The sequence below is a fragment of the Chelonia mydas genome, chromosome 14, assembly GCF_015237465.2.
Source record: "Chelonia mydas isolate rCheMyd1 chromosome 14, rCheMyd1.pri.v2, whole genome shotgun sequence".
NCBI classification, from domain to species: domain Eukaryota; kingdom Metazoa; phylum Chordata; order Testudines; family Cheloniidae; genus Chelonia; species Chelonia mydas.
In genome coordinates, this window is record NC_051254.2 from 1,043,117 (window position 1) to 1,299,757 (window position 256,641).

The 256,641-nt window shown below is 52.8% G+C and overlaps 5 protein-coding genes and 1 pseudogene across 32 annotated transcripts in view; 2 read left to right on the top strand and 4 right to left on the bottom strand.

Annotated features, from left to right (window-relative positions):
- Window positions 1–55,836: 55,836 nt before the first annotated feature.
- On the bottom strand, window positions 55,837–58,524 carry SOCS3 (suppressor of cytokine signaling 3). Its single transcript, XM_037913866.2, has 2 exons — window positions 58,373–58,524; window positions 55,837–57,929 (listed from the first exon to the last, which is right to left on the bottom strand). The coding sequence occupies exon 2, from the start codon at window positions 57,859–57,861 to the stop codon at window positions 57,232–57,234; it is 630 nt and encodes a 209-aa protein (XP_037769794.1). The 5' UTR covers window positions 57,862–57,929; window positions 58,373–58,524; the 3' UTR covers window positions 55,837–57,231.
- Window positions 58,525–68,265: 9,741 nt separating this feature from the next.
- On the top strand, window positions 68,266–115,790 carry PGS1 (phosphatidylglycerophosphate synthase 1). Of its 18 annotated transcripts, XR_005227572.1 has the most exons (13): window positions 68,290–68,474; window positions 77,499–77,688; window positions 78,659–78,736; window positions 79,870–79,969; window positions 80,717–80,906; window positions 81,483–81,661; window positions 85,016–85,549; window positions 91,229–91,377; window positions 94,840–94,982; window positions 104,437–104,635; window positions 105,032–105,228; window positions 105,985–106,102; window positions 112,560–115,244. XR_005227572.1 is itself a non-coding variant. In XM_037913841.2 (10 exons), exons 1-9 carry the CDS (start codon window positions 68,305–68,307, stop codon window positions 94,957–94,959), a joined length of 1,710 nt encoding a protein of 569 aa, XP_037769769.1. In that variant the 5' UTR covers window positions 68,266–68,304; the 3' UTR covers window positions 94,960–94,982; window positions 98,261–99,058. The 18 variants fall into 18 exon arrangements, 10 of the variants coding, with proteins under 10 accessions (XP_037769769.1, XP_037769770.1, XP_043384571.1 ...); XR_006285852.1 differs by lacking the exon at window positions 105,985–106,102; XR_006285851.1 differs by lacking the exons at window positions 105,032–105,228; window positions 105,985–106,102 and having other exon boundaries at window positions 112,518–115,244.
- LOC119567541 lies at window positions 69,294–69,663 on the top strand (annotated as a pseudogene).
- Window positions 98,195–196,899, bottom strand: DNAH17 (dynein axonemal heavy chain 17). Its single transcript, XM_037913873.2, has 80 exons — window positions 196,355–196,899; window positions 194,780–194,973; window positions 194,159–194,351; window positions 193,958–194,057; window positions 193,770–193,855; window positions 193,352–193,477; window positions 192,260–192,415; window positions 192,024–192,110; window positions 182,691–182,858; window positions 182,325–182,441; window positions 181,000–181,265; window positions 180,605–180,800; window positions 180,143–180,289; window positions 179,522–179,630; window positions 178,406–178,509; window positions 178,135–178,275; window positions 177,368–177,511; window positions 175,745–175,927; window positions 173,164–173,418; window positions 171,623–171,792; window positions 170,895–171,117; window positions 167,891–168,007; window positions 166,791–166,877; window positions 166,092–166,244; window positions 164,575–164,823; window positions 161,549–161,671; window positions 160,912–161,259; window positions 160,727–160,818; window positions 160,038–160,164; window positions 159,263–159,415; window positions 158,119–158,244; window positions 152,421–152,528; window positions 152,143–152,274; window positions 151,558–151,718; window positions 151,219–151,375; window positions 149,701–149,805; window positions 146,894–147,051; window positions 146,400–146,538; window positions 145,606–145,833; window positions 142,873–143,010; window positions 141,815–141,947; window positions 141,342–141,469; window positions 141,059–141,207; window positions 140,621–140,903; window positions 137,231–137,404; window positions 135,225–135,432; window positions 134,961–135,126; window positions 133,847–133,949; window positions 133,396–133,543; window positions 131,450–131,541; window positions 131,108–131,269; window positions 129,723–129,887; window positions 129,335–129,526; window positions 127,158–127,424; window positions 125,555–125,716; window positions 124,622–124,855; window positions 123,866–124,030; window positions 122,481–122,576; window positions 121,888–122,105; window positions 121,324–121,531; window positions 120,897–121,012; window positions 119,940–120,132; window positions 119,217–119,452; window positions 118,169–118,291; window positions 116,875–117,079; window positions 115,623–115,787; window positions 115,314–115,454; window positions 115,002–115,172; window positions 113,205–113,327; window positions 111,552–111,745; window positions 110,154–110,302; window positions 109,869–109,996; window positions 108,309–108,536; window positions 106,432–106,623; window positions 105,142–105,321; window positions 104,501–104,683; window positions 102,135–102,317; window positions 101,211–101,354; window positions 99,885–100,110; window positions 98,195–98,442 (listed from the first exon to the last, which is right to left on the bottom strand). Exons 1-80 carry the CDS (start codon window positions 196,697–196,699, stop codon window positions 98,195–98,197), a joined length of 13,392 nt encoding a protein of 4,463 aa, XP_037769801.1. The 5' UTR covers window positions 196,700–196,899.
- A 7,905-nt stretch (window positions 196,900–204,804) lies between these two features.
- CYTH1 (cytohesin 1) lies at window positions 204,805–247,222 on the bottom strand. Of its 7 annotated transcripts, none has more exons than XM_043528641.1 (13): window positions 247,095–247,222; window positions 218,216–218,298; window positions 215,783–215,847; window positions 214,627–214,693; window positions 213,929–214,047; window positions 213,143–213,223; window positions 212,745–212,857; window positions 212,240–212,388; window positions 211,982–212,093; window positions 207,973–208,049; window positions 207,654–207,725; window positions 206,876–207,030; window positions 204,805–206,546 (listed from the first exon to the last, which is right to left on the bottom strand). In XM_043528641.1, exons 1-13 carry the CDS (start codon window positions 247,114–247,116, stop codon window positions 206,468–206,470), a joined length of 1,194 nt encoding a protein of 397 aa, XP_043384576.1. In that variant the 5' UTR covers window positions 247,117–247,222; the 3' UTR covers window positions 204,805–206,467. The 7 variants fall into 7 exon arrangements, with proteins under 7 accessions (XP_043384576.1, XP_037769779.1, XP_043384575.1 ...); XM_037913851.2 differs by lacking the exon at window positions 247,095–247,222 and adding an exon at window positions 235,495–235,694; XM_043528640.1 differs by lacking the exon at window positions 247,095–247,222 and adding an exon at window positions 229,506–229,660.
- A 5,128-nt stretch (window positions 247,223–252,350) lies between these two features.
- USP36 (ubiquitin specific peptidase 36) overlaps window positions 252,351–256,641 on the bottom strand; it is an 18,394-nt gene continuing 14,103 nt past the window's right edge. For 2 of the 5 annotated variants that reach the window (XM_037913825.2, XM_037913826.2), the window contains exons 16-20: window positions 256,526–256,641; window positions 255,892–256,103; window positions 255,168–255,323; window positions 254,693–254,808; window positions 252,351–254,457 (exon numbers count right to left, since the gene is read on the bottom strand). The exon at window positions 256,526–256,641 is cut by the window's right edge and continues 367 nt beyond it. In XM_037913825.2, the coding sequence (XP_037769753.1) occupies window positions 254,326–254,457; window positions 254,693–254,808; window positions 255,168–255,323; window positions 255,892–256,103; window positions 256,526–256,641 (732 nt within the window). In that variant the 3' untranslated portion in view covers window positions 252,351–254,325. Of the gene's footprint in view, window positions 254,458–254,692; window positions 254,904–255,167; window positions 255,324–255,891; window positions 256,104–256,525 lie in introns of those variants that run through there. The other 3 variants (XM_037913828.1, XM_043528618.1, XM_043528619.1) reach the window with 2 other exon arrangements.

Here is a 256,641-nt window from a genome sequence, read left to right on the forward strand (position 1 = left end):
AGGGATGGTGGCAGGGGGTGACAAAGCAGGGCCTGCAGCAGGGGCTGGTGGAGCGGGGCCAGCAGGAGGGGATGGCTGAGCAGGGGGCTGGCAGAGTGGGGCCTGCAGGAGGGGGTGGCTGAGCAGGGGGCTGGCAGAGTGGGGCCTGCAGGACGGGGTGGCTGAGCAGGGGGCTGGCAGAGTGGGGCCTGCAGGAGGGGGTGGCTGAGCAGGGGGCTGGCAGAGTGGGGCCTGCAGGAGGGGATGGCTGAGCAGGGGGCTGGCAGAGTGGGGCCTGCAGGAGGGGGTGGCTGAGGAGGGGGCTGGCAGAGTGGGGCCTGCAGGAGGGGGTGGCTGAGCAGGGGGCTGGCAGAGTGGGGCCTGCAGGAGGGGATGGCTGAGCAGGGGGCTGGCAGAGTGGGGCCTGCAGGAGGGGGTGGCTGAGGAGGGGGCTGGCAGAGTGGGGCCTGCAGGAGGGGGTGGCTGAGCAGGGGGGTGGCAGAGTGGGGCCTGCAGGAGGGGGTGGCTGAGCAGGGGGGTGGCAGAGTGGGGCCAGCAGGAGGGGATGGCTGAGGAGGGGGCTGGCAGAGTGGGGCCTGCAGGAGGGGATGGCTGAGCAGGGGGCTGGCAGAGCGGGGCCAGCAGGAGGGGGTGAGCAGGGGGCTGGCAGAGTGGGGCCTGCAGAAGGGGGTGGCTGAGGAGGGGGGTGGCTGAGGAGGGGGGTGGCTGCTGCTAGGGTCCTACAAGGACTGCTTGTTGCTGTTGTTTTAGCTCTTCCGGCATGCTCCGGGTCTGTCTCTCTCCCGGCCGCTCTGACACCTGTGCCGGTTGCCCGGGAACAGGCTTGTCGAGCTCTGGGGGCTGGACCAGGTGGCCCCTGAGAGCTGTTTGCACAAGCCCGGGGGCAAGCAGAGAGTAAGATCAGTCACGGCTGATGCAGGTGATTCCCACTCAGCAGAGCTGGCAGTGCGGTGCCTGGAAGGACTGGAAGTTCAGCCCCTGTGCACACTTGGCTCCTGGCGAGTGTCTGGGCCTTGCTGTGACATGGGGCAGCTCCCGGAGGTCTTGGTTGGAGGGACTCCTGCCTCTCCTGAAACCTGGCTGACTGCAGGAGTGGAGCCCAGCGCTCAGGAAGGGTGGCCAATTGCTCACTGTGACCCAGGCATCAGCGTGTTGGGCCCCACCGACCCCCTTCAGCATGAGATTCCCCCCTTCCCCCCGCTTGGCTGCTGGGCTGGCTCCTGGCCTGGACATAGAGCCCCGAGGGTGGGTCCTCACTGCCTGGTGGGGGGCTGGCAGTTCCTGAGCTTGGAGCTGCATTCGGGGGACCTAGCTGAATAACCCTCGTTAATAGGATGGGATGTGACAGAGTGGGTAGTTCGCATGTGTGGGATCCATGACATTGGGAAGGCTGGGCTGGGACAGACACAGGTTGTAGGGAAGCAGCCCCACAACAAATTCCCAGTCCCAGGCACGATGGGCCTCAATGAGGACTCCTGGAGTGTATTCTGCCCCTGCCCATGAAAGGCTTGGCAAGCCGACCGGGCTCTCTCTAGACTAATCTGGCATGTCAGAGGCAGCCAGCATAAAATTGACTGGGCAGGAGCAAGGCGATCAGTGCTGCCGGCAGGCAGAGGTCGGGTGGCCGAGGAGCCCTCTGGGGACCGCGGTACCCTGGCCTGATGCTGCTGTAGCAGGGCAGCCTGCAGAAATTACACAGCTGGAAGGACAGGCTGGTGTTGTGTCCTGCGGGCACGAGGCTTTCCAAGGATAGGGCATAGCTGGGAATGAAGCAAGGCTCATGACCTGGTTCCCAGCGTCCTAACTGTCCTCTCCAGCAGGTGGGATTCAGGGAGAGATCCTCTTCTGTGACCCCATCCCAGCGTGGGACTGCTCAGCCTCGGGAGAACAGGATAAGGCAGCCAGCCAGCAACATGCCAGAGCAGAGACCGAGCCAGCCGGAGCTGTGGGCTGGGAGCTGTGTGTGAGTTGCACTCAGGAGGGCTGCCCCCTGCCCTGCCTAGGTGAGGCATTAACAATGCCCACCCACCGGGCACCAAAGCCGTGCCGCTGGCAGTACACAGCCGGAGCGGGGAGGGGCAGGGCTTGGGCGGCAGATGGTGGCCTTCTGCGGACCCAGACACGCTGGCCATCCTCATCAGGAACGGCCCCAACGACAAACCCAGTGCGGGAGAATCCCGGCCCCCCAAGGCTCTTGCATTCACCAGCCCCAGCCTCTGGCCTGAAAGAATGGACCAAACTCATTGCAGTGGCCGCTCTGGAGACATGGCTGCAGCCTCTTGGCCTCAGCCCAGGTGCTCTGGAGTGCCCGGGTGGCACTTCTGTTAAGAGGGTGCTTGGAGTCCTGGTTCCCAGCCGTCTCCCCGGTCTGCAAGCCAGTTGCTTCAGTTCACAAAAAGCAGTTAAAACCCTGGCGGTCTCTGGGCCAGGAACCAGCCAGGATATGGCAAAAGGCCACTGAAAACAGCTGCCAGTGACTGCAGAAATCCATAGGGTTAATTGAGCTGAGGCTGGAACAAGCCAGACAGACCTGAGCTGCAGGAGGGGAAGTCCTTGCAGCTGGGAGTGAAATAGTTCCATAGTGAATGGCTGTGCAACCCCCGCCCCCATGCCACGGCTGGAAGGGACAAAGGACTGGACAGGCTGGGCGGCCTGCAGCATGCAGACCCTGGTAAGAAGTGACTTGGCCTGGGCACCCCTGTCATCAGCTCCCAGGACTGGGACAGGGAGAAGGACTATTGCCTCCAAGCTATCCACATACAGAGTGGCAGGCAGCTCATGCTCCCTGCCCTCTGTTCCTATCTGGGAAATCCTGAAGCATCAGCAGTGCGATGGCAAAGCCCATGTCCTGAACTAGCCCCAGGTGCCTGGTGTTGCACCGGGGCAGCTTTAAGGGTCAGACCTGTTCAGAAGACCTGCAGCATGGGGCCCAATGTCACGGCACCTCAGGCTTCTGAAACATAAAATGCTAAAAATAAACATAAAACAAAAATCACAGGCCTAAATAAAAGCGGAATCTCAGCCGGATTGTGCTGGCTTGTGTATTTCCGGTTATTGGAACCTCGCACCGCTTGGCAAATTGTTCTGCGATGCTCCCCAGCTCCAACCTTGCTGTCTCGTCTTTCTCAGTTGCAAGGAGATCAGGGTCACTCAGCCATGTCTGTGACAATGCTGAGCACACGTCGTTTTTACACGTCTTAATGTGCTCTTTGCACGTCCAGCACTAGCCACTCCAATTGGTAGGGTGAGAAGGAGTCAGCACAATACTCCCATTGCTGGGAAAACATCACCAAGAGACCCTGACACTGAAATTCAAGTAGCGCTGGACTCCCAGTGACAAACTGAACCCTTCTGTGTCCTTTGTAAATAACACATCTTGAAAGACAAAATCTCATGCACCACGTCTAAAGAAGATGATGAGTATTTTCCCATGAGTTTAAGAATTTCCTCCTTTGCCTCTTCTAAAGTTATATTTTGAAATTGCCTGGGATAGAGGAACCAGTTTGAAATCAAATAGAAAATCAAAGCACAATGGCCATTTGATCCACAAGGCTAATATACGCGTTTGCATCTACAATGACAATAAAAAACGTGGCTTCTTTGCAGCTATTAAGTATGTGCCTCCTGGTTTCTGATGCTAAGCAACTTATAAGTTCATCAGTAATGTCTTGCTCAAGTATTTGATTCTCTTGGTGTCACTGATACATCCATGGGTAGTAAATTATTTTTTGTCAAGGTCCAAATTTCTTGGTCCAGGTCTAGTCAAGGTCCAGACTCCAGAGAAAATAATAATAACCCCCCGTCTCTCCCAATAATGATAATAATAAGTAAATAAAAAGATTTCAGGGTCTGTTTAAAAGCGTCTGGCGGCTGGGTCCACCTATTGACTACCCTGGCTTGATTGGGCAAAAGTTGGATTATGTCTAGCAAATAGCTTAAAGATGCTCAAGTAAATACCCCAGTTGTTGCTCTCCAGCACTTTACGGGCTGGCCATGGAAGGGGAGACTTAAACTAGCTACAGTTTGTAAAAAGAAAAGGAGTACTTGTGGCACCTTAGAGACTAACCAATTTATTTGCGCATAAGCTTTCGTGAGCTACAGCTCACTTCATCGGATGCATCCCATGAAGTGAGCTGTAGCTCATGAAAGCTTATGCTCAAATAAATTGGTTAGTCTCTAAGGTGCCACAAGTACTCCTTTTCTTTTTGCAAATATAGACTAACACGGCTGTTACTCTGAAACCTACAGTTTGTAGTATTTCTTGCCATTTCCTAATCTTGTCAGGTGTTTGTTTATCCAAACACGCATCGATCCCGTGACCCTGTGCGAACAGCAGAGCTGCCACATGTGAACGCTCCTCCCATGAACAGACACTGACTTGTGCATCTTCTTCCAACCACTGAAACCTGGTACCCAGGTTGATTTTTCAAGTTTCTGTATCCCTGAACAACCAACAAATACGACAGGATCTAGCCACTTGACATGCAAAATGTCATGCCATGCATTTTGCAGTCTGTAAAATGCAGATAAAAAATTGCAGTTTGTAGGAAGAAAAGGAAGCTGCCCTTTCGACACACCACTCTCAGTGGGCTGGCAAGGGCCAGCTGTACAAGCATAAACAATTGCTCATAAACAGTTGATAAAACTGAATCTTATCAGATGGGAACTTCAGACCCATTTCAGCAGGAAGACTGCTTTGACCTGCTTCATTGTTGACCTGCTCATCTACAGCGCCTTTGGTTTTGCTCCTTTCAAGTTAATCTACAGAGTCTTTGGGTTTTTTTGTTTTTTTCAGATCATCTATAGGATCTTTGGCTTTGTTGATCTGTAGCTCATCTGACAGGGTCTTCAGTTGTCCTGGTTTCAAGCAAAGTTTCTCTGGAAATATCAGCTACTCCTTCAGTGGTACTGCACAACTCGTTTTCCTGATTTAAACCTTGACACAAGAACAGATTCAGCCCAGAATTGACATGTAGTTACTGTGTTTCTACTTCAGTCTGCGGGGGTTGATCAGGAAGTTTACAAATGATTGTTTCTGCTGCTTAGGATCCTTGGAGGCAGTTTATAATAACAATGTCTCTTTTTCTTTTTGTTTTCTAAAACCAGACGTGTATTGGTATTTTTGTTTTTCATTGTCAGATGTCTTCTAATATGAGAATAACTAAATTGGAAGTAAAGGCCTAAATAAAGTGCATTTATGAATTGTGCTGCCGAATTCATCCTTCCATGTGGGGGTAATCCTAAAAAGTATTGATTTGCTGTGAAGAATCTCGCAGAGTTAGGCAGAGCTAGAGTGGGGCTGGTCGGAGAGAGTGCTGTGGGGCTGGGAGAAGCCGGGGTTGGCTGGAGAGAGCACTGTGGGGCTGGCAGAGGCTGGAGCAGGCGGACAAATCTGCTCAATGGCCCACAGCAAGAGGAGGCTATGGAAACAAACTATATTTCCCAACAGCAGCCCCTGTGCACTGGAGCATGCCCAGTGGCTGCAATCCCTGCAGGATGGGGTAGAAAACTCATAAGAACGGACAGACTGGGTCAGACCAAAGGTCCATCTAGCCCAGTATCCGGTCTGCCGACAGTGGCCAATGCCAGGTGCCCCAGAGGGAATGAACAGAACAAGGAATCATCAAGTGGTCCATCCCCTGTCGCCCATTCCCAGCTTCTGGCAAACAGAGACTTGGGACATCATTCCTGCCCATCCTGGCTAATAGCCATTGATGGACCTATCCTCCATGAATTTATCTAGTTCTTTTTTGAACCCTGTTATAGTCTTGGCCTTCACAACATCCTCTGGCAAAGAGTTCCACAGGTTGACTCTGCATTGTGTGAAGAAATATTGCCTTCTGTTTGTTTTAAATTTGCTGCCATTTAATTACATTTGGTGACCCCTAGTTCTTGTGTTATGAGAAGGAGTAAATAACACTTCCTTATTTATTTTCTCCACACCAGTCATGATTGTATAGCCCTCAATCATATCCCCCCCCTTAGTCGTCTGTTTTCCAAGCTGAAAAGTCCCAGTTTTATTAATCTCTCCTCATATGGAAGCTGTTCCAGACCCCTCATCCTTTTTGTTGTCCTTTTCTGAACTTTTTCCAATTGCAATATATCTTTTTTGAGATGGGGCGACCAGATCTGCACACGGTATTCAAGCTGTGGGTGTACCATGGATTTATATAGAGGCAATAGGATATTTTCTGTCTTATTCTCTATCCCTTTCTTAATGATTCCCAACATTCTGTTCGCATTTTTGACTGCGGCTGCACACTGAGTGGATGTTTTCAGCGAACTATCCACAATGACTCCAAGATCTTTCTTGAGTGGTAAGAGTGAATTTAGACCCCATCATTTTGTATGTATAGTGGGGATTATGTTTTCCAATGTGCATTACTTTGCATTTATCAACATTGAATTTCATCTGCCAGTTTGTTGCCCAGTCACCCAGTTTTGTCAGATCCTTTTGTAGCTCTTCGCAGTCTGCCTGGGACTTAACTATCTTGAGTAGTTTTGTATCATCTGTAAATTTTGCCACCTCACTGTTTACCCCTTTCTCCAGATCATTTATGAATATGTTGAATAGGACTGGTCCCAGAACAGACCCCTGGGGGACTCCACTATTTACCCCTCTCCATTCTGTTAACTGACCATTTATTCCTACCCTTTGTTTCCTTTTTTTTAACCAGTTACTGATCCATGAGAGGATCTTCCCTGTTATCCCATGACGACTCCTACAACAACCAGCCACTTCTGGGCGTGCTCAAATGTGATGGGCGTTTGCAAAGGCATTGCAGGACTTGTGAGTGTGGGTTCCCTGGAAGCCCTGTAAAGATGGGGGCTCTTGGCCAGGGGCAGGGTTAGACCCATGCCACCCGTGCGATTGCATCACCTGTGGGGCGGTGAGGAGGCCCCATGCCTCACGCAGTTACCTATGGGGGTGCGGCCCCAGAATCAAGCAGGGGGAGGAGAAGGTGGCACTGGCAGAGGAAGAGCTGCTTGGAAGCCATGCACTTGGAGAGCCCCTGCAGGCTCAGGGCTGCTCGGCCACTCAACACGTGCCTGGTGCAGGCTGCGATTGTTTGCAGCAGGCTGGGAGCTAGCTGACAAAGAGCCATGCGCTGGTCCCCGCTGCCTGCCCAGGGAGGGACGCTCCAAAATGGTGGATGTGCCATGGATTCTGATGAGTGGGAAGACCAGTCTGGGGGGAGGCCACCCCCCATTGCCCAGGCTAATTCAAATGGGGCAGCAGGCACCAGCGCGCTGCTCTTCCAGGAGGCTCTGGCACTAGCTGTGGGGACAGCAGTGGGGCTTGGTGTCTGGCTTCCCTGGCAGCCGGCCTGGCTCTGACCGCAGCAGCGGGAGGGGCGCAGGGCCTGGGCCAGAGGGAGCCGATGGCCGGGCATGGAGCTGGGCGCAGGTGCAGAGGCAGGGATGGGGGTGGGGGAAGTGAGTTTATTTGAATGTGGGGTGTGTGATGGCCAGTGGAGGGCCCCAGGGCCCAGCTCTCTGGCGGATGGGAGAGGGTGAGGGGGGCCCGGAGCAGGTGGGGCATGGGCAGCAGCTGCTGGCTGTTAAATCGGCCACTGGTGTTGCCTGGGCTAGGTGCGAGGGCTGCTGCAGCGAGACCCGCTTTGGGGTGTGGGAGGGGCTAGGCCTGCCCGGAGATCCCTGTTGGGGGGCTGGGGAGTGCCCCGGCCTAACTAACTGCCCATGCCCCGTCCAGCTGCCCGTGCCCCTGGCTCCCTCGGGCCCCCGGGGAGGAGGCAAGGCCTCCCCGCCCTGCTGCTGGGGCCAGGAGCTTCGGACACCACCCGCCAACCTGTGACTGCGGCTGGCGTTGCCACGGTGACCCCCCCACCTCCTGCAACCACTTTTCCAGTAAAACCCCTGCAGAAATCCAGGCTTCCCGACAGGCCCATCCCCCAGCTGCCTAGTGCGTGGGCGTGGGGGCCCGGCTTGTGTGCTTAACCCCTCGGCAGCGCCGGGCAGAGCCTGTGAGCAAGCCGGGGAGAGCCGCCATCTGGCGCGGGGAAGCAGGGTTGCTGTTGGTACCCTGCCTTGTGGGAGCCTTGCTCATCGTCAGGGATAAGACAGGGCTATGTCCCTGGCCCTTCCCCAGCCAGCTGCTTATCCCAGCCCTGGCCGGGGGTGCTGGGGAGGGAGCAGGGTAAATCCGGAGCAGCCACAATCGTCACCCAGAGCTGCAGGGGAGAGGCTAGCGGGACAGGGCTTGCTGGTGTCACTGTGGTGAATCCACTCCCAGCTGCTCAGAGCCCCTGGGAAAGCTCAGGGCTCGGACCTACAGCGGCTGGTGGGACGGGCGGGCCTAGGCCCAGCCAGAACTGAAGGGCCGGTTCCTCAGCCAAGAGGAGGAACCACAGAACCCGAGCCAGAACGAACTCTTAGGGCAACAGATGAAAAACTGGAGATGGGAGTGAGGGTCAGAGGTTGAAATCAGGGACCCAGGAGGGGACACGGAGCAGAGAAGCCTGGGCAGCGCCCACCCCTCCTCTGAGGTGCCTGAGTGAGCGGGCACCGCTCAGAGGCACTCCGCCGGAGCTGTGGCTTAACCAGGCCCCACATGCCCCCCTGCAGCGTCCCCCTCCTGGTGTGGGGGCTGGCGTCTTTGCTCACGCCCGGAGGCGGGTGACGAGAGGTCTCAGGACTTTGTGGGACGTGTAAATGGGGAGGTGGGGGGAGTGGTGCAGCCACAACCTCAGTGAGAGGTTGTGGAGAAGCTGGAAGAGGGGCTGCAGCCTGCCACGCTCTGAGTGCCAGGGTCTCCCTCTTGCTGCAGGAGGGACGGGCCTCAGGAGATTCCGTGAACCGTGCCACAGACGTGCCCCTGCTCACGGCTCCATGGAGGGGCCGCCAGCTCATATTCCCACGGGGCCGTGGAACCAGAGTGCACTGCAGGCTGCCCCCCCGGGGCTCCCCACCCTCTGCTGACAGCAGCAGCGCCTCCCGCCTGGCGCTGGGGGGGCGAGGAAGGGGGACGTGTACGGGCAGACCAGTAGAGGATGTTGTTCAGCTGACTCAGGTGGTGGGCAGGGAGGGTCATGGGACAGGGGCCCAGTGACAAGATTCGGGGGGCGAGGGGTGGGCAGGGAATGCCCTCCCACACAACCTGCTTGAGATGTGCGAGAGAAGTGGGGTCATGGCTGCCCTCACCTCCTGGAGTACTCAACAGGGGAGACACAGGGTGGGCAGTGCATGCCCTGGCTGGGCGCCAGGGGGTCCCCCTGTCCCTCTGGCTATAGTCTAGGGAGTCTCCAGTTCTGGGGTACCTACCAGAACCATCCTCTGGTGCAACAAGGAGAGCAAGGGGCCCCATCTTGAGAACAGGGAGCACCCGGTGGGCCCTGCCAGCCTTTCCCAGGAGGAAGGAACAGGATCTGTGGCCTCAGGGAGCAGCGGAGGGGAGTGTGGACACTCCCTTTGTGAGCCAAGGGACTAACCCTGAACTGCCAGGGGCTAACTCTGAGAGAAGCCAGTGGGACAAAGAGCTTACGCCCACAGCTGGCAGATGCTATTTGTTTCATACTCTGTGTCTGGGCTCTGAGTTTGACTAGTGGACTCCGGGGAACCAGTCACTCTGATTGGAGAGGGAGGGTAAAGAAGGGCCTAGGATCTGTATTATGGTGATGGGGCAACTTTGTGAGTTTGATGTTAACGAATGAGCCTGGAATAAGGACATTATTGAATTAATGAGCAAAGATGGAGTTCACAAGGAACCTATGATGGGGAAACTGAGGCTGTGGGGCCTGCAGGGCCACCTCTAGCCAGGAGGGGGAGCTCCAGGAGGGTCTGCCTTTCTCTGTGGGGAGGGGTTTGCTGGGGTGGCAGCGAGGTGGGGTAGTATGTGGAACTGACTTTCCATTCCAAGCCCCTGGGGGAAGCTGCGCCTGATGCTGCGCGAGGGAAGGGGTGCAGGGATGTTCCTCTGGGGTTAAAGCCCACCTGGGCAGGTGCTCAATGTTCTGAGCTCCGGGTGGCAGCTCACCCATACAGCCGGTGACGATGTGGGTGCCCCCGCTCACGGGGAGGGCTGCAGGGGCTGGGCCAGGTGGTGTTTGTGCTGCAGCCCGTGGCCGGCTGGCGGAGTGTCTGAGCAGCCCGAGGGAAGTGCTGTAATTGTTTTCTCTGTGGCCCGGGATGAATAATTGAGAGGTCTTTGAGGAGAATTAATTTGCTGTTCATTGGCAGTAAATGCTTTTTCGAAGATGATAAAATAAATCCCGAGCCACATGAGGGGGCGGACGGATGTCGTCGCATGTGAGCGTAGGCCCCACTCCAGTTTTCTGTGTGCTGCGGAGAGGTGGGGCACCAGCGCTCTGGGCTCTCCCTGCAGCCCCCCGGCCTGGGCCAGTGGACACAGCTGCTGGCCACGCACTGCTTTGCCCTGGGCTGCTGCTGGAGAGGTGTTTTTCATGGGTCTCTGTGCCAGGGCCTGTGGGCTGTTTAATTCTCTGTGTAACCTTGAGTCTGTGCTGGGTGCCCAGCTGGCATGGCAACGGAGGTGTAAAAATCCACAGAATAAATAAGTACAGGGCTTGCTTCCCTGCCACCTCTGGGGTGGAACACATCTGCCCGTTAATAACTGGACCACGCACCGATGGCTGAGGATGGAAGTGAAGACTCCTGTATCCAGTGGAGACTGCCAGGGGTATAGTGAGCAGAATGGGTGCTGGAGCAAACACTGACTCTTGTTAAAGTGCCTGGGATCCATAGTGACCAGGCAGTCAGGCATGGGGATGTCCCCCAGGAACTGGTACCTGTGTGGCATGGCAGCCCCTAGTGTCACATCGTGGGCAGCAAGTTAGTTTTGGCTGTGAGGTAAGCATGCCACCTGCTGAATCACAGCCTCCCTTTCTGGCATGTCCTGTGTCACGGCGTCCCCGGGCGATGGTCTGGAACTGCTCCCTACAAAGCCAGTCAGGACTCTGGGGAAGTCTCCTCTCTGGGAGCAGCCTGTCTGCAGGACACACAGCTCACCCAGCTTCCACCTTCCTGGGTCTGACCTCGGAGCATTCAGCCTCCTCTGCCCCTCCGTGCGCTTCCCACAGCGAGTCCGCTCAGGCGGGGTCCTGGGGAAGCCAGAGGGTCCTGCCCCCCAACTCCGCAGTCAGACGGGACTCTCAGCCAGCCAGTAAAACAGAAGGTTTATTAGACGACAGGAACATGGTCTAACACAGAGCTTGTAGGTGAAGAGAACAGGACCCCTCAGCTGGGTCCATTTTGGGGGGCAGTGAGCCAAACAACCACGTCTGCACTTTACTCCATGTCCCCAGCGAGCCCCAAACTGAAATTCTCTCCAGCCCCTCCTCCTCTGGGCTTTCCCGGGCCAGGAGGTCACCGGATTCCTTTGTTCTCCAACCCTTTAGCTCTCACCTTGCAGGGGGGAAGGCCCAGGCCATCAGTTGCCAGGAAACAGGATGTCGGCCATTCTCTGTGTCCACACCCCTGCCCTCTAGGGATCATACACCCTTATCCCACCACCTAGATATTTAAGAACTGCCTAGGGGAAACTGAGGCACCCCCACAATATTCAGAGGAAACATTAAGAACAGTCCCGCTTCGTCACATCCTGTACTGACCCAGCCCAGCTTGGCTGCCAAGATCGCAGCCTCAGGCATTGGTCTGCCAGTCAATCCTCCCTGTTAACCATCCCAGTATCCATTTAGCTGGCCTTTCTCCTGCTGCCTTTCTCAGAGTCCTGGCCCCCTGGGTCTCCGCTGATTCAGCAGCTCCGGCAGGGGCCTAGTCGACATGGGTTGCTGGAAAGGGATTGGGCTGATGATTGTGTGGGGCGAGGGGAGCTCTGAGATTGCGCTCAGCTAGCACTGCCTGCTGGCGTCTCCACGGTGCGGGGGACAGAGCACCCAGGCCCCCTCCGCCGAGGGCCAGTGGGGTGCAGCTGGCTGGGGGAGTTCAGTGAGTGTAGAGCAGCTATGCTGTGCGTTCTCTGGGCAGCAGGGTCCGACCGGCCGCCCTGTGCACCAGGGGCTTGGGAGAACAAAGAGGCCCGGGGCAGGGAAGCTGAAGCTGTCCTGGCGAAGCGAGGGTGGCTGGGCACAAGAACTCGGGCTCACAGGGACTCCTCTACGCCATCTCCGGTCCCTCCCCAGCCCCATTCATTAGAGCTGTGTGGCAAGTCACATGACTTCCCAGCATCCTGTCCAACAGGGACAGGCTGGTTGCCCTCCTGCGCGCTTGGAAGAGGAGATTATCTTCGTGGGATGAGTGTGCAGAGATGAATTGTTACCAGAGCCCTGGCTCCAGGGGAGGCAGTGCTAGGGGCCTGGTGCCCGGCTGGCCCAGCTGCGCAGAGAGCAGCATGTCCAGAGGGCAGCAACAGCCCAGCATGAGGGAGCACATGGCCAATGAGATGTGTGTGTGTGTGTGTGTGTGTCGGGCTATTTGCGCCATGGCTCCTCAACAGGCAGGCTGGGAGCAGGATTTCAGGCTCTGGCTGGTGCAGGCCTCCTCTCCATGAGGGGCTCATTTTCTGCTAGAAACCGGCGCGGCAGCTGAATCCTGGGCCATGCTCTCGCAGCTGCTGCTTCCCCACTCTTTGTTCCCAGGGAAGCGCCTTATCCCCTGTGCTCGCGCTGCAGGGAAAGCCTCAGACCTCCAAAGACCCTGGAGAGGCTCAGGAACAGCAATTAGCCAACGCAACTCGGCCTCTGCCTTGCCCCCCTGTTTTCAGCGCTGGGTTTCTTGGCAGAGAGGCCTTTGGGTTACGCGGTCTGCTTTTCTGTTTCGAAGGAAGACGTGAATTTCCTAGTGGGAACCAAATTGATTCCACCGCCCCTGCACCTGGCTCTTTACTGACCCGGGGATGGGGACTCTGGGTGTCTCCAGACCAGTTCAGAGCCTCCCTGCTGGCAGAATCACCCCAGGTCACTTCCCAGCGGTGGTTCAGTGGGCAGCCCTGGGTGTCTCTACTGATCACAGGGAATTCTCACTTGCTCTCGTTCCTCTCCCTGCCCTGGGGTGTGTGGGATCCAGCCGGGCTGGGGGCCCGAGGCCGTGCTGCTTGGCATGTCTGCCCTGGGGAAAGTGGGCAGTGGCTCTTTGTCTGAGTGGAATCTCTGTGTGGGCAGGAAACACAATCCTTCCATCGAGGCGGGCAGGACTGCACAGAAGCCTCTGCAGCTGGTACATGGAGGGGTCCCGCATTTTGTGCCTCCCAGGATGAAAGCCCCTTTCAGGCCATTGCAGGGAAAGAGCTCTGAGCTAGTCCTGTGGGGGAGTCACCCTCCCGGAGCTGCTGGGCGCGCAGTGCACCTGAGCATAGCATCCCTGCTGTGGGCTGGATCTGGCGGGGAGCTGCTCTTTGCTTGCAGGGAGCTCTCCAGCGTGCCTTAGTTAGTGCCTGGGGTGGGGAGCTTGAGCCCTGCACCCTGGTTTGGGTTTGTCATATGAAAAGGCCTGAAGGTTTGTCACTGGGGAATTCTGGGCTGTCTGGCCTGGCCTTCTGGAGTTTGCTGAGTGTTTTCTCGGCTGACTTGGAGAGGGTGGCTGGGAGCTCTCGGTTCATAGCAGGAGGGGCAGGCTGCTGCGTCGCTGCCCTCCCAAAGCCTTGGAACCAAGCAGCTGTTAACAAAACCCAAAGCTTCGATCCCAGTAAATCGGGTCTCACTTCCACAGTGCCACCGGCCTCCCAGCAACCACAGTCTGCCGGGGCGCCTGGAGGTCAGTTCCTGAGAGAAGAAGCAAGCAGAACAACAGCGAACAGCCTCCTGGGCTGGCTGTCTGCAGCGTACCCTTCCCTCAGGTGGCTGCTCCCCACCCCTGAGGAGCAGCCCCTGCTCTGTGGGTTGGTGAAGTCTGAGTCCATCCTGCCCCCCAGTCCATCTCTCTGCACCTCATTCCCTGTGCTTGGTGGTGGGCAGCGGGCACAGGGGCTGGCAGGGTACTGGGGGTCAGGAACGCCTGGCCCGGGGCTCGCTCTCCTCCTCAGGACCCGAGGGAAATGGCAATGTGTCTCCATAAACGCTTAAACAAGGATTTCCTTGTTGCTGTGCGGGCTGTTTGCCTTGCTCCCTGGCCAGCTGTTAATGAGGTTTGGCAGGAGGCGCTGGCAGCCCCAGCCATTGGATTTCTATAAATCAGCCGGTGTTAATGGAGAGGGAGTGCAGGCTGCTCAGGCTCCTCTCCACTGGACGCCCCAGCCAGCACCGCTTCGCGGGAGGGCCTGCGTTGAGAGAGTAGAAAGGGGGAGCGCCTCCCCCGACACCTGCCCTGCAGTGGGAGGGGGAGTCCTGCAGAGCCCTGGAAGGGGAGGCACCGAGCTGCGGTGGTGTGTGCGTGGAGCGGGGCTAGCTCTGGAGCACAGACCAGGAGCCCCCCTGGCAGGGAATTGCTCAGGGGTGGCTGGGGAGTTAATGAACCACCACGGGGTCAGTGGGAGAATCTGGCCCCCGGCACACCTGCCCCGGGATGGCTTTGTAAAGCCAGGACCTGCTGCTGTACGCGGCGAGAGGTAGAGGGCAGCTGCCAGCCACTCGTTCCTAGGGGAAGCTATAAAGTAGTCCCGGTGAGGCCAAGCCTAGCAGTTAGCATCCTGGAAAGGGGGTGGGGGTGGGGGGGGACTATGACTTCCCAGCAGACAGGTCTGCAGAGACCCTGCCAGCTGTTTGTTTCCAGTAATGACGGAAAGTGCAAAGCAAAATAAAGCAGCCTCCCCAAACCCCACTGAGTCGTGTCACATCCTGACGCCCAGCCCCCTTCCTTTCACAGCCTCCCCCTTCCCTCCCCTCACTGTGACCCCCTTGCCCCTGCAGGACTGGCTACAAGCGGCTCTCCCAGTGCAGCAGACTGCTTGGCATGGTTCAGGCGGAGCTCCCTGCTGTCTGGGGTGGTGCGTGGCTGCTGGGGACCGTGGCACATTTGGGGCAAGCCAAGGAGTGCTGGTCACTTGTCCATAACTGGAGGAGAACCTGCCTCCCAAAACAAGAGGGGCACTGCTACCCTGGCCACAGGCTGCCCCAACAGAGTCTCCTGATCCCCAGGGCAGCAGAGCCCTCCTGCTGCAAATGCAAATCGGGGCAGGCAAATCACCTGGCCCTGCAGGAAGCCTGTGGTTCAGCATGACCAGGCCCTGCCCTGCTGCTTCCCCCAAGCCAGGCCCTGCCTCCCCAGCCTGTCTGGGCTAGTCTCAGGCCAGGCTCCAGGACTCTATCCTCCCCGTGGCCAGAGCCAGCCCAGTCCCTGACCCTTTCCTCAGGGAGCCTTCTGGGCTGCCCTGCATTGGATCCTCCCCAGAGCCCAGGCCTCCCCAGTGGGATGGGGCCCAGGCGAGAGCCATGCTCACAGTGGGGTCTGGCTGGTGTCTCCAGCTCTCTCCAGTTGTATTCTCCCCCTCTGCTCAGAGCAAGCTCCCTGGCCCTCCATCTGACCTGAGACACCCTGGGGCTTGCTGGAAGAGATTTGCATTGAGAGGGAGCCTTCTCGGAAGCCTTTGAACTCAGAGCTTAGCTCTGTTTTTTGTGTGTGAACTGTTTGTCCAGGAAAGGAGGAGCCAGGAAGTGGGGACCTGTTATCTCTGGTTTCCTAAGGTGATGTGCTGATAGGCCAGCAGAACCCCAGTGCGCAGCTGAGTGGTGCATGGGCCGCTGGGTGCTGGGGGAAGGCTCCAGGCTGGGTGTGTTTGTTCTCTTCACCTGAGTGTGGTTTCGTTGGTTCGGGGAACCAGAGCAGCCAAGACTCATCCCCCCGCCGGTCTGCCTCTCACCACACAGCGCAGCTGCTCACTGACACAGTCTCTAGTGGCGGGTGCTCACTTTCCCTTACAGAAAAGTCCTTACCAGGCAATGAGCTTCCGCTGCAGCCTGGCGGCAGACAGGCAGGTTTCACACATAGGCAGTAAGGCAGGGACACGAGGAGAGACCCTGTGTGACCCCCAAGGAGAGCCAAGCTCTTGCCTGGCCTTGAGTCCCCCTGGCCCTGCAGAGGAGCAGCTGCAGCTCTCTGGATGGCCGCACTTTACCTCCCGCTCAGACTTGGGTGGCCCGTTAGAACCCAGCACTTACTGCTTGTGTCTGCTATAGGCAGGGAAGGAAATGGTTAAAATGAAGCACTCTGACCCCAGCTTCCTACAGCAAGCGAGAGCGGGAGATGGATGAACATTGCAGCTCAGAGCTGCTGCGGCCCGTGGGTAATGGTGTAGCTTGGACATGCATGTGCATGGGAGCCCACCTTCAACAGCCTGCTGCCCCAGGGCACAGGTCTGCTCCCCCTGGGGAGACCAACTCTGCTAACAGCTGGGTCATGTGGCTCCTAGCAGATCCCATGGTCATGAACTGGCATTGATGGTAAAGAAAGTTTGGCTCTTGCCATATGGAATTCGCCAGGGGTCTGGAAGCCCTGTGCTCAGTGAAGAGCCTGGAGCATTTTCCTGGGGGATGAGTGCTAGCCCTGGCATCTCAGCCAAGTGCCACTTGGGGAGCCACGTTCTGCCACTTCCCTCAGATACGGGGTGTCGTTTGCGGCCCGGCCTGTGGCATTCTGTGTGCGTTCAAGCAGGTGCCTTGCACTGCCCCAGGGGTGACTGGATAGAAGCTTGATTCACAGTAAAGCCTTTTGCGACCCTGGCATGAAAGTATTATTGTGATTATCCTGCGCCCAGCCAGGGGTCCCAGATCAGTAATGCTGCACCTTGCGCATGGCTTCTCGTCCTGGATTAACTCAGCTCTGGCTGCATCTCCCACCCCTCACTGTGACACGGGCAATGCGGCAGCTGTGCGGAGCATGTGTGAAGGAGCCTGCTGTGTATGTAACACTGGTTTGTGGTGATGTAAAGCCTGGGTCTCCTGCCAGTGCAGTGGGGTAGCCCCTCTCGCTCTGCTTGTATGTGCTTTTCTCAGTCTAAGGCCTTGTACGAACACATGCCCCCTCCCCTAGTGTGGACGCAGTTCTACCAGGCTAACCGTGCTTCAGTGTAGTGTATTCCTAAGGCAATAGACTGTACTGCTACAAGCCACCTTTGCCGCAGTACCGATACATCCATGGTAGGGCTTGTGCTGGTAAAAACACACCGTCCTAGCCCCACAGTTATTCCAGCTCGGAGGCTGGGTGCCTGGCAGCCCAGGGGGTTAGCCTCGCCTCGCGTCACTCCTGCTAAGTGTGTCTGACCACTAGGTGGAGAAGAGCGTTTTGTATCCCCTCCGTGGGCTGCACCGGCTGGCAGCTGCTGCTTGCTACGCCGGGCTGGGTGGGGGTACCTGGGGCTCTGCTGCTGAGCGGGGCACACAGCTGCCACCCTCCTAAATGTGCTGCTGCCTTCTGGGGTGTGAGATGTCCAGGATGCAGAGCCACTTGGCCCAGGTGTCCCCCGCAGTCAGGGTTCCCCCCGACCCTGGGTCCCTGAGTCCCCTGGCACTTCCAGGAGTGGGTGGCAGCTCCTTGCACAATATCCCCAGTTATAGGGAGTGATTCCTTCAGGGCTGCCTGCCCAGCAGGGAGCAAGGGCCTGGGCAATGGAGGTGAGTGAGTCTTGTGTCCTATCCCGCCTCGGTACGGGCTAGGACTGCCTGTGGTAGGTGACAGGGTGAGAGAACCCCTGGACTACTGGGCTGCAGTGGGCAATGTGGGGCCAGCCAGCTGCAGTGGGGTGGGGCAGCAGGGGTAGTGGGCTAGAACAAGGGACTAGGAGCTAGGACTCCTGGGTTCTTTTCTCAGCTCTTAAACCCTCCTTGTGCTTCACTCTGTCTGTGTGACGCGGGGCTAGGACTGCCTTGTCTCTGGGTGCTGTAAGTGGTGGCCAACAGCCCTGATGCTGGCAGGGTGTATGTGTCCATCTGCCTTGTGACCAGTTGCCCAGGGATAGACAGGAGTGACCAGTGATCAGTGATGCTGAGGTGGGGGAAATCCTAGAGAGATGTTAAAGCCAGGGTAGAAAACCTGGCACATGGACTAATTCTCTTCCCACGAATGTCTGAGCTAAGTCTGAGGGAGAGACCCATGGAGAGATGAGACCGAGCACCCCCCCCACACACACATTCAGCATAGCGAGTGCCCTCCCAGAGCTGCCCCTGTAGCATCCTCACCTATCTTCCCGGCGCACCCCAGCCTGGTGCCCCGAGCTCCCGGAGTCCCAAGCTCCCGGCGCACCCCAGCCCCGAGCTCCCAGCACGCCCCAGCCCAGAGCCCTGAGCTCCCGGAGTCCTGAGCTCCCAGCATGCCCCAGCCCCGAGCTCCCGGCATGCCCCAGCCCAGAGCCCTGTGTGACGAAGCGGGACTGTTCTTAATGTTTCCTCTGAATAGTGTGGGGGTGCCTCAGTTTCCCCTAGGCAGTTCTTAAGTATCTAGGGGGTGGGATAAGGGTGTATGATCATTGCAGAGCCCTAGAGGGCAGGGGTGTGCAGGGGTCTGGACACAGAGAATGGCCAACACCCTGTTTCCTGGCAACTGATGGCCTGGGCCCTTCCCCCCTGCAAGGTGAGAGCTAAAGGGTTGGAGAACAAAGGAATCAGGTGACCTCCTGGCCCGGGAAAGGGACAAAGCCCAGAGGAGGAGGGGCTGGAGGGAGTTTCAGTTTGGGGATCGCTGGGACATGGAGTGAAGGGCAGACGTGGTTGTCTGGCTCACTGCCCCCCAAAATGGATCCAGCTGAGGGGTCCTGTTCTCTGCACCGACAAGCTCTGTTTTAGACCATGTTCCTGTCGTCTAATAAACCTTCTGTTTTTCTGGCTGGCTGAGAGTCACGTCTGACTGAGAAGTTGGGGGGCAGGACCCTCTGCCTTCCCCAGGACCTCGCCTGGGCGGACTCGCTGTGGGAAGCGCACGGAGGGGCAGAGGCGGCTGAATGCTCCAAGGTCAGACCCAGGAAGGTGGAAGCTGGGTGAGCTGTGTGTCCTGCAGACAGGCTGCTCCCAGAGAGGAGACTTCCCCAGAGTCCTGCCTGGCTTCGTAGGGAGCAGTTCCAGAGCATCGCCCGGGGACTCCGTGACACCCTGAGCTCCCGGAGTCCCGAGCTCCCAGCACGCCCCAGCCCAGTGTGGGGAATCAGGGCCTGCTGCGGACCCAGTCTCTGGGCAACGTAACGAGCACGAGGGCCTGGAGCAGGCTGCCTGATCGGCGCAGCCATGATTGACTGCAAGGGGCAGCAGATTGGCTCTGGAGCCCAGCAGCAGCAGCCGCTCAGTGGCTGCTCCCAGTGTTTGCCTGCAGCTGTGCTAGCCCCTGGGCCCTTGTATCTCCAGGTAACCTGGTTCTGACCCTCGGCTCTGGTTCCTGGCCTCTGGCTCTGGCCACTCGGCCTGACTGCCCACAGCCTGGTCACTGGCAGTCGGTGCTTGTGGTCCCAGCCTGCCCCGGCCCATCCCCAGCCAGGGAGAGCTCAGGGGTTTCAATTGGGTTTCACAGAGTGTCCGAGACGTCCCTCAGAACCGAAGGGCTGACAGCCTCAGCACAGGGTGCCGGTGGGGCGTGGGGGTTGTGCTAAGTGGTGAGGGTGCGAGAGAAGCCTCCTGGCCAATGTGATCACTGAAGCACTGGGGAAACACTGGAACTTCCAGCCCCCAGCCAAGAGTGAAACGCAGTGCAGTGTTTCCAGGAACGAGGGGAAGAGTCAGGAGAAATGCTTCAAATTCACCAGAAACATGATCAATAGTGCGTGCCCCACAGTCAGCTCTGGAGCGCAGCCGGCCCCGTCAAACCTGTGTTCTCACTAGTGCAGCCCGCGCGGGTTTCCACGCCCCCTCCCTGGCTTGCGGCACTCTTGCTTTAGTGGAAAAGGGGCCAGCTGAGCTGACTGTATTTAGCCACTGAGGAGCCCTGCGCCTCCCACACATCTGCTTCCTGTCAGGTGGTGCCCGCACTCAGTGGGTCCTTGGGCTGTGCCCGGGTGTCAGAGCAGGAGCGCGGCACCGTCAGAGGCTGAAGTTCTCTTTCGTTTCTTCCTTGGACACAGCCTCCCTTCCCCTTTCTGTGTGTTGGCGGGGCGGGGAGGGGGCGGGGGGATTGCGTCTCTTGTCCCTTCTTGGAACTGGGGCTGTGGTGGATGGGAGGCCGGGGGCGGTGATGTCATTGTGCTCGGGGCAGGCTCGCTGGCCCTTGTTTCCAGGGAGCAGTGCATGCCTGGGACGTGTTCCGGGGGGGCTGCTCACCTTCTACTGGGAGCAAGTGTGTCCCTTGCCCACAGCCCCAGACGCTGCAGACTGGTCCACTGAGCTCTGGGGGGCTGCCTGGTGGGCCTGGGCAAGTGAGGGACGCCGCAGTGTGAAGGGGGAGAAACATGCCTTGCGTTAGACAGCTGCCAGAGTGACAGACCCTCAAACGTCCTGGGCTTGTGGGTGGGGGAATCCCTCACACAGCCAGTGGGGCAGGGTTTCTATGCACAATGGGGGGCTTTGAGTCCATGCTGGGCACCAGGATAGGAGTGTCCCCTGCACCCCATTCCTCAGGAAGTATCCCAAGGACTGAGCTCCCCTTGGGGAGACCCCTCAGGCCTCAGTCTGACAGCCGTAGGTCCCTTCTGCCATGTCACCCTCCCCCTGCTTGGGGTGAACACTGGCTCTTGCCACTGACTGGGGGCCGTCCGCCCGGGCCAGACGCGTCCCTCCCTTCGGTGCTCCCAAAGCAGCTCTTGGGGGGAGCGAGAGGAAGATGGAGACCTTTCCTTCAGGAGCTGAAGGCTGTCCACGGGCGAGTGCACAGTGGCCTAGACCATGCTGCTGTGTTTTGCCTTATACAGGTACTGCCACGACCTCCATGGCAAACGTCTGGCGTGGGAGCTCCCTTCTGGGGAGCTGTGCCAGGACTTTCCCCGTCTCCCTGGGATGCCTTGTGAGCAGTGACAGGTTCTGGCGGCTTGCTGTGCTGTTGAGTTTCCCAGTGCTGGCTAGCAGCCACCAGCCTCGGGGCTGGGATTGCCCCTCCCCCACAAATCCCGAGTCTCCCCCACGGAGCTGCTTGCTTGGATTTGGTGGGGTTGTCCTGGCTCCTGGCTAGAGCTTCCCTCCCGTTTCCTGCCTCCTGCCACTGGCTGTTGGACCTGTCTCCCTCCGCCCCTCCAGCCACGCAGCCTCTCGCCCGTGCCCACTGTAGCCCATTCTGTCCTACCCCCAGTGTCCCTCCCCTCCATCCTTTTCTCCCCAAGTGCCACCCTCTAAACACCAACCAGCCCCTGTAGCTAATACAAACTGGGGCATCCCCACTCTGGGACCCTGGCCTCCCCTCAGACTCACTCCAGGGGCAGGCACCACATCGCCCTGTGTTGGCAAAGCACCATGGGATGTCGTGGTTATCTAGAGAATAATCCCCTGCACAGGTCAAGGGCAGCTCACAAGGTCAAAGCCCTCCCTCTGGGCGAGCAGGGCTGCCTGGCTGCTCCAGCAGGTCTCCGCAGGGGCTGGGAAAGCAGGGGCAGGGCTTATTGACACCTGCCCTAGTGATGGGGCGGGAAGTCACAGCCAAGGCCAGTGCACTGGGTCTGCATGGTGAGGCTGTTATCAGCCCCGCAGCCCGCCTGGCCTTCCTGCTGCTGGGACTGAGGAACACGGAGCAACTCAGCTCTGCAAGGAAAGCAGCAGAGACTGACCCCACCCCGAGCTCTGAGACTACACAGGGGGATCACCCAGGGACCCCGGGGGCTGGCGGCTGCACACACAAACCAAGGGTCCCTGCCCCAAGGAACCAGCGCTCCACATGGGAGACGAGAGGCGCCAAGGCGGAATGTCCCAGTGTTCTGAGCAGTGCATGCTGGGAGATGTCTGGGCCACGCGGCCCCGGCATCGCTTCGCTTCCAGCCGCCCCAGGGGCACGTGGCAGGACAGGGCTCGGGGGCCTGGCTGGCTTAGAGGAAAAGCCACTGCTCTTGCAAGGCGACACTTCTCAGTTCCTACTTTGAATGTGTTTCCCCCTTGTCAGGAAACCCCTCTGCCCTCCCTCTGAAAGCAGGTTTCTGCTGTGGACGGAACCGAGAGGAGACTGAGCCGAGCTGTACCTGCCAGAGCTCTGAGAGTCCTGGGCTCTCCCTCCTGAGGTCAGCATCCCTCGCTTGGAGTGTGGGCGGCTGCAGGGCGGGTCAGTGTTGGTTACAAGGAAATCGCCTTGCACAGCATCGTCCCAAAGAAACTGCGGTTCTCCCCTCTGCTCTGTGTGGACTTTGCCTGCTTCCTCCTGTTTTTCCCCAAAGTCGCCGGGCTCCTAGTCCTAGTCCTGGTTCCTAGTCCTGCCTCTGGCAGTCCGAGTTTTCGACTGGTTTTCTCTTAGCTCCAGAATTGTACCTTGGGAAGGACAAGGAGGCATGTGCAGAACCCCAATGCATGGAGGTGCCTCTGCCATTTGTCTTCATGGGAATTGTCCCTCTGACCAGAGACAGATGCCCCCTTTCCCACATCAACCTGCTGCTCTTCTCCCTTCTGTGCTGAACCCTGCAGTCAGGAATCCTAGTGCCTGGAGCTGAGTTTGGAGAGAGCCCAGCTTCTCCAGCTTAGGTGTGAGAAGATGTGTATGGTCACTTAGGACTTGTCTACACCTACATTTCATAGCAGTCTAACTTGCTGGCTCAGGGAGGTGAAAAATCACCCCACTGAGTGCAAGCAAGTTTGAGCACTTTAAAGCACTAGTGTAGACAGGCTCCGAGTGCTGGGAGCTAATCCCCTTGTGGAGGTGGATTACCAGGAACTCGCGCCCGACCACACTCGCACTTCAAAGCGCTGCTGCGGGAGCATTCCCACGACAGCGCTTTGAAGTTTCCAGTGTAGCCAGCCCTTAGAGCTCGTGGCACAGCAAACGCATCTCACGAGCACTGCGCTGCATCTCACGAGCACTGCACTGCCACTGCAGTTACTGGGGCTGTGTCCAGCTGCTGCACATTGTGAGCTGCCCTTTCCCTCTCCCCTCCCCTCCCCACCTGCCTGTTGCTCTGGCTTCATCCGGGAGCCCTTGGGCCGCCACCCGCAGGCCAGAGCCACTTTGCTGGGCTGAGCTGGCTGAGAGTTCTGCGGGGGGAGCTGATCCTGAATGCCAGCCCTCAGCAGCCAGGCTGCTGCCGGTGGCCCCGGAGGGATTCCAAGCAGGGGCTGCTGGAGCCTGACTCTGCCGGGGGGCGAAAGGGGAGCTTAGCAAGGGGAAAGGGGGTGGGCGCTCTGACCCAGTCAGGAGCCTGCGGGCAGCAGTGCCCCTGGGTTGGAATGCTGGGGATGGATCTCCCCTGAGCACAGGGGTGGACTCGGAGGGCTGGGCAGAGAGCTGGTTCCCCTCCCCCATGCTGGGCTGACATGTCCCCTGGGGCAATTCACAGGTGGCACCAGGCCCCATCGCCCCTTTTAGCTGCACCCAAAGGGGCGCTGGCTGTGCGGTTGCTTGGCCTGGGATGCTGCTGTGGGTGCCCTGCGTCCCCTGCACTGACGTTGCCGGTTGTGCCAGTAAAGCAGTAGAGAAGTGACTGATTGTTCCTGGAGTGGGGCAGGGAGTGGTGGCTCCCTGCCACACCTACAGCCTAGGCTGAAGAGCAGATGAGATTGGACGGTGCAGCCCCTGCCTCTCCCTTGGCTCTGCACAGCGCTGAGCGCACGGAGTATTCTGGGAAGCCACTGGCTGCCCTAGTAAAGCCCCATGGGGTGTGTGCTAGGAGGGGTCTCCTTTTTTCTCCGTGGGATGTGCGGGGAGGGTTCCCCATGTCTCTGTGGGGGAGGAGTTGGGGGGTGTCTCCCCATTTCTCTGGGGGAACTAGAGGGGCAGCCTACCCAAGAGTGAGAAGTCCCGCTTGCTTCGTCCCGGTGCCTGTGGCTCGGGAAGCTCGGTGCTCTTGGGGGCGAATCTAGTGGGGGTCACTCCACTCCAGGGCCTGCAGCAGCTGCTGCCTGCGATGGAGCCAGAGGGCTTGGGCGGGGGTTCCTGTGGGTTTGTTGCTCTGCCTGGGAACAGGAACCTCTCCTGGCAGGTTGTGTAAGGCTGAAGGGCAGAGGCTCCCCATACTCGCACGTGCCCGGGGTGAGGGCAGCGAGGACCCTGACTTCCCTCTGGTGTCGACATTCTGCCGCTCTGACAGAAAAGCCCCCGGGGAAGAATTCCTGCAAGGCGGTGACTCAGCCCCCAGCCGAGCTGGAAGCGATGACTTTACCGGCTGCAGTCACACAGCTTCAGCCACGCACACGCAAGAGCTGTGGAGCTGGCCCGGGCTCTCCCAGCCACTCGTCATCCATTAGCCATAGGCAGGAGCCAGCTGGTGGAGCCAGTGGTGCCCTGCCCTGGGCTCAGCTGTGTGTGGTACTCCTGTGGGCGACTGCGGGGAGAGTGAATGGGAAACGTGGTCCCGGCCTCTCCCAGGCTGTGGGGCTGGGGCTGCATGGGCTGCCGAGCAGCAGGCGCTCCTGCCCTGTCCATTCATGTCCTGGTGCGTCCCAAGGGGCTGCAGCATGAAGATCTGCAGCTGGGTTGGGAGCAAGAGCAGCTCTGAGAGCAAAGACGTGGCAGAGGGAGGCTGCCAGGGTCGGGGCGGGGGGGCGGTGCCTGGGGATTGGGATTAGCCCACTCCCTCTCCTTCTCCAAAAAGGGATCTGGTGGTGGCCTGGGCACTGGGCCATGAAAGACAAGCCCCCCAGCTGTCTGAATGCCAAGGCCAGGTGCTCGTGTGCGGGGCTGTGGGCCACTCACCCAAACATTTGCACATGCTGTCGAGCACTTTCCAGTAACTGAGCAAGGGAAGTCAGGCTGCCGAGTGAGTTCCCGACAGCGGTGGTAGCTCTGGTTTTAATAACAGCAAATCAATGGGTGCCTGATTCCAGCCAGAGCAAACTCCAGCTGCTGTCCGCTTAGCGCATCTCGAACATTGTTCTTTCATTGTAATGGGAGCTAAAGGAGATGCAGGTGGCACAACTCCTGCCCTGGCTCTGTCCCCCAGCCCCCCGTCCCCATGCGCCCCGTCCCTGCCGCGCTCCCCCCTGCGCCCCATCCCTGCCATGCTCCCCCCCGCACCCCATCCCTGCTGGGCTCCCCGCCAAACCCCGTCCCTGCCGCACTCTGCCCCGCACCCCATCCCTGCCGGGCTCCCCGTGTGTCTGGCACTTTTAGGAACTTGCTTGTTTGGCTTGGAGATGGGGAAGCTCCAGTGTCACCTGACACTGCTGGGGGATGTTCTGCTCCCTCCCTTCTGAGGGGGGCTTTGGCTGGGACCCTTCCCTCCCCCTCTTATTTCCCTGGCTCCCTGGCTTGCCTCGAGCTCCGTGTTGGAGGCCAGAAGGGGTAGGCTACTGGCTGGGAGCTGCACACAGAGCCGAGGTGCTGTTCTAGGGAAGGGGCAGGTTTCAGTGATGAGCCAAGGGCAGCTTGAATGAGGACCCAGGGCCTCGTCCCCCTGGGTGGCAGAGCCCTGTGGGCAGTGGAGGGGTGTGGCAGTGTCTGTGTGATCCAGGAGTGACCCTGGCTCTAGGGTTCTAGAGCTGGTGGGTGGCCGGGGCATGGAGGTGCGAGGAAGCAGTGAATCCTCTGGCTCTCAGCTGCCCCCTGGCCTTGGGGCCCAGTCCTGCCCCTGCATGCTGAGAGCTCCACTCCTGACGCTTGTGCGGTGCCCTGGGCAGCTGGCGTCACTCCCGCAGCTGGCGCCGATCTCAGCTCCTCCTCGTGGCCCTGACCGGGATTCAGCCCCCTCCCCAGGGCTTTGCACAAACCTTTCTGCTCTTTTCTGCTTGTTTTGAGAACAGATTAGTCACGATTCCCAGCCGGGCCCTTCCAGCAAACACAGCCCCAACGCTATGGAAACACGAGAGCAGCAAAGTGACTCAGCACTGCTAGCACTCCTGCTCCCCTGGGCAAGCTGCAGCCCAGCCTCTGGGGGCCTCGGGTGGGGTGCGGCAGCTGGGCAGGCCAGGCCAGGCAAGAGACACCCAGGGGGAAGCAGGGAGCGTCTCACCAGGGCTGAGGTTTTCACAGAGGCAGAAATTCCAAGTGGAAGGGGAAATGCCCGTCTCTGGCAGGTGCTGGGGCAGCTATGTCCTGGCTTTGCTGGGGGTTGTGACGGGCCATTGGGCTGCAGCCCCGGTGCTCACTGGGTCTCCTTGCCACTCCGGACCCCCAGCAGCCACAGCCACGGGATGTCCTTCTCCAGCTGCAGCTGGGGAGAGTCCAGAGTCCTCCCTGCCAGAGCAGGACTCAACCACGGTGACGCCCACACCTGACAACAACCTGGGGCCTCCGTCCAGGGCTCCCCACCACCACAGGGCCATGCCTGTCACTTGGCAGCCTGCTGGCTTTGCTCCCTTCCCCGCATTGACTTCATCCCCAGCCCATCACTTCTCCCAGGGCCTCGGGGCGGGGGAGTCCTGTGCAAAGCTGTCAGTGCGGCGGGCAGTATGCTGCAGCTGCCACAGCTGGTTTCCTGCTGGCTTAGCTGCCATGGGAGCTGGGTGTCTATTCAGGGCCCTGCTGGAGCGGGCTGCCCCAGCCGCCTTGCCAGCTGGCACCGGAGCCCCCATCGCTGGAGCTCTTTGGATGCTCCCCTGAGCGCTGTGGGGCTGCTCGGAGTTTCCCTCTGGAACCTGGTGGGTCGCTGAGCTCTGCGGGCAGGGTCTGGGTGGGATGCCCGGCCTTGCAGGTGGTCCGGGTGAGGACGGCTCCAGCGGTGGGGTGCCCGCTGCGCCTGCCCCACTGGATGCTGTGGGTGGCAGGTAGCCGTGACGGCCTGGCCACATGGTCACTCTTTGTAGCAATTCGGGCTGTCCCAGGGCAAAGACAGATGGGGCTGGGTGGGGAGTGGCTGAAAAGACTGCACTGCTGGGCTGGAGTCCACGGCTCTGCCTCTGGCACCTCCTTCCACCCAAGCTGCTCACCTGGCCCATACCCTCTCCTAGTGAGTTAGTCTCTAAGGTGCCACAAGTCCTCCGTTTCTTTTTTCATTGGGGATGGGATACCTGAGAGCCTGTAACCTGAGCCAGGAGGGGGATGGGGGAGGTAACACCTCTGCCTGGGAAACTGGATAAAGGCTGCAGGAGAGAGCCTGCTGGAGGGGTTTTTTGGTTTCAGTTTTGGGCTGGCTGGGGAAACGCAGGGATCCCCAAGGCTGGGATCTAAGCTCCCTGCCCCCAAGAAGGACTTGACTGAGGGGTCCTGGTTGTACCCACAAGCTCTGTTTTAGACTGTGTTCCTGTTGTCCAATAAATCTTCCATTTTACTGGCTGGCTGAGAGTCATGGTGAATCCCAGGAAGAGGGGTGCAGGGCCTGGACTCCCCTACACTCCTTGACAGTGCGTTGGAGGGTGCATGTACGTGCAGGGTTATGACAGCAGGGAGTGTCTGTGTGTCAGGAACTGGGGTGAGGCCAATCTGCAGCGTGTTGTGTAAGTGCTTCCCCACCCCTGGCTCCACACACCCCTGCTGCCTAGAGCCCAGCTCCCTGCAGGATGGGACACGGACAGCTTGGCTCTTGCTCAACCTGCAAGGGACTCTCACAGCTCCAGCTGGACGCAGGCCAATGCGCAGCCTGCAGCCCCGAGGGCCATGGGCCATGGGAGGGGAACCTGTGGGAGGGGAAGGTGTGCGACTCCTTCGAACGGGACCCGCTGCATGAAGGGAAGGTCATGTTCCAGCGCCAGGCCAGGGGCTCCTCTCGCCTGCTGTCAGTGCCCTTCCTCCGGTCATGGCTTGGACTGCCCCTCAGGACGACGCTGGCAGCAGTGCGGACACCTCCAGGGGGTCAGTGCAGCAAGACGCCAGGGCCCAGACCCAGCCAGCAGCCAGTCGAATCAATGGTGCTATTAATGCCCCAGTCATGGCAGGATCCAGGGGCCACGGGGTGCCCAGCGGGGAGGAGGCTCTGGGGCCACACAGAGACCAGCAGGGAGGGCGCTCTGGGGCCAGGCGGAATGGACTTGTTTGGGTCCTTTCCACATCCACTCCTTCAGGAGCACTTGGAGGCCCTGTGTTGTGCTGACCCTCTGGTCAGGGAAGGCTGCATGTGGCTTCCCAGGGCCCCTTACTTCCGTGCGCCCCGGTCACGGAGTCCCTGGGCGATGCTCTGGAACTGCTCCCCATGAAGCCAGGCAGGACTCTCTGTCTTCAGGGCAAGAAGCTCACACAGCTTCCCCCTTCCTGGGTCTGACCTTGGAGCATTCAGCATCCTCTACCCCTCCGTGCACTTCCCACAGCGAGTCCGCTCAGGCGGGGCTCCTGGGGAAGCCAGAGGGTCCTGCCCCCCAACTCCGCAGTCAGACGTGACTGTCAGCCAGCCAGTAAAACAGAGGTTTATTAGACGACAGGAACATGGTCTAACACAGAGCTTGTAGGTGCAGAGAACAGGACCCCTCAGCTGGGTCCACTTTGGGGAGCAGTGAGCTGGACAACCACGTCTGCCCTTCACTCCCTGTCCCCAGCCAGCCCCAAACTGAAACTCCCTCCAGCCCCTCCTCCTCTGGGCTTTGTCCCTGTGCCGGGCCAGGAGATCACCGGATTCCTTTGTTCTCCAACCCTTTAGCTCTCACCTTGCAGGGGGGAAGGGCCCAGGCCATCAGTTGCCAGGAAACAGGGTGTCGGCCATTCTCTGTGTCCAGACCCCTGCACACCCCTGCCCTCTAGGGCTCTGCAATGATCACACACCCTTACCCCACCACCTAGATACTTAAGAACTGCATAGGGGAAACTGAGGCACCCCCACACTATTCAGTTGCAGTAAACTGCTTGCAAAGACTCCATGAGGATTCCTTTCCCTAGGGCTTTTCTATGCAACAATTCACCCCTCACAGAAATTCTGCTCTTACCCTCTTTAACGAGGGCTTGTTCTAGAGGAACACTTTCCTGAGCAACAACAGACTCTTTCTGGGTCTCCCTTACATCCAGAATTACCTCTGGCCCATCCAGCGGATTCTTACACAATCCCCTGTCAGGCAAACTTACAGACTTCCTAGATAAAAGGTCAGAAGCATTCTCCTTCCCTTTTGTGAGGATGTGACGCAGCAGGGAGGGGGGAGTGTTGACCTGGGAATGTGCCCTGGGGAAGGGAGACCTGAGAGCCTGTCACCTGAGCCAGGAGGGGGAGGGGGAGGTGACACCTCTGCCCAGGAATGTGGACAGAGGCTGCGGAAGGGAAGCTGCAGGGGGGGGGGTTAGTTTTCAGTTTGGGGCTGGGTGGAGGAACTCAGGGAACCCCAGGGCTGGGGTCTAAGCTCCGTGCTCCCCCGGAAGGACTTGACTGAGGGGTCCTGGTTGTACCCACAAGCTCTGTTTTGGACTGTGTTCCTGTTGTCCAATAAACCTTCTGTTTTACTGGCTGGCTAAGAGTCTCAGTGAATCCCAGGAAGAGGGGTGCAGGGCCTGGACTCCCCCACCCTCCGTAGCACCTTTGCCACACACAAGTTCAGGAATCTTTTCCTTCTTTCTACAGGTTTCCACACCCTCAGTAGATAACACAATCACATCACCTTCATGCTCTCCTTGTGCCCTGGCTAGGATCTCACCCTGATTACACAGAGTTGCTGCACCCTTTCCCAACAACACACTAGCACCAGGCAAAATACAAGCACCAGAATTGTCTGGTCTCTGAGATTTTACATAGACACTAACTGGATGCGACCTAGTTACAGGGCCATGCTCCCGAGCAGACACAAACTTAGGACCCTTCCCTTCCTGGGTTTTAGCTGAATCCAGAACCAGCTCTGAGACAACTGCACGACCCTCAACCGTCACAGGCTGAAAGGCCCCTTCTGTCTGCTCCACAGACAAAGAAGAGCCAGACACGCTTTCTCCTTTCCCAGACACCCAGCTTGGGATCTCTTTCCCCTTGTCCCAGCACACAAGGCTGGTCACAGACAACTGCTTGGAGATCAGGGTAGCTCCCTCCATAGGCAAGTCAATACCCCTGACAGACACAGGCACATTTCCTTCCCTGTCACACTACTCCACACAGGTAATAGGTAAGGTCCAGGGACACTCATCTTCCACTCTCCTCGCCTTCCCACCCTGCTGACTAGACACAGCCATCAGCTCACAAGGCTGCCTAGGCTCATCCTGACTTTCCTTACCCAGCACCTTGCCACTCCCCACAGATCCCCTGCCCTGCCTGTGTCTCCCGCCACTCAGCTGGGGTCTCAGCTCCCACTGTGCTCAGCGCTGCCCTTGCTGTCCCAGGGGGGGTAGGCAGCAAGCTCGCTGCTTTCCTCACTGCATCAGAGCCAGCCTGAGCCCCATCTCCGGTGTGCAAGGGGGCGGGGAGCATCTCTCTGTCCCACCCAGCCCCAGCGGTCTGGTTACAGGCAGGCAGGTAGCCTGAGCCTAGCGGCTCCCCCCACCTGCCAGCCAGGTCATCTGCATTTTCACTGACCATTTCCCTCTCCACCAATTGGTTCCCTGGATTCAAATTCAAACCCTTGGGAGTTACAAGAGCAAGGCCTGGATCCTGTCCCAAAGAGACACAGTCACCCCACAACAGGGTCTTGCAGCTGGTGTCCTGGAGAACCCCAACAAACCAGCCAGCCCAACCCCTCCTGTGTCTGCACAGGGATCTGGGCCATAGGGAGGGCGAGGGGCTTCATCCCTGGGACCCTCACACAGCCCCTCAGCATCTGAGGCTGCACCACCCAGGGCCTGACAACAGTTCCCTCTGTCCCAGGATCTCGCCACCCCAGGAACGTCTCCCCATTGACCATCACCTTCCGCTCCCACTGCAGGTCCGAGGGGCCTGACCCCAGGAAACTCCACACAGACATATAGGTTGGGGTCAGGAGTGGGAGCCTGTCCACCTCCCCACCCATCTGGCTGACGGAGTCTATGGCCTCGGAACCCAGCAAGGGAGCTAGACACCGGGGCTTTTCCGCAGGGTCCCCCTGGTTCAAATCGCCAGCCTGCTCTAAGGCAGTGAGGTGGGCATCCACATCCCCCTCCTCCTTAACCAGGGGCAGCAATTTAGTCTTGAAGTTCCCTGCGGAACTGGCACCCCGGGGTCTATCCCCACTCACCCCGGGGAGGTCCCCTAGGCCTCTCCGCTCCACCACCGCCAGTTCATGCTGCTGCTGCTTCTGCAGCTCTTTCTCGGGCTCTCGCTGTCTCTCACAGTCCTCTTGCTCTCTCGGACTCAGCTCCAATCCCGTCCGTCTCCGATCCCCGGATGGGGAACCCGATCGTGAAGACCCTCGTCTAGTCGGGGACAGGAGTCTTGGCGCTGCCTGGCTCCCACTCCAGCTGCTCCCAGATCCTGCTATAGCCCCATTTGGGGTCAGGAATCTGTTCCTTAGAGCGGTCATCCTCCTCCAGCTGCATGATTAACTGTGGTTTGGTGAACTTTCCAATGCTCAACCCTCTCTTTTTGCACAGGGTTACAGTGTCCTTCTTAAGGAGATGGTGACGGGCCATCACTCCGCTCTTCCCAAGTTGTTGTGGACTCACAGGCCCGTGTGCTCTCAGCTCCCCATGGTTTCCAGGGAGAACCCCTAGTGTCCCAGCCCTTCTCAAGGTCACCACCTCTTTGCCAGGGTCGAGCTGCAGACTCCTCCGCCCCTGGGACCGCTCGCTGCAATCCCCCGGGGGACCCTGTTACTGCAAAAGTCCTTCTCTCTGGTCACACACTCCTAGGCGTTAACCGCTCCCTGAAACCGTCTCTCTCTGAATCTTCAGCACGCCTGGTCCCCGTCAATCCCCCCTCGTTTTACTGCTCCCCAGTCACTTACTGCAGGAAGCACCGTCCACGGGGTGCAGTAGATCCCACCGCTCCCACCAGTTATCACGGAGTCCCTGGGCGATGCTCTGGAACTGCTTCCCATGAAGCCAGGCAGCACTCTGGGGAAGTCTCCTTTCTGGGAGCAGCCTGTCTGCAGGACACACAGCTCACACAGCTTCCACCTTCCTGGGTCTGACCTCGGAGCATTCAGCATCCTCTGCCCCTCCGTGCACTTCCCACAGCGAGTCCGCTCAGGCGGGGCTCCTGGGGAAGCCAGAGTGTCCTGCCCCCCAACTTCACAGTCAGACGTGACTCTCAGCCAGCCAGTAAAACAGAAGGTTTATTAGACGACAGGAACATGGTCTAAAACAGAGCTTGCAGGTGCAGAGAACAGGACCCCTCAGCTGGGTCCACTTTGGGGGGCAGTGAGCCAGACAACCACATCTGCCCTTCAGTCCATGTCCCAGCCAGCCCCAAACTGAAACTCTCTCCAGCCCCTCCTCCTCTGGGCTTTGTCCCTTTCCCGGGCCAGGAGGTCACCTGATTCCTTTGTTCTCCAACCCTTTAGCTCTCACCTTGCAGGGAGGAAGGGCCCAGGCCATCAGTTGCCAGGAAACAGGGTGTTGGCCATTCTCTGTGTCCAGACCCCTGCACATCCCTGCCCTCTAGGGCTCTGCAACGACCATACACCCTTATCCCACCACCTAGATACTTAAGAACTGCCTAGGGGAAACTGAGGCACCCCCACACTATTCAGAGGAAACATTAAGAACAGTCCCACTTCGTCACAGCCCCCAGCCTAGGTGCTGCTGCCCCGGGATGGAGTCAGGCAGGCAGCTTGCCCTGCGGGGGTTTGTGGCATGGGGTGCTCTGGGTGCTGCAGTACCCAGTGCTGTCACCTTGCAGGAGTTGTGCGGGACCCAGAGTCTGTTTTAGCCTTTTTCACTGCGTTTATAAAAGCTCCCAGACAGCAGCGTGGCTGGCACTCAGGCTGGCTGGGTGGGGAGTGAGGGTTGGCTTGTGTTCTGATGTGCCTTGTTTATTCCACATAACCAAGCTGCCCTTGTGAGACGGCCTGGGAAGCGAGAGCAGGTGGAAAGCACCTGGGGATATTCCGGCAAGAGTTCCACCCAGGGCCACCTGCGCAGGGGAGGAGCCTTGTCTGCTGGCCAAGAGGGCTCAGTTTCAGGGAGGAGCGGGCACTGCTTCCCCTCCCCTGCTGTTTCTCAGACATAAGGCAGTTGGCTGAGATCCCAGCCCTGCTCCTGTCCCTGAGCAGCGTGAGTTTGGCTGCAGCCTGTGACCTGGTCAGGACAGAGGACCTTGCCCCTGCCCCGCTCTGGGGGAGGAACCTTCAGCCCCAGGTCTCCCTTGCTGTGCACCATGTGTTGTCATTTCCAGCAGTGCCAAGTGAGTGCCCCATGCAGTGTCCAAGCCTGATCCGAGTGGTGGCATCGCATGATCCCTTTGTGCTGATGGAGACAGCGACACCAGGTGCAGGGCAATGGATAGCCAGGCGCTGAGTGTCAGCCAGTGACACACCAGCCTGCACTCACTCATGGCCAGGTCAGATACACTTGCGAGATCTGGGGAAGAGGGGGCGTGGGGGCATTTTGTTTCACAAATTCCAAGGCCAGAAAGGACCCAGTCTGCCCTGCTGTATAGCACAGGCCAGAGAACGTCCCTAAAACAATTCCTAGCCCGGAGCTTCTAGAAAACATCCCACCCTGCTTTATAAATGGTCAGTGATGGAGAATCACTGGACCGCCAGTAAATTGTCCCAGTGATTACGCTCACTGATAAAAATTTACACCGTATTTCCAGTCTGAATTTGTCTGGCTTCCGCTGCCAGCCACTGGGTCATGTTAGACCTTCCTCTGCTTGGCTGAAGAGCCTGTTATGAAATATTTGTCCCCAAGTAGGTACTCACAGACCGGGATCAAGTCACCCTGAACCTTCCCTTTGTGATGCGAAATAGACGGAGTTCCTAGAGACTAACACTAAACCAGGTGTTCTTCAGTCAGTCTCGTGGCTCTTCTTTGAGCCCTCTCCAAGGTATCCACACCCTTGGCCGATGGGCACCAGAAATGGTTTCAGTGCCCGCGAGGCTCCATCCTTGTGTGGGCCAGCCTGAAGTGCGGGCCCCAGCACCACTGCCTCACCATACCCTAGTGCCTTGGTCTAGGGGCTGGGCCTGCCTGTTTGTGGGGCCGGGGGGGAAGCTGCGGACTGGGGTCTAGCCCTGCTTATTGCTCTGCTGGACCTTGGAGCTCTCGCCTCCATGCTCCTAGTAGCAGGTGCTCAGCTGCAAAGGCCCCGGGTGCCAAATAGAAAGTGGCAGAGGATACTTGGCACTGAGCTGGACATGACAGGGGTAAGGCAGTTTGCAGCTTCCTGCCAGCATCCCCAGAGAGACAGCAGTAGCGTACTGCCCAACCCTGCTAACACTGGGGGCCTGCCCAGCTGACGGTGAGAGAGGAGATGGGTGGTGAGGGGCGGAGGGGCCAGGATGACATGGAGGGGGCAGGAATGGTGCAGAGGGGATGGAGGGGACAGGATAGTGAGAGGGGATGGGGCAGGGATGGCGTGGGGTGGAGGAGATACAGGGGACAGGATAGGGAGGAGAGGACAGGGGACGGGGCAGGGATGGCACAAAGGGGATGGGATGGTGTGGAGGGGTTAGGGCAGGGATGGTGTGGAGGGGACACAGAGGGGATGGGGCAGGGACTGAGCGGACGGGGCAGGGACTGAGGGGATAGGGCAGGGATGGTGTGGAGGGGACACAGAGCAGACGGGGCAGGGACTGAGGGAATGGGGCAGGGGTGGTGTGGAGGGGACACAGAGGGGACAGGGCAGGCAAGGACTGAGGGGACGGGTCAGGGATGGTGTGGAGGGGACGGGACAGGGTCTGAGGGGACGGGTCAGGGATGGTGTGGAGGGGACGGGACAGGGACTGAGGGGACGGGTCAGGGATGGTGAGGAGGGGACGGGACAGGGACTGAGGGGACGGGGCAGGGGTGGTGTGGAGGGAACACAGAGGGGACAGCGCAGGGACTGAGGGGACGGGGCAGGGATGGTGTGGAGGGGACGGGACAGGGACTGAGGGGACGGGTCAGGGATGGTGTGGAGGGGACGGGACAGGGACTGAGGGGACGGGTCAGGGATGGTGAGGAGGGGACGGGACAGGGACTGAGGGGACGGGGCAGGGGTGGTGTGGAGCGGACGGGACAGGGACTGAGGGGATGGGGCAGGGTTGGTGTGGAGGGAACACAGAGGGGACAGCGCAGGGACTGAGGGGACGGGTCAGGGATGGTGTGGAGGGGACGGGACAGGGACTGAGGGGACGGGTCAGGGATGGTGTGGAGGGGACGGGACAGGGACTGAGGGGACGGGTCAGGGATGGTGTGGAGGGGACGGACAGGGACTGAGGGGACGGGTCAGGGATGGTGTGGAGGGGACGGGACAGGGTCTGAGGGGACGGGGCAGGGATGGTGTGGAGGGGACGGGACAGGGTCTGAGGGGACGGGTCAGGGATGGTGTGGAGGGGACGGGACAGGGACTGAGGGGACGGGTCAGGGATGGTGTGGAGGGGACGGGACAGGGACTGAGGGGACGGGACAGGGTCTGAGGGGACGGGTCAGGGATGGTGTGGAGGGGACGGGACAGGGACTGAGGGGACGGGTCAGGGATGGTGTGGAGGGGAACGGGACAGGGTCTGAGGGGACGGGTCAGGGATGGTGTGGAGGGGATGGGACAGGGTCTGAGGGGACGGGATCGCGCAGAGGGAATGGGAGCAGAGTTCCTTGAAGAGTCTCTCCAGTCGCACCAGGCCGTCCATTGAATACAGTGGCAGAGTTTGTGTTTGCACCGTGGCGTTGGCCTGGCTGATCATCTGACCAGCATGTGCCAGGCTAGTGCCCGCTGGCATCCCCTTGGGACAGCCATGCCAGAGATGGGAGGAATGACCATGGGGGGTCGGTTTGAAGAGCTCCCCATCCCTGAGCGGTTCTGTGAGCCGAGCCCATTGCTGCTCTTGTTGTTTCTTATTCTTCCCCATTGGCAGTGTCGCCTGATCGGGAGGGCGGGGGTCTGCAGTGACAGCCTGCGGCTCCTGTTGGCACGACAACTTGGCTTTGTTTGAACCGATCATCTGAAACGTAAAGACTTTCTTTGGGTTCCAGCTTCTGTTGCTGGGAGGAAAACTTCCTCCATTTCCATGGAAGCCAAATGGGATTGCTTTTCTCCTCCTAAACATCTGTCTTGGTAAGGGGCTGAAAGCTGGGCCCCCAGCAGGGGGACAACCCCGGGGCAGGGCATGCCGCGAGCGATGGGGCCCAGTACCCTGCCATGCCAGTGCAGCAGAGCCAGGTGCAGGTGGCACCCCTGGGTGCTGCTCCACTGCTGGAGATTGGCACCATGAGGCCTGTAGTGAGGGGAGCTGGCCCCTGGGTGCAGACCAGGTGCAGCCCTTGGGTTCTGGGTGAGCCGCTCAAGCCAGGTCTGGAGCCCTGGCTGGAGAAGGCTCCTGCCTGCCGCTGCTGGGGATGTTGCTGCCCATGTCTCCAGGGGCTGCTGTCACCGCTCTGGGGGCAGGGAAACATGGCCGGTGCCTCAGGAGGCCAGTCCAGGGAGCAGGAGAATGTAGCAGGCAGTGGGATGCCCAGCCTGCACCACCATTTGGGGCAGGTGGGCGGTGGAGGAACCCCCCCCACCGCATCAAGGCGCCCCTTGGAAGCCCCTGGGCCTCGCCAGGTCTCCCAGAAGTAAGGCCTGTGCTGTGGGCAGGGAAGGGCCCTGCCTGGCAGCTGGACGCTCAGTGGGAAATGCTAAGCCCCGGCCCGTGGGTGGCTCCTGCCCAGTGCAATGCGTGGCCGTAGCGGGCGGGGGTGGCAAAGTGCCGGGGACGCTGCAGCAGGACTGTGCTCAGGAAGTGGGTGGCTGGGCAGGGGGCTGGCCCTCAGGGCCGAGGGCCATCTTAGAGCTTAGCCTCACTGGTGCCAGGTGTGGCTTCTGCGCACGCACACACTTGGATGTGAGTCTGGCACTCCCCGCTGTGCACCATGTAGGGACCACCAAGGCCTAGGTCCCTGTGTCTTTGCCTGCCCTGAAGAGCTGTAGTGAGAGGGCCTGGCCGGGGGGTTGGAATCAGCTGCCCAGTCAGGCATGGGGCCACCTCTGCTGCCCTCTGTGTGGAGGAGATGCAAGGGCCTGTCGGGCTCGGGGCACCTGCAAAGGGCTGATGCTCTCGGCACTTGCTAGGGAACAGTGTCTTGCCCCCCAGGGGCTCCCCCATGTCTCACTCTCTCCTGCCGGGGGAGTACACCGGGGGGGTTCAGGTTCGACTCAGGCGCTCCGCTATCCTGCTCCTGGGCTGAGCTGTTCCGTGAGGACGCAGTTATCTTCCTATCCTGCCCCACACTCCAGGCTCAGCTTGGAGGCAGCGCCTTGGCCCAGGAGTCAGTCCTGACCCAGCGCCAGCCCAGGCTGGAGTCACTCTGTGCTGGAGGGGCCGACTCTGCTGGCATGTAACCCTGAGGCCTGAGACCCCAACGCTTTCCCCAGGAGCAGGGCACTTGCCATCTCTCCTGGCCGGGGCTGTGGGAAGCTGGCTGGCTGAGAGCCAGGCTGGCCCGAGAAGGGGGATTGTTGGCGTGAGGCCAGGCATTGCTGTACCTTTGATAACACAGGGGGGTGGGTGATTTTGTTCAGTGAATGGGACAGGAGGGAAGTCCTAGTCCCTGACCCAAGCCCTCCAGCTGGAGCAGGGAGGATCTGCTCTCTTCCTCAGTGTGGCTTGGCACGGCTCCCTGTGGGTCCTGTTGAGTCAGGGAGCATCTGAGTTTTCCAGTGGCATCTGTCTTCATGTTTCCACTGGATCCCACATGTCCCTCAGAACAGCTGGCATGGCTGCCCTGACACGCAGCAGCCAGAGGCCCAAGACACGCACATTGCTCCCACAGAGACAGAGGCCTCCGTGACACTGGTGACACAGAGCCCTGGCCTTTCCGGAGGATTGTCGAGGGGGTCCTGCTTGCTCTTTTAAATTGACTGATGTCGCTCCCTGTTCCTCCCCCTGAGTTAGGGCACAAGACAGGTCAGGGAAATTCCAGGTAACAAGATTCGCCTGGCTTTCCAGCCCTTTGTGGTAGTGGAGCAGGGCCCAGGGGGCTGCAACAGGGGCGGGCATAAGCCCCCAGGTCCTCCAGCCATCTTGCCCAGGGCTGCTTGTCAGATGGGAAGCCCTGTGATGTCAGCATGAGATTGGCATGACCCTACGCAAGCACCCTGGGTGGGGTTAGATGGGGCCTGGACCTCCCCCATTCACTGCTGTCACATTGCCCAGCAGTTAGTTCCCTTTATAGCCTCCTGCATGCATGATGCACACAAGGAGGGTTTCCTCCAGCAGGGACATGCCTCGAGCTCAGACTTTGAGAGGCAAGCCACACAATCATTAGATTCGCAAAAAGAAAAGGAGGACTTGTGGCACCTTAGAGACTAACCAATTTATTTGAGCATGAGCTTTCGTGAGCTACAGCTCACTTCATCGGATGCATACTGTGGAAATTGCATTAGATTGTTTTAAAAAACAGGAAAGGTGGGGGATGTTTTCCTTGTGCCATGGTGTGTGAGCTGTCGGGGGGGCGCTCCCATCAGAGGCGTTGGGGGCTTGGGGCACTCAAGTTGGGGGCCTCATGTCGGGGGCACTGGCACACTGGCATCGGGGTGGGCATGTCCGGGAGGGTCGCTTTGGGGGGTCTCAGGGTACACTGGCATCGAGGCACTCGTATAGGGTATGCGCGTGTCGGGGCATCACAGGGTGCTTGTGTCAGGGCACTTACATCCTCTTGTCAAGTTTTTCTTTGCAAGCATGAGAAGCGGAAACAGACTCTTGTCAGGAGCTGCAGGTCTCCTGCAGGCTGTTGGTTCCGGCACTGGGGCTTTAAGACATACACAGAAACCCAAGAGATGGGTGCATTGACTTGGGAATGTGCCCTGGGGATGGGATACCTGAGAGCCTGTAACTTGAGCCAGGAGGGGGAGGAGGAGGTAACACCTCTGCCTGGGAAAGGGACAAAGGCTGCAGGAGGGGGCCTGCTGGGGGGGGGGGGGGTTTAGTTTCAGTTTGGTGCTGGGTGGTGGAACGCAGGGAACCCCAGGGCTGGGGTCTAAGCTCCCTGCCCCCCAGAAGGACTTGTCTGAGGGGTCCTGGTTGTACCCACAAGCTCTGTTTTGGACTGTGTTCCTGTGGTCCAATAAACCTCCCATTTTACTGGCTGGCTGAGAGTCACGGTGAATCCCAGGAAGAGGGGTGCAGGCCCCGGACTCCCCCACGCTCCGTGACAGGGTGATGAAGTCATGAGCTGGCCAGAGGGTGCTGTCAGGAGCTGGCGTGCAGCACCCATGAGCAGGTCACTGGCTGCGCTCGGCAAGTTTAAACAGGGGCTGTCCGCACGCCCCCCTGGAGCGGGGTCCTAAGCTAGCCCCAGTTCTAGCAGGGCCTCCCGAGAAGCCCCGGTGGAGGGAGGATTCTGCAGTGGCGTCTCCGTTAGCTGGGCAATTTCTGCCTGTGTCTGAGGGACTGAAGCCTCGGATAGTGGGACCCAGACGCCCGAGGGGGAAGCGGGGCCTTGTTCCTAGCGGCTCCCTTCCCAAGTCCTCTTCCACCTCCGGGACAAGGGGCTCGCCCAGGCTGAGGCAGAGGCCCTGGGGGAACGTGGAGGGGTGAGGAGCTAGAGCATCCCACGAGGCCCAGGTAGGGCAGTGAGCATGAGGGCCTTCCCGCGCCCCTGACAGCCCAGCCCAGCCAGCGGGCACTCAGGCAGGGCAGGGGACACCCTCCCCCACCCCTGTGTATTCTCCTGTCCCTGGCGGTGCAGAGAACCTCCCCTGCGGCGCTGGCTGCCCCCTAGGCCGTTCCCCCGACTGCCTGGGATGCCCTAGCGTTGCTGGCATGGGGGGAGGGGTAGAGGCCCCCCCATTGCTTTCCCAGATGTTAGTCGCTAGGTTGTATTGGCTTCTGGGCTCCGGTGAATAGCTAATGCCCGACAGACCGGGCAGGCAGGGACCGAGGATGAACACAGCTTGGCTCTAAGCAAGCCCAGGCTGCCAATTGTGGTTGGACGTATTCCTGGAGGTTTTATCACATGACATAATCTTTAATTAAAGATTGATCTTTAATTCCTGGAGACTCCATGACAAGCCTGGAGTGCTGGCAACCCTAAGCAATCCTGTCTGGCTCTGTAAACTGACCAGGCCTCCCACAAGCGTGCAACTGCCCCATCCCTCAGCTTCAACCTGAATACGGGAGCTAGCTGTAAAAATCCTGAGCTCCTGTGTGTTTGTATGTGTGTGCATGGGGTGGTTTGTGGGCGTGTCTGTGTGTGTGTGGGATGGTTTGTGTGTGTGCGTGTGAAGAGGTTTGTGCATGTGGGGTGGTTTGTGTGTGTGTCTGTGTGTGTGGGGTGGTTTGTATGCATGTGTGTGTGTGCGTGGGGTGGTTTGTGTGCGTGCGTGCGCATGTAATTCCTGCCCAGTGATTCAGGCTTTGGGGGATTTTTCAGGGCTGCTTCTAAAATCTCTGGCCTTTGGCTGGCCTGACTGTTGCAGCCGTCAGACCCAGAGACCCTGATGGAGCGGCAAGGTGGGCTGCAGATCCCATCAGCTCTGCGGCTGGGCAGGGATTGCTCCCCTGTGCGTGTGGAAACACCAAGTTTGTGTGCGCAGTTTTAGGTGCCAGGTTTGAAAAATGCAGGCCCTGGCTTGCACGAGAGCCAGCCAAACGGACAGTGTGGAGATAGACGGACAGGGGTATCCAGCCACACAGTTGTTCTGGCGGTAGACAGTGTCTGCTCGAGGCCAGTAGCTTGTATGGAGCAGTCCCAGCTCCTTTGGAGCCCCATTCTCATCGCCTCAGAGCCCGTGACTGGGGTTTGCGCCCCAGCACCGTGAGCCCTCATCCCTGCTGCCCACACGCTGTGCCCACCAGGGAATGCTGTCCCTAACGCTTGGCACCATTGCACCTCAGCTCAGCCCTGCCAATGGCGGGCTTTAAGCAGCCAACTGGCACGTTACCCACCCGGGCCGTAGGGTCTCTTCTGGACTGGGATGTCCACGCACTTGCTGTTTACAATGGCTGCTCGGCAAAGAGTGAGCTCCACAGGGATGGGCCCTGCCGCAGTGCCCATCTGGGCCAGCCTGTCAGTTACGCTGAGCTGGGTGCCCCTCTCCACTGGGACCAGTCGGCGAAGATCCCAGCCCTGCCAGCGCTGCCCAGACTCTGCCTGGCTCAGCGGGCAGAGCAGCTGGAAAGCCCAGGGAGACGCTGGAGGGGCAAGCAGTGACATCATGTGTCTCAGACCGGAAGGGAAGGTCTGGGCAGAGGAGGCTCCGCGAGGAACTGCTCTGATGGAACAACTGAGGAATTGCAGCTGGCTGGTTCCTTTTAGGAGTTTACGTAGCGCTCACTGGAGACAGAGCCACAGCAATGAGTTACTATGGAAACATAAACAGGACTTTTTATTAGCAGCTTCTCTGTCCCAAAATACACATCAGCCCTGGCGTGGAGCGGCCCTCCCCCTGTGTGTGCTCACACTTCTGCTAAAAGTGCTCAGTTCCCTGAAAGGCTGAGCAGGAGGTGGGGTGGGGATGGGGGAGGGGGGAAGGCAGGTTCCCGCAGCATGTGCCCAGCAAGGCCCACTCCTATGGAGTCCCTAGCCCAGCTCCTGACCTCGAGAGCGGCCCCCTGCCAGTCACGGCTCAGCCTTGTGTTATTGTGCGGATGGTGTTTATTCCAGCAGCACCCAGAGGCCCTGACTGAGACCAGGGCCCCTTGCGCTGGGCCCTGCCCACAGAGGGACACAGTCGAAATAGACAAGCCAGGTGGCGGAGCCGGGCACAGCTGGGGAGCTGAGGGAATGGCTGTGGGGCTGCAGTGACGCTGCTGTAGTGTGGACACTTCCTACAGCTGGCTTCCTCCATCGCTGTGGTACATCCACCCCCTGGAGAGGGGCTCGCTAAGGCTCCTTCCATCGGGCTGGCCACATCTACCCAGGTTAGAGCGACCTCACCACGCTGCCCAGGGCGTGACGTTTTCCACAGGCCTGAGTGACGAACTGGGTCCTCTGCTGCTGTTCTCAGTGTCGGGGTGCGGGCCAGGCCTGGGTGACTGGCCCACAGGGCACGTGTGGCAGAGCAGAGACTTGGACCCAGCCCCACGCCAGAGCCACAGGAGCATCGCCCTGGGGCTGTGAGGCTTCTTCCTGAGCCTGCAGGAAGGGCTGCTCGTTCCTGTGCAGAGTGCTGTCCCAGCGTTACACCCGGCCCGAGCCCCTTCCTGAGAACAGCAGCCCTTGGGAGCGATTCCGGGAGCTGCCTAACGTGCTTGTCCCTCTTTGGGGATGAACTCGCCTGCCTCTGAGCTTCCTGCGTGCCTCTGTTTGCAGTCTGCGCTCGGAGACACTCAGCTCCGGGCTCCAGGCCCACCTGGCAGTTACCAGCCCTTCCCCTTCCCCAAAGCCAGGCAGAGTCTGAAATCCATCCTAGAGCATTGCCAGAGGCAGTTGCCCCTCTGCCCAGAGCTGGCAGGGACCCCAGCCTGGCTCTCAGCTCTGCCATCCCCACCCTGCTCAGCAGCCCCTCTGGTGTCAGGAGCATGTTTGTGAGTGAGAGCCAGAGGAGAGGGAGCAGATCTCTCAGGCCAGTGTTCCCAGACCTCCCTGGGATCCGGGTCCTGGCCCAGAGCAATCCCCATGTGAGGAGCAGGTGGAACAATTTACAGTAGCTGCCCTGCGGCGCACAGCCCCTCCCTGTGCCCTACTGGGAAGTGCTGCGGGGATGCAAGTGTGTCCTGGAGCTGGCAAGGAGAGAAGGGACTGCAGATGGGGATGTGAGCCATGGAGCTGGGCATGCAATCACCAGCCCCTGCCCAACAGGAACCTCCCTGCGGATGCCTGGGCCGAGTTCTCCTCTCACCTTGCATGGCCGTGTACTGCTGACCTCAGTGGGGTCACTCCGAGCTCCGCTGGGCGGGGGAAGGAGAGTCAGGTCTCTGTGGGGCACCTCATGGGCCTGGAGCACGCAGGAGCGGAGACAAAGTGATGACCTAGCCCTGCACAGAACAGGCATTGGCCTGGGGTGTTTCCAGTACCAGGGCATTTAATGCGACATTCTTCCCACCTCTGTGACAGCCTCCGGGGCTGCTGCGGCCTCCACGACTGATGGCTGGTTTGTTGTACCAACTGTGCTGGATTGAAAGCTGCAGTCCATTCCTGCTGGTGAGGCCCACTTCCTGGTAATTTCCTGCAGCCCTTTGACCTGGGCTTCCAGCTCCTGGCTGACACTGACAGCTCCTTTTCTCTCTTTTGGTTACAGTCAGAGGACTCAGACCAGTTGTCACGGAGTCCCCGGGCGATGGTCTGGAACTGCTCCCTACGAAGCCAGGCAGGACTCTGGGGAAGTCTCCTCTCTGGGAGCAGCCTGTCTCCAGGGCAAGAAGCTCCCCCTTCCTGGGTCTGACCTCGGAGCATTCAGCATCCTCTGCCCCTCCGTGCGCTTCCCACAGCAAGTCTGCCCAGGCGGGGTCCTGGGGAAGCCAGAGGGTCCTGCTCCCCAACTCCGCAGTCAGACATGACTCTCAGCCAGCCAGTAAAACAGAGGTTTATTAGACGACAGGAACACGGTCTAACACAGAGCTTGTAGGTACAGAGAACAGGACCCCTCAGCCGGGTCCATTTTGGGGGGCAGTGAGCCAGACAACCACGTCTGCACTTCACTCCATGTCCCCAGCCAGCCCCAAACTGAAACTCTCTCCAGCCCCTCCTCCTCTGGGCTTTGACCCTGTCCCAGGCCAGGAGGTCACCTCATTCCTTTGTTCTCCAACCCTTTAGCTCTCACCTTGCAGGGGGGAAGGGCCCAGGCCATCAGTTGCCAGGAGACAGAGTGTCGGCCATTTATATACATTGGCCTTTTGCTTTGCAACAATTACACCCCCTTATCCCACCACCTAGAGACTTAAGAAATGCATAGGGGAAACTGAGGCATCCCTACAGTATTCAGAGGAAACATTAAGAACAGTCCCACTTCTGCCCACCAGTGCAGCGGGAAACTGGCTGCATTCAGCATGCCAGCTGCAGAGCTGCTCACAGCCCTTGGGCTCTGCCAGGCCCAGCTCTGCTGCCAGCCCCTGCAAAGGGTGGCTCATGTTGTGACCCGCAGACAGTGTTCCCAATAGGGGGAGTGAGGAGCCAGCTCAGAGGAGGGAAGGGGAATTCTCCTTTCTGAAATCTCCTGGGGGCAGAAGGGGGTCTCTGCACATCACCAGCTGGGCCAGCCAACGGCCTGCCTCCCATCCCAGCATCATTTCATTCTCACAGGCAGACAGAGAGAACACAAAGGTTCTGACACCAGGCCTCAGAGCTGGGGACGTGTGGGTTTTTTCCCCAGACGTCCCTGCAAACGAGCCGCACTCCCTATTTTGGGAGCTGCACATTGGCTATTTCTGAGCTCTCCCTCCTAACAGCCTTCCCATGCCAGGTGTTTAGAGATCTATTTCCTGCTTTCAGAGGCTGGAGCCTGGCAGGCATGGGTCAGTGGCTCTTGTCTGCCAGTTCTAGGCGAGCTGGCTGCTATGATCCAGTTGTGCCGGCCAGCACAGTGTGGAGAAGACAATGACATTGGGAGGCAGGCGGAGGTTACAGTTACAGTGCGTTTCACGAGTTCCCACTCAGAGGCCTGTTTCTCATAATGCGGAACGGATGCCTGGGGGTTCCCAGGGACTGGTCAGTCCATGGGCCTGGTGCTCCTCTTTTCTTCTAGCTGATGAATCACAGTCCAGGAAGCTAACGTTCCCTGTCCCACTTTCCTGATGTCACATTTTCCTCGTGAGCAGTTGTGGAGTTGCCAGGGGACATTGTGTGACTTCGGGAGCGGTCTGCATGCTGGTCTCCCCATGAAGATGAACACTGGGAGGTTGGAGGGACTGTGAGTCAATGTTTGTTCCTAATAAGAACATTCCCTGTCCTTACTGTAGCGCTCTAGGGAATCCCTGGACAGAACACAGCCCCCCATCCCGAGAGCCCGGGAAATAAGCACGCTCCCTCTCCAGACTGGTTGGGTCGAAGACAGGGAGCATGAGTCTCCCAGCTCCTCAGATCCTGACTGTTCTGACTACAGCTCGGTCTAGACTAGGCCGAGTGCCTCGTACTCAGCAGAGTCTGGTCCCCCGCAAGCTGGGTTAGCGTCCTGTCCAGCCAGATGGACGGTGCTGAATATCTCTGCTGACCTCCAGCATGTTGTGTTCCAGAGCAAATTGGGCATGGTGCGGTGACATGCCACAGCGAGGAGAGTCCAGGAGCACATCCCAATTCCGCAGCCCCCACAGCAAGGAGCACTGGAGTTAATGGGATCATTCCATGTGCACAAGGGATGCAGAATGGGGCCCCACCCTCCTCCCAGCCAAACACCCCCTTCCTGTGAATGAGCCCTAGGTCAGGCCATGGTGCCCCAGGAACGCGCCTCAACTGCTCTATACGTCTTTGGGCCTAGTCTTCCCAGTGGGGTGTCTTGGCTCTGGCAGGGCCTTTGCCATGTGCATCTGCCAGTGCCTGCCCCTCAGGGCTCAAGCAGCAGAGCAGCCAGGCTGCAGCCAGCAGGCAATTGCTCACAAGCTGTGGGTCTCTGCTGGTTTGCTAGAGCGCAGCCCAGGGGCTCCAGGGAAGCCCAGGAGAAACAGAGCTAGGAGCCGGCGAACCAGGGAGGGGACTGAGTGGGGATACAGCACCTAGATTAATCTAACCTTCCCTTGGATTGTGAGGGGAGCTGGTGCTGTACTCACCGATGGTCGCTCACCGAGCCACATGGGAACAGTACTGGGGAGCCAATGGGTGTCGTTTATTGAGATCTTCTAAAGGCCTTTGACTGCGTACCTCACCTCAGGTTATTAAAGAGATCTAATGTCCTCAGGGCCAGGGCTAAAGCACTGAGTTTAGCTACGGATTAATTGAGGGAAAGCAAAGAGCTGGACAAGCGGCCAGTTTTTCTGGTGGAAGGAGACATTTTGCTGGGTACTGTTGAAGAGCTGCTGCTTTCCACCCCAGAAATGGCTACATTTAGTGGCCAGAGAATTCTTATACTGCATGGCCAAGATTTTCAAACCTGACCAGGGATTCTGGGTGCCAGCTTCAGCGAGCTGATTTTCAGAAAGAGCTGAGCACTCACTTTCTCAAACACCCCCCCCATCACCAGTCACTGAACATCTTGGCCCACGTTGGTTCCATATCTCCCCTGGGTGCTGGGAGATGCAGGTGTCGGTGAAGCCTTCCGAGCCCCGTCAGCGAGAGGCGCTGGAGAAGCCCAAAGGGTATTAATTCAAGGGCTTTGCCCCCCGCGCCTCACTTCAGGCCCTGTGCCAAGTGCAGCAAGGTCTGGATGAAACTCATTCCTGGCACAACTCCCCTGGTGCCCATGCGCCCAGCAGGGATGTGTGTGGTCCTGTGTCGCCTGGAGGACAGTCTAGGCCCGAGCCCCCAAGCACAGCTGGGCAGCTTGCTTTATTTGCAGTGGGGGAGAGTGGGCCAACCGGCTGCCAATCAGCGCTCCACCCACTCACCCCTGGGCCCAGCTGTCAGTGAGGTCAGGGCAGGGCAGTCCGGTCTTCACCTTCATTTCCCCCCAGGAGAAACTTGCCTCAGGACCTTGGGGCTCTGACGTCCAGAGAGGCAGGGGCTGTGGTGCGGCTTGGGTCGCCCTCGAGTGCCGTTAAGCAGTGCATGAGTTTGTTGCGATTGGCTGGACTCCTGTAATGGGAGCCGCACTCCCCGCTCATTGTGCTCTGAGCTTTCCAGAGCTCCCAGCCCTCGGCCAGCTGCGAGGCGGCTCGTTCCTTCCCCTCGGGGTGGTTGGGTATCCGGGTGTGCGTTCTGTGAACTGCGCGGGACAGAGCTGGCCGTTTGTCAGGGGCTCACCAGAACGAATGCTGCCCAGGACACCAGCCTGGGAGAGGTCATTGGCCACTGAGGTAGGAGATTTCCCTCTCCTGGGTTAGTTTTGCACAATGAGGAGACCCTGGGGCACTGAACCATCTGCAGTGGCCAGCATTGGTTGCTGTGGCAGCCGAGGTGCCAGAGTTGGCAGACGGGTGGGGTTTTCCAGCCTGACAATCCCTAGGTTGCCAATTGTGTCACTTAGTTCATTTGCTCCCCTCTGTGCGATGGGGCTCACGTCAAAACGGTGCAGAGCTGGAGGTTCGGCTGTGAGGGTGCTGGGGGGCGAGGCAAGCTCCGCAGACTCCCTGCAGCCTGGGAGCCCAGTGCTAGTTTACCCGCAGCTCTGCCAGGGCCTGGCTGGGTGGCATGTGATTCACTTCACATCTTTCACCCTCTCTCCTGTGCCTGCCCCCAGGAGGGGTGGGAAGTGAATTGGTTAGTGCTAGTAAAGCACCAGATAAGTGCGGAGTGCTAATCCCAGCTCCCGTCCTCCATTGCACAGGTTCCGATGCTCTCCTGCCCCTTTCCTGGGTGGTTCATAGAATCATAGAATATCAGGGTTGGAAGGGACCTCAGGAGGTCATCTAGTCCAACCCCCTGCTCAAAGCAGGACCAATCCCCAACTAAATCATCCCAGCCAGGGCTTTGTCAAGCCTGACCTTAAAAACTTCTAAGGAAAGAGATTCTACCACCTCCCTAGGTAACGCATTCCAGTGTTTCACCACCCTCCTCGTGAAAAAGCTTTTCCTAATATCCAACCTAAACCTCCCCCACTGCAACTTGAGACCATTACTCCTTGTCCTGTCCTCTTCTACCACTGAGAATAGTCTAGAACCATCCTCTTTGGAACCACCTCTCAGGTAGTTGAAAGCAGCTATCAAATCACGCCTCATTCTTCTCTTCTGCAGGTTCCCCTGGTTGGCGCTTGCTGGGCCAGTCTGAGAGCCAGCTGGCCTAGTGGTCAGGCACTGGTTCCACCATTCTTTCTGGCCTGTTTATTCTAGTGGGGCCTTGGCCGAGCTATATGTAGCTGGCCTCAATCCAGCCCGAGGGTCTCTTCCATGCCCCTTAGGGTTATGTCATATGGGGATATGGGCAGATGAGGTAAGTGGACCCAGGCCCTCACCCTCCATTGGGATTGACTTAGGGCCCTAGCGGGATGATACAGTACCTGGACCACTCACTGGTCGAACCATGTTCTATTCTCCCCCCAGCCGGTCGCTTCCCAGTGGGCTGTGGCTTCTCCATCTGGGGCATGGTCACAGACTCAGGAGGATCGGTTCAGTCCGTCAGTAGGATAACGTCCCATGCTTCAGTCTCTTGTGGGTTCCCACTGCCCCGAGTGGGGGTGAGAGAGCAGTCTGGTTCATGGCTGTTCCAGCGTAGCCTTAGCCCTGCTCTACACTCCAAACTTATGTCCGTCTAATGGTGTGTGGATTTCCCCTCCCGGAGTGACGCAGTTACACTGACCTAACCCCTACTGTAGACAGCGCTATGTTAATGGGAGGGCATCTCCCATCGACACAGTTACCGCCACTCAGGGCGGTGGAGTACCTGCCCTCAGTGTAGGAGTCCTTCCAAACGCTGCAGCCCCTCCTCTCTCAGCTCCAGGCATCGGCCTCACTTCCTGGTTGTCACGGAGTCCCTGAGCGATGCTCTGGAACTGCTCCCCATGAAACCAGGCAGGACTCTGGGGAAGTCACCTTCCTATGAGCAGCCTGTCTTCAGGACACACAGCTCACACAGCTTCCACCTTCCTGGGTCTGACCTCGAAGCATCCAGCATCTTCTACCCCTCCGTGCGCTTCCCACAGCGAGTCTGCTCAGGCTGGGCTCCTGGGGAAGCCAGAGGGTCCTGCACCCCAATTTCGCAGTCAGACGTGACTCTCAGCCAGCCAGTAAAACAGAAGATTTATTAGACGACAGGAACATGGTCTAACACAGAGCTTGCAGGTGCAGAGAGAGGGACCCCTCAGCTGGGTCCATTTTGGGGGGCAGTGAGCCAGACAACCACGTCTGCACTTCACTCCATGTCCCAGCCAGCCCCAAACTGAAACTCTCTCCAGCCCCTCCTCCTCTGGGCTTTGTCCCTTTCCTGGGCCAGGAGGTCACCTGATTCATTTGTTCTCCAACCCTTTAGCTCTCACCTTGCAGGGGGGGAGCGCCCAGGCCATCAGTTGCCAGGAAACGGGGTGTCGGCCATTCTCCGTGTCCAGACCCCTGCACACCCCTGCCCTCTAGGGCTCTGCAATGATCATACACCCTTATCCCACGCCCTAGATACTTAAGAACTGCATAGGGGAAACTGAGGCACCCCCACACTATTCAGAGGAAACATTAAGAACAGTCCCACTTCGTCACATCTCTCCCCCCTTCGAGATCGAACTGAGCGGGGTCACTTTAGCCAGTGACCTGGGGAAGTTCGAAGCCACCAGCGTTCCCATGGATGCCCCAGCATCTCTCCCATTCCTTGGTAGGAGTTACACCAGGCCCTTCCAGCTTCACGCCCTCCCTTAGGTCGGGGGTGGTCGATAGCACTCGCAGGCCGCATGTGGGAAGGTTTCTGCAGCCCATGCCCTTTGGCCACCCCCAAAACCCCAGAGGGATCAAACTGGGATTGGGTCTTCTCCCCAACAAGCTGGCCAAACACAGCCACTTGGTTATAGGACTGTTTAACTTTCTTAACAGCTTTCACTCCATCTGAGACCTTCTCAAAGCTATCCACACTGGCTCTTTCAACAGGAAAGTCAGTGGATCCATTCACAACAGAAAATTTCTCGCTGTCAGGAACTGAAGCTTTCTTGATTAAATCACTTTCACACTCTTCAGTTGCAGTAAACTGCTTGCAAAGACTCCATGAGGATTCCTTTTCCTAGGGCTTTTCTATGCAACCATTCACCCCTCACAGAAATTCTGCTCTTACCCTCTTTAAGGAGGCCTTGCTCTAGAGGAACACTTTCCCGAGAAACAACAGACTCTTTCTGGGTCTCCCTTACATGCAGAATTACCTCTGGCCCATCCGGCGGATTCCTACACAATCCCCTTTCAGGCAAACTTACAGACTTCCTAGATAAAAGGTCAGAAGCATTCTCCTTCCCTTTGCCACACACAAGTTCAGGAATCTTTTCCTTCTTGCGACAGGTTTCCACACCCTCAGTAGGTAACACAATCACATCACCTTCATGCTCTCCTTGTGCCTGGCTAGGATCTCACCCTGATTAGACAGAGTTGCTACACCCTTTCCCAACAACACACTAGCACCAGGCAAAATACAAGCACCAGAATTGTCTGGTCTCGGGGATTTTACATAGACACTAACTGGACGCGACCTAGTTACAGGGCCATTCTCCCGAGCAGACACAAACTTAGGACCCTTCCCTTCCTGGGCTTTAGCTGAATCCAGAACTAGCTCTGAGACAACTGCACTACCCTCAACCGTCACAGGCTGAAAGGCCCCTTCTGTCTGCTCCACAGACACAGAAGAGCCGGACACACTTTCTCCTTTACCAGACACACAGTTTGGGATCTCATTCCCCTTGTCCACAAGGCTGGTCACAGACAACTGCTTGGAGATCAGGGTAGCTCCCTCCATAGGCAAGTCAATACCCCTGACAGACACAGGCACATTTCCTTCCCTGTCACAATTCTCCACCCACCTAACAGGTAAGGTCCAGGGACACTCATCTTCCACTCTCCTCGCCTTCCCCCACTGCTGACTAGACACAGCCATCGGCTCACAAGGCTGCCTAGGCTCATCCAGACTTTCCTTACCCAGCACTTGCCACTCCCAACAGATCCCCTGCCCTGCCTGTGTCTCCTGCCACTCAGCTGGGGTCTCAGCTCCCCCCTTGCTCAGCACTGCCCTTGCTGTCCCAGGGGGGGTAGGCAGCGAGCTCCCTGCTTTCCTCACAGCATCAGAGCCAGCCTGAGCCCCATCTCCGGTGTGCAAGGGGGCGCGAGCATCTCTCTGTCCCACCCAGCCCCAGCGGTCTGGTTACAGGCAGGCAGGTAGCCTGAGCCTAGTGGACGGGCTCTCTCGTCCGTCAGTCCGTCCGTTCCTACTCTCCCCCTCCCCCCCCCCCCCCCCCCCCCCCCCGCCAGCCAGGTCATCTGCATTTTCACTGACCATTTCCCTCTCCGCTGATTGGTTCCCTGGATTCAAATTCAAACCCTTGGCAGTTACCGGAGCAGGGCCTGGATCCTGTCCCAAAGAGACACAGTCACCCCCCACAACAGGGTCTCGCAGCTGGTGTCCTGGAGAACCCCAACAACCAGCCAGCCCGACCCCTCCTGTGTCTGCACAGGGATCTGGGCCATAGGCAGGGTGAGGGGCTTCATAGCTGGGACCCTCACACAGCCCCTCAGCATCTGAGGCTGCACCACCCGGGGCCTGACAACAGTTCCCTCTGTCCCAGGATCTCGCCACCCCAGGAATGTCTCCCCATTGACCATCACCTTCCGCTCCCACTGCAGGTCCGAGGGGCCTGGCCCCAGGAAACTCCACACAGACATATAGGTTGGGGTCAGGAGTGGGAGCCTGTCCACCTCCCCACCCATCTGGCTGACGGAGTCTGTGGCCTTGGGACCCAGCAAGGGAGCTAGACACCGGGGCTTTTCCGCAGGGTATCCCTGGTTCAAATCTCCAGCCTGCTCAAAGGCAGTGAGGTGGCATCCACATCCCCCCCTTCCTTAACCATGGGCAGCAATTTAGTCTCGAGGTTCCCTGCGGAACTGGCACCCCGGGGTCTATCCCCACTCACCCCGGGGAGGTCCCCTAGGCCTCTCCGCTCCACCACCGCCAGTTCATGCTGCTGCTGCTTCTGCAGCTCTTTCTCAGGCTCTCGCTGTCTCTCACAGTCCTCTTGCTCTCTCGGACTCAGCTCCAATCCCGTCCGTCTCCGATCCCCGGATGGGGAACCCGATCGTGAAGACCCTCGTCTGGTCGGGGACAGGAGACTTGGCGCTGCCTGGCTCCCACTCCAGCCGCTCCCAGATCCTGCTATAGCCCCATTTGGGGTCAGGAATCTGTTCCTTAGAGCGGTCATCCTCCTCCAGCTGCACGATTAACTCTGCTTTGGTGAACTTTCCAATGCTCAACCCTCTCTTTCTGCACAGGGCTACAATGTCCTTCTTAAGGAGACAGTGACAGATCATCACTCCGCTCTTCCTAAGTTGTTGTGGACTCACAGGCCTGTGTGCTCTCAGCTCCCCACGGTTTCCAGGGAGAACCCCTAGTGTGGCAGCCCTTCTCGAGGTCACCACCTCTTTGCCAGGGTCGAGCTGCAGACTCCTCCGCCCCTGGGACCGCTCGCTGCAATCCCCCGGGGGACCCTGTTACTGCAAAAGTCCTTTTCTCTGGTCACACACTCCTAGGGGTTAACCGCCCCCCTGAAACCGTCTCTCTCTGAATCTTCAGCACGCCTGGTCCCCGTCAATCCCCCTTCGTTTTACTGCTCCCCAGTCACTTACTGCAGGAAGCGCCGTCCACGGGGTGCAGTACATCCCACCACTGCCACCAGTTATCACGGAGTCCCTGGGCAAAGCTTTGGAACTGCTCCCCACGAAGCCAGTCAGGACTCTGGGGAAGTCTCCTTTCTGGGAGCAGCCTGTCTGCAGGACACACAGCTCACCCGGCTTCCACCTTCCTGGGTCTGACCTCCGAGCATTCAGCATCCTCTGCCCCTCCGTGCGCTTCCCACAGCGAGTCTGCTCATGCGGGGTCCTGGGGAAGCCAGAGGGTCCTGCCCCCGAACTTCGCAGTCAGACGTGACTCTCAGCCAGCCAGTAAAACAGAAGATTTATTAGACGACAGGAACATGGTCTAAAACAGAGCTTGCAGGTGCAGAGAATGGGACCCCTCAGCTGGGTCCATTTTGGGGGGCAGTGAGCCAGACAACCACGTCTGCGCTTCACTCCATGTCCCAGCCAGCCCCAAACTGAAACTCCCTCCAGCCCCTCCTCCTCTGGGCTTTGTCCCTTTCCCGGGCCAGGAGGTCACCTGATCTCTTTGTTCTCCAACCCTTTAGCTCTCACCTTGCAGAGGGGAAGGGCCCAGGCCATCAGTTGCCAGGAAACAGGGTGTCGGCCATTCTCCGTGTCCAGACCCCTGCACACCCCTGCCCTCTAGGGCTCTGCAATGATCATACACCCTTATCCCACGCCCTAGATACTTAAGAACTGCATAGGGGAAACTGAGGCACCCCCACACTATTCAGAGGAAACATTAAGAACAGTCCCACTTCGTCACACTGGTGCAGATCCCCCAAGTCCCCCCTGCCCTGGCCTACCAGGGTCCTTTTAAATGATCCCGCTGCCTGCAGCGGTGGAGTGGGGGCGGGCGCGATGGAACAATTTGTACCGTGGGGCGGGGGCGGGGGGGTTGAGAGCCATTGAACCGAACTGTGAACCCTGTAGACGATGGAAACCACTTCAAGCTGGGGGTGCAGCAGCTTCCCTAGCTCCAGCACCTATGGGGGTGGGGCCTCCTTAGCCCAGGACTGCTCTGTGCCTAGCCCTGGTTTAGTGCGGGGTCTTCGAGCCCATCACAAAGACCTGCTCCACCTAATCCCCATGTGTGGTGGAGCAGGTCTTCCCAGTCCAGGAAATCACTGTGCTGGTGAATTCAGCCCTTCTCCTCCCAGGCGCAGAAGTGGGGCAGCAGGGAACTGACCATCCATGATGCACGGAAATAGCTCCTTACGTAATGCAGGGCCAAGTCCATTCGGCGTTTCTGGAGGAGGCGAGAGGGTTGTGAAATCTTTGTCAGGGATTTGCCCACTGGTCGTCCGCGTCACTGCTGCTGTGGGGCTGGGGAGGTTCCAAGAAGTGGGTAGCATTCACAGGGCTTCCCGGACTCTCCGAGTCAGCAGCTTATTGCAGCACTGCCCTGTGTCCTGAGGCAAAAGGGAAGAGGCCCCTGAGCAGAGAGAGAGGAAGCATCAGGGGTTCTTCCGGGAGGCCAAGAAATCCCAGGTGGTTACAGTAGGAAGATGAGGGGCTGGGAGCCAAGGAGGCTCAGGGGCCATGTAGACAGGACCTGGTACTGAAACAGACCTTGGCCTTTCTCTAGCACGAACAGGTCACGGGAGCCACCCTCCCTCTGCACTGTGAGGCCCCGAGGCGCGCTCACTTCTCAGGGGCTCCGCTGGGGACGTGCCTGGGAGCCCCTTCACTGGTCATTGGGGAGTTGGCACTAACCTGGTGCTCTCTGCCCAATGCAGCCCAAGAGAAGGGGAGTTGAGAGGCATCTAGGTGCAGCTGATATGGGTAGTGGCAGGCCCCCCAGGAGCTCTGCCAGGCTGGCTGAGGGCGTGGCAGTGACAACCCTGACTGCAGGCCACTGCCAGTCACTTGCAGCTTATTCTCTGGGAGCTGCAGCTCAGTGTGGGCAAAGGGATGGCTCCTCACATGTCACGCTGGCTCAGAGGACGCCCGCTGGCCTGTGGGGAGCATGGCTGAGGCCCCAGGAGCTCTTCCTGGTCACACTTCTCCCTGGGCAGGACAACTCCCCCATTCCATGGCCACAGAGGCATTGGGAGTCTCCCCAGAATTAGCCGAGCGCTGCAAGCTCTGTCCCAGTCTGGCCTCCCACCATCTCCCCTAGGGGAGTCTTTGGAACAGCCCCACACATGCAGATCATCGCCCCCCCCCCCCAGGCTACCCAGTAAGCGCCCCCTGCTCTGGCCTCCTCCGCTACCCCCCACCCTCCCGCAGGCAGCAGGGAAGGGGAGGGAGGAGGCCACGCTGCCTAATTTCCTGGCACTGGGCTGAGAATAAACAGAGATATTCCAGCCCTGTTGCCTGGGAGACCCAGCTCCGGGGAGGGGCAGGGGTGTGGTGTATGGGATCAGATGGTGCTGACGTTGGGGATGTGCCTCAGCAAGGCCTGGCAGGGTGCCACCCACTCTGCTCTGCTGGACATTCTTCGCATAACTCCCTGGGTTCCTGGCCAGGCTGGGAAGTCACTCTTCCTGGCAGGGCTGGAACAATGGGCTGGAGAGAATGGTACCAAAATAGAGAGGCAGCGAGCCAGCCTTGCATGTGGCTGGGACCCAAGCACCTTTCACAGTCCCTGCATTTTGGCTTGGCTCCAAGAAAAACAGACAGTTTCTCCCAAAGTGCTGCTGAGCAGGCAGTGGGGGGGTCCCTTGCCCCAGTGCCCCAATAGCAGCTGCATGAATTCCCTGGCAGCCATGCCCTGCCCATGCCACTACGCCTCTCCGGCCATAGCCCTCTGACATGGGGACCCTGCAAACCTCCCGCAGCTCTGACTTGGGTGTAACTGACCTAGTGGGGTATTAAATAGAATGGATTTAATGCTGCACTGGATGGAAAGTGTGAAAGAGGATGGTGGGGCTGATGGGCTGGCAGGTCCCACAGTGGGGAGGGGTAGGAGCCCCCCATGTTTTTCTGTCAGGAGACAGAGCTGTAGGAAGCAGCCTCGTGCACACAGCAAGGGGACTGAAGCACACTGTTTGCCAGGAGCTGGGAATGGGCAACAGGGGATGGATCACTTGAGGATTCCCTGTTCTGTTCATTCCCTCTGGAACACCAGGCATTGGCCACTGTCGGAAGACAGGACACTGGGCTAGATGGACCTTTGGTCTGACCCAGTCTGGCTGTTTTTATGCCCTTGAACTCCTCCCACAGACAGGCAGACCTGAGCAGCCTCACGACTGTCCCCCCTGAGCACAGCTTGCTGCTGTGCCCTTGGGCGGCGGGAGAAAGGATCACAGAGGGTTAATTCCTCTGCATGTGATCCATCCTCTGGCCTCTCTTTACTTGAGCTGACAGGTTTATTCCTGGGCCTGGAGCTCATGCCCATGAAGTGATGCCTCAGAATAGGTCTCAAGGGGCAGTTAATGCTTGTCTGGAAAGTGACTTCCCTAGGAGATGGTTTAATTACCTCTAGTGCTGGCAACAGCCGTCGCTTGCCCCTTTAGCGCCAGCAAGATTGGGGTAGCTGCGACCACAGCAGCCTGTTCACAAACCAGCATCTAAGCTGCTCCGAGGTACTTTACAATCCCTCACAGTGCTACTGCAGGCTGGCCCATCCAATGCCACCGCTCAAGAATCACTCCCAGCAGCTCCCAGTTAATGCAAGTGATGAATAATGGTTAGATCCTGGCCTTAAAAATGGGCTGAAACCTGACACTTGTGACCCCACTATCATTAAAGCAATGGCTGCATGTGGGAGGCTGTGTCTACCCTCTGAAGCACAGAGGTCTGGCAAGCAGAGGTGGGGGGCATGAGACAAAAACCAGAGCTGGGGTTTTCAATAAAAAATAGTGCTCTTTATTATAAATTACAGAAATGCTTCCTTTCGGACTATAAATATAAATATGTGCAAAGTTTCTTCTGAGTCTGGTTTACGTTGAGTTTTCAAGCATGTTGAACTCAGCCTTCAAGGCTGGAGGTGAAGGCAGAATCTTTATAAAAGACAGGGATTCAGGCAGGGCTGTAAATGGCGCTTTCTCTAAAAGCCAGAAAAAAACCCAGCTGCCCTTCCCAACCGCAGCCCAGACAGCGGCTCCAGGGTGACGGGTTCCAGGGTGCTCCGTTGTTGCTACATTCCTGTAGGGGATCAGTGCAACGGTTGCCACCATGGAGCAGTGCAGCTGGGGACGAGGCAAACCCACAGCCCCCAGATCCAGCCAGAGACTGTAGAGAATCCCAGCTTCTGGAACCCTCTGTGAAGCTGAGATTCGAGGGGCTGGGGCAGGGGCTGGGAGAAGCCCTGATGGGTCAGCACTTCAGAATAAAGATCTAATAACAACTCATCCCGTTGGGGCTCATTGCAACAATGTGCTCACATGGAACTCTTTGGTGCCGATGTGCCATCAGGACGGGTTCCTTTCCCAACTGGGATTCACTATTCATAGCCTGGACCATCATTGTAAGTGTTGCCTGTAATGTGCAGTAACCCAGTCCATGGGACGAGGATGGAGTTTAAGGCTTAGTCCCCTGGATAATGGTAGTGAGGGAAAAAGGCAGCATCCTCCAAGTCTGGGGCTTGGTGTGAAAGGAGCTTCCAACCACAAGGAGGCGGTGAGAGGTAAAAAATCACTTTCCCCTTAAAACTGAGGAAGAGTTTTCAGGCACTAGCTGGATTCCAGTGCTTTCCTTCTATCATCTTCAGACCAGCTTTGTCACCAGAGCAGCTCCAGTTTGGTCATATCACTGTGGCCAGAAAATGGGGGAGAGGATCTGAGCCACAGCTGAGCGACAGTAGTTTGCAAGGTACACATCTTGCATGGGCTGTTTGCAAACTGTTCAGCACGGCTCCTTCCCAGCAGTTGCCCTCATATCTGGCGGGACCGCCCCAGAAAGAGACACAGTTCTCACTGGGCTGCCGAAGAGGAGGCAGGCTGTGTACAGGAGCTTCAGTATGTTAATCCTTAGTCAAGTCACTTCAGCCTCTTGCCATTACCTAGAGGGGGCTCCAAACTGTCCCTGGGTTAGACCCCAACACGCATACACAACTGTAGACGTCTCTGTGCTGGGCAGGGCCCACTGGTCACCCCTAAGTTCACTGTCATCCCCCCCACTCCCTTTCCAAAGGGGGCAGGGGCCTGTTTCTGTCCTGAAAGTTCATGCTCCACTGGATCATTGTGCCTCCTGCCGGCTTTTGTGCTTGTGCCACTTGCTGCTCCTCCCGCCGCACTCCTTAGAGGGGGGCATCGTACTGGTCCAGGAACTCCTTGATGGGGCCTGGCAGTTGAGTCATCTTTTCGTAGGAGTCCAAGTGCCCGTTGACCGTCTTGCGGCAGAGGTGCTGCAGGCTGGACACGTTGGAGGAGAGCGGGCGGCTCAGCACCAGTGGGATTTTCTCGCCCCCGGAGTAGATATAGTAGGCACGCTTAGGGTGTGGGGCCCCTCCGGGCTGCTCGGGGAGGGGACACGGGGAGGGAGGCATGTAGTGATGCACCAGCTTGAGGACGCAGTCGAAGCGGGGCACGGGCTGGCTGCTGCGGGGGTCGGTCTGCAGAGAGAAGCTGTCGCCCTCGCACTGGATGCGCAGGTTCTTGGTGCCCGACTCCGTCTTGACGCTGAGGGTGAAGAAGTGCCGCTGGTCGGAGCTGTCTCTGATGAGGAAGGTGCCGGCCGGCTCCGCACTCAGCAGCAGGTTGGCATCGCTGCCCGTTACCGTGCTCCAGTAGAAGCCGCTCTCCTGCAGCTTGCGCACGGCGTTCACCACCAGCTGGTACTCGCTCTTGGAGCTGAAAGTCTTGAGGCGCAGGCTGGTGTCCAGCGGGCGGCTCATCCCAGCAGCGGGGAACTTGCTGTGGGTGACCATGGCGCACGGAGCCAGCTTCGCGAGCTCGGCGGTGCTGCTGCCTTGTGCAGCGGCTGCTAAACCATCACCTGGGGGAGGCAAGGACAGAGACTCAGAACCACGGGGGCTCCCAGGACCAGCTGCCCCCGCACGGGGCGCCCTCCCCAGGACCGGGGGTGCCCCTGCCCCAGGACCAGCTGCCCCCACCCCGGGGCGCCCTCCCCAGGACCGGGGTTACCCCTGCCCCAGGACCAGCTGCCCCCACCCCGGGGCGCCCTCCCCAGGACCGGGGGTGCCCCTGCCCCAGGACCAGCTGCCCCCACCCCGGGGCGCCTTCCCCAGGACCGGGGGTGCCCCCGCCTCAGGACCAGCTGCCCCAGGACCGGGGGTACCCCCTCCCCAGGGGCGCCCCCTCCCCAGGACCAGCTGCCCCCGCCCCAGGGACGCCCCCTCCCCAGGACCGGCTGCCCCGCACTGGCGGTCACTGGGCTGCGGCCTGCCGAGCCCCGGCGGGCAGGGACGGGGCCGTTACCTGGGGCTGGGGCGGCGGCGCGGGTCTCGCTGCGGGTCTCGCTCCGGACAGGGCAGCGGGCTCCCGGCGGTGCGCGCCCGGCTCGGCGCCTTCCAAAGCTGCCGGGGCCGCTCGGGGCCGCCTCTTATAGCGCCGCGGCCCGGCCCCGCCCTCGGCTTCCTGGAACTCGGCTTCTTCTTGTAACGCCGCGGGCCCCGCCCCGCCGAGCGCCCCGGGCAGCGCGCCAGGCAGCGCCGGCCCATTCCGGGCAGCGCGGGGCTCCCCCCGCGGCTCCCGCTCGCGCTTTCCTTCTAAGAAGCGCTGAGTCCCCGGCCCGCGCCCGCCGGCCGCTCCCGCGGGGCCAGCGCCGAGCACCCGGGCTGCAGCGGGGGCGCCGGCCGGCCGGAGGGCAGGGCCGGGCTTTCCAGAGCGCCCAGCGGCCGCCCGGGAGGAGGGCGGGCGCTGTCGAAAGCCGGGCCCTGAGCTCCCTTCCCTGGGGCAGAGGCGCTGCGGCTGCCTCTGGGGAGCTTTTCTGTCCCAAGGCAGCTTGCTGGTGGGGGTGGAGAGGCAGCTGCAGGCACTGCCCAGGGCAGGTGAAGGAAACGTACCGCATCCTAGGCAGTGCCCTTCCTGCCCTGCCCGCAGTGGGGCAGCTGCTGCCCAAGACAGACGGCAGGAGGGAGCGGGTCAGGGGCCCAGGGGAGCGGAGGCCAAGAGGAGAGGAGAGGGGGGCAGTAAGAACCATGGTGAGGGACGCAGGAGAGCCCAGAGAATGAGGACAGCAGGGGCAGAAGCCCTGGAGCTGGTCGGTGTGAGCTCTCTGCAGTGTAAATGGGAGAGGAAGGATCAGCCTGGGGTACAGAGGCAGAGGGGCTGGGTTCTGGTCCCAGCTCTGCCTCCCATGCACTGTGTGGCTTGGGACTTAATGTGCTTGTGCTCCTTCCTCCAACTGTAACTGTAACTCATCAATGTTTGCAAAGTGCTTGGAGTACCTTGTGTGGAAAGAGGCACTGGAGCTGGGCAACGGTAGTTGATGTGGCTGGGTCTCCAGCGTTTAGAGGTGAGCTCCCAAAAGGTGTATTTGTTTGTGCACTAGCCTCCAGTGCAGTAACACTCCTCCCCCGCCCGCCACACACACACTAAACTCCAGCATATGTGGGGATGTAGTGGAAAGCCAAAGTACAAACAAAAATTGACTTGGAGAACCCTCCTGCCTCTTCCCCTGATAGACGGCTCCTTATGCTGCTGCCACTCAAAGGACATCGACCTCTGGCCTCGGCTGAGGATTCCCGGTATTCCCCACTAGGATGCAGAATGTGCTGCAGAAGTAGGCATGAGATCAAAAATTCCAGGGAGTTCATCTGGGAGCCGTTCTCTGGGAAAGAATTGCCATCCCCTCAGCCCTGCTGGTGGGAGGGGAACGGAGTTACTAATATGTTATGGAAAGGTTGTGGATCAAATGTCTTTATGGCTCTGAAGTTTAGTTCAAGTACAACATTCCAGGCCACCGTTGACCTCATTTACACTTCCCAGAAGAGCTGCAGGGAAGGAAAAAAAACCCTGATTTAGCATTTGGGAACAGCAAGGGTGAAACTCTCCCCTAATGTGATTAAACGCCCCAGGGCTCTGAAAAAGGGGTCAGGTTACTGGATTATTCAACAACTGGATGTGCAGCAGCACTTAAAATGCCTCATCCAGTGGGGAGAGGAATGGCAGAGCAAAGGGTAGCTTTACAGTCCTATCAGAAATAAAGGCTTGATTCTGGGCTCAACTGCTGTATAGAGCCGGCTTGACTGGCCCCTGTGGATCCTCCTCAGTGCAGTCTTGGCATAGGCAGGGGTGTGCCAGCCCTCAGCATAGGGGTGGCCGAGGGTAGGAGGGGATGTGTCTGGGGCACCGTACATGTAGAAAGAACAGGAGGACTTGTGGCACCTTAGCGACTAACCAATTTATTTGAGCATAAGCTTTTGTGAGCTACAGCTCACTTCATCGGATGCATTCACGAAAGCTTATGCTCAGATAAATTGGTTAGTGTCTAAGGTGCCACAAGTCCTCCTTTTCTTTTTGCGAATACAGACTAACACGGCTGCTACTCTGAAACTTTACATGTAGGAAGCCACTGTTGAAGCCGCCCAGGATCTCCTCGTTTGCTGGGCTATGCCTCTTCATAGGCCCAGCACAGAAGCTAGTCCAAAGGGTTCTCCAGCCCCCAGTTAGAAGGGACCAGACCAGAGACAGGGGCCAGTGACTCCTTCAAAGAATTCAAATCCACTTTGCTGGCAGGTCAAGCTGGCCAGATGCTGTCAGAGGGGGAAGGGCTGGGAGGCAGGTCCACCAGTGTTCCCCATTTGCTTGAGGATTTACCATGTAGTTGCTGTATCAGTCTCAGGGTATTAGAGAGACAAGGTGGGTGAGGTCACATCTTTCATTGGCCCACCAATTCCTGCTGGGAGAGAAAGCTGAAGTTGTTCCAATAAAAGACCTGACTTCCCCCACCTTGTCTCTTGGAGGATTTACAGGCAGGCAGATGAGGACAGCTGGCTTCTCAGCTGGTTCTAAAACTTTAATGTTGGCTATTGTCAACTTTGACCATACAAACAAAACACACTTTGTCAGTGGATTCTGTTTTAAATAGTTTCATTTGCCCTGGAGCTGCTGCCAGTCAGGAATAAACACAAAAGGAGTAGTTCTGGGAAGTGAGGCTGTGGTGAACCAGCTGGTCTGAAATGCAAACGAGTCCTGGAACTCTGCCTAAAGCAGGAGTGGTGAAATCCAAGGGAAGGAGGAGAGTGAAGGCTCCTGCCGGCAGTGCTGGGCTCCACTCTCCAATGGGGAGGATGAGGCAAGGAGGCTGCTGGGGAAAGAAGCCCAGTCCCATTGGCTGAATGCTAGGTCGGACTGCAGCGGGGTGGAACTCAGGACCAATGTACCTTCAACAGCTCCTTTTGCCATCTCCTGAAATCAGCCTTACAGCTGGGGTTCCCCCATCGTTACTGAGAGGTAGGGGAGACCCTCTGAGATAGGAGCATGCCTTCTCTGTGTGCATGGCTGATGGCCAGCTCCCCTGCCACATGCTCAGCACACCCCAGCCCTGGCTGCCACTTCAGGGATTCCTCTTTGGAATTCATGGACTGTTCTCACCCTCTCCAAATGCGGATGCCGGCCTGATGGCTGAGGAGGCTGCAAGTGGCCCCTCCCATGTTTTAGGCCCAAATTTACCCTATCCCCCAGACAGGCAGCTTTGCTTCTATCGATGTAAATAGCAGACCTAGGAAACCTAGGAGCTAGGAAATGTCATTTATGCTAAAGAAATGAACCCTGCCTCAACAATCCCCTTCCTTTGGGTGAGGTGGCCTGGGGATCAGACCTGAGGCTTCCTGGGGGAGGCTGAAGATTCAAAGCACAATTTTTAAAGTCCTACATAAATATAGGGGTCAGGGAAAGTCTCCAAGCCCAGCTGCCTCTTGCCTGTCACACACAATGAGCCCTTCCCCCTTTGTGTCAATACAATTGTTTGCATTTTGACTAGTTTCTTCAAGACCCTGACCAAAGGCATGGGCAGCGGCCCAAAGCTCCTTGCAGAGTGACCTCTGACTGCATCTGACACATGCACAGAGTGTCTGACAGTCAGGGCTGCACCTCCCCCAGAATGCAGGCTAACAGCACTCCCCACCCTGATGTCAGGACAGGCATCAGCATTGCTGGGTGTGGCCTGGGACTGGAAACAGGGAATGCTGCTTGTCAGGCCTGAGGGGCACTGGCAGGGCTGTGAGTGTGTGAGGGAGAACAAGGGTTGGAATAGCAGGGGGTGAAGGTACATTGACAGATGTATGTTGAGGTCCAGGACAGGAATTTGGGGCAGGGGATGCAGGTCAGACCTTGGGGAAACTAGGCTTCTCAGGATAGTCCCAATAACACTAATATGCTGTAAATCCTGCTCTACCCTGACAGCTTCTGGAGCCCTGAACGCTGGGAATTCCCTCTGAAGTAACCTGATTAGATAATTGTGTGTTTCCCTGTACTATCTGCCAAAGGATGACTTGTGTAGAAGGCTCCAGAGCAGCCCCTGGCAGCCTGCCATGCCACAAACTGCTGAGATTCCCTTGATATCAAGAAAGCTTTATTAATCTGCCTGCAGTTTACAAGCGCAGGGACAGGAAAACAAACAAGAAGCCCCATCTAAGGGGATTCTGTTCCAGAAACCTGGCTGCAGGGAGGACATGTTCATTTATCGAAAATGAGCTTCCTAGGGCCCCTTGGAGTTGCCGCCTGTGTGGCTCAGCCGCTGAGTAAGAGGCTGTTGGGCAATAGCATCTCAGATGACAAGATTCTGGACAATTTAAAATATAAGTAGGAAAATAAAAGCCACAAGAGCTGATTGTGCTCTTTCCCCAGTGAACACACTCTCCTTTCCCGCCTCCCAGGCAGATTGGGGTCTGGCATTTGCCTTGCACAAGGCACTGTCTCACAGACAAGGAGGTGGGGTTGCAGTCCCAGGGCCCCTTCAGACCTGCCTTTCATCAAGCTCCTACCTCATGGCCATATGCCTTGGCAGGCCTGATGCTAGAGGGGAAGGGGAATTCCCAAGCCAGGGGTGGGCAGATGGAATGGACAGAGCAGGGCCTGAAACTATGCCAGGTCTCAACCCAGGGAGGCCAGGCAGGTGGCGGTGGCGCAGACTACCTTGTGCGATGGGCGATCAAATTAAACGAGGCATGTGTCTGCCCCTCTGTCACCTCCCAATTTGCAGATGAATTGAAACCGTGATTTACAGCTCAGCTCTGCATCTCTCCAGTAAGGCCCTTTCAAACCTCCAACCCCTCCAGGGGTTTGACTTAGTAGATACTTTCTTTAACAGGTTTCAGAGTAGCAGCCGTGTTAGTCTGTATTCGCAAAAAGAAAAGGAGGACTTGTGGCACCTTAGAGACTAACACATTTATTTGAGCATAAGCTTTCGTGAGCTACAGCTCACTTCATGGGATGCATAAAAGTGGAAAATGCAGTGAGGATGTTTTTATACACACAGACCATGAAAAAATGGGTGTTTATCACTTCAAAAGGTTTTCTCCCCCACCCCACTCTCCTGCTGGTAATAGCTTATCTAAAGTGATCACTCTCCTTACAATGTGTATGATAATCAAGGTGGGCCATTTCCAGCACAAATCCAGGGTTTAACAAGAACCTCTGAGGAATGGGGGGGGGGGGGGGGGGGGAGGGGTGTAGGAAACCTAGATTTGTGCTGGAAATTGATTATCATACACATTGTAAAGAGAGTGGTCACTTTGGATGGGCTATTACCAGCAGGAGAGTGAGTTTGTGTGTGGGGGGGGGCGGAGGGTGAGAAAACCTGGATTTGTGCTGGAAATGGCCCAACTTGATTATCATACACATTGTAAGGAGAGTGATCACTTTAGATAAGCTATTACCAGCAGGAGAGTGGGGGGGGGAGGTATTGTTTCATGGTCTCTGTGTATATAATGTCTTCTGCAGTTTCCACAATATGCATCCGATGAAGTGAGCTGTAGCTCACGAAAGCTTATGCTCAAATAAATTGGTTAGTCTCTAAGGTGCCACAAGTCCTCCTTTTCTTTTTGCGAATACAGACTAACACGGCTGCTACTCTGAAACCTGTCATTGTAAGGAGAGTTTCAGAGTAACAGCCGTGTTAGTCTGTATTCGTAAAAAGAAAAGGAGTACTTGTGGCACCTTAGAGACTAACCAGTTTATTTGAGCATGAGCTTTCGTGAGCTACAGCTCACTTCATTTCCACGATATGCTATGCATCCGATGAAGTGAGCTGTAGCTCACGAAAGCTCATGCTCAAATAAACTGGTTAGTCTCTAAGGTGCCACAAGTACTCCTTTTCTTTGTAAGGAGAGTGATCACTTTAGATAAGCTATTACCAGCAGGAGAGTGGGGTGGGAGGAGGTATTTTTTCATGCTTTATGTGTATATAATAAGATCTTCTATACTTTCCACAGCATGCATCCGATGAAGTGAGCTGTAGCTCACGAAAGCTTATGCTCATATAAATTGGTTAGTCTCTAAAGTGCCACAAGTACTCCTTTTCTTTTTGCAAATTGAACCAAGCCTCCCCCTAGCTGCCTCTTCTGGGGACTAAATGGTGGACTTGGCTCTGGACAAGCAATAGAGAAACTGACCTAACAGATACAGAGAAACAATCCAAGAGAACAATTCAGCAGCCAACATGACACTCCACCATGCTGGTGTGGAGATTCTGCAAGCAGGCACCTCTGAGAGAGAGAGAGAACACTGTGACACACAACCTCTGCCCAAAGGACAGTTCCCATCCCATCTGCAGAACATGGAGTCCCAATTTTGGATTTTGTTAAGTCCTTTGTTTCCATGTTAAGATGTTTTCTGTTCCAGGAAATGGCATTCCAGTGGTGACCTGGCAAAGCCTTTTTGGGAAAAACAAAGCTTTGATGGGATGGAGAATTTCAGGTTTCAGAGAGCATGGAGGAAGTGCATTTATCCTGCTCATCACAGAAGACAACATTTATCAGCTTTAGAGGAGCTGTTGCAAAATGTACTCTACTAAAGGTTTTTAGTTCATGCTCATCACTGTGGTATCTGAGCACCTTAGTGTTCTGATCAATTCAGGGGAACTCTGTGAAATATGACAGAACATCATCCACATGCAGCCATCTTAGACTTGGGTCCCAAACTGCAACCTCAAATATGGTAGCTGTTAGGATATAGATATTCAGGTCTGTCTGTAAAGGCCTATACTCTAAGAATTTAGGTGTATTCTTATCACTTGGCTAGTTAGAGAGAGATAAAAGAATCAAAATCACTGTCTGCCAGTGTAAGGGCCTTCTCTTACTGTGATAGTCTGAGGCCCTGTTCTTAGGCTAAGGCCTTTGGCTAAGCAACAGGCAGCCATAAACTGGGAACAGAGTAACAACCGTGTTAGTCTGTATTCGCAAAAAGAAAAGGAGTACTTGTGGCACCTTAGAGACTAACCAATTTATTCGAGCATAAGCTTTCGTGAGCTACAGCTCACTTCATCGGATGCATACTGTGGAAAGTACAGAAGATCTTTTTATACACACAAACCATGAAAAAATGGGTGTTTACCACCACAAAAGGTTTTCTCTCCCCCCACCCCACTCTCCTGCTGGTAAAACTGGGAAGCGACCGGTCACATCCTCACATTCCAAACTAGTCACATTGAAAGAAAGTGCTATTGGGCTGTTAGGAATACAATCCTGTCCTGATAGTGCCTATCACCTCCAGAGAAAGGGAAGTGCCTAGAAAATGTAACAGGAAACTTAGTTTGATAGCATCCTGTCTGGCAAGAACTCACTTATCACTAGCTGAGATGTGAAATCCTCACTTCTGTATTGTTTTATCATTATAGTTCCTACTTTGCTATTCTTTTTCTGTATAATCTCTGTCTGGTTCTGTGATTGTTCCTGTCTGCTGTATAATTAATTTTGCTGGGTGTAAACTAATTAAGGTGGTGGGATATAATTGGTTACATAATCATGTTACAGTATGTTAGGATTGGTTAGTTAAATTTCAGGAAAATGATTGGTTAAGGTATAGCTAAGCAGAACTCAAGTTTTACTATATAGTCTGCAGTCAATCAGGAAGTGGGGAGGGGGTCGGTGGGAACAGGGGTAAGGAAAATGGAATCATGTTTTGCTAAAGGGGGAAATGGGAACAGGGAATGGGGGTAAGGAAATTGGAATCATGTTTGGCTAAGGGCAGGAATGGGAACAGGGACACAGGTGTAAGAGTTGGGAAGAGGGACACTAAGGAAGGAAACTGGAATCATGCTTGCTGGAAGTTCACCCCAATAAACATCGAATTGTTTGCACCTTTGGACTTCGGGTATTGTTGCTCTCTGTTCATGCGAGAAGGACCAGGGAAGTAAGTGGGTGAAGGAATAAGCCCCCTAACAGTAGTCATGGACTGATATGGGACTGGGGGCACAGAAGTCTGAGTATGTGTCTCCCATAGACCTTGGCAGGAGACTACACTGAAAAGAAAGAGTCTCTGAAGTTTTGGGGCTGAATCACAGAAGTTTTTCACTGAGTTGATAAGCCTGTTTTTTCTAAAATCCCCTCTAAATCCTTAAGTGGGTTCGATTTTGATCCTCAGACTCTGCTTTGGATTTGCTCTTTTCTGAACTTGCACAGGTGAATCTGCTACTCCCTTTGGTTTCTGAAGGGCTCTGGAGAGTCAGAAGGCTCCAAGAGTAATATAACTCTTTAATATAGCACAGTTCCTAGTGGTCTTACCGGGGAGCGGGAGAGAAATACACCTTGTTGACTTATGTGGGAAAGTGGCCAATTAGGGCCCCCCAGAAGAACCCCAGTCCAAATTTGGGCAGCAGTAATGTGCAGGACATGTGCACACACAGTAAATCTAGCTTTGAGGATGGGACTCCAGCAGCTGACTGCTGATTCTAGTGTCCAGCTGCCAGATATGGCAGAGACAATGGTAGGGTATGAGGAAAGCCAAAACTATGCTTTGATTTAAAACAAAATTAAAAGTTGGTTTTGGTCAAATACTCATGGGCATAAGCCAGATGGGGCCTAAATCTAAAAGCCAACGGGCAGGGTGTCTTTCCGGTTGTTGTTTGTGTTGGTTTTGCCTTGGGGGTGAATCGCAGACACTTTGGCAGCAGCAGCCCTAACTCAGGATTTCCTGCTTTTTCTGAATCAGTCAGTATCCATAGACACTGTAAAGAGCCCAGCAGTTCCTTACAAAAGTGTCTTAGTGTGGAGAGATTTTCATTCTGTGGTTTCAATACAGGGAATGTTCAGACATGCTGCTCCAAGCAATATTGTATTCTGCTTGTTTATTTGGAAAATGGTGAGGGGATTGAAAGGGAAGATTTAGAGGCTGGCATGGCCCTGAAGTGGCCAGGCATTCTGGCTGTGGCATTCAGAAGACGGACAAAGATCTCAGGATCCATGCTGAGCCCCTTGGAGATCAATGGTGACAATGCAGCACAGATGAGTAGGGTTTCAAGACATTTTTGTTTGACTTGTAATGCTCAGCATTCACGTTCACACCTCCATCTTCTATGTGAACCCTTTCATACTTCTGGGCCCAATTCAGCATTTGTGATGTAGGTAAAACTGCCACAAATTTCAATAGGAGTTTTGTCTGTGTAATAACTGCAAGGTCAGGTTAATTCTATACTTCTTATGTACATCTGCCTCCCTTCAGCACAGACACCGTGGTCCTGCTGTAAACCCACTACCCAGCCATGCAAACCAACTTTCCTGTACCCAGAAAGCCGTGAACGATGCGTTATTATTAAAAGTGCCTTCAGTGTGCTTAGCACTGCGTAGCAAGACCGTCCGTACCCCAGTGACGGGGCAATCTGGAAGATAAAGAAAGACACGGTGCACTGGGAACCCCCGGAGGAATGCTCCCTTGTTGCCAGACAGGGTGTGGCACTATTATCGGCCCAAGAGGTTCTGAGCACAGGGAAGGGGCATGATCATTCTCCGCAGCAGGGAGTTCCACAGGTTAGGTGCCTGGCCTGGGAAGGGCTGTCCTCCGCACCCACGAGCTTCCCCACGCCGGCCAAGCGCCGCCACGGCCTGGCAGGCAGGCGGGTCCCGCGCTCTTCTCCGGGCAGTCGGGCCCAGGCCCGCGCAGGGCCCCGGCCGGCCTCTGGCGTCGCTGGGTCGCCAGGCGGAGCGCGCCGCCCGCAGTGCTGGGCCCGCCGAAGGGGCTCGGCCGCCTGCCAGGCCTCGCCTTCCCGTGGCCGGTCTCCGGCCCCTCCGCCGCGGCAGGCGGCCCCGGTGCGCCGGGGGCAGGTGGGGGATGGAACCAGGCGCCCGAGCCGGGCCTGGCTGCGCCGGAGGGGCCGTGTCCGTGCCTCGCGCCCCAAATAAAGTTTTCGCTTTTGAAGTCGGTGGCTTGCTCGTCCCGCGGCGGCCGGAAGCGGAAGTGTCGAGGTTTCCATGGCGGCGGCCGGAAGCGGAAGCAGCGTAGTCTCCATGGCGGCGGCCGGCGGTCCCGCGTTGTGGCGGCGGCTCTTGGGCCTGCTTCCTCACGGGAGGCTGGGCCTGGCCGCGCTGCTCGGGCGCCTCTCGGACCGTCTGTCCCTCGGCCGGGACCGGCGCTCCCGGAGGTAAGGGTGGCCCGTTCCCTGCCCGCCCTGGCCGCGCGTCGCCGCGGGGCTCAGCCGGGCCCGCCTCGCCCAGCGGCCTGCAGCGGGTGCCCGGCGCTGGGCGCCGCCCGCCGGCTCCTGGGGCGGTGCGGGGCGGCCGGACGCAGCAGGCAGCCCAAGGGCGCGTTGGGTAGGCAATGCGGGGGGAGGGCACGTGCCACCTCCGGCCCCCGCCAGGCCGTGTCTGAGGTGCCCAGGGACCACGGGGATGGCACGTGTTAATAAGGCTACGATTTTATCACGGGGAGCGCGAATGTGAATGAAGTCTGTGAAAACTTGGAACTGGCTGTGAAAGCGCATTTGATTTGGCCCCCAGACTGAGCAGCACTGCAGCCTGGCGCTCGGGGTCGCCCTGTCGCTCAGGGTGGCCTTGCCCACCCTTCTGCCTCCGTTTATGGAGGGGAAGACCAGCCACACCTGAGTGGCTCTCTGACCCCATGTGCCAGGTTGCAACACCTGGAGCAGAGAGCCGGGCCCAGCCCTGTGGGACAGGAGCTGCTTCTGGGCAGTGGTCTCGCTCTCCAACACTGCCCTTTCTGTGACTTGACTTTTTTTCCTCACAACTCTGCTGGGAAATTTACCAAACATTTTTGTGTCAAAATCATAGCCTTAGTTATAAGCATCTGAACAGAAAGAAATGCAGACACTGAGTGTATTTGAAGCCTTAACTGATCCTCTGGAGTGCAGAGTAGTCCAGAAACCTGAGGAGACCATTCTTTGTTATGACGCTGCTGATGCTTGCTGTCCCTCTTCCGGTCCCGGCGAGACCAGATATAATAAATGGTTCAGCATCTGACATACCGTCGTAGGTTGTCCTACAACAGGAGCCTACAACAAGACTAGGCTGTCCCAGACACCAGGTAACAGGATTGTTTACCTTTACACTAAGAAAGTTGGCAAGGCACCAAAGTCTGCATGTGGTGTGTGTCCAGGAAGACTTTGCGGTGTTTGTGCTGTGCGCCCTAAAGTCCTTACGAGGTTGTCAAAAACAAAGAAGCATGTTAGCAGAGCCTATGGCGGTTCCATGTGTGCTAAATGTGTCCGTGACAGAATCAAACGAGCTTTCCTTATTGAGGAGCAGAAGATTGTTGTAAAAGTGTTGAAGGCACAAGCACAGAATCAGAAATCTAAGTGAATCTCTTTGTATTGTTTGCCTAATAAATGAAAATTCAACTTAAAAAAAAAATAAACAGAAATTTGTAGCGCCAGTGATTATGCAAACTAATGGGTGATCGGAAAAGAACGACTTCTCTTTGAAACTCTAAAAGGATCTGGTTGTTTTGTTCTACAGATCAGTGTTGTTTTATCTGGCATGTGTGTTCCTGCTCCTGATCTCCATCTCTGGAGCTTCTGAACTCAGTATCGTCTCAAATTCCAAATCTACGCATAGCTAGCAAAAGTTCCTCTAGAGTAGGGCAGAATAATTTAGTGATCTCTTTGGACTCCCAGGTTTGACCTACTCCATGGCATCTCCAACTCTCTTTCATTCTGTGGATTCCTTGGTAAAACTTGCCTTCCATTCGCAACAGCCCATTCCCCCAGTTATTAAATTCTTTCCTTCGTCAGACCACCAGGAAGCCCAATTTGAGAACTACTGGCCTAATCTTGTGGAAGGTGACTTTCTCTGGAGAGATCAAGAAAAGGAAATTGAATTTAGGAAAGCTTATGCCTGATTTCGGTTGGAATCTTGTTTGGATTCTTGAGCAAATATTTAGTTTTAAAAGAAGTTACAATACTGTACCACTTCCAGCCAATCCAAAAACAAATCTGCTAGATTCTGCATTGTCACAGTCTCTTGAGGTCTTGTTGTTTTCAGAGGAGCCTTCTGTTATTGAACCACAGCCCTCCCCCACCCCCCCAGTAGGAATGCAAAGTCTCAGGATATAAATTATTAGTGAGAGGAATTGTAACTGCAGCATTCACAGAGCATAGGCCAACTGCCTGACTGTATATGTCACAGTTTTGAAACAAAGACATTAAGCAATTACCTTTTTTCTGGCACCATGTATGTCTTATTACCCTGCTTTCTGAGATTTTTCATCTGGGATAATTCCATGCACAGTCTCCAAATCTGATTCATATTAAGAAAAATCAGCATTCCTTATATCCTCAAATTATAAGGGAGGCTTCCAGTTTTCTTTAATTTCTTCATTTGCCCTGAAGTTGGGTACAGCATTTTGTGTCTGTATCTTTAACATTTTTGCATCTAAATTAAGTATAAAGAAGTGATTGCTGAATTAGAGCCATGTTGTGGTTCATCCTCTACCCCTTTGCGCTCTTGTGTTGGAGCATAAGATGGTCACATGCTGCACTTTATTCTGGGCAGATTGCATACTGATGTTCCAAGCTCTGCAGCCATAAATTCTTGTAGAATACCATATAGTGTGCTATTCTCAAGTTCAGATGAACTTTGACTTTAGCAGAAATCTCCTGCTGATAATGCTCTGCAGTTAGCTTATCAGGGATGGAAAAGCTCCTCACTAAAAATGTTGGCACTTGTACAATAGGAGTGTAGTTTATAAAATGTTTAAACAGTAACACTCGCCAGCTGGCCACTTACACAAGATGTGTGGGCATCCTTGGGAGGTACATGACAGAAGGCTACATTTCCTTCATTCATCCACTAAATGGAGGCATCAGATAGGATGAACCTTGCTGAAGACTGTTGCTTTTTTTTAACGTATGGTGTCATATTTTGTAGTAACTGGCGAGTTTGTTACTTTTCCACCAGTGTCTTTCTGTTAGATACCTACACCATCCAGTTGGAGGCTGAGTGCCAGTACGAGTAATAACTGCTGCTAAATACATTGGAGCTCTTTTTAGAAGATGCTGAATGATGATGCCTTTTTGCAGTGTACAGTAATTTTAAAGTCTTTAAATTATCTTGGATAGTTGTGAGTCTTGCGTTATTTGGGAAAGACCATTTGCTGCTGGTATTACAGGAAGTTTGTTACATTCTCATAACTACTTGACCTTGTCTCCGCAGATGTTCTGACTGTTCTGTTCTCACCAATTCACTTGGGTACAGTAAAACTTACTTAAAGATTTATTATCAAGAGATGGCGAACGAGTTCCTTATTCAAAAGCTGTCCCCACCTCTCAGCCGAGGGGCCGAGAGGTGGGGGCAGCTTTTGAATAAGGAACTCGTTGTTCGCCATCTCTTGATACTTAAAACTTACTTAAAGATTTATTAAGTGGCAAACAAGCCACAATTTCTGTTGCCAATTTCCATGAAGAATCAATTGCTGAAAAAGTGGTTGGATGCATTAAATCTGGTTCGCAAAGCAACTCCAGTATTAGCTGCCCATGTTGTCTGCTGGGCAAAAGGGTGCAGAGCTCTTTCTTGTATTTAGTCTACTTAATTCCTGGTATTTTTTAATATAGTAAGTTACGTTTGGGGAGGGGTATCTTCTTATCCTGTGAATCATTGAAACTTTCATTTCACTTAACAAAATTGTCACAATTATCTCATGGTGGTGTTTTGTTTTCTAATAGTACAGCTTTTACAGTGTGAGCCAATGCATACATGACTTTTTTTCATTTTACAACCTGTGTGCTGCTTTACCCTCTCTTGTCCCCTGGCATCTTCTTTTACTGATACTTTTCTAGTGGGTGGGAGGTGAGCAGCAGCCTGACCTGTGAGTGCTGACGTGACCTCACAGACTCCAGTGAGAGTGTGGCTTGCTTCTCTCCTCAATGGACTTAAAAACAGAGAAAGCAAGAGTCTGGGAAGAAAAGAACAGGCCATATGTTTAGCATCACACTGCTGCTTGGTCTTGGCAGTTCAAAGAAGTTCCTCTCAAGCTTCTCTGCTTGTTGGCTGCGTCAGTGTTTTAACTACAAAATCAATTTTCAGACTCAGCCATTGACCCATAAAGCTCTGCAAAAAGAAACAGTGTATACCCAAGTGCTGAATTTCAAGGCAAGAGCAATTTGCAGATCCCACTGTGTGGTGACTTCTGTGTGGGTGAAAGGACTGAGCTGGATTCTGCAGTTTCAGTTCATTTCCTGTACTGCAGCTGAGGTTTTACAGTGAATCGTAGCTTCTGAGTTCCCTCTAGTATGTACAAGTCTGCATGACAAAACCACAATTCTTAAAAATAGAATGTCCAGAAAAACTCCTATCTATAAATAGGGAATGGATTTTATCCAGAAAAGATTCAGATTGACCTCTGCTAGTTCTGGTTTCTTTTTCAGATTAATTAGTCATTGTTTGTGGACAGACTTGAAAGCTTTTTCTGTCTGTTCTTGGACACTCTCGGTTTGTTGGAAATGTGGGTTCTTGTGGTTTCTCTTAACTTAGGGTTCCGATGGCTGTATGTGCAGAATGTTTTTGGGATGATTTGCAGGTAGTTAAGCCGCTTGAGTATTTTCAGTGGTCTGTGGGTAGAGGTATCTGCTTCCAAACACTGTTGCTAGTTACAGTTGACTCGTGCCAAACTTATATTCACTTTGAAGGGTTTTGTAGCCCCAATTATAAAATCCTGCAGTTTCCACATCAAATACATTATAAACACCAAATTTGACTTATGCACTTACGTCAAATGCACTTACACATTTTATTTTTAAATCTTAGAGGCATCAAAGAAGATTACAAAGGGTAACCAATGCCTATCAACACACACAGAGAACCGGGCATAAAATACAGTCTTTCCCACAGTGACAGTGGTTTTTAGAAGAGTATTTATTGAGGGTTTTTTATGGAGGGGTGTAGTTTAATTTCTGTCTTCAGACTTTCTGCAGTGAAACAACTTCCTTGAAATCTCAAAAATGCTATTGAAAAATTTCCTTTTGAAACTTGATTCTAGGCCGTTGTCATGTTATTTGGGAAATGCAGTTTGCTTCAGGCTTGGCCATCAGTCTAGTGAAGAAAATATTGATCCTCAGGTGTATGAATCACTAGTTGCTGTCATGTTGCATGTAAAATTTGCTGTCGCCACCTCATATGGAATAATTGTAGGGGTCAATAATTGTAGGAGTAACAGTAGGGGGAAATTAGTATGGGGAAACCAGTTTTTGCAAACTGGACACCATCAAATTAGGCCTGAATAAAGACTGGGAGTGGATGGGTCATTACAAAAACTAATTTCCCCATACTATTTCCCCCTACTGTTACTCACACCTTCTTGTCAACTGTTTGAAATGGGCCACCCTCATTACCACTACAAAAGTGATTTTTCCTTCCTTGGTATTCTATTGTTGAGAATAGCCTACTTCCACTTTAATTGAATTGTCTCGTTAACACTGACCCCCCACTTGGTAAGGCAACTCCCATCTTTTCATGTACTGTGTATATATACCTGCTACTGTATTTTCCACTCCATGTATCCGATGAAGTGGGTTTTAGCCCTCGAAAGCTTATGCCCAAATAAATTTGTTAGTCTCTAAGGTGCCCCAAGGACTCCTGATTGTGATGGCAACAGACTTATCACTAAAAACAGTGTCTCTCTGCTCAGCTTATATCCGTGTAGGTCACTCTGCAGGACATAGTAAGCAAAGACCTCCTGTGTGCTTGCATGGTGCTGCTCAGCTCCTGTAGGATGCAGGTGGATAACTTAAAAAACAACAACCCTTAAAAATGCATTTCATGTAGGTAGCTGCTTTTGGAAATGGCTAGGGAAGTGCTTTAAAATGCCTTTTCTTTAGGGAAGGTTTCTATTCCTCTTCAAGATCAAATTACTGCTGTTCAAAGTTCAGTCCGCATGATCTGCTAGGAATTATTATACAGGCTGACTCCATTGTCACTGCCTATTCATCGCAAACTGTTGGATTTTCTGGGAAATGCAGCTGCAAACTGGCTTTTATGCAAGGGCTTTTGCAAACCTTGTGAAGATTCAGTGTTTTATCATGAAGTAAATAAGTGAAATCATCTTATCTTCCTGGAACCTGTGGTCATTTTGGCTTTGGATGGTGGTAAAACTGAAGAGTTCCTCATAAACTTCTGGTAATACTCAAGTGGATTTTCTTTGTATGAGATGACGGCGTGTGTCAGGGCAGATCAAAATTACAGGGTTGCATGTTGGCCCTGAGGGACCAACCATTCCTCAGAGATATGAGGAGCAGGCACGGTTCTTTGTGTGTAAATGTCCTATTCCTGTAACTTGGACTAATAGTTTTGGTTTGAGCAGTCATTTCCCAGCTCTGTAGATGAAGTTCAGTGACTTGTTTTTCCATTCCTGGATCTCTCCTTGGATGCCACTGCTAATTGTGCTGAATTGTGTGGTGGCTTTGTGATATGGACAAACTTCCATGAAGGGTCAGTGTGTGACCTGCCTGTGGCCCATTCAGAATTTCATTCTCGGTCTCAAAAGGGGAAAGGATAGTTCACTAACCCCCCCTCCCCATGCCAGTTATCTGTCCCTCCGCACCCCAAAAACAAAAACAAACCTGCAGCTCTGAGCAATGGGCTTTCTCCCAAATGGCTCTCAAGAGGAGGAAGTTTGAATTGTTCTTTGAGACTTTTTTTTTGTAAAAATGTTTCCTGCAACTCATTTTCCAGTTACACTTTGCAGCTTCAGTGAGTGAAACCTTAACTTCCTCCTTCCAATCCCTTACGCTCTGCGTGACACTGTATGTTAGCTGCAGTTTCTTCCCATTCAGCTTTCAGCTCCTATATTTTGTCTGAGGCATACTTCAGAACTTAGCAGCTTTCTCTGGGTTTTTCAGTGAGGGGAGTTCCTGGATTGTGGTGGTTGTGGCTTGCAGCATTATGCATTCAGTAGCTTTGCTAGGACTGGTGTTGGGTGCTTTGTGTGTTCTACATTTTGTTCTGGATCAGTCCTGAAGTACTTGGTTTATTAAAAATGTGGATTCAAAAATGTGTCTTAAAGGTCACACACAGTTGTGAAAGCTGTTATAAAGCTCTTGGATTGGATTATAAGAAGTGTGTGCTTGGGGGAAACACAAATCAGAGTGGCTATAACAGAACGGGAAACAACGTTTGGTCACAAGGAAGCTGATGTTTGTGTAGTAAAGGCAGTGTTGAGGAGTGATTTGTCTCAGGGTTGGCAGAGAGCATAAAGAGAGCCTTTGGAAAGCTGAGTTAGAATGGGGCATCCTAGGTGTTAGCACCCTCCATTTGTTACTCTAGCGCAGGGGTGGCCAAACTTTTTTTGGCCTGAGGGCCACATCAAGATTCCGAAACAGTATGGAGGGCCAGGTAGGGAAGGCTGTGCCTCCCCAAACAGCCTGGCCTCCGCCCTCTCCCCCCACCCCCCCCGACTACCTCCCTCAGAACCTCCGACCCATCCAACCCCCCCCTCCCATTCCTTGTCCCCTGACCGCCCCCCCCCCCCGGGACCCCACCCCCTATCCAACGCCCTTGCTCCCTGTCGACATCCCCGCCTGCTGACAGGCCCCCCCAGTACTCCCACGCTTATCCAACCGCTCCCTGTCCCCTGACTGCCCCCCAGAATCCCCTCCCCCTTATCCAACCCCCCTGCTCCCCGCCCCCTTACTATACCACTCAGAGCACCAGGACTGGCGGCCACGCCGCCCAGTCAGAGCCAGCTGTGCTGCCATGCTGACTGGCAGGAGCTCACAGCCCCGCCGCCCAGAGCGCTGGTGGCATGGCGAGCTGAGGCTGTGGGGGAGGGGGGACAGCAGGGGAGGGGCCAGGGGCTAGCCTCCCCAGCTGGGAGATCAAGGGCAGGGCAGAACGGTCCCGCGGGCCGTAGTTTGCCCACCTCTGCTCTAGCGTTTCTTTCTGCTCTCAGTGCCATTCATTGTCTGTCTTCCTCTTTTTGCATGTCTGCTCTGCTGCCCCTCGGGGAGCCTCTCCCTTTGTGGAATCCAGGGGAGTCACTGATGTTCAGGTCTGCCTTCCTCTATCTTTTGCTCCTAGTTTTCTGCTTCCACATGTAGCTCTGGTGAGCCTGGTGTGACGGACAGAGGTGAAAGGGAGTCTTAACATCAGTGAGATGTGTAATGCTGCAGGCCCACTTGCATAGACTTATAGACTTTAAAGCCAGAATGGACCATCATGATCATCTAGGCTGACATCCTGCATATTGAAGGCCACAGACACTTACCCACCCCTTCTGTAATAGACCACTAACCTCTGGCTGAGTTACTGAAGTCCTCAAATCAAGATTTAAAGACTTCAAGTTACAGAGACTCCACCATTTACACTAGTTTAAACCGGCAAGTGACCCATGCTACAATGGAAGGTGAAAACCCCTGAGGGTCTCTGCCATTCTGACCCAAGAGGAAATTCCTTCCCGACTCCAAATGTGGCGATCAGTTAAACTCTGAGAATGTAGGCAAGACCAACCAGCCATACCCCTGAGAAAGAATTCTCTGTAGTAACTCCGAGTCCTCCCCATCTAGTGTCCCATCACCAACCTTTAGAGATATTTTCTGCTAGCAGTCACAGATTGGCTACGTGCTATTGTAGGCAGTCTTATCATACCATCCCCTCCATATATTTATCAAGCTTGAAACCAGTTAGGTTTATTGCCCGCACAGCTCCCGTTGGAAGGGTGTTCCAGAGCTCACTCCTCTGATGGTTAGAAACCTTCATCTAATTTCAAGCCTGAACTTGTTGATGGCCAGTTTCTATCCATTTGTTCTTGTGTCCCCATTGGCATTTAACTTAAGTAACTCCTCTCCCTCCCTGGTATTTATCCTTCTGATGTATTTATAGAGAGCAATAGGATCTCCCTGTAGCCTTTGTTTGATTAGGCTAAACAAGCCACGCTCTTTGAGTCTCCTCTCCTAAGGTAGGTTTTCCATTCCTCAGATCACTCTAGTCACCCTTCTCTGCACCTCCGTTTGAATGAATCTTTTTTAAACATGTGGGACCAGAACTGCACATAGTATTCCAGATGAGGTCTCCCCAGTGCCTTGTGTAACAGCACTAACACTTCCCTGTCTCTACTGGAAATACCTCGCCTGATGCACCCTTTGCTCATGAACCTGGACTGTGTTTGTAGGAAACTGCAATTCCATCATGCAGAATTCCTCAATCTGTTTTTCCTTTGCCAGATCATCATGGCTGCTGCTGGCCCCATTGCTCACCCCTGTGGTTCCTCAGGTCACAGCCCCATCATTCTGCGTTTGTCCCGAGGGTGCGCACAGGTTCCAGTGGATCAGGAACCTGGTTCCAGAGTTTGCGGTCTCCAGCTCTCGCATCCGGGTGCTCTCATCCCCAACTGAATTCTATGAACTCATGAAGGTGAGTTGTGTGCTTCCAGCATGCATGTGGGGAGGTGGTGGCAGCTGTTAATGTGACTGGTATGCAGGTTCCATAATGTATCTCTCCTCAGACATGCAACAGGGCTGGAAGGAGAATTTCCTCATTCAGTTTGATTGTTTGGATCTTGTCAAGTTAAAATTAGCAACCCTACATTTCAGAAATGCTCAAATGTAGAGATGAGGAGTTCTTAAAATGACAGTGTTAGGATTGCCTTATGACTTGTAAGTTATTGGGGAACAGGATTGGCCAGACCAGGGGTACCAGTGAATGAGTCAGTAGGACCTCCAGGAGCTTCCACAGACAGGCCTTCCTTTGTAAAGTCAGTGCTGGAGGAGAGATGCTACTGGCAAATGCCACACTTAACTTCCGTGTGGGACAAGTGGGGAAGGTGAAAGCACCCAGAGGCATAGGCGCTGACTCCGTGGGTGCTCCAGGGCTGGAGCACCCACGGGAAAAAAATGGTGGGTGCTTAGCATCCACCAGTAGCCCCCCTATCAACGCCTCTCCTTCTCCACAGTGCCTCCCGCCCACCTGCGACCCCACGGATCAGCATCTCCCCCTCCCAGTGCTTGCTGCAGATCAGCTGTTTTGTGGCATCAGGAGGCGCTGCAGGGGAAGGAGTGCGGGCACAGCGTGCTTGTGGGAAGGGTAGAGCTGGGCGGGAAGAGGCGGAACGGGAAGATGCAGGGGTGGGGCGGGGCATTGGGGGAAGGGGTGCAGAATAAAAATAAATACTTGGGTAACACTGAAGGAGGGAAAGGCATACCCCTCTAAAGTGGCTGAAGTTAAATCTGTCCCATCAGGGAGCTCTGCTGCTTGTCTGTGGCTTAATTCTGTAGCTGCCAGGGCTACGAAAGGGATTTGGTGTTCTCTGCAGAACCAAGAGTATTTATGAAATCACAGCTCAGCATGTGTACATGCACTTGTTTTCCCCTTCCACTGTCCTCAGGAACAGATAAAGGCAGCCAAGCAGCGAGTAGTGGTGGCTTCGCTGTACCTCGGAACAGGACTCCTAGAACAGGAGCTGGTAAGTGTGGATGGATGCTTGAAAAAAATACCTACTTGGATAGGTGCCCCGTGCATTGACCTTTGCTTTAGCTGGAGTGGGGGGGTCCATCTGAGCGCCTGGACTCAGACTTTGCCTGTGCTTCCATCCTCTTGCTCGGGAGCCTTTCAACATGGCTCCAGACTGCACATGGGGCTCGGCATGCAGAAAGGGCACCTGAAGGATAGGCTCAGGGAATGTGTGGTGTAAACTTATTACTGATCTCAGGAACTGTCACACATGCCATGAATCTGGATGGGTAATGGGGTTAAAAGTTATTGGCACAGTTTCTGCATATTTTCTCCTACTGTGGGGTTGCTGGTACCCACACACTAGCACTTGCTTTCAAAAGAGTGGAAGTAGTTTTAGTGATGCTAATGTGGTAGTCTGTATCGTGTGTCCCCTGTGTACTGCATACAGGTGCAGTGAGTGTGATCTGTGTGTGTACAACTTCTTGTCAGCCTGTCGTAGCGAGGGGGAGGTCTCTGTTTTGCCTCATGTTGCTTTACCTTCTCTACTCCCTGCCTTTCCCCACTGGAAACAAGGCTTTTCTCTACAAGGAGCTCTGAGCAGAAATCTTGAGCCCTGAAATGATTCTGTAGCTTGAAATACAAATTCTACCATGAGGACAAGTCCAGCAGGTGGGCAGATTATCTTGAATGTTGATTTGTTTGGCTTCCTCTGTAACTGATTTAAGACTTGTACACAGGACTTTAATCTGCTCATAATAGGAGCAGGATAGGCTCTGCAGCTCACAGGAACTGCCCCTCCCCTTTGGATGGCAGTGGAAGTCTCTGATCTAGGAGTGAGGCTGGGTGACTCTCTGCTGTGTGTAACTAGAGTTCAGAGGCCTGAATCGTGGCTTTGTGTGCAGACAAAATCTGTACCCTCGTTATTTCTGATGCCCCAGATGACGTTAGTGCTTTATATATTTAAAAAAAAGAGACAGGGTCACTGTCCCAAAGAGGTTAGGTCTAAATTAGAAAGATTGATGACTGGAAAAGATTCATAGAGAGGCATGCAGGCTTTCCCAGCAACTGGCTCCCTGGGTTGTACAATCCAGAGTGTAGGTTCACTTACTCTGGGTAATGTGCAGTGTGACTGTTTCCCCTCAGGTGGATTGCATAGAAGAAACCCTGGAGAGGTCACTGCAGGCAAGTGGGCCCTCGGACTTCAGAGTTTCCATTCTCCTAGATTTCACAAGGGGATCTCGAGGTAGGTATTATGGGGTGTCCCTCCCCCTGCCCACTTCCCAGGCTCGTTTCAGCAAGCTAACTGGATTGGTCAGATGAGCTTGAAGGTCTGCGCTCTAAAAAATAGCTTATCGGACCCAAAGGTTTAAAACCTGCTCTCTTCTAAAACCAGCTCTGTTTTGCTATGAGCCACAAGTCATCAAAATACAGTAGCTTTGTATTCTCAGGTAACTTTCCAACATGGTAGTATTACTTCAGAAAATAAATGATGGGAACGTTAAAATAGCTGAGCCAAATCCTGCCCTCAGTTACACCCAAGCAACCCCACCAACTCCAGTTCCTGTGTCAGTGGAATTTGCTCCACCCCCAGCCCTCTTTTCTGCTCCTTCACCTTGTAAAGGAGGGTTGGAGTTGGCAGAAGTGGTGGTGGTGTAAATCCTCACTCCAGTTGAGTTAGTGTTACATGCAGCCAGGTGAAGAAGCATGAGTGTGACCATCATGCTAAATAGTTTATAAATCCCACTCACCAGTGGCCTTGGAATGCTGGTTACATCATAATAACATTAATATAAAATGCAAATAAATCCTCTCTTAAAACAAGAAACCCTCTCAAAATGTCAAGCAAATAAAGCAACAGATCCTAGGGAAGGCAGCTTCCAGCTTGGGGGAGGGGGATCTGTTTTGCCCTCTTGTTGGGGTCCTGGCTGGCAGATTTGGTGGTGTGATAGAAAAGTGGCTCCATGTATAACTATTCCCATCTGTGTCTCAGGCAGAAAGAACTCTCGAACCATGTTACTTCCACTGCTGAGAAGGTTTCCAGAGCAAGTCCGTGTATCCCTCTTCCACACTCCAAATCTGCGTGGGCTTCTCAAATGCTTAATCCCTGAGCGTTTCAACGAAACCATCGGGCTGCAGCACATCAAGGTTTACCTCTTTGATGATAACGTGATCCTGACTGGGTGAGTTCTGCCTCTGTCCATCCTTATAAGTATTCTGTGCCCCATTTGGGAGAGGGGGTGTGCCTGTTTTCCTGACTAGGGTTACAGAGAGAGATCCAGTCAGGGGTGTGGTAAAGAAGCAGCACTGTTAGATCTGAGAATGCACATTATTGGTCTTGAGACACATGCTGACAGCATTGTTTTCATTTGGAACCTGCTCACGCCTTAGTGAGCACTACGGTGTTGCAACTGTCACAGGATTCAGAGGGAAATTTTTTGCTTTTGTGGATCTCTTCCACATTAGCTGCACAGAGTTAGGGAGCTGCATTGTAAGCTGTTTGGGACGGTCATCTTGTTCTGTGTTTGTACAGTGCCTAGCACAATGGTGTCCAGGTCCATGAATAGGGCTCCTAGGTGCTAGGATAATACAAAAAATAAATATCACTCTTGTCGGGGAATGTTCTTTAAAAAGTGAAATCAGGGCATTTTGTATTGTAATTCTGCAGCTGTATCTAGGCCTGTGCAATGAGATATGTGATGAGGACCATGTGGTTGTACTCTTTATCCTGGCATTCTTACCCTCCTCTCCTCCGCCAGTGCAAACTTGAGTGACTCGTACTTCACCAATCGGCAGGACCGCTATGTGTTCCTACAGGACTCTCGCGAGATTGCAGATTTCTTCACTGAACTAGTGGATGCAATTGGAGAAGTGTCGCTGCACTTACAGCCAGATGATACCGTCCAGATGATGGAGGGGATGGTGCATCCTTACCAAGGTATGATAGTCCTCTGACCTTAATATGAGGGTGATGTGGCCCAGATGAAGGAGGGAATAACAATGGGAAGGGATGGGTGGGGGTGGGTCTGACTCCAATACTTTATGGATCACTGAGGGCTTGATGTTGGTCAGCTGGGTGTGGGGAATCCCCTTCCATCCCACTTGTTGCAAAACCAAGATTACTAGGAATTGCCAGACTGGATCTGCCCAGAGGTCTGTCTAGTCCAGTATCTTGTCTCTGACAGCGGCCAATACTAGCTGCTTCAGAGGAAGACGCAAGGAACCGCAGAAGTCAATTATAGAATAACCAGCCCGTAGGGTGCATTTCTTCCTAACCCCACTAGTTAGTAATTGATTTAGGCCCTGAAGCAAGACGGACTGTATCCTTTCCAAGATTCTTAGCTATATTAATATAGTTCCCTATAAATATCTTGAGGGCGTGTATGACTCCAGTCTGTTTTCAGTGAATAGTATTTTGCAATCAGATGTGTTCCTGGCTTTCAGATAAGTGCCCAATTGGAAGGAGGCAGGGACCCTATGGTGGAGGAATGGGCAGATGGTGTAGGGGGAGGAGAATATTTCAGATGACATGTGGTACTCTGGTAACAGGGTGTGTGTGTGTGTGGGTAAAGCTTATGCTGTGGGAAGTTATTGCACAGTGCATTGTCCAGAGCATTGGACCCCTGTGTCTTAGGGAAGCAGTACTAAACATAAGTCAGTGTCCAGTACAAGGCACACAGGGCTGTTGCCATCTTCCAAGTGGAAGCCTAGTTCAAGAACTGCCAACTAGCAAAGCTGCTTCCTGGCAGCAGGGTGTCTGAAATGTCAGTAACATTCCGATGTGGTGCTTCCAAAGCTAAATGTAATAGAATAGATGGATCCAGTGAGCAATGACAACCCTCCAGCAGACTCATTTTGTGTGGGATAATCCTGGAGGCAAACATGCCTGATACAGAACCAAGCCCTTCTTGGGTTTTAGCTGGGAGCTTCTTTTTGGCAGGTAGCATGCAAATATTTGTCTGCTGTGTCTAATCAGATAAATGGTCTTTTCCAAGTGTAAAAGAGCAGCGTCTAGGCAACTAGTCAGTGGGGTGTTAGACCTGTGAATGATAAACACACTAAGAGGCCTAACACCCCACTGACTAGTTGTCTAGACACAGCTCTTTTACACTTGGAAACCTTGCTTCCAATGGGGATAGATTACTTTAGTGCTTGAGCTAGTTTGATTCAGTCCTTTCTAGTTGTTTGGAGCAAGTATACACCCTCTGGGCCCTGCCAACCTTCATCAGCTTGCTTTACAGGTTGGTCCCTGCTAGGAGTCTGGGACTAATTTTTAAGCCCAAGAGAGAAGCCTAAGCATTCTTCAGTGGGTAGTTAGTGTTAAATGGCTATATTAAATGTAGTGTGTAGCTCCCAGAATGGTGGTAGCAAAGGGTGCTTTCAGCTCATCCTGCCCACTATGACGTAGAAGATGGGCCAAACCTACCAAAGGAGGATCAAAAGGAAATGTCTCTCTTGAACGAAGAATGCACGTCTCCTTACTTTGTAGCTCCCTGTTATCTTCCAGACTTGCTTGAGAGGCCAACTGTTAGTGCTTATTGTTGCTGTTCCTAAACTGGGCAGCAGGGGTCACTGAAAGTGACCTAAGGGTCACCCTCCCCTTGAGAGAGGAACAGTCCATGTCAGCAGCTGTTTAATGTTTCTTCCCCAGCCCATGGGGATCTGGGAACTGCTCTTCTGCTTAGGGGCATGTTGTTCTGTAGCACTACAGGGTGGAGAATATCAGACGTGGGGAACTGAGTGAAATCAAAGGGAGGAGACGCTCTGAGTTGAGCCACGTTGAAGTACTGTAGGCAGGCCTTCATCCATACGACATGATGTGGTTGTGTCTCTGGGTGTGTGTGTGTGTGTAATGGGTGACAGTGCTGTCTGGTGGGGATGTAGAGGGCGCTCTTGCATTTCATGTAAATTTGCTGAGTCAAATCACTGGCTCTAGGTAATGGGATTCAGCAGGAGAGGAAGGTGGAACAAACGTGTCTCCTTCACAAACCCACAATTCAAATTGCAAATTGAGATTCATAGATACACCATAGGCTTGTTGCGGCTGCACATGTGTGTTTTCCCAGTTCTAGTCCCAGCAGAAGAGACTGGAGATCCCTTTGTTATAAAGTACAGTAGAAAGTTGCTGTGATCCTTTGGCTGGAGCAAATTTCAGTCCCTAAGAAAAGTCCCAGTCTGATTCAGAAGGGATTGTTCTGCTCTGCAGTGAAGTTGTGGGTGGTGTATCAGGTCTGTATCTGGCACAAACAGGATTCTGCACTGCACTCTTGGTAAACAGCACTTTACAGGCACTCAAATACCACAGTGAGGGGTGCAGTGTAAGAACCCGAGCAGAATAGGGTGGCATCAATTGAGTACTGCCCTGTGGGGCCAGATGGGGCTAGTGTCTGCAGCTTGCAAGCGACAGAGAACCTTTTGTACAAAAGTAAATGAGTGGCTCTTAGTTCCCTCTGGCATTTGCCTAAAATCCCCATCTGGAAATTCTGGTGGCACTTGATTCCTGAGGTTTTTTTCCAGAAGGTCCCCCACTAAACTACCTATGCAAATAGATAGACTGTGCAAATATAGGTTGCCTTTGGAACATTCCAGTCCTCTTCAGAGGACAGCTGTGGTGCATAGCTTTCAAGGACAACCATTCTGCCCCAGCCCTGCTCGTAGCCTTTTCATTTCCCACTGAGCATGAAGCTGCTGCCCATGTTCAGGCCTTCCTTCTATGAAGGCTGACTACTACTCCCTCTGTCGTGTGCTGCCCTAGCTGTGCTAATGTCCACATTTCTGTCTTGGAGAGGCAGCAGATTATGCAGTCTCCATGGGGATGATCTCTTTGGGTTGCTTCCACTGTGGTCCTTCTGCGTGTAGTTTCCCTACTACATAGCTCTGTATCAGTGATACTCAGACCTCAGTGGTTGAGGAGCCAAACTAGAAAACAACATTACCCAAAAGAGCCACAGGAGTGTGAATTCATTGCTTCCTTTACCGTAGAGCCATGTAGTCATATTTAAACAGCATGCCAGGGAACTAGTTAGATTTTATATTACATATATTATTCTCACAGCAAAGTGACTGACCAAGCATTATTATTTTATCAATGACAATTGGTTAATAACATAGTAAAAGCCTCCTGATTGGTTAATAACTTAGATTGGTTAATAATGAAAGCACACCGTGATTTCGTATCATGGGCTGCAAAGAACTGCAGGAGACCCATTAAAGAGCCACTGGCAGCTCGCGAGCCTCAGCCTGAGTGTCACAGCTCTATATCTTCTGTTAGTCATTCCTTGTTTTCACTCAGGAGACAAGACGACATATTGTGAAGTGGCAAATAGGAGAGTAATGGAAGTGATCAACGCTGCCAGGACACGACAAGAACTCCACACGCAGACTTTTCATGGGAGGAGATCAGAAGGAGATCCGTTATTGCCCCAGCAAAACCCTGATGCAGGAGGGGACCAAAAAACAGAACCGGACACCTGGATTTATCCACTAATTCAAATGAAACCCTTTGGGATTCAAATAGACGAGATAGTGACAGAGACGTTGCTGACAGAGGCAGAGCGAGGTGCCAGAATACACCTCACCACTGGTTACTTCAACCTCACGCAAGCCTACATGGATCTCGTTCTGAGCACCAGAGCAGAGTATCAGATTCTGCTGGCCTCACCGGAGGTGAATGGGTTCTTTGGTGCCAAAGGGGTGGCAGGTGCCATTCCTGCTGCCTATGTTTACATTGAGCATCAGTTTTACAGCGAGGTGTGCTGCCTTGGCCAGCAAGACAGGGTCCAACTGCGGGAGTACTACAGGAACGGATGGACTTTCCATGCTAAAGGTGAGACAGCCTGTCCTTAGGAGGCCTTCTGTAGAGAGATTGAAGGTTAGCATAGATACAGAGCATCAGGCCAGTGAGAGGCTGGGTGCGTGCTTCGTCCAGTTCTAAGCCATATATCCCTGTCAAACATACTAGGTCCAAAAGATGCATAAATCTGGATGGTTCAGGGGACTGAAGATGGAAATTGGTCTCTCATCTCTAGGATTCTGGTTCAGGTCCGGTCCAGTCCCAAGTCAGTAGTGACTAGAAGCAATTATTATTTAACAGTTCTTAATTATTGGCACTTTGAGTAGAAGTCAAGGATGGACTGAGCTCCCCGCTCCTCTGAGCTGGCCTCTTCATAGAAGTTTAGGGTAGAGGAATCATAGTGTAGGGAAATCATGCACTGTATTAAATTACAAAATTACTTTACCTCTCACAGACATGTGGGTGGGGGGGAAGAGAGTGGTTCAGACTACACTTGGTGGGGGGGAAGAGGCATCTGGTTCTGCTCATGATAGTGGTAGCAGTTCTGATTCATAGTTTCTCAGTTTCCTGTTGCATTGATCTAACCCATTTACAGAACAGGAAGTGATGCAATTAGTCCTGTTGTAAGGATGTGAAAGGGATTGGAGTGCAGGAAATTGGCAGGATCTTCAGTGTAAACAGGAGCCACAGTGACCCAGCAGTGACTCCAATGTTCTGGGGTATCTAGGGGATGCATCCCTGACCATCTTTACAAACCTAACGGAGGGCTGGAGGTATATAGGAGCATTTCCCTCTGTTGTACAAGAGAGTTCACCACACAGAGAACAGCATGGCAGAATATGTAGAGATGAGTAGGCAAATACATATGTGACACTTAAAGGAAGTCCCTGAGAGAATGCTTCCAGAGGGCCCCTGCGAGGAGTCATGTGCCAACCCATGTGGCCACAGTAGTTTCTGAGCAGTAGTTGGTAGTTGCGGGCATGGCCAATTCCCCCAAGTCCAACACTGCTCAGATTGGGGCATAAATTCCCCACTTCAGTTCCTCTGTAGTCTCCTGCCAGAGCAGTGAGACCCATACTTACCTGCTCTCCAAGTAGTTATACGTACGCAGTTGTAAATTGTTTGTGATTCATGAATAGTTTTCGTAGTTGAGTGTTGGTAGGAAGTCTGTTTAATTGTTGTGTGCTTTCGTACGTAGGACTGCTGTGTGTGGAGTTGAGCTCACCACTTTGCAAACAGCTTTTCCGTCTCTCTAGGTTGTTATACAGCTCTATCCCATAGCATCTGACCTTCTCACAAATATTCATGACTTATCCTTGAAGCATCCCTGTGCTGTAGGAAAGTATTATACCCATCTTGCACATGGGAAATATAGGCCCAGAGAGATTAAGCCATGGTCACACAGGAAATCTTTGATATCCCTGCTATTCAAGTCCTTGCTTTCACTCAGCTCTGCTGATGGCCTTCAACCCCAATGCACAGCACCCGCTGCTATTCCAGTCGTCGTCAAGTGAAGCTGGCAGTTTTGCCAGGTCATGTGGTGGGACACCCTCCCCTCGAGACAACTACAGGGTCACTGCATGCAAGATCTCATCTGGTGTTAATGTTTGTTTCCAGAGTCAGCTTTGCACTCTGCTGAGGGGCCTGCTAATCATCTGCAGCATAAATCCAATTAGAACAGAGGAACGGTGCGGCTAGTCCCTTGAGCCAGTGCTTTTGGAGAATGTCTGCCTGTCTGAAGACACTGGCTGTTAATGATTGTGGGAATGGCACTATCTACCCCGGTTCCTGCAGGGCTGCTCGGAAGAGGGTTCAGAGGTGGTGGAAGAGGAAGCTGCTGACTAAGGCCTTCCCTTGACTAACAAATGTGTGTTTTTCCACATCTGTGCTATCAGTGGTGGGAGCATTAGTGAAGGCAGCTGCAGACCTTTTTACCAGCATGTCCTCTAACCTGTGTATGCAATACCTATGCCACAGCTTACATTGCTTGTAATACCTGTACAGGAGAATGCTTACAGATGGGCCTAGAGCAGATGCATCCGTTCGGAAGAACCTGAGCCTGCTTGCCTGGGAAGTGGTGGGTGTTTTGGTTTCCAGGAATTACATGCTCAGGTGTCTATAGAATACTCATGCTGCTGGACAATAAGTCTGCAAGTGGGATTCCCCAGGGCAGACATAGAGTGAGCTAGGAAGGAGTGCATTGCTTTTCCAATGTTCCTGGGGAGCAGTTCTTTACCACATGGGATTTGTCTTTTTAGAGAAAAGCCAAAGCCTTTCCATGCACCTTAGAGGTCGATTTGTTATGTTGTCATGTGCAGGAGCAAAGGAGTCTTACTGAGCTTCAGCAGGACCAGTGCTGGGGAAGATGTAAACCTGAAGAAACGTGGTGTGTCAGCCATTTAGATCTTGTTTTCCCTTCTGAGTGCTAGAGGGCCCGTCTGCAGTCCCCATTTCTGGTATAGTTCGCCCTTTGGCTGACGTGTGATTCACCTGACTTGTTCTTCTGTGACCCCCGGCAGCAGAATGATGCTCAGGACTGCAAATGGGCTGAAAGGGGGGAAGCAGGAGGGGACCTCAGAGACAGAGTTTGAAATAATCAAGCATAGAGTTTGGGTCTTGGAACAGGGTGTGGGATCAACCCCAATTCTCCCTGCTTCTCAGCAGCAGCTGTGCATCTTGCTTCCTTTGTCAGGCCTTTAATCTCTCATAGGACCTGGCTCTTCTATGCTATCGTGTTTTGGCCATGCAAGCCCTGGTTAAACACTTGGGGTCCGTACAGACAATGCCGCACAAGCTTTCCCACTGCTGTTGTGGTTGAACTTGTCCCGAGTACGGCTAAGTGCTCTTACATCTTGCACAGTTGCAGCGCCAGTGTGCATGGAAAATGTCAGTTTTGTACCTAAGGAGATTTCCATGGCCCGTGTCTGAGAGCAAACACACAGTGGTGGCAGTTCCTGACCTGGTGAGATGAGGAGCTGTTGTCTCCTGCTCCAGTGTCAGGAGATCGGGTGCCAGGTGGGTGTCCTTTGGGACCCAGATGAAGATGCTTTATTGCCACTGAATGAGGATTCGGAAACTCTGCCTTTCCCCTCCTGGAAAAGTGAGTCATTGTGTGAGCAAACTCCTCCTGGCACAGTCACAAAGCCAAGGCCACAACAAGGGCTGCAGGGTTCCCTCCCTTGGCTACATGAGAGAGGGAGGTGACTATATTCTCCCCTTAGTCACTACCCCAGCTTGGCAGGTGGGTTCCTGACATCACTTTCTTGCCCCAACCCCAGCTCTAGATCCGTTATGTGCTGTTACCAGACCAGCCCTATCTGGGAATCTGCTCTAGTAAATCAAAAATGATTGTGGGAAGTGCTGAATCTCTGCATAGTTCATGTGTTTCTTTGTGGATTTCAGGGGCTCCCTGTGTGGACAGTGTCCAGAAATTCCTACCGGGCCCAGTGGGTGTGGTAGGCATGGGGAGAAGCCTCTCATTGGGCTGTGGTATGGGCAGCTGCCATTCTTGAACTGGAAGGTGTAACTGAAAGTGGCATGGGGGAGGCTGCTGGCTTTGTGGTGCTGTGGGGGTGGGGAGTATGTTACAGGAACAGGCGGTGAATCGGCAGCCTCTTACTCAAGGCATTCTTGGAAGTGCTCTTGGTCTGAATTAGGAAACCTGCGTCTATTCAGGGACTAGGTGGTTTTTAAGCGATAGCTCCTCTGCTGTGTTCTTTGTGTGACTTGTGGGCTGGGAAAATGCATCTGTTGTTAGGGACACGCCCAGGACTTGCTTGCTCTCCACTAAGCGGGGCACATGCAGCTCCCTTAATTCAGCTTCTGTCCAGCAAGTGGCCTTTCAGGCTTCCTTCAGCCATAGCTTACTAGCACCTCTGGGTGTTCTTCCGCCCTCCATCTTACAAATGCTGTGATGTGCCCGAGACGCTCTCGGGGCACTTCAGCTACCAGTCCTGGGCTTGTGAGCTACTTCCCTGGTTGCATGACACCAGACCCTAATTCCATTTATATCTGGCAGGGGGTGGGTTTCCCTGGGGATTTAGGGTATGTTTCTCTTGTGACTAGAGTTGGGAGAATGAAGAGGAGCTCTCCAGTATCTTTGTTTGGGAGCTGGGAGTCCCAGGAAATTGGATTGTGCTGTGCTATAAATAGGAGCAGTTTGAATTTACCCTCTGGTGGTGATCAAGGGAACGAGTGGGTATGATCATTTGTATCTACCCTATGGGTAACAATCTTGTTGGAATTCACTGGACAGAGCCAGCCAATGCCATTGTTCAGAGTTTTCATGATGCCATCTCTTGCAGACTCTGCCCTCAGGACTGGGTAATGTAACTTACCAGCTCTCAGTCCAAGAGGTTTTTAGAGGTAACCTCGGAGGGCGGGGGGGAAATTGAGCTTGTGCCCCGCTATGGTATGGTTTTTTCCTTGCTGGGTGGAGAAGATCTGAAAGCCATTATAAGCTGCAGAGAAAAGGCAAGGATTTCTGCACATGCGCACCAATTCCATTCAAAGTTTGTGGAGAACTCAAATGAAAAAGTTACAGAACTTCCCAACCACAACACCCAGGGAAAAGTCTGAGAGGTAAAAGTGTTCTTGCTAAAGATGAGGATATTCTTTGCCAGGGTGCCTGCTGGTTACTTAAAGAAACACAAAGACTTAGAGAAATTGGAGGGATGTTGTTCAAACCCTTTCATAACATCTGACACCAGTGAGCTGGTTACCATAGTGCACGATGTTACCTTTAGATAGTAGTGCACTGAGCCAGTTTCCCTTGCACTCACAAGCTGTCTGCAATTGAGAGATGTGATAAGGGAGCTGCTCACTCCCACCTGTAGTAAGGAGAAACTGAGATGTAAAAATAACACAGGGGTGAGGTCCAGAATGGCACTTAGGCCTGTTGCTGCCAGTGGAGTGGGCCTGTGGCTCCACGCAGGGAGGAACAGCCCATAGCGCAGAATATCACAGCATTCGTGCAATGCTGCATAGTCCTCTGTTTCAAGAGGGCAGATCTGTTAGAAGGTGGGAGGGGCAGCATTAAGGATGACTGTTTTGTTGATGGACAGACTTGGGGGTTGCATGTTGCTGTGCAGATGTGGTCTCTCTAGGGGAGCATTGAAATAGCCATGTTTCCAGAATATTTGTCTGTGTTGTGGGGGGGAAATGGAAACTGAGTCAGGATTGCTGTGCAGATCTCCAGGGCCCAGGGGATCAAGAACTCTCTTTCCAGTCACTGAGGAGAATGCTGCAGACACATTTCTCCAAGGTATTTCCTGTGTGGCCTTTCTTTACTGGGTACTAGCCATTTGGGGTTATGTTTGGAGTCTTCACTGTTAGAGCTGCTGTGTACAGTTTATTAGGCTTTAAAAATGACAGTGGTTACCCTTGGGAGTGTCACTGATGAGATCCACCCCAGAGTGCCAAAGCCACTTTGTCCCTCAGAGCACACAAAGTCACAAGTGTAGAGAGCCAGAGCCAGGTGTAGCAGAGGGCTCTACAGGGCTGTGCCGGGCTCCACAAGGCATGCTAAGCTGTTTATAAGGAAGCATCTCTGTTTCCTGAGAGCTTGCTTTGTGTCATGACCACTTGCCATTCCTGTAAATCTAATAAAGCATTTCAAAATAAATGAAAAACATTAAATAAGAGCAAGTGTTGGAGGCTACCATGGTCACTTCTTTTGTCTGCCATATTTCCTTTCCCACTCTTTTCCTGCAGGCCTCTGGCTGTACCTGGCAGGAAGCAGTCTGCCCTGCCTGACTCTGATTGGCTCTCCTAATTTTGGGTACAGGTCGGTTCATCGGGACCTGGAAGCTCAGGTTGCAATAGTGACAGAAAATCGTGACCTGCAGCAGCAGCTTCATCAGGTTGGTGGCAAATGTGAGGAGGTTTCATAGGGTGGGGGAGTGTTGGTGAGATGATTGCGTTAAAATCTTCAACTACTATAATTTCAAACCTTCTCTAGCATAGGAGAACTTGAGGAACTGCCAGTTAAGTGTCTGTTGGTGAGCTGTTGGCTACAAGTGCCCACTTCTGGGAACTAGAGGCCATAATGAGAGTGGACAGCTGAATTGGGCCCTGGAGGCTAACCAAACACAGATGAGCCATTCAGAGTAAAGTTCCTTATTCTCATATATATACGCTGCACATTCATGCCTTTCCTCCATGGTTTGGGCATCTGAGCTTGCAGAAATGGAATTCAGGTTCCCTGAGTTGCTGACCTTTCACCTGTAAAGTGCTTTGGATCTTAATTGCTTTTATCAATCTACTTGCAACCAAAAGTGTGTCTAACCCCATGTAAATATTTATATAAACCCCACCCTGGCTGCCTTCTGATGACTTCCTTTTTCACAGGATTTGGGGGTGGGAGAAGGGAAGGGGATCTGCACTCAGCATCTCCTTAACAGTAAGAGAATTTCTGTCCTCCTCCCAGGAAGAAGTGTGGTCCTGTTTTTAATCCTGACCGTATGCTCTTTTTCAGTGGTTTAAAGACCAGTGTTCCAGCTTAGCGTATAGTCTCCCCTTGTCATAGTGGCTGTAAAGGGGTGGGCAGCTTGGGTTGTTTGGTATCTTCTTGTCTTCTCTATTAAATTGTTTTCTCCAACTGTCCTGCTTTTCAATCTAGTCCTGGAATTGGCATCACCCCTGAGTAATTCCTGTGATACCAAAGTGTTCAGCAGTGAAGCAAATTGGATCAGTGCATATGTTTCATTTGAAGCTTTGCAAAACTCATACTGGATAAAACTCAGGCCTGGCATAAGAAGGCTCAGCCTCCATAAAAATTGATGGGAATTGCATCTCTTACCCCAGAGCTGAATTTGGCCCACTGAGTCAGCCTCATATCTAATCCAGCAGGGTTCTCTGTGTCTTACTGGAAGAGTCACATGAATGTTTCACTTTATTTGGCCTGTATTTGTTTTTATCTGTAATGAGAAAAATCCATGGAAATATTTTTGTAATGAAGGGATTGTGTAAAGCTGTGAGTGATGACTGCAGTGACCCAACAAAGCATTTTAGCTAAGTGCATATGGCTGAATCTCCCCACTATACTAGAAATGACCTGGAATTTGACCACCTGTTTCACTGCTGTTTGTGATCTTTGTGTGGAGACCGTACTGTGCCGAGATGAAATCTAACAGAGCCTCTAAGGAATCAGTCTCTCATTTCCTCCTTCCATTGTACTGGTTGGTTGGAATAAGTGTTGGAGACATTGTGCTGTTTTGTGAACTATATGCAAAGCTCTAATGAAGACTTCATTTCCAGATCTATGAACAATTGAGGGGTTTGGTCCTTCCAGTATTGTGAACCCCAGCATTAAAAAAACATGAGAACCTAAACTGTATTTAAAATATCTTTGCCTTCTCTTCTTTGAGCCTTTAAGGTTCATGTTTTCATGCTTTTCTTCACAACCAAGAGGGTAGAAACTTTATTTTTTTTAAACTAAAGCTGAGATTTTGCCAATTCCAAGGTGCAGCTTTAAGAGAAACAAATATTGTGATCTGGCCATACTGTTCTTCATTTGTGAAACTCCTGTCCAGTGTGAATCATTTCTCTATCATCTGCCCTGGTGTGATGTGGGGAGGCCCAGTTAATTGCATTATGGGAGATAAATCATGTGTCTCACATACGGTAACTAAGATCTTGTAGTCCTATCTGTACGTAGGGCTAACAGAAAAAGCACAATCCCTGGGGCTGCATAGTACTATATTACAGATTTTGATGGGGTGTCTGAGTCCCTTCTCTTCCTTACAAGTGGCTGTGCCAGTCCTGACCTGCCTTTTTTACTCTCCTGCAGCATGGGATCGCTCCTGGTTCTGACACCCCTGCAATGGGGGAAAAGCAGCAGGCTTCGTTCTGTTTTTATTTGGAAGCTTTGTCACTTTTAGTTTGTGTCCTTTGCTGCTGTTCAAATAACAAATTAGACAAATATTCTCCTGTTAGTACAGGGGCTGGTGATGCAAATGCCTGAAAAATGTACACTCCTCAAACGACTGACCTTCGGGTACCAGTAGGATGGGGGCTGCTGTGGAACTCAGTACAACTACCCAGTCCTTTCATTACTGCAGTCCTATAAATTGTATGGTTTGAGATGCTTCCAGTGCAGATTCCTCTAGTCTGAAGGAAATTGGTGATACATTTTAATAACCACTCAACACCTGTATTGTAATCAGGGCTTTGGAGCTGTGCTCTGGCTCCACTCCAGCTCCAGGCAAAAACTCTGGCTGCTGCAGTGAGTGAACCAAAGTAAATAATATTTTGTTACAAGTTTTGAGTCTCAGTACAAATAACTGAACTGAAACTAGACTATTGGTATTAAGTGATTGGCACCCTGCCTCTAACGGAGTGTTTTTAGTGGGATTTGCAACACTCTTCGTTTCTAAAAACAGGCTCATTACTGCCGGAATCTTTTACGTTCAGCCCTTTGTGTTTATTTCCCATAATTTGTGGTTCCTTTCCTGATGTGTCAAAATTCAGAGTGCTTACGGGCTCCATCACAGGGAAAGATTTCTGTAATCTGTGGAGTAGAAATTGAGGTATTTTGCTACATCTGACAAATGTCCTGGTTCTTGTTTGCATGTAGAGTAAAACCAGAAACCTTGCTAGTTTTGCAGAAAGAGCCACTTCTGCCTTTGATCAAACCACTGCTTTTCATGTGCTATGTGAAATGTGTATTGTAACAGAGATGGTTCACTTCCTCTTCCAGTTGTATTGTTTATACTTTAAAGGCACTTACGCATTTCTGGTAATTTAATTGAAATCATGACTGCATATTCATTTGAAAACACAACACTGGAGCTGTGTCTAGGATGAGTTCTGCAAACCAGTCTCTTGAGATTAACGTCAGGTTTCCTTTTCAGGCAGTTACAGCTAGGGGTTTGACTTGTGTTATTCCTATAACTGCAGTTTAGTTAAGTAATTAGGAATAGCTGTAGGGCCTGATCCCACAAAGCCACCCACCTTGGGCCCTTTGAGTTCAAATGTTCGGGTTCTGAGAACGTTTCTCCAGAATAAGATGTGAATGTGGCTCTTCAGAATGCAGCTGTCAAGCCTCAGAAGGCTGCTGCAACAGGCACACCTCAGGGACAGGTGCCATGTGACATTCCCCATGCTTACAGCTGAGTGGCTGGGCTACTTGTCTACAATTTACATCACATGGAGGGGCAGGCTGGGTTCTTTGCCCCTGATGTGTGTTCAGACCTGTGAGAGAAGGGTGACATGCCCCTCTGGCCAGGCAAAATCTGTGACTGTAGATGCACCAAATCTGGCTAGGGTGGTGGATGATGTGAGGGAGCGATGCTGAAACTGGCTTTCGGGATTTTGTCTTGTAGGAGCAGGAGCAGCTTTATCTCAAGTCAGGCGTTGTGTCGTTGTCTACATTTGAACAGCCAACCCGCTACGTAAAACTGTGGGTGAAGCTGGTAACGCCTCTGATTAAGAACTTCTTTTGAAAGGAGAGAGGATCCTCCTCTGGGTGAGTCTGAAGTTGTTTTGCTCCAGGAAGAACTAAAGCTGCAGGAAACAATACTGAGTTGATTGCACTTATTAATGCAGCCCTGTCCTTTATAAGGAGGAAGAATCAGCCCAATGCTTCCCTTGCATGGGGAAGGTTTTCAGTGCAGTGTGAAGCTCTTTCCTGAGTGCCTATATTCAATTTCCATTTGAATGGGTTATGTCTCCAATGCATGTCGTAGTCTAGCAGTAACTAAGGTTCCTTTTCAGGAACGGGGAGGGAGGAGTCCAAGTTATCCCCATGCATTGATAAGACTTTCTCTTCTGAAATGTATCTCTTGCCATGGGGACTCAGCCTAGGGTCAGGCCTAGATTTTACCCTGGCCAGCCAATGGGAGACATTGTGGGAAAATCTCAGCCGCTCTATGATCTCCTGCCTGAGTTGGGATTAAAGAGGGGGAAAAGTCAGCATAACCTCTGGCTTTTGCTTTGTAAGGATGAGGTCTCATCTAAAATGCCTTTATCACATGAATGTTGGCTGACACAAGGCCATTTGCTGTCTTTCCTCCTATGGCAGTGGACTCACCCCAGTTAATCCCCTAGACTTGGTGAAAATGCCAACTCAGACTTTAACTATCACCAATTTTCATTCCCAAGAGCCTTAGTGTTGGAGCATGTGCATGTGTTTTCTGGTCCTTTACCTTCACTCAACTCTCAGGTTCTGGTTGCTGTGGGTAAGTGCCAGCCACCTGCCACATCAGGGTAACTGGTTCTAAACTTCCTCTGTATCCAGGGATTAAAGAACCAGCACTACTGAGGCCTCATAAATGGCCAGGTCAGCCCTGGACCACAAGCAGCCTGGTAGTTGCCTATTGCCATAAGCATTCCTTCACAGCTCTCCTCTCTTGGCTAAAGTCAGTGTCGATACTTGAAATAGAAGATGCTAAAGCGCTGGGGTTTTATCATTTTGTCTTCAGGTAGTTGAGCGCTGCTAGCAGATGTGAAATAGGAAACTACTCCATACGAAAGGGAGAGAGTGGTTGGGTTCTTCTGGGTGGTCAGCCCCTAACTATCAGTGCTGAGCAGAGGTTCCCTGGCTGCCTGGCCAGGCTAATAACAGTTGCAGTAGGGTTCTGGAGGCAATGGCAGTGGCATGAAGGCAAACCAAAATCCTATATGCTCCAAACAGCTACACCATGGGAGCTTGCTCCTGCTCCTGCTCCTGCCACAGTGGTTCCCCTCAGGGGTAAAAGGGGAGTTAGCTTTTATAGTCCCTGCAGACAGTACCAGCCATTAGGGGCCTCCTATCCACTGGTGACAGGCCTGAGAACACAAACCGCTTGCCACTCCTAGTGCTTTGAAGAGCACCATTTGTCACCTTTCTTCTGTGTCATTTCTTACGAGTCTTGTCTAAAAACAACTCTGGCTGTATTTCAAAGGGTGGCTGTAGTGTGTGGTCTTGTCTGACACAACTTCACTTCTGGGAGCACAGGGACAGATAGCCATCACATCCTAGAAACAGAAGGACATGTGCTTCCTGACTGACTTCCCACCCAGCTAGCAAAATGGGTAGTAAACAGGGAGCATGGCCAGAGTGTATTCTTTATGCAGCCCTTTGGTGCAGGTGCTGGAAGGCTTAATAGCAGATGCTTAACAGTTGATCAGGGTGACCTGTGTGCACCTTTCCACTGTTGGGAAGTACAGGATAGCACGGAGGCTGTGTAGAGCGGTAGCTAAGGCACTGGACAGTGACCGTATCTGGGCTCTCTTCCTGTCTCTGTTTCTCCTCCCCCTTTGTCTGGTCTATTTACTTTAGAAGCTCTTTGGGGAAGGGACTGGAACTACAGCGCATGGCCCAGTAGGGCCCTGCCCACAGGTGAGCACTCACGCAAAACAGAGACCTGAACAGGCATTGAGTTCTGAGGAATCCAGATGGCCACGCTTTAACGGGGCTGTGTAGTCACGGCACCAGTGCTGGGAGCACTGTAAAAAAAAAAAAAAAAAAAAAAAAACCCTCCACGAGAGGTGTAGCTACCCATGCTGGGGCACTGTCTACACTGCCACTTTACAGTGCTCAGGGGCATGTTTTTTCACACCCCATGAGTGAGAAAGTTTCAGTGCTGTAAAGTGGCAGTGTAGACAAGGCCTTTACTTTGGCTTCCTTCTTTTCAGTGCTGGCACGTAGGGTGTGTCTACACTACCAAGTTTTGTTGATAAAACTTACGTTGACACAACAAAAATCGCCAAAGGGTGTTCACACTTGCTCCCTCTGTCGACAGATTGTGTCCCACATGTGGGACACGATCATCATTGACAGGGTGAGCAATGCACTGTGGGTATGTATCCCACAGTGCAGTGTTGTGGGAAGGAAGAGCTGAGCGCTCCCGCAGCCGAGAGTAGCATCATGAGTAACTCTGTGAGCTCTCTGTGCTGAGGAATGGCAAAGCCGCACAGCAGTCTGCCTGCTGCTGTGTCCCTAGTGCAGGGTAGAACAGGAGCATTCTGATGATTTGCTCTGCGTTTGTTCCCCAAAGGGAGCAGCGCACAGATACTTCCCGGAGCTTTGAAAGGGGAGGGGCACATGCCTGCAGGGCAACAGAGCGATCAGGGCGGGCATTGTGGGATACTGGCAGAAGCCAGTTCGGTCGACAAAACAATCACCAGTGTCTACGCTGGCTCTTTGTGGACAATAAAGGGAGGGGGAAAAGACAAACGTCTCTCATAGGCGTGGAAGTTTTTTGTGACAAAAGGCCAATTGTAGTGTGTACACTCTTGCTGTTTTGTCGCCAAAAGGCAGATTTTGGGGACAAAACTTGCCAGTGTAGACAAGCCCTTAGTGCTTTATTGTAACCTGCCTTGTGGAGTAACCCATACTGGCACCGCTCTGATGTGTATTGTGACACCAATCCACAGTTGGCCAATTGTTTTATCCACCCAGGCACTAACACCATCATTTCATGTTTTATTGTCTTTCCACTGAATGCATCCGATGAAGTGAGCTGTAGCTCACGAAAGCTCATGCTCAAATAAATGTGTTAGTCTCTAAGGTGTCACAAGTCCTCCTTTTCTTTTTGCGAATACAGACTAACACGGCTGCTACTCTGAAACCTGTCTTTTTATTGTCACTTTGTTAAAATACTTCGGGGCAGACAAAAAGTTGGGTGGTGTTTCTGACTAATGGGATTAGTACTACTTTGGCGTGTGGAACAAGTGCTTTGTTTAGGCAGTAAAAGTTTAAGCCTGTAAGAGCAAAGCAACAGCAGCAAGAATCCACTTAGCTGACTTCTCCTTTGTCTTCAGATTGAAGGTCCAGACATAGGTGGGGCCTCGCATGCGTGTCTTGTAGACAGGGCACTCGTAGATGTTCTTGGTGTCCATACGGTCCACAGGGATGGCTCTGATGAAGATGACTGGCATTGAGGGCGTTAACTCCTTCAGTCGAGCATCTGTGATGACACCACTAGGAATGTCCCACCGAGCACCTGCAATGTTATGGCTCAGTCAGAAGGTGTTCTATTTGCTGTATCGGTGGGGTGGGGGAAGAGTTGTCCTAGAAGCATGGTTAAGGGTCAGCTGGAGGACCAAAGGGCAGTACTGAAGTAGCCTGGGCTTAGTCACCCCTGGCACGTAATTGGCATTTCAGAGTGACTAACAATATTACTAGGGATAAGATCTCTAACCACAATGGTCAATTCTGTCCTTACTCCCCCACTCCAGTGTCCATGTTAGGGGGGACTGCACAGCTTGGGGAAGAATGATAAATACGGAAACTCTCCCATGTAGTCTGCTGGGCATGGACCTCAGCTTGACAGTACAGTGATCCTGCCACTGGCCTCATCCCTCTGTGTTTATTAGCTGTAAGGGACCTCAAACTAAAGCTGAGACATTCTCACCTAGACTTCCTGGGTCCAGTCATATATACATAATGTAACTGTGACCCAAGTAACATCAACTGTCTCTGCTCTGAGCTTCAAGTGTTGCTGTATTAATTTCCAAAATAAATAAATACTTACGGTCACTGTTTGTCTGTTAATGAGGGCTGCCCTCTGCTGGCATGTTTCTGACAATGATGCACAATAAAGGCAGCTGCTACCCAAACTGAACCTGGCTGCTCTGTGAATGGATGCTGTTTATTGCAATATAAATGAGCTGACTATAGTTCACACTATGCTCCTGCTGTGCTGACAAGCATCAGTTATTCCTTGACTACTGCTCAGGGAAGACTAATTGCTACTTAGTACAGTAATGAGTGCGTAAGCAGGTAACTATCTATCTGTAAAAAGAAAAGGAGGACTTTTGGCACCTTAGAGACTAACAAATTTATTTGAGCGTAAGCTTTCGTGAGCTACAGCTCACTTCATCGGATGCATACAGTGGGGAGATAGCTCACGAAAGCTTATGCTCAAATAAATGTGTTAGTCTCTAAGGTGCCACAAGTCCTCCTTTTCTTTTTGCAGATACAGACTAACACGGATGCTACTCTGAAACCTGTTTACCGTAAAGTTTAGCAGGGACACACTGGGCATTAAGCTACAGGAAAAATCATGTCATTCTGCAGCACTGAGATAGCACATTGTCAGGTGAAGTAGAAGCTCTTGAGTAAAGATCATAGGTGGGGTGGAATTATCGCAGCAGAAAAGTACAGGGACAGAGCACAGTATAAACCCTGCTAGAAACTGCTTCCTCAGACTGAAACTGCTGCCTCAAACCAAGCCAATTCAGGAGCGAGGGGGAAGAGCCTGGATCACTTACTGTAGGGCAGGACAGCAAAGGCTGAGATGTGAAGAAAATTAGTACATGGTAGCAGAGAGCTGGAGATTAACATTCAATGTTCAAAAGTGGTTCTGAGGAGCAAAAACTATACAAATCCAGATTGCATGGCATTTGCAGGGCTAATTGTTCAGGATTGAGCCTGGTCCTGTACCTTCCATGAACAATCCATGCACATAGGAGCCTTCTCGGGGTGGAGCCGTCATATCCTCTCGGTTTTTCTTGGTCACTTCCACTGAAAGACACATCTTGTCAAGGGGCCATTCATTCTTTCTGGCCATAGACTGCATGATAGCTGTGAGGAAAGACTGGGGATTAAAGAAGCCTGCCAGCCACACTGTTGTGGGTAGTGCAAAGTCAGTCGTCCAGGCCTCTAGTTCCTGAAAAATAAAGCAGCAGCAGTTTAAAGCCAAGTACACAGGCTGTGGTGCATCTCTTGAATTGGTGGCATGATACATGAGACTTGTGCCTCCATTTACTCCTGTAATCCATTTTGGGAGAACTGTCTTTACAGCCCCTCTTTGATTTAGGCCCCCAGTCTTCAGCGGATTGTGACTTCAGGAGGGACAAGTTGTGAAAGTAATCGCATGTGGCAGACAAACACCTGGAGTAGGTCTCCAAAGAATAACCCTATCTCAGCAGAGCCCCTCTTGGGTCTGCGATGCTGCAGGTGGACATGGTAGTCACCAGGGAGAGGGGCACCAAGCTGAGACTCTTTGGAAAAACGAAGGCTTTGTCTTCAGTGAGGCTTTGCATCAATTGCAGCCATTGCTACCACTGCAAACCCCAAGTACAGGTGAAGAAGGTTGTGCTTTGCACCAGAAAAGCTCATGGCCGTTTCATGTAAGCAAAAACTTTGTTGGTCCAAAGTGCAGCTTTCAAGAGCTACCTTTTGGGGTTTGTACTGATCCAGCTCCATTAAGTGGCTGGGCATTAAATGCTGGAATCAAGGCAAATTTACAATGAAGATTACAGATTTAGAATTAGGGTACTTGCCCTTTACTGGACTTGACTATTTGGCACCTACCACCCTGGTTTGTAATAAATACACAGTTGGTAAGAGAAAAGAGTCCCTCTCCACCTTCCCTGCTTCTTCAAAAGCCCTGAATTCCAGGCACAAGTTGAGGCAAGAGGGGCTTGCCATCTCTTTAGAACCTCAGTTTCAGCACGGAAGGATGAAGATGTAGCCCTGGCTCCTATGTACACTTAGCCCTTCTTAGTTCAGCACTGTGCTTTCAAGCCATGGGGATCTTTGCATCCCAGGATCCTGAAAAGCAAGCTCAGATTTCCTGAGCTACTGAGAAGGGTTTTAGTACATACACTTAGATCCTTGCAAGCAATTCAGAGCATCTTCATATGCCCAGCCCTGGCCAGACAACAAATATTTGTTCCATGAGCAATAGTCTGAAGAGAGATCTTTGGCCCACGAAGAGCCGTACACAAAGTACCATGAAGAGAGGCTGGAGGTGAGTGGACTCACCCGGACCCGAAGCAGTAGGTCAGCATACCAGACTCCCAAGCCAAGTAAGGAGGGGTAGGCCCGGTTTGTCCAGAATTCAGGCACATTATCATAGTAGAGAGCATTAGACAATTCCTCCATGTCTGTTGTGATTGTCAGCTCACCCTTTGAAAGGAAAAGAACCATGATTTAGTTAAGCAAGAATTGACTCATTGCATTGGAACCCCCTTTGAGAGCAAAGCTCTAGGCACACTGCACGTCAGTCACAAGGGGCTCAGCAACTGTTTCTGGAGTTGTGAACATTGTAGCTTGGTTTATTGACAGGGAGCAGTGCCTATTTTTGAAAAATAGGGCATTTTCCATCATTCCCCAGCTCTGTCTTTAGTCTCCTCCAACAGAGAGGGCCCCATCCCTTACACCTGGGGCTCTACAGCAAGTCCAAGGGAGTTCAAATTCCTGTTAGAGATTCCTCCCCCAATAAGTATTTGCAGGGACACACAGCAGCCTTTTTCAGAACAAGCCAGCATTTTAGGCAACTGGGACATAGTCCTTAGATCAGCATTGTAAAGCCACATGTAAGATAGGCTGCATCGGCAGAAGCAACTGCCCCATCATCCCCTCTGCAATCCAGCTCAGTCTCCCTCGGTGTATGTGTTTATACCTTTGTGCATGTGCACACACTCACTCAGCTTTTAGGCTGCAACAAACCTGCAGGCTTCAAAATGAAGGAAAGAGGAGAGTTGGCTGCCTTACAATGACCCTGTAGTTAGTGGCAGAAGAAGAGAGACTTGTAGTAATCCAACAGCTCACATTACCTTGGTACCAAACCTGAACTGAACATTTAGTTCCATTGATTTCATTTGTAAAGGCTGGTATATTGAGAAAAAAACAAACAACATTACCTAAGTTACTACCGTGGTGTAAAACAGTATCAATGTCACACACCTTCAGCCCCAAATTTAACTCTTTCAAAGAGCGTCTTATTTCATTTGTCAAGATGTTCATTCTTTCACATTCCTGAAAGGCTACCACGACATATGGGGTCTTCTCTGCTGCTTTAGCCATGATTTCCAACATATTAAATGGCTCGGGTAGCTTGTCCATGATTTCATCTAGGACTTGTTTGACCTGTAATATGTAACACCATCAAACATCTTTAGCAAGGGAACAAATTCCATTAAGAGCTTTGACACAGCATGTTAAATGTCATTCTTCCATTGATTTAACATTTTCAGTCTCCTGAAAGAATCTCACTAATGTTTAATAGCCTAGAATTAAATTGTCCAAATGAACTTGGCCCATAGAGTCCACCAGAGCATTAGAATCAAGAGAGCACAAACTGGGCAACACTGGACTTGCCCCTGCACAGGCTGGCTCTCAAAACCATCAAGGCTTGAAGTGGCTCCTGTAATGAAGCTGGTGCTGCTCCCATGACTCTGAGAATGAGTGGCATGGTACAGCAAGAACCCAGCACAAGAAGACTTTCAGCTCACCCAGGGGAATGGCTGCAATACGCACTGCCTGATTAGCAGACAGCCCACTCTGTGACTATATGCTTTGTGTGGTTGTACGCGCCACATACCTGTTTACTGGCAGCCAAAGGGATATCAGCAGAGGTCAACAAAGAAGTGGAATGCAGCCTTAAAGACAGAGTGTTCTCGGGAAAATTAGTTTTAGCAGCTGCCTGCATTTCATTTTTATGGTTACAAATGTCACCTGCTCATAATCAGCCCATAAATACTCTCTGCCACCTATCTCAAAGTACAGTAACTGAGCAAACTCCCCACATCACTAGTAATATTAATTATTTTACAGGCGTGGTGCTAGAATCATAGAACTGTTGGAATGGACCTTGAGAGGTCTTCCAGTCCCATCCCCTGCACTCCAGGCAGGACTAAGTATTATCTAGACCATCCCTGACAGGTGTTTGTCTAACCAGCTGTTAAAAAATCTCCAGTGATGGAATCCACATCCTCCCTAAGCAATTTATTCCAGTGCTTAACCACCCTGACAGGAAGTTTTCCTAATGTCCAACCTAAACTGCCCTTGCTGCAATTTAAGCCCATTGCTTCTTGTCTTATCCTGAGAGGTTAACAATTTTTCTCCCTCTTCCTTGTAACAACCTTCTATATACTTGAAAACTGTTATGTCCCCCCAGTTGTCTCTTCTCCAGACTAAACAAACCCAGTTTTTTCAGTCCTCCCTCATAGGTCACGTTTTGTAAACCTTTAATCATTTTTGTTGCTCTTTTCTGGACTTTTTGTCCCTATCTTTCCTGAAATGTGGCACCCAGAACTGGACACAATACTCCCGATGAGGCCTAATCAGCGTGAAGCAGAACGAAAGAATTACTTCTCGTGTCTTGCTTACAACACTCCTGCAAATACATCCCAGAAGGATGTTTGCTTTTTTTTTTTTTTTTTGCAACAGTGTTAACTGTTGACTCATATTTGGCTTGTGATCCACTATGATCCCAGATCCCTTTCTGCAGTACTCTTTCTTAGGCAGTCTTTTCACATTTTGTATGTGTGCAACTGATTGTTCCTTCCTAAGTGGAGTACTTTGCATTTGTCCTTATTGAATTTCATCCTATTTACTTCAGACCATTTCTCCAGTTTGTCTAGATCATTTTGAATTTCAGTCCTGTCCTCCAAAGCACTTGCAACCCCTCCCAGCGTGGTATCATCCGCAAACTTTATAAGTGTACTCTCTATGCCATTATCTAAATCATTGATAAAGATATTGAACAGAACTGGACCCAGAACTGATCCCTGCAGGACCCCACTAGTACAACTCCGGATCCAAGGGGCAGGGTGGCTAATGTGCTTTGGAAATTCTTTGGTCCCACTGTCTCTTTATCCCTTGGCGGTGGGGGTGAGCAGCTCCCAGGTGCCTTAGGGCTCATGCAAAGCTGGGTGCAGGACTTGAGGCGATGGGAAGTGGCTGCCAGCCAGTGCAGCTGGAGGAGGAGATGTCGCTTTGAAAAAAGGAAGCCAGAGAAATTAACCATTTCCTCTCTCTCCTGCCCTACAGAATAATGCAGGAGGCTGCAACCCTCTAAAGCCCTAACAGGAGTGCCCCTGTTCAGTTGCTGTGCTAGTCCATGGTAGTGCTGGGAATGAGAGTTTGATCAGGAGCAGTGAGGCACAAATGTGCGTAAGAGACTGTTTGAGGTTCTTTCACTGGTGGAAAATGGGGCTATTACAGTATGGAGCCTCCTCTTATTTGGTGTGTTTGTTTCTTCAAGAACAAACCAGTGGCCGTAGCAGATTAATTCCTGGTTAGTACCGAAGGACAGAAACGTTTCCTACCTTTTCCTCTCGGGACACACCCGACCCTCCTCCAGCATCAGACTCCTTGGGCTGCATTTCCAGAACTGTACGGAAAAGCTTTTCAGAAGTGACAGTGAGGAAGCCAATTTCAGCATTGGGGTGGAGCCCATAAAGGTATGGGCTCTCTGGGGGGAGGTTCTCATCAATGTATTCATGATAACCCTAAAAAACAGGGCAGATAGCAAACACTGAGTGACTAGATGCATATTCCTAGACAAGGCTTTTAAGACCTTTGGGCTCATCTGGCCCTACTCCATCATGGAATAGGATTCTTTGGTATTCCAGCCTAGAAAATATCTAAACCATCTCACAGTTTCCCAGTGAGGGTGCTGTAGACCTACTACCCTCCCTCACTAAGAAGATTTTACTCATGTCCTTCCTCAGCTTTGTCCTGGTTTATTACTGAACTGCTTTTTCTTGTCCTGCCACTATCCCCCTGGGAATCACTCTACTGTTTCCATGGACTCTCCCCAGTGTCTCCTTATGTCATCTTCGTGGGGTTCTTTCCAGGTTCTGTAAGGCGGTGCTCTTATCACACATACATCCCCAAGAGAGCCACAGCCTTTTGACAGCTGCAGTGAACTGGGGAGCTCTCATAGAAGAGAAGAGCCTTTCCTCACCTTGTAATCCAAGTTGGGTGGAACTAAAAACCCTGGAGCCAAGGTCATTTCTCCCTCCAGCATCTCCACGCGGATGTATTCTGACAGGTAAGTTCTACACAACCTGCGATCCCAGTCATCTGTGATGTGTCCCCCATACATAATTTCACCAAAGAGATAGCGAAGATCATCCCATGGAACCTAGACAAGATGCCGAGTCAGTGCAAAGTGATTTCTATAAAAGGCATGTTCTGAAAGTCCCAGACAGCAGCGGGAAGCGTCACATGTCAAGTTAGCTTTGGTGTGCCCTCACCATGCAAGAGCAAGCCCTTGGAGTCAGTCATAGAATCATAGAATATCAGGGTTGGAAGGGACCTCAGGAGGTCATCTAGTCCAACCCCCTGCTCAAAGCAGGACCAATCCCCAATCAAATCATCCCAGCCAGGGCTTTGTCAAACCTGACACGTGAGCAGCTCAGCATCAACATCAGGGCGGGGGGTAGGAGGGGGGAAGAGCAGCATGGCGCCCATCACCCTTTTGACCGTGATCACGGAGGATTTCACCCCTCCCCAGCATGAAGACAGCCCCCAGAGTGGCAGATGAGTCTTTCCTCTGGATCATGTCTCTTTTCATCCCTGCTGAATTTAATTAAGCTTTTGCCACTTCCATAAGGCCTGGAGCAAGGAGCGTGCTCCTCCCCTGGCTTGGGACCTGTGGTTTCATTGCTGGGGGAGATTTTGCCTTCCAGCTGGATGTTCTCACATTTCAAATGAAAACACTGAAAGGCAAGAGGGCTGGACAATCTGAGCACACCCTGCTGCTGCCTCAGCTGATTTGCTAAACGTCCATCTTCCACCTGCCTAGGGCCCCTCGCTGGATTCACGCACAGCCTGCTGCCAACCCAGCACACCGCACCTGCAGGCTTAGGACCACGTTAGAGCTCTGTTTTCAGACAAAGGCTGCCTCACACTACTCACTGAAGGTGAGTTGCAGTTTGCCTTTAAAGGTTCCCCTGGTTTTGCTATGCCCGGGACATACAGCTCACGCATCAGCCAGTTGCTGTTTGGTAGTGGGGCGGCAGCAGAGGGATCCTCCCCCAAACCTGTGGAGCTCCCGGCAGAGCCTTCTTCAATCCAAAGGCTGTTGGAGCCCTGTGCTTCCACAATACTCCCCGCACCCAGGAAGGAGGCTGGGAGGGGGCCAAGAAGGGGAGGTCTAACAGCAGCGTCCTGCCTTTCCCCTGTAGTGCTGCTTTTTGTAACCTGGGAAGAATCACTCTGACTTGCTGATGTTCAACAAGCATGTTCTAACCTTGACATTAGCCTCCAGGTAATTATACAGCACGTTGATGGATATAGTCAGGTCTCCGTTGTTGAAAGGATAAGACCTATTCCAGCCCTGCGCACCAAACTTACGCCTTTCAGCTACCACCGCATGAAAGTAACAGAGAGCAAACAAGATGCACTTGAATTCAATTTCTTTGGTGCACATCTCTAAAGTATCCTAAAGCAGAAGAAAGAGGAAAAGAGGGTGCTTGTGTGCAGAAGAGGAAATGTCCCCAATGGGTGTCTGAATATAAAAAACAACTTCTCACAACTCGCCAGCAAAAACGGAGCTGAACCTTCTTTACCACAAAGTGCACGTAGGGGTCTCAGCTTAAGCATGCTCCCAATAGCCTACGTGTAGTCTCAGCAACATTCACTGCTGCTTGCACAGAATTTACTCATAGTACATTAGAACGTGTGAGACGGAAACGCCTGGCCTAGGCCACATACCTTACTATGATGTGTTTATAATCTGCTGAGAAATGACCTCTTAATTCTAACTGCCTGCTCATTTTAAACTCTGGCACTCTACCCCTGAGTTAAAAATAACCCCAAGTATCAATGAGAGCAGTTGCGACGACAGCTGCTGGCCACAGGGCTCTGTCAAAGGGCAGCCATGGTGCGTCAGGAGCAGGCAGTAGAGGTGTGTCTTGGTCAGGCTTCTTCCTAGACCTGTGTGATCTGTGTTGCCTCTGAAGTCACCTGTGGTACTTATGCACACCAGGATGACCGACAATCCTTCATTTCAGAAGCTCAGTGTAAAGTTCTAGAATCATATTTTGCACCAGGCCCAACAATGCTCAGATGTAGGAAAAAAGCATAAGTATAAACCCTGCCATGTTTTCTTCTAAGCAAGTCCAAGTTACCTAGTTATTCCTCAGCTCTGCTAGCAAGTACTAGCTTACACTGTATCATGTAGTGTGAAACCAATTCAGATAGGTTTGGAGTACACCAGTAAGCGAAACACCTGTAAAATCCAAAAACACTCAACAAGAATGCTGCACTCCGTTAATAAATTGGAGATCTCATCTGTGGCAAAGGGCCCTTCCCTGCTCTTAGTACCTGTGTCTTTGAGGGCCAAGGGCAGTAGGGCCCTTAAAAGGCTTCACCCGTTGGAAAGATTCTACCAGTTCTGGAGTGGGTCCCTGGAACTGGCGGTGGAACGTTCTAAGGGTACACACCATAGCATGCTGGAATTTTCCTTTATTTACAGGCAGGGAAGAAATGACTCTTGCAATGACAGACTATGGTATATTAGCCTCTGATTATATTAGCCTACAAATAGAAACTTGCAGCCAGTCAAAACACACAGCTGCAGTAGAGTGCTTCTGTAATCAGACAGGCTTGGCATGACCTCACCTCTTAACACCCCCATCACTAGCAGTTTTACATTTAATTTTTTTTTTTTTTTTAATATTGCTGAACAGGCCTGTAAGGATTACAAATTTCCTCTGTCCCTAGTGAAATCTTATGTTATGGGAACACTGATAGGAACAGTCGGACATCACAAGGGTACCTTTTCCACTACAATGCAGAAAGCATACAAAAACTTTGAAAAAGCCCTGTAATTAACGCCAATGTGGTGAAAATGCCTTTATGAAGGGCATCAGTTTGAATTAGTGCACTGAAAAGAACAGAGCTAAGAGGGATCAGACTAGATGACTTAGGGGTAAATGATGAATCTAAATGCTAAGAAATCCGTTTCCTAGGCAGGCTGCACTCACTCTCCTGGGGAGAAAAGCCAAAAAAGAGAGCAGCCTTACAACTGCTAATAAATTGCTGTGACTGCAGAAAAAAGCATACAACAACAACAAAACAAACCCAACCAGCTTAAAAAAATAATCAACCCTGTCATCTGAATACCTGAGTAAAGAGATCCAGTGCTTTGTGCAAGTTAGCATACATGCCAGTCGGGGGCTCATTGGTAATTTTAATGGCATTTTCCAAGAGTCCTTGAGGAATAATATGAGCGTCTGGAGTGGAAGCAGGTTCAGCACTCATAAACACTCTGTAATCCTGGTGGCTGCCAATGCTGTACCTCTCAACCTTCTTATCCAGTGTGCCCAGCCACTTTGCAACCAGGTGGATATTCTGCAACAGATACAATTTGACTTCACTTCTTGCTCCCAAATTTCAATCCCGTACAGCCGAAGTCCCTCACAGGGCTAGGTGAGAAGTGCTGTGATGGAGCCAATGATGCTATTTTACACCTCTTAGGCCTAGCGGCCCACGTTGTTCACTGTTGTTTCATTGGGATGTGATGCACTGACAAGGCCCCGTGCTTCCTCTGGTGACTTAGTCACCTGTTTAGATTTGATGCAGGTCAGTAGAAGCTGCCCACCAAACACTGTAGTCAGTGTCCTAGGATTTGTACCCATCAGCATCTTTTAACATTTGGATTAATAGACTGGAAGGCCAGCAGAGACCATTAGCAGCATCCAGTCTGTCCTCCCGCATAACATAGGCCACAACTTCTGGTTGATGTAGAGCAGTGGCTCTCAACCTTTCCAGACTACTGTTCCCATTTCAGGAATCTGATTTGTCTAGTGTAGCCCGAGTCTCACCTTACTTAAAAACTACTTGCTTACAAAAATACAAGTGTCACAGCACACTATTACTGAAAAATTGCTTATTTTCTCCTTTTTACCATATAATTATAAAATAAATCAACTGGAATATAAATATTGAACTTAATTTCAGTATACAGTACACAGAACAGTATACACAAGTCATTGTCTATATGAAATTTTAGTTTGTACTGACTTTGCTAGGGCTTTTTGTGTAGCCTGTTGTAAAACTAGACAAATATCTAGATGAGTAGATGTACCTCCAGAAGACCTCTGAGTATCCCCAGGGATGTGTATACCCCTGGTTGAGAACCACTGATGAAGAGCACCTCTTTAGAAAGAAATCAAGCCTTGGTTTAAAGCTTCCCAAGTGATGCCGTATTCAACAGTGTTCTTCACTGAAACATTAGAAGTCCTTTACTAAATGATATACAGTACATGCTTCACCCAGCACTAAGCCATTCTCCTGGGTCCTGAATGCACTGCCTACCTCCACGGTAGTCTTAGCTTCTGCTGGCCCATGGGAGTTAAAGATCAGATGCAGCAAATCATGCTGGGTGGCAGGTGATGAGGTAGAAAGGTGATGTACTCCAGAATCTAAGCAACCAGGAAGTTGGATAACATGATAGCTAAAGGCATTCAATACAGACAAATGCGAGGTAATGTATTTAGGAAAGCAGAGTTCACCTTGAGAGGAGAGGCAGGAATTTTGAACAACATGTGTGTTATGTAGAACTCTTTGCACTGACATTGAGAATTTCTGAATGTATAATGGGCTGCTCTAAATACTATTAGATTACTATAGAAACAATAAAGGTACACCAGAGAACCAACAATGCAATGGTGCTTCTAATACCTGAAGAATGACCCAGTGTCCTTCAACAGCAGCTACATCCAGAGCATTTTCTGCCACAACTTCCTGTCCTTGCCCTAGAGACACATTATGGATTTTTCCATTGTCAATGGTAAAGCCTAGCTTTCTTCCTGGGGAGGGGGGGAGAAATCCACAGGAATACATTAAAATTAAAAAAAATAAATCTGAAAATTGCATGCCTATGCAATGTCTGCTCTTTATTGATAACATCTTCCATGACTACCATGCCACAGACCCTACTGTTAGTGAAGAGGACTCTTGACTTACCCAGTGCCTCTACGTCTTTCAGTGGGTCAACCCCTGGAGAGAGGATAAAGAATATTGCAGTGGATGGGCTGCTCTCTTCATATGATTTAGAAAATTCAATACTTCTGCCTTCTACAAACTTACTTCCCATCTTCTCTTCCACAAAGTTTCTGTGAAAAAGAAGTTGATGCAAAATTAGTCCCAGACTTTTTATCCGATTTATTATAAATACCTTGCAGGGCTAGGCCATGTGTTTCTACAGTTAGCCTCGAAGGCAGATCAGGGCATAGGCTTTAAGTTCTGTATGAAAACTGAAAATATTCCTACAAAGGCTCAGGAGGTGTTAAGGGCAGGGAGTGGAGCTGCAAACCAAAATAATGCACAAAAATTTAATCTGAGCAAGGAAATCCCAGAGAAGAGCTGATAACAGAAAAACTGGATTACACAACATGCCTGGAGCTTTCTAAGGAAAGTATCTGGGCCAGATCTACACCATTGTCACCTTGAACCTGTAGCTTGTGTAACCCACACACCTCCTGGGTATGGTGGTCTGTCCCGTCTCGTGGCACCAAGACCACTCAGAGAGAGAGAGATGAGTGAGTCTGCTCTGCAGCCTTCGCGGACAGCCGGCTGGCTTTTAGCTTATGCACTAAGATCCAGAGGCCCCAGGTTCGATGCCAGCCACCGATGACCAGGGTCTGTCAGTGTTACACTTGCACAGGCAAGAGTGTTCCCATCCCCACAATAAAAAGCGGTAGCTCCGCACCTCCAGTGGCTTTATACCTCCCTTCAGTGTGCCCCATCAGCATTGCCTTCTGCCAGGGCGGAGAGGACGGGGAGCCTGGGACAACAGGCAGCTTCACTCCAGGGGAGTGTTTGAGGAGTCCTAGCTGAACAACACCTGCAGCAAGGGTCTGCTGTAGATACGCACGGGGTGGGGTAGGAAGCCCTAGCAATTGCAGTGGGCGTAGAGGAGGTCTCTGCCAGCAGAGCTGGCTGCAGAAAGGATGAAGCTGAGGTGTTGGGGTACATGGCTCTTCTGTAGCCTTGGTGCCATACGTTCAGGATCACCACAGGGCGCTGGTGTGGCCTGGGTGCCTGAAGCTGGATGTCGCTTGGCACGTGTCCCACAGGAGGCGATACGCAGGACACACTAGCTCTTCACAAGCGCACTAACAACCACGAACCCCCTTTTTAAAACGCCATTTTGGAATCATATTACCAGGCGACAGGCCGCATGCCGTCAGCTCGGTGCCTCATCCCCATGCTGCAGGCAGGTGCAGTTACTGCACAGCTGCATGCTACATCATGTCCCATTTCTACTGCACCAGCATGAAATGCCTCTCCAGAATCATTCAGTGTAGGCATGCCAAGACCCTTCTTGACAGCACAGGGCCCTGCAGGATCAGGAGAGAATACCTGACTGCATAGGTCATTCTGTCTGGCCTCATGCATCTCATCATACACAGCTTCTGCAGAGCTAATTTATTCTTCCACTCCTTCGGGAACACTTCCTTCTCCGGTGCCTCCGACTCAACAAATTTTTTCCATCGCTTTGCCGAACCTTCAATATCGCTGTCCAAATTCTTGAACTCATCCATATCTGAGAGGACCTTCAAATACAGGAGAAAAGGGCCAGCTGCTTCGGGGTTCTAGTGCCTCCTCCTGCTCTGTGGCCCCAGTGGGATGGGCTTGCTGGAGACAGTGTGGCTTTTCACAGGTGTGGCTGACAGCAGACTCAAGTGCTGTGTGTTTCTTACAAACTGTAGCCAGTTACATGCTCTAGCCCAGCACCTGGTAGCCTTTTATTTTTATTTAAAGTTAATTTAAGTGATGAAGTGTAAAATCACTGGCTACAGCCTTCTGTGGCATCACACCTAGGCTGTGAGCTTTCAGTATAAAAATACTCAGATACTCCCTGGAACCTGACATAATCCAGATATTTGCTGCCACCTGAGAAAATGAGGGTAAGATGTGGCTAGCATTGGATTCCTGTTGTGGGGGCTTGGGGGTTCTTATGGAGCAGGTGGAGATTCCGTGATGCACCCAAAATATGCTAACAATTTAGGCTATGCAATTATGCAAGAAATGAGAGGCACATGACAGGTCTGCTGTGATAATGGTGATCCATGGTCACCTTCCTTCTAGCCAGAGACCATCTCTGGAGACAGCTAATAGTGGCATGTGCAGGAGAAATGTTTAAGAGATAGACATGTCTGCAGCATAGAAGAGAGGTGTCTAAGCGCCAGACATGGCGCAGTTGGTGGTGCTGGCCCAGCCAGGGAGGCAGTGTAGGCACAAGAAAGGGAAGGATTATATTTGTGTTTTTTAAAACTCTCAACATCAGGCTCAGTATTTCTTAACACCGTCATATTGTCCCTCTAGATCTTATTCCATTTGCTGACTCTGACTTGCTTTACTCTCTAGGAGTGACACTGGCTCTCTACAGCACGTGCCCACTGAAGCCAATGGGAGGTCCCTGTCTGGAGCAAAGGCATACAGTGCAGCGGAGAGCTGCCGCGTGGCTGTGTGTATCTACTGGGCAACATCCATAACTCAGGTGCCAGTCAAATAACCATGAATGATGTTGATTTTAACGCTGATACTTTCATAAACAAAAGGGACGTTAGCCGCTGCTCAGTAACACCTCTAAGCCTGGCTTCTTAGCTTTAAAATGATACCACCTTGAAGATGCCTTTCCAAGTGATGCTGGATTACACAGTGCTGCATAACTGACTGCTTCTCATGCTACCTTCTGCTATGGTGGCTACTTTGGTGATTAGAAAACCTCTAATGAAATAATCAGCTAATCAACATTATTTTTAGATAAATATTTCAATAACGTGACTGTTTTTGAGCATTTTTAAGAGCTACAGCTCCCAAGGGTGTTAGTTTAACCAGTAATCTCCAGCATTATCAAACTTATCCTGTCTCCTGTTTCAACCTGCATATTACTGGCCTCACAATTGCGTGGCCTGGTTTATGGACTTCCATGGTGCAATGTCTTAGGCTATTCTATGTAGTGTTTACAACAGAAGAATTTGTACAAAGTGTTACATTCTTCAGACACACCTTAATTCCTCCCCATCCTTGAGACTGTAAGAAATCCACAGGGGACGTCAGTCCAGCCTTGAACGGAAAGCGCAAAAGAAAGTCCAGTTCAACCGGGTTCACTTCTTTCTTCATTAACAAAACCTGATGAGAAAGCAGAGATTACAATGCACAAGGTTACATAACCCATTTCTGAACAGCTGAACTGCTCTGTGTCACAAGCCCTACGCTCACACGTGCTGGGAAAATAGACATTGCAGAAGTGGTGCAGACACCCGGGCTCCCGGAGGAATGGGCTGGACCCCTCAGGCTCTGGCGTTGGAACTCTTTGGGGGCAGGGCCATGTTTACTGTGTTTGTACAGAGTCTCGCACAATGGGGCAGGGACCTGGCTGGCCTCTCGGTGCAATGCCACTGTAAATGTTACAAAATGCATAACAGCAGCAGCTCTGGAGAAGGCTTTTGCCCACCAAGACAAGCCCACCGGGACCAATGATGGGCCCACGATGAAGGGAGGAACCCCTGTGGCTTTTTCTGCACTAGCATTCCATTGGGATCATTCCTGCCAGGCTGGGTCTCTCACCTTCCTGCTTCTGCCCCACTACTCTACCCAGTGCAGCCATAAGGGTCACCCCTTTCCTGTTACTCTGACCAGAACAGCCCCCTCCCACCTGCCCCAGTCTCCTCCTCTTTGCTTCACCCTCACGCACACTTGGAGCAGCCCACCAAGCACTCTCCCCATCTCCAACTCACTTCTCCCAGGAACAGTTGCTACCTTGTGTTCTCCCACAGCATCTCAACTCCGCCCGTCCCCACATGTGCGGGCCCAATCCTGCCCATGCTGACTACAGGGCTCAGCGCTTACTTACCTGACTAGCTCTCTGGAGAGCAATGGGATTACTCCACTATTGAGCATTCCCTTGAGATGAAACCCAGGCCCCACTGAAGTCAGTAGGCATTTTGCCATTCTCTTCAGTGGGACCCGAGTGCCACACAAGGGCTTGATGCAGGAATCCCTATGGCTCAATCATAACAGTCCCTTCTGCTCTCACCAAGTGTTGGTAGAACTGGGCCCCTGGGTTTAATGCAGTTGAGCACATTCTCAGGCATCCTAGAGGATACAGGCCTTAGGGCCTGAACCAAAGTCCACTGAAGCCTGGGGGAATCTTCCACTGACTTCAGTGGATTTTGGCTCAAACTTTAGGATGTAAATTCTTTGGGTGAGAGCATGTCTGACTGAGCCATGATTGTAAAACAGTGTGCATTTACACACCATCTAGAAGATTATTATTAAGGCTACGATTTTGGCATGGAGCTCACAGTGTTCATGGCAACTGGAATTTTAATAAAGTCTGTGACCCTTGTAATGATGGCTCTTGCGGGCCTGTCTCTCTGCTCTGGAAGTGGAGAGCTAGGCCATGTGGTCAGAGTGCCACTGGAGTTTAGTATCTCCACCCTTCCATAGCTGGAGATGGAGGGGCGGATGGGCCAAGTTTGATTGGTGTGGTGACGTAGCGCATGGGGTCACAACGCCCAGAGTGAGGAGCTGGACCCAGCCCTGTGGGACAGGAACTGCCAGGGCAGGTGGGCTCACACTCCAAAACCCCTCCCCACAGGCCATGACACTTCCCTGACTATGAGTTTTTTCCCTGCAGCTCTGACATAAATGTTTGCATGACAAAATTATATGAATAATAATTAAGGCTATGGGGGGACACATGCTTTGCCCCAGGAATAAGAGACCACCATTTATTACATATCTGAAAAGTTGTATTAGCTAGTAATTTTAACTGGAGTCCAGTGTGTTTATCCATATTACCTGAAAGGCAACTTGGGCCATGAAAATGAGTTTGTCTCTCTCAAAGAGTCCCCGTGCAGTGTACACAAAGACCGAGTAGGTGATCTCATCTGTTAGGTTTATCACCCGCTGCTTCACGTCATCAGCTGGAAGAGTTCGCTGGATGGCCTTCTCAAAGACTACGTCGAATGCCTAGCCAGAAATGGTTAGAGATGGGTACCTCGATAGTTGTTTTCAATAAAACACTCAGAATTGTAGCAACAATGGCCCTTGTGAATTCTTTGAAAATCTATTCAGTGACATATTACTGTCTGCCCCATATTTGTTAGTTACCTTTAATGAGAACTGGTAGATGGGGTCAATTTTGTTGAGGTCATTCAGTATAAAGTACAACAAGGATGCCCTTTCTGCAGCTGGCCTGTAGTTTTCTCTAGCTTCATTAATTTTAATTTCTGTAATTTTAGCTTCTCTCACCTTAAAAACAAACAATGTTACTACAGCAGCTTTGCATGTCCTCGAAAACAACGGGTCTCCCAGTCCTATCCCCTGCTTTGACAGAGTTGGACACCAAATTCATTTTCTAAAAGAAACCCTACTGGTTCCACAGTGTAACCCCCAGGAGTCTTGGGGCAGCTTTCTTACTTTTTCCTCAATTTCCATGGCTGTTCGCTTTGTTGTCTCTAGGTTCTCCACCAATGCAGTGTCTCCCAGGAAGTTTCCTGATGCAGCAGAGAGGCGGGCAAGCAAAGAATCTTCCAGCTCTTTCAAGAAAATCTTAAATTCATTTTGACTCTTTGTGAGATTTGCCTACAGCATCAGTGTACAAAAGAGGAAAATTAATTAGCAAGGGATTTACAACTAAAGCTTTCATAGCATCAGTTTGGAGTGATTTAAACTAGGGACCCTTGACAGGCCCAATGAAATAATGCACCAGTTAGCAGGGGCTATTGCTGGTTTTATGTTCTTTTGCATATCAGTTTAGTTTATAATGTAGTTATGAGCTGTATAAGTCACTGAAGAAATGCCTGAATGTATTCTGTGTTTACAATGTTGCGGTAGTCATGTTGGTCCTAGGATAGGAAAAGGTAAAAAATATTACCTCATCTACCCTTTCTCTCAGAGCGTACTCTACACTTTTGTTTAGAATATATTAGCTGGACCTGCTAACTGCATCATGACATGAGAATGCCACTGACACGCTATCGTAACAGTGCCATACAAGGGAGAGGCAGGCCCTTCATATTTAAATCATAACACTCTAACGCATCCTAACCTTCATAGAGAATAGGGTGACCAGACAGCAAATATGAAAAATTGGGACAGAGTGTGGGGGGTAATAGGTGCCTATATAAGAAAAAGCCCCAAATATCGGGACTGTCCCTATAAAATCGGGACATCTGGTCACCCTAATAGAGAACCAGACAGGGAAATGACACTCCTGTCCCGTTATGGCGGGGTTGCAACTCCAGAGTGATGTCAGTTAAATGCATCAAAATAAAAATGATTGTACCCCACCATCTACTGTGGATTGCTGAGGTTGAATGGACCTGATGCTGCTTCCTTTTTTCCAGAGGGGTAGAGTTATTAGGTATAATTTTTAGGAGATCATGTGTTGTCTATCGATCACTGTTACACATGTTATACATGTGACTGACCCACACCAATATTTATAATTTAAGGAGCAAATATATCAGAATATTATCACTTTTATTGGCACTGGAGATTTCCTGGAGAAAGTACCCAGCATAGATGACAGTGAGTCCTAATTAGGGCTCAATCAGTTTTCTGTGAACAGTGTAGTTCTGGCTGGAATAGCATGTGTGTTTCGCTGTTTGTAAGTAAAGCTACAGCAGGCTCTACCATGCCACCTTCTCTCTAGTAATAGCATCGATACCTTCAGTTGCTCTAGATCTGGTCTCTCTTTTGCAACTACTGCCGCCAACAGCTGATCCTCCAGTCCATCTCTGGTTACCAGGAAGTTAATTAAAGTGCACTGAGCCTGCATCTCTGGCTTGTAATGGGGGTTAAAGTACTTGGTGTGCAGAATCAAACGGAAGTCTGGATGGTATTCCACTTCTTTATCGCCTATCTTAATGTATCTGTTTAGTTAATTAAACAAGTGACTTTTGGTAAGTGCTAAACCATTTGGCATTAAACAAACCAACACAGACACCACCCCTCCTACCAATGCCCTAACTGCTAGTTATGAGAGATTCGTTACTTTACTGGAGCACATACAAATACACAGCTCTGCAGCAGAGGATGGACTAGGATTGTCCCAGCAGCTGGAGGGAGTTAGATGCTCAGATCCCGTTGGACTGCAGCTAGGTTTGAGCATTTAGCTCCCTGAGACTCCTTTGCAAATGCCAGCCTGACAGTCTCCATTCAGACAAAGTCCAGCAAAGAGCGGGCCGGAAACTGATAGGGCCAGGGTACAGTAATCCCGTCAGGCTGTGACTGAGGTCAATGGGAAAATTCCTGCGGATGTCAGTGGGTTTTGGACCAGGTGCTAAGACAGCCCCCTTAGTCAATAATTATTAACTGCCCCCCCACCCACCCATCAGACAGCAGGAGGGAGTTTTCAGAGAGCGTTGAGTGGAGTGATGGACAGGCCTGGAGAAGGGACTTGACAGGGGCAAAGAAGCAGGAGTGGGAGAAGGGACCAGGAGGCCGGTCACTGGGGTAGTTCTCAAGGAAAGCCCCGCTGCTGGGGATGTACCTGCATCTGCCATTTAGTGTAAAACAAAAAAAATCTTGTTGTTTATTTCACTTTATTGTGCAGCCCAAGCACCTGTGAAGGCTTCTGCTCTAAAATCTTTAACCAAATGTCACTCAGTGGCCCAGAAAATTAGCGTTTGTGGTAAAACACAATAAGAGGGACAGTGAAAATCCTCCCAAGGAAAGGGTTGTTAAAAAGGGAGGGAAAACTGGTCAGAGAGTCACATCTCTACCCAGAAAGGCCTGGTCCCAGTCTGCCAGCACATTTCAGTGGGTTGAAAATTGAACTGCTCAGAGCAGAGGATTTTCAAAGAGGCTTGCTAACCATCTGTCTTGGATGGTTTAGACACAGCAAATGCTGCATCTTGGCAGGGGGGTCACACTTGATGATGCTTGCGGTCCTAACTAACCCTTTGATTCTATGATTGAAGCGCCAATTCCTTTGTCAAGAGGAGTGAGAATACACTTACTTTCCCTTTTTGATGGTGTTCCTGCCTAGCAAAGGGTCCAGCACAGGCTCCACCGTCTCGCCGATGTTCTCAATGAGCAGGGGGTGTCCATCTGAAATAGCTTGCTCAATGATATCCAGATAGCTGCAGCACATTTGAGAAGAGCCTTAGCCATGCAAACATGGCCCCAGAAAGCTCTATGCGAAGAGGGAGGAGCACCAGCACCCTCCAGACCCTCACACACCAAGGTGGCTTGCCAAGGTAATCCCGGTTCTCTGCAGAACTCTACAGAGCAACGCATGCTGAAGAAGCCGGAGGCCCTGTTCAAATAGAGGATCCAAAGGGACCCATCATGGGCAGACTCAGGATCCAATGAATCATTCAGACTACGTTGACCAGGGAGGCCCAGCACGGTCAGATGCACAGGGTCTGACAAAAGGACTGAGCAGCTCAGATCTGAACAGCCCCTTATCTCTGGCCCATATGGCCCAGGGCTGCTGTCTGCACTAGGACACAGCCAGCCAGGGGCATAGCCGGCAGTCAGTGCACTGGAGGCCTGGTTTTCCTTACACTTCTTTCTCTTGCTATCCAGAGTGCTCCAAGTGCTCTGAGGACCTGGCCTCTTGACACACAGGCCAACGGGCCAACCCCGCCCCCCCTCCTGCAGGATGGGAGAAGATCTGTGGCGAGGCTCAGATCCCGGAGCAGAGAGGAGACTGGGTTCCACATCTGCTGAGGAAGTGAGGGGGTGGGGGCAAGGGTACCCCTGGTTCTGGAATGGTGGAACAGCAGAGACCCATGCCTCCACGTGCTCTCTGTGAGGCTCTGCAGAGGACATGGCACAAAGGATAGTAGTTGATATATAAAACAAGCACTGAAGATTCTCAGGATAAACCCAGTCAGGGGTCTCCTTGCACAAATAAGGTCACAGGAGAGGGTTCTGCTGGACCGGGCGCTGCCTGCTTGGTCTTATCGTGAAGGCATGTCTTTCCGGCAGCGGAGCTCTGCAGAGTAGTGAGAGGGCAAATGATCAGACAGCTGTGTAAAGAACCAACGTGCCCAAACAAACCTTCTCTGTCCCAGTCTGATTGCTTTCAGCTCTTCTCCATATTTGTTTTTAATCCATTTGACCCCTTGTAACTGGGCATCCACAATGAGAGGCCAGCGCTCTGTGTTGCACAGAATCGTGGCATTTTCTGTAGACATGCGGTCACTGGGCAGCCCTTGGTTATTCCAAGTAGCGATATCCGCATCATCAGTCAGAAGGCTCAAAGGATCCAACCCTGGTGTAACAGGAATTGGCACCTGCAACACAAAAGGTATCTCTGAAGCACCTGCTGATCTAGGGTTGCAGGTGAGACTCTCTCTAGCTCATCTCAAACTACCGAGCACTAAATTATTTAGCAAGGTAAAGGCCCACGAAAGCTTATGCTCTAATAAATGTGTTAGTCTCTAAGGTGCCACAAGTCCTCCTGCTTTTTTTGAGGATACAGACTAACACGGTTGCTACTCTGAAACCTTTAAAACACCAAGACCATTCTGAGGTAAGGCAGCTGTGCCCCATGTCAGCTGGAGTCCATTTTAAAATGCATGGTAATGCATTCCCACGGTACCCAAGTCCATCAGAGGGTGCCACAGGCACAGGCTAAATCACAGCCCCTTGTGGGATCTTCACAAATACAACGTAAGGGGGTGAGAAACTGTATACCAGCCCTATGCTCAGCGTACACTGCTTTTCCCAGTGGCATGAAACAAATGCCATGGGCTTTATGTCTGTGCTAGACTGATTTACCTTCAACTCATTTAAGTATGGTATCCAGTACTTGTCCATCAGCTCCGTCCTGTATTTCTTAGTGAAATAGCCAACATACGAAACAAAGGCTGAAATCAGCAGGACATCTCCACACAAAGTCTTCTCCTGCTCTCGGAAGTTTTCCACAGACTCAGCCCAGCGAACATTTTCCGAAGCTAACCCTCCAACAAGCCTGCGGTGATGTTTCAAAGGAGACAAGTGTATTATTGTGACTGAATTGTGGCACCCCATGGCCCTGCACAGACCTTAGGTAGATACGTGGTCCTGCCCTGGCCTGGAGAATTTACAATGTCTCCTAGGAGTAACTGCAGAGGCTGGAAATATCAACAAGCTCTGCATATTTGTCCATTTAAAAAACTTCCTTGTGAGCTCTCCAAAAAGATTTTTGGGGCTGCAGCTCCAAGATGCTGGCTCCAGAGGGCTCAGTGGCTTATGGAGCTTCCCAGTGACTGATATTCTTAGATAGATAAATAAAAATATTCACTACAGTACTAGTTTTGCACTGCCACTGTTTGCACAAGTCTTGAGTAATTATGGCATAAGCAGGGGGAGATTGCTTCCAAGGCCTGTGGAATGGATAGTAACTGGGCAGCGTTCCAAAGAAAGCTCTTGATGGGAAGAACATCATTGACTGAAAACATTGACTATTATACTGACAAAACTTTAATTCTATTAAACCAATTACTAAAGATACATATTCATGTCAAGTGACCATTCCTAAGTGAGGCAACTGAAATTATGCCCATATCAGGGATTTTTCAGTGCGTTCATCTTTGTCTTTCGTACCATTCAAAAGAGTTTCTTCCCCCAGGAGGTGATGTTAGAGACTCTCAGGTCTGATAATTAAACAGCTGACATTGAAGACTTGTGGTTGAACAGTCTTGGCAAGTGCCAGGGAAGTGCGTTATGAGCTGGGTGTTGACAGTGGCACTGTACCTGTTTGCTAAGGTGATGACTCTGTTAGTAGCATCAGCCTCTTGTTGGCATTTGATTTTTTCAGCTGTTGCCTTTTCAAATTCTGCTGTTAGAGTTGCCAAGTTGGCATTTAGGTCCTTTAAAAACAAGATGTTTGCAATTATCTATTAAATATGGAACCTGAGAGTGCCACACGATACACAGGAGGAGGGCGAAAGCTCTGCATGCACTTGTGACTCCATGGTATCAGTTACAAAGCAAGTCTCTCCTACCTGGACTTCACAGACTTCTAGGAATCTGTCTCGCCTACCTTTGGCTTCATTCTCTGATCTACAGTTTAACCATTTATTACCAACAATGGATGGCAACCAGTTTAAACAGAGATATTGGCTCAGGTAGCAAGTTTGTGGTTGGATTATTTTGCCAGTGAGAGTAACAATGCACTTACTGCAATCTTGTTTTTAATGTGACCAAGTTTATCTTGTGCCTCTGCCAGTTCTGCATTAGCCTCCTCTAGCGCCTGCCTCTTGGGTGCGACGTCACAGTAGACTTCATAGAAGCGAACAATATTTAGACACCAGGAGCACAGACCTGCTGCAGCTGTTGACTTTGAGAGTATGAACTCCGGGTCAAAGGTTGGATCTGACTGATAGGGCCTGAAGAGAGAATACAAATCAAGATAGCATTAAAGGAGATGATGTTGGCTAATCTGGGTTAAGACCTGGATTCTCCTCTGGGGCCTTGGACAGGTTAAAAGTAGTCACTGATTTAGGGTGCCCAGTTTAACCCACCAAGGGCCTGGTTTTCATTAATGCCTTTGGCTCTGGTCCCAGAACTGCCTCATGACTGAGAGATTCCAGAGATGGCGCATGGTTCTGTGAAGACAACTGCATAGCAGTGGGTGTAGCCGTGCACAGAGACTGCATTGACAAACACTCAGGGACAAATAAATGTGACCCCCCATTTTCATTCAAGGCCTGCCTCGGTGGGCTCTCGCACACATTTCACTCACTTAAATGCTTTCAGACAGGCTTCAGGAATGTGCTCTTTATCAAACTTCTTTAAGGAATCCAGGAAAGAATCTACTTTCCCCATCATGATTTTAGCTGCCTTCCAGCTTTTGTCCTTTGGTATCCTGCCCCCTGGAGCTGTCAGTATCATCACAGCTGCTGTGACATTAACCACTGCTTCGGGAGGTGAACCAAAAGACTTCAGCTCTGTCAGGTTGTTCTAAGGAGAACAGAAAAGACTGATGAGTTTTGCACTGAAAAGTGAAAGTAACACGTCTAGCTTTCAACAAAGCTTTGAATCCAGTTAGTCTGGTTCCCACCAACAGGGGCATGCACAGGAATTTAAATTTCACCCCTTTTGGAGGTGGGGCGCACAGAAACTCGCTCTCCCCTCCTCCTCACCCCTGGCCCTGGGAGGAGCTTGCTGCCCCCGGCCCCACCGCAGCCCCAGAGCAGGGGGAATACTGTGTCCCTCATGATTACTGGGGGGGTCGTGCCCTGCTTGCCCCCCCCCTTGTGCACGACCCTGCCTACCAGCCAGAACGTAAAAACTAACTAGGGAAATAATTTCCACCCCACTCAGGCAAGTATTTACCTTATTGAGAGTGTCAAGAGCTTCTTGTGCTGCTAATAGAGCAGGTTCCGCTTTAGCCAAGTCCGTCTCACAGGCTCTTTGTTTTTCGGTTACGTTCTGATGGAACAATACAAACAGTGAATGCAGGGCTGCGGGGGGGCTGGGCTCTGTCTTGTTCCCATTTCACATCACAGCTGGGGTGAGCTTGCCCCTGGCCGGCCCTCTGAGAAGATGGGCTCAGGCTCGATGGGCTTGAATGGTCCCCGGGGAGGAAAGCCCTTGAGCAGTGTGGACAGGCCCAGCAGGGTGGCGTGGGAGAACTTGAGTTGCCACGGCCCTGCTGCCCTGCCCTGCCTCAGTCTGCAGGGCGGTCAAGCCATCCCGCACACAAGCACTAACTCCGGACAGGGACGGAGATGGCTCTGTCAGAGCTCGTCAGAAGCAGGGCACTTGGCGGGAGGGAGGCCCAAGTTATCTACAGAATGAGGGATTCACACTCGGGGCAGAGGGAGCACGTTGAGCTGAATGGCAGCTTATTCAAGGATGCCAGTTTGTCCCTTTCTCCCCCAAGTATCCCCATGCTTTCTCCTGTGCTGCCCCTACGGGTGGAACAACCTCACCCACCGATGGTAAAGCCACTGCTCTCTCCCTCCCAGTCACAGCTCACGGCTAAGAGCTGCCTCAGAACCCTGCCAGCTGGTGATGGCCAGGCAGGGGCCATGCGGGGATGCCTGCTACCCCGTTGCTTATCTCCAATACAAATAACCCCAACACATACACTCTCTATCTACAACATGGGCACAGGGTGAATCCAGAATAACGGAGCTCCTGGTCCTGTGAACCTGACCCCTCCCCACCCCCGCCCCCGCCCTACTGCCATCCTCCTCTTGGATAGGGAGACCTTTGGGACAGGGACTGGCTGGTGCTGTCTGTCTGTACAAAAGGGGCTCGCTCTCACCTGGTTGGGCCCCTAGGGGCCTTCCCAAAGTACAGTAATAACCAACACTTCTCGGTAGACGTCTAGGGAAGAATGTGAGCTGCAAGAGGTGTAAGTGCTAGGTGTGTAAAAGAACCTTCACAGCCCCTGTTGTTTCTGGGGCGCATGCACGTAGCTCACTGGGCTGGGGACCAAGCCAAGGCTTCAGGGTCCTGGTCACTAAGTATTAATTTGGAAGGAAAGTTGTTTTTCTGCCTCTCCAGATTTATTTCCCCTGTTGCAGTACGGCAGCTGGCAGCAGGGATGCGCTGAAACACCTTCAACACACACACCTGGGCTGCCCCATCCGAGCAGCTTTCCCTGTTAGTCAGTAGCTGATGTCCCCAGCCATGGAGCCTCTTGTGGTGGTGCCCTGGCAGGAGAGAAGCTTTAGCTGAATGCACTGTTGTCGTGGGAGATGTGAACATACCGTGTTAATGACCTGAACCTTCAGCTCCTCCTCATCAGCAATCATCTTCTCCTTGCTCACTTTCTCAGTTTCAACACCTACTACCTGGATCAGTTTATCTGCATCCTCATTCTTCTGCTTCAACTCCAGCTCTTGGACAGCAAGTTTGGCTTTTAGGTCCTCAACCTATACAGAGTACAGGAGAAACAGGAACAGTCTGCTCCCAGACACTGGAAACCAGCTAGGCATAGGAAGGCAACACCTGGTATCTATGGTTGCTTTGAACTATTTAGAGAAAAGATGGTTTCAAGTCGTAAAGGAGACAGAAACAGGCAAGGGAAGCACCACAACCACTGCTCAGTTATACCAAACAGATCATTCACCATTCCACATCCTCCCAGTCCTGCTGCATCTGTTGTCTTTACCTGTTGTCTCTCATCACACATTAAGGCTGTGAACCCTCTGGGGCAGGGACAGTTGTCGTGACGTGTGTGCAGCCCCTGGCAGAATGGGGCTCTCAGGGCCACCACAGGTAACTATGTCACTGCTCGCCCAGTGTTTCCAGTATAGAGGACAAAGCCGTGGGACTTGCAGTAGCACACGGAATGGGGATGGATCCCAGACATGGGCTCCCTGCCCATTTGCTGTAACTGACTCTGGTCTCTGCCAAGATGAAGAGAACTAGAACATTTCCTATCTCACTGGCAGCCCCAAGCACTGACCACCAAAACCTCGGGATCGGAATGGACGGGTGGAAGTGTCCCTGGGCACACGTACCTGGGAAGAAGTACTCTGAAGTTTCATTAAGCCATTCTCCAACCTGTCAATTTTTGCAATGAGCTCTCTTCTCTTTTTAGAGAGCAGGTTCTGGTAAAGTTTTATCAGTTCCAGAAAGGTTTTCGGTGTTGTATAGTTATAGCGCCGCTCAGTGGCCAGGTAGACTTTGGACATCTCATTTACCGTTTTGTGGACATAGGCCATAAATTGACCGATGGAGATCTTGACTTCTGGCTGCAATAGGACCCATACATGCAATCAGTTACCCCGTTACTAAATACAGGCTCATTATAGACATTCAATGCAAACCTCTGCCTTCATGTAATGTGAAAGGTACTTATTTAAATACCAACACCCAGGGTAGGCAAAATAACACCAACTTGCCCACGGCATTGCTGTACACTAAATAGCAGACTAATCATTGAAAGTATGAGTTAAGTTATCACAATTAATATTACTCAGGTCCTTAACTTTTGCATTCCTCAAATTCTGTATGTCTGCGGATAACCTTTGGTGCATTAGCAGAGGGCCTAACTTTTTCGAATATTTGATTTCCCTGGGTATTGTGGGTGTGTGTTTGACAGGGACAAAGGAGAAAAGAGAGAGAAGAAGGTTTATCCAGCATATGTGCTTGGCAAGAAGGCTGCAGCTGCTTCTTTCCTTCATGCTGTGACCTCTGCGTGCAGCTCACAGCCTGAGGTTTCCACAGCATCTGGACGCCTGGGATTCAGCTAAAATGAAGCAGAAAAGCAGCAATGGAGCTTTCCAGGGGTTCTCACGTTCGCTGTTGGGCCAAATACCCCTTAGCGTGCGGAGGACGAAGCAGCCAGGGCCCTGAGATTGTCTGACGGCTCACTCGTTGCCCATCAGACTGGTTCATGACACCCGCTGCCAGGGACCACAGCACTTCAGGCCAAGCAGGCAACTGCTCACCTCAATTCCCTCCGTTTCCTCCAAGAATCTGCCACTGACGGACACCAGAGCATCCTCAGGCCACTCATGGAACCAGTCTATGGCCGTGCAGTTGACCACAGCAGGGAATTTCCTTGCGCGTACCCGCAGCGTAGAACCCACAGGAGAGAAGCACAGGATGACCTGGGACCATAGCACATTACACACATGTGACAAGCTGGCATCAAAACAGAAAGACGAACACAGGGGCCAGATGTCCTGCTTCACCCAGCACCTGTTCAGCACAGCTTGGGGGACTCCTTGGTGGCTGCCGGACCGTACAGCTGGTTCTGCACTGGCCTGATGTAGTGCAGCTGAAAGGCTGCTCTAACCAGTGCCAGCTGCCTGTATCCTCCATGGAGCTGTGTAGTGCGCAGTGGTGCTCTAGCCAAGGTCCCTTCACACTCTCTACCAGGGCTGCTGTCTCCACACCAACTGGGGCCTCCTTAAAGCCAGCACACGCCTCAGCTGGAGACGCCCGGCCAGTGTACAGCCCTTTTGAGCTGCTGGCGCGGAAGAGAACCTGGTGCACATTCTCTGTGTGTGTTTATCACAGCACATGGGCTAAGCGTAACTCAGCGCAGATTCACTTCCCTGTGTGCAAGGATCCATGGCCAGGCTTGCTGCTACACTGCTCTGTAGGCACCAGGGGGATGGAGTCTGGCTCTGTCTACATGAGGGTTTGACACTGCTGCCCATCACCATAGTATCGGAGCTCTCTCTCATCTGGTGTGTGGGAGTCCCTGGTAAAGTCAGTGTGATCAGCCCCGTTACCACTCCTGCAGCCCCCGGCACAGGGGCATGTTGGGTGGGGAGGGGAGGATGGAGCATACTGATCTCCATCTATCCTCCACTGACTCACGGCTCCCCAGGCGAGGCAGAAAATCGGGGAGACTCAGCCCCTCTGCTGCACTGAGCGAGAACTGTGTGCAGCGGGAGACCTGGTCCCACATGTATAACAGCCACTTGCAATAGAGAGATGCAGATTTGGACACGACAATGAAAATCGGCTCCTGGGAATGGAACATGACAGCATCAGGGCAGGAACACGTAAATGGCAGGTTGGTAGGGTGAATGAAAGCATTAACTCGGACTTCGCGCTCTACTATTGTGAAGAGTAGTAAACTACAGCACCCCACCAACAATTTATCCCCAAACAGCCTCTCCAGCTCCATGCCCAAACCACACCTTGGCGGTCTATGGCACTCACCTGCGGGACCAGATCTTTAAAACACCAGCTCCCACGTAGGCGCTTGAGGGGGAGCTGCTGGATACTGAACTCTTTGGAAGTCCATCCCTAGATGGCCAGCTACCCAGTGGGAGCGAGCCCAGAGTTTATTTACACACACAGTTCTGAGATGTGTAAATATTTAGATGGCAAAAATTGCGCACTCACGAGCTTGGAGGTATACATTTCGAGGCTGGGCTGGGGTTACTTTGAAAATGGGTTTCACTACAAGTTATCACAATATAACCCAAACAGGCAGATAGCAATGCCTGGGCACTGGTTCCAAAAAGATCTGCAGTTAAGACAAAGTCAGAAATGCTGGGAGCCCACGTACATGCTAAACAGACAGACGCCTACCTTTAACTGCCGTCTGACTTTGTCTATAAAGAATTTCCAGCAGTTTTCCCATGTATCTTGCATTCCAAGAGATTTCACTTGTGGCCTCATGGCACCAATAATATTTTCCACTTCATCATCCTGAAAAAGTCCTGGGATCTCTCCAGAGGCTAAGAGATCATTGATCAAAACCAGGAATTGCTCCTCAGCAACCTGTGAATCTGTCATTAGGAATACGGTGGGTGTATTCTTCACAGCCGCTTTGATATACTGAGAGGCCAGATCCAGCTAGTGCAAAAGACAGAAACCATTATGCCTCTGTCACCCAGAAACTTGTCTTATTAATCACATTATAATGATTAGTTCTCCTACAGTAAGCACCTTAGTCTAGGGTAGGGTGGGAACATCTCTTCCTAGCATAAGAAGATGACAAGATTGACTGAGCCAGGAGGGAATAAGGAGTCTCTTGTTCAGGGGAAAGCTAGGTTCTCACGCTCAAGAAGCCACAGCTTCCGCTGGGGGCAATGGTGAGACTCAGCAGCTACAAATGTAGAGCTGGCACATATGCCCTTCTTGTGATCAGGACAGTCAAACTCAACAAGTCCAGAACTGCTCTGTCCGAAGACAGTGTGGGGGCAGGCAGAGTCTTGACTTGGCTGTAATTCTGGCTCTTCTTACACAGGAGGAAGGTGGATGAGCATCTCCTCTGCATAGCTGCTTTGAGAACTCACGATAAAGCATGTTAATATCCTACACTGTTACACGTGTACAGAGAACACAGAGCCACGAGTAATCCCATGGTCACTAGATGCCATACTTGCTCTGCACAAACACATCTGAAACAACTTCTTAGAGTAGAGAACTCCCTGTGCATGTGGGTTAAACACTCCTGTTTCTCGTACGTCTATTGCCAAAAGTAACTTGGAAGTGTGAGATGTGTCTGGCCCTACAAACTGCTCTGTGCACGTGCACAGGGTCTGGGGCCCTAGACTGCAGTGTGTGCCTACACAGGAACGAGCCACCAAAGGCTGTATGTTGGAGATAATGTACCTATGGGATGCCCCAGTGTGAGACCGGCTGCAAGCCAAGTGCCTTCCGTCCCCAGAAAAGTGCCAGCTGGAGCAGCCCAAGCTGGAGTGCTGGCCTGGCTCATTGCTCCAGCAATACTGCTCTTCCACTGACATTGCCACTCTTTTGTTTGGTGCTGGAGGTCGAAGCAATTATACACTAGCAGAAGCAGATCCAGTGAGCAGAGAAGCAAGAACAGCAGGGAGAAGGCTGCAGTGACATTTCCCCTACGGTTGCTAACACATTCCTTGTTTATCTTTTTTTCTACCTGGTTCTTTCCTTTATCTGTAAAGGTGCAATCTCCACTCTCTGTTTGGGCCCAATTCTCCCTTTCCTGACCCCGAAAGCCCACTTGCCCTCCCAGCAAAGCCTCTAGCTTAGCAGCCGCTATTGCAGACACTAGAGTAGGAATACTGCCTGCCTGCCTGCCCAGACTGGAGCAGCCCCACTGTGCTGTACTGAGAGGGATGCTCTCTGGTTCTCCAGCTTACAGCACATGCCTCTAGTTAACTGGCATCTACCGAAAGCAACCAGTTCAAGCCTTTCATCTGAAACATGTTGCTGCATTTTTGAGTGAAATCCAGAAATCAGCTGAGTGGAATGAGACCAGCATTGTGACCTCACCTCTTGCCCCTAGTATGCTACAATATTCCCCCTCTCATCTGCCCAGTGATCAGCTTCTCCTGCAGCCCCTCCATTCCTTTTTCCATGTGACCCCCTCCCCGTGCACAGTCCAGCCCCTGTGAGCTCATTGCGTGGCCCTTGCCCTGTTTGTGTTTAAATCCCTCTTAAAGAGCCGCCTCTGCTGTGCTGCTTACAGTGACCTGAGCAGACGTGTACAGAAATTCCCAATTGCTGTTCCCCTTCCCCAGTCTCTGTCTGTGGGTCTCCTCCAACGTAAACACCTCAGGGCAGGGATTCCTTCCGGAGGCTCTGGGGAGTTCCTTGCCCAGAGTGGATGCCAGCCTAAATACCCGATAATAGAACATGAAGCCTTTACAAGCCTATTTTTGACCATCAGATCAAGGTGAGGTGCTTGCCTAGCAGGCTTTTAGCACCATTTATCATGTCCTCTTTTCGTGAGCAGATTGGATTTCCCTAGCAAAGGGTGAAGAAAAGCCAGTGCTAACCTTGAGGTCAGGAATTCCGTATCCTTTCTTCAGTGTAATCTGAAATACATCCAGAGAACTAATATAGGCTGCTAGTCGAGAAAGACTTTGCTTTCCGCTCCCTCCTACTCCCACCAACAAGGCATTCCCTCGGGGAGACTCTAATATCCGGCTAATTCTGCAAATGTGGGACACAGCATCTTCAAACAGCACCTGAGCAGAGCAGACAGGAGAGGCTTTTGCTAGTCTGAACACAATAAGAGCTTGCAGTGAACTCCACTATTTCCAAATGAAAAGCATATGAAACAGAGCACACAGGTGTAAAAAGGTCAGATTTCACCCCAAAATGCTAGGAGAAATCTCTTGCCCTAGCATTTCACTCTTACTGCCAGTTCACACTGATTCTCACCAAATTCATCACAGCATTGACCTCATTGTACGTCTCCAGGGCTTCCACCAGCAGCTTGTTCAGATACCTGGAGTCTGACACAGGGAGGTACTTGGGCTCTCCAATTCCCTGGGCAAAGTGACAGTAAATGTTGGGCTTTGCAAATAGCAGATTCTCACCAAGTTCCTAGAGAGAAACACAGATGACAAAGGTATTCCACAGGGACTGGCCACCCTCACTTTCCACTAGTGTGCCCCCAGACTGACTGTATCTCCTACCCAAACTCTGCAGTCCTTTCACAAGCACAAGGGCTGGGTGTGGGAAAATGTAAGACCTGAGCCCACCAGCCAGGGGATAGTTTTACTCCACAGCATAATGTTTCAGTACATCTAAGAAATACCCTGTTTCTAGGGTAGGGACTCAATCTTGCAGCAGACTACACAGACACTGGGGTGCACCTATGCACAGAGCCCCACTGAAGTCAATGAGGCTCTTATGTGAGCACAGGGGTGTCCTTGCACACACTCAATTGCAGGATCAGGCCCTCCACCCCAATGCTGAATGACCACATATGCTCTCACAGCCCATCATTACTTCTGCCACTAACTCTCAACTCTCCCTCTCCTCCTGGCCTCTCAGTCCCACTTATCATCCTGGATAACCAGCCACAAGTTTCAACAGGAACATGGTGAGACCCCAAGCGCTTCCCTCCCTCTCTTCTCCAGCACTGCTGAGGATTCCTCCATCTTGATCACTATCCAGGCTGTCACCTCCAGCTCCTTGCCGGGCCGCAACCCGCCATCTGCCTGAGGCTATGTCCTATCATCTCATCTTTGTCTCCCATGCCTTCCAGCCCTGAACTGGACATAAACTGTGGTCAAGAAAAACAACGGCCAGGTAGTCTTAAGCAGCACCTACCAAACCTGCCGTTCTGGAAATGAAAATGACATACAATCCATTCACAGGCCAGCAAGTGCTGAAAGCCCATTTGCAAAGGTCGATTTTCATAATTCATGTGACAAGAGATAGGTTTGGAATATACACATTGAAATAATCTCTGGAAGAGTACGGCTTTAACTGTCATGAGAACCCACCCACAGAGAGCGGTTACTAACTGGTAGCTATGCTCACCATGAACTGTACAGCTTGCACCTTATGAAATGTTTGAGATGCACTCTAATTCCCATCCTGAAGATCAGATTATGGGTCACCTCCAAAGGCAATATGTATGAGGCATAAATTATATATCGGTAAGTGGGTCTAAACTGCTACTAATTTACACTCCAAGCAGCTTAAAGGTAAAAGTTAAATGATTTAAACATCGTTGCTGAACCCAGCTCTGTCACCATCACAGATTCAGCACCCCTTAAATATAAAAGCTGTTAGTGTTTCAAAACATGGCTTACGTCAAAGTATTTTTTACAGGTGGCTGCTAGAACTCTTCCAAAGCTTTCTTTATCTTTCTCGTCAACGAGTTTATCTCCATACACTCTCTCGGCTTCGTGTAGCCAGAGCCGGACTAGGTCAATAGGAGTTTTAAGGCATTCAACAGTGGAGAACAACAGTCCCTGCCAAACATACAAATCTGTCAGTCTTAGTTTCTTGATTGCTGCCCAAAATGGAAGAGCCAGCTCTGGAGACAGCTAACAGCAAAAGACAGCAGGGGCATGATACATGTGAAAGTGGTAGAGAGAGATAAAACAGACATAAATTAAAATGAAATAACTGAAATATAAAATACACTCTACCTGAAATATGTTAGAGAGATCCCGGAGGTTGAAGAGGTAGTGAAATTTGATGGCCGTAGGCAGAAACGATGATGTAATTTTCTGATGTAAGGCTGTTTATGGGAAAACACACTATCTGAGAGCAGCCGGATACCAAAAGAGTACAAATTTTAAAGTATGGAATTATTTTTCTTCAAACATGGCTCAAGTTTATCAAATAAACCAAAATTGAAATTTTAGCATCATCATTTTTCAGTGAATTTACTGTGCAATTTCAATGCAAAGATGAGAGAACTGGATTTTTTTCCACACTCACTCAAAACCCTTAACAACAGAATCAATTCTGCTGAAACTTTAAAACAGAATCATCTTTTCATTGAGACCACGCTTGGACCATTTCACCCCAAAAAGAATCTATTCTTCAGGTTGTGAGACACAAAATAGGAAGGTGGAGAGGAAGCTGAAACTTGACCTGAATTAAAGCCACTGCAAAAACACACAGAACCTAACCACCACAAACATGGAACAACAATGCAATAAGAGGTTTCTTGAAACCAGTATATGTGTTAAAGAACCTAGACAGAATTATAATTAAACTAGATCATTTTCATAAGAGTATTGTATCATTCACGGTACTGTCAGGGGAGCTTTAAAAATGTGTGTAATACAAAGAAATACTAGTGATTCACTCACAGGTTTCATACTGTGTATAGTAAGTTTATTTAAAATGGGAGTGGGGTCTATAGTTTCACAGACCATTTACTTTACAAACTTTGTTTTACAGCTACTCATCCTGATGCCAGTAAAAATAGTGTATTGTATACAGCAGCAGCATGAACAAGATTTTCCCAAATTTGGGTCTCTACAGATAAGCACTAAATCTGTATTTAAGCACCTAATAAGAGGCCTCGTTTCCAAGGTGCTGAGCAACCGAAGATCCTACTGACACCCATGAAGCTGCAGGTGCTGCCAGTGGCATAGACAGGGATCTGTGTGTGCAACATTAGACACCCAGTGTTAAAAATATATGCACACAGGAAGAGAAACAGGGCAATAGAGCCCCAGGTTAAAACCTGGATGCTGTAATGAGCTGGGGCTGGGTTTCTGCTCCCCAGACCATGAAGCAGCAGCCTGCGGTTGTCCCATAAGTACTGTGCACAGAGAGGAATCCTGGTCCATTCTGGTCTATCCAGGTTCTTATCCCGTCCTCCTCGCCATAGCATCTGCGCTCTTCCTAGAGGCACGTTAAGCAACGAGACTGACACTTGTCATGTGCAATCAGTGGTCATGGGATACATGGAGTTGTCGATTCCTAGTCCACCTCCAGACTGCCTCCTGCAAACCCCATCCATGGGACAGAGCAGCACTCCCCACTGCACAGGGCGCTGCAGTGCTCCGCACTGCACACCTCCCCATAACCTGCCTCTCACGAGCACGGTGCAAGCCCAGTGGCTCAGCTACATCCCAAGCTGTCTGACTCTGAGGAAGCGGGGCCAAAGTCCCCTCTCCAATCCACAGTGCAGCTCTCTGCTGCCCACTCCCAAAGCACTGGTGTCAATGAGCACATGCAGAAGAGAACTGCAGTACAGGTGGGTGGAAAAATCTTGCTGCGGGCCGAACATGCGTTCTCGCTCTAAACATTTCAGTGTGGGATTTTCAAAAGTGCTCAGCATTGGCCCAACTCTGCTTCCTTTAAGTCAATGGTAAAACTTCCATTGGCTTTCGTGGGAACAGAGATGCGGTGATGCCTCGTGCTTTGAAATTCTCATCCTTCCACCTGTGCAGAGGCATAGTCAATGTCCTGTACAGTTTCAAGGAGCTGCACGGGGTGGCTATTTGACATCTCTTTCCGACACAGTGTGCACTTTACAAACACTGGTACAACAGGTACAATAGATATTGGTGAAAAAAATATCTGCCCTATATAATGCTGCCTTTCTAAACGTTAACGTGTCCTTGCTGCTTACCCAGCACTCCCGCGATGAGTGGTGACAGGATCTTCTGAATGGAAACCGGAATGTTATGGATCGTTAAGTGCTGTGCAAGGATGGTGCTGTAAATGGTCACAAGTGCTTCTTGGCCAGGAAAACTCACAGCAAACACACAAAAGTGTCGCTAAAGCAAAGCAATTTAAAAGCAAACTTGTCAGGAGAGGGTGTGACTTCCGTCAGAACCCCCATGTTTCCACCTGCCAGGCCACACATTGCCTGGAAACGAATCCACCACAGCAAGTGAGATGGTGGATGTCACACACAGACACCACAAACTACACACTCCAGCCTTCCATTAGTGTCAAAGGACCCATAAAAGGGGAGAGGAGGTAAAATCTAAAGAGAGCCAAACTGCTGGCGAAGTGGATGGCTACCACTGAGACCGAAGCTAACAAAAGCCCAACCCAATTGTTTCTCCATTGCATACCTGAAGTCTGGAGTCAATCGTAAAGGATCCAGATGTTGGATTCATGCAGGCTACATACTGACAGTTGTGAACGTCCTTTAATGTCAGCTTGTTTCTGTCATACCTAAACAACAGGGGAAGGAGAAGGACATGTACGTGCCTTTATTCTGTGAAGACAAAAGGAGCTGTCCCTCCTGTAGTATGAACCTTGCTCCAAACAACTTTCACACACACTGATCTCTCCCAGACGCCTTTACAGAGAAGATCCAGGGGAGATGATCATCTGCCCACAGTGGCCTCTCTTGGCAGAGCATCACATCTATTGCATAGGAAAAGACATTTTTTGCTGTCCAGAAAATAGTTACAACTCAGGGCAGGTCTACCCTTAAAACACTGCAGCGGCACTGCTGCAGCACTTCAGTGAAGACGCTGTAGGCCAGTGGGAGAGCTTCTTCTGTCAGCATAGTTAATCCACCTCTGTGAGAGGTGGAAGCGATGTCAATGGGAGAAGCTCTCTCGTCAACGTAGTATTGTCTACACCAGGGGTTAGGTCGTTATAACTGCATCACTCGGGGTTGGATTTTTCACATCCCTGAGCAATGTGGTTGTACCGATATCAGTTTATAGCGTAGACCTGGCCTAAGAATAAAAGCAGGAAAGGCCAGTGAGATGGACCCACTGCTCCAATGCCACTGGGCAGCATTTCTAGCAGCAGGTCTCACACTAGGCTCGCTACTGGCAATTCTGGACTGTCCTGGTCTCCAGAGATCTCGTGATCCAGAACTGCTATGTTATGGGTCATTCTCTTTGTGTATTTATAATGTGCTGACCTAGGACTCAGAAGCCACAGTGCCAATTCTGTGCTCTGCCACAGACTGCCTGTGTGATCTTGGCCAACTCCCTCAGTCCCTCTGTGCCTCCATTCCCGTCTGTACAATGGGGATAATAGCACTGCCCTGCCACACCTTGTGAGGATAACTACGCCAAAGATGATCAGGCATTCAGATACTCTGATGATGGGGCCAGATACACTCCTTAGACAGACACACAGACCCCATCACCACAGTAGCATAATCTGAGCAAGAGTAATTCAACACATGGATGAAACAACTGAAGAGTTTAGCTATACAATTACCAGTGCCCATGGTCCATATGCTGCCTGATCAGTGTATGAGGAGCTACTGTGCCATATTTGTCCACTTCAGGCATATTCATATCATCTATGAAGTAAATAAGCTTCTTTGTGCCTGGAGGACCAAAGTTTCTCCCGGATTTCTTCTCCAAGGGCTTCTCAAGAATAGCTGCAGGACGACAGCAACACCAATCCAATGACTTGTGCAGTCATCACTTCCCGGTAAGACGAGCCTGTTTTCAGGCTGTTTCCGGCTAAGCACCTTACCCTGCAGCATGGCCGAGGTCGTGTAGAAGTTAAAGGGGACAGCCTGCAACAGGTAGTCATCAGTGTTCAGAGACTGCAGTTTGTCCACCATCATGACCGACTTCCCTGTACCTGCATTCCCCACTAACATCACAGGCCATTTCTTTGCCACTAGCAAATCCATAAAATAGCGAATTCGGATGGTTTCTGTCGTATGGACCACAGAAGCCTGTTGAAAAGTCATCAATGAAATAAACTATTTTAATCAAGTTTAGCCAAACTGGGTTTGATGATAGATTCTGTCTTAAAGTGAGATGTTGAAATCCTTGAGCGTGAACATCTCAGGAGCTGGATTATTCTAAAGGTTCTACAGTTACAACTGGGGCTTGCGGTTACAGAATTGGACAGGCTTCAAATAAGGTTTCCTAAAAACCCAACCCTTGTCTCACAGCTCTGCAGTCAGTGAATGCACTGACAGGCTCTCTCCCTTTATTTGGGTTTTTCAACATGTACAAAGCCAGAGCACAGTTTGTGAAAACGTACAAAAGAACCAGGAGCATCTTCTAACACTGCCCATTGCATCCAGGTGATACACAATTACAACAACTCTTTCCTCAGAGTCTAAGACAGCCACTGACATTGGAGCACTCAAGGCTTCACCTTGCAGGAAGCAGCCCAGGGGACATCAGTAGAGCAGCTCACACGAGTTGGGCTGTCAGATCAGGCCCTAGATTTCTGAGGCCGAGGTAAACCCAGGACAAGCAGCAAATGCTCCCAGAAATAGGACGTTAATGGCCATTTTTGCTCCAGCCTCAAAGCAAACCAGTGCAGAGGAGCTGCTTCCTCCGCAGAAGGAGCAGATTTCCAAGGCAAGACTGCTAACAGCGGGCACCATGAATACGTGCAACACATGCTCCTAGAACATCACCTTACCCACAAACACTGACTCTCCAGGAAACCCAGAAGTCAGCACTTAACAGTTGCAATGCTTGTGCCAGTGACTGTCTTAACCAGGCCAAAGACAGCCGGGGCGCTGCTGTTTTTCCTTCTCAGTATGCCTGTTAAAATGTGTAGTCTTTTGGACCTCGCTATGCTCCCACAGCATGCCAGCTGGACATGCATTACGCTCAGCTTCTTGTCCCAGTGCTCACAGAACCAGGGCAGGGTTGCTGTGCTTGTGATCTATTTGGGCTGTGCTCCGTAGACTTCTCACTGACCTTAAGTGCAAGCTGCAGTGTGCGACTCAGACACAACAAAGGCTGGTTTGTGCGTACAGGGTAAGGTACTTACCTGGTGCCTAGGGTCAGAATCGGGACGCTCCACTCCTGCTATTTCAATTCATTAATTAACCCTTTCTGTGCGCCAAGTGCAGCATGCATTGCCCCTAATTGCCATCTGACTTTTTTTCATTTCCTGAGGGTTAATAGCCTGGAGCCAATATGCATGCGGGAGATGCTCAAGGCTCCCTCCTGTTTGGGCATTCATAATTCCCATATGTTCCCTACCAGCTTTTCTGCCCCATGTCTGGAAACAGGTGTTTAAAGACAGGATTGAGAGCACAAAACACACCACAGTGAGGGACACCTGAAAGGTGAATGAAATAAACAATAGCCATAGGACTTGCCCGGTCTAGTCAGAGTATGGGCCTGTTTAGATCAGCAGCTTGCCTTTCTGTGGCAGTGGACTAGACCAGATACTTTAAGGAAACCAGTCCGCGCCCACAATGCACCTAGCCAACACTATCCATAGGGAAACAACGTTTTCCAGGCACTGTACATCATCATCTTGCATCCTAAATATCAGACTGAACTACCTACATCACTGGCTTAACTTGCATAGCCACAGAGGTTTAGTAATGGAAATAAAATAACCCATTTGTATGCCATGCTGTTCTTGTATCTTATTGCAATATTGTATGCAAGATCTTGCATAATTTGGCAAGACGTCCTTTACTCCAGTGTGGAAGGGGGCAATAAATTAGTAAGTAAAGTAACAAGAAAGAATCAAGGATCATTTTTGGGAATTACCTGTAAAGGAATGTCTGGGTCCAGCTCAAATGTTGGCACTTTATCATTCCAAAGCATGAATTTCTTACTTTCTGGATCTATGTAATAGTCAAAAATAGTCCCTTGAGATGGAAACTTGATGGTTTTAAATTCATTCACCCACCATTTACTGAACTCGACACGATAGTCCACAAGCTGAGGAGGAGAAAAACAAGCTCATTATACAGTTTCTAATGCCTTTGTGGGACATGTTCAGTTAGTCACTCTGGCCCGCAGCTTTGCAACACAGGCTATTTGGAGCGGAGACGGATTCCGCATGCTTCGGTGGCTGGCTTTGAAACAGCTTTGTGGAGTGCTTTAGAGTAAAGCACAAAAGTCTAGCATGCCTGCCCCTGCAGGAGCCAGACACAAACATCTTTACTCAGCCAAAGCCCCGGGGAAAGTAATCTCCCCTGAGCCAATTCCAAAGAGGAAGATGAAAAACACTGTCTCCCTCTCAGCTCCAGCCCTGGCCTTCAAGATCCTGTCTCAGCCCCCTGCTCTCCAGAGTGTGTCCTCGTGCTGCATAGTGAGTCGAGGGAATTAAATAATTCTCCCCAGCTGGCTGAATCCTGCTCCCCTGCCAATTCTTGCTCTCAGGCCAGGCAACTGGTTTACAAGATTCATTTTCAGAGTATGACCACACTTAACTTCTCCCCCTCCTGCAGTATAGCATCTTGGGGCCTTTCACAACAGGATCATGCACGATATACTGTACAGAACAAGTTCATTAAAAGATTGTTATACAGAGGACTGGGATCAACTGTTTGCCATGTCCACCCAGAATAGAACAAGGACTCAACGTAGTTGCAGCAAGGGCCATTCAGGTTAGCTATCAGGAAACACTTTCTAACTCTCAGGATAGTTAAGGTCTGGAACAGGCTCCCAAGGGAGGCTGTGGAATGTCCCTCACTGGAGGTTTTTAAGAACATGTTGGACAAACCCGTCAGGCAGAGGCGCCGACTCTGTGGGTGCTCTGGGGCTGGAGCACCCCTGGGGAAAAATTGGTGGGTGCTCTGCACCCACCGGCAGCTCCCTGACCTGCCTCCCCACCCCAGCGCACCTCCGCCTCTGCTCTGCCTTCTCCCCTGACCTCGCTGCCGCATCCTGCTTCTCCCCCCTCCCTCCCCGCGCCGCGAAACTCCTGTTTCGTGCGGCAAGCGCTGGGAGGGAGGAGGGAGGAGGAGGAATGCAGCGGGCTCGGGAAAGAGGCGGGGCCGGGGCGGGGATTTGGGGAGGGGTCCAATAGGGGTGGGGAGGGGGCGGAGTTGGGGGGCACGAGCACTCACCGGCTCCAAGGAAAGCTGGCGCCTGTGCTCTCAGGGATGTCTAGGTTGACTTGGTGAGGGGCTGGACTAGATGACCTCCTGAGGTCCCTTTCAGCTGGACATTTCTATCGTTCCCCTTGTGTATTTGCCAAAGAGCCTGTCACAGTTCCCAAAGACTCCCTTGGATTTGGGCTTAGACATTAAAACATGCACATGTAGATTTACTGACACTTACTATGTTCACCCCTAGATCTCAAAGTGCTTTACAGACCAGTGTAAACACGATTATCCCCATTGCATTCACAGGGTCATCAAGCATAGGCATCGATTGTTACTTGCCCAAGGTCACGCAGCAAACAAAGGGCAGATTCTGGGACAGAATCCATGTCTTCGGACACCCAGCTCTGTGCTCAGCCCTCCGGCCCAGAGCCGGCCTGGTACTAGTGTTTCTGTTGCATGGAGGGGTCCTCCGGCCCCTTTCAGCCCAAGCTGCCACCCCTGCTACACACAGCAGTCTCTATGCAGTCTTTGGATGAAGATGGTTACACGGGAAGCCTGAGAGAGCAAATGTGAGCTCTGTGCTCAAAGGATCTCCCTCCCTAGGGAATTCCCAGGAAGTATCCTTTTCAGGAGAGACCTAACCACTTTCTATTACATTATTTTCTGATCAAATTCTCAATTTTTGCATTAACAAAGCGGTGAAACACCAAGGGGAAAACACCAAAAATGTTGCTACTTGGGCTCTTGCTATAAAGTTTGTGATTCTGATCTAGCAGCAGCTAAGCCACTGGCTGTGTTACCCTTTTAAGCATCTGTGGCCCTGAACCCACAAACACATAGACATGTGCTTAACTTTAACTACTGACTTCAGCGAGAACATGCATGGGCTTAAAATTAAGTATGTGCATGTGATGGGTTCGGTCACAGAGACCCCCTTGGGACTGTCACCTGATGTACTGGAATTATCTCTGAGCCCATTTTCCCTGCCAGCTTGGGACTCCAGTCCCCTGCCTTGTTGAGCCAGACACGCCACCCTGCTGCAACACAGACCCAGGTCTGGTCCATGAACCCAAAGCTGCAGAGTTAACTGAAAACAGCTCAGCAGGTATTTCTGTCTCCAGCACCCAGACACCCAGCTCCGAATGGGATCCAAACCCCAAATAAATCCGTTTTACTTTGTATAAAGCTTATACAGAGTAAACTCATAGATTGTCTGCCCTCTGTAACACTGATAGAGAGATATGCACAGCTGTTTGCTCCCCCAGGTATTAATCACTTACTGTGGGTTAATTAATAAACAAAAGTGATTTTATTAAGTATAAAAAGTAGGATTTAAGTGTTTCCAAGTAATAACAGACAGAACAAAGTAAGTTACCAAGCAAATAAAACAAAACACGCAAGTCTAAGCCTAATACATTAAGAAACTGAATACAGGTAAATCTCAGACACCGTTTAAAGTGAGAGAGTCCCCAGGCTACTGGGTCCATCCTGCCGCACACACACCCCACTCTTTGTAGCTAAGGGAACTCCCGCCAGTCAGAACCAAAGCCTGGAATGGACTCATGTGACCTAGCTGCTGTAAAAGACTGGCACAGATCTCGGAATGGATTCCCCATAAACACTATGGCAACCAACGCTGCTCTTGTGTTCAGAACATAGGAACTGCCAGACTGGATCAGAGCCACGGTCCATCTAGGCCAGTGTCCTCTCAGTCTTCAATAGTGGCTAGAACCAGATGCTTCAGCAGAAGGTGAAAGAACCCCCATTTCATTGTAACTATGAACTAATTCCCCTTTGTTCTTTTTATTTTCTGTGACTCAGAAATCAAAAATCATTTAAAAATACAGACTGCTTTTTTTCCCCCCCAGTCACAAACCCCAGAAATCTCATTTCATTTCCTCAACATTTTCCAGACAAATTGTACATTAGGCTTAGACGAAGCATGAGATATTTCAGAACCAAATAAAATAAAAAAATAAAACAGGAGATTGAGTGGCATTAACTCTGGGGTCAACACTTCAGCCTGTTCAAGCAAAGAGATCTAAAAAGAGAATTTTGTTACCATTCAAGTTGAACTGGCCTGATATTACAAGCTGTCACTAACCTGGTCTTGAAACATTGCTCCTCCAAAAGCCCAGAAACACGCAAAGACAAAGTACAGTTCATATAGCTCTTTTGAGGAGTCTGGAGGCGTGTTAGTTGGAGTCAGGAGACATTCTAGCAGATACAGTATGGTTTGTATGATAGTAATTTCAGGGACTGGGGTAATCTTCTTGAACCCAAACCTCAGTTTATCTAGACATGTAGGCAGGTATTTATCAAACAGAATCATTAAGTTGGCTTTTTCAGACTGTACATTTCGCTTCTCAATCCAGCTGCTTACCACACTACAAAATAATGGACATATTTCACATTTCAACATATGGCAATAAGTAAATATAACAGTAATAAGCCTTTTCCTGCTGTGCTATGGAAAAACATACGACACTTTGAAATGCATGGCATTCACACTTCAAAGAGGGGAATGTGAAACAAAACTCACGGGTTCCAGCCCAGATCTGCAGGGTTGATATATAGAATTCCAGCCCTGGATACTGTTGCTGGCGTTGCTGTCCTCAGGTGACTGATCTCAAAGAGGAGTCTCATGGTGGGATTTAGTGGGATTCGCTCATTGCTCGCTAAGGTGAGCACCTAAGAGGAAGGCAACCAGACAGAAAAAAACACTTCGTTCCGCAGGAGCAGAAATACACATGAGCTGGTTAATTTAAATTAATCCTCAAGTGAAGTTCTCTGATTTTTAACTCCAACAGCATCTCAGTACTGACCTTATTATCATCCATGACAGTATTCAGAGATTCAATCCACATGGGATCTATATCTCCATCGAGAATGATCCATTTGGGACCAAGGTGAGTGATATTAGCCAGGTCTCGCATCGTTGTAGAAAACAGACCTGCCCAACACAAACAGTGTCTTTGCTTGGTTTTCTTTTTAGTACTTGGTTTCTTCATTTAAACTAAATTGCTCAGAAGGAGGTGGTCAAGAAGCAGCCACAATATTTCCTCAATAAACCTGCCAGCCTTGCTAAAAAATTTCCCCTCTAATTCTATGGAGAAGCCAAAGAAAAGATCTGCCCATTTCTACAGTCATTTTTAACAGAAGGTTTATGTATTGTTATGAATGAACTGCTTGCTGAGGTTTTTTAAATGCCACCATTTTCATTCAGTATAATTTACAGTAAATGCAGCTACTTACACACTATTAGGGAGCATTGATTGGAAGACGGTTGGTTTCTTACCATCTTTCCATTCTCTAGTAGCTGGATGAATAACTCCAAATAGCTCATCACAGGTTACAGCTTTAGGGTCAAGGTCCACAGCAACAGGCCTTTTTTTCATGGTTTGGTAAGTCTTATTCAGGGATTTCAGTACCTGCAGGGTAAGATGGATGTGCTCATACAGGATGGAGGTTCTCAAAAGAAGGCATCTACATTCTCTGACATGGTCTTTCGGGACCAAGCAATGAAAGCCGCAGAAGAGAGTGGTAGTCCTTCCCCTTATCTTTTAGCCTTTGGCCCTATGTCACAAATGGAGGCCCTGGAAACACTGAAGATGTCTGAGCCACGACACTGGAATCACTTCATGCCGCTCCAAATGGCTGAAAGCCAGTGAACAGCAGCAGCTGGACCTACTGCTGAACAAGATCATCGATGTTTCCTTCAGAGCAAGCAATCTCCCACCCTAGAGCACATTGCACTCTCTTCACTCTGGAACGAACTGGCTCTCAGAAGTGAAAATGCCAGCTCCACTCTTTTAATGAAGAACTGAAACGCAGTTTCCTGAATGATCAGCAATCTCCCCTTGCCGACACCCCTTCACTCTTAGCCTCCCCTGCTAACAGGCCGGGCATGTGCTTTCCTCTTTAAAGGCCTCATTCAAAACCCAGTGAAATCAGTGGAAAGACTCCGATTGACGTAGTTGGTTTGGATCCCCAGGTGCCACGGGAGGAACATGAATTTCCTGCCCAGGTGTAATGCACTGGCCATGTGGTTGTGATCATGGCTCCCACTACTTCTACCAGCAGCACAGACCTGGTGCCCACAGGGAAGGAGGAGGCTGTGTCGAAGTGGCACTTCCTTTACCATTACACTTTGCTTTTTGAAATGTCATAATTAGGCTTGCTCGTAGTTCCAAGATTTTGCCTGCTCATGGTCAGCGTTAGACATCTGAGGCGGGAGGAGTGTGGAAACTAGGGAATGTATTTTAATTGGAGAAGGGCTCACTAGCTCCAAGAGTTTGGAAAATGCTGCTGCAAGAAACCTCTGTCCATTTAGTCTGCCCCCGCCCCGTCCCGTACCTGGGACTTGCCACTGCCTGCATTGCCGATGACAAACACCGAGTGTCTCACTTGGAGCAGCTCCTCCAGCTGCACCACCTTCAGCACAAAGCTCTCTTCTGCCTGCAGCTTGAGCTCGAGGATGGACTGCTTAATAATCTGTGGAGTTCAGAAAAGATGTGAGAGCTTGTCCTGGGCCACTGCACAGAGCACAGAGTCACTACACAGACTGCAGCTACCATGTCCTTGAGAAGAACCAGCGAGAGACTCCAGCTGGTTGGAGCAGCTGCAGAAGCAGCCAAAGCAGGGACCATTGGACACCCAGAGAACTTTCGACAGGGCTTGCTCTGCCCTTTGCTGATTGGCCGTGTGCTTCAATTCTCCCACTTTGCTACTTGTGAGCTCAACTGTGGAAAATATGAGTGACCGTTCAAACCGTGCCACAGTAACTGACAACACACACTGTTGGGAAAAGGGAGACAGACAGACAGACTGAACTAATCCAAACCAAAAGGCCTCCTACTATAACTCGAGGATTGTGTTAAGAGCATGCCTGGTGAACAAGAGAAGGGTGTGACTGGAAATCAGTGAACCAAAATTGGTGTGTCAGAGATTGGGCCTAATTGATGGACAATAATGGAAGGACTGGCTATTCCACTTGTCGCTCCCTTTTGGGGGAGTCTTTGGGGGACAAGCTGGCCACCACCATGTTGGCTGAAAGAAGGAAAGGAATGACATTCCCCACCATGGCTGCCACCTCCACCATCTTCTGGGATCCAGCAGGACACGATTTTGTCTGTCGTCCTAATTCTGAGAGATGTCCTGACTAGCCTGGGCCAAGAGAGGGACCCAGATACGCCCTCTCCTCCCCGGCTCTGGCTGAATCACAACCACCACCTGGGATATGAGACTTTGTCCTGCCCCCACCCCAGCCACTGCTCCCCACTCCCCATGTGACCTTTCCCTTCCCCAAGTTATTTCTTCCCTTCTCTATCCCTCCCCTTTTGCCTTCTGCTTAGCTGGCCAAGACTATATTTTGCAACACTTTTGTCAGCCTGTGACCAGAAGGAGGCAGCTAAAGGCAGTGCCCTAACTAGCCCAATGTTAGTTCAAGTTCACTAAGTGTGTCAGAGTGGCTGATAAGAGCACGTGCCATCCATGTGTTTTTCCAGCAGCGAGGCTGCAAGTGGGAATCAACACCAGAGAGAGATGCTGCATTTTCTCCCTTGCTGTTCATTACTCCCCCATCTTGTGTGTGTTTGTCTTCTAGGAAATGGGGTCAGACTTCAGCAAGAACAGCAGCTCCAGCCCATCTCAGCTAACTCTTCCCCTCTTCCCAAAAAAGGACGGTTATTGCTGTCAAACAAGGGGAGAGGGTTCTTTCTAAAGACTCTCTGTAGCTAGAGGGAGAGGGAAAAAGGCGTGTTGTTAAAATGAAAGCCTTAGTTAATACTTGACATTTCAAATGCTTTAGCCTTCCCCCGCCCCCTTCTTTTCTGTATCTAAAATAAAAGGCTACAAACGTTCAGTGGCCTCTTTGCCATGGTGCTGAGCTGGCTGTGGTCTGCGTACCAAACCCTCTGTAATGCTGGACAACGATAGGGTCAGGTGAACACTTTTGACTATTTGGGCCCACTGATTCCATCTAAATGAATACAAGAGGCCCCACTCTTGGTTGGCTCTTAGGCACTACCCACTACTCCGCTAAGGGCAGCCAGGGATCTGTACTGCACAAGGGGTCTCCGTTCCGGTTTTGAGACGGTCCCTGCTCTCCAGAACGGTGGGCTGAGGGAGCACCGCACAAGCAGCATACTCGGTGCGGGAGTCAGACACGCCACACGTCGTTCGGAGATTATCCCTTCTGTCTGGCCCTCAGTAAAGAACTTGAAAGAGTCACTTCAAGCTCTTCTTGGCCAGGGTCCCCATGACACAAAGCCTTTGAGGGTGGTGAGGTGCAAATGAAAGGGGGGGTATCACAGAGTGACATTGGCCCTTTGAGAGAGAGCAAGGCCTGTGACTCACCAGCTCACTGCAGCTGGGTTTAAAAGAAGGTACCTGAGCCATATAAATGGGGGACAGCCTGGGCCCAGGAGGGGAGAGTCAGTGCGGAAAGGGGCCGGTGACAGCTGCCTGGGAGAGAGAGAGACTGAAGGCCCTCCCTGGGAAGATGGAGGAGCTGTCTAGGAGGCCAGCACAGGGGAAAGTTTGCTCACTATCCTGTTCTAGAGAGCAAGTGCCATAAGGCTGAAAATGGAAGAGGGCTAGGAAGCCAGTGGAAGGGCTAGCCCGCTGGCCTTAGTGAGCCAGAGAGGACTGGAGAGGGCCGAAGGCTGAGAGCAGCAGAGGGAGATGGCTCGAGAGCTGAAGCTGGAGGCCCAGAGAGGGCAGAAGGCTGGGAGTGAGGCATGGGGAGACACCGCGGGGGGCACGTGGGGGGCTACATATACTGTTTGGACTGTGCTGGGGAATTCTGGATTATGGGTGTGGGACTTTTGTTATGATTTATGTACATGGGACATGTGTAATAAATTAACCCTGTAAGGACTATATATAATTGGAAAGTCTTTAAGGGCTATTTTTGGGGACTCTGAAGGGGAAACTGAGGCAGACAGGTTTGTTGTTCTGCAACCTGCTGCAGGGGGGCATGCCAGGCGGCTGTTGCCCTATGACAGGAAAAAATAGGAGACCCAAGAGCCGCCTCCCACCAATAATCTTAATGGCCAAGGTCAGCAAGGCCCGTGTCTGCGCAGTCACCTTTTCAAAGTTCAGATCCCGTTTTCTCGGTACATCCAGTGCTGGGAAAAGGTCTCCAATTAGTCCCATGAACACCGGCAAGTCATCCGTCACAATCTTGGGGATGTTGAAGTCTCGTAAAGCTCTCATTAGGACTTGATCCTCCGCACGGCCAGGGTCACCTCTCTTCAAGGAGCCTGCTACCACCAGCACAGACTTAATAGCTCTCAAGCCCCAGTCATAATGATCCTGGCAAACAGTGAGCAAAGCCTTACATTGCATTTGGGTGAAATAAAATGGTTTTAAATTAAAAAAAAAAAAAACAACACAGAAAAACCACAATACCCTCCCAAAAAACCCAAACTCCAGAAAGTCTCCACAGCACCCAGAAGAAATGCCATTAAGTGTGTGTATTTGCAGGGGAAACTCTGTTCAACAAAGGAATGAAAGAAACCCTAGCAACCTTCGGCTGGGTAGTGCGTTTTGCCTCCCTGGAAGCAGATTTCTATTAGCTTTTAAGGCAACTGACATGACCAATGGGAGGATGCAATCGTCTGTATGAGCTTTATTCCACTAGTACGTACTTTGCTGCATCTCTTTATTTTCCTGCTGACCATCCGTGCCGCAGGCAGGCTGTCTGTCAGAAGTCACATCAGTGTCTGAGTGGAATTTTCCACAATGTAGCTTAAAATGTTTGGAAAAATACAGGCCAAGTTGCGACTAATAACTTGTGATTTTTAAAAATATATCTATGTCAGATTTTAAAATAGATAAACTCTTCCTGCTCAAAGAACCGTGGACTAATATTAAATTACCTGCTTCGAAAGTAGCTCTTTGCATAGTGTATAAAGAGTAATAAACTTTCTAGCAAGAAGTCTGGCATCAAGAAAACCTTCTGCAACAAGCATAATTTCACAGATAAGCTCAAAATCGGGGACAACCATAGCGCAGGGTCTAAAGGAAACAAGGCGAACAAAGTTCCATGTCAACCTTTGAGAAAATTAGCCTTTGCACACATACATTCGCTGCGTCCCCTTCTCTGATATACATATGCAGAGCTGAACTACAAGATGATGGAATTTTGCATGCTTGGATTTTCAATATAGAGCCTTCATTATATTATATACATTGTGTGTGTGCGCATGCACACACACACACACACACACACACACACACACACACACAGTCTCTCTCTCTCTAATAAAAGCAAAAGAGCCCTTGGTACAGCAAGGTGGCAAATCAGAGTATATAATCAGCATACTGTCAATTAACAACCAGGTTCTGACGATAGTCATCCGCACACAAATACCTGAATAAAGCCTTTAGATTTTCAGGCAATTCAGTCCGGCCTGCATAGCCGGGGTTCATTGTAATGAATATTCCAACGGTTGGTATAAGACCTATTATCTCTCCAAGGAAATTAAATGTTTTCTTTTTGGCACGAATTGCATCTTGCACACATTTTACCTACACAAGTAAGAGGAAGATTCAGTACCAACCATGTAATGAATTGCAGTTTGCATCTTAAACAACCAAGAAGCACTGCCCTGTGCACTCTAAAACCCCTTTAAGTACTAACGGAAGGGCTTACGGGGTGCTTGCAGGCTGAATGCGTCACCCTTACTCTGAGCTCGACTGTGACTTCCTGTACTCACATTCACTAGGAATTACTCCCAAGGAATCCCACTGACTTCAATAGGTCTATTTGGGTGAGTAACTGCTCTTTATTCTGAGGGTGGGACTCAGAATCTGGCCCTCCCTGTGCGATCCCATTGATTTTGTGTAGCAAGGTGCTACTCAGCCTGAGTTGGGGGATGGAATCGATCTGTCAGGGAGCACACTGGAACAATTAAAATGATGGTGCATCTCCTATACTGGGCCCCAACCAGACTGGAGTCCATACCTTCCCACAGCCATGGACCAGACTAGCTTGAATATTCTCCTCCCTTCTTCCACCCCATCACAGGCTGGAACCAGCCTGAGGTTTATTCAGCTCCCCCCTTTAGCTGACATGAAAATAAAAGACTATGAGAATATGGATAAAGGAAATGGAATTGCTTAGGTGGGATGTTATGTGGTTTCTCCTATTCTCAGGGCACATCTGTGCTGCAGTCACTGACCGGGTGTGACTGCAGCTCGAGCCGACACACCGGAGCTAGCTTGAATCTCTCTCAGGTCCCAGAACAGTGAAGCAGGAGCAGTGCAAGCTCCAGCGTGGCTAGCCCTGTAGGTGCTTACCCAGGCTTCCAGGTGGGTTTGTGCAGCCTGCGCTGACGCTCTCACTGTCACAGCTTCACTGTTCTACAGCCCGAGCTAGCAAGATTAAAGCTCGGATATGTTGTCTTGAGGTTAAATCACACGTCACGACTGCAGTAGACACAGAATCATCGAAAAGTGTGTGTGTGTGTGTGTGTGTGTGTGTGTGTGTGTGGATGTATGTATATATGACGGGGTTGGGCCAGATGTCTACAGAAGAGTGATCCTATTGGGATCCAGGAAGTGGATGGGTTTCTCCTCCTTTTCCCCACGCTGGCCAGTGATGAGGTTAGCTGAGTGAATGACAGGTTTGAGCCACTAGCAAAAGTGGCCAACCTGAACTGGTGGCTGCCGTGAACCTCTGAGGCGAGCAAATCTGCCAACAAGTGCAGGACCCACCAAGGCAGAGGAGGAAGTTTGTCACAATATATATATTAGGGCTGTCGATTAATCGCAGTTAACTCACGTGGTTAACTCAAAAAAATTAATCACGATTAAAAAAATTAATTGCGATTAATCAGACTGTTAAACAATAGAATACCAATTGAAATGTATTAAATATTTTTGGATGTTTTTCTACGTTTTCTAATATATTGATTTCTATTACAACAGAATACAAAGTGTACAGCGCTCACTTTATATTTTTTATTACAAATATTTGCACTGTAAAAATGATAAAGAGAAATGGTATTTTTCAGTTCACCTCATACAAGTACTGAAGTGCAATCTCTGTATCATGAAAGCGTAACTTACAAAAGTAGATTTTTTTTTGTTACATAACTTCACTCAAAACCAAAACAATCTAAACCTTTAGAGCCTGCAAGTCTACTCAGTCCTTCTTCTTGTTCAGCCAATTGCTAAGACAAACAAGTTTGTTTACATTTACAGGAGATAATGTTGCCCGCTTCTTATTTACAATGTCACCTGAAACTGAGAACAGGCGTTCGCATGGCACTTTTGTAGCTGCCATTGCAAGGTATTTACATGCCAGATATGCTAAACATTCGTATGCCCCTTCATGCTTCAGCCACCATTCCAGAGGACATGCTTCCATGCTGGTGATGCTCATTAAAAAAATAATGTGTTAATTAAATTTGTGACTGAACTCCTTGGGGGAGAATTGTGTGTCTTCTCTTCTGTTTTACCTGCATTCTGCCATATAGTTCACGTTGTAGCAGTCTCAGATGATGACCCAACGCATGTTGTTCATTTTAAGAACACTTATGCAGCAGAGTTGACAAAACACAAAAAAGGTACCAATGTGAGATTTCTAAAAATAGCTACAGTACTCGATCCAAAATCTGAGAGGGACGAAGTGTGGAGCATGCTTTCTGAAGTCTTAAAAGATCAACACTTAGATGCGAAAACTACAGAACCTGAACCACCAAAAAAGAAAATCAACCTTCTGCTGGTGGTATCGACTCAGATGATGAAAATGAACATGCATCAGTCAGCTCTGCTTTGGGTCACTATTGAGCAGAACCCAACATCAGCATGGAGGCACGTCCCCTGGAATGGTGGATGAAGCATGAAGGGACATATGAATCTTTAGCGCATCTGGCACATAAATATCTTGCGATGCCAGCTACAATGGTGCCATGCAAACGCCTGTTCTCACTTTCAGGTGACACTGTAAACAAGAAGCAGGCAGCAGTATCTCCTGCAAATTGTAACCAGACTTGTTTGTCCGAGTGATTGGCTGAAGTAGGACTGAGTGGACTTGTAGGCTCTAAAGTTTGACATTGTTTTATTTTTGAATTTGTTGAATGCCTTAAGTAGATAGGGAAATTGTCAGGATCAGGACAGATGAGTATTTACCACAACATCACAGTAATTTACATACTGGAGAAAACTTCCTACCTGCACAGCAATCACTGATAAAACTTCTACTGAAATGCGATTGAATTCATCAAAGCATCCCCAGGCTCCAGTCTGAGCTAATCCTTTGTAGATATTTCCACAGGACTAGAGAGCAAAGTGATTGGAGAAGGCTGACTGCACCATGGGGATTCATTACAAAAAGAACAGTTCTAAGGAATTAATCTGGCGTTTATACTACACACTGTTTCTCTAGGACAGCCTCTCACAACATTAGGGTCATCCAAAAATACAGAGGAAGAATCCCCCTCCTGTAGGGAAATTTTGACTCCTTTGTGAAAACTCCTTTGCAGCTACCCAGGATTTTCCTCTAGTTTCAGCAGGTGCTGTCCAGATAGCTGTACATGCAGGGACGTCACACGTGCCCTAGTCCCAGCTTCCTGCCAAAACGGCCTGAGACGGAGTGTTCTCCACTGAAGTCAAAGCCAGAACTCCCATGGGCCCACAGTCCCTACAAGTGTGTGAATGACGCTCCACAGCATCGAGAGGTACCACCCCGACACCTGGGCTTTTCCCTAGCAACTGGAGGGGGAAAGGAAGTGTTCTCAGCCCAGCTGCAAGACTGTGTGAAGTGACAGGGCTCCCAGGGGGGAAGGGCCGGGCTGCTTGTGGCACTGAGTTCCCACGCCGGACTTTGGTTGCAAAGCCACCAACTATTGCGGCAGCGAGCGCCGCGCATGCAGGAGACTTTCAGAGGCACAGGGGAGGGGCCGATTAGAAACGAATAGGAGACTGCAGTCTCCGAGCAATTGCACGGACTTTGTCACGAGGGGAGGAAAAGTACTGGAATTCAGCTTGCTGTGCACACCGTTTGCTGTACCCCTCCCCAGAAACGTTCTCCAGGGGGCTCACTCCTGCCATGGTTCCAACACCATCAGTAGCCTCATGATGAACTCAAATGGAACAGGGCTCGTAGACCTGCTAACCTGTCCCTGCGATATACTGGCTAGCTGTCTGTGCAGTCTAGTTTAAGGTACTCTAGGGAGAGGGCTCTCACTGTCCCCCTGGGCTGACTGTCATAGGTTTATACACTCACTGGCAGGAAGCCTTTCCTGATATTTAGGCTAAGTTTTCCAGCCCCCATTCCCCAGCAGACCAGAGTTCACGTTGACCCTGTCACCATGACTTTGCCGATCGGTGTGTCCTGGGCAAGACTGCTTCAGCCACAAGGCTTTGGGGCAGGATCCTCAGCTGTACCTGAGCTCCACACAATGCAGGGGAGAAGGTTGGGGGTGGAGGTTCTGCACGGGGGCTTCAAAGCATTTTTGCTTTCCCTAAGTCCTGGAGCTTTCGGGGGCTGGTTTGCCCTCCAGTGTAATTTAGCCTCAGGGCTGCAATGGACTCCCCGGAGCCTTTCCACAGCCAGCAAGAGGCAGAATGCAGCAGCGCTTTGAACATGCCCACCCCCACCCCCTTCTAGGACTGCTCATGGCCTGGGGAGGGGGCTCTGGGATCCTATCCACGGACCGCATTCATTACTTTCACTCATTTGAGTTTTACCTTGTAATCCATTTGCTCAGAGCAGTTGAAGACATAGACCATGATCCCTACAGCTCGTCCCAGGTCCTTAGTGGTCTCAGTTTTCCCTGTACCAGCAGGGCCTGCAGGTGCACCCCCCATTATCAGGTGAAGGGATTGGGTCAGAGTGATGTAGCATCTGAAATGCAAGGGAAGTGCATCACGTCTAAATGGCCACCTGGACAGCAACAGTCCCCTACCCGCCACTGCCCAGCCCACCAAACTGCAGTTTCCCACAACTGCTGTCTAGTTTTAAGGCAAATCTCAACTGCACAGATGTTAAATACAGATGTGAAATATGAGGAGCTGAGCCTTGCATACCGGTCCGTAAGTGGAGTAATGACCAGTCGAGGGGTGTTACCCAGATATTCATAGGAATACTGAAGTTGAGCATCACATATATTAGCATAGCAATGCCTTTTTTCTTCATCCCACCGATGTCTGAGCTGGGACTGCCAGGTGAACGCTTGGGAATTCTCCACCTGCAGAGCCCATGGAAAGCGTGTTTACATTTCCTGTGAATGCTTGCAGTGAAAATGTACCCTAATGATTCATTCCCCCAGCCATCCTCATATAGATTAGAGTTATTTATTATGATGTGATCAGAATGTGAACAAGGCACCAAACAGTACAAACCCCTCACCCTGGTCCCTGTCCTTAACACATTGAGATTTAAAGCCCATGTATACATTACCCAGTCTCCTGTGAATCCCTGTTTGGTTGTTACCTCACTGGATCACGTGGACTCTTAAATTTGCAAGCAAGACTATTCTGTTCATGCTTTATTGCTCCACTCCATTTGGAATATTTTTAAAATATTTGAAAATAATAAAAGTTATTACAGGAAAACATTTGTTCAAAAGCACCAATGAACAAAGCAATGAAAACTCAGGCTGTAACTTATACCTTAGCAAGGATCATTTTTGCCACGACATCTCTGGCATGTACATCGATAGTACAGATTGTCATGATCTTCATTCTGTCTCCTGAGGTTAAGCTGCCAATGAGTAGTGTAATTAGCGTGTTTAACTGATTAATCTAAGAAAGAAAGAAAAAAGAATGGATGGACACAGGAAAGTGACGTCATATTTTGCCTAGTTTTTCTGCCAGGTAAAAGCGATTCTGAGGAGACTGCACAGAGTTTGCTGCAACACAGGTGCACTCGTAAATATCTGGCTACACACCTGCTTTTTGTTGTAATCTTTAATTGCATTTTCATAACCTTCCTCCAGTCTTGAGAAGGCAATGCCGACCTCTGTAGTCCACCAGATCTGAGTGCAGGTTAACGCAATCTGCCATAAACCGCATAAAAACAGGGGGAGACAAGTTGGTGGCAGAATATTTCATGTTCAACGACAATGCTGTTACCTGTGCCCTTCAGCCCCAGCTCTTGCCTGTGGCCTTTGGTCTATTCCCATGCTCCGGCCATCAGCATGACCAGCGCTCAGACAAGCACTTCAGGAAAGCATCCCCGTGCCACACCGCTGCCCAAGAAGCCTAGCAGTGCGTCTTCTCCAGACCCCCACTGCCTCTCTCAGAGGCCAAGATTCATTTACCTTTTCCAGGACTGCTCTGCCTGCTCCCCCCCTGCAGACAGAAGAGGACCCAATTGTCTCAAATAAAACAAAGTTTACTAGAAAAATCAAATTCAAAGATAAAATGGTCCAAAGCTAGACCTAAGCCCAGCCCAGGCACACTCAAACACACTAAGAAATCAGAAAATCCTCAGCTTTCTTAGCTTCCCTTAGCTCATGCACACCAGGAAAAGTCTGCACAAACGTCTTTCCATTGCTCACAATGGTGCCACTCTATCTCCCTTCCTAATAGGACACACAGCCCCAGGGAGACAAACTACTGACACTGCCCAAATGGTTTTAAGCGCCTTTAAACCTGTTCAGAACTGTTCTCCCCAGCTCCTGGGGTATTGTCTGCATTTCCTTGCTTCTGTGTTAAACACTAGGGCTGAAATACTGGCCCCAACAAGGCCAGGGGGAATTTCAACAGAGCCAAGATTTCACCCTAGATCATTTGCTAGTCTCACTCTAAGACAGGATTTCAAAAGGGACCACAACACTTTAATTGTTCAACATTACTCAACAATTCCAGTTTCCCTGTAACTTGAATTGATCTCAAGCATGGTCCCTGGACAGAAACCAGCCCACCTCCCCTGTCACAACTGTTACACTCAATATCCAGCTAAGAAAAGCGATACTCCAAAAGCCACCTGGCCAGTGGCTTAGCATGAGCAACTCTAATAAGGGTATGTCTACACTACGAAATTAGGTCGAATTTATAGAAGTCGATTTTTAGAAAGCGATTTTATACAGTCGATTGTGTGTCCCCACTAAGCGCATTAAGTCGGCAGAGTGCGTCCAGAGTACCGACACTAGTGTTGACTTTTGGAGCGTTGCACTGTGGGTAGCTATCCCACAGTTCCTGCAGTCTTCGCTGCCCATTGGAATTCTGGGTTAAGCTACCAATGCCTGATGGGGCAAAAACATTGTCTCGGGTGGTTTTGGGTACATGTCATCAGTCGCCCCTCCCTCCGTGAAAGCAACGGCAGACAGTCGTTTTGCACCTTTTTTCCGTGCGGGCGCCATACTGCTTTCAGCAGACGGTGCAGGAGGACTGCTAACCATCGTCATCGAACCACCGCTTCCGCTGCCACTCTGCTCTCCTGCTCTTGTCTCGATAGCGAATTTCTCCATTTTGTCTCTCATGGGCTCCTGCTTCAACTCTGCTCTCCTGCTCTCATGAATCCACCTCACAGGTTGTCAGCCACCACTTCCGCTGCCACTCTGCTCTCCTGGTGGTCTCGCAGGGCCGCTTCCACTGCAACCTCGGCAAGCGTGCAGCCCGCTCAGCTGCTGTGTCCTGGCAGCAGACGGTGCAGTAGGTCTGCAAACCATCGTCATTGAACGACCGCTTCCGCTGCCACTCTGCTCTCCTGCAGACGCCATACCACGGCAAGCATGGAGCCCGCTCAGATCACCACGGCAGTTATGAGCATTGTAAACACCTTGCGCATTACCATGCAGTATATGCAGAACCAGAATCTGCAAAAGCAGTTGAGGAGGTGATGGCAGCGCAGTGACGAGAGTGATGAAGACATGGACACAGACTTCTCTCAAAGCACGGCCCCCGGCAATTTGGACATCTTGGTGGCAATGGGGCAGGCTCATGCCGTGGAACGCTGATTCTGGGCCCGTGAAACAAGCACCGACTGGTGGGACCCCATAGTATTGCAGGTCTGGGATGATTCCAAAGTGGCTGCGAAACTTTCGCATGCGTAAGGGCACTTTCATAGAACTTTGTGACTTGCTTTCCCCTGCCCTGAAGCGCAAGAATACCAAGATGAGAGCAGCCCTCACAGTTCACAAGCAAGTGGCAATAGCCCTCTGGAAGCTTGCAATGCCAGACAGCTACCCGTCAGTCGGGAATCAATTTGGAGTGAGCAAATCTACTGTGGGGGCTGCTGCGATCCAAGTAGCCAACGCAATCACTGAGCAGCTGCTATCAAGGGTAGTGACTCTGGGAAATGTGCAGGTTGTAGTGGAAGGCTTTGCTGCATGGGGTTCCCTAACTGTGGTGGGGCCGTAGACGGAACCCATATCCCTAACGTGGGACCGGACCACCAAGGCAGGCAGTACATAAACCGCAAGGGGTACTTTTCAATGGTGGTGCAAGCACTGGTGGATCACAAGGGACGTTTCACCAACATCGACATGGGATGGCCGGGAAAGGTACACGACGCTCGCATCTTTAGGAACTCCGGTCTATATGAACAGCTGCAGCAAGGGACTTACTTTCCAGACCAGAAAATAACCATTGGGGATGTTGAAATGCCTATAGTTATCCTTGGGGACCCAGCCTACCCCTTAATACCATGGCTCATGAAACCGTATATAGGCAGCCTGGACAGTAGTCAGGAGCTGTTCAACACTCGGCTGAGCAAGTGCAGAATGGTGGTAGAATGTGCATTTGGACGTTTAAAAGCACGCTGGCGCAGTTTACTGACTCGGTTAGACTGCAGCAAAACCAATATTCCCATTGTTATTACCGCTTGCTGTGCGTTCCACAATATCTGTGAGAGTAAGGGGGAGACGTTTATGGTGGGGTGGGAAGTTGAGGCAAATCGCCTGGCCCCTGATTACGCACAGCCAGACACCAGGGCGGTTAGAAGAGCACAGGAGGGCGCGGTGCGCATCAGAGAAGCTTTGAAAACCAGTTTCATGGCTGACCAGGCTACGGTGCGACAGTTCTGTTTGTTTCTCCTTGATGAAAACCCACCCCCTTGGTTCACTCTACTTTCCTGTAAGTCAACTGCCCTCCCCTTCCCCCTTCGATCACCACTTGCAGAGGCAATAAAGTCATTGTTGTTTCAAATTCATGCATTCTTTATTAATTTGTCACACAAATAGGGGGATAACTGCCAAGGTAGCCCGGGAGGGTTGGGGGAGGAGGGAAGCACCGGGTGGAGTGGTGGAGGAGGGGAGGACAAGGCCACACTGCACTTCAAAACTTATTGAATGCCAGCCTTCTGTTACTTCGGCAGTCCTCTGGGGTGGAGTGGTTGGGTGCCCGGAGGGGCCCCCCCCCCCGGTGTTCTTGGGTGTCGGGGTGAGGCGGCTATGGAACTTGGGGAGGAGGGCAGTTGATTACACAGGGGCTACAGTGGCGGTCTGTGCCTTTCCTGCACCGAAACCATACGCTGGAGCATATCCGTTTGAGCCTCCAGTAGCCCCAGCATTGGATCCTGCCTCCTTTCATCATGCTACTGCCACCTCTCCTCTTGCTCCCGCCACCTCTCTTCTTGCTCCCGCCACCTCTCCTCTTGCTCCTGCCTCCTGTCCTTGCGTTCATTTTGTGCTTTCCTGGACTCTGCCACTGTCTGCCTCCACGCATTCCGCTGGGCTCTGTCCGTTTGGGTGGACGGCATGAGCTCAGAGAACAGTTCATCGTGAGTGCGTTTTTTTCGCCTTCTTATCTGCACTAGCCTCTGGGACGGAAATGCTAGTCACAGCGTTGAAACATTTGCAGCTGTGGGAGGAGAAAAAGGGAGATTAAAACTGAAAAAGACCCATTGGCCATTTAAAAGGAGGGGCTGATGTTTTAGGGTTAACATGCAGCACAAACCCAACTAACCCCCCCAACACCCAATTCTCTGGGATGATCGCTTCACGCCCCCCACCCCCACCCCCACCACGTGGCTAACAGCAGGGATGATTTCTTTTTAGCCACAGGCAAACAGCCCAGCAGGAACGGCCACCTCTGAATGTCCCCTGAATAAAATTCCCCTATTTCAACCAGGTGATCATGAATGATATCACACTCCTGAGGATAACACAGAGAGATAAAGAACAGATGTTGCTTGAATGCCAGCAAACACCGGGACTACACGCTGCCATGCTTTCTTATGCAATGATTCCAGACTACGTGCTACTGGTCTGCCGTGGTAAAGTGTCCTACGCAATTAGGCTGCCCTCCCCAGAAACCTTTTGCAAAGGCTTTGGGAGTACCTCCAGGACAGCTTCATTGAGATTTCCGCCTCATCCCCAGACACATTAGCAGACTTTTCCAGTGGCTGTACTGGCAATGAATGCATCCCAAGTCTTAAGGGCAAAGTAATCATTAAACATGCTCGCTTTTAAACCGTGTATTATATTTACAAAGATACACTCACCAGAGCTGTCTTCTCCACCTTCATGGTCCGGGAGCCCGTGTTGGGACGGTACTATTTCCAGGGTGATAAACAGTTCCTGGCTGTCGGGGAGAACGGTTTCTTTGCTTGCCTGGTGTGCGCTATCTTCAACCTCCCCTTCTTCATCATCTTCCTCATCCCCAAAATCCTCACCCCTGTTGCGTGAGACTCCCCCCTTGCAGGAGTCCATGTACAGGGGCAGTGGTAGGGGCACCCCCTAGAATTGCATGCAGCTCATCATAGAAGCGGCATGTCTGGGGCTCTGACCCTGAGCGGGCGTTTGCCTCTTGGGTTTTTTGGTAGGCTTGCCTAAGCTCCTTAACTTTCATGCGGCACTGCTGCAGGTCCCTGTGATAGCCTCTGTCCTTCATGCCCTTGGAGATTTTTTCAAATATTTTGGCATTTCGTCTTTTGGAATGGAGTTCTGATAGCACAGATTCTTCTCCCCATACAGCGATCAGATCCAGTACCTCCCGTTTGGTCCATGCTGGAGCTATTTTACAATTCTGGGACTCCATGGTCACCTCTGCTGATGAGATCTGCACGGTCACCTGTGCTGATCAGCTTGCCACACTGGCCATACAGGAAATGAAATTCAAAAGTTCGCAGGGCTTTTCCTGTGTACCTGGCCAGTGCATCCGACTTCAGAGTGCTGTCCAGAGCGGTCACAATGGAGCACTGTGGGATAGCTCCCAGAGGCCAATACCATCGAATTGCGTCCACACTAACCCAAATTTGACCCAGCGATGACGATTTCAGTGCTAATCCCCTCGTCGGGAAGAAGTACAGAAATCGACTTTTAAAGCCCATTAAGTCAACAAAAATGGCTTTGTTGTGTGGATGGGTGCAGGGTTAAATCGATCTAACTCTGCTAAATTCGACCTAAACTTGTAGTGTAGACCAGGGCTAAGGCTGGTAACTATGATAACAACCTTGCAGAACCTGTGTGTATATGAATGAATGTGAAATTGAATGGAATTTAACTTAGCTATAACTGACTGCTTACTATGATTTTTTCTGTATTCACAATAAATGCAGCATATTGCCTTATTCCCTTTAATAAGATCCTGCTGGTTTTTATTTTCTTGGTATAACATCTTGACTATGTTATTTTATTTGTGTTGTACATGTTGAATACATCGAATAAACCCAATGTTCTAATCACATAACTAGTTCCATACCTGCGCTGGGTAATCAAATAACCATTGCTCTCGTGGCTTTTCTTCATAAGTCACGACAGCCTCAGGAATTTCATTGCGTAATGTGGAGCACATTCTCTCGAGCACTCGATTTAACCAAACCTCAACCTAGGTACAAAGCCCCATTTTAATAAGTGTCCTTGCTAGTATATTTCAGCATTAGTTGCCTATTTTGTTTGTCTGTTTTTAAATTGACAGCAGCTGACGCAGGTCTGTGAATCTTACTGGGGGCTATGGTATTAGACTGCAGTTGGTCTCTTAACGGGACGTACAGTTCAAAGACCCTGGCACCTATCATAGTCACACGACTTTCTGTATAGGAAATCAGGGCTGCTTTTAAACCCTGGGGGGGTCAAATTCTGGTTGGCACCTAGAATAATGGACCCCCAAACAAATGCCGGGATATATGGACAAAGTTCCATCCGAGACCTGTCCCTGCACAAATAGGAATAGGCTGTCTGGGGCACTGTGCTCACAGGCCACTGCTGGGTAAGGGACAAATATGTGGCCCACACCCCCGGCCCACGTACAGCATTCCTCTGAAGCTCTTCCCTGCAGAGAGGCCTCTCTGTCTGTGATGCTTTGGAGGAAACAAAACAGTGGCAGACAATTTAGGCTCTCTACCCTGTCTCTTGCTTCAGGTTTCTGGGGTGCACGTAGATGTCAATTAGCTCCTCCACTGACGCTGCCTTTCCCCAGGTGTTTTTAGAATTCTCTCCCTAGGCTGCCATCTCAAAGATAATAGAACTCATTTTTAATGGACATGTATGTGAAAACTTGACCTTCCTGCACAAATGGGGTGTGTGTGTGTGTGTGGGTGGGTGTGTGAAAACCAAGAAGCTGGATAGTCTTTTCAGGGGCTTTTCCCTTGACTTTGAGATATTCCTCATTAAAGAGGCTATGTGGATTGCCTCAAATGGGATGTTTTCAAGTCTAACTGATGGAGCATGGTCTCACTAGGATGAACAAAAGACAGAGGAAATAGACTCCCAGTTGATTGACTGGTTAAGGTGCCAGCTGACAGCAGCAAGGAGAATTCAGACTTAGACACAAAAACCACTTTATTCTTGTGTTAGTGCAATTCAACCTGCATGTTTAAAATGTAATTTTAAATAACTCCACTAACCTGCCCGGAACAGTCACATTCCTTATCAAAATCCACATACTCATCCTCCTTACTGTACATTCCCAAGCCAATCTTCAAAGGCTTGTTGTCTGGATCCATTTTGAACTTCAGCTTAGCCATGCTATCGAACAGTTTAGACAAGTGGCGGCATACCTTAGAGTAGAGCAGCACAGGCATAGATCAAGAATTGCTGTCAGTGCACAGAAATATTTTACAGTTTTGATTAACTTTTCATACTTCTCTTCATAATCTTGCATCTCTGACACACAGTTATAACCAGGCTTGGCAGAATTTGATTTTTTAACTAAATTGTGATGGATAATATTGATATTTATTTTAAAGCATTTTTTTCTATTTTTGTCAATTTAAATTTTCACAGCTGCAGGAAACTATTGAGGGCTTCAGACAATAATTATTTAAAGACAGTAGACACAGATTCAAAAAGTTAAAGCTTTACAACCATTAAAACACAAGCTGTCGACATCATGTGTCAAAATATACACAGTCAATATCCTTAAATCAATCTCTAATAAGTTCTCAAGCAGAATTTTTCTTACTTTGCCTCTCTGTAAATTTCAGTTTTATTGTAGTTGGTTGTGTGCGTGCACTGAAATTGATGTTTACCAACATTTATCAATAAAAAAATCTAATCCTTCCAAGCCTAGTTGTAAATTTGGTTCAGTGTTTTTAATCCTTTTGGATTAAAGACATTATAATTCTGTTCTAAAGATTTCATGTAAGAAGCAAAGGACTACCCATTAAATTTAAATCCTACCTCAACAGGGTCATTTCCATTTGATAAAATATCCAGCAGGTCTGCAGATGAAACAAAGTAGAACCTGGGGAAAGCCAGCCTTTTTGTCTCTAGATATTCAGCCAAAGCCTTTTCACAAAGTGCCAAGCTAACACAAAGAAAGGGGAAAGGCGCAGTATTTTTATTCTTTGCAACGTAAAGGTTGTGATGTGCTCATGCTACGTTGGCTGCAGTGGAAATGAAAGTCTTCATTTAGCCTTAGAACAGGCAGGGGCAATTTCCCCATCTGACTTCACCAATATGCCTCAAACCTTCTCTACAGAGCCTAGGGCTCAGAGGGCCGCAATAGGCTCAGCACTTTGAAAATATAACTAGTATAATTCAGCCTTAATGCCCATTTCATCATTAGCCTCTTTACTGAGATCCCAACAATTTGGCCATTTGTGATGGTTGCTTTTTGAATTGGACACATGTCCAATACAGGAACTGGACTGAGTCTAGTCTCTGATTTCACAGACTATTGAATGGCCAGTAGATTAAAACTTAGAGTCACTACTGATCTGGGCTAAATTTGGTCTAGTGATCTGGGGAGTGAGGCTATTAGTCCCCATTACCAATCCAGAAAAGTATTCACTCCCAGCAGCTAGAATTTATCTGGATGTTTTTAAAATTGGCCAAATGTTTTCCCCAAAATATGGCATCATCCTAACCTTTTCTGTAAGGCCTCTAACGTCTCATAAAGTCCTGGTTTATTTGTTGCTTCAATTACGTTAGGGGTTTTTACTGCTTCAGCCATTAATTCCTGCAAGAAAAGATTATCTGTGAGACATTAAATTTAAATTCGTCCTTCAGGATAGAATTTTTGTGGGGGCGGGGGTGACACAGACTTGCTCACTTTAAAATTTCTATCGATAGAATCAAAACGTTTAGAATCTTCTGGCAACTGATTCCGGATATCTTCAGAACCAATGAAGATGCTCTCCAGATGACTCCAAGTTCTCTGAACTTCAAACCAAATGCTAATAACAGAGTCAGCAGTAGATAATTTCTGTTGCCAGCCTGACACCTCCTGAAGAAAGTGAGCTAGATACTTGGAAGTCATCAGGTTCTGAAGTTGCACTTGGTTATCCTCCAAGGTCTCTACGAGTAATTCATCAGATCTGAGCAGCATGGTACCAGTTCTAGCATGGGGTTCATGTTCAAACTGCATGGTTGACCACGTACTATCCAGGGCTTTCAATACCTTTGAATAAAAAGATATCCAAAAATACTCTGAACACTAAAGCTTTCAAAATGTAAAAAATCATACAGAAAATAGACAACATTTCAGGAAAGAAAAGTCCTAGAACTTAAAATGAGTCTCTCAGCATAGAAGCACTTCACGGAAGGGTGAGAATCTATCCATTAACAATCCGCCTTTTCATAAGAGTGACAAACCGAAAAAGTTATAGCTTCTTACTGTGCTACATCAGAGTGAAAGGCTATTGTTAGGAACGATGTGGTAGAAATTGAACTGAAGGCACAGACGGTACCTTCTCCATTCCTGACTCTTTCACGGCCTTGTCTACAATACTGCGAACTTCATCCTCAAACTTGTGTAGATTCAGCTGCAGCAGGTCGGCGAGGGTCGTCTCGTCTGACATTATAAAGTTCACCTGGTGTAGAATGGACAGAGCCAACAATACTCTTCATGGGTGACACATCTCATATTTTCTCCCACACTAGCTGCCTTAGACGATACTTAAGGACTGTCTTTTTCTCTAAGATTTCAAACAAATACTTGTGGACAGTCACCTGGTAAATATTATTTCTGCAGTTCATTAGCTTGTTAAGATTAACCTCTCTCTCTCTCTCTCACACCCCACCCACCCACCATTTGGATAATTTGAAGTCTATGATTTTTATATGCAAGAAAGCAGATCATACACACGATTACTCAAAAGACAATTTACCAGCACATGTGCAGCTTGAGAAGTTTCCCTTCAATGTCTACTCAGAGGGACACAGTGGAGTTTTTCAGCTTGCAGCCCATTCTTGCTTAAAGAATTCACTCTAAAAAGTCTTACCTACTGCTGGGGAACACTTTAGATTAAGCCTACACTGCAGCTGGAGCCAGCCTCGCAGCCTGGCTAGGCAGACTCATGCTAGCAGGTGTGATGCTGCACTCCATATGTTTTATGGAAATATTCTAATGAATGTGAATATAATGTAACTGGTGTCTGCTTTATGCAAAAGGTCTCTTGTATGGTATCATTACAAAGCTTATAATCTACTGAGTGTCTTCATCCTATTTGTATGAATGTATCATTCTTGTATCTAAAACTAGAAATATGAAGTATTACTCTGAGGTCCTATTGTAACTATTCAAAGTGTGGGCCATTAATGGTAGCTTAGTATCTTGGTGGCTCCCATTGACTAGGACACTTGGTTGTGAATGGGTTTATTTACTTGCAAGCCTTCCTGTGTAAGTCTTACAGTGACATGTGACCACGTCACCTGATACTGGAATCCATCTTAAACCTGGTGCTTTTCCATTTAGAAGGAGGGGTGGGGACCCAGAGAGACAAAGGATTCCCACTTCATGCCAAAACTATAAAAGAGGATGGAACAGGACAAAGAGGCGGCCAGTCATGAGAAATTCAGTTACCGAGTTACCACCTGACCTGGAACTAACAAGGACTGTACTAGGGAAAGGACTGGGCCCAGACTAGGAAGGAGTCTAGTCTGTGAAAGAAGCTTATTGGAACATCTCTGAGGGTGAGATTTACCTGTATTCAGTTTCTTAATGTATTAGGCTTACACCTGTGTGTTTTGTTTTATTTTACTTGGTAACTTGCTTTGTTCTGCCTGTTATTACTTGAAACCACTTAAATCTTACTTTTTATTCTTAATAAAATCACTTTTGTTTATTATTAAACCCAGAGTAAGCGATTAATACCTGGGGGAGCAAACAGCTGTGTATCTCTCTCCGTCAGTGTTACAGAGGGTAGACAATTTATGAGTTTACCCTGTATAAGCTTTATACAGAGTAAAATGGATTTATTTGGGGTTTGGATCCCACTGGGAGCTGGGTGCTAGAGATAGGTGACCTGCTGAGTGGTTTTCAGTTAAAGTCTGCAGCTTTTGGGGTGTGGTTCAGACCTGGGTCTGCATTGCAGCAGGCTAGCGTGTCTGGCTCAACAAGACAGGCTTCAGGCTCAGAGGTAATTTCAGCACATCAGGTGACAGTCCCAATGGGGTCTCTGTGACGGAACATGTCACAGCAGGCTCAAGCTACTGCCCTAAAAATAGCCGTGTGGACTTTGTGGCTTGGGCTGCAGCTCAAGCGCTCAAGCCCAACCAGCTAGAGGACACAGTACTCCAACAGTGGCCTCAAATTGCTAAGGAGGAGTACAAAGGAATAGCACAAGCATGTAGGGACAACATCTGAAAGGGTAAGGCACAAAATGAGTTACACCTAGCAAGGGCCATAAAAGGCAAGAAGAAGAGGCTCTATAAATATGTTAGGAGCTTGCGAAAGTTGAAGGAAAGTGTAGGTCCACTACTTTGTTAGTTAGGAAGGAGAGCTAATAATGAATGACATCAGAAGACTGAGGTGCTTAATGCTTATTTTGCTTCAGTTTTCACTAAAAATGTTAATGATGATGAGATATGTATCTCAATTAAATATTAATAAGGGAGAAGGAATGCAAGCCAAAATAGGGAAAGAACAGCTTAAAGAATATTTAGATAAGTTAGATGTATTCAAATTGGCAGGGCCTGATGAAATTCACCTTAGGGTACATCAGGAACTAAATTTTGGAACTGTTAGTGATTATTCTTGAGAACTGCTGGGAGGACGGGTGAGGTCCCAGAGGACTGGAGAAGGGCAAACAAAGCACCTATTTTTACAAAGGGGATCAAAGAGGACCTGGGAAACTATAGTCCAGTCAGTCTAACTTCAATACCTAGAAAGATACTGGAACAAATTATTAAACAATCAGTTTGTAAGCATGTAGAGGATAATAGGGCTATAAGTAATAGCCAACATGGATTTGTCAAGAACAAATCACGCCAAACAAACCTAATTTCTTTCTTTGACAGGGTTACTGGCCTTAATGGATAGGGAGAAGATGTAGATGGGATATATCTTGATTTTTAGTAAGCCTTTTGACAGAGTCAAAATTCTCTACAGTGATTCACAGTTCAGTAGATACAATCATCACGCTTAGTTTCATTTTTGTTTATTCTGTATTTTGATGAATGTCCAGGTTTGATATGTTTGGATACTTGCAAGTAGTGGCCATCCAGCAATAGTAAAGCATGTGACAGATCATTTCAGTTTGATAGGAATGATATTAAAGGTCTGAAGTCATTTAGATGCTTTTGAAAATGTTACCTAGGAGCCTAAGTTGCATTTTCAAAAGAGAAGGAGGCACTTTCATGACTAAAGTTACTTTCGAAAGTGGGACTTAGGCACCTATGTCATTTAGGTTCTTTTGAAACCGTTACCCCTTCCCGGGATTGGGGAATGCTGGCATTTACTCATCAATACATTTTTGAAACCTGCTCAGATTACCTTGGTTGCTTGCATGAGCTCATGCCAATGACGATCTCTAATGGCAGGATTCTGAAGGTCATTCACAGCTCGCAGGGAGGTTATCATGTTTTTCACTGTGTTATCCAATCCTGTGAATGCATCCCAGGGTCTCATTTCTTTATCCAAACTTCTCACATCTTTAGCAAACTTTTTAGAATCAATATCCATCTGCTCCACATTAATCTCTTTCCATTTGGTGGTCTTCCAGTCATTGATGCTTGCATTAACCTGAATTGGGAAAGCAGTTCCACATGCCATACTATTACCAAACATGCAGATCAATATTTTCTATCACTTATTCATCCTAAGTGTATTATTGTTCCACTTTCACAATTCTTACTCCTGTTTCCAAAAGACTTTAATGTTGCTCTCATTCCAACAGTACTGCAGAGCACACATTCATGTTCCCCTATGTTTCTCCTTGTTGCAGGGACTGAGCTGGTGCAGTCTGTGGTGACATGACTGGCAGATGGCCTATTACCTCTCCAGTAGACTGCTGAGAACCTGGTTAACAGGGCTTCTTCATTTTCATCTTCCAACAACACAGTTCTCTGGGGAACTACGGGAGCTTCCTGCTTTGCTTCGTAGTTTGGTTTTGTGTATGTAACCCATGCCTGCTCAGTGTGGACCTCTGTCTCCCTGACACCCCAAGATGGCTAGGCCAGCTAAAGATTGATGAGCCTGCTACAGAGCTGGCTGAGTGACATCTGTCTTTCAGATCATGTATTAAGCTCAAGAGGTCCCAGGTTTAATCCCTGCTGCCAACAGGGTTACATAAATTTTGAATTTGCTGCTTGGACTATCCTGAAAGGTTGGTGCCACTCCGGACGACAGCAGTATTCCTAGAATAAAACTTCTGCAGGCTGAGAGCATTTTGTGCTCAAACAAGAGCTTCCAGCAAACTTTCCCTTTTTGATCATTCTGCCCAGCCACGAAACTGCCAATATCTTGCCCCACACAGGGCCTTGGAAAGGGGATGTTCCCACCTATAGCCATTGTGCTTTTTAACCACGCTAGCGCACACAGCATTTGCTTTTCATACACAGTAGTTTAAAAAATAGCAACTTCACTATTCTGAGTGCCAGCCCCAGCCTGTTAACACATCTCTTGCTTTCAGTTTGCAGGTCACAAGTCCATGTGTTCAGTTTAAAAAGCCAGCAGAGAGTTTTTCCCTTATTCTGAGCTTCCTGCAAATACATTCTCTTGTCCTAAACAGTGAGCAATCTCCCCGAGCAGCTGAGATCATCAGGCAAGTGCCATTATCATTAATATTTATTGTTTCTCTGAGGGTACTGCATAGCATCCCCGACTGGGGTCAGAGCCCCAGCATGCTAGGCACTGCAAACACAAATATAAAGACAGTCTCTGCCCTGCAGTGGGGAAGGATAAGGGGAACAGTGAAACAATCCTGATTAGCCTGGCAAGTAGCAATGTCTCAGCACTCCATTCTTCAGACACCCTTCCCCTTGTGCTACATTCCAAAGGCAAATACTTACCAAGACAATCATATCCCAGAGCTCTTTCAGTAAACGTACTTCTTTATGGCATGTTTTGAGTTGTTTATAATCTGGGACTGACACCTCAAACAACCCAGCTGATTTGGACAGGGCTTCCATGTCACTTTCCATAGCAGTGATACTCTTTTGTTGCTAGAACCATGAAAAGAAAAGGTCTGAGCCGGCAGCTAGGTGCTGGTGTGGCCTCACTGCGCATTAAGAGAAATGGAACATCTCCACTTTTCTAGAATAACTCACTGGCCACCACATACACAAAGGGCCAAGTGCTCTCCCTGTGCATGGCCCAAGCCTGTAGGGGGGGGAGTCTAAACGAGAGGAATCCTCATCCTCCAGGCAGCTGAGCAGTAGCTGCACGGACACAGTCCAGACTCACAGAAATGTAGGGCTGGAAGGGACCTGGAGAAGTCATCAAGTCCAGCTTCTGTTGTAGTAGCCACTGTTCAGGAAACATCTCCCTTTTGCAGGGATGCACTGCGGGTGGATCTGCACAGCCAAGCCCCCCCCTTCCCCAGGCCTCAGTCACAAACCCTAATCAGAGCAGAGGAGCAGTGCAGACTCCTGGAACCCCGCTGGCCATCTGTGCAAGAGAATTGTGTCCGTTCTGCAGCAGCCACAGCCCATGCAAGGCAGGTGGAGAGAGGATCTGCCCCTAAACGCCCTCCCATCTCTGCCAATTACCGTGTTTAAGGACCGATATGGATCTGGGTCAGTAAAAGAAAAGGGAGCGTCTTCTCGGAATTTCTCCCTAAACTCGTGTTGTTTAATCTGCAAGGAAGCAGAGACAGAGACTGTCACACGCAGGCAGGAGGTAGGCACACTCAGCACTGTTAGAGGCCAAGGTGTGAAGGAGGGCTATCTGGCCAAGGCAAGGCCTACTTCAGACTCAGCCAGTTCTGCTTGTTTTGAGCTGGGTTGCAGCTGCTGTCCTGGACAATGAAGTGCATCCACTGTTTACTAGCAGACTCACAATGCTGGAACGACCAGGCAGCTGGTGTGACCAAGAACACTGGTTTCCCATATGTGCTGGTTTCCACGTGTGTGCTTTTTCTTTTGGCTACAGGCATCCGAGCCATGCTGTCATTTCCAGGACAGATGAGTCCAACGTGCTCTTCATGGGGCAATACTTTAAAACCTCTGGGAAACCAGTTAGTGCAGGACATGGCTGCTCGCTTGCTGGGCAGAGTTGCAGACAAAGAGCCAGTAACACTGCTGCTCTGGGCTCTGCCCTGGCACCTGTTAGCTCCCTGCTGGACTGGAAGGTATTAGCCTATAAAGCCCTGCATGGCTGGGGACCTTATTGCCTTCAAATCCCCTCTCCTTCCCTATGCACTACACAGTTGTGATCAGGGTGGGGATGCTGCATTGCAGCCCTCTTGCATTCAGCAGGGTCAGGGCTAGTAGCATGGGGCTTTCTACGAGGGGCCTTGACCAGGGAACACTTCCCCACTCATTCTGACAGAGCCTGGATTCACTCCTGGCACATGGTGAGGGGTGTTACTCTGTTGGTTGATTTGGGGTGACCAGGACTAGTCTGGTGGTTCAGATATGGGCAGTTCATTGCCTGATTGCTTGTTGGTTGTTTCCGTTACTGCCTGGTGTTGAGGTTGTAGCTTTTAAGCTTTGTTAAGTGCGTAGAGTCTCAGGGACAGGTACCTGAATGCAAAATGTATGCAAAACGTTAATGTAGGTTCACACACATCCTAAGCTAGACAAGAAGCTGAGGCCAATCCAGCTCAGCACATTACAGAGAAACATCCAGCATCCCACAATAAGAGTACCTCAAACTGCTGACACTTCCTGCGAAGGATTGCCACCTCCGTGGCCTGCAGAGGAGCCACATTCTGTTTCACCTGGAAAGATAACTTCTTGGTGTTGTTCCATTGCTCTGGCAGATCCTACAGCGAGCAAAAGTAGAATCACCACCAAAACCCATTTCACCCAAGAGAGGTGACAGATGCTTATGCTTCGTCTGGCAAAGATGAATGCAAATACATCCCAAAGTTCCTTATGAAGGAGAATATGTGGGCAGCGAACAGGCAGGGCAACATTTGCAGATAACTCAAAGTGATTAGGTTAGTCGAGACTAACGAACACAAACCTGGGAGGAACTTCAAAGGGACTGGGCAAAGCTAGGTGAATGGGCAGCACAAGGGCAAAGTAAACTCCCTGTTGACAAAGATGTGGAAAGGAATTATTCAAACTCCGCATACACCATGGCGGTGTGATGCTGGCAGACCAGGGGCCAGCTCATGCCAAGGTTCCCAGGGCTCAGTGGAACGCTGACAAATACAGAGATGGAATCAGTCTGGCTCATGTGTGTTTTAGCATTGCTAACAGAGGGATTAGAATTATGAGTGCGTGTTCAGTTTTTATTGAATGCTTGTGAACTGCTGCAGGCATTAATCTCAGTCTATGTCTACACTACTGCGGTAAGTCGACCTAAGTTACGCAGCTCCAGCTACGTGAATAACGTAACCGCAGTGGACATAGCTTAGGTCGACTTACTGCGATGTCTACATCGCGCTGGGTCAATGGGAGATACTCTCTGTCAACTTATCTTACTCCTCTTGTTCCCAGTGGTGTACTGGGGTCAACCGGAGAGCCCTCTGCTGTCGATTTAGTGGGTCTTCACTAGACCCGCTAAATTGACTCCCTGTGCATCGATCGCGAAGTGTCGCTCCTGTGGTAGTGTAGACATAGACATAGCCTCACTTATAACATTAGGTTTCAGAGTAGCAGCCGTAGTATCCCATATTGTAAGGGAATATTTGAGCATTGGTATTGTAAGACTCTATAACTATGTAAATCACCACACAGGAGAGTGACAGTAACTAGTGTGATGTGCTGATCTGGAACCAAAGGTGTTACGTCCTGCTCAACGGCAGCCAAACTATTATGGAATATTAAAGAGGACAAAAGATTTTGTTCTCTGCTCCCCCACCTCCCATGAAGAGGAGTCATGCAAGTGGATTCCTCCCATCAGCAGAGTTTGCAGCTCAGAGCACATGGGAGGAGGGGAATAAAAATCCCTAACCAGAAGAAACTCACTCTCTCTCTCTCTGCTGCTTGGACTCTGTGAGACAAAGTTTCTAGGCATACACAAGGGATCCCCAGTGCTTAGAGCCTGCTTATTATAGAAGTTTCTATTATTTTTGAAACTTAAGATTGTAATTCATTTCTGTATCTATGTTTACTCCTTTAACTTTGTAAATAACTCTTTTTATTTCCTTTTCCTGTTGAATAAAATCTGTATATAGTTTATTACAGGATTGACTACAAACATTGTCTGTGCTATGAGAGCTAAGGTGCAGTTGACCTGAGAAAGTGATTGGTGCTTTGGTTCTGGGAGTAACCGGACTACTGCAATGATTCTTGGTGTAAGGGACTATCTGTCACAAAGGCAAGCTCACCTTGGTGGCGAGACAGATTGGAGTATCCCAGGGGCCTGTCAGACTCCTAGTGCCTGAGGATTTTACATTTGGTAATTGGTTGGTGAAATCTAAGTATCAAACTCACCACCAATTTGCGGATTTGTGCCCTGGTTCTCAACAATCTGCCCTGAGGTTGGTATTCACACTCCTGGGTCACTGCAGGCAGCTTGACAGGGGGTTCTAAATTAACTAAAACCATTCAAGAAACCAATTTGGGCTTAACTGCGGGCAGCTCAATGAGCATCTCTTCTCGCTGAGCAGTAATGTTGAAAACAAAAAACAACGTGTCAAAGTCAAATAGAATGGAAGAGAAGAGAAGACAGACTCCTTGAATGCCCTTGTCTAACCCAATGGGATCCCTCCCTGAATACTGTAATGCCCTTGTATAGACCAATGGGGACGCCTCCCCCAGGTACTGAGAACACTCCAATGCTCTTTATAATCCAGTGGGACACCTCCTCTGGATACTGTTCTGTTCACCCTACCTCACAAATACACAGCAGATGTGGGCAGGGGAATGCCATTCAGAGATGGGTGATAAACATGGTGAAAGGCCTGAAAAGACTGTCTTACAATAGATGGAAAGGCTGGGATTGCCTAGTTTGGAGAGGATGTGATGGAGGCTTACGAAAGAGTGATTTTTACTGTCTCTCAAGAACCAGGGGAGAGAGAAAATGAAAATGGAAGGCAGCAAATTTTAAAAACAGACACAAGAAATGTTTTTCTATTCAAAGCACAATTAACCTGGGAACTCGTGGCCAGGAGCTCAGCAGGATTCAGAACAGAGTTAGGTATTTGTATGGAAAACAAGAACACCCCAGTTACATTAGAAGGGATCAAAACAATTGTATTTGTGAGGGCTAGAAACCCTGCTGATTCAGGGCAAAAGGCAGCCACTGACTGAGGGGGGTCAGGAAGGAACTGCCCCATGGGGAGATGATTCCATAACTGTCCTCGGAAGGGTTCTTTGCCCCTTCCTCTGAAGCATGTGGTACCAGCCACTGTCAGAGAGGTCTAGACAGACTCTTGGAAGATCCAGCAAGGCCATTCCTGTAGTCCTTCTGGTAACAAGTAAAGAGTGACCATCTCAGAGAAAAGGTTTCCTGCTCGCTTTTATGACAGAGACTTATTTTTGCAGCACAGTAACAGATGGCATTAGTAACGCAGGGATTGATTTTAGTCATTTTCTATAAAGAGTTAGAACCTCTGCACTGGAGCGTGCAATAAAAATGATTAAAGGTGAGTTTGGATCTCAGCCTACTACAAAGAAGCAAATTCATCAGATTTCATTATTAAAAATACCTCAAAGCTACACCCTACAAACCTGAGCTAACAGCATTAAATAACCTACATGCAGCTGCATATGAATTTCTTCCGGCATCTCTTCTCCGTAAGTCTTCAGCAGTTCGATTGTTTGCTTTAAGGGCTCAAACATGTGGTCTGTAGCTGCCTGTCTATCTTTGACTTTCATCAAGTGTCCCATCACCTCCACTAGCCCATTATAATCTCCTTCTTTCAAAGGTTTACTCAAGCCTGCATTTGTTTCTTTCATGAAAGCGGCTAGCTCCTGGAGACTAAAAGAAAAGAAGCCAGTGGGAATCTTGACTGCCCAAATGGATCCACAGCCCTGGCTCATTGTGCTCTGGCCAGGTGAGCAGCATCCAAGCGGGGCTACACCCTTTCCAAGTCCAGGTGCCCCAGGAGTGGGGATACCCGGGACAATTCTCCAAGGAGAACAAAAACTGGAGTCTCAGATCCTCAGTGTGTGTAAACGGATGCCACTCCACTGGCCTTCAGGTCTGAGTACGACCCGCTAGCACCTTGTTAAACACGACCTACTCTGGTCTACGCTGTGCGCAAAGCGCCATTTGATATCATGTTAGTTTGAATTTCTTGGCCACTATGTTTAAAACACACACCATTTTCCTAGTCCAGAACTGACCTTAGTCTTGGTCTCCATGTATGACAGTCATTAGCACAGCTATAAAATCCTTGCCTCCAACATTAATCTTAACCCCTAGTTCCCATCCTATGTGTGTCAGGCAAGATTTGCTTTGGAGAACCACTCTCTTGTTTTACCTGGTAGTGATGTGGTCAATGAGATGCTGCTTAAACATGAGGCTCCAGCGCTTGATAATATTTAAAAGTGCTTGTTTGAATGGACGGCAGTCGCTCTGCAGCCAGCCATTGAACACCTTGGTGTTCTCAAACTTGGACACTTCCTCGTAGAGCTTCTCATAGGAGTCAATCTGAAATGCATGTAGAAACGACACGCTTGGAGCAATCGCAGAACAGCCAGCGGGGCTATTATCCGGGGGCTTCACAAAATCATTTTTTGTAATTCAAGATTTTCAACAGTAAAACCTTGAGAGCAACTATTTCCATACTATTCGAGACCCAGATTTCCCTGTGTCCGGGAGCACCTAGACACACAGTAATGCTGCATTAACAGCTCTCAGTGAGGCTGGAGCAAAATGCTGTCAGGGCAGCTGCTACCAAAGCCAGACCCTGCAGACAGGTCAGCACAGGGACGCTGAGCTAGTGAGTCCCTCAGCGCTGGGCTTTGAAACGTGCTTGAGGGACAGGTTTAAATATTTTTAAAAACCAACATTTTATCCCATCCTGGGCCAGATCTCGCAACCGGTGTAAATCAGCACTGCTCCATTAGAGTCAATGGGCCCGATCCCCAGCTGGTCTAAGTTGGCGTCACTCCACTGACGTCAGTGAAGGTTGCCTATGTTACTTTAATGGAACTACATGGATTTGCACCAGTTGCTCGCTCTCTCCCTCTCTCTTTCAGGGGCCTGATTCTCCAGTCTTGCACCTTGCCTCACCATTTACACCTATGCAAAGTGGATACAAATTCTCTATTCTGACTTGGTGACTTTGTTACACCCACTGTGGACAGGCATAAATGAGACTGGGGCGGGGGCAGGTTTGGGGGTAAATCAGGCCCTAGAGGTCTATCACCTTGGTATCTCAGTGCATTAGGGTTGGTGGATGCATGGGTGTTCTCCATACAATGGCAAGATGGAAAAAAACGTGTGCCCTGGGCTCCTGTGATATGGGTATAGAGCAGAGGTCCCCAAACTATTCAGGGGGTGCAGTGAGGTCCAGGCCAGGCCCCTATGGGGATGGGGAGGGAGTACCACCCAAGCCCTGCTCTGCTCCCAGCTCTGCTCTGGACCTACCCCAGCCCACAACTGTGCCCTAGCTCCTGGCCCCACACCTGACCATGGCTCTGCACCTGGTCCTACACCCTTCTCCTGGCTCCAGACCCACCCACAGCTGCAGCCCCAGCCTCAGCCTCATTACTCCTGTCTGCATCCCCTCACCCCGCAGGAGCTCCAGCCCCATTCCTGGCTCCAGGGGGCGCGTGGCCCTGAAAAGTTTGGGGACCACTGGTACAGAGAGATTCCCTCAATGGCGGGGGTAGGGGGGGTCCCTCTGCTCCCCTGCAGAAGGATGGAAAGAGCTTGGGTGCCATGGGAAGGATGGTCTATAAGGGGGCTGGCTGGCCCTGCACCAGCATCGCTGCTGTTTTCCTCATAGTACCAGACTTGTATCATCGACCTGCCATGCAGCTAGCCACAGCCCCTTTGCTCTGGGAGTTCTCTCACCTGTTGCTGGAACTGCTCTAAGGTGGGTGGGATGTGTGGTAAGTAGTCCTCTGCATGAGACTCCAGCTCCTCTGGGGTGAACACGTGACCAAACGTGAGGAAGCGCTGCATAAACTCGTGGTGATCATCCATCCACAAATAGGAATATTTCTCAAAGGAGTCTTCATATTCCTCAGCTTGTTTCATGGCACTGACAACTAGAGAAACCACCTCTTCTCTTATTTCAATTAGATCTGACATATCTTCCAGGTCACTCTGAAAGACACCCACTTCTCTTTAGGGTCAGGAAGTAAACGAATGCAACACACAACACTAAATATCACCTTAGGGTTACACAGGAATGCTCAAAGCAACACATGTAAAAGTTAAGGTTTCTCAGTGACATTATCTCACCCGCATTGCACATACATACATACTGTTAATATACAGTTACAGTGTACATATATCACCAAAAATGATACACACTTGCAGTATGGGAAAATCTACTGCGAATATGAGAACCTTCACTTAAGCACTTCTTGACATATTAGTGTTTTAATCCATAAGCATTTTAGGTTTTTGCATTTAATTTCCATCATTTTGGTTTATTCAGAAAGAGAGAGAGACTGACTGTTTCTCTCTACCAAGGTCAGCATGGAGTCAACATCTACATGTTACTGTCCTCAGCATCTCTGATACTCCCTTTGTCCAACTGACAGTTCCGGATCCCAGTGTGTCACAAAAACTCTCTCAAAACTGTCACTAGATGTGCTGGGATACCCCTGAGGACACCCCCCACCAGATAAGGCTTCCCTCTACTCCCATCTTGGTGAGCTAGACACACCAGTCAGCTCCAGCACAGACCAAGAGGTTGGGCCACGCCCCACTGCAGTTCACAGAAACCAAGATTAATTTGTTCCAGGGGCTTCTCAGTTAACAGGGATTTTCCCAGCACCCAGTATTCAGTCTTTCTGGGAGCCTAAACCCCAAATAAATCCATTTTACTCTGTATAAAGCTTATACAGGGTAAACTCAAATTGTCCACCCTCTATAACACTGATAGAGAGATATGCACAGCTGTTTGCTCCCCCAGGTATTAACCACTTACTCTGGGTTCACTAATAAACAAAAGTAATTTTATTAAATACAAAAAGTAGGATTTAAGTGGTTCCAAGTAATAACAGACAGAACAAAGTAAGTTACCAAGCAAAATAAAACAAAACATGCAAGTCTAAGCCTAACACATTAAGAAACTGAATACAGGGTAAATCTCACCCTCAGAGATGTTCCAATAAGCTTCTTTCACAGACTAGACTCATTCCTAGTCTGGGCCCAATCCTTTCCCTGGTACAGTCCTTGTTCGTTCCAGCTCAGGGGGTAACTAGGGGTTTTCTCATGACTGCAGCCCCCTTTGTTCTGCTCCACCCCCTTTTATAGCTTTGGCACAAGGCGGGAATCTTTTGTCTCTCTAGGTCCCACCCCTCATTCTAAATGGAAAAGCACCAGGTTTAAGATGGATTCCAGCATCAGGTGACAGGGTCACATGTCACTGTAAGACCTCATTCTTCATTACCCACAGGCTGGTCCACAAGAAGGCTTGCAGGTAAATAAACCATCTACAACCAATTGTCCTAGTCAATGGGAGCCATCAAGATTCTAAACCACCATTAATGGCCCACACTTTGCATAAAATACAATAGGACCTCAGAGTTAACTTCATATTTCTAGTTTTAGATACAAGAATGATACATACGTACAAATAGGATGACCACACTCAGTAGATTATAAGCTTTGTAATGATACCTTACAAGAGACCTTTTGCATAAAGCATATTCCAGTTACATTATATTCACATTCCAAGCATATTTTCATAAAGCATATGGAGTACAACATCACACCCAGGTTGCACCTGGAATTGCACATGGCTTCACAGTCAGAAGTGCATCTTTTTCCATCTGCATGGGGTGTGATACTTGTGACGATCTCTCTGATATTCACATCATCACAGTTATGCAAGCCTTTGCTACTGTCACACTGTGCTCTATATAGGGCTAGCCTGGAAAACCACTCTGAAGCTAAGCTAAGCCAAGCCAAGCCAAGCCAAGCCATTAATGCTCAAATAAATTTCTTAGTCTCTAAGGTGCCACAAGTACTCCTTTTCTTTTTGCGAATACAGACTAACACGGCTGCTACTCTGAAACCTGAAGCTACAAACAGTGCAAAATGCAGAGGCCTATTTACTTAGCAGGGCTGGCCATAAGGAGCATGCTACACCCTTGCTCCAAATACTGCATTAGCTCCCTAGTTACTTTGGGCTGCAATTGCAGATATCGATATTGATACTGAAAGCCCCCCATGTTTTGAGCTTTGAAACCCTAGAAACCAGCTTTCTCCCTATGCAACATTACAAGGATTCATTTTCTTGTAATCTAAAAGCTTATGTGCATGTGCCCCGAGAGGCAGTGACACGTGTGTTGAAAAAATCACCAAAAGAAGTCAGTCAGTCATTCAGCTCTCAGGAAATGCTGGTGCGAGGCAAGAAGCTCTGTGCGTGGCAGACAAACATTGCTAAGGAAAGAGTCCAGGTCACAGAAGGACTAACCTTGTAGCTGAGCTTCCCCTTAGCCAGCCTGGGTATAAGTTTAGCTGTGTTATAGATATCGTTCATTAGATTTTCCACCACTTCCAGAAAACCATTATCTTCTCCCACTTCCAGCGATGGACGGTATCTTAATTCATCATTATATAGTTCCATGTGCACTTCAAACAAAGGAGCTGCATTGGCCTGAGATACATCAGTGCAAAGCGCATTACTGTCTGCCTTCCAAACACCTGCCATCACCCCCATCTTGAATGTACTATTTAGCCCACTACATTAACTGCCTCATTGCTAACCCTGTCTGACTTCCTTTAGCTGGCTGCTGCCCCAGTACTCCACTGACTCTGCTAGTCGCGGCTTCTCCACGCTCATGCATGGCCTCTCTACTCCCCCTTTAGCACCTCTCTCTTCCCAGAGGTCCGTGACTCTGTGCTGCCCTACATTTCTGACTGCTCCTTATAATCATTATTCTCTCTACAAGGGCGGCTACTGCAGTTGATCTTGAGGCAGAAATTAAGGGCACAGAGCATTTTAATTATCAGGGCCAGATTTCTTTTCTATTCCATTCTATACAGGTTCTTGGACTATGCTCGTTACCACAGTATCTGAGCAATTCAGTGGCACCCTGGATGTGTGGGTGTAGAGGAGACACACTGATGTTGTGGCCTAGAGACAGGGAGGGGAACATGGTGAGAGCTCAATGGTGAAAGAGGAAAGGGTAGAAAGTGTTTAGAAGGAAACAGGAGCTCAGTTTGGCCACATTAAGCAGCGGGGTTACACGATGAGGCATCTGGGACGAGACAGAAGGGGCAGCACAGGGGAGGAGAGGCTGATTCATGACTGCAGAGCAGAGGAGAAACTCGGAATGGAGGAGACAGCGCAGGGCTGCAGATGGAACTAGGGACTCCTCCACTGTCTCAGCTGGGCACTTCTCCTCCCTCTCACTCTCTGAAAGCGTCTCTTCTAGGGCTTGGTCCTTGACCGTCTGCTCTTTGTCAGTGGGCGCATGTGTGTGGTCACAAGTAACCATTCACCACCCTCATCCTGTCCTCTCTCTGCAGTCTCTTTGCCCTCTGCCAGAGCAACACCATTTGCTCCTGGACCCCTGCTCCCAACTCCACACCCGGGCTAATCTGAACTCCCCACCTCTGCTCCCAAGCTCTCCCCTCTTGTTCCCTTCTTTATTATAGTTAGCAATTTCAAAGACCCACAATCCGCTGCTCAGCAGCTGCTGAAGCACTGTGGGATAGTGGCCTAAATTGTCCCAGAATTCACTTGCACATCCACAGAGGGATTGGTGTGCACATGCTCAGATGGCTGCAATGGCAAATAAGAGGTGGGAGGGTGGGGGCACGTCACATACTAAACCACGTTGTTTGTAACTGATTACAATAGCCAGGCCACTAACAGGTACAAAAGCATGGTTGCAGCTGTCCTATGGACAGACCTTTATAGTATGTACTGAGACAATAAATTCAGTGCATGCAATGTAACTTCAAGAGATGTTTTAAGAAATCAGAAAAATGGTGGTTTCCTTAAATAACTCACAAATAATAGTGGCAGGTGCATTATATATGTGCAAACACTGACATGTCATAAAAGGGAAGAGGAAACTGGATAACATACATCAGCTGCCATGTTAGTGAGCAGAAACTGTAAAGATTTGCGAATAAACTGGAAGAATCCATCTAAAACCATGTCATCCACATATTCCACATAGTCTTGCCATGTTTGGGATGTCTTATCAGCCTTAAATAAGTCTGCATTCTCCTGCAAAAAGAAACAAGCTATATTAACTTTTTGTTTGATAAATGGTCAGGCAAATGCCCTACCTTCTTTCAATGAAAAACGGGACTGAACATTTGATTAAGTTAAAAGTCTCGTTTTCTGGTACCTAATGTCTATGTAGTTGCTTCCCTGGCCATTCTCTACAATTCCATTTGAATGTAAGGGAAAGAAACAACTTTTATGTAATGTCCTCTGAAAAGAAACTGTCCCCAGGTCATGCCAAAAAATTCACACATGTGTCAAAAATTCCTCCCAGACAGCGGACAGATAGAGATCTTTTATCTCAGTTGTACAGTAGCAACATGAGAAAAAACAAACAATAAATGAATCCTGCCAGAGGTCTTTAACAAAGCACTACAGGCTCGCGCATGAAGTCCTTACTGAGCTATAACGACCACTGACTCTGTGGGAGTTTTGCCAGAGTAAAGACTTGAAGGTTGTGCCCCAGGTAGTTTGAGTCCACCATGCACATCCACACATGGAAACCATTAGTATGTGGAAGTGGTTTGAAGTTTAAAAGTGCTACAGCGCATAAGTGCTAGATATAATTAACTATTGTTAAAACAGTTCCAACTAGATTGCGTTTATCTTTCCTAGTTTCTTACCATAAGCATAGTCTGAATCTTTTGTCCAGCATCTTTAATTGCTGCATAGCGTTTGTTTATGGTATGACCTTTTCCATCCAAGTCTAAGAGAGACGTTTCCTTATTGTCTTTCCTTTCAAATAGAGGACTGGCTGACCATTCCTGTAAGGAAAAAAGACCTAAAAGATGCACTTTTATTACCCTTGGGAAATACTATGCCTGGAGAGGAGAGAGATTTAATATATACCAAGAATGTTATTTTCAAAAGTGCCTGGAAAAATCTGTCACCCACCTGCATAAGCTGGTTGATATTCTCCACATTTAACTTAGTTTTCTGGATTCTTGCTTCTAAATCATGCAAGACATTTCTCATCTCTTGAATATATTCCATAACACCTAAGAGAAAAATGCATTTCTAGCTAGTAGGCAGATAAGGTCTCCAGACATCAAAGTAACTGTCTGCCTGATGGCTCTGATCATCAGATTGTTGAGGAGAGATACAAAAGAAATTTACCTGTAATTTGTATTCTCAGATGGTAAATCTGACAGTGGATCCATGCTCTGCTTTATGCACGTGGCAGGTGAGGCTTCCCTAACTGAAGGCTTTGGCTGCCACACAACAGAATGTCAGCACCCCACAGCCTCTGCTCAGTGGGTCTAACACCCCTACTGCCTCCCATCTTTAGTCCTTTCTTAGACCCAAAAGATAGAAGATTAACGAAAACATTGCAAATTCTTCCTGCTAATCCCAGTATATTCTTGATCCATGCAGGACATAGAAAGGCTTTTCATAATGAATGGGATCTGGCAGGGCTTCTATACACTCCAATTGCCTCTGTGGAATAAGCTCGGACTCAGAGTAGTTTGGTGTCAGTAATGAGGAAGGAGGCAGGAGTTGCTAGCCTACTTAGCAATGGCAGGTGTGCTCTACATGCTAGTGGCAGGTGCTCAAAGACTGTAGTCACCCACCCAGGGTCCAGACCTTGGGAGTGGGGATCTCTTCAAGGACTCACTTTGGAGGAACTAAGGTAAATGCCTCAAAAACGACATCTGCAAATCAACACAGAGAAGCACGGCTAGCCCAGCAAATAAGCAGCTGTGTAAGCCTTGACTCCCTGGGCTGGGAGCAGTGTGTGCTCGGCCTGGGGGGCAGACAGAACCACTCTGCATCCCTGTCAGTGACTGGCTCTTGAAGACCCAGCAATAGCCTCAAAGAGCCCCCATGTCAGCAACATCAAAGCCCCTCTAGGACCCGAGAACATGCCAGCCCAACCCAGGTCCTTTGGGCCAAGGAAATAAAGGCGAACAAATGGCTCTAATGTTATGAAGCAGGGGATTCTCCCCAAAATGCACACAGAAAAATTTTGTCATCTGGAAAGAGGTAATGATGAAGTGCCTGACTTTGTACCTTCATTGCTCCAAAACAAGGTGGTTTCGGCTTCCTGAAGCTTGACATCATTCTCTTCTAACTCCTGCTTGACCAGTGGAAGCTCTACTGACAGTATGGTGGTCTTGATCTGGAAAACAAAAGCATCACTGGCTTAGGATCCAAAAATAGTTCTGTGGGGCAAAGGGTGAGCGGCTGCCTTATCTGCTGAAAAGCAGCCTTTTCGGAGCACACCCATGTTTGAACCATCTTAGCTGGTTTCAGAGGGAGAAATGGAGGCCTCACATTCCCACAGACAGGCTGGAAGGGTAGACCAGAATTGGTGACATGGAAGAGGCCCCAGCAAGTGACGTGCTCTCAACTATCACGGTGATGTGCAGCAATCTGAAACCCTAAGATAGGCAGCTCTCTCTTGCAGTGCTAAGCCATGAGGTAGTGCTAGTTACACAGGACAGTTTCTTCAAACCACCTGGAATTCTTACAACCCATTTTATAATAGTTGGAGCACTACTTTAAAGGGTTACCCAGTTTTGTACAAACTGGGATCGAACTCTTCTAAACAAGGCAGCGAGACAGACACACACTGATCCGGTTTCAGCATTTTGTTATCTTTCCATGTTGCCTCCCCTTTTTCAAACTTGCCTTATTGTACCAACCGACAATGAGATCCAGATTGCCCACAAACTTCCGGAAAGTTTCATTTTGAGAAAAGAGATTGCCAGCACTATCTGGAATATCTTTCTGCTTCTGAAAATTCAAATACTTGACTTCACGTAGGACAGCAACTAGCTACGAAATACAATAATTGGAAATAATTACCTATTCATAAAAGGAGAAGCTTCAGCATCATCCCATATTGAAAATCTCTCAAGAAAAATCAGGTATGAGTCCAAATGGTTTATCGCTGCTATTCAGTGAGGTGCCAGTCCAAACCAGCACACAGATGCAGCAAGGTTACTGTAAGGGGTCTGTCTCAGCAGTAGTAGTCAAAATAAAACAGACACTAACAGAACAGGGCTCATACAGTATCTGCTACAAACATTTCATTTCTGCCTGGACTGATTTCAACAAGACAGCTTTGTGTACAAGCATGGTGCCACCTACCTCCTTGCTGAAGTTCACGCTGATAAGATTACGGTCTGGATCTCTCAGTATCAGCGGCTGTTTGAGGTTAAATTGGCAGTCTGTATCGACTCGACTTATCCACTCTTCATATGTCTTCTCTCGGTAATTCTGCAGCAAACGCATCATCTCCTTATACTTCTCAGACACCAGTTTAGCTTCAGCACTGACCATAACACTGTAACCAAAGTAAAAGTTGCAATTGACGAAACAGATACACTGATAGAGCATGGGATTTAATCACCATGCCAAACAGAACCTTGGTGGTCTCAGTGGATACGTGCTTTGCCCTCTGTAAATTATCATTGATGCTCCGTCGTACATACACTGGATAACAGCATATCCTAAAGTGCAAGACGCCAACAAAACTTACTTACGGGTGATCAATGGCTTGCAACTCCGTCATTGGAGTCTCTAGTCTTTCTTGGAGCTCCAGAGCCCACTTCAGCTGCCCAGCAACAGGAGGCATATTTTTACTGATAGGCGGCACACCTCCTGATTTTGTGGCCGCTATCTGGGCATCATACATTATCTTTGCATTGTCCAGTTCAACATTAAACATTTCCAAAAGGGTGGAGTAGTGAGGGGACACTTCTGCCTTTATCAGAGGTCGGTCCAATAGTGATCCAAACATGTGTATTTGCTAAAGAACAAAGAAATTGGTAAGCTGTTTATACATCAACGTATCTCCAGACATAGTCTATTGAGAATGCAGCTCCAAGAGGCATTAGTTAAATTATGCTCAAATTGCTCTAGATGTATATAATGCCTTTCATCTACTTCACAAATACTGGATCACCTAAAGATTCACCTCTTTCACAGGGCCCTTCCACAAACCACTTCAGTTAAATGGCCTCATCTCTCCACCTGGTCCACGTGCAGGAGACTGGATAGATACTAGAGCAAGAAATCGGAATTTCCATGCCACAGGAAATTCCCAAATTTTGAAAAAAAAAAAGTTCTAAATTGGAACAAAAAGCTAAAATTAAAAAAACTTTCCACATCAAAACTTCAAAACATTCTTATTCACAACCATCAAAACATTTGTTTGATGTCAATTCATTTCATTTAGACTGTTCTAGGATATTAAATGTAATATGTATATCATTAATATTGTAGTTTATAGTCAACATTTTAATATCCTAGAACAGTCTAAATGAAATTGCTTGAAATGAAAATGTCAAAAAACACTTCAGCATTGTTGAAATTAAATGAAAAAGTTGAAACAATTAATTCATATAGGCTTTTTCCTGTTGAAAATGTCATCGAAATTGACAAGTTCCTGCAAAAAAAAAAATTTATTTTAACAAAACTGCATTTTCTGATGGAAAACAGCTCCACTGAAAATGTTTTTGACCAGCTCTAATATTTACATTCTAAGTTAACATCTTCCTCTGTGACACTCCCTCGCCATTAGCATCTGTCTGACCCGCACTCACCCCGACAGAATCTGGCTCCTCTAAGGAAAATCAGGCCCCTTTGAAGTATCTCAAGTTGGGCCCCCAAAATCTCTAAAGTAGCTTTTGAAAGTCTTGAACCTTTCATCGTTATTTTAATGTATATATAAACACAGAAACATCTTAACTGACAAGAGTATTCATAGATTTGGTATCAGACCCCAAAGCAAATTCACCCTCATTAGGGCATGTGCTAACACTCTTGCTAGAAAAGAGGCACACCAACCATACACGCACATTTATACCTTGACAGCAGATTCAATACTATTACAGTCATTAAATCCCTGAGAAAAAATGGTTGCCAATCTTCTATCCAAATCCTGAATTTTGGTCTGGAACTCTGTAAAATCTTCATCAAATTCCTGTCAGTAAAAAGAACAAAGGATTCAAATAATAGGATTAAGTCATGCTTAGGTATTTTATATAGAGAACCATTCAATTTAAATGAACTGATTTTATGGATGAGTGCTAAGACCAGAGGTTTTTTTCCTAAAGTAAGTACATTTGTTGCCATGGTGACTATTCTAATATGCAGGTCCTCTGCCTTGTTCAAAGCAAGTAATTTATTCATCTAACAAATGAACACATTTTTCATACTAACATTTACTCACCTCTTCTGCAGGATCTAAGGGATCATATTTGCAATCAGCAAAAACCTTAATGAGTTCAGAGATTTCCTCATAAATCTGAAACACCATGCTCCCAAGGATGTTTCCTCTCACTCCTCCCAACTCAATTTTCTCCAGCTTCAGAAATTCAGTTGTTGTTACATACAACTCCTAATGAACAGAAACAACCACCACACTCAATAAATCTTCATATCAAAATGCTGTTACCTACATGCCAGGGTTCTCTTGAAAGAGAACAGGCACCAGACACAGAATCCATGGGACTTGGGGATCAAGAAGAAAAATGCAGGTGCCAAATAACTAATAATAATCCAAATTCTATGTTGCGCTTAGTGTCTTTCATCAGAGGACTTCAAAGTATTATCTCCTTCCCTTTGCATAAGGGAAAACAGAAACCCCGATTCAGCCAGGTACTTAAGCACACATCTAGCTTAATGGGACTAGTTACGTACTTACATTTAGGCACATGCTTAAGTGCCTTAGTGAATCAGGGCCTGCGTGATGAATGAGAGGGTCCCTATCTGTATTCCACTGTGGGGGATGTACGTGCTCCACGTGCCTGAGACCAGACAATTCTTCCTAGCTATGCCTCTTGGTCTGCACCTGCCTCCTTCCTCTCCTCATGCTCCAAACCAAGGGGAGAAGGGGTGGCACAGACCAACCACATCTCCTGTTCCTTCTCTCCCATGAATTGTAAGGATCCAAAGCAGCGGGGAAGGAGGATGGGTGGTGGAATACAGATAGGGACCATACATCTCGAAGAACACTGGTTACTGCACAGGTACAAAACCTCTCTTTCTTCTTCGAGTATTGGTCCCTATGTGTATGACACTGTGGGTGACTGACAAGCAGCACTCATTGAGGAGGAAGGCATGAGGATGCTAATGACAAAAGGACCAAACCAAAGGATGCATCAGCTGCAGAAGCTTTCATGAGCCTGTAATGCCTTGTGAAGGCATGACAGAGCTCCACATTGCCACTTCACAGATGGCAGCGAGTGGCACCTCACACAGCAAGGCTACAGAAGGTGCCTTGGTTACTGTAGAGTGGGCTTTCACACCTTCTGGAGGCCTCTCTGCTAACCGGTCAGAGAGTAGGATACAGCCTGAAATACACTAGAAGGAGTCACTTCTCCTTTCAGCCCTTCCCCAGTGAAACAAACCGTTTAGGCAATTTCCTAAAGGATTTTGTTCTTGGTAGGTAGAATGCCAATGAAATGGAATCTCCTATCCCAATTACTGGCGTGTGCCTTGGGAAAAACCACAGGTATGTATGTTGTCTGGGTTAGGTGACAGTCCAAGATTAATTTGGGTGGGGTCAATCTTGGATACACTCTTAGCCTTCTGGAATATTGCGTATGGAGGATCAGCCATAAGGGCCCTAGTTCTCCTACCCTTCCAGCCAAAGTGATGGCCACTAGGAGGGTGGCTTTCATAGATAAATGGGTTAGCAAACATGTTGGTGAAGTTTCAGATGGGGACTCAGTTGGCAGCCAGAGGACTAAGTTAAGATCCCATGTTGGAGCAAGTTTAGTTACTGGAGGGATGGTTCTGGCGAGACCCCTTAGAAAACACCGTCCCTGCAGGGTGCAAATGGAGCAATGGTCAGTTGGAGGGTTACAGGCATTAATCACTGCCAAGAGCACTCAGAGAGCTTGGTTACAATAGTGGGAATGTCTGGTTCCTCTGGGGAAAGCTGGCACTGATGAATCCAGAGAGAAGAATCTCTTAGCTCAATAGCACTTTCTGGGGGATTCCTTCTTGCTATTGTTGAAAGGAGATCCCCAGTGCCTGAATATGCTCTTCAGGAATCATGCTTTTTTTGCCTCTGTTTTCACTAACAAGGTCAGCTCCCAGACTGCTGCGCTGGGCATCACAAAATGGGGAAGAGATGGCCAGCCCTCTGTGGAGATAGAGGTGGTTAGGGACTATTTAGAAAAGCTGGACGTGCACAAGTCCATGGGGCCGGACGAATTGCATCCGAGAGTGCTGAAGGAATTGGCGGCTGTGATTGCAGAGCCCTTGGCCATTATCTTTGAAAACTCATGGCGAACAGGGGAAGTCCCGGATGACTGGAAAAAGGCTAATGTAGTGCCAATCTTTAAAAAAGGGAAGAAGGAGGATCCTGGGAACTACAGGCCAGTCAGCCTCACCTCAGTCCCTGGAAAAATCATGGAGCAGGTCCTCAAAGAATCAATCCTGAAGCACTTAGAGGAGAGGAAAGTGATCAGGAACAGTCAGCATGGATTCACCAAGGGAAGGTCATGCCTGACTAATCTAATCGCCTTTTATGATGAGATTACTGGTTCTGTGGATGAAGGGAAAGCAGTGGATGTATTGTTTCTTGACTTTAGCAAAGCTTTTGACACGGTCTCCCACAGCATTCTTGTCAGCAAGTTAAGGAAGTATGGGCTGGATGAATGCACTATAAGGTGGGTAGAAAGCTGGCTAGATTGTCGGGCTCAACGGGTAGTGATCAATGGCTCCATGTCTAGTTGGCAGCCGGTGTCAAGTGGAGTGCCCCAGGGGTCGGTCCTGGGGCCGGTTTTGTTCAATATCTTCATAAATGATCTGGAGGATGGTGTGGATTGCACTCTCAGCAAATTTGCGGATGATACTAAACTGGGAGGAGTGGTAGATACGCTGGAGGGGAGGGATAGGATACAGAAGGACCTAGACAAATTGGAGGATTGGGCCAAAGAAATCTGATGAGGTTCAATAAGGATAAGTGCAGGGTCCTGCACTTAGGATGGAAGAATCCAATGCACCGCTACAGACTAGGGACCGAATGGCTAGGCAGCAGTTCTGCGGAAAAGGACCTAGGGGTGACAGTGGACGAGAAGCTGGATATGAGTCAGCAGTGTGCCCTTGTTGCCAAGAAGGCCAATGGCATTTTGGGATGTATAAGTAGGGGCATAGCGAGCAGATCGAGGGACGTGATCGTTCCCCTCTATTCGACACTGGTGAGGCCTCATCTGGAGTACTGTGTCCAGTTTTGGGCCCCACACTACAAGAAGGATGTGGATAAATTGGAAAGAGTCCAGCGAAGGGCAACAAAAATGATTAGGGGTCTAGAGCACATGACTTATGAGGAGAGGCTGAGGGAGCTGGGATTGTTTAGTCTGCAGAAGAGAAGAATGAGGGGGGATTTGATAGCCGCTTTCAACTACCTGAAAGGGGGTTCCAAAGAGGATGGCTCTAGACTGTTCTCAATGGTAGCAGATGACAGAACGAGGAGTAATGGTCTCAAGTTGCAATGGGGGAGGTTTAGATTGGATATTAGGAAAAACTTTTTCACTAAGAGGGTGGTGAAACACTGGAATGCGTTACCTAGGGAGGTGGTAGAATCTCCTTCCTTACAGGTTTTTAAGGTCAGGCTTGACAAAGCCCTGGCTGGGATGATTTAACTGGGACTTGGTCCTGCTTTGAGCAGGGGGTTGGACTAGATGACCTTCTGGGGTCCCTTCCAACCCTGATATTCTATGATTCTATGTAGGTCTGTTGTACGAATATTGAGTTAAAAGGTGTTTAGGAACTCCCTCCCTGTCCAACATTACACAGTGTTAACCTAGGTCCGGGGACTGGCATACACAGATCTCAGCTTGCTTAGTACCATGGCAAATGCAACATTAACTATCACTTTAACCTTTTATTAAAGATACAGAAAAGAAGGTAAAATAGTTAAAGCATTTGAAACGTTAAGTAAAGCTTTCATTTTAACAACATTTCTTGTTCCCTTTGCCATTAGCTGGAGCTGGTTTTAGAAGGAATAATCCCTTTATTTGACAGTCTCTCAGATGGTATCACAGATGGTGATAGTGTCCTTTTGGGGACAAGGAAAGAAGTTAGTTGAAATGGGCTGAAGTTGCTGCTGCTAATGTCCAATCCCATGTCATCCCAAGTGGTGTTGAGGATTCAGCTGGCAACATCATCTGGATCCCTCTCTTTGACCAGAGCTGGTCAGGACTTCCCTCAGGATTAGGGCTAAGAAGGTCCAGGGTCCCAGGAGATGGTGGAAGTGGCAGCCATGATGGTGAAAGTTCGCTCCAGTAGTGTCCGTCTGTTCTTCTCCATCTGTTCTTCTATCTTGAAGGGTCTATAAAGGCAGTGATGGGAGAATATCCCATACCTTCATTATTTTATCCACCAATTAGGCCTAATATCTGACTCACCAATCTGTAGTTTATAAACTTCCAGCTCCACATCATCTGTACTAGCATAATTTCAACAGTCCCTGAGACCCATATCAGTAGGCCATTCTTTGTTTATACTAATTCAGTTTTTCTGTATCCTTTTCATACCTTTTCCCATCAACATTTGTTATAGGTTATTGTGACATTTTATGAATTTTCACAGAGAAGATCACAATTAGAGTAAAGGTGTAGGCCCCATTATCACAGCTCCCATTCGTGGTCAATTGAGAAGTGCCTGCTGAGGCCGTCCCCTAACACATTATATATTCCTGGGGATATAGTCAGCTGGTGTCAAATACCCCAGCTCCACAGGTTGACTGCCTCTATTCACTTGGGGTGGGGTGGGGGGGCGGTTTAGACCTAGCTCCCCCATGCTTGTTGATGTAGAACACAGTTGTCATGTCGTTTGCTATCACCTGAATATGCTGGGCTAGTATGAACAGTAAAAATGGTGTGAAGGCCTCTCAGACAGCTCCCAGCTCAGTGGCCTATGTGCATCCTGGACTCTTGAGAAGTCCATGTTCCTGTGCTGTATGTTCATCCAGAGGGGCACCTCTGGGATCAATATTTTCTAGGGTGGGGAAGAGTGAAGGGAGCTCCCACGCACCCCTGCTCTCCCAAAGGTAGAGTCCCCCACGCTCCGGGAGTCTTACTTGGCCATTTGTCTGCACTGCATGTATACCATTTGAAGCCAAGCTTGTAGACAGCGAAGATGAAGTCTCACAAACAGTGTCATGTAGGCACAGGATGTCATGTGATCCAAGGAGGCTGAGACATGCATGAACCGACACCTGTGGGCTTTCTGAGCTGACTGATCAAACACGTCATTGATCGAAATCTGTCCGCAGGAGGTATGCTCTGGCACTGACAGAGTCCAGAGTTGCTCTGATAAATTCTATGATCTGCATTAGAACTAAAATGGGCTTTTTACGGGTCAACACAGATTCCCAGTGTTGCTAGAAGACTGAGCAGCGATTTGGTTGCTGTCAATAGCTGCTGAGGAGATCTCCCCATCAACAGCCAATTGTCTAGAAAAGAAAAGACAGACGAGCCGTGATGCCATTTCTGAAAGCACCTTTGTAAACACTGTGGTCACTGTCACTACTCCGAAGGGGAACACCCTGATAATGGTTGGGACCTATAGAAACCTCAGGGATCATATAGACGTACATCCATCACACAGGTGAAGATAGATACCTTTCATGCCAACAGCCGTGAACCAGCCGTTTTTGTTTAGGGACAGAGTTACTGATGCCATGGTGACCATCCTAAATCTCAGTCTCTAGCTACAGGCATTGATTTGTTTGACATCTGCAATGGGTCTCCATCCTCCCTTTTTCTCAGGAATGAGGAAATATTTGGAATAAAATCCCTTTTCCTGATGTTGAGGTGGTAACAGCTCTATGGCTCCTCACTGAAGTAGGGAGTCTATGTCCTGAATGAGTATCCTCTTGTGAGAGTGGTCCCTGAAGAGGCACAGGAGAGAGGAACTAAGATGCAGCCAAAGTGAATGATGTCAAGAACCTGTCTGTCTGTTATCCACCAGGTATGGAAAAATGGACAAGGCCATCACCAAACTGGCTCTTGGAAGTGGCAGGACATGGCATCAGGACTGGTTCACAGCTGTTGGCAGCCCTATCATAAGTGTTTCTTGATGGGAGGTTGCAGCTGGAAGGAGTAGCAGCTGTGTGTTTGTTCTGTTGCATCCTCTGCTGCTTTTGTGGTGGTTCAAATCCCGTCTGGTGTTAGAAGGGCTGTGGTGCTGGTATAGGTTGTAAGGCTGTCCATCATACTTGCCTTTTGGTGCCAGAGTGTAGATCCTCAAGGCATGGAGGGCTGCCCTAGAGTTTTTTAAGGAGTGGAATACTCATTCATCTTTTGACCAAATAAGTTCTTCCTGTCAATGGGCAAATCCTCCACTGTGGATTGAACTTCCCTGGCAAATCCTGAGGAATGAAGCCAGGACTCCCTATGCATGACGAGAGCAGTCACCATTGATTGAGAGTCTGTGTCAGCTGCATCTGGTATGGCTTGGAGCGAGGATCTGACAACAAATCTACCCTCCACAATAAAGGCTTGAAATTGTGCCCTGTCCTCCTGAGGGAGCTTGTCTCTGAATTCTGAAAACTTTGAATAATTAACAAAATTGTACTTTGAAAGGAATTGGCTGGTAATTGGCTAGTAATTGGCTATTTGGAATTGCAGGCTGGTTGAAGTAAATACCTTCCTTCTGAGGAGGTCCAAATGCTTAGCATCTTTATCTGAAGGAGTAGACATGTTTGCTGTTGCCTACATCCTTCAGTGGGAACTTGAATAACCAAAGAGTTGGGGGCAGGAGGTGTGAACAAAACTCTGCTCTGTTGCCTGGGACAAAGTACTTCTTTTCTGCTCTCTTAGGAGTAGGTGCCACATGACTCTGGCGGACTCTCAGATGGCCTCATTAAGGGGAAGCACCACCCTACTAGGCCACGCAATATGTATACTATCAAGGAGTTTGTGAGGTGTCTCTTGGACTTCCTTCCTCCAGAGGAATCTGGAGCATATCAGGAACCCTCCTCAAAAGGTCTTGAAACTGTCTGAGGCCATCTGGCAGAGAAGTTGGGGCTGGAATAGTGGCTTCATCAGGAGACTGATGCGGATACTCTGTTGGCACCATGGTACTACCGGATCCAGTTCTTCCTCCTCCATGGGTCTTGGGGAGCTCAGAGTGATCTCGGGGAAGGATAATGTGACTCCCAATGGGACTGTCCTGATTCAGGATATTGCACGCACAGGTCCCCATGATCCAACACTGGTTGAGGCAGCCCCTAAGGCATAGGGTACCGATAGTTCCAAGAGGGATACAACCTCTTAAAGGGTCAGAGGGAGGGAGGAGAAGAGATTCTGGATCCTCTGTCTGGGGTCATGTCTCTCAGTGGGAGTGATATCAGTCCATCCCCAATGCCAGATCCCCTGAGGAGGAACATGTAGGATCCAGATCTAATAGTGGTGCCATCCGTACCATAGACATTGAAATGCCCCCCCGGTAGAAGGAACAGGGGTTTGATTTCCCCTTTCATAGCATTCATACACCGGCAGTGTCCCTCTGCCTTGTAAGGACTGGTTCTGATCAGAGGTAAGATTGTGGCTCTGGAAGGATGACACCCTCTGGAGTAATATATCTATCCCCAGGTATTGGGGGCAGAGACTCTTCTCCAAACACACTGTTGGATCCAGTGTAGAGAGGCCCTCAGAAGTCAATGCTTCCTTGTGAGAACATGACAGCATCATCAGCGTATGGGGCTCTCAACACTTCTGCTCTTACACTCTCCAAGTCCCTCCTTATTCAGCACTGATGACGAGCCCACTCCTGCTGACAGTGCCAGTATCAAGGCACCTTTGCTTTGGGCGTGCGGATTGGTACCATGTCCCTCATAGGCTCCTGTGCTTCCCAGAACAGGACGCAGCATCACCCGACTTGGACAGTATCAGGGAATAAGTCTTCTTAGAGATGGATTTGGAGCAGGATTTCTCTCTAGCCTTCTGAGAGTGCTTCCTACACTCGTGGTGAGCCTGAGGAGTCTTTGGCTCTATCCAGGGCTACGAGGTGTGCTTCTCGATGCCTTTGCCTGGTGTATAGGCGGTCTGCCCAGCCCAGCCTGGGGTCTCATTAGGCACTCCATCAGATGTTTCTTTAGTCCGTATCCCTGTGCTTGCTAGGTTCAGCTGGGAAAGGAGTGCTTTCACACTTAGCGGAAACGTGAGCTTCTCCAAGACAGTACAAGCACCTCTGATGGTCAGTGCAGACTAGGAAGGCCCCTGGCAGGAGATACAGCTCTTGAAGCCTGGAATCCTGGGCACGATATGAGTCCCATATGGAGAAGTATGTGGAGGGGAACCCATTAAGGGCGAATCCCTGAATTCTAACTAACATTTAACTGTATTTACAGATTACAAGTCAAAGGAGCAGCTCCGTGGACACTGGAGTGTTCTGTCTCAGACCATGAGAAAATAGAAAGGAACTGGAGATGCATTTGGACTGCACCACCCCTTGTACCCTCAGTTCAGCAAGGGAGGAGACAAGAATCCTCCAGTCTCCAGCACATGGAGCACACACACGCCCACAGTGGAGTATACCCAGGGGCCAGCACTGGAAGGAGAAGTGGTTTGGCTCATGGTTATATTGCAAGTCAGTGGCAGAGTCTGTTCTCTCAACTCCCGCTCCCTTGCTATTCTTTGGGGGAGTTCCTCACTGTGCATCTTCAGAGTTCAAGTTCAGCACAAAATCCAAGGGCAGAGCAGGGAGAGAGCTGGGAGAAAGTCGCCTTCCACATGCAACGACATGGCAAGGAATGAGATCAAGCCTCGGTTCTCTTTTCACACCCAGCAAATCAGATGTCCACCCAGCCCCCAGATCTCGCTCTCTGGCATCGCCTTCTGGGTGTCTGGTTAGCAACTACACTGTGGCCTGGCCAACCCTGTAATGCTATTCTTCCCAAGCCCTCCACCAGCCTCTTCCTCTCTGGCCTCACTCACACCCATGCTGCCCCCTCTGCTGCACATGAAAAACCTCTGCCAAGATTATCTTCTCAACCTATTCAGATCTTGGCAGCTCCCCCCGCCTCCCTTCAGTTCTTTGCTGGCTTCCCCTGCTCTGCCCCCATCAGGTTCAAGCCCCTGACTACAGCCACAAAGCCCTGCCTTATCTGCTCTTGTGTTCTGTGTCACTGTCACCCCCACCCCTCTTCGGCTGCAGCCTCCTCCACCCACACAAATGCCTGCTTCTCTGGAGACCACTGTGCAAGGAGCACCTCTCAAGTTCAGCCGGAAGACCTCTCCTCTTTCGCTGTCACCTGGAGACCCACTGCTGCTATGGTGACAACAGGTGTAAGGATTTGGCATTTGGGACTAGTTTACACACTGTAGGTGTATCTGGTTGTACCCTTTATCCTGCCCTCTGCCTGATGGGCAATTCATCTGTCTTTAGATTGGGAGCACCTCAGGTCAGGGCTTGTAGCTTCTGGGTGGTTTGGCAGGCTCCTGCCATTCTGTGGACGCTATCGGAAACACAGAGCACACAGAAAGGCTTCCCCAGCAGAATAAGCACGAGTTGAACTACCAGACACAAAGTATTTCATAGGCACCTCTATAGTCTTCACTCTGTGCAAAAATGAATCCATTCTGGTAAACACAAGAGACGAAGGGAACTCCCATAGCTTGGCCTCCTTGTCCTGAAACCAGAGAAAGATTTGTCAGCATAATAGGAGCCCAGCATCACTATCGGGCAGGGTTAGCTAGTGGGGATGTGGTGCTTTTGGCTGAGCACTTTCTCCATGCCCCTGTTCCCAGCTGATCGCAAAGCTGGTCAGCAGCAACATACCTTAAAGAAGGTGGGCATCAGCTCTGAGCAGCACCTGTGGTAGGTCTGGTAAAGTCTCTCTATAATTGAAGGGCCTAGTTTGATCCCTCCCAAGATCTCTTCTATCTCTCCTTGCAAGCCTTTCATCACTTCCTCGGGGCTCAGGAAATTTCGGGTCTAAACAAAGTAAAATGCAGCAACAGGACTTCAAGAGCAGTTCCAATCAGAAGGTCACGTACTTTGTGTCTTCCGCAGGCAAGGAGCCCCCCCCGATCTGGTCACTTCCGCAGGCAAGGAGCCCCCCCCCTCACCCCCCGATCTGGTCACTTCTTCACACCAGGAATCTCACCAGCTACAAGCAGCATTTGCAACATACCACTGTGGAGCCCAATTCACCCCTGCGCCAGGGCGACGGCTGGGCCAGGGCACGGGTGGCACAACCTGTGAATCCCCGACTCGGGGGAGCCTCTAGCACAAACTTTGACAGCCCTAATTCACCCCCTGAGCTGGCAGCATCGGGGAATTGCCAGGGAGGCTGTGGGATTGTCCTGGCCACAGCACCTCCTCTCCCCTCTCTGCTGCCTCTGTTCTTCACCTGGCCCGCCCCAGAATGAACCAGGGGCTTCCGCCACGGTGTCACAGAGGCCTCTGTATGGATGTGATTCACCAGGGAGCTGTACAGCCCCCTAGGCCCCTTTGCCCTATTGGGCAACAGTGAGTTCGGCCCCGGGTCCTTAACGAAAGTAAAGAAACTGCCTCTATAAATGGTCACCCAGCCACAGGATGCAGCCTTCTCCCTCCTCCCAGCTGGCCCAGGCCCACACCTCCCCTTTCCTGCGAGGGGGTTTACGGCAGAGGCAACTGCTCAGCATTCCCGAGTGCCTCCATCTGAAGCACAGGGCGCTTCTGGCTTGGACTCTGTCCCAGCACGGAGGCGGGAAGAGTGCCGCTACGGAACAGGGGAGGGGGTTTACGTCAGCACAGCAGCAGCCCAGAGCGATCGTCCCCCCCCGACCCCGGCACTCTGGAAAAGGTGGTGCAGCAACCAACTTGCACATGGACTTGACCCTGGACCCGCGCTGCAACGCTATTGCCCCCTCCCTAGAACAGTACCATTTCAATTAAGAGGTTGCAGATCTCCTGTAAGATGACAATGACCCTGGACGGCGTGTTGTAATGTTCCGAGTTAGCCCATATTAAGCAGACCGTGTACAGGACACTGTCAATGTAGGGAGACAGCTGTGAAGAAATGACATTACTTTGAATCCATTTAGAAGCAATAACGTGCCCATCAGTAAAGCAAGTTAGTTTTACCTGGAACTTCCCGACCTTTCAATAACGAAATCTGAAAATCATAAAACTTAACGGAATTTCAGAATGTTAAACATGGCAATATTCTGACAACAAGACTAAACTGACGCGCAGAAAACCCATGCATGGAAGCATCTGGGAACTGTTTCATACATCACTGCATGGAATTTGCAGCTTGGGTTGTTTAGAATTGGGTACTAGTTCTCTGGAAACAACATACCTGAGGGTATTCGGTTTGTTCCATTTCCTCCAACAAAACCTTAAGCGGTTGCAAGTATAGATTGATATCATTGGCTTCCTTCACTCCTGCATCAAATGAAAACTGCAGGGTAGGTGAAGTCAGAAGATACAATTAAATACCATCTAAAATGAAACCATCCCTTCATGTGAATCATCTGGGGCTTATACCTGCACTGACTTCCTTGAAAACATTCTTCAGAGCGGGCCAGTAGCAACTCTTCGCCTTCTTCAAAATCTCTGCTATTTTATTCACTTTCGGTGCAAGCAGCTAGATGTCAAAATGTATCAACACATCAGCATTCCAAGAGTGCACACCAGTGTATTTGAGAGAAATGTTATCAGCCCAGAAATGGCCAGGAGACACGGTACCTGCTCATGAATGCATTGCAGATTGACCAGCCTGGAGCTCCAGAATTCAAATTCCACCTTTGGCAATGGGTTCAATCCGTCCAGCAGGGGCTGGGCAGAATCTTTGCTCAGTACGTCTCTTATCTGATGAGACCAGTCTATGATAATCGTCTCAATGGCATGTAATAAGGAGCTGTCTATCGCCGCAGGGAGTCTGAAAGGCAGCATCAAAAACCAGCTCCAGGAGTTCATGCTGCGTAGGAGCGGGCCCCACTTTTTCCTAGTCTTGCCTTCATTTACTTCCACTAGGTGCGAGAGCAACGGCAGCCTTATTTTCAGCTTTAATCCTAAACACATTCCCCAATTAAAACCTTACCCAGCGGGTCCCACACGCTCCCTTAGAGCCTATGGGTTAGGGGTGGTCACATCACCAGAGCCCTGTTAGACCCATTCCTTTGGCTCCCAATTTCCCTTCCCAATGGTACTTCACAGAAAGATGCATGCGAGAGACAGCTGGTACCCAGGTGTGGAGCACAGCCCCTGCAACAGAGCAGGTCCCTTGTCCCTAGGGATTCAATGGAGGAATTGAATTTTTCTTTGCAGGAAAAATACAACTAAGAGTGAATTTCCCGGAGCACTCACCTGTCTAGGGAATCAGTGGAACTGCCCAGGTTCTCCAGGTGCTCTGGGAGAGGGAGCAGCGTCTTCCCTTTGATCTTTCCTCCCATCACAAACATTTCATTTTTCAGTCTGTGGGCTTGTTTCACGACGTCATCAGACACCACTTTAGGCCACCCGCTCATGTTCTCCTCTTTCATGAAAAAGGAATAAACAACCTAGAAGAAAACATTTCTTTAGTTCGGTTAGTTCTCTCTATGCATTTTATGGGGGACAGAGGCCGAAGACAAAACTGTGCTGAGAAATCATCGGCTCGTTTGCAGAGGTGACAGCACGAACAAGTGATATAGCAAAGCCACAGCTGAGAAGAATGGTTTGTGCCCTGCTTGGTGCTGCACTTTCCAACTCTGGCAAATGTATCAAGAGCCTTGCAATGTGTGTCATTTTCCTTAAAGCCCTAGCTCCTGGAGTCAGGTGATTCTGTGAGACTCAATTTTCATTTAAAACAACATTTCTAGTCCTCATGGTTGCAGAGAAAAGCTTGAAAAGGTGATGTGAGTAAGACCCTGATGGCTCAGAGTGAAAAGAAAATGCTCCTGGCATATTTGTTAATGCCTTGTGAATTTTGGAGGCCTGACATGATTTTGAACACTTGGGGTTGGCAATACTGTAAATGTGAATATTTATAAGTTTGAAAAAAATCCAATCAGACAATTCCATTATCTCAGAGAGGGGGATATTACACACTCCACAATATTTTAAAGAAATAGATTTTTCAGCATAAATAACACCAGAACTACTAAGCTGAGATATCTCTCTCCCCTCACAGGGCCACTGACATTGGGGGAATTAGGGAAAAAATTAAAAGCCATAAGCTGTTAAAAATGTGTTTCATGAACATGCAATAAGGTTCAGGGATTTTATTGCCACGTGCAGACGGGGACCCAGGCAGCCCCCCACCCCGATGCACCACTCGGCCATTGCCATGTGCAGCTGGGCCCAGGCAGTTCACATTAGGGCAGGAAAAAGCACAGTATCTTACAAGATGTAAAAGGGAGGAAACCCAGCCAAAAGACGGGCTCGTCCAGGCTTGGCACTGACTGGACCTTGTGAAGGAGACAGCATTCAGCTCAGGGCACAGTGCCATGTGCGGGCTTGGCTCTGGAGAGGGAGCAGCAGAAGGCAGCAAGGAAGCTGCTCAGGGGGAGTTCAGTGTTGCTGGGAGAGGTTTGGAAGCAACCTAGCATGGAAACTCCCCGTGACAAAGGAACTGGATGAGGCAGCTCAAGGTGCCTCCTCCCACCAGCCACGGGCTGGTGGGGCAAGGGGAGCAGTGATGGCAAACAGACAAGGGATTCAGGGGCAAGCACCTCAGCAGCTTTGGGGCCATGGTCTTCCTGAAGGTCCCTGGGACTCGGGCTCATCCACTCAGCATGGAATGTGATGCTGGCGTGGAAATGACACACTCTAGGGGCCAGCCTTGGGCCAAGTGGGTTTGCTCTGCCCCCCATGGCCTCCGAGATGGGCACTCTGGAACCAGCCCTTTGCCCACTCCCCCGGTGCGGAGCGGGGCGGGGTGTTTGCCTCCAGGACACCCACCTCCTCCACCACTGCGATTAGCTGATCCACCGGGGAGGGGCTGATGTCACCCACCAGGAGCCTGCTCTGGAAGTTTTCCTTGGTGATGTTTTCCCTCTTGCTCTTCACAAAGTAAACCCCTTTGCTCTTGAGCACAGGAGGGAACTCGAGGCAGGGCACCAGCTGCCCGGCGGGATTGAGGGTCAGCACTAGCACCAGCAAGTCCTGCTTCTCAAAGAACTCCGTGAGCATGGCGTTGATCTCCTCGTTGCCCACGAACTTGGCCCATTTGTCTGGCTTGAACCGCAGGGTGAGCGTGGAGTAGTTCTCCAGGAACTCCACCCTCTTGTCCGATGCTGTGGTCATCCTGCCCCTCGGTGCTCAGCAGGGTCCTACTTAAAGGGGTAACGCCGAGCAAATTGGGGTCAAGGCAGGTTTTCTCCCAGTCTCTCCCGCACTCAGGGCTAGCTGTGCTTCCTGCAATGGGAGAGTGAAAGGACATGGTAATTAGTGACCAATTAGCCCCACCTGCACAGGTGCCCATGCTCTCGCTCTCCTTGCTGCCAGTCATTAGCAAAGGCTGAGCCAAGGGGCTGAAGTTTTAGTCTGAAATGCTCAGGGGCCCCCCTGCATTCGGCTGCCCCACGGGCTGGTGTGCAGAAGTGCTGGCACCCACAATCCCAAAGGCAGGCAGAGGGAGCAGTGGGTGCTCAGCTCTTCTGGAGGGCAGGGCCCCAGTGCCTAATGCCAGGCACCCCACCGAGAGCCCCAAAGGGAGAGGCTGCCTTCGAGAGTGAGCAGGGCACTCTGTGCCCACTCGGTGCCCAGCCTTTAGAGCCTCCTGTTCTGTTGTTTTCACGTCCCTCCTTTTGGGTCTTGCTCCCACAAAGATTGGGGTGAGATTAATATTGATGGGCTGCACAGCCACTGCCCCCTCACGGCTCCAGCTGCTGGGAGGGGACAGGAGACAGGAAACCTGCCCTCTCCCCACCCCAGGGAGAGGTGCTGCCTGCCAGACAGAGGCTGCAACAGGTCCCTCACGTTCTCAGGGCAAGGAAGGGGGCAATTCTTAACATGGCCTCCACCATCCCATTTTCCCTCAGACCCCACATCCCTAGCCCCAGCTCCTCTCGCAGCCCCATATTCCCCCCCATGACCCACTCTCACAGCCCCACCTTGCCCCCTCCCTCAGCCGCCAATCGCCTTCAGGCCCAGGACGGTCTGGCAGCCTGTATGGCCCCTGGACCAGGCCTATATCCTGCCCGGCAGCTTCACAACATCCAGGTCCCTATTTCTCCCCCAAGCTCTGTCCAGCCCCACCGCTCTCCCGGCTCCATAGCCCCTCTTCCATCCCGTGAGCCCACAGCACAGGCCCAGAGTTAAAGACACAAACCCTCTTGCCGGAAGGCTGCAGCGTGACACTGGGGTGTGTCCCAGAGCAACGGAGCCAGAGCCAGGGCGCCTCACCCCCGCGTGCCCTAGCCTGGCTCTTTCAGACTGACTGGGCTGGCGGGTGGGCCTGATCGCATGCAGGACCAGGAACACCCCCCCCCCGCCCCACAAACTGCAGCTGGCAACTCCCCCCAGCCCAGCCCCAGCCCCAGCCCCACAGCCACTGCCCGGACTCTATCCCCCGGCTCCCTCGTCGAGCCCCCGTCCCTGGTGCCTCCCAAATCACCGAGCGGACACACTGAGCCGGCTCGGCACCGAGCTCCCCTCAGAGCGGAGGCCCCCAGCTGGCTGCTCCAACTGCCCCGGAACCCCCCAGGTCGGGGACAGCCGCCACCAACCGCCCGCCCGCCGGAACCTTCCGCCCACCCTGCGGGGCCAGCCGGGGCCTGGCGGCAGCACGAGCTGTCCCCACGCTCTGTCCCCACCCTCGCCTAGCTTGGTGCACGGCCCTGCTAATGCTCTGCCTCTGCCCAGCGCCTCCCATCCAACCAGGCTTCACACGCGGGGCTGTGCCATGGCCGGGAGCCTGGCTGCCTGTGTCCCTCCCGCTCCTCCCTAGTGTTGAGGGGCCTTGCCAATTCATCTGGAGAGCCCCTCCTGCCCCCCTGCTGAGCTCGCAGCACCCTGGACTCCCCTCACTGCCCCGGAGGGGCTCGGCTCAGACACACGCCCCGTGAAATGCCACCGCCAGGGGCTCAGCAAATGCACTCGGCAGAAAATTCAGAGAAACGCTCCATAGACTGTAACAGCCGTCGGCTCCCTGTGGAGGGGAAGGACAGTCCAGTGATCCAGCCTCTAGCCTGGGCCCTGGGACACCCGGTTCCAATTCCCTGCTCTCCTGTGCCTTGGGCAAGTCACTCGGTCTCCCGGTGCCTCAGTTCCCCCGGTAGCACAGAGATCACAGCCCTGCCCTGCAGCACAGGGGAACAGCCCCAGCCCCTGTTCTTTTCTCTCGCTACTGGCTGTGGCTCCCTCCTAGAAAGGCCTGGAGCTGCTCATGCACTTCTGCCTTTGGCTGGGGAGCGAGCCTGGGACGTCTCGGGGGCTGGTGCAGCCGGTGACCTTACAGAGGGATTGCTCTCCTGCAGCTGCTTAAAGTAGCAATTGGAGTTGGCAGGAAGGCAAAGATCCGTGGGCACATTTCCTTGAGGGGGAATCTGCCTCATCCAGCCATGTCCTGTCCCTTCTCTGCCTCTACTGCAGAGTCACCCTGCCACGTGTTGGAGAGACAGGGGAACGTGTCCCTGGCCAGTTTCTGCAGTGGCTCCTCCTCCTTCCGCGAAGGGTTCCCTTTCCAAAAAGGCAGCCAGTGCAGCCTAGAATCACTGCCCCCCCCCATATCTTTGCCATGTCCTCTGAGCCGGCCCCTCCCATAGGCCTGGGCTGCCCCTCTGGCTCACCCGTGATGCCCCAGCCAGCATGAACCTACTGACCTTCCTCTTTGCACCCGAGGTTTCCAGCACAGTCTGCGAGGGTGTCCACGCCTTGCCGGCAGGCCTGCGCCTGCAGCAGTCACCCCAGCAGGAGCCAGAGGCAGCATTCGCATTAGCTACACCTCCCTCTGCCCCTGGGCCGGCATGGCATGGCATGGCTCAGCCTTAGCCCCACCGAGGGACATTTCTCCCATTCCTCCTGGGAGCCGCCCACTGGGCCCAGGTGATGCTGACAGGCCATCAGCACTGGCAGGGCCCAACACTGAGTGTCTGCCGGGGGGCCCCCAATTAGGCACCTGTTATCTGTTAAAAGAAAAGGAGTACTTGTGGCACCTTAGAGACTAACCAGTTTATTTGAGCATGAGCTTTCGTGAGCTACAGCTCACTTCATCGGATGCATCCGATGAAGTGAGCTGTAGCTCACGAAAGCTCATGCTCAAATAAACTGGTTAGTCTCTAAGGTGCCACAAGTACTCCTTTTCTTTTTACGAATACAGACTAACACGGCTGTTACTCTGAAACCTGTTATCTGTTGTGCAGGGAGGTGGATTTGCATTTTGGAAAGGTGACAGCAGATCCCCGTTTCCAGGGCAGCTCTTTGCTCACTTCTGGAAGGTGGGGAACTTCCTGCCTATACAATGAAGGTGAAGTTCTGACACCTCTACCCCTCCCCCTTGCACAGCATCTCCCACACCTCCTCCCCAGCCCCCCACGTATTGCCTGCTGCCCCTACAGCTCACTCCCTGCTGGCCTGGTGTGAGGATGTGACGCAGCAGGGAGGGGGGAGTGTTGACCTGGGAATGTGCCCTGGGGATGGGAGACCTGAGAGCCTGTCACCTGAGCCAGGAGGGGGAGGGGGAGGTGACACCTCTGCCCAGGAATGTGAACAGAGGCTGCAGGAGAGAACCTGCTGGGGGGGTTTAGTTTTCAGTTTGGGGCTGGGTGGAGGAACGCAGGGAACCCCAGGGCTGGGGTCTAAGCTCCCTGTTCCCCCAGAAGGGCTTGACTGAGGGGTCCTGGTTGTACCCACAAGCTCTGTCTTGGACTGTGTTCCTGTTGTCCAATAAACCTTCTGTTTTACTGGCTGGCTGAGAGTCTCGGTGAATCCCAGGAAGGGGGGTGCAGGGCCTGGACTCCCCCACACTCCGTGACACCTGGTTACTGGCCTCTATCTCCTCTTTGCCCTGTTCTCCTGCATGTGACTATTTACTCTCTGGGATCTGGAAGTACCTTAACCCAGTGGTGGATTAGCCAGCCACTGGGCCAAGAGGGCCCATGCCCAGGGGTCCTGGCCAATTGGGGGGGCTGGGAAAAATGGGGGCCCCTGTGCCCTGACCCTGCTCCCCAGCAGGAGCGCTGGGAGGGGGGCAGAGGGGACTGCAGGTGGGGAGGGTCCCCCACTTGCTCTGCCCCAGGGGCCCCATAAAACCCTAATCCACCCCTGGCTTGACCACAAGGAACAGCAGCAGCCAGCACGGCTGGGTGGACTGGTCACCAGTGAATCACCATCACCCGTGTGCGATGAGGACACCATCAGTGAGATCACAGTGCCACAGCGGGGTCTCCCTGCAACAATCAGAGCAGGATTAAAGCCAGGCTGTGCTGGGCCCATCTGCACCCCCCTGCGGGCTTGACCTGTCCGGCTGAGCTCATGGTTCAGCCCTGCTCACGCAGTGAGCTCACAGCATCGAAAGCCCAGCTGCGTGCCGGGGCTGAGACCCAGAGGGCACGGCCGTGAGGGAGCTCTCCGGGCTGGTGCCAGACTCCGAGCCCGTTGGCATGCTGCGCTGGAGGTGGCAGCCTGAGCTCTGCCATGCAAGGGAGGAGGGCAGCTGGGACAGGGCGCCCGGCCACCCCCACAGGGGCTGCCCATGGCGGAAAGTGCTCAGCCGCCCCCAGTGCTTAATTTGCGCTAGGGCTAAGCCCCGGCCCCGCAGGGCCCAGCAGCTTGGAGCCCTGGCCCCCCGGGCTTCCTGCCTCAGTGATGAATGTGAAAAGATTGCTTGAGCCCTGGCCCCTCTTTCATTACAAACGTAGCCCTGCCTGCCCCTCGCGGGAGCTGCCTGACCCTGACCCACAAGCCGCAGCCTGCTGGGCTCCTGAGGGCACACTGACCCCTAGTGGCCTGAGAGCACAGTGCCCGTTCGCCTCCGGGACGCAGAGCTGCAGGGGACGACGGGGTGGCCTGGTGCTCCAGGCCCCCGCGGTGTTTGAAATCCCACGCAGGGCCTGTGGATCTGCACTTGGCTCAGCAGCGCTGGCCTGACACAGGTGGAGCCGAGCCCCAGCAGGCCTCGCCCTGCCCAAGCTGAACCTCCTGCAGGGGTCACTGGGCTGCCCCACCGCCTGCCAGGGCATGATGGCAGGGCTGCTTGGAGCAGGGGTCCGGGACCCTGTCTGACACCCACGTACATCTGCTGCCAGGAGCCCATGTCCCCCAGCCCCAGGCCAGCGAGCCCCGCATCCATTGCCTTAGCTTACGGTGCCTCAAGTACATCCCCCAGCGAGCGAGCGACAAAACATCTCCTCAGACACAAAACCTGTTTCTCCACCTCGGCTGGGGACGAAGCCCATCTCTCGGGCATCTCTCCAGAACTCCTGACCTCGCAGCTGGACGTACGTCACAATAGTACCGACCTGTGACCGCAGCTTTCATTGAAGACCTCACGTGGCAGTCTTTGGTGCCCCAGAATGTACGTACCAGACCCACACGTGTGGACTGTAATTCCCTGGCCAGCTGGCGTTAAGGGGTTTTGGGGTCACCGCTGAGCTCAGCCTGTGCCACCAAAGCTTGGCCTGCAGAGCTGACAAACGGGACCATGGGGAAACGTCCCTCTGGGGCTGAAACAAGGGGGGGCGCTTTGAACGACCTTGTGAGCTGCTGTCTCCAGGGCCTGCGGAGAAAGCGGAAAACATACAGATCAGGACTCTCAGCCCATGGCTCCTGGAGCAGGAGGCGCCTGCCTTTCCTGCACTTGGGAGTGGGGCTTTCCTACGCCACAGGCTTAGGCTGTAGGGACAAGAGGGGCCATTCGTGCTGCTAGACTGGAATGAGACCACCTGGGGGAACAGATCCTCTGCTAGGTCACCAACCTGGGGCCGGGCCCACTGCAGGCATTTCACATGGCAGCCACGTCCCTCCGTAGCCCCTTCCAGCTAGAGGGCTGCATACCTGGCTGTCCCAAGCCCCCTCTGGCCAGAACCCAGCTGAGTTTGGTGAAAACTGGGAAACCTGTGAAGTGCTTTTCACCACACTCAGTAGGGCTGATGAAAAGCGCCTCCTCGGTTCCTTCCTGCCGGTCCGTCCGACAGGGGGGAGGCGGGCGGGCGGGTTTGGAATGGACGTGGACACCGCATCTCGAAGAACACCAGTTAGGAGAAGGTGAGTAACCTTTGTCGAGTGTTTGCTCGTGTCCGTTCCAGTTAGGGGTCTCCCGACCCTACTCCGGAGGTGGGGTCGGAGTTATGGAATCGCTGACTGGAGCGGCTGCATCGTCTCCGGCGCTAGCCGGAGAACTGGGGGAGCACTTGCCAGAGCAAGCCCCTGCCGTTCCCACGGCCGGCACGGGCGGTAAGAAGGAACTGGGGAGGTGCCGGGTCGGCAGGGTCATATATTGAGTGCCACGAAGGCACCACTCCCGGGGGCTCCGCAGCCGACCCGATGGGTGCTGCTGGGGAAAAAGTTTCCAACGAGTGTGCACACGGCACACACACCGAACTGGAATAGACACGAGCAAGCACTCGAAGAAGAACATAGGGCTTTGCTCAGCAAGTAAATTCCCCTGCGGGGACTGTGGCATCAAGCCCAGTGCCACAACTCCCCAGATGTGGAGAGTCCCCATCTCAGCCCATGGAAGCCCTGGGACCCCACTAAGTAACTGATCTAACCAGGCCTGACAAACGTGGGCGGTTTGCAGCCGTGTATCAGCACCTGGCGCTGCAGCCAGTTCTCATTTCTCTGGGCAGGCGGGCAGGCCCCAGCCGCATCTCCAGCGCTGTGAGAACAGGGATGCACAGTAGGGCTCCTGGGCTGGGGCCCCCTGAAGCTAGAGGGCACTGCCAAGGAGCACCTTTATGGACTTACGCCTATTGCAGCTTGCACCGGGGCAGGGGAAGATGGGGTGACAGGAGCATGTTTCCTGACTCGCCCAGTTCCTGGAGACAGGTAGGTCTCTAGGTAGTTCACGCCAGACTTGGGAGGACAAGGGGAGGTGCTTGTGGGAGAAGCGTAGGGGCGAGGAGTTGAGGCTGGCGTCACTAGTAGGGGAAGGGGGGGCCAGTGATGAGCACCAGTGACTTTGCTCCCCTGCATCACACGTTCTCTCACCTGGGGGCATCACAGCAGCAATCCAGGCCCCCAGGTTACAAGCTGCCCTTCAGCGGGAGCCTGTAAACCACCGGGAAGCAGGCGCAGTAGCACGAGAGCTGGAAAGCCTTTGCCCCGTGAGCCACCGACGTGGCCAAGCGTGCCAGGGTTTCACCAGAGCAGATCGGGCCCTAGATTCTACTGGGCAGGTTTAACTGAGGGAGCACCAGGGCCCGTGCCCATCCCAGCCACCGAAAGCCGCAGGGCTGGAGCCGCTGACGGCCCAGATAACCGGAGTGGGCAGGGGCCCCTGGCAGACCCCCAGGACCCTCGGGGGTGGCTGAAGACACGGTCGCGGCAGCCCTGCGGGTTCACTGACTGAGTTGGAGGTGGAGCGGCTGGCTCCTGCTGCGGCCACAGCTCTCACTTTGAGCCTGGTGCCTCCCTTGCTTAACTCTGCAACGTTGCATCCTGTCTGTGCGGCCCCACACGGGGGGCAGGCCAGTGGCACCGCAGGGCTAAAAGCACCCCTTTCCCAGGCCCAGTCCTTCTGAAGGCAAAGCCATTTCCCCGAGGGAAGGGGGAAGGGCAATAGAAGAAACGACCCCAAACTGAATTACCAAGTTGCCCCCCTCTTTCCTGAGCTGCGGGTAGAAGCAGGCTGGCTGATGCAAAGACAGGCGGGGGGCGGCCCTGGGGAACATACCACACTCAGATGCCTGTGGGGCCAGATCGCAGTGGCCGTGTGCAGCGCGCACAGTCTGGGTGTCTCAGGCCAAGAGCAGGAACCCCAAGACCAGGTGAGAGTACAGGGCAAGAGAGGAATGGACACAGCTAGCTCGGCAGTGCAGGGGCCAGTCCTCCGGGTCTGGGAGAGGAGCAGGCCACCCCATTACAGTGGGACCCCCACAGCACACTGCAGGGCCGCTACCTAGCCAGTGTTCTGCAGTGCCAGACCCTTTGATTTGGCCCTGACGTATTCCCTAGGCCAGAATGGAGGGGTGTCAGGCTCCCCATGCAGTGTGACTCATGACAGCGTGCCCAGAGCGCTCACTGGGTCCTGTGGGGCCAGAGGGCGTGAGCTCAGCGAGGGAGAGAGATCCCCCAGCAGGGCTGCAGATGGGCCCCTGACCCACAGCTCTTCGGGTTTCGTTGAATACCGCTGCCCCTGCTGAGCCCCAGGGGCAGGGAGTGCTCTCCCACAGGAGCAGAGGCTGTGGTGTGAGCCCCTCCCCAGGCAGCTGAGAACGGAGAGAACAAGCGAGGCAGGAGCCGGAGGCTGAGCGGAGGTTTGACATTTATTTGCTGCAGATCCTCAGCGCTAGTTTACAAGGCCGTGGCAAAAAACCAAGGAGTTAGAATCAGACTAAAAAACCCTGAAACGCTGCCCGCCCTGCCGGAGAGGCCTCTGCACAGAACTTGAACAATTACAAAATAACCTTAAAGGAGAAAACTATACAGAATATTTACACCTCTGATAAATAGACTAATACTGCTGTGGGTGCCTCTCTCCAGACCCAGTGCATCAGGGCCAGGGGGCCGTGCAGGCTGGGGCACCAGGCTGCTAGAGCCTGGGCAGCTTCCAGAGGAATCCTGTTCCCCAGACTGACCTCTCCTTCAGCCCCTGAGAGCAGCTGCCTTTCAGGCAGGTTCCAGCCCTTCCCAGGACACTCGTCCCCCTTCCCATGCTTCCCAGCCCTGCTGCTTCAGCGTGCCTGGGATGTTGCTGAACCCTCGGCTGCTCACTGAGCTCTGCTCACAGCCCACGAGGCCCAGTGGTGCCAGCTCCAGGAATAGGCTGACCCCGGGGAAGGCCGGGGCCGCAGGCTTCCTGCTGTTGGCTCGGCACTGCTGCATGGCACTGTGCATCTGTGGAAGCTATGACTACATGAGGGCGCAATGATGGTTTTCGGACCCTTGGCCTCCCCTTCCCAGAACCTCTGGGCCCGTCTGCTCCCATCTCTAACGAGCCCAGCTGCCCCTGTGTGTTCCAGAACTCATTGGGCTCATCAAAGGAGCCCAGGACAGACCAGTGCCCTCTAGAACGAGGGTAGGTGGGTGGGCAAGGCACATGGGCTCCCCTTGGCTCACGTCAGGCTCAGTGGCCGGCTCCCGTGGCTCCCACCCTCCCCACTTAGCGATTCCACCCCCCTCCCAAACGAAACGCCTGCGACTGAGTGGCCCAGCCCCGACTGAGCAGTAACAGGCAGAACACACCCCAAGTGCTTTAAAACGAGTGCCCAGCCCAGCCCAGCCGGCCCAGCCCTGGGGGCCATGCCAAGAGGCTGTAGCTCCCTCCCCCAGGGGAATTAGCAGAGGCAGGTGTACGGTACGCGTGGGCAGACAGCAGTCAAGCAGGAGGCAGCCCCAGGCTTAGGCAGGGCCCCCAGCCCCTCGCTGGCACGTCCGCCAGAGCTCCCATCCCATCCGCCCTGCCCCTCCCCACGCAGGCTGCCTGGGCCCCCATACACATCCACACCCCAGAGAGCATGCGCCACGTTTCCCGCCAGCCCTGGCGGCCGGCCTCAGAGGCCTCCAGCTGGGTAGAAACGGCATTGCTGACAAATCCTCCTTGAGCTCCTTGCAGATGAAGTGTCTCACTTGTAGGCGGCTCTGGCCCTCTCCCCCAGGCCATCGGGACATGGGTTGAAGACGGCTCCCTGGGAAGGGAGCCCAGAAAGGAGCTCCCAGCGCCAAGCCCCTGCTCATCTCACGTAGCTGCAGACTCATCACTGTGGCCCTAGGACTCCCAGCCCCACCCCCAAACACCTGCCCACCCCCCAATGGTAAAGAAATTGCAAAAGCTGAAGCTAGTCCCTGGGAATTCAGGCTGTGCTGGGCTGCAGGAGAGGCCCTTGCCTGGCAGCCTGCTCTCTCCACCTCCAGGGGAGGGGAGCCTCTCGCCGCCCGAGAACGCCGACCTCGCTCGGCTGGCCCAGGCTGCTAATGTCTCTTCATGGAGGACACTTTCTTCTTCCTCGCTGCCAGCATCTCATAGAAGGGGTCCCTGCTGATCGCTGCCCTGGGCAGGGAGAAAGGACGTGTGAAAGGGAAACCCAAGAGACCAGGGAAATCCCAGGTCAAACCTGTCCCCAGCTCGACGTAGGAGCTGCTACCCCAGTGGGGAAGGGTGGCCTGGCAGCAAAGGAACTGACCAGAACCCAGGAGATCTAGGCTCTCCCACAGACTCTGGGTAACCTTGGGCAGGTCTTGGGAGAATGTACGCCGGTCACCCGGGTCCCACGGCCCGGCCAGCGCAGCACCCTCCCTCTGCAGGGGCAGCCCAGAGAACCTGGCCCAGTGCACAGGCCGCAACCCCCCCGCCACAGGGGGCTAGGCAACAACACTCACTTGATGCACTTGATCCACTCTTCCTTCTCCTCGGGGGTGGGGGCCGAGATGCGATACACCGTGTGGTTCCCCTCCACCACCCGGCCGTCTGCCTCCGTCTTACAGGCCTTGATCACTTGGTCTTTGTTGTCTGGGATGTAAAGCTCAAAGCAGTTCTGAGAAGGAAGGAGACATTTTAGCAGCGGCCTCCAGTCCGGCACATGGGACCTGCCCCTGCACCTCAGGGGTCCTGGGGCCATGCCTGGGGAGGGGTAGGGTAGAGGGAAGACCCTGGGAGTCACACATGCCCTCCCGTCCAGTTACAGCCTGGGAATGTCCCTCCTTTGGGTGAAATACTAAGTGTGCAAGAAGAAATGCCTCTGTAGCAATCACGATGCTGCAGCTGCCCGGTCCAGTCGTCTGCTACAGAGCCGAGGGCTGGAGATGGGCGGGGGGGGAGGGGGGGCAGGCAGCCCATCCTCTGCTAGGGAAGGATTGGGCATCTGGGGCCAAAGAAGCAAGCAGGTCTGAATGAGTGACACCAGTGCTGCCCTGCAGCCAGCTGCCCCCACTACAGAAGCAACAGCCCCCACCCCATGTGCCTGGTCATGAGGGGAGAATGCTGCAGCCCCAGGCTCTCTCCTTGCCCTGCGGGGCCGGAGCAACATTCACACTACATCCCCCAAACACACAGACCCCAGGGGCCTCTGCTGGAAAAATGCACAAAGCCAGGTAAGGAGAAACTTCCCAGCTGGAGATTCCCCCTCCCATCACGAGCAGGGGCCATGCAGAGACTCACGGGCTTTTTGGAGTCCTCCACCTCGCGGATGCTCAGGTTCTCCAAGGGGATGATGCCACGAGGCTCCTTATCCTGCAGGAGGCCAAGCAAAGAGGGAAAATGTTAGCCACAGAGCTGCGGGGACCCACCGACATCCAGATCTGCTCCTCCAAGGGCGCGGCTCCAGCCCTGGCCAGCCACCGGCTGCCCCCCAGGAGCAGGGCTGTGAGGGGAGGAAGTTGGTCACCCCACAGCCTTAGCCAGCCTTCTGAAAATTCCCCCGCCCTGTGCACCAGCTGAGCTCCATGAACCCGGCGGGGGGGCGGAGAGACACACTCACCGTCGTGTACTCGAAATAGTAAAGGCAGTTGTCGGTCAGAATGAACCAGCGTCTCTTCCATGTCTTCACCCGGCCACCTGCCAAGTAAAGAGAGGGGCGGTTGACACAACACCCGCCCCCAAGCCCGGGCCCCAGAGCATGTCTGCCCCGGGGTGGGGGTCCGGCTCCCGGGCACGTCCAGGCTATGGGAGGGCGAGAGCCCCCAGACGAGGACAGAACAAACAAGCGTCTCGCAGAGCGCGGAGCCAGGGCACAAGCAGCGTGAGCCAGCCCCGGTCGGTGACAGCTCGGGGCTGGGGCAGCAGCAACAGGCAGAGCGAAGCCACGGTGGCCGGGATGCGAGCGGCAGTGAGAAGCGGATTGAGGAGCCGGAGCTGGAGCAAGGGCTGATCTGACAGCCAGACGGCTCGGAGACGCGCCTCGTTCTGTACAGCGCTGTCAGAGAGCAGCCCAGGCTGGCCTGGACACAACGCTCTCGTTTCCGGGTTTTTCAGCCAGTCGGAATCCGGCAGCCCAGGGTTTCTGGAATTTGGGTTTGTGCATATTTCACTCCAGAAGTTTTGAAATACGAAACTCACCCTGAAACGAAAAGTGCGGCTCCACACAGCTCCATCCCTGAACCCGGGGTCAGCGGACAGGCCAGGAGAGCCAGGTCCAGGGGAACCCCCACTCCTGAGTCAGGTTGTCCACCCCATCTCATCCCCTCCAGGGACCCAGCCCTGGTCAGTCAGTGCAGGAATGACCGATTGTGGGCCAGGTGGAAGGTGCCGACAGCCCTGGAGAGCAAACGCCCTGGCAGCAACAGGGCAAGCTGTCCCTGCCAGTGTGTCCTGGAGTGGGATGAGATGGGAGCTCATCCCCCAAGTCCAGGCCAGAGATAAATGAGGGGGCCATGGGGGGCCAGCCTGGGGTAGTTTGTGACAGACAGGTGCCCTGCTAGGAACTGCACACCATCCCCTCTGCCTACCAAGAGCTGGCACTCCCTACTGACAGGGGGGTGGCTCAGACCCAGCACCCCAGAGGGGAAGGCCCTGGCTGCATCTCATTCCCAGCCCTGAATGCAGGCTAGAGCCAGCACCCCCGAGGGGAAAGGCCCTGGATCACACCCCCCCGAAGCCAGCCAGTCTCGTGGCGAGGCTCGACGCTGCTGCTGAGGGCTGTTTAGATGGAGAGCAAAGTCACTGTTGGGCCCAGCCAGCCTGGGCTTCTGGTCAGGAAAATCCAGGGCTTTAAGATTTCACCTGCTAGGGCTGAGCCAGGGCCTCCGACGTCACTGGCTTGGTGAGGAGACGAGGGTAGAGGCAAGGCGTAGGACGGCTGCCTCTGTCTAGGAGCCAGTGGGTGAGGAACGGGTCCACAACTGCCATGTCTGCACAGAGATGCAGAGCACCTGGGGCCCCAAACACCCATGCAAGCCTGAAGCTGCTGGGGCTCTTGGGGATGGAGGCCTGGCCCAGCCTCTCATGTCGGGATCCCCGTGCTCGGACAGCCTGCATGGCCAGGACTCCTGGGCTGACCGTGGGTGTTGGGTCCCCCTTGGTTGGCACTGGGCAGCGATGGCAAAGCTGCCCGGCTCTCCACCAGCCCAGGGAAGCAGGCACTGATTCTGGGAGGAGTGGAGGAGAAAACTCTGCTCACAGACCGTGGAGTGACCCTTCCAGCCACCCACAGGAGCAGACGCTGCCCAGCCCTGGGCACAGCCCCGCACAGAGACCCTGGACTCACAGCAGAGACAACACAAGCAGACAGTTCCAGTCAGCACCTGGGACAGCCCCCAGGGAACTCATGGGCTCCCCTCCCACACGCACCAGGGGTCCTGAGCCAGGCTGGCAGCAGGACGCAGCAGGCTGAGGGTTGCTCCCCTGGCTCCCTGCGAGCCGCACCCCAGGGGGTCCAGGAAAAGGGGGATTCAGTTTCCCAGCTGCAACTAGAGCCCTGGAAACGGCCTCCCTTTGCCACTGGCAGTGGGGGGCACTGCACTGGCTCTGAGGGCAAGAGCACACAGCGAGAGGGGCGCCCCAAAGCCAGGCCACCTGGCCCTTGAGGGCTCGGGACTGCCAGTGCAAGAGGTATGGATGCAGGGCTGCAGCAGCTGCCCCCTCGCATGCTGCGAGATGCGCTGAGCCACCCCGAACATCTCCCGACACTTCACTCAACTGGGAGCTGGCCTGTGAGTGCCGAGAAGCTGGGCTCCACCAGGGGTGCTGTGGAGTAAGGAGTCACCCTGTCCACAATTCCCTCCCCAGGGCCATGGCCCAGAGCTGGGGCTGGGCTCAGGCCTGCAGACTCGGGAGGGGCTGGCTGGGTTTGAGTTATTGAGGGCCGGCCAAGCAGGGAGAGGGGCTCCCAGAGGTCAGGCAAGGCCTGAAGCGGACGAGTCCCTGGCCTCAGCCCAGGATGCAGAGCGTGAGGGCAGGTCCCGCTGGAAGCGAGTTCCCCGGGGACTGCGGTCAGTCAGCAGCAGCAGCGAGCCATCACCAGCAATTCAAACCAAAAGAAAAACGAAAGGAAGGAAGCCCCAGCAGCCAGAGCAGAGCGAGGGAGGGGGTTGCGGGAGGGAGTGGGGTACGTACCTCCTGGAGTTTGGGGCAGGGGAAGGAAGAGCCAAAATCATGGAAACATACAAATGAGGGAGAAAAGAAAATTAAAACAAAGAAATTAAACCCGCCCTCGCCCTGGGGCAGCCAGCACTGCACGCTCGTGTCGCGACAGGCTGGGCCACCGTCTAAGGCCAGAAGTGTCTGGGGAACGAAGGATCCCCTGAACCCTGGAAAATGGGAGGGGATCCCTGCCAATGCCCCAGCCCAGGCTGGGGCCCCCTGCTCTAGGCATGTCCTGCGTGTGAGTGGCAGGCCCTCCCCTGCTACCGACGGGCTGGCAACAAGGCAGAGAGATGTTAGAGGTTAGAGTCCAAACCACAGCAAGAGCCCCAGGGAAAAGCCTCCAGATGGAGTCAGCTCCTGCCAGGGCCTGTCGGGTCTCTGCAGCCCCAGCTCTTGACCGGGGCACAGACAAGAAAACTCCAACATAGCTACTGAACCAAAGAAACCCATGAGCCAGGGGGTGGGCCACGCAGCTGGGGAGGGGCTGTTGGTGCTGTGGGGAGCTGCAGCCGGGGCGCGGGGATGCCATGCATGTTGCCTGCATGTGGAGCCAGGATGTGCAAGGTGATGATGCTCTGGGGAGGGTGTGCCAGGAACCAGGCTGTGGCACGGAGGAGATGCACGCAGCTTGGGGCAGCTTGCAGTTCGCCTTCTGAGTGAGCGTGGCGGGAGGCACTCCAACAGGATGTAGCCAAGACGCTGGGCGCCAGTCACCATCCCCCAACCAGCCCCTCCCCACCAGTACTGCAACCCCCCAGACCACCTCAGCCCTCCCCGCCAGGACCGCAGCCCCCAGGAACTTCCCCATGCCTTCCCCCCCTGCATTGCAGTCCCCAGAATTTCCCCTCCCTCCCAGGACTGCAGCTCCCAGGACCTCCCCAGCCCTCCCCGAGCACCGCAGCCACCGGGACCGTCCCCCATCCCTCCCAGCATCACAGCCACCGGGACCATCCCCCATCCCTCCCACCCTGCCAGCACCATGGTCCCTGGGACACCCCCCACAGCACTGCAGCCCCCAGAACTTTCCCTTCCCCTCCCTCCCAGCACTACAGACCACGGGACCTCCCCTGCCTGCCGGCACTGCATCCCCCAGGACCGCCCCATCCCTTCTCACACAGTCACCAGAAAGCGCGGCTGGAGTCCCAGGGAGACCTGGCCAGCCTTGGTGAAAGCCAGCAGGGTCGCCAAGTGCCACCGAGGGCCAGGCGGGGCCGACTGGGGCTCCAGTACCGGTGAAAGTGCCTTGGGGAGGCTGCAGAGCTGTGGCCACGACATGCAGCTTGCCCTGCGGGCTGAGCCATGTGCCATGGAGCTCGCTGCCCATTGCCAGCACCCCGAGCAGGGGGTGGAGAGGGTGCAGGCACATTCCTGTGGCCACGCTCGGCTCCTGGGGGCGAAGCACTTACCGAGTTTCAGCAACCAGCCCTCGCGGTCGGGGTTGAAGAAGGTGTGGGTGAGGTCGTTGCCGTCATCCTCGGGGATTTTGAAGGGCTCGTTCTTTATGCTCTCGTAGAGATTCTGGCACAGAGAGAAGCACACGAGGGTCAAATCCAGGGTGCAGCTCCCCGGGGCCGAGGGAGCAGAGCCTAGGGCCAGCGAACCCCAGGCCAGGCAGCACAGTGAGCCCAACGAAGGCAGTACCCCCTGCCTGCCCGCGCCCTCACCCTGAGCAGCTCCTCCGGCAGGTCGCCCCCGTCGTTGATGCCCCGGTTCATGGCGATGAAGCGCTCCACCGCGGGCTTGTCCTTGACGTTGGGGTTGTGCAGGCTGGTGTTCAGCATGATGATGGCGAAGGAGAGGACGTAGCAGGTGTCTGCAGGGCACAGAGAGGCGGGTCAGCTGGGCTCCGGGCAGGCCAGGCACATGGCGAAGGGCAGAGAGGCCAGGCTGGGAGCACCCTGGACGGAGCAGTCCCCAGGCTCATTCCCGGCAGACACGGCCACCCTGGGCCTGTAGCCCAAACCCAGCCTCCACTCCCTCCGTGGGCCGCCAGGGAAGCACAGACCCCATGCCCCAGCAGCAGGAGGGGTTTAAAGCCAGGGATCAGGCAGGCCTCTCCTGCTCTCTCCAGGGGCTTCTGGGTTTGGAGTTGGCCTGGCAACGAGGGACTCTGGGGCAGCCCGAGGCCCGGTCGTCGGAGTGCACCTGCCCCGTGGGGAGTGCTGTTACCTGTGGACTGAAAGACGCCTGGATTGCACTGACAGTACCGCTGGGCAAACGCCTCCATCATCCGATCGATCTTCTGCGCCTCGCCCGGCAGGCGGAAACTCCACAGGAACTGCCTGCGGGACGGGGTGGGTATCAGCTGCGCGGGGGGCCGTGTCCCCAGGGATGGGCCTCGGAGACCTTCCTCCCTCATCTCTGGCTGACACCCCACAAGGGCAGGGGACAATCCCTCACCACTTAACCTGCTCAAGCCCACCCTCAACAGCGTCAAGCTGCTGCCCCTGCCAGAGCACCCCGGGCACTGGCCCAGGCAGCTCACCCCACCAGGGCTCGCCCCGGCGCACGGTGATGGGGAGACAGGTGGCCGAGGTGACGGCTCAGTCCCCCGCACACACACTCACCGCAGCGCTTGCACCAGGTTGAGGTCAGTGAATTCGTGCAGCTCCACGAAGGCGTGCAGGACCTGGATGTTAAACTCGTCTCTGCCGGGACAAAGACAGAGCCCAGGGGCCCAAGTCACGGCTGCACCACACCCCCGGGTCACATACTGCCCCAGCCAGCCCCCTGCACCTGCGACAGACTCTCAGCCCTCCCCAGGGTCGTGGGCTGCAGTAGCACCCTCACCCAGCGGGGGCAGCCCTAGACACAGAGTGAGCAAGGAGGGGAACAGGTACAGCCCAACCCCAGGCCTAGTTTACACATTCGGGCCTCCCATAAGCACCAGTCTTGAGGGCTGCCCGACCCTGCCAGCCCGGGAGCCCAGCACCAAGCCATGGGGCAGATGCTGGGCACTGGCACCAGCTGCTCATTTCAGGGACCTGGTAGCTGCACTGTCTCCTCCGCCCCCCGACCATGCCTGGTGCAGGCTGGGTCTGGAGCGAGGCCCTGCTACCTGTGCGGCCAATAGCTAGCGGCATCTCTGCCTTCACCCCTGCATGCTGCATGCCCTCTGCTCCAGCAGCCACCAACCCACGCCCCTCCCATGGCTGCCGTGGCCACAGGACCCGGGGGCAGATGGGAACTGCCAGCCCCATGTCCTGGCTCTGGCAGCAGCCAATCCCTGGCGCCTTAGTCCAGGCCAGCGGTCCCGTCCCATAAGGCACTGAGGGGAGATTCCTCCCTGCCCCCTGCAGTGATCAGCTGGTGCCCTGGGCACAGATTCCACCACCCTGCCCAGCAGCTGGTACCTCTCGCCCAGGTAGTCGCCAATGGCCGTCTTGTTTAGCCCCTCCCCCTTGTAGAGGAACTGGGCGATGTCCTCGCAGGTGTTCTTCAGCAGGTCGTTCTCAATCAGGAACTGGATCCCCTGGGAAGGCGGGAGGAGAGGGCCTGTGACTCCAGCCCTCAGCACTGATGGCCACTGCCTTGAGGGGCACAGCTGTACCCACGCCAGGAGGGGCAGGAGGCTCCTCCGCATCCCCATCACCAGCCCAGTACAGGGAGCCCTTGCTGCGAGCAACCAGCAGGAGCCCTCTGGGGGCAGGAGACTGCCCCCTGCCAAGGGTCCCATCACCCAGGAAACCACCCTGCCAAGGGAGCCTGGGAATCCAGCAGTGCTCCAGACCGACGGGGTGGGGGCCCTAGGTAAGAGCGATGGGAAGGGGACCCTGAAGGCAGAAGCAGTGCAACAGTGAGAAGCCCCCTCTGTGGATGGGGTCCCCGATCCCCAGACCCTTCCATTCTGTCCAGCACATGGTGCTCCCCAAATCCCATCACGGAGCATGGCCTGGAGCGTCTGTCCCAGCGACTTGGGGAGGCTGCGTTTGCAGTGCCTGGACCCCAAGCTGAACGGGGCAGGAACCACCACCCTCCCCCGATGCTGCGATTGCACTGAGGCACCTCAGCGTCTCTGCCTGCAGCCCAGCCCCTGGGGCATTGCCCTTACCTTTTTGGGGTCCATGTTGAACTTCTTCCTGCCCATTGCCACCTGCTTGTTCCTCTGCATGGTTTTCCTATAACTCACAAAGGCCAGCAATGAACTCCGGGAGTGGCCAGGCTCCCGGCCTGGGGCTCCCACCCTTGGAGAGGCAGGGTTAGACTCCCTGTGCCAGCCTGCGGCCTCTTCTTGACCCAGCGAGACCCATGTAAGCCCCACCCGGGGTGACTAGCAACCCCCTGCTCTCTGCGCCTGGGCCTGGAGGCTGCAGCCCCTGAACGCGGCACGAGCCAGAGCCCAGGCCATTTCCAAGAGCTGTTTTGGGGGGAGGTTCTCAGAGCCCTCAGCTCCTCTTTGTTAAAGGATAACACAGCATGCCAGGAAAACCAGGAGGCAGGCCCTGCCCCCAAGGGCTGGCATGCCTGCCCCGGGGCTGGTGCATGGAGGGGCAGAGGGCCCGGTGCAGGCACAGCCCGGGGGCGAGAAGGGGCTTTGTACAGACAAAGTGCACAGGTGGCTGCCCTTGGCTGGCCCCGCACTCTGCTCTCAGGGATGGACAGGGACTCGGGGGCCTGGGAGCTCCGGCCCAGCAGGCTGCAGCTTCGCCTGGTGAGACTCCAGGGGGAGGGGAACCCTGACGGGAGGGTGATTGGAAGAGATGCTGCAAGTCAGTTTCCATTGGCCATCAGGGCTCCCTAATCCCGCGCTGGCACCGTCTGCACCAGCTCAGAATAACAAAGGCAGACAGTCTCCAAGGCCAGACGGAGGGGCCGGGCCGTGGAAAAACAGGGCCATTTGGAGCAGCGGATCAGGCCGGAGATCCCGTTACCGCATTAAGGAATAAGAGTCGGCCTGGGAATTCCAGCCTGCGCCGGCACTCGTGGGTCTGTGGCCTCATTAGCCAACACCCCTCCCTCAGCCGGCAGCCAGGCTGGGGTTATGCTGGACCGAGAACCTGAGAATGTCCCGGCTCGTCCCCGCACTCCTCGGGCGCAGCTAAGGCTCCTCTGGGGCCTTGCTTCCCCCCCGCAGGGACTGGGCCCCAGGAACAGCCTGCAGCTCAGGGGCAAGCTGCACAGCGCCGGAGGGCTGGGTGTCACTCTGCTCAGCCGAACGTGGCCGCTCCCCCTCTTGCTCAGCCAGCCGGGTCGCGGGCAGGACTCACCTCTCTTCCGTGGATCCCAGGTTCTCAATTTCATTGGTCACCTCTGCTATCTCATCTCTCAGCCGCTAAGAGAGACAGAGAGACACACGGTGAGGGGGGGAGCAGGGACTCTCTCACCATGGCATGGGGGCTCACCACCTCCCCCAGCCCATCCTGAACCCTCTGCGCCTCTCCAGCCCCGTCAATCCAGGAGCTCACACCCCATTAACTCACTCACCCTCCCAAACCCCAGGGTGGGGATATTACCCAATTCCAGAATGACCTGTCCAGGGTCACACAGCCAGCAATAGGACCCAGGAGCCCTGAAGCCAGGGTCCCTGCTCTGAGCCTATGGCCAGCACTCCCTGGGGCGGTGCACCTGGAACCGGGCTCTGCCTTATTCTGCCAGGACAAGCCCAGACAGACAGGCAAGGGACACAGACCGTGCCAGATACAGCTCAAGGTTAACTGTGCCAGCCAGGACAGAAACCTCCCTCACACCCACGGGCGGGAGGGCAGCCTTGACCCTCCCCAAAGAGGGCCAGCTGGGGCGAGTGCCAAGGACAGAGCTGCCCAGAGACCCTAGCGAGCCCCTCGTCTAACTCCCGCTCCCTGAGATGCGGCACTGCAACCCAGCAAGCTCGTGGCAGTGCTCAGCAAGCGAGCAGGGAGCCGCAGTGCTGTAGGCGCTAATCTCCAAGCAGCATCAAGGCGCTCTGCTCCCACAGGAAGGAAGAGGCCCAGAGGTTAACGTAATTACGCTCTAATCCTTTTAGTTCATGCCCAGCATATGGCGGTAATTAGACTCCACTGCCTTAATCATTGACATGATTGACGAGTGTCCCAGATGGGCCCCAACACCCCACCCAGCAATCGGAACGCCCTGGGGCAAGGGCCTGGCCTGGCTCAGCAGCCCCCAATCGCCCCCTGGGCTGCACCACAGGACGCAGCCAGCACCTGGGCCCTCAAGAGGGGTCATAGGTCATCAGAAAAGGCACCAATGTGAAATACGGAAAAAGCAAGAAACCCGAGAGCTCAGCATCCCCTAAGAGCGGACAACAGACTGGGAGAGGGGTCTTGCCAGGGAGGGGGCAGCAGCAGCCTCCAATGCCAGGGCCACCCCATGAGATCAGTGCAACTAAGCCAAGGACAGGCCTCCATCCTGGCTGCTGAGATGCCACCCAGCCCCCAGCAGGCAGCTGTAGGGAGAAGGGGGCATCGCTGGGAGAGACAGCGCAGTGCACTGCTGATGGGGGGGCACAGCCACGGCAGGCTCCTGGCCTGCTCCACTCTGCCCCAAGCACCCGGCAGGCCGGCTTCAGCCTCCTGGACTTACTTTCCTTTGGCTCCAGTGCTCTGACCCAGAAATGTCAGGGGAAGAATTGCTCTGGGCAGCCGAGGTGTGGGGCGGGAAGGGGGATGGTACAGGAGCTGGGAGCTGTTCTCAGGCCACAGGCCCTGCACCGGGCCAGGGCTCTCCAGCACAGGCGGAGGGCTAAGGGGGCATGTACTGAGCTGAACTTGGCCAGCAGCTGGAGGGTGGAGCTGGCCTGGCCCTGAGGGGTCGCCATGACTGCCCGGGAACAGGGCTTCTGGGAGGGCAAGCAGGGGAGGGAGACACCAGCCAGCCAGAGAGCAATCTGTCCCCTGCGCAGCACTGGCTGGGGCCCCTGCGCTGAGGCTGGAGGGGCAGGTGACAGGGGAGGTTGGAGGTTGGTTGGAGGAGCAAGGGCCAGAGGGGAGAGCACCAGTAACGGTGCTGCAGTGCCGGGGAGAACGCCCCCAGAGCAGGGCTGCTCTTCTGGAGATGGGGTGGAGGGGACACCGACTCACTTCTTCCGGCCCTCACCGGTTTGTGCTGGGCAACGGGAGGCCGGTGCCGATGAGCTAACAGAGCCCTGCCCCATCGAGCACACAGCGTGAGAGCTGGGCCTGGGGCACTGCGGGGGTGGGAGGAATGGAGCCAGGAGACCAGTGGCCCAATTCCTGCGTCCTCCCCTGTCTTGGGGGGGGGGGGGGGTCCCCATCACTGCCACAAGCCACAGTAACTTGACAAGCCCAGGCGAGAACAGGCAAAGCCACAGCGAGGTGATGCTCACACGGGGAGCTACAATGGCTAATTCAGCAATTTCTCTCCCCTCCTTGTTCCCTGGGCAGCAGCAGCGCCGAGGAACGCCCTACACACTGATGTGCCGTGACACTCGTCCCTCTCCTGCGGGGACAGGGACGACGCCAGACGGGCTGCCAAGAACAGAGCATCTGGGGCGGGAAGGGGAGAGGAACAGCAGGCCAGCTGCAGAGCTCAACATGCCGATGGGGAAAGCGTCCCAGGCTCCAGCCAGCCCAGCCCAGCCCAGGCTCGGCCCAGAGCGCGTCTCAGAACGAAGGGGACCTGAGGATACTTCCAGGTCTGAGCGGAGCCGGGCTCCTCTCCAGCACCTCCCACCCCCTCACCTGTATGTCGGCCAGCAGCTCCTGCTTGCGGCGACGGATGTTCTCCAGCTCCTGGCACTCCTCTGGGGTCAGGTCACTGGGGACTGCGGGGGGAGAGGAGAGAGGGTTAGGCCTGGCACCTGCACCCTCCTGAGCCCTGTGCTGCCCAAGCTGGGAGCTCCCCTGGCTATGCTGCCGGGCTATGCTGGGGTGTCCGGACTCTGTCTGTGCCCCCCACGGTCCCTGAGCAGGACAGGACCAGGGGGGCAGTCCTGCCTAGCAAGCAGCACTCCCCATGGGCTACCACCACCCACTCTGCCGCCAGCAGCCTGACTCCTGACTACAGCTTGGGGTCTGCACTGCCTGCCCCACTTTTCTGGGGTTGAATCTGGCTTTTCCGCTGGCCTTCCCAGGGCCCCGCTCCGGCACCCGCAGGCAGAGAACAGCCACGCTAGACCATGGGGAGAGCTGAGTGAGAGCTGCGTGCAAGGTCTGGCCTCAAACCTGCCTTCAGCCACAGAGCACATCTGGGGGCTACTCCCACCTCAGAAGCCCCCCACAACCCGCCCAGAAACTCAACCTCCTCCTCCCAGCCATAGCCCCCTGCACCCAGAAGGCAGTTCCCAGGCAAGCCAGCAAGGGGACCACAGTACCCCTTTCACAGGGGCCTGCAGAGCAGGGGTCCCTCTGGATGTCAGCTTATCTAAGCCCTCATTCCTGGCTGCAGGGCCCACCTATCTGCGTGCATGGGCCACAGCCCCTTCCCCTGAGAACCCTGCCCTTTCCCGGCCCCAGACAGCGGGGTGGCAGGGCACGCTGGGCGCTCCACCCGAGGAGTGCGATTGTCCTTCACATTCCACGCTCCTCCCCAGCAAGCCAGCGCTGGCAGAGGGGGGCTCCCTCCCGGCTTGACACTGCCACATTCCTGTTGATTCAGCAGCCTGGGACAGAGCAGTGAGCTCTGCCCAGGGCCTGCCACCAGCCAAGTAAACGCAGGGAGAGTGGCTGCAAAGGGCCAGCTGGCTAAACACCCACCCTGTCCCCCCATCAACAGGGCCATGTGAGGCCAAGACCAGGCTCAAACCTTTTTAGCCAGAAAGCAGCCACTGCAGAAGGCCCCTCCCCCTCCACACAGCCACCCCTCTCCAAACACGCTCCGAGGGGGGACAGGGACCCTGCCTTTGGCAAAGATTAACTGGGAGCCCAGCCCAGGGTCTGTCTCAGAGAGGAGATAGAGCTCCTGACACAACAAGGGCCCATTGTGCCGCCTGAAAAGACAAACCAAACAACAAGGGAAGCTGCTTTTTGTTGCTTTGCAGTTTTTAACATGCGGGCAGGAGCCCAAAGCTGCATCTGCTGCATACAAAGGAGACAACTCTTCAAGGGATAGTGCCCCGTCCTGGTGGCCGGGGTCACGTGGCAGCCCACCACTACCCCAGGGAGGATGGGCAGAGCAACGACTGCCATGAAGTCAAGTGACTTCCCTTGTGCTGCCCTCCTACTGCAGGGACATGGGGCCCAGGCCGCTTGTGCCCCCCAGCAGCAGAGCGGGGGGAAGGATTCCTCACACCTCGAATAACGCCGGAGGGCGGCTCAGCGCGCTAGCCATCGGGCTCCCAGCGGCAGCACAGCCCGAGGAGAGCGCTACCACGCACGGTAGAGCAGGGGCCTCACCCTGGGCGCTGCCTGCTCCATCTCCCCTGCCCTCTGCTCCAGAGCTGGTTGCATTTCAGTGCCCCTTGCAGTTAGTGCAGGGCTATGGGACCCCCCGCCCAGATGAGTTCCTCCCCCCCCTCAGCTTGTGGAGCAGAAGGAGCATGATGGTGCTATCCCTCACACAGTCTGGGAAACTGAGTCACAGACAGGGACGTGACCCGGTCCAAGGCCTCACAAGTCAGTAGCAGCACTGAGAATAGAACCCAGGCGTCCTGGTTCCCGTTCCTGCCCTAGCCAGCAGGTAAGGTTCCCTAGCATTGTCCCTCCGAAGACAGAGCACCAGGCAAGCCCTGCAGGAGGCTACCATTTCAGCCAGCAAATCGCATGCATTAAGACTGGCCTGGCCTCTCCCCACTTGTGGGATGAGTGTGCCAGGGCCCGGCTCATTCAGAGCAGATCCCTCTGCAGAGAGGGGGGGGCTGTGGGAACCCCCCCCCCCATGTGTCCTTCCTGCCCAGGCATTCTCCCTGGTGCGTCTCTCACCACCTCTGCACCAGACACCCACCAGCTGGGCTCAGGAGCCACCCCCCACCCACGTCCCAGCTCCTCTCCCCCTGCCAGGTAGCCCCTACAGCGCTCAGGGAAAACCAGCTGCAGAATCCAGGGACCTGGCGGCAGCAGGAGCTGGATCCCCAGGGGCCGGCTCCCGGCCAGCCCGGCTCTGTGCCCCTCCCCAGCACGGGGAGCTATTCCAGCCTGGTGGGAGACGAGCCCCCCGAGGGCCCCGCTACCATCCCTATGGCCCCCAGCTCTGCCCTCGCCCCGGCCCCCTCCCTGAAGCTCAGCGGGGCTCTGCTGACAGCCTGGGCAGGCGCTGCTGAGTGAGCGGCCCCCCGGCCTGGGGTGGCCCACGGCGCCCTTGCCCCACGGCCCGCGCCAGGCCCCCCGGATCAGGGCGCTAGGCCCGTGAGCGGGCTGGGACCCTCGCCCCCACGCAGACCCATCCAGGGCCGAGAATCAGAGGGGGGACGCTGCAGGGGGGCTGGCCGGGGGCAGCCCCCCCAAGGACCCGAACTCCGTGTAAACGCCCCCGGCACCAGCCCAGCCCCGTCAGCGCGCGTCCCGCCCCCCGGGCTGTCCCCGGCCAGGGCCCCTAACGGCGGAGCGGCCACGCCGGGGTCCCGGGGCCGGGCCCCCGCCGCGACCCCCCGCCAGGGCCCCCGATCCAGCCCCGCTCCCCCCCCCGGCGGACGGGCGGGTCCCGGAGCCCCCGCCCCGCTCACCGCCCCGCACCATCGCACGGCCCCGGGCTCCCGCGGCGGCAGCGGCCCGGCGCCCCGAGCAGCGCGGCTGCACCAATGCGAGCCCGGCCCGGCCCCGCATTAACCCCCGGCGAGCCCGGGCCCCGGCCCGGCCCCGCCCCGCATTAACCCCGGGCGAGCCCGGCCCCCGGCCCCGCATTAACCCCGGGCGAGCCCGGGCCCCGTCCCCGCATTAACCCCCGGCGAGCCCGGGCCCCGGCCCCACCTCCCCGGGCTGTGCGGGCCACGGGGCGCCGTCACCCCGCTCCCCGCCGCTCCGACTGCGCCGGGAGCGTCCCGGGCCAGGGCGAGCCAGCCCCGCCGCCGCCCGAGCTCAGCGGCTTTCGGGGTGTTGCCCCCCGGCCGGTTCTTGCACTGAGCGAGCAGCAGGAACCCCGCTAACGCCTCTGGGCCAGGGATTCATCCGGCCCCCTGCCTGGCCCCGGGGCCCCCATCCTGCCCGGCCCCGGGGGCCCCACCGTGCCCCGCTACCCTCCCAGGGGATTCAGAGCCCCCATGTTCCGAAGCGCTGCCACGCTGGTCGAACCGCCGGGCACGCCCCGCCGGGCAGTCTGCTGGCAATCACCAGCTCAAGGGGGTCTCTCAGGACTCCCAGCACCTTGAAAAATACCCAAAACTTTTACAACCCTCCAGTTCTGTAGAGCACAGGGCGGGTGGGACCCTCTGGGTCAAGTCCAGCCCCGCCCCTGCAGTCAGCTAGCTCCCTACCTTCCAAGTGCCGATGGGACCCTTGTGACCATCTAGTCTGACCTCCTGTCTAACAGGGCCAGAGACCTGCCCCAAACAATGCCGAGAGCAAAGCTGTTAGAGAAACATCCCATCCTGATGTAAAGAACTGCCAGCCAGTGAGGGAGAATCCACCACAACCCTTGTAAACCACTCCAATAGGTAATTACCCTCCATGGTAAAAACGTACACCTTATTCCAGTGCCAAACACAGAGCTAAAATCACCTCTCCGCTCCTACCTGAGATTCCCATTTATGCATCCCAGGATCGCATTAGTCCTTTGGCTACGGCTCACGTTCAGTGGATTATCCACCACAGCCCCCGAGGCTTTTTCAGAGTCACTGCTTCCCATCCCTGTAAGCATGGCCTACATCCTTTGTTCCAGAGACATACGTTTACATTTAGCCATATTAAAATGCATATTGTTTACTCTCACCCAGCTTACCAAGTGATCCAGATCGCTCTGAATCAGAGACCTGTCTTTTTCGTTATTTACCACTCCCCCAAGGTTTATGTCATCTGTAAACTATCCATGAGGAGTTTGGGTTCTCTTTCAGGTCAGTGATACAAATGTTAAACAACATGGGGCCATGTACTGATCCCTGTGGTTCCCCACTAGGAACCCACCCACTCGATGGAGATTCCCCATTTAGAGTTACATTTTGAGACTGTGTGCCAGCTAATCATTCTTAAATGTAACCCAGGCCATCTTCCAACTAGTTAGTCTGCTTGCCCCCAGTACTGCTATTAGGAGGCTGTTCCAGAACCTCCCTCCTCTAACAGCTAGAAACCGTCTTCTACTTTCCAGCCTAAACGCATTCCTGGACAGTTTGTCCCCATTTGTTCTGGCGCCAGCATTGTCCTTTAGCGTCAATAGCTCCTCGCCCTCCCTGGGGTTTACCCCCAACGTGTTTACAGAGAGCAATCCGATCCCCTCCGAGCCTTCCCTTTGCTAGGCTGAACAAGCCAAGCTCCGTTAGTCTCCTCTGGTCAGCTCAGCTCTCCACTGCCCCGATCATCCTAGCAGCCCTTCTCTGCACCTGCTCCACTCTGAATTCAGCTTTCTGGAAATGGGGGGACCAGAAGTGCACACGGTTTTGCAGGTGAGAACTTGCCAGTGCCTTGTACAATGGCATTAGTATTCCCCTGTCTGTACTGGAAGTACCGTGCCTCACACATCCTAGGATCGCATTTACCTTTCTCACAGCTGCAGCACATCGGCAGCTCATGGGTCTCCTGTGATTGATCAGCACACCCAGGTCTTTTGCCTCCTGTCATTATCAACTAATGAGCCCCTGGCACAGAGACCAATAAGAACTTCTGCTAAGTACATAGCCATTATATGGACAACATACCCCCATATCTCAATGTCTGTACTTTGACCCATTAAACTTTTACCCCCAATCGGGGAGATTGCAGATTATGTATTCCTTATGCCACCCGTTCCTAAACCGAATTTCGCACCTCTTGATAATCTGTACCTTATTCCCTGATAACCAGAAACTTCTCTGCTTAAACTCTGTACCGTTTTCTTTTTACTTCAACATCTTAATAAAACTATTAAATTTCGTCCCATTTCTATTACTTCAGGCCTCAAAGTCATCCAATTCTTTCTGTAGAATAGCTGCTCATTTTAATGACATTGCCTACCTGTTAGTAGCACCTCCTCTTTTGTCATCTCTGTCTTTAACAATGCCTCTTTATTAATTATTATTATTTATACTGTGGTATGCCCAGAGGCACCAGTCACAGACCAGGACCTGTTGTGCTAGGCACAGTACAAACAACACAAAGACAGCCCTGCCCAGATCACCAGAGAAGAGCAAGTCTCTCTCCCCAGCATCCTCTATGATGAAGACCAATACAAAGAAATCACTAAGCGTGGCAAAGAAATCACTAAGCGTCTCTGCAATGTCCTTCCCCTCCTCCCTTTAGTCGCTGGCAGTCCAGCAGACTCATCAAGCTCCCTGCAGGCTTTCTGCTGCTGACATATTTAAAGAATTTTTTGTTCTTCTGCCTTTTACAGTTTACTCTCAAATCCTTCTTCGCGGTCCTAATTTCTATTGGATGTTCTCCATCATGGCTTAGGGGGCTTTCTCGTGCCCTAGGACTGGACTTCTGCTTTCTGAAGGACCAGCCCCCTTTGGCTACAGTACTCTCCTGTCCCGTGCCACTTAAGCCTGGTGCTTTGCTCCGGATGCACCATGCGGGCAGCTCCAGTCACTTCTCCTCTCCAGGCTCAGCATGGAAATTTTCTCACTTCTGATGATGGGGCCTTTTTGACTAGCTTCCCCTTTCCTGGAACTCCCCCTTCTAAAGGTCAGTGCCAGATGACCTCCAGATTTGACTGGATCGATTCCGAGCATGACCAGCCCCAGACATGTATGCAAAATTCCCCAAGCAGGCCCTCAAAGTTAGGAGTCTGTCTTAAAAAGCATGCGGCATTTTTTAAAAACAGGGGGCAGTTCTCTGCCTCATGGTCTGAGGTTTCTGGGCACACTCAGGTCATGCTTTCGAGCTTCTCTCCACAACCAGCTAGAAACATTGACCTAAAATAAAGCAGAGGCTCTCTCCTAATCACAGAGCTGGAACTGGAGCTTTGAGATCACCAGACACCATGAGACTTGCAATAACGTCACCTGAGTTGGCATCACCGAACCCCCCCCACCCCCCCGCCCCCAGGATGCTGAACGTGATCACAGTGTGGTCACAGTAACTTAGCAGCTCAGCTACAGACCCAATTGGCCCTTCCCGCAGGTTACAGCCACAACTTCCCACCCCACAGTAACACGGACACTCCCTGGCACCCCGAAATCCCAAACAAAGGAAATACGATTCAAAGCAAATGCTCCAAAACAAAGCTCCTCCCCCGAAGAGGGACGAGACAGAATCTGCAGAAAGCACAACTGACTGCGTACCCACTTTACGCGCAAGGCACTCAGATACCATGGTGATGGGTGTCAAAGAATTCCCGAGAACACAGTACACTCGTGTGCCACTGATTTGGACAGTCCCCCAGGGCTCAGCAATGTCGTTATGTCAAGGGCCAGGCACAGGAGCTTGGCTGTAGCCACACAACCGTCCTGCCTCACTTCAATTCTCAAAGCCGCCCTGCCCAATGCTTAGCACCTTACCGGAAAGTGGGTCTCCCCCGCCCCTTGGCTCCCACCAGCCAGCACGGACAGTCTCCTAGTGCTCACGACTCCTTGTGTCGCTTTGCAGTTCCTCTCACACTTGGAGTGGTGCACGGGGGCGGGGAGGGCACGGAGCACAGCCTAGGACAACTCCAGCTTGCTGCTAGCCCACCAAGCACCCAGGCCCAGCCAGCGGCACGGAGCCTTTGGGGAGGGATGGAAATTCACACCACCCACACATCCGGTACTTGGAGGGCAAGGTGGCTGGGAGAGCAGGCACGGAGGAATCCCCCGCACACCCCAAGCACCGCCAGCACGCTGCTACCCAGGCGCTGCCAGGGAGACCGTCCCTGCCACCCTGAGAAGGCGACAACACACACAGCAGGCCTGGGCAGGGGCACTGCCAGGCGAAAGGGGCCCAGGTACAACAGGCAGGAAGGAGTGTTGGGCACCACGAGACCTCTGCTGCCAGCTCGTCCCACCCCATGGGGTTGGGGCAGGTGCCCGCCTGCCCTAGAATGGCTGGGCTCTGGGGCCCCCGTCGGGCTGGGCAGCGGGAGCTGAGCCTGCAGACAGCTGTGCTGCTGCAGATGGTAAACGGGCTTGTGACACAGACCTGCCGGCGTCAGCAACAGGGAAGGTGGAGGCAAACACGGACGCAGGATAGAGAAGAGGGGGCTGTCATAAATATAAAGGGAAGGGATATAAAAACCCTTTCACCTGTAAAGGTTTAAGAAGCTAAGATAACCTCGCTGGCACCTGACCAAAATGGCCAATGAGGAGACAAGATACTTTCAAGGCTGGGGGCGGGACGGGAGAGAAACAAAGGTTTTCTCTGTCTGTGCGATGCTTTGCTGGGACCAGAGCAGGAATGCAGGTCAGAACTCCTGTAAAGAGTTAGTAAGCAATCTAGTTAGATATGCGTTAGATTCTGTTCTGTTTAAATGGCTGATAAAATAAGTTGTGCTGAATGGAATGTATAGTCCTGTTTTTTGTGTCTTTTTGTAACTTAAGGTTTTGCCTAGAGGGATTCTCTATGTTTTGAATCTAATGACCCTGTAAGGTATTTACCATCTTGATTTTACAGAGGTGATTCTTTTTTACTTCTATTAAAATCCTTCTTTTCAGAAACTGAATGCTTTGTCATTGTTCTTAAAATCCAAGGGTTTGGGTCTGTGGTTACCTATGCAAATTGGTGAGGATTTTTACCAAACCTTCCCCAGGAAGTGGGGTGCAAGAGTTGGGAGGATTTTTAGGGGAAAGACGTTTCCAAACAACATTTTCCTAATAAATAAACCCAGATAAACGTTTGGGGGTGGCAGTAGAAGGGCAAAGGGTAAAATAGTTTGTACCTTGGGGAAGTTTTAACCTAAGCTGGTAAAAGTAAGCTTAGAAGGTTTTACATGCAGGTCCCCACATCTGTACCCTAGAGTTCAGAGTGGGGAAGGAACCTTGACATCCTCTGGCCAGGAGGGATTTTAAAGGTGTTTACCTTTCCCTTTATATTTATGACAGGGGCCTAACCCATTCGAGGAACCCTCCCCCGGCCTGGAGTCCCAGATGTCTGCACAGCGGGGTGGCCTGTTTGCACAGGGCTGGCAGCTCCCCCGTGGTGCCTGCACCCATCGTCCTGTGTGGAGGCGACTCTCAAGAGTGAGTCAGTTACAGGCTCATCCCATCTGCGAGTCCAGAGAAAAAGGGAAGCCCAGGGGAGACATGGCCACACCAGCCCTCCTGGGCACAGAGAGATGGAGGGGGCCATTTACCACCATACAGCTGAACGCTCCCCCTTTCCCAGGGCAGACCCACCCCTTCCCAGACAGGACATCAACCTGCCGAGCTACATGTGACCTTATCCCAACCTGGACAGTATCAACTGCACAAGGACTCCAGAGTCCTAGCTGGGTCCCCCCTCAATTTGCCCAGCCACAACGAGAAACTCGGGTCTAGAACTCCAGCTCCCAGCAGTCTGTGGGGACAGGTGGGGAAGCCCCACAACAATTGCAGGGGAGGGGCTTCATTGCCTCAACACCCACCCCTCCCATGGGAGCCGCCATTTGGCCAGGCCAGAGCCCACGTTTCAGCAGAGACAGTGACTCAGTCCAGGTGCCACCCAATGGGGCAGCTTGGCCTGGGCCAGGGCCCCATGCCAGGGAAGGGTAGCTGGCCCTGAGTCTCAGGGTAGCGCAGCAGCTCGCCATTCCCAGTGGACCCAGCCACAGGCCGCCGAGTCAGGCCAGGCCTGCTGCAGCAATGGCCACTGCTCCCTGCCAGGCCATGGCTCGGGTCAGGACAGACTCCAGCGGCTGCGCTAGGCTAAGGAGTAGGACTTGTCTGGCAGCAGCAGGGTGAGTGGGGAGCAGCTGGGGCGGGGAGGGGGGTATTTGGGGTTGGCCCCCTCCCCATGCAATGCCAAGAGCAAGGGAACACGCCTGTAGTGACAGAGTCAGCCCACTCCTGGGCCTAGAGCAATCCCACTGCCTCCACCAACAGCCCGGCCCTGTTCTCCTCCCACCCTTAGGAGTGGGCCAATCTGGGGGGGGCTTTCTTCCTGGAGAGGATCACTGCTAAAGCCACCCACCCAAGGAGGCAAGCGAGGCTGGTGCTGGGGAGGAGCCAGGGGCTGGCTCTTCCCTTTGACATTGGCCGAGACACGGACAGGTGCTGCAGCGATTCTGCACAACGCTGAGCCCAGCTTTGAGCAGAGGGAGCCATCTGAACCAGCCCCACAGGGCTAGTGGGGGCATTTCCCCACGCTGGGCCCAGGACAGAGCAGTGCCCCCTCCTCCTGACACACCCAGGCTGAAGGAGACCCCCTCTCCTGCAGAGCAGTGCCAGGCAGTATCATTGCCCCCATACTGCAGGCTCAGAGTGCAGCTGTGTTAGGAACAGGGGCAGTGCAGCAGCCAGTGAGAATCCCTCCCAGAGGGACTGAGCCCACAGTGCCCCAGTCCTGGCACAATTCCACAGGATTCAGCCTCCAGAAACATGCACAAGATCTCACTGCCCTGCCCAGCTCACGTGCCACCCTACAGAGTGCCAGCACACAGCCCTGCTCCCCACCCCCACCCCCATATGTTCAACAGGAGAACCCCCACTTTATTCCTTGAGACCAGGGTTCAAGTGTTCAAGGGAGCAGAGTGGAGGCTAAGACTGGAATAGCCAGGGGCTGGGGTCAGAGTTAAGGGGCATGGGCAGAGTGAGAGGCTCAGGGTCAGGATAGCCAGGGCTTGGGGTCAGAGTTACGGGGCCTGGGGAGAGCTGAGGGGCTCAGGACCGGGACAGCCAGGGCTTGGGGTCAGAGTTAAGGGGCCTGGGGAGAGCTGAGAGGCTAAGGGCCAGGTTAGTCAGGGCTGGGGTCAGAGTTAAGGGGCATTGGCAGAGCTGGGCATTGCTGGTTCGGCACAAGGTCCCGCTATCACTGAACAGGGTTTGCCAGTCTCTCTGCATAACGCATCGGGGCGGGGGGGGCAGCTGAACTCATCAGCAGACAAGAGCTCTGCTGGAAGCTCTGGGATTTGTGGCCACCCCACACTCCCACCCTCTGCTCTGCAACCTGGCAGATCCGGCTAGGCACTCTTTCAAAGGGACCCATCCCCCCAAGATTCAGGGTGAAGGGGGCCTGGGAGGGGAACTTGCAGAGAGCAGAGGCCAAGCCCCAGCCCCTCCCCAACAGCTTGGGAAGGAGGGCCCATGGGACTCGTTTGCTCCACTCGCAGTTCGCCCAGCACCCTCCCAGCGGCCTGGAAGCTTTGGGGCAAGCAGCAGCATGACCTGGAGACGCACTGAAGCCTGCAGCTGGGAGGGACCCAGAGACGCCTTCTCCCAGGGCGCAGCACCCATAACCCTTCGCTGGGCAGGAGAGCAGAGACTCGGCTCCTGACAAGCTGCCCATGCGCTGCCTTGGCCAGCGAACCACGAACAGCCACTGGGATGCCCATGTAGAGCCTCTGTGAGCCCATGGGTCAGAGTGTTTACTACGGGGGCAGGCAGCACCCCATGGAGCTACCCTCTGGGGCAGGGGAGAGCACAGTCCACAGGAGCTGATGTGGTGAGGGGGTTGCGGCAGGGCTTGGATGGCCCAGTCAGGGTCCCTGTGCTCTTCCAATCTCCAACATATGAGAGAGGTGGGACCAATACTTCCTTACCACCCGGGACTTGGGCGGAGCTGACCTCCTGGGTGCTTTGGGCAGTGCCAGCCAGGCACCGCTACAGCACTGACAACGGGCATACGGGGAGGGCTGGACTCGGGCCCAGCATGCGTTTTGGGGCAGGAGCAGAAATCCCTGGAGAGGAGGGACCCAGGAGTGGCCCCCTCACCTCCCCAACAGCCCACCCATTAACACCACTCAGAGAAGTGGGGCCCGGATGTTCCCCAAGCCCCTCTTTGAGTCACAAAGCCACATGGGAGGGCCACAGAGACCCCCCCTCCCAAGAACATAAAGCAAGCCACCCCCACCCTGCCCACTCACCACTCCCCTCCTCTGTCCTGAGGACCATCCTGGCCAGTGCTCCGGCAGGGCCTGTCCTGTCCTCGGCTCCCGCACTAGGTAGCTCCGTCAGGCCAGGCAGGGTGGGACACCTGCCGCTCACTGCACTTCCCGGAGTGACTCACAGCCGCTCTGAGCCAGTGAGTTGTCAGCCGGACGGGCGTCATCCGGAGCTACAGTACCAACACCCTGTTCCTGCCGTCAGCAGCCATTAACCCCTCTGCTCCCAGCCATCCCCAGCTCAGCACGCCGTGCTCCAAGCCAGAATCCCGGCCCAGGCACTGCCCCAAGACATGCCAACCCACCCCACAGCATCTGCCACAGACCCTGGGCTGGGCCTGAGCGCACCATTCCTGCCCTGCCATGGCCACCCTGGGCTTTCCTACCCCCAGGGTCTGGGGCAAAGGCTCTGCCCTGCCACATGGGCCCTAGGCAACAGCAGCTTTACTCGCCCCAGACAGCTGGGTCCAGGGCTTCAGCCTGCATCTCTGGAGGATGGGAAATCCAAACCTGCCTGGGGGGCCCAGCAGACCTGAGGGATAGGGAGGGGGACAGTTTTGGACCTAGGGGTGCCAAGGACACTGCTGGGACATGAGAGATTTCGAAGTGTCCAACAGCTGTGTCCCCTCGGACGGGCCCTGAGGATACCCGCAGCTCAGACCCTCAGACGCAAAACACTGTGGATAACAGCAGCCAAGCCCCAGGCCTGCGAGAGACCTGGCTTGAGGCCAACCTTGGCACAGATCCCCTCCCCCATGGGCTTCCCCAGCCTGCCCACTGCCTTGGGGTTCCCCCTCCCCCCGTTCAGCTCTTAGCCATAGCCCTGGCAGGTCACTGCTGCTCCTCTGGGCACTCGCCAGGCCCTTTCAGAGCCCCTCTCCCTGCATCTCCCGAGTGAGGAGGGGCTCACAGGCGAGTGCAGCATCCCGGCGAGTTGGGTCTGCAGAGGGGACTGATGTCTCCCTGCTCTGGGACATCAGGCCTCTGCACGCGCAGCCGGATCTCCTTCGGGGCCAGGTCTTGCTCGCTGGCCCCAGGCACTGCACTCCGTCCAGTGACTGTTCCAACACCTCACCTGCCAGTCCCTCTCCCTACATCTCCTCCTGCCCCCCTGCTGCTCCCTGGGTGCTGGCAGACCCTCCCATTAGCATTGCTGGCTCTCCTACCCTTCCCCAGCTCATTAACGGACAAGGCCCAGGCCGATACCTGCAGGACCTGCTAGACACTAACTGGCTGCATCCCTAGGTAGCATTGCTGGCTCCTGCCCCCGCACAGTCCCTGGCCGAGCCAGGGCCATGCCCCCCCCCAGGGGCACAGAGAGCCACCTGTGCCCAGACCTCAGAGCAAGAGGACAAATCCTGCCCCCCAGCGGGAGGGACACGCCAGTCACAGGGCCCCACCTTGGCCTGTGCTGCCCTCTGCTGGTTACACAGGAACATCGGCGCTGCCAGCCTGGGCCAGCCCAGGGCCCCTCTAGCCCCCAGCAAGCAGAAGCCCTCCAGGAGGCAGGCACGGGGTGACCCACTCCAGGGACAGTTCTTCCCACGCTCTCTCAGAGGCTGGCCCACGTCCTGAAGCAGGAGGGTTTGCCCTGGCCCACAGGCCTGGTTATTTTAAATGTTATTGATTGTACTGGGGATGTCATCACTCAGCTGTGTCCCCGCTTTCCCGAACCCTGCTGAGCACCAGGGCTTGGCATGTCTCATGGCAGCCAGGTCCGCAGCATGTTGCTGGGTTACAGGGAGCAAACCCATCATAGGGCTGGGCCCACCAGCACACCAGCAAAACCCACCTATGCTGCGAGTCCCTGCCCATGGCCAGCCGCACGGGCCCTGGGGGGAGCTCACCACCATCCTATCTGTCCCCGGCCATGGACATTATGGGGCTCGGGGCAGCTTGGCAGAATGGTGGCACTCCATACACATACTGTAGAAGGCGAACCCAGCTCACAGGGCAGGACCCCGGCCAAGCACAGAACTGCCCTGCTTTTTGGTAACTCATGACTGGACTGACCAGGGCCAACAGGGTTTGGGAGAGCCATTTGTTGGGAAAGCAGAACTCAACCTATGACACCCTGTGAGCGGCTGACGGGATGGAGTGCAGCAGGGCTTGGCCCCTCCTTTCCCTGGTAGATATGCTGGAGGGTAGGGATAGGATACAGAGGGACCTAGACAAATTGGAGGACTGGGCCAAAAGAAATCTGATGAGGTTCAACAAGGACAAATGCAGAGTCCTGCACTTAGGACGGAAGAACCCCATGCACCGCTACAGACTAGGGACCGAATGGCTAGGCAGCAGTTCTGTGGAAAAGGACCTAGGGGTGACAGTGGACGAGAAGCTGGATATGAGTCAACAGTGTGCCCTTGTTGCCAAGAAGGCCGATGGCATTTTGGGATGTATACGTAGGGGCACTGCCAGCAGATCGAGGGACGTGATCGTTCCCCTCTATTCGACATTGGTGAGGCCTCATCTGGAGTCCTGTGTCCAGTTTTGGGCCCCACACTACAAGAAGGATGTGGAAAAATTGAAAAGAGCCCAGCGGAGGGCAACAAAAATGATTCGGGGACTGGAACACATGACTTATGAGGAGAGGCTGAGGGAACTGGGATTGTTTCGTCTGCGGAAGAGAAGAATGAGGGGGGATTTGATAGCTGCTTTCAACTACCTGAAAGGGGGTTCCAAAGAGGATGGATCTAGACTGTTCTCAGTGGTAGCAGATGACAGAATGAGGAGTAATGGTCTCAAGTTGCAATGGGGAAGGTTTAGGTTGGATATCAGGAAAAACTTTTTCACTAGGAGGGTGGTGAAACACTGGAATGTGTTACCTAGGGAGGTGGTGGAATCTCCTTCCTTAGAAGTTTTTAAGGCCTGGCTTGACAAAGTCCTGGCTGGGATGATTTAGTTGGGGATTGGTCCTGCTTTGAGCAGGGGGTTGGAATAGATGACCTCCTGAGGTCTCTTCCAACCCTAATCTTCTATGATTCTATGATCTTCCAGGGCCTTCCCAGTTCCCAGACACCTGGGGAGTCCTGCCTGCATCAGCCTCGGAGTGCCACGGGGCAAGGAGGGTGCGGAGGAACGGGGGGCTCGGTGGCCAAGACCAGACATGGCAAAGGGAGGATTTAGCTGCTGCTCTGCGCCAAGGCCGGGCACTAGACACAGCAGTCCCACTGCCCACTGGCTGTTCCCCAGCTCGGGGGCACTCAGGCCTCCCAGCCACTGCCGAGGAACTTCCTGCCCCGCCTCCCACCCCTGCCTGCTGCCTCAGCACTGCAGGCACAGGGCCACCACATCCTGTTTTCACTGCGCCTTGCACGTCCCAAGGTTACATCAGAGCGAGCTATTCCCACAGGCTGCAGCCAGAGGCCCCCTGCGGATGCAGGCAGCACCAGGGATGCTGCCAGGGTCCCTCCTGCAGCCAGGCTGGCTCAGGCTCCTCAGCTGCCACGCGGAGTAACCACCGGCCATGGGCAGCCAGGCCCCAGTCACCCTCACGCCTCTTCACCCACAGCCGCTGCACAGCAGCCCGAGCCCTGCCCAGGCCAAGGAGAAGCAGCAGCTCTTTGCCCGCAGCCTCCCGGCTGAGCAGAGGACTTGTTACCATGGACACTGGCTCACGCAGCGCTCTGGCTGCAGGCTCCCCAGCTCCTTCCAAGCAAGAACCCCCTTCTGCCCGCTGGGGCAGAGCAGCAGGCCCAGAGCAGAGGGGCTGTCACATGAGCTGTATCTCCCCAAACTGCAGGAATGGCAATGCAGCCGCGGGATGTCTGCCCTGGGTCCCCTCTGGCCCACCACCTCCAGGGCTCGGTCTGGCCAACGCCTGCACTAAACCACAGTCAGGCCCATTTACAAGCAGGCCTCCCCAGGCAGCAGCCGTCACCTGGAGCCTGGCAGTGACCGATGGGGGAAACAGAGTCACAGGAGCTTCCCCCAAATGCCCGGGCTTAAAACACCAGCCGACTCCCTGGAGACCCCGCACCCACCTGCCAGAAGGGAAGGGGATCTAGCCCGTCATGGCCAGGCACAGCACACATCTGCCTGGCAACACAGGTGAACTTTGGTGATGATTGAGGGGTACCAGCAGAGCTGCGGAAAGCCCAGGGGTGGGATAGCAGAGCGATAGGATAGCAGGGAGCTGCGGGTCCCACGCATCAGCCATGCTCCCCCCAGCAGGTGCTCAGCATGTACCTGCCTCCCTGCTCCTGCCTGACAACCTCTCACCCTGTCCTCTGCAAACTGCAAGACACTGGCGACTGAGCACGCAGCCTCCACCTGTCTGGTTCTGCCACAGGACAGGGGTGGAGGCAGGGGGCCGAGGGGGTGTGGGGCAGACCCATTGCTCCCAGCTAGTGACAAGCAGCCAGAGCGCCCCTTTCAGGCCAGCCAAATGGTAAATCAGCCTCTGCAGACAACTCTGCGTCAGTAACGCTCCCAGGAGAGCGGGCACCAGAGCAGCCAGTGCTGCCCAGGGAGCAGTCTCTGCCCCTCGGCAGCAGGGCGGTTGGCTCCCTCCTCAGCCCCCTCGTGGAATCACAGACTGATGCCCGGTGTGCCCTTGACTCTTTCTTCCTGCCCTGGACACTGCAGGCACACGGGGACACAGCCATTCCGAGGGGGACAGAGAGCCAGTCCCCTCTTCACAGCCCTCCCCAGCAGCTGGTCCCTGCCCCCACCCTCTGAAGAGGGAGCCTAGGGATGGCTCCTCAAACTCATGCCACACTCAGGTCAGTGCCCGACGGGCCCAGGGACTCTCACCAGCTACTGCTATGCCCTAGGGAACCAGCAGAAGGGAATGACGGCCATGGGCCCCTCAGGAGCACGCCCTATGCACCGAGACACCAGCATGGGGCCCAGGCTGCATGGCAGGTCTGCCCTGGCACGCACGGTCAGTGTCCTGGGATGCACGGACCACCGCAGGCACCATGTCCCCTACACACAGCGCAGAGCTGACCCCAAGATGTTCCATACAGGCCCAGCTGGAAGCGGGTCAGAGCCAGGCTGAGGCGCTCTGCAGGGAGCAGGACCCCGACATGCCTGTTTCCTGTACGCCTGGTACTTCAATGCCAGCCTAGAGACCTGAAAGCTGCTTGGTATCAAAAGCACCCAGTAGATGGGAGCTCTGCACACAGTGTCAACTCTTACAGCTCGGTCCCCCACCCCTCATCCATACGGCTGATGCCAGCCACTGCCAAATGCCCTATGGGTCCCTAGGGTGACAACCCTTCCCCACCCCCCTCACTCCACGACAAGACCAGGAATCCAGAGACATCAGCAGCTGGGACCTAGGGTTGCCTGCACTCCCTTCACGTGCTACCCCAGAGGCTTCGTGCGAAGCAGCAATGGAAACAGGCAGTCTCAGTGCTGCCCTGCATTTGGTTTCTGTGGTTTAGCCAAGGACACTTCACCAGCAGCTCCCGACACTCGTGATCACTCCCACGCCTGGCAGCAGAGCAGCCTCACCCCCCGCACAGGGGCTGAGAAGCAGCCTGATCCTTCCTGAGGTGAGGCCCCAGGGTACTGCAGCAAGGAGTGGCCATGCCACCGCTGCACACACATGCCGAGTGCGGCGCGGGAGAAACCCTGGGCCTGTCCAGACCCTCTGAGGGGCTGCAGCAGTCTCAGACTCCTGGCACCCTCCTCACAGTGAGTCACTGTCCTGGGCACTGCACACAGCACCCGTGTGACAGGGGTGGCGCTATGCCAGCCCCCTGGCGACCCCATGCCCTCCTGGCAGGGACGGCTCAGCACCCTAATGGGGCACCCACAGCAGCCCTGCCCGGAGCTCCCAGGGAAAGGTCAGGAGCCGGCAGCACACAAAGGCACGAAGGGCAAGTGAGCACTCTCTGCACTACGGTCAGCGAGAGCCACAAGGGCGCAGAGCAGCAAGCACCATAAGGGCTTCCCGGGAGCCTGGGATCCTGCCTGCTTCCCAGCTGCCTGCACAGGGAGAGGGGGGAGGTAACGCGCATACCTGCCTTGGCGATCGCAGAGGGGCACAGGAAGGCTTGGAAACTCGAGGCACAAAGCTCGCTGACCGTCCCCATGCTGCAGGGGCCGTGGGCACTGAGTGCCGTGTCACTCCAATGCCACTGGGCAGGAACAGCTGGGCCCAGCAGGTGCCCACTTCACGCCAGGCAGAGCACCTGCCAGAAGAGGGAGGACCAGAGCCCGAGGACTCTCCAAGCAGGGAGTAGGAGGGAGACAGACAGACAGAGGGTTCCCCGGTCTGGCTCTAGCAAGAGGAACTGATGATCTAGCAACGGGAAGCTCCCAGCTGACGAAGCCCACGCAGGAGGCCAGCCAATCCCAGCTCCCCTCCCGAAAACTAACCCAGGTGGTGCTCCTGCAGCAGCGGCTGGGGGGGCTCAAAGCCACTTAGAGGACAGTTAGTTGGGGAACTTCCCCTTAGTTGCCCCAGCCTATCAGCTCCAGCCCACCTCTCCTGCCCCCAGGGGAGCGGGGGGATTTCTAGGTCAGTTTTCGCCTTCCGTATCATTAGAGCCTTAAGCATCCAGTGAGCCCGGTGGTTGCATAGCAACCACCACTGCATAAAGAGAAGGTGCATAAAAAACTACAACGCAGACAAGCCGAAGTGGTGGAGGTGGGGAGAGCATGGGGGGGTGGGGGGTGGCTAGCTCCCCTCCAGCCCTGCCGAGGGCGGCCACCAGCATGATGTGCACCAGCTGCAGCAGGAGGAGGATGCTCCCCATGCCTCTGACCCACTGGCTCAGCCTGAGCATCTCGCACGGGCAGAGGGAGGGAGAATGTCTGCCCAGCCCCTCTGAACCCCCGATGCCCCACACGCGCCTCCCCGCCAGTGAGACCTGGGCTCTGGCTGGGTGATGCCCCATGTAAATCCTCCGCTCGTGAGCACCTTGCCCTGGGACAGCTGCGCTGAACTGCCCACGCACTGCGTAGCTGGGAGAGTCCTGGGGCAGCTCGGACCCAGCCACAGAGGCCAGGCCTAGGAGCTTCAGCCCACGCTGGAAGGCTGGATGCTGCCTGCTTCCCCATCACCTCTTGCCCTAAGCCCTCAGCACCTTGCGGCCCTGGCCACCTGTCCCCCTCGCCCACATCCGAGCCCCTCAGGCCCCTGCAGCTGCTGCTCCACACGTGCCTCAAAGAGACTGAAACAATGAAGCCGGGTGCGTTTCCCCCTCCAGACACGGGAGCTGGGGCGCGTCACAGGGCAGCCCAGGCAGCCCAGAGAGACGCCACCCCACAGAACTAACCAGCTGCTGCAGCAAGACGGCACTAAGCAACTAGCTCTGAACCAAAGGCCAGGGCCTGGAGGTGCCACTGCACCCAGAATCTGCCAGGCAACCGAGAGGTCTGAGCCCACCGCACAGCAGCGCAGCTAGAAGAGTCAGGAGCAGAAGGGGCAGCCAGGAGCTCCCTGGAGGAGACGTCAGAGGGAAGGAGGTAGGAGATGCCTGCAGGAAGTGGGCAGGAGCACCAGCTGTGAGGGAACCTCTGGTAGGAGGTCCCATGGGCACTTGGGGCAGGAGTTTGGCCTGCAGGGCAGCTCTCAGCAAGAGACGAAGGGTGCAGCTGATTGCGTTTTCCCCACGTCTGCACACAGAGGTTAACGACTGTTCCCAGGAAGAGCAGTGCGGCAGCGAGGTCCGCATGCTGCCCCCCGGCTTACACGCCTGACCTTCTGATTTCCCCAGAGGCCAGCGCTGCCATTGCCACAGGCCTGAGCCTCGACCCTGAGCATCACCAGCAACTCCTGGGCAAACGCTCAAGCTGAGGAAGGAGCCAGGCACGGGGAAGCCATGCTGTGCTCGCGACACTCGGGCCAGTGACAGAGCGCACACAGTCCTCTCAGTATCTTGCCCGAGGCCCAGTGTCAGCTGCCAGAGGAAATCCCACTGCAGTAGGAACATCCCTGTGTGCCAGGGAAGCTCCCAGCTGATATGAAATCAGGACAGGTTTGTACCTCACAGAGAGACACCCTGAGCTTCCTTCCTTCAGCCAAGGCAAAGAGATGTGTCCTGGGCACTTGGCACCAGCTTGTTTCCCACAACCCACCTGGCCACGTTTCTCTGAGCAAGGGTCCTGGCCTGGGGCATTTGGGAAGAAAACTGGTGTGAACTTCACTCCAGCCTCAGGCACAGCGGGCCTGGCCCAGCAATGTCCTGCATTCCCCCCTAACTGTGCTATGAAACCCCACTCCAGAAAGCAAGGAGCACCCACTGTACAAGATACACGCCTGGTCCTGGGATGGGGCCAGACAAACCCTGCTGATGTGACCCAAACACAACCTGTGCTGTGATGCCTGCCAGAGTCTGGAGGCAGCCGGAAAAAATAGATCCCCGAAGCTTGCGCTGGCCGCACTGGGGTCAGCAGGTGGTTAACTCTGAACCCTACAGATAACAGGCTGGATTTATCTCTCAACTATTTCACTGGTTGATTTTATTAGAAGAAACATCCAGCTAATGGACTTCTCCCACAAACCCAAACAAAACCCCACAAACGACAGCAGCCAAGACCTCCAGCTTCCCCAGTACAGGACCCCATGACACACTGGAAGTGCAAGAAAGCAGAAAACCCTCTAATTCACAGGAAGCAGTAGGAGACCATGTGCACAGTGGGTTTTATTTAAACCAATAAAACTCTCTGTGCTGCTGCTCCAGATCCCAGGGGTCTGGCTGTGGCACGCCTGGCCCATGATGTGCTCACAGCCACGGGCCTGGGGAAGGACTCGGCTCCGCAGGGCATTGCTGGGGCACTGGGGGCTATGGCTGTGTGATCAGGTTTATAAGGGGAGGAGACACCAGGGTTTCCTGGATTTGGGGTTCCAGAAGCTCAGGGCTGGAAGGGGAGAGAGAAAATGGCAAACTCCCCATGGGCTGGGAACAGCCCCCGGCCCCTGCTGAGACTTCAGTGGGGCTTGGACGATTCAGGGGCTCAACAGCTGGGATTAGAAATGCCTGCAACCCCCGTGAGCCCCTCCCCTTGGGGGAAGGGCGCTCTGCTGGGCAGGGAGGGGTCGCTGGCCCAGCATTGCAGCAGGCCTGGCACTGACTGGCAGTTCTCCACATGCCCGGAAAGCTGGGCAGGATCTCTAGCAAGCCCACAAACACTGGTGAGGCTCACACAGTACTCTGACCACCCACTGGCACCATGGCTTTAGCCCACAGGATGCCGAGGTGGCCCAGCCAGCATGACCTCCCATGGGGGAAAAGAGCTGGAGCTGCTCATGGCTCCCTACCCAGAGAAGAAAGTTCGGATGACTCCATGCTAATTAGCAAGAGCCGCCACTGGCCACTTAGTAAGTGGGATGATTGGGCTCCTGGCGCCTGCTATCCCTTCAGTGCTAGGCATGGCCTGTGCAGAGCCCCAGGGTGGATGGGGGGCTGGCGCTGCTGAAAGGAGACGCCAGCAGGCCCTGTGGAGGGAACCTGAGTGTGCGCCCTGCCCCAGCTCACCCCCCGTCAGCGGCGGGGAAGGAGCCAGAGTGAGTTTTCCTGTTTCACTAGAACAAGCACAGCCTGAGCTAAGAAGAGATGGAGCTAAGCCAGCTGAAGGAGAACCAAGCTGTACCGATGGGCACGCTCTGGCTCCACCACGTGGCACCTTGGCTGCACGGCCCCTCCCCATGCGCTGCAGCCTTTGCTCACAACCCTGACTCTCCATCACTCCTGTCCCTCCAGCATGTCCCATTCCCCTGGAGTCCTATGTGGTCAGCTCTTTGGGGTAGGGCTGACAGGCTGCACATGGGACCCAAGCTGGCGCAGGCCTCTAAGCTCTGCCGCAGGATAATTGCTAAACACACCCGAGATCGCTGGCTATAGAGGATGCTCAGTGGCTTGCTGGGGGCTCCCAGCAGCAAGTGACGGCAGGGGCTTGGGGGTGAGGCCCTAACAGACGTTCATGCTGCTGCCGTACGCCCTGGCACGGAGTTACAGCCACATGGTTGCGGGGGAGAGCCCAGGAGGGATGGGAACATTGCAGCTGCGTGAGGTGTGGGGCTGCTATCCCTGCTGTCCTCCAGCCAAAGGGCTTCCCAGCACAGAAAGTGCCTTTGAATTATTCTCCATCAGCTCCTGCCGCACCACCCTGCTCCCAGGCCTGCGCTCCCATCCCCAGAGGGCTGCATCAGCCCCACTTACAGAAATCCCTTCATCCCCACAGCCCGAGCTGCCAGTAACCCCAGAGTGCAGCGGGACTACAGGTCAATCCCCTGCCAGGAGTGTCCACTGCCCTGGCACCCGCAGGCCGGAGGGAGGGGCGTGGGCCAGCCCTGGCCAACACGTCAGTGCATCCAGCAGAACAGCCCTTCTGAGTCCCCTCCGCCCACTGTCGGCTACTCTCTGATGCCCCAGCCCAGCAGGGCACAGTGCTCAGCCCTGATTTCCTTCTCCTCCCAATTATTTAGTTAGATTTAAAGCCAGAGAGATGCCGCTCCACAGCTCTAGGCTTCCCGATTAACTGCCAGCAAAACAACCTTCCTTGTTACTTACACCTGGCACCGCCCGTGGTGTTCACAGCCGGCATGGACCCCCTGCAGACCTTCTCCCGCTGTTAGCCCCATCGCCTAGCTAAACTGCAGGGGTTCAGCTCTGAGGCCTTGAGTGAATGTGATTCACTTCTCTGAGCTCTCTCCAACATGGGCTGGTGCCCTAAGGGGAGTGCTTTCAATGGGGAAGCCCCCTCGGTGCAGCGGAGGAGAAAAGAGCCACATGGTCCCAGAGAGTCGCAGCCATGCCACCAGCTGCTGACCCAGGGATTTGCTCTGTGCTGAGGCAGGCAGCTGGGGGAAGGTCACACACCACGTGCGCAGAGAGGCAGAAATACAGCATCAGCAGAATCACACCATTCGCAAGGGGCCAGGACACAGACCTCTGCCTGGCCAGAGAGGGGCTCTTCACTGTCCCTTAGGAAAAAGAGGGCCCTAGTGACAAGTGTCCCCAGGCAAAGGTGCAGCCTGTCTCCACCACAGCAGAGGGCCCGGGTTAACACAAGGGCCCTGGCACCTAGCCTGCTGTGTTAACTAGCTCCCCGAGCAGCACAAAGGGCCGCTGGCACAGGAGACAGACCATGATGTCCCAGCTTTAGGCTGGGAACCACCTCGCATTTGAGACAGACACAGGCGGCAGAGAAAACTCGAGGGTGCTGGGCTCCTTGGCTAGCTGTGGACTAGAGAGCTAGTGGTGAGCCACTTACCATAGTGGGTGGCTAGTCTAGCAACGGATTTGCAAGCTCTGGTGCAATGAGTAGCCCCTGCTCAGCCTCTGGCCACACAAAACCCAGTCACCTGCCACAAGAAAAATCTGGCTCTGTACTCTCCAGCTACACTGGCTGCTTTGCCGGTGCCCATGCTGAGGGGGCCCTAGAGAGAACAAAATGTCCCAAGAGATCCAAGTGCTTTCCAAACTAAACCAAAATGTAAACACATGGGGATCTACTCACGCATCATCAAAATGCAGACACTTCTGGGGTGCAACGTGGCAGCTCTGCTACACTGCACAAGGATTTCAAACAGAAAGAGCAGCACCATACTGGCCTGGAACTGCAGGGGCAGTTTGGGAAGGCAGAACAGAATTAGCCCACGGGAGTTTGGCCCGGGTGCTGTGGAAGACAACCCTGGCTCTCAAGAAAAATGGACTCCTACAGATCCCAGGATAGTGGTCTATCATCATCTGGGAGCAGCCGCTTTGGTCAACCAGCAAAGCGTGGCCGTCAGCAACCTGGCTGGATTTTTACAGATGGTTTTTTGCCAAGTCTGTGGCCCCTGGCAACCTCTCACCACACTGTAAGCACCGCAAGGGTCAGAGTCAGGATCTCAGTTTCACATCTCTTCAGACCAGCCCCTGGAGTGCACAGCACCGTCAGCTCCACAGGGCGAGTACTAAAGCCCCAGGAAGATCGCCACCTGCTGACTCACCAGCCCCACTGTCCTCAACACGGAGGGGCACCGTGGAGCTTGCCCATTAAGTCCTGGCCTGGACCCCCCTGCCTAGAGACATTAAAGTACAAGGGGTCCAGCTGCAGAGACCGAGGAAGAGCTGGGAATTAAATGTAAAGTGTTCAATATATTAGAAGTGACAGAGCCTGCAGCCACAGAAGCTGCGTGGCAGAGTCTCAGAGCCACCTCACATGGCTCCGGTAGTTCTGGGGGAGCTGGGCAATTGCACTACCTGGTTTCTCTTCAGCTCGTATAAATCTTTCGCCTTTTACTTAAAAAAAAAAAAAAGAAAAGAAAAAAATTGCACTACCTGGCCCAGGTCTGTATTTGCCTAGAGCATGATCACATTGTGCATGGCAGGTGGCGGTGATCAGCTGCAAAGGGGTGCTGTCTGGCAGCTGCTGTCTGCAAGAAGGTCAGCTCTACAGACACTATGAAATTCCAGCCCAGCTCCTGCCCTGGAAGGGTCTGAGGAGCATTGGTTGGGAGTTTAAATTCAGCCAGCGTTCAGAAGCATCAGCTGAATGCAAGGCAGGTGGAGCAGCGAGGGAAGATGCAGGCAGTGGAGTCCTGCAGCCCAGGGGACAGGAAGCTATGGTTGTATCATCTGCGTGACAAGGCAATCCGAAACCTTCTGTTCTGCTGTGTCAGACACAGCCAGGCTCAGAGCTAACTTCAGGTGGTGTTGGCTGCATTGGGACAGAGGGGTCATAGCACAAAAGGCAGGTCAGCATGGGAGCCCCTGGAGAAGGACAGCTAGGTGAGCGTGAAGGGAGGTCTAGTTACATCCCTCCAGTCTGAAATCATAGATCCCTGTCGGCAATGGTCAAAACTAGAGATTTTGGCTGGTTTCTTGGTTTATTTTGAGAGCAGCTTGAAAGGAGAAGCCCAGAGAGCCAGTCAGTTTCAGCATCACTGATAGCTTCTGACAGCCACCATAACATGAAGCATCAGTCCCAGCCAGAGCTGCTAGGGCAGAGGGGACAGCCAGTGTCACAACTTTGAGATGACAGAAAAGGAACTGAGAAGGGCACGCACACGAGCCAGCCGGGCCCACTTGTGGGGTAACAGACCAAAGGGTTGTGAACAGCAGCTGCACAGGATGTGGGCTTAGTTTCATGAACACAAACAGCAGTTTCTCTCTCTCTGTTCCCAGGACATGATGCAGATAATCTAGACATAGTCTGGGTGGGAGCAGGGCACGTGCTGCTGAGACTGCTCCCTGGAGGATGCTGTCTGAAGTGACAGCAAAAAAAAAAAAAAAAAAAAAAAATGGTCAGACAGACCTTAATTTTAGCCCCATCTCTCCGGTCTTCTCATCCTTCCGTCCCCGAGGCTCCTGCGAGAGCCCAGCACAGCACACAGAGTGGGAATACCAGGAAGTAACCAAACCTGCTGAGATGCACACTCCGAAGCCTCCCTGGATAATTCCTTCCACTGCAGACTGCATGTGGATGGGAGGTTATAACCCTGGGCACGTGGCACCCTTCCACACGCCTTGGCTCGCCCCCCAAGCTGGCCTAGCAGATGGATACAGCTCACATGCACAACCTGGAATAGTTAGCTTCCCTGTAAGCAAATAAACAAAGGGAGCATTTTTTAAGCAGTGTCAGCAGCTGGCACAGAACAGCACCCAGCAGTCCCACAAGGGCACCTGTCTGTTGGCAGCAGGCTCACTTTGAATCCACTGGCTGCTGAACAAACCCACTGAGCCTCACTTATTATAATGGAGAGAAAGACCAAGAACCCCCTTGCCTGCCACACTATAACAGCAGCAGTGTGTTGGGGACACCTCGCCTGCTGCCCTGCCACGTCCCAGGATTGGAACATCGTGTGCATGCCCTAGCCAGGCCATGGACTCTCTGCCCCTTGCTGCAATACAGATCACCCAGACGTGCCTGGCTTAGCATGTTCCCGATAGCTGCTGGGATGGGCAGGACGCTTTGTAGGGTAGATTGAGTTTCTTCTGCCCAGATCTATCGGTAGAAAGAAAAGCTACAGAGCAGTGAACTGGTCCATTACTCAGCCCACAGCCTGCTGGCACCGCCTAGTCTATGCTCAAAAAGTCATTACATGCCACTGGGGATGGTGCATTGAGGCAGAATTCCTCAGCCTCTAAGCCACCTCTCAGGCACCATAGACTGGGAGGAAGGTCAGTCTCGGAGCAAGAATCCGGAGCTTCTGAACCCGGAACACATCTGATGGGGTCACCTCCACAATCCCAATGGGGCACTTGGGGTGTGTGAATCCCAGGGGCCAGCAGCTCATCCGGAGGAGTTTTGGGGTGCACGGGTGGCACTGTCCCGCGAACACCGGGCTCTTCCATCAGCTGCCTCCTGAGAGCTACTGACAGTCACCGGCAGCCCAGGTACCTCCCTCTGCATGCAGCTGCACCAGCCAAACAAGAACTCTGGGTCCTTCTCCATGCACATGGCAAGCAGCAACGCTGCCCTGGTTGGAATTCACAGATCCTAATAACATTCAGAGCAGGGATGGGCAGCCTGCCACTTGCCTGAAAGAGATTACCACTGCAGCACTAATCCAGCACTTCCAGTGCACTCTGGAGGGAAAGCAGCTGCACTTGGCTTAGGCCAGCACCATTCTGCTTTCACCAGACGAGGCATCCAGGACTACAACAGAAGCCACATGAGCCTCCAAGCACAGCAACCATTTCCCCGAACGAGTCAGGAATAAAGCAACACTAGCAGGTGTGTAGACACAGGCGCACACACAGCTGTTTGTTACCTAGCCACTCCCACCAAGAGAGTAATCTACACAGGGAGCTGAGAACAGCTACCCCACCAACACACCCAAGGCCCCAGTGACATTAACACCAGGCCCCAGTGACTTACCAGGGAAGTCCACGCTACCTGAGATATGAATTTCATAACATTCAGAAACCAAGTGAAGAGAGGCGTCTCGCCATCATCACCACAGAGCACCAGTCAGTTCACTCCAGTCCCCTAAATCTGAAAGGCCAAAGATACTCAAGGGCAATTGCCTCCAAAGGGTTAAGAAATCCTGGTGCAGTCTGTAGGATGAGAGACGTTGCAGCAGTGTAAGAGGATAATTTAAGCAGGTCTGTGTTGGAGCTGCTAGCATGAAGGTTGGGTTCATGCTGATAACTGGGTCATACATACTAATTCACTGACTTGCTGCAAGGATGTCGCAGAGAGATTCCAGCCAAGAGGGAATTTGGATTTAAAAAACAAGCTGTCCTTTAACTAGAAAAGAGCCAGGGGGGTTCAGAGAGAGAACTCTCCCCCCAGCCTCCCCCAGCTGTACTCCAGGAAAACTTTAATTAAAACTGCAAGCTCACAACAGTGCACTCTGTCCGGAAGTGAAGTGAGCAGCCAAGTGAAGCAAAGACAAGCTGCTCAGTCCTCACCTCACCTCCGCGCCTCTAGGCATGGCAGCCCACCTGTGCACACGGTCAGCTCCCACAATACACAGGCCTGCTGGGGGGCACAGGGAGAGGGGTCCGCTCAAACCCTGCATTTCACAGCTTTGGAGAGTTCAGGCCCGAACTCCTCTTTGTAGTCCAGGTTACTAGGAACGGGACACCCAAAGCCACAGCAGGCTGAGCACACTGATTAGACCCCCAGCCTCCCTCTCCTCAAGCAAATCAAGGTGTTTTCACGCTCAACCTCCCCCCTCCCAGGCCATCTTGGGGTCTGTTCTCCCCCTGCCTGCAGCTCATTGCAAGCTACACATTCCTCATTTAAACAGCCAAGTCCCCTGGGACCGGTCCTCTCACTCCCCATTTCGTGACCCACCTTTCAGCTTAGCCAGGGTTTAAGCAGCATGTCGTGTCATGCCCGCCAGACACGACTATTTCTGCGACCCGAGCACATGGCCACAGACCTGGGAGCATCTGCTCCGTGCTGCCAGAACTGCAGTTTGGGGTTTCGCACAAGCAGAGCTTGGTGACAGGCCTGCCTGGGGGTGACCAGAGAGCAGCCTGAGCAGGGGTGCCCACAGCCCACCCAAGCAGAGCTCTGAGCTCCCCAGACCCCCTTACGCTCCTGCCCCCATGCTTAGAGCTTTGCCAGAGGAAAGCACCCAGGCGATCACTTGCAGCAACAGGAAACAGCAAGGAGTGTCAAATGCAGCCACAGAGAGGCACTAGAGAAAACACACCCGGTTACTGGTGAGAGCCCATGTGCCCAGCTGTTGAGTGGCAGCTGGGGCAGTGCCAGACCTCAGACACAGAGAGCCCTGCCTGGGGGGTGACCCACAGGGAACAGCCTACAGCATCTGCCCCTGCAGCTGTCCTACAGTCCTCCCCACACGCCTCGCCACTCTTCCCAAGCCAAGGAATGCGATCCTCGCCTCGCTCCCCACACTGGGGGGCCCCCTCCCTCTCATTGCCCCCCAGCTCAGCACCCCAACCCCTGGCAGTGCCCAGGGGGCAGCTATCCCCCCCAGCCCCCCTGCACTGCCCCCCCATTCCACAGCCCCATACCCCCCCACCCCCCGACCCTGCACTGCCCCCCATTCCACAGCCCCATACCCCCCCACCCCCCGACCCTGCACTGCCCCCCATTCCACAGCCCCATACCCCCCACCCCCCGACCCTGCACTGCCCCCCATTCCACAGCCCCATACCCCCCCCACCCCCCGACCCTGCACTGCCCCCCATTCCACAGCCCCCATACCCCCCCACCCCCCGACCCTGCACTGCCCCCCATTCCACAGCCCTATACCCCCCACTCCCCGACCCTGCACTGCCCCCCATTCCACAGCCCTATACCCCCCCACCCCCGACCCTGCACTGCCCCCATTCCACAGCCCTATACCCCCCACCCCCCGACCCTGCACTGCCCCCCATTCCACAGCCCTATACCCCCCCACCCCCCGACCCTGCACTGCCCCCCATTCCACAGCCCTATACCCCCCGACCCTGCACTGCCCCCCATTCCACAGCCCTATACCCCCCGACCCTGCACTGCCCCCCATTCCACAGCCCCATACCCCCCGACCCTGCACTGCCCCCCATTCCACAGCCCCATACCCCCCGACCCTGCACTGCCCCCCATTCCACAGCCCCATACCCCCCGACCCTGCACTGCCCCCATTCCACAGCCCCATACCCCCCGACCCTGCACTGCCCTATACCCCCCACCCCCCGACCCTGCACTGCCCCCCATTCCACAGCCCCATACCCCCCGACCCTGCACTGCCCTATACCCCCCACCCCCCGACCCTGCACTGCCCCCCATTCCACAGCCCCATACCCCCCGACCCTGCACTGCCCTATACCCCCCACCCCCCGACCCTGCACTGCCCCCCATTCCACAGCCCCATACCCCCCGACCCTGCACTGCCCTATACCCCCCACCCCCCGACCCTGCACTGCCCCCCATTCCACAGCCCTATACCCCCAGCCCCCCATTGCACTGCCCTATACCCCCCAGCCCCCCATTGCACTGCCCTATACCCCCCCAGCACTGCCCCCCCATTGCACTGCCCTATACCCCCCAGCCCCCCATTGCACTGCCCTATACCCCCCCAGCCCCCCATTCCACAGCCCTATACCCCCCAGCCCCCCTGCACTGCCCCCCATTGCACTGCCCTATACCCCCCCAGCCCCTAGCAGTGCCCAGGGGGCAGCGCTCCCCGCCACAGCCCTGTTCCCCCCCGGCCCCCGGGCTCACCGTAGCCGCTCTCCTCCTCCATGCTGCCCGCCGCGGCCGCCCGCCTGCCTCTAGCGGCGGCTCCCCGCGCTCGCTCCCGCCCCGGCCCGGCCCGCCTGGGGGCGGAGCTCACCGGCGGGGAGGGGCGGGGCCTCCGAAGCCGGGCCGGGAGCGGCCATGGGCTGGGACCACGTGATGCCGGGGAAAGGGGCGGGGGGAGCGAGCGGGAGCGGGGGTCCTTCTGGCTCAGGGAGGGGCGGGGCCTGGGAGCCAGGACTCCTGGGTTCTCTCCCCAGCTCGGGGAGGAGCCAGGACTCCTGGGTTCTCTCCCCAGCTCGGGGAGCGGGGTGGGGTCTGGGGTGGGGGGGAAGCCAGGACTCCTGGGTTCTCTCCCTAGCTCGGGGAAGGGGATGGGGAGGAGCCAGGACTCCTGGGTTCTCTCCCCAGCTTGGGGAGGGGGGTGGGGTCTGGGGTGGGGGGGAAGCCAGGACTCCTGGGTTCTCTGCCTAGCTTGGGGAGGGGGATGGGGAGGAGCCAGGACTCCTGGGTTCTCTCCCCAGCTCGGGGAGGGGGGTGGGGTCTTGGGTGGGGGGAAGCCAGGACTCCTGGGTTCTCTCCCCAGCTCGGGGAGGGGGATGGGGAGGAGCCAGGACTCCTGGCTTCCATTCCCAGCTCCGCCTGACTCTTTGTATGACCTCAGGTAAGTCACTTCATCTCTGCCTCTCTTCCCCCAGCCCTATGGTGGGGATAACGTTCAGCCCCAACCTGCCTCCGTGCAGTCTTGTGAGCTGAATTCATTGTGGCCGAAGGCTTTGGGGTGCTGGGGTGGGAAGGCCTGCACCCATATGCCCCAAAGGCTCCAGAAATCTCCCGTTTAAAGTGCCACTTTCCGGTTAAAGGGTTTATCCGCTACCAGACATCGGGTGTGCCACCAGCATGGCTTCTCTGGGGTCCTCTTCAGCAGCGTGGCCGGAGCTAGGCAGACTCAGCCAGGCAGTCACGGCACAGGGGCTGGGCCGGGGGCCGCCGTGCTCACCCTAGGGCAGACGAAGAGCCGCCCCACGAAGAAATAACGACTCGTCCGCCAGCATAGAGCTGGCCCCGGGCACGGCTCATTTCAAGCTGCAACCCAGCCCCAGATCTTCAGAATGACAGATACTGACAGGCGACATGGCAGAGCCGGTGCCGCGTCTAAAAGAAGCAAGTGAGGGTGCAGCCAGGCCGGCGGTGGGAGCGAGACGAACTCAGAGAGGAGACTACATGGAGACTTGTTGAAGAGAGGAAAGAATTAAAGAAGAGAATTCAGTAAAAGAACGATTCTGCAACAAGACCATGCGGATGAGACATGGAAGTTAAAAGACCAGCCAGCAGAGCTGAGCGAATGGATGGAAAATAAAGCAAGAGGAGCTGAGGTAGTGTATAAGAGAGGGGAGTCTTCTGGTCTCTAAACAACTGACATCACAATTCTCAAATCATTGTGGCAGCATGAAAGCTTGAGATGGTATAATTTGAACAGTAAAGGAAGGACAGAAAGCCCTTAACAGATTTGAGACTGTTGTCAGGTCTCTCTTCTGTTGTCTTTTCTCCAGGCTAAACAGGCCCGGTTTTTTAACCTTTCCACATAGGTCAGGTTTTCTAAACCCTTTTGTCATTTTTGTTGCTCTTCTGTGGACACTCTCCAATTTGTCCATATAATTCCTTGCATTGGAAACAGCACTCCATCTGATGCCTCACCAGTGCCGAGCAGATCAGAACAATTACATCCCATGTCTTAGATACGACATGCCTGTGAATACACCCCAGAACGACGTTAGCCTTTTCCCCAACCGCAGCACATTGGCTCATACTCAATTTGGGATCTACTATAACCCCCAGATCCTTTTCAGTGGTACAATCCAGTTTCCCCCCATTTTGTAGTTGATTTTTCCTTCCTAAGTGTAGTACTTTGCACTTGTCTTTGTTGAATTTCATTTTGTTGATTTCAGACCAATTCTCCAATTTGTCAAGGTCATTTGAATTCAAACCCTGTCCCCCAACATGCTTGCAACCTCTCCCAGCTAGGTGTCATCTGCAAATTTTATAAACATACTCTCCATGCCATTATCTACATCATTTAATGAAAATATTGAATAGTACCAGACCCAAGGCAGACCCTTGCAGGATCCTGCTAGATACGTCCTCCTAGTTGACACCCACGGTTTGCTGTCAAACTGTAGTAAATTTGAGTGCAAGTTTTCAGCAAGTTGTGCACCCACCTTACAGTAATTTCATGTAGCCCACATTTCCCTAATTTGCTTATGAGAATGTCATAGGGGACTCCGTCAAAAGCCTTACTAAAAATCAAGATATGTCTACAGCTTCCTCTCGCTCCCTTAGACCACTAAGCCTGTCAAAGAAGGAAATTAGGTTGGTTCGACCTGATTTGTTCTTGACAAAACTATTTGAGCTATTACTAATTACACTATAGCTGCTTACAAGATGATTGTTTAATAATTTGTTCCAGTATCTTTCCAGGTATCAAAGTTAGGCTGACTGGTCTATAATTCCCTGGGTCCACTTTGTTCCCCTTTTAAAAGATAGATACTGTTTGTCCTTCTCCAGTCCTCTAGCATCTCTGGGAGTTCTCAAAGATAATTACTAACAGTTCCAAGATTACTTCAGCTAGTTCTTTAAGTACTCAGGATGACTTGAATAATCTAATTTACCTAAATATTCTTTAACATGTTCTTTCCCCCCATCTTAATGTGAATTGCATTGAGTATCTGGTCATAATTAACCTTTTTAGTGAAGATTGAAGCAAAATAGGCATTAGACACCTCAGCCTTCTTGATTTCATGCATTAGCAGCTTTCCTTCCCCACTAAAGTAGAGGGCCTACATGTTCCTCTGACTTTCTCTTGCTCCTAATGTATTTATAGACTCTCTTCCGATTGCCTTGTAGTTTGCTTGCTACCTGTAACACAGTTCGTGCCTTACCCGTTCTGATTTTGTCCTTACCTGCTTGTGCTATTCTATTGTACCTCTCCTTAGCAATGGGTTCACATTTCCACTTTCTGTAGGATTCTCAGGTCATTAAAGAGTTCCTGCTGGAGCCATATTGGCCTCATACTAGTCTTCCTATCTTTCCTTTACACCTTTAATATTGTGTCTCGGACTGCCAGACCTCCTGAACTCCTTTTTTCCTTGGATTTTCTCTCTTACCCACCAGTTCTCAGAGTTCGTTAGTCGGCTTTTTTGAAGTCCACTATCCATATTCTGCAGCTCTCACTCATTCCTTAGAATCATGAAATCTCTCATTTCATGTTCACTTTCACCCAAATCGCCTTCAGTCTTCTACTTTGCTACCAATTCCTCCATTAGTCAGACCCAAGTCTGAACCAGCTGTCTGGCTAGGTACTTCCTCCACTTTCTGAAACCAGTTGTCCCCTACACATTCTAACAACTTACAGCAAAATTTCTGGATTACTTTTCTAGCAAGTGCCTGGGTAGTTAAAGTCCCTCATAGAATATCAGGGTTGGAAGGGACCTCAGGAGGTCATCTAGTCCAACCCCCTGCTCAAAGCAGGGCCAATCCTCAGTTTCTGCCCCAGATCCTGACATGGCCCCCTCAAGGATTGAGCTCACAATCCTGGGTTTAGCAGGCCACTGCTCAAACCACTGCGCTATCCCTCCCCTCATTAGTACCCAGCCTTGGGTTTGGGGTATTTGTCCTTTGTTCTAGAAAGGACTCATCCATTGCCTCTTCCTGATTTGGTGTGCTCTCGTACAGGGGCTCTTAACCTTTTTCTTTCTGAGACCCCCCCAAACATGCTATAAAAACTTAACGGCCTACCTGGGCCACAAGTGTTTTTCTGCATATAAAAAACAGGGCCTGCATTAGGGGGCAGCAAGCAGGGCAGATTTAGCCCCCCGTGGTGGGGCTCAGGGCAGCATGGCTTTGACTTTCTGCCCTGGGTCCTAATGCATCTAATGCCAACCCTGCTTGGTGGACCCCCTGAAACCTGCTCACAGCCCCCCAGGGGGCCTTAGATCCCTGGCTGAGAACTGCTGCTCTAGTAGACCCCGACTAGGTCTATTTTTTCCCCCTTTTATCTTTACAAGAGTTGCAGCTGATCTGCCTCTCACCGCCTTCTGGACCTCCGAGCACGTGCATTATACATCGAGAATACATACACCTCTGCCTCTTTTTCCCACCTGTCCTTGCCGCTTTACTTCTGAGAGTTACCCCACCATGTCTCTGTGATGCCAGTTAAGTCTTAATTTAGCTTATGGACTAAGATTTCCAGTTCTTCCTGTTTGTTCCCTGTGCCCCTTGTGGGCTGTTCAGCGGGCATAGCTGGTGCTATTTGTACAGGGCCTAGCACAATGGGGCACTCCCACAATAAGCATGATTAATAGAGGAGCAATGACACTAGGGTAGCAAGAACAGCCTGCCTGCCCCAGCAAGTAGAAATGAAGACAAAGGAGAGCTCACTCCGCAAAGCAAGGCAGTTTGTGCATTGGTAGGGACAGAGGCGTGCAGAGGAAGTGGGGGGAGGGGGTCTGATGAGGCCAGCAGCTGTTTCCAAGGAGGATGGCAGCAAATCCAATACTGACAATTCCTCCCCCATACACAATGGGCTGGGGAGGCACCTGCCGACCTTCTGTTTAAGGGCAGTACTGAAGAAGCTGCTGTTTTGTGAAGCCAGTGGGGTTCTCCCCATCTCTGAACAGACATGGCCATGGACCTGGTTTACTGCAAGTTACCCCTACATGCAGAGTGCTCCTGGGCAAGGTAGGCTACTAGCCAATGTTGTGAGAGCCCCTTTGGATACAGAGATTAAAGGTGATCAGCTAAGGCTTTAAAGAGTGTGGCTTTGTGCAGTGTAACACCAACCCCTCCGCCAGTGGCCACTTCCCCTTCTGCGCAGCAGAGATGTGCATGCCCCCTGCCCCACAATAGGAAGCTATTTCCCTGAGCCACAAAACATTCGCTGGCAGCTGTTCTGGGATCAGAGATGCACAGAAGCCTTCTGAGGTTAGAACACAATCTCTGCAGAGACAGGTCTCCCCAGGCAGATGCATGAGTCCGCTACTTCCTAGGCTCTTCTCCCTCCCCAGCCAGAGACTGGCCCTTCTCCACCACCATCAGCCAGGCTGCCTCCTTACATGCACTGCTAAAGACAGCTCAACTCCCCCAGTCCAAGGCATCAAGCTACTTACAGCCTCTGCATCGCCTGCCACAGGCGAGGTGAGGGATGGCTCTTCAGCAGTGACACAAACTGGACACAGCCAGGACTCAAAACTGGTTACTTTATTGCACCATGATCTTGGCAATAACTGAGGTTACTGCACTGTCCCCAGCAGGAGGTGCAAAATACAACCATGTACAGATCAGCTCCCGGTATCTACACACATATACATTGAGATTATGGAACCGTCGATCAGCAAACTGTACAAGATGTCAGAATAATCCCCACTGTAAGAGGGAAATCTCCCCTGGGGAAGGGGACGGAGTCTCACGCTGGCTTTTCTCCCCTTGACTAAGTTGAAAATTTAAATAAATGCAAATCCTAGCTGTAACGGCCATTAAACAGGCTTTGATATATGTACACATCTGAGATAATGAAGTGATTTGCAGCCATTAACCCCTTCACCTGGCCTGTCTGGCTGACAGCAGGATGCAAAAGGTTAACAGGTATTTAGAAGATAATGCATGACAGCTCTCAGGCTCCCAGGGAGCAGGGGGGAGAGCAGGGCCCTGCCCGTGGAAGACCTGGAGAACATTCTTTTCCTGGGACTCGCACAGCAGGGAGGTTTGGCAGAGGGGCAGTGGTACAGGGAATGCAGTTAAGAGGTACTAGGCAGACATGGACATGCAGCAGCAGATGGGTGGAGGCAGCCTCTCCACTGAAGCAGCACTGCCCCAGGAGATCTTCCCACAGCCCCCACAACAGCCATTAGCCCAGCAGAGACTCCCCCCCGCCCCCCATCTGCTCCTGGCCCAGCAGCATCCCCTCCCCCGAGAGCAGGGAGCACACCCTCAGCGAGACGAACCGGGACACTACCGGGGGAAGCCAGGCGGAGTGAAGTCAAGGCGTGCTGGGGGCTAGCAGCTCAGGCCAACAGCTGATCTCTGAGCAGGGATGCACACAGCTGGACCAAGCTGTGGCAGGGGATGGCCCCCTTCTCCCACTCTGGCAGCAGCCTGGTTCTGCTGGGGCTACGTCTCCAGCTAGACAGAGGGAACCCAGGACAGGAGGCCAAGCTGGACGGGGGTGACGCTCACCCCTGAGAGCAGTTGGTTGAGCTGAAGGAGGCCTGTATGAGCCCATTACTCCCTCTGCCCAGGGACCCAGGCAGGAGCAGCTCGAGGGAGGGCGGGGTGGAGAGGAGATGGGGGGTACAGAGGAGGCATTAACAGAAAACTGCCCTAAGCAGCAGCCTCAGAGCCCCATGAGCAGGGCTGATGTTTGCAAGGCAGAGCAGTGCCAGCTGCCAGCCCCAGCCCCGGAGCCATGTGTGCACGGGGCTGTACAGGCCCCAGCCGAGACCAGGGCACAGCAGTGACAAAGCGCCATTGACAGGCACTTCCCTGCCCAGAAACACCGGGCTGGACGCAATCCCAGCACCGTGCTGCAGTCCTGGGGCCAGTGCAGCAGGGGAATAGCTGCCCCATTAGACAGCGTGTGACAGCAGCATGGTCACAAGGCTCCCCAGGCGAAGGGAGGAGCACGGCTGGGCACAAGGCAGGCTGCTGGCCAGCCCCAGTGCCAGAAGCAGGGGAGTGGAGGAGTCACCCAGGGGCTGTGGCAATCAGGAGCAGGGTATGCTCTGCATCTCAGCCTTGGCTATGGGACGTGTCCTGAGGGGCCCTTCCTCAGCTACCTGCCGGGGGCGAAGGCATCAGCGCCCCCATGATGCTCCTTGGCACTGGCCATGGCGGAGCGAGGGGGACTTAAAGCACGTGAACCAGCCAACTTAGCTACACTCCAGCAGCATCAGCTCCGGCGAGTCTCAACCGTCCCCAACATCCAAGAACCAGCCCCTGTTCCATGGAGCCCCACTCCTGTTCCATGGGGCAGGTGCCCCTGCTCCCACCCTGCACAAGAACGCCAGCGGGGCCCAGGCCTGTCGCACACCATGGCCCTCAGCCTGGCTCCGGAGATGATGCAGCAGGACGAGTCAACACTAGCACCGCAGGGTCCGGCCACTCTGCCCCCGGCCCACGAATGCCAGGACTGAACGGCGAGCTCCAGCGGGGCCCCCCGGCCTCAGAGCCGGTAGCTCAGGCTGGCCACCTTGGCGGGGTGAGTCACAGACCAGAAGTTGCGCCTGCTCTGCAGTTTCTGGAAGGCATTGAGGTGTCTCCTCCGGTCCCGCTTGAACTTTTTGCTCTTCTTCACCTGGACGAGAGCAGAGCCCACAGCAGAGTGAAGGGAAGGGCTCCAGGTCAGACCTGGCTGCACACACCCCCCCCCTCCAGGCTGGCTCCTAGAGGGAGCATGCCGGGACAGGAGGCAGAAGCCCAAGGAAGGGATCAGGTCCTGAGACCAAGTCCAATCACTCCCTCCCCCAACAGGATCAGGGCCCCGGCCACGAGCCGCACGGTTCCGCTAGGGCCAGTGCCCAGCTCCTCACCTTGCCACTGTCGAAGTCCTCGTCCCAGTCGTCTGTGACTCTCGCACTCCGGGCCCACGCCACGTCCTGAAGGGCGTCCTGGCTAACGGCAGAGATCTCGCCCTCCCACGTCAGCACTGCAAAGCAGAGCTGCCCATCAGCGACCGCGGGCCACACCAGTGCACAGCGCCAGCCTGCTCGACCCACCAGCGCCTCTTGGCTGAGCTGGGGCCTGTGGACAGGGAGTTCCAGTGACCACCTGGAGGGCTTTGCTGGCCGCAGGGCAAGATACATCCCCTGCCCCGCCTCTGGCTGCATGGACCAGCCTCCAGAGGGTTCTTTGCAGCAGTCCTCTTTGCAGCGCCAAGTGCGAAGGCTCAGGCCCCGGCCCCGTAGCGCAGCGGGGCCATATCGTTCCCCTGCAGTCTTGGCCTGGTGCACTCTGCACCGGGGCTCCCCGCTGTGCACGGCCACCAGCCTAGTGCGGGGACATTACCTTGCTTCCCATACGCTTTATCAGAGGAATTCCTGAGCAGCTCCTGCACCACGCTGGCCGCCTCCTGGCTCTGCCATGCTGTCCCAGTGCCCCGCCCCTTCTCCGGGCTGCGGGTGGAGCCATCTCTGACCTGGCTGTCCCAGACGCACACGGCCACTGTGGAGACCAGGGAGGAGTGAGCATGCAGACGCAGCTCACCTTGAGCCACACTGTGGGACCCGTGTCCTGAGCCACCTCTTGTTCTGAAAGGGTGAGTCCATGGCCGGAGCGCTAAGCCGGCCCAGCCAGCCCGGGCTCTGCAGGGCCCTGGCCTCGCACAGCTGGCAGAGAGGAAATCTTCATCTTATGGGCAGAGTCAGGCCCCCTGGAGATCCCCCCCGCCCAACCCACACACACAGCCAGCCAGGCACAGGGTGTACCAGCTTTCCCCTCCCCGAAGTCACCACCCGACAGCCCAGAAGTGAGGGGCACGGTCATCTCCCCAGCGACGGGCACAGGATGCAGCCAACAAGAGCCCTAGCAGCCGGAGTTTCTGGGTGTGATCAGTAGCCTAGAACTGGGGCCTGTGGGGCAGGCAGGATGGGCAGAAGCTGAATGGTTTTTCTGGGGGCAGAGGGAGAGCAGCCCGGCACCCCCCTCCATCTACCAAAGGCACTGCTATGAGCCAGGCACCGGCTAGGAGAGCACACGCCCAGCCCAGGACACACCTGTGCAGCAGCAGTACCTGGAGTGCTGACTCTGGTGTGGAGCCCATTCACAGCTGCTTGCTCAGAGCTGGGCTTGGAGGCCGGGCTGCTGGGGCTCTCCCTCCGCTTGCACTTCTGATGCTCGATCTCGCCATCGTCCACCTCCAAACCTCGCTGCTGCTGCTTCGCGCTGCGGAGCTCTCCTGCCCCAGACGCCAGGGTCACAGCCTTGCCCTTCCCGGAGCAGCTGCTGTGAATTTAGACCCAGGCTCAGACTGGCGCCAGGGAGGCGGCAGGAGTCGTCATTATGCAACAGCCTCACCCCAGGCCCAAGAGAGGAGCCTGCCCAGGATCTCTGGCTTGCCCTGCACTGGAGCCACACCTGACCCCTCCTGAGGGTCCAGGAGCCCCTAACGTCAGAGCTCCTGCCACAGGTAGCAGCTGCACACAGGGCTCTCCTGCCAGGCAGAGCCAAGGGGCAGGGAAGGGGTCAACTGGCGTCAGTGGGCCAGGACCCAGGCTGGGTTCACTGCAGAGAGATAAAGGGCTCAGGGGCACGGTCCCTAGCCCAGCAATACAGCCAGCACAGGCCCTTACTCCCCACAGGGCTGAACTGCCAGGCCCACACTCCACAGCTCCTGCAAGGCCAGGGTCTGTCCCCCACCCCCTCACCTGCCCAAGGGAGATGTGCCGGGGCTGTGATCTTCCTCCAGCTGCCGCAATCTCTTCCTCCTCCTCTTCCGGGGGGTGATGGGCCCAGTGCCCATGTGGCAGCTGGAACCTGCAGC

Coding starts and splice junctions, on each gene's coding strand:
- PGS1 (XM_037913841.2), top strand. CDS start 68,305: ATGGCGGCGGCCGGAAGCGGAAGCAGCGTAGTCTCCATGGCGGCGGCC. Junction 68,475..77,498: donor CGGGACCGGCGCTCCCGGAG/GTAAGGGTGGCC, acceptor TTCCTTTGCCAG/ATCATCATGGCTGCTGCTGG. Junction 78,737..79,869: donor GACTCCTAGAACAGGAGCTG/GTAAGTGTGGAT, acceptor GTTTCCCCTCAG/GTGGATTGCATAGAAGAAAC.
- CYTH1 (XM_037913851.2), bottom strand. CDS start 235,567: ATGGGGACGGTCAGCGAGCTTTGTGCCTCGAGTTTCCAAGCCTTCCTG. Junction 207,726..207,972: donor ACTATTTCGAGTACACGACG/GTGAGTGTGTCT, acceptor GGCCTCCTGCAG/GATAAGGAGCCTCGTGGCAT. Junction 207,031..207,653: donor TGGAGGACTCCAAAAAGCCC/GTGAGTCTCTGC, acceptor CTTCCTTCTCAG/AACTGCTTTGAGCTTTACAT.
- SOCS3 (XM_037913866.2), bottom strand. CDS start 57,861: ATGGTCACCCACAGCAAGTTCCCCGCTGCTGGGATGAGCCGCCCGCTG.
- DNAH17 (XM_037913873.2), bottom strand. CDS start 196,699: ATGACCACAGCATCGGACAAGAGGGTGGAGTTCCTGGAGAACTACTCC. Junction 122,106..122,480: donor CTCTTGACACTCTCAATAAG/GTAAATACTTGC, acceptor TGTTCTCCTTAG/AACAACCTGACAGAGCTGAA. Junction 115,788..116,874: donor CAGATCTAGAGCAACTGAAG/GTATCGATGCTA, acceptor CTGATGCTGTAG/GCAAATCTCACAAAGAGTCA.